The 255,548-nt window shown below is 40.5% G+C and overlaps 2 protein-coding genes across 8 annotated transcripts; one reads left to right on the forward strand and one right to left on the reverse strand.

Annotated features, from left to right (window-relative positions):
• The first annotated feature begins 12,218 nt into the window (after positions 1-12,218).
• GAREM1 (GRB2 associated regulator of MAPK1 subtype 1) lies at positions 12,219-184,951 on the forward strand. Of its 7 annotated transcripts, none has more exons than XM_081150226.1 (8): positions 12,219-12,729; positions 13,622-13,720; positions 73,589-73,729; positions 146,647-146,777; positions 163,301-164,473; positions 169,119-169,250; positions 178,010-178,176; positions 179,615-184,951. In XM_081150226.1, exons 1-8 carry the CDS (start codon positions 12,609-12,611, stop codon positions 180,510-180,512), a joined length of 2,862 nt encoding a protein of 953 aa, XP_081006352.1. In that variant the 5' UTR covers positions 12,219-12,608; the 3' UTR covers positions 180,513-184,951. The 7 variants fall into 7 exon arrangements, with proteins under 7 accessions (XP_081006352.1, XP_081006353.1, XP_081006355.1 ...); XM_081150227.1 differs by having other exon boundaries at positions 179,618-184,951; XM_081150229.1 differs by lacking the exon at positions 169,119-169,250.
• Positions 184,952-213,251: 28,300 nt separating this feature from the next.
• MEP1B (meprin A subunit beta) lies at positions 213,252-233,892 on the reverse strand (the record flags this gene model as incomplete). The annotated part of the gene is made up of 15 exons (XM_081149272.1): positions 213,252-213,266; positions 215,469-215,673; positions 216,305-216,431; positions 218,109-218,288; positions 220,032-220,475; positions 222,466-222,681; positions 224,236-224,388; positions 225,014-225,232; positions 226,239-226,417; positions 227,128-227,245; positions 229,218-229,296; positions 231,250-231,293; positions 231,377-231,421; positions 232,233-232,257; positions 233,830-233,892. The coding sequence occupies 15 exons, from the start codon at positions 233,890-233,892 to the stop codon at positions 213,252-213,254; spliced, it is 2,112 nt and encodes a 703-aa protein (XP_081005398.1).
• Between the last annotated feature and the right edge of the window lie 21,656 nt (positions 233,893-255,548).

The following is a 255,548-nucleotide window of genomic DNA, read 5'->3' on the forward strand; positions in this document are numbered from 1 at the left end:
CAGAGAAACTGCTAAGCACCAAGAAAGAATGCACTTAGCTGCTTTTAGTCATGATCAACGGTTTGCTCATAAAAGCCTAAAAGGATCAGAATGGGGCAGAGGAAGGATACAGAAAACCTCTAATAGATCACCACAGGACTTTTGAGCTTGTTTATAGAGAGAGCACCAGTAATAACGACTGACAGGTAATGCTCATAATTGATGTTGCTGTAATTCGAGATGGAGTATAATAGTATGTATATTTAATGTATGATATCTTCATAAAATTTATGTCACATCCTGCTCTAATGCCCCTGTAAACTACTGCAAAGAAATAGAAGGAAATGACATTTGTGTTCTCTTTAATCTCTGTCTGGGGCATTAGATCTCTACCCATTTGTCTCTGTATGGTTTGGGAGTAGCCAAAAGGTGGTTCTAAATAAATATTAGCTAGAGACATTTAACCCATACATACAAATCTAACTCACTCATTGTTTTTGGATACCACGCTTTTCTGGGGATAATAGTAACAATAATGGTTACCATTTATAGTATGGACTTTATCTTATTTAACCCCTCAGACAGGTATCTATGTTCATCCTCATTTTAGAGTTGAGGAAAGCATGGCCTGGGGAGTTTAAGTAGCCTACCCAAAGCCTTCAGCTAGTAAGGAATTAGAACAAAGATTTAAGCACAGGAGTAACAGGCCACAAAGCCAAAATATGTTAAGAATATTCTTTATCATCATCATGTACATTAATGTTCATTATCAGCCTTGAGTTTGCCTTTAATTCACTCATAGATTATAAGCATCTGGAGGGCAGACTTGTATCACATCCAGGAATGCTCTGGACATTGATGGGGGATCACTTAGTAGAATAGGCATAGTCCCTGCTTTCTAAGTGTTTGGATCCTAGGAGGAATACTCATTCCCAAAGGTGAACTTGTCTCAAGCAAAAACAATGGAGTACATTCTAAGGTAAACGGTATGACCCTAAAAGGACTCCAGCGACAAATCCGTAATATCCTATGTTCAACATGATGTGCTTTCACAGGCTGTTGGTAGGTGAAGTAAAACACGGGTAGACTTCATTATGAGTTCAGATGGCTCTGGGAGTAGCTTGAGTAGCAGTTTCAGTGAAAGGAGCTCGTGGGTTAGTCCCACCCCCTTCACTTACTGAATGTCTGGCCTAGGATGACAGGCTTATTAATCTCTCTGCCCTTAGTTTTCTCAGACATTAAAAGGGATTTATAACACTTCATAAGATTATTATAAGAACCAAGGGGAAAACTTCTTTAAATTTCCTTGTGCATGGTCTAAAACATTGTAGATGTTCAACAAGTATTGGCACTTAATTTTTACTCTTTTAAAATCCAATTCAAGAGAGATTTGCTGAGCCTTCTGGGACATAACATGCAGAAACTGCAACACAGATTTAAAAAGTGATTAAGAAACAATCTGCCTGAGCTAGAATGGGGACATATGTGTAAATAGCTACCTGCAATATAATATTAAAAGTGCTGTCTTAACAGAATGGACAAGGTAGGAACACACAAAAAAGGAATGGTTAATTCTTTCTTTGAGATGTTAGAAATCTTTTGCAAAAATGGTAAAATTTCAACCTATATTTAAAGGTAAGGAAACAAATTATATGAATTTGCAGTTTTTAGTGCTGGTAAGATGATGTACTATTGATCTGCATGACATCCATCCATTTATTTATTCAAACATGTTTTGAAAGCCTACTATGTGCCTTTTACAATACACTAGGGTCACAAAAATGAGAAGACATGGTAGTTCCTTCAAGGAGCTTACAGTGTAGCGATTGATACAGGGGGGAGGGAGAGTTTGCATTTTTACTGTGAAATTTCTTATCACTTATTCTCTTGAAACATTTTAATAATACTTTATAATATTTGGTCATATTTTTTTTAAAATTGTCACTGAGGCCATAACTCAGGTCCGTAAATAAAATACAACAAAATTCTAGCAACGCTGCTATTCTTTCACAATAATTTATGTTGCAAGGAAAAAATTTATCTTGTAAATTTCCATTGTTGCTTTTTTTTCTTCCTTTCTCCATAAAATTAAGATTTTAGTTCAGGTTGACTTTTTGAGCTTCAATTGTATACACTAGATATACAAACAGGCACAAGATATGTCTGTCTTTAAAAAGTTCAAAATTTGGGGGGCATGAAATCATTTATCTGCATAGATTATGACAAAATTCCTTCCTAAGATTTATCTTCTATAAAAATTCAAGGGGAAAGTAATAAAAAGACAAGTAGAATGTATTAAATTGTTCTTTTAGTGTACCTGCAGAATATTTCTATCCTAATTTCCAGAGGCACAAAAGAAAACCAAACTAAGTATTGGATTCATTACCCACTTTGGGCATCTTGACATTCTACTATGTAAACTTAAGTCTCAGTTTCCTTGGAACTATTGGATAGAGACATCTTATATTTCTCACTAAGAAATTTTATACCAAAGAGACAAAGGAGATTAAGGCAATAAACAAATTGAAATGGCTTAGGAAAACCTGGCACTCCTCCACAATAAGACAGCTCTCCTGTTTCTTGGACCAGATTGTACTTTTTGAAAATCCAGCCATACATTGTTTTTAAGAGACACCCCTAAAGCACAACAACATAGAAATATAAAAGGAAAATGACGGAAAAGATATATTAGCCAAATACTACCCAAAAGAAAGTTGGTGTGGGATATAAAAGCAGAGAAATTAGAGAGTAAGGGAAACAGAGATGAAGACGGGCAACATAAGCGTAAAAGGAATAAGCCGCCAAAAAGATATGACAATCATAAACATTTGTGAGATGACAAAAAAGTAGTCGCAAGTAGAAATGGATAAATCCAGAATTGTAGTAGGCAATTTTAACAAATGTCTATCAGAAACAGACATATCAAACAAAAAAAGGAAGGAAGTAGGATAGAAAATATTTCATCAATAAAATTAATAAGCTTGCACAAGTGGATGGATATAGCATGCTACACTGAACAAATAGAATGTATACATTCTCAAGTATGTGACTAATATGAAAGAGCCAAATGCTTTATTAATTTATTGTCATCTTCCCTCCAGATGTGGGATTTGCTTTTTGACATTGCACAACCCAGGAGCAACACTTAACAAAATTCTGAAAGCACTAGTAGATTTGATCAGGATTTTACATTTTACATGAAATAAGCCTGAAGTAAGTATTCTTGTCCTCTGTTTACTGCTTCCTGATTTGACCTGAATTGGTGACACTTTTGGGGGGCGGAATAATAGGACATAAATTGATAGGATCTCATTTGACTTCCTCAATGTTGAGTAAATGCAAATACTATTGGATGATGATACATTAACATAAAATTTAAAAGGCAACTTTCTACACTCTGAATCAATTTTGAAGTCAATACTTTCTTCTCAGTATTAGAAGTGTAAAATGTTCTAATATTGACTATGCCTTCCCAGAGAATTCAACTCTTCTTTCTGGCTGAGTATCACTGTACTACAATATCCACCCCCAATAACATGAGAAGCAATTGGAAACTTTATTACCTTTCCTGACAGAGATGTATAGGTCATATAACCTGGACTAAATGAAATGGAAAGACCTCGGGAAAGACACATGGCACCAGTATTTAAATTGTCTAAGAATGTGATAATTTATTCTTCTTGAACATCTCCAAGGAGGAAAACTTGGCAATTTCTCTCATGGTCTATATAGAGATTCACCTTCATGGTGGAATTTTATGGTACAATTCCTTCTTAAGTTGAATAAAAACCTTCACATTTTATGCTATTACAAATGCATTTCTAGGTTTAATATATTTTTGCATAAAACTTCTTTTCTATAGTTAATTTATTTAGGGCAGTTTCTCCCAAATTGCATCGCTGGGTAAGCACTTAAAGCTACACTGAAAATGGCCAAATGTGTGAGTAAAGAATATACTAATTTATATTCCTACCAACAAGATATGAGAAAGCCCATTTTATCACACGCTTGACATCCAGCTTGCTCTTGCAATCCACCAAGTTACCAGCATTTCGCAGGAACTGGTGTTTTCACCTTCCTTTCTTCAGGTGGTTTGGAGAGTATAAAATTTCCGAGTGTTGTTACCAAGGGGAGTGGGGGGCTGAAGAAGGGCAAACAGTCTGCTTCATAATCCTACAGCATTTAGATCTCTGTGATCCGCCACATATTTCAGATTATTTAACAAATCTTTGTTTATCTCTTATTATGTGCTAGGCTCTGGTTTAGACTCTAGGAAGCCAAAACTGTTTAATACACATTGTTCTCAAAGCTGTTACAGCTGTAACTAAACTGTTTATCTCAACAGTGTATAGTAGTTGAAAGCAATCTTTATACTGGCCTATTATAAATAGTTCTAGGGAATGTCTTCTAAACCATCTCTGCTGCTGATGTTATTTCTAAATCATTATTTCAACAAGTACTTATTAGTACCTGTCATATGCCAGGCACTAACCTGGAAGATGCAAGGGGTATCTAAAAATATACAAGACATTAAGTGTATCTATAGGGAGACAAATCTTTACAGTTCTCCAGCGGGTCTGCACATCTGGTGAGCAGAGGCATTGGCAGCCTTTGTTCTGGATCATCTTTCTGAGGATGTTTGTACAGTGAACAGCGTTAGTAAGTGGAGATAACGTCTCCCTTTGGAGCAGAGGGCAGCTTGGGTGAGGTTTGTTTAGTATAATAAAAATACCGTATCCTTCTGGGGAACAGGTGGGGCAGGTTTGCTTGGTAAAGATTTGGTTCCCTAACCTCGGGGTCTCTTCTCTATAACACAAAGCCACTGTGTGCACAGCATCCACCTGGGCCGCTCTTGATATTTGGTGTATATCCCTCTATCTTTAGTGTATATGTTTTTGTGATGAAGGGAAGCACAACTCTTTAAGAAGCGGGTTTGAGAGTGAGTAGAAAATGGACTAGGGAGGTTAAGTAAAATCTTCAGCGATTCTAAGTAAACAAACATGCTCCAGCCTTTCATAGAAGGAGAGTGGTCGGGAGGGAAAATGCTCACAGTTTAGACCAGGGCCCTCAGTCAGGGTCCAGGAGAGGTGCCCAGCATAACACAGTCTTCCTGTGCTCTCTTTCCACTGCTTACTACAAAAGAGGGCAGGAGCATAGCACGATGGCCTTTCTTTAGAGGATTTGTCAGCAGGGACCCAAACCTCCTTACCTCTCTAGGAAAAGGCTTAGAAACCGAAGCTCTGCCTCTGCCACTAACACTCCTTTGAAGCTTCAAATCATCAGAAAGCCAACAGCGAACCTGTATGCAAACATCCTGCAAAGATTTTTGACACTAATACATATTTAATAATATTCGTTATGATTTGGGCACTAATAAAAACAAAATGAAAGATTTTCTACCTGTGCTGTCACTTTAAATAGAGACATTTATTAAGACATTTATTAAGAAAAGCCTAAATTATGTCATGAACCACAGACTCTTATAGGTGGAAAGGACCTCAGCTTGTCTGCTTCATAAAGTGATATAGCCAATTCAGCTATCTATTTCCTTAACCAATACTTTAAATGCATTATTAAAACAATTTATTAATTTATGCAAAATGGATAATTAGTGATTAGTTAGTAATGGTGCTTTATTTTAGTAAAGGATTTCTTGAAACTGCAGAATTATACAGTTAACCCATGACTCACTTAACCAACCACTCCTTTAAAAAAGCCTTGCACATAATTTATGAAACCACCTCAGACCTAGGACCACGACTCAATTCCAGCAGCTGCTCAAACTGAAGTGTTGTGCTTGGTTGGGAGGACAAGCACCATCTGAAATAGCTAGCTTCTCTATAAATCCAAATTTATAACCTATAAAGTTATGCATATGTATATGTGTACATATATGGTGATTTTGGAAAATTCAACAATTACATTATTATTTGCCTTTTTATTTTTGATTATTCTTAAATTTTTGAAGCTTCTACAACTTTAGCCATAATATTCCCTGTTTTGCTGAATTGTAAACAGTACACAAAATAAACTATTTTTTAAAATAGCAGTTTTAACACTGTAAGGTTGTATTATATAGACTGTGAAGTAAAATTACTGGGTCATGACTAACATTAAAAAAATAAACATAAAAGAATGGATTAAAAGATCACAATTCAGCCCGGCTGGCGTGGCTCTGTGGTTGAGCATCTACCTATGATCCAGGAGATCGAGGTTTGATTCCCAGTCAGGGCACATGCCCAGGTGGCAGGCTCAATCCCCAGCAGGGGGCCTGCAGCAGGCAGCCGATCAATGACTCACATCATGGATGTTTCTATCTCTCTCTCTCCCCTTCTCTCCTCCCTCTGAAATCAATAAAGACATATTTTAAAAAAGAAAGAAAAAGATCAGGATTCAGTACACATTAGAAACACACAGAAAAGTAGTATTTTGTAAAACTTTTTTTTCAGTTATACATGTATGTGTATTAGGTTGCAATGTGATGTGTATTTTTAAACAGGGATATGTTGTGTATTGTTTGGAAAAGCAGACATGCCCCATGAAATCTGATCTGCAACTTGGGATATTTTTATTTAATATTCCTGAATTGGCACTGTAATTTATGTATTATCTGATTTTACTTAAGAAAGGCACATCCTGTATCAAAGGCAAGAAAGGAAGGGAAGATAAAGTAAATTTCTGAATATGTTTATAAATCCTTCCTGAGACTACCCGTATGGTATGTACAATATGTACTTCTGAGAGAGAGAGAGAGAGAGAGAGAGAGAGAGAGAGAGAGGAGAGGCTTCTATGCGCCTGGGGCTGGAGATGCAAAGATAAAGCCAGCCTCTCTGAGGGTCAAGTCCTAGCAGGGGATATCCACAAATGAGCTAGCAAACAACAATAAACTAACAATATGCTAACACTTTTAATAAGTGATGTACTAGAGGTATATCTCTAGTTCAGTGACAAGAGTGAAAATCTTGATTTCAATGAAATTTAATTTTTTAGATGAATAAAAAGAATTGGGAGCCAATCTGATCATAAACATTGTTGTATGAGACTGGAACCCTAAAAACCTTGAAAATTTCTAGACATGATGAACATTAATTGTTTATAATCAAGAGCTGTACTGCCCGCCGGTGTGGCTCAGTTGGTTGAGCACTGTCCCACGCACCAGAAGGATGCGGTTTGATTCCCGGTCAGGGTACACGCTCCAGTTGCGGGCTCGATTCCCAGTTGGGGGGTATGCAGGATGCAGGTGACAGGTGTTCCTCTCTCATCAGTGTTTCTATCTCTCTCCCCCTCTCCCTTCCTCTCTCTGAAATCAATAAAAACAAATTTTTTAAAGAGGAGAAGAAAAAAAAAAAGATGTAACAACCTAAACAATAATATAGGTGAGAGGATGACTCAGCCATTGGTTACTTATTCAACAGGCATTAATTGAGCACTTTCCATGTGCCAGGCATGGTAACAGGAGCCAGAGAGACAAAGGTGACTAAAATACACTTTTAGTGGTCACAGCTAATCGCTGTCTAGTACAGGAAGCTAACATAAGAACAGGTAATAAATCATAGTGCAATTAGCACAATTAAAAGGGGGGTGCCACATATAATGGTAACAGAGGAAAAGGAATGGTGGGCTCCTTGAAGGATACACAGCATTTCAAGGAATGCAAGGGGTGGGAGCTGGCATAGGAGTTCGACAGGAAGAGAAACACAGAAAGGCAGTCCCAGCTGAGAGGACCATCTCTTCAAGGCCATGCTTGAGCAACTACAAGAAGGGTTCTACTGCTAGATTCTAGGCTGTCAGAAGGTAGTCAACCGAAATGAAGCTGGGGAGGCAGACCCAGCCACACAGGGAAAGAACCTTCCATACGGCGAGGAAGGAGGGCTTTACACTATTCCACAGACAATGAGGAGACAAACACTGTACAAGGTTTTAGACAGGGAGTAACTTTAAAGTTAATTCTACCAACAGCGTGGAAATTAATTGAAAGGAAAAGGAGTTTAGAGACCTAGAAAAAAACTAGGGTTGAGAACTCTGATATCACACTTGACCACTAGCACATTACATGACCCGGGACACTCTGATATGAGGAAAACCAACATGTAATGTTTTTATCTTGCAAAGCTGATACTGCAGAAAATGAACAAGTTATGTTTGAGTAAACCATAGTTTCACAGTTACATCCCTCAGGAATCCAAAAGTATCATATGCCTGATTCACCCCTTGGGCTTATCAACATCATTAGATCAGCCTATGAGGAGGCATCGTGGTCACTGCCTGGGTCTGCTGGGGAGCAGGGCTGACTCACTGTGGAACAAGTTAACCTCCCACAGTCTCTAGATTTGGGGAGTGTGGTCTCACAGCTGGGAGCAGACACCTAGGTTTCTGTTCCCATTGAGGAATGTTCCTCTACTCCTTGCCTGATATAACTATTCTTCCAATTCTAAATGATTACCTCACAGCTCCCTTTGTCTATCTTTTCTCTAAATTTGGCCCCTTTAGAGCCAATACTTCTTTTAATAATAATAGCATATTCTTCCATAGCACTTTCCATGTATCAGACGCTACTCTAAAAGCTCAACATAGATTAAATGATTAAATTTTCATATCAAACCTATGAGGTGAGACATATTATTATTGTCTTAGTTCATTCCAGCTGCTATAACAGAATGCCAGAGACTGGGTGGCTTATAAGCAACAGACATTTTCACAGTTCTGGAGGATGTGAAGTCCCAGATCAAGGCTCAGGCAGATTTTGTATCTGCTGAGAGCCTGCTTCCTAGTTCATATACCTAATACATTTCCAAAGGCCCTACCTCCAAATGCTATCACATTAGGGTCTAGGTCTCAAGAATTTTGGGGGGACACAAATATTCAGTCTCTAGCAATTATCCTTATTTTTCAGAGGAGGAAGTTGCCCTAGATTCAGAATAGGAGGAGAGCTGTTATCGGTGAGATAAGGGGACCTCAGTTCTTGTCTTCTTGAAAGATTTCAATCAAGAGACAACGTGTAGAAAAGCAAGAATTATTGACTCTAACAATAACACACTTAGGACAGTGGAACAAGAAAGGGCATAGAAGAGGCAACAGGGGAGCTGAGGCTGGGCTGCTTTGGCTCACCGGCAAGTCAGAGAAAAGGGGGCCATAGAGACAGGTTCAGGGGATTGGCATGGAACAAGCTGCCCGTTGCTCATCTAGTTGTAAGTCTCATGGGGTCCCTTGAAGTTGAAATACGTGCCTGTAGGGAAAGGGAATGGCATGGGCGAGCTCCCTGGAGGAAGAGCCACTGGGACCTCTATTTTCAGGGCTTTTAAATGCTGGGCATTTAGGGGAGGTCTTAGGGAAGGATCAATAGAGTATTCATCAGCTTTATGATGATGCACCAAAATGAGATTCTCTTCATTTTTCAGTCCTTGGGTATGTTTGGTAAATAGCACCAATTGGGTTTCTGTTATCTGTCTCCTGAAATATAGTGATTTAAGCTATTTACCCTTTGGTTGGGGGAGAAGTGCAAACCATTTTCTCTTGTGTCCTTGGTTTAGGGAATATAGGATTTACTAGGTGGCTGCAAACTGCTGTTTAAATGTCTGTCTCAGTTTCCCTATTCTGCTAAAATCTCCACCCTTAAAACCCTTACAGCTGGGCACCCAGTCTGCTCTCCTTCCCCCGGGGCATGCCTGTGCCTTTCCCTTCCCCTTCTCCTAGGCAAGTTACCATAAACTTCCTCACTCCCAAGCACCAAGGGCCCTTCCCTTTCCTCTATAACTTGTTTCCTAAGCCCATTTCTTCTAGGAATTACTTTTTCTACCTCTGTGGTTAACCAAAGAAATGTTCTCTTGTAGTTCGGGTCTTGGCTCTGAATTCTTTCCTAGCCAGAACCCAAGTACCGAGGTTGCTGAACCCAGGTCTGGTGTGACCTCACCCGCCTAATCCCTGGTGCCAGCACCCCCCCCCCCCCATGAGACCAGGGGAACAGCAAGCAGCAAAACCCCTGAATCTGTTTCCAAGGCCCCTTTTCTCTGACTTTTTAGTGAGTCAATAGCAGCCCCGCCTTGGCTCATTTCTTGCCTAAAACATTTCTAGAGAGCCAAAGCAGCCCAGTCTAGGTTGTCCTCTGTTGCTTCTTCTATCCTAAGTCCTTCCTACTTTCCCTGTCCCCAGCTTTAATAAATGTACTCTCAAAAATAAAAGAAAAAGGGAAAAATACATCGAATTTTGACTTACAGAAAACTTCTTGAATGTTCCTTCTTCACAAACTGCAAAATCCTGTAAGTTTTGCCCCTGAATCCAGTTGTTACACTTTTATATACATTATTTGCATGGGTCCAACGATCTTAAGAACACACCTCCTCCTACCATCTTTGGAAGTGAAGTTCAACCAGACTAAAAAATTACCCTTCTCTGCTGATTTTTTTTGCAGTTTAACCAAACACTCTTAAGATCTTTCTGTAAGAGTTCACCCAAAACATGAGACTTTTGTAAGAATGTGTATCTCATTAAAACTTCTTCCCTTTAGTACTCAAGATTGGAATGAAACCTTTTCTGCAAGGTCAGCAGTAAGAGCAAAGTTAATGTAAATCCTTATTGATTTTTTTAAAAGTTGGTTGCATTAATCCTTTTACTTTTTGTCTTGTCTTTAGGTCATAAGTCACCAATCCTTTTGTGAGAGGGAACTACTTCTATTCCCTGAAGCTTTTAAAGATATAATAACAGCAGAGAGTTATTTTTAAAAATTAATCTACCATATAAGGTTTTAGGATCTACTTACTGGTTGAAAGACCCCTGACCTTGCCCATTTAAAAATGTTTCCTATATTGTTTTTGGAGTCTGAGCTTTATTTCCAGAAATGAATTATTTAAATAGAATAAAAATTAGCTAGCACTTACCTCCTATGGTTTTTAAAAATTCTTTTATAGGTGAGCAAACCTCAGAACTTTAGGGACCTGTGATTCTAAGTAAAATATGTACTAAGATGTTTTTCACTTTTTTCCAAAAAAATTAATGTGAATGACACAGAGGTCAGCATTCTCAGCAAAAGAATGTGAAATGTGAAAATTACTGCCAATGCTTCAAAGTGAGAGTACAAGAAAGGTGGGTGTGGAAGAATCTCGTGTTTTTCTTCAGTTGATAACTGGAGAGGTTTATTCATTGGCACAGACCTAAGTGAGCCCACTGAAGAATGTTTTCAAGTCCCCTGGGGCGGGCAACACAGGCGCTCCTTTCGCTTTGTCCGGCACCAAACACTGAATACTTGTTGAAAAAGAGGAAGAACTGATATGCAACCCATTCTCCTGGCAACCACTCACCTTTGCTAGTGTAGGATAATGAACACACAAAAGTCAGGATCTGCCTGAGGAAACAGTCTGGCTGCCACCTTTACATTCTGAGCTCTGTCCGCAGAGAGCAGGCCCTGTCAACACCGAGGGAACAGAATGATTTACCATAGAGAGCAAACTGGGGGGGCTGAACCCCAGCACGACCATCCACGAGCTGTGCAATATTGCCAAACTCCTTAATGCCTTGGTACGTGTATCAAGGGAAACGATCGCAGCCTTTAAGATGGGAGAGCTGAGTGAGCGGGGAAAGCATGGGGAAACAGCCGGCCCCAGGGCTCCCAGGAGCGCAGCTTGCCCGTCCCCGGGCGCGTTTGCGGCGCTCTCCACGAGCTGGGTCCTATATGGAGGTACTGAACAAGGACTGTCACCTTCCCCTGCGCGGGCGCCGACCGTCCATGAGCTTTCTCCCTGCCTCGGCCTCTTGCATTCTGCCCAGCGGCCAAAGTCTAGACTTGGCGGGATTAACTTTCAGCCCCGTCGGCACAGTTGCAGGGCCGGGGAGAAGCGCCCAGGAGCGCGGCGCGCTGGCCTTGGCCAGCCGTGCAAGAGGTGAGCACCGACATAGGTCCCTTTTGCGTCGGGTTTTAGCAACTCCAGGGGGCGCGGGCGATGGACACCCGGACTCGGTGACCCCGGAGCCCACCCGCTCCCCCTGGGGCCCCGGAAGGAGCCGGGGCGCGCCGCGGGCCCAGCGAGGCTGCAGGGCGCCGGGGCGGTCGGACGGGGGAGCGAGAGCTGAAGCCCGCGGAGCGCGCGGGGCCGGGAAGCCGCCGCCTCCCGGAGCCCGCGGGCCGGGCGGGCGGAGGCCGAGCGGGAGGCGGAGCGGCCGGCGCCGGGGAGGCGGGGGCGGGGGCGGCGTCTCCCGGAGCTGCGCAGGCGTTGCTTGCACCTTGTTGATTAGTCAGTGCTGGGAGCGCTGCTATGGCGCTTCTCAGACCCGCGGCTCCTCCTCACTCGCTCGAGGCGGAGGGCAGGAGGGGGAAGAGGAGGAGGAGGCGAGCCGGCGGCCGCCGCAGCTGCAGACCCGGGGCCAGAGGAGGAGGCGGAGCGGGAGCCGCCGCAGCCACCCCGGCCGCCGCCGCCCGCCGCGGGGCTGCTGCGAGTCCTCTCGGGGCTTGAGGGCGCGCGGGGCGCCGCAGCCATGCCCCGCAGCGGCAGCTGAGTCCGGGCGCGGGGCCCCCTTCTTCCCGGCCGCTGCAGCCGCCGCGTCCCCGGGCTGCCCGGCGCCCCCGCGCGTCCCGGACCTCGAGCGCGAGCCGCGGCGGCGGTGCCGGCGGGAGCGCGGGGCAGGAGGCGGCGGGGAAGATGGACCCGGCGCCCTCGCTGGGCTGCAGCCTCAAGGATGTGAAGTGGAGCTCGGTGGCCGTTCCGCTCGACCTGCTGGTCAGCACTTACCGGCTGCCCCAGATCGCGCGGCTGGACAGCGGTGAGTCCTGGCCCGGCCGCCGGCGCGGGGCAGACGGACGCGGACCGCAGCCCCGGCGCGGGTGCCGGGAGGGTGGGACCCGGCGGGGAGGGGCCGCCGCCCCCCGGCGCGGAGCTGGCCGAGCGGCTGCCGCAGCCCTGGCGCGGCGCTCCCCACTCCCCCCGCAGCCGCTTAGAGATGTGGAAATCGGGAGTCCTTGCAGTATAATTAAAAAGGACGCCTGGAAAAAAAAAAAAAACCAACCTAGGGAAAACCTCTGCAGATGCTAATCTGGGAGGCGAGCTGTCCCTCCCACCCGCCTGCAAGAATTACTCAACCTGGGAAACCCTGAAGAGTTATCTTAGGCAACTTTCTTACAAAATAATTTTGCTTTGGGTGGCATCTGTATTTTTGGATGCTCTCTCCCCCACCCCCCACAAGAAGCAGCAGATTTTAAGAGGAAAAAGCTCCTGGGTGACCCATGAAAGGGATCACGTTTCTCAGAGACCTTTTATTACAGCTTGTCTGTTTTGTTTAACCGAATTGAGCTGTGTGTCGAAAATGTTTTTCAGCAGAAGTGATGGTATACTTAAGGTTACTTATTAGCTTAGCGTATTTCCACCCTGGAAAAAAATTCAATCCCCCAAACCTATATAGATGGAACCCGAGCTCAGAACGAAGGCATGCTTGTAGGCATTTCTTGAAAAATGACCATCAGAAACTAACCAGATATCCCCCAGCTGTTGGTTCTGCAGTGTGACATCTGCAAAGAAGTAGATGAGCATAGTGGTCAAGCAAGCAGACGCCTTTCAGCTGGAGAGTAGTGACAAGTCAGGTGGCAATTTAGTTGTGTTTTGTCTTTTCTTGTGTTTTCACAATAACTTCAGTTGATTTTGGTTTCATACGATTTCAGACTGTTTGCAGGAAGAAGCTTGCTCTGCTGTGGGGCTGCTGGGAGCACCTGGGCTGCGTCTGGCTGGCAGGCAGATAGAGCTGTGGTCACACAGGCCAGGTTAGAAGAGCACTGAGCAGAAAGATGTCATTTCAAGTCACAAGGAACAGGGTTACTCTTTCTTTTTTGGAGTACAAGAGTGCGTAACATGAGATGTGTAAATGGCCCACGGCATTTTTACTCTGTTTCTTATCTGTGGGGTTAGATTAGACCTTCGAAGTGCTGATGTGAAAAATAAATGGAGGAAAGTTCATGAAAGCTGGAAAACTAGGCATGCCTGCTAGCTTTGTTTGGTTGGTGGTGGTTGTGGTGGGCATTGGGAATAAATGAGGGGTTTTAAAACTATAATGAAGTACAGATCAATCCAGAAAGGGACAGGTGGTATCTTCAGGCATTCCTGCTTAGAGTGGGGGTGGGAAAGTGTTTTGCGTTTTAAATATGTATCTGGAGATCTGAATCTGTGTGTGTGTGTGTGTGTGTGTTTTCAGTGTTTCATTTCCTCTTTCACTGTGCAAAATTGTGTATATTGGAAGGCTATGAGTCTTCCACACCTTTCCCAGCCTTGTCTCATCTCTGCACATTCCACCAAAACTTCTTAGCCAGGCAGAGAGCACTGGTGCATGTGGTGTAAAAGCTACCCAAAGGCTTCATTAAACTGAAAGTTTAAAGAGGCTGAGTATCAGTTGCAGACATAACTTTTAGCTTTATTATTCACTTTCTTATCCCCACCATTCATAAAAAGGATCTGAATCAGCAGTGTACTCATCCCACACTTCTTTTTAAAATTAGGACGTGGGTAGCAAGTCTAACACTGTATCCTTTCAAGCTGTGGAATGGATTTTGATCACTGTGTAATTCCAGTTCTTTATTGTAAATTTCTTATTACCGCTTGAGAATCACAATGGCACACACAGATTTGGAATCACAGCCAAATACCGCTTTATGCCGTGCTTCTGTCACTTAACAATCCCATCTTATTTAAATATTTTTGTTTTGTTTTTAATCGCTGTGTAATATCCAATGGGATGGCTATACCGCATAACCAAGTCCCCTGTGGTGATCATCAAGCTGCTTTATTTTTTACTCTTATAAGTTGCGATACAGTTAACACTCTTGTACATAACTCTGTTAGTTTGGGTTAGGATATATTTCTGACTTGCTGAATAAGCATGTGAATCCTTTTTAAGCCCTTGATACATACAGATTGTCAAACTGATGTAGAGACTAAAGGTGATACTCATACTAACACAAGAATGGTTAAGTATCTTAAAAACAAACAACAAAAACTTTGCTAGTTTGATGGGGGAAAGTGTTTGCTTACCAATTATATTTGGATAAACTTTACAGGAGTTGATCATAGATTCCATGCTTATTTTTAAACGTGTTTCATTCACAGCAGTGCTTAGAACATGTTTAGGACATGCAGCCATATTTATAAATGCTATATGGGGAGTCTCAAGCTTCATGCAGTCCTCACCCTGTGTTTGTCCTTTTGCTGGTTTTAGTATTGCAGGTACATTTTACACACACACACACACACATACACACACACACAAATGTGAAAGGTCGTCATTTTCCAAATCACTTGTTTTAAAAGAGACTAGAAAGAAATTGAAAAACATCCCACTCGTTGACATTTTGCCAAGAGAAAACAATTGGTGAATTTTAAGCAATAATTAAAGAACATTAAACATCTGATTTTATAACTGTTGACTATCGAATGCCTACTATGTGAAGGTACATTGTACTTGATGTATACTGTCTCAAATCCTCAGCAACCCCATTTTAAGGACTTTGAGAACCTGAGATTCAGAGAAATTGACCTACCTGGTAAATGGTGGAGTGGGATTTCCAGCTGGCTTTTGAACTCTAAAGACAGACTTTTTATCTCAAATACTACTACCTCCTCAGACTAAATGGGAGTAGGTTTAGAGTAGGTCTAACATCTGCTCTAAATAGCCCCACTGTCTCTCTGAGTGCCTAAGGACCGGAAAGTCAATATTTTTAAAACAGTGTAGACACCGAATTAAGTGCTAGCCCCATCCATCATATGTAGACAACTTTCTACTTCCCAAAGGAGTGGCTGAAAAGAGGTAAAGGGCAGCAGGGAAGAAGAAAGTAAGAAATCAGAGAAAGGAGGAAAAAAGTGGAGTCTGGGGTCTTAGGGTACAAGATGTATCGAGATAATTCCTCAATACATTTGCCATACTTAGAATATTAACTACATAATAAATAAGGACTCTCCAATTCTTTGCATTAACTTGTCACTCATGAACTGCAAGTCAGATAGATGCATTTACTATTACTTCCCCAGTGGAGAAATTTGTCATCGTCTGATAAGATAAATATAAAATTAGTGAGCTTTTATGGGTATTGCCTCATGAATCTTTCTGTAGAACTCAAAAGAAAAGTACTCTAGCTATTTTCCAGAGGAGTGAGATGCATCTCATCAGCCAAGGTCTAACCCCAGTCAGCAATGCAGTGAACATCAGACATTTAAACTGATCACTAATCTTAGAAACTTGGCTGTAGAACCAGGTTTAATAAATTTATTTCTGACCAAGAAGAGGGTGGAGAGAAGGCTCAAAACTGGCCAGGTGGGAGATCATCGATTCTCTGTCTCCTCAGTGTTTCATCCTAGAAAGGCTTGGAAGGCTTGGTCTAGAGCAGTGTTCTTTCAACTTTTTTGTTCTCTGCTTTAAAGAGTCTGTAAAACTCTGTACCCTAAGCACAGTTTTAAGCTAATTCCTAAAACTTCATCCTAATTTAAGTAGTTGCAAGGATATAATTTTCAGCATATTATAAATATTGACCTTTTAAATTAAGTTACATCAATTAAAAATTTCTAATAGGATCTATATTTGATTCTCAGTATCAATGATTTTTTTAAAATGCATGAATAAATTCTTCAACAGTTAAAAATTTGACACCTTTTGTTTTTCTCCTTAAAGTTGTCTTTAGGTTTTCCTTCCTCCTACAGAATTCTACCCCTAGGTAATATATTTTTATGTTTAAAAGTGTCTTACTGATCATTCTGTGATACTTTCTATAACAAAAAATGTATATAAAGTCAAACCCAGTGTTTTGTATTTCTTTTGACCATAAGGCTCTTGGTATTTAAATATTAAATTATCTGACTTACAAAAGGAGTCCCAAATACTGGAGACTTTCCCTCCTCCACATTAGCATTTTATTGGTTCCCTTTTTTGGTCACCCTGGCAGCTTAGAAAGATCTGGGGAAGGTAGTGCAAATACAGGACTTTTGTAAAGTGGAGGAGGGCCATTGTGAAGGAGAGGTGTTGAAGGACAGCTTCCATTCATCCTGGGACGGAGCCCCTCCATCACTGTCATGGTCTCGGGCAGATCAATTTTTAGAGAAGACACCGATGGAAGTTGGGGATCTGGAAATTGATTCTCTTACAGGTGTGATGCTGAACCCCTTGAGAAATGTTGGCTTTACTCCAGACACATATCCCAGTTCCAAGAATTCTGGTCTGGAGCAGTGAAAGATAAGTTGATGGCCCTGTTTGCTGAAAGGAAAGGGAAGACCAAGGCTGTATGGACCCACAGGGAGAGAGGGAAAAAAAGACGGTAGGAGTTGGAGGCAGCTGTTTAGATGGATCAGCAGCAGTCTCTCCTGTCCAGCTGCACAGAGGAATCAGGGCTGATTCGAAGCCCCAGCTGTGTCCGGGACTGGGGGGACCCTGGTCCCTGCCTTTGTGCTGCCTGCTTCTCTAACTACTATCTAAGTGCCCCGAGTGCTGCGGGAGCAGAAACATGGATCCTCAGATCAAAGAGAGGCTCCAAGTGGCTGTTTGCAAATGTCAGAGGTGTTTTTAGATCCATGTTTTATCTTTGAGATTAATGTAAGTTCTCAAAGTGTACTCCGTGATGGTTATTATATATACATACATGTATATATGTGTAATATTTTTTCTGAAGTAATTCAATATAAGCCTTGCTCCAGGAAGATGTTCTATGCCTGTGTGTCACTTCATTTCCCTTGCAGTCTGTATGGTAAGAGGGACACCCCAGGTGACAGAGGTGGTAGCTTAAAGGATGCTGGGTTCGGACCCTAGAGACCTGTGTTTAGTTACAGATATTGCCATTTCATAGCCATGTAATCTTGGTCAGGTCTCAATTCCTTTGATTTGTAGTTTTTTCGTGCAGAAGAAATGGGCAAACATTGTACTTGCCCATGCATCTCAGTTATTCACTAATTGTATATTCGAGCAGCTAATATTTATTAAGTCCCTTCTATGTGTCAAGCCCTGTTAGAGGTATTGGGACTACAGCACTGAACAAATCAAGACAAAACCTCTGTCTTCATGTAGCTTACGTTCTTGTGTAGCTACCTACTGTGATAATTAAATGCAGTACTGTCTGTAAAATACATGTTTTGCAAAACACTATACACCTATGAGATTGGTATAGTGGAGGTGCCCACCAGCGTGGGGCAGGCTGCACAGTATATCATTTAGGCAACAGAAGTCCACTGATAATAGATTTTGTTATCCTTGTACAAATAAAGAAACAGGGAAATGCTCTGGGTGACTTCAGTTTATTTCCTTTTGAGTATTCTGGATTATTGATCTGATAATCCACAGGTTATAAAAAGGCGGTTGGTGTAAGGTCTTTATCAGAGAGAAAGTGCTAAGAACTAACTAACCCAAGATTGAGCTTGGGAGAAAACAGAGCAGGAAGTTAGGAAAGGAACTTTTAACTTAATCCAGAATCACATGTGAGTCTGATCACATTCCACCAGGACACTTGAATCTTTTTTTAGCATGTACTCATTGCTCCTTTACTGAGTCGGTAGTTATTTTCTGAGCACCTATACTTATATAATTGTCAGGAGGAAAGAAGTACCTGCTATAATATTATACACATAGTAGGTGAAGAAGAAAGTTTCTTGAATATTGTTTTATATATCATATACTTTTACTTTCCTCTAGTTATCACCTATCCCAATGGGCCGTGCCTAAACATTACGAGAAAACAATAGGAGAGGACCTTGTAGAGGACAATGGATGGTGATAAACAATTAGATCCACAAGACAGGTGTTGGACATAGCTCCTTTTACTTTTCAAGTTCGATGACTGTTTTGAAAGTCTTAAATGAGTATATACATGGCCAGTAAAAATCTTGGGGTGCTCTGTTCACATGTAAAAGGAAAGCTGGTTCCACCATTGTAATGGACTGCATCATAGTTTAAGGGCAGAATATTTTCGACTCTTGCTGATTTGCTTGCCTTATTGAAATAGCAAGTTCTAGTAGACCAGCTTGTAAACTCTTTTATTTCTATTTGAGATTCCTGAGGTATCTGTCTTTTCACTTACTGAGCTGCAGTTCTAGGAAAACTCATAAACTACTTCTTGTCTTCAGCAAGACTATCAATCTTAAGAACACCAGCTATTTTACCCAACCTGAAAAATAACTTTCATTGCTGGTTTATGTATTATTTTGTCATACTTGACAAAATATAAAATACCTGCTAAAGTATTTCAATATGTAGGAAGCACTTGATAAGCATTTAATAAATGAATGAGCAAGTTTCAGTATTAACATTTTTAAGGTCCAAAATATATTTCTAAAGCTATCTTATGACCTCTGCAAGTCTGAAATCGAATTTCACTTTTGCTTCAATTGAGATAGACATTATACACTTAAATATATAAATTGGAACTAAGATGGTAAGTCCTAAAATCAGCAGTAGGAAAAATAGAGACTCATGGACCATCATGATGAAATAATGGTTCTTAGGGTCATTAGTTATCAATATTTTAAATAAATTATTTTTAGAAATTATAACTTAATTTTGGATTTTTTTGCTTTCTTGCTTGTTCTTTCATTCTGAAATTAAGATGCCCCCTTTACATATGCCTTGTAGCTGTGTCACTGCATTTTTAACCGTTTATGGACTAGAATGCCATAAATCTTTGGAACTAGCCAGCTCTTACTACACTAAAGAAAAGGCCTGATTGGACGGTTAGCTAACCACTTAACTATCCATGGTCTCATCTTCTCAGGGCACCAGGGATTTTACTTCTAAGCAAAACAAGCCACTTGGTTTAAATAGTGTTACAAAACTACAACTGCTAATTTGGTACAGTTGTCATCTTCCTAGAATAGCCCAAGATTGACTTGAAACCTTGGTGTCTTAATCCCAGACAGTGAGTTTCCTTTTATGCTGTTGCAGGAGTATTACGTAGCAGTAAAAGAAGGGCAAAACAATGTCCCCGAGCCCTTTTCCGGTCCTGTGGACAAATTTCTTATCATTATAGGGCAAGTCACTTTAATTGACTCTGCTAATTCTTAAACCTAGTTTGAAGTACTTAAATACACTTGGGCTTTGATGGCTTAATGGTTGTTTAATAAGTACCTAGTCATTGAATTTAAAAGGCAGTGTGAAGTCTTACGGTTATGAAGATATGTGTTATTCAGGTTAATATTTAACATCTACAGTAAGTTATGATTAGGCCTGGTTATAGCTTAGAAGGGAATGTAGTGATCTGTGAGCAGTGCTTATGTGTCTATCCCTGTGAAGATTTAAAATAAGTCATGTACTGTTGTTTTTCTCCACTCAGTACGGAAAAGTTTCTGTGGTCAAATTTTTCTTTTTAAATGACTCTTTTCTCAATACCAGACTAGGTGTTAGAAATGAAATTTTGCTCTTGATAATTAGTACACATTGACAGTATTTTTCTTCTAGCAGGGAACTAGGTTCAAATATCAAAGGGAACCAGAAAAGGGTAAATGTTTACTTTTCTATTTTTAAACATAATCAGTTACCTTGTAGGTAATTAGGAAGCACTGGTTATAGCAGATTCTGTCATCTATTCACACAAAAAAGCTTAATGAAATGCCTGAGGAAGCCAACTTGAATAACTCCAGGACATCCATCTGTGCAGCGGCTGTATTCGTGATTGATATTTACTTTGAATTGCGTCTCTGCCTTTAGCAGCACTGGGCAAGCAAGGATGGTTGGAGTCAAAGAACTAACATCTATTCCATTGTCATTCCTGGTCCTCAGCAGCTTATGTACCAAGATCTTTAATTTCAGTCTGTTTCAGGTTAACATTTAAAATAATGCAAGATCCATTTTCACCTTGAACCATTGACCCACAAAATCAATCACCAGATCCAGGTTAAAACACTTTAATTAGTGATGTGTAAAGAGCTTTAGAATAGGGTTCCGATTACCTATTTAAAGTAAGTAATATAAAGCTTTATACAGATATTCTCCAGTTTTGTTTTTCCTGTTTATTTTTGTCCTGTCTTTTGGTCAATTAAGAGGAAGGGAGCCACTGAGAACAGAAAGGCTCAGAAGAAATTTTCACAAGCTCATTATGGCCAGGTACATCAGTTAAGGTTAATTTGAGTTATATAGTGGCTTATGCATACAACACGGACATTTTCTTTCTTTTTCATATAAAAGAAGTCTGAAGGTGCAGAGTCCAGGACTGATACAGCAGATCTACAGAATCAAACACCCAGGTTGCTCATGTGTTTCTGCTCCGTTATCCTTAGGTAGTTTTCTCTTCATGGTCCTTAATGGCTGCTGAAGCTCGAGCCTTCATGTCCGCATCCCACGTAGCAGGAAAGGCAAAAGGATTTGTCTTACCACCAATTCTCTACTGCACATCACTTACATCTGTCTCATTGATCAGGAATTACACACTCCTATGTGGGCAGGAGGGCAAGGATCTAAAGCCTTTTAACTGGCCACACTGCCCAGGGGCTCTTACTGCAGGAAAGGGGAACATTCAGAGACACCTAACAGCCTCTGCTACTCAGATTTTTGCTTTGATGCCCTCACTTTTTTTCCTATTCAAAACTCACTAAAATAGCTGTGTATTGGCCCTCAATTCCTTGGCATCTCTTTGTTCAGGTTCTTCCTTAGCCATGATAGTATGAACTTCTTGCCCTTTTCTCTCCTCTCTTCATCCCCAAGGATGAGCTAAAACCTTGAAGTGATTCTGCTTAAAAGGCCCTTTATTAGAGGTGGAAGTACTTTATAAGTAAGCCATAAAAAGTTGTGTACTTGTAGGAATTATTGTTATAAGGCACTCCTCACATTCCTTTTTGGCTTGCATACTTTTATATAACTTGTTCTGTAACCATGATTAACATTTTCCTGTTATGCACACATGGCTTGTAAATAGAGACTATATCTAAAAGTGACACCAAACTATGTTTAAATTTTACATTAGATCATGAGCATTTTCTGTCATTAATATTCTTTTGAAAATAAAATGGTCATGAGTAAGTAGAATCCTTTTATTACTAATAAACCATTATTTACCCGATGATTTTCTAGTTGTTAGACATTTGGTGGTTTTGAGTATCATGTTTTTGAGGATATCTTTGTACCTAGATTTGTCACTTTTACATCATTTCATTATTTGGGGTTCCTGGAAATGGGATGATTATTCAGAAATTATTATTATTTTTAGATTGTTGATAGGTATTGCTAACTTATCTCCAGGAAGTTTGTACCATTACCAGTGAATGACTAAGCCCATCATTGGATATCAGGTGTTTTATAATTTAGACATTTTAAAAATTGGCACTTTTTCTAGTTTGTATTTCTTTGATTACTAGTAGAATACTATCAATAATTTTATCATATTCTGTAATTTTCTGAGCCCTTTGTTCAATTTTTGGTATAATTGTTTTTCAATAAAAGTTAAATCCTAGTGTCCTTTTTCTTGGTTCTCTTCAGGATATTTATAAATAACCTCCAGGTTTCATGTGTGTTTACTCTTTTTAAACTTCCTTTCTGTTTTCTTCAGTTGATATTCATAACTAGGTATCACCTCTGTTTCTGAGATTGGATAATTGTGATTAATATTTTCTTTATTAACCTGGATGTAGTAATCAAGTATTATGTTCACTGTTGCATTGTGGCCAGTCCTCTAAAAGGATGTATCCCCTTCCATTGTAGAAAATAAAATAATCACATGCGAGCCTTAGTAAAACCGTGTTGTGTGTTTACAACTATAATATATTTGAGTTCAAGTCATGGAGAGGTCACCACAGATACTTCGTTGTTGATCACTTCCTGTGCATTGAGTGAAACTAAGCTGATAAACTAGGGTTGCCGCTCTTTGGTTTTAAAGACTAAAAATAAATTGACAAGTTTATAAAAAATTTTATTGTATTTTTTACATGTAACCCATAATGAACTCTTAAGTGCTACATGTTGTGCCATTAGTTTTCTACACGAATTCCTGTTCTCTTCAAAGAGATGGACTACAGCAGCTTGAGAGCCTGCTGAAGCTTAGAAGCTGGGTGCTGATGCGAGAGAATAAATAATAGAGATGCACAGGTAACTTTCAGACGGGGAGAGAAGCAAATGTGATTGTTTGACTGTCATTTCATTTCTTCTGTTGAATATCTCTGTAAATGTCAACTTCAATGGAATGGCTATGAAGAAGGGAACCAGAGATAAGAAGAAAAGCCTAGTTTAACTCTCTTTTCTGTGTATGGGGTGTGATTGATGGGGAATAAAAAACATACTCTTTTACCAACTTGGCACCCGAGGACTATAAATAGTATTTATCAGAGGGTTGAGGTGACAGTTGCCATAAGTGAAGCACTAGAAGGCTTTAAGATTGTCTTTTAGCACGGCCGGTGTGGCTCAGCGGTTGAGCTTCGACCTAGGATTCAGGAGATCGAGGTTTGATTCCTGGTCAGGGCACATGCCCAGGTTGCGGGCTCGATCCCCAGCAGGGGAAGATATTAGTCTGAGTAGACTATGCAATTGAACACTGTGGGGTAGATACAGTAGGAGTTCCATGCTAATGAGTGGAGACTAGAGAGGAGGGAAATATATAAACTAAGTATAAATACCATTTATAGTCTGTCCCATTTTTTTAAATTGTCACAATGTAACAAAACTTTATTTCCCCCTGATTATTAACAAAATGACTATTATGTTAAATCTGATGTCATATTTATTATGTGAATAGTTCATTATGAAGAATTTGAAAACAGAAATATTTTAAAACTAAAGGTCATTCAAAGTGTGAACACCCCAAGATAACCATCATTGATATTTTGGTGACTGTCCTTCCATCTTTTCTCCATTGTCTCTCTCTCTCTCTCTCTCTCTCTCTCTCTCTCTCTTTCTCTCTCTCTCTCAATTTTACATAAATTAGGGCATTTTAGCTACTGCTTTTTTTTTAACTTCACTTCAGCCTTCATTCTTCCAACCCAACCCTGCCTTCCTACATGATCCACTTGGATAATTCAGTGTATAGCCTTCATATTTTCTCCATACTCATATAATCCTACGTCTACATTAGATATACATACAACGACATATACTGAAACATAAGTCTGTCATTACTTTATGAAGATGGGGTTGTATTATATATACTTTTATAGTATACCTACTTTTTGGCCTCTTGCTTATATTACTTATAGAAATCTTTCTTAATGATCTGATATAAAATAAATTCATTCTTTTTGATGGCTGCATAATATTCCATGGTGTGGAAATACTCTTCTGTTGATCTCTGTTCAATTTGTTTCTAGTTATTGTTTCCTGTGAATTACACTTCACCAAACATCCATGTACATAATGTCATTAATTTGTTTATTGTTTCTAAGATGTTCTCTGGTTTCTAACTCATATCTTTTATTTCTTTCCCCCAAAACATCTTTGATTGCATTGTCTTCCTGATTCTCTTCACCTCACATGGGAAGACCAAAATTAAATCTTTTTAGAAAAAATAGGGAGTCTTCTATCTCAGTATCAAAACCCATTAGAGAAGAGGAATTGATTTAATAGATGTACCAAATGCTGTCCAAAAAATCTCTTTAACAGTTCTCACTCCCACCATTGATGTATGAGAATACTGTTTCTCCAAATCCATGTCAACATTATGTATTATAAGTTAAAAAAAAAAAATGCTATTAGTTTGCATTTTCCTATTAGTGATTTTGTGCCCTTTTTGTTTGATTAGCATTTAGACTGCTCTTCTGCAAGTTTTTTGCTGGTTTTTCTATTGTTGACTTATCCTTGCCAATTTCTAGATGCTATTTATACATTATAGATACATTTTTTCCTTATATACATCTTATCTGTTGGCTTTGTTTATATTTATCCATTTTAGAGTTTTTAATTTTGACATGGATAGATGAGTCTGTTTTTTCCATACTTTTTCACTCTTGGCTAAAAAGCATCTCCCTGACCCCTAGCTTGTACATGTAGTCTCTTAGATATTCTAGGAAGGTTTAAAACATTTTTTAATTTAAGTCTTTAATCCATCTGGAATTAATTTTTGCATATGATGTAAGAATTTTATTTTCTTCCAGACTCTTCTTCTGCCAGCCCATTTATCCAAAAGAATGCTTAACTACTGAATTGAACTATCTTTGTCAAATTTATTTTGCTCTTTAACAGTAGAGAAAACACACTTCGGCCACACCTGTCTTTCAGGGAGTGTTTTGGGTTGTGATCTAAGAACATATATGGTTAATTAAATTTGAAAACAATTCTTTATTCCCCAATGTTGTGACTAGTCCCTCATCTTGACACCCCCCCCCCCCCCCCCGTGATAGTGGGAGGCCTGAGACTTGTTCTTCTAAAGAAATTTTAATTCATTTTAAAGCCAGTGCTTCACTGTTGAGTCTGGGAAATGATAGTAACTTGTTAAATGCCTTCTGGAAGCATAGTCCAGATGCTTTGGCAATACGTTTTCTCCAGGGAAGAATTTGTTTTAAAATGATACTTTACTAAGCTGCTGTTGGTGTGTGTGTGTGTGTGTGTGTGTGTGTGTGTGTGTGGCTTTCAGAATTTAAGAAGCATTTGCCAATTGTACTTGACTTTAGATGACTTTAATTGAAAGTGTATTTCCCATTATTTTTTGGATGATGGGCACACAACACACTGTTCATAATATATGTGTCTATTGCTTAAAAAAATCCTCTAATGACCCACATGTGTTCATTTTTAAAGACTTAAAGTAAATTGTCCTACATTTTTCTTACCACCCCCAAAATCTTTGATGGCATTGTCTTCCTGATACCTCTATATTTCGCATACAAGGACCAAAATTAAATCTTTTTAGGAAAAATATAGGGCAAAGTGGACCTTATATCTCAATGTCAAAACCCAGACTTCCTGCATAAGTAGAGGTGAAATAGGGTGAGAAGAGAATTCAATCATTCTCTGACACCATTTTCTACTATATGATCTTTCTGTAAAACTACAACAGAATCTCAACCCTGCATTTTTATGAGGGCCTTTATTAGGTTGGAGTCGGGTATGTATAAAAGTTTTATCACTTCTCTTTTGGATATGCCTTTCCAAGCCATCCGAGAGCCAGCATCCTGTCTTCTCTTTCCATTGCACATTTCACAGGATCTAGTAGGACCACCAGATGTTCACTCGACAGATCAGAAACCTTGTCTGAATGACTCCTCCACAGGTTCTTGGGTACTCTGGCTTATCTCAAGTAGCTGCAGGCTCCACCCCAGTACACACACAGGTGCACATAGTCTGTTCTTTACCTTCTGACCTTTTAGCAAGTTTTAGACAAGGAAAGAAGCAATACTTCCAGCCGACACCCCTTCCTGCTTCAGCTCAAGAATTTTAGAACTCTTTCCCAATCTCCGACTTCTCAAATTATCTCAAGCCTAGAAGAGGCCCAATATGTATGTCTTATTTTACGACTTACTGAATTATATTTGGATATATTGACCTCATGGAAAGAAGGTGAAAATTATTCTGAGGCTAGGGGAAGCCGCCTCAGCAGTAAAATTTTGCTGGTAGAGCCCTGAGGCTTGGCTGTACTGTTCAGCCACAAGCTGTTTAATTTGTCCTGATGTGTCGTGAGAATATATTTCAGAATGGAAATGAACCTTATTCACTGATTCTAAGGTGCACATTTTAATATCTCTGGAATTGGGATGCATCTTATAATTAATCCCATGTCCTAGTTTAATAAGCTTATTTTTTTTTTGGTTGTAGTGAACTAATGTTTGTGTTACAAGTGATGGCATTCTAAATTACATGAACTATGGTCATTCCATGGAGTACCTTTGAGTCAAACAGTGTAGTGGGTTGAAGACTAGCTCCCAAAAAATTATGTCTATGTCCAGATTGCTGGAAGGTTGTTACCTTATTTGGGAAAGGGTCTTTGCTGATGTAATTAACAGTCTTGAGTTGAGATCATCCTGGATTACCTGAGTGGGCTCTAAATCCAATGACAAGTGTCATTCCAAGAGGAGAAAGGCAGGGGGAGATTTGAGACAGACAGGAGGCCGAGACTGGAGTGATACAGCCACAAGCCAAGGTTTACTGTAGCCCACCAGAAGCTGGAAGAGGCAGGGAACAGACTCTCCCCCAGGGCCTTCCAAAGAAGTGCAGTCCTGCTGACAGCTTGATTTTGGACTTTTGGCCTCCAGCACTGTTTGTGAGAGAAAAAATTCCTGTTGTTTTAAGCCACTCAGTTTATGGAAATTTATTATGGCAGCCATAGGAAAGTACTACATGTACACATACACACATGCACAGAAGCACACACATATGTAAACAGACGCATGCTTTGCTAGCCTATAGTTAAATAAATGCTAGAGGCCCACTAGGTAGGTAGATTTTTTTTAAAAAAAATTTTGTAGAAAAGCTAGCAAGAATTCACTGACAACAAAAATATACTTAGGACAGTGAAACAAGGAAGGGCATAGAAGCAGCAGCAGGAGAGCCTAGGCTGGGCTGCCCTGTCTCACTGGGAAGTCAGAGAAAAGGGGGCCGTGGATACAAGTTCAGGGGCTTAGCCCAGGAGGAGCTGCCGCTGCTCATTGCTCCCCTGGTTGGAAGTTGCACAGAGTCCCTTAGAGATGAGGGGATACCTGCCTGTGGGGGAAGGAGAGGGGAAAGGGAAAGGCACAGGCTGGCTCCTGTGCCTTTAGTTAAACAACTATTACTGTGTAATAGGCATGGAAATGCTTCATTCCAAAGGTCAGCTGATACTGCCAAAAGCTCTTACCAGATTTCACAGAAAACATTAACCGACTACTGAGCTAGTTCTTAAGGAGTGAGTAGAGTTTTGGTGGGTTTGGGAGAGAGGGAATGCTCTTCTTGATAGGAATGTACTGAACAGAGGCACCTGAGGGGATGAAAGGAGATGAGGCCCAAAAGGCAATTTGGAAGCAGATTTTGAAGCGCTGTAGCATGCTGAAGTGTGACCTTTAGCCTGTGGCTACACTGATGGCTCCAGTATTCCCCACCCCCGCCTTCCACCACTTCCAGGACACAACAGATGGTATCATAACAGAATCCACTGGCGCCCCAAATGTTTATGAACTCCGATATAAATATTAGTAAATAATGAGTTGTAATGATATGTGTTCTAATACATGTAACCTCTTAATATCAGTAGCAGTCTCCGAAGAGGCTCAGTGTAGACTCTTTGGACTTGTGTCCTTCCTTGCTCAGCTGATGATAACCCCCCCCCATCTCTCTCTCTCTAACCTGTTAGAATTTCAGTGTGAGTCAAGTTTTCAGAGAGGAGCTTGAGTCCACTCCAGTTTTTATTTTAAGAATCAATGATTTCACAAACTTTAACATTATATGAAATACTACTTTTGAGCAACATAGTCTGCAAATAGTTTGAAAATCAGTGTGTAGTCAAGTGATTCGTCTTTGCTCCCGGAGTGCCTAGCACAGGGCCTGTTTATAAAAGCACTCCTCAAATGTTCACTAATATGAACCATGAGAAAATGTTGAGGGACTTTAAATATGGGAAAGGCTTAAGCAGATTTAGTCTCTGGAAGGATTCTTCTGGTGTCATTTTGGATGATCATTTACAGCAGGAAAAATTTGGAATTATAGTGACAAATATTTGGAAGCTCTAGGGTTATAATCAAGAGGAAAGATTCCCTCTAGTCAAAATTAGTGAAGTGGGAATATAGAGGAGGGGGTGAATTGGAACTATTTCAAAGGTGAGACTTCTAGGACTCGTGCTTGGGCCTTGGATATGAGAAAGAGGCAAGCATTCAGTAGTCCTGAGGTTACTGGCTTGGGTGCTGATGCCCTTATCAGAGGTGAGAACACAGATGGAGAAGCAGATTGTAGGGGGTGCATTAGTCAGGGGACTCTAGGTTAGGCTGTGGTAGCAACTCCAAAATGTCAGTACTTTCAAACAGCAGAGGTGTATTTCTCCCTTGTGCTGCATGTTTATCCGAGTTGGCTGGTAGTCTGCTCTGTGTCACCATCGTCACTGCAGGACCCAGGCCTGTAGGCCCCTGTTTATGCTTTCACATGTGTTGAGGCAGAAGAGAGGATCTGGCTCCTTCAAGCGTCTGCCCAGAAACGATGCACCTAATATCCCTCTAACATTTCATTTTTAGTGGCAAATTCCATGGCCACACCTACCCCTCAATAGGGTAGAGATGTGTAGCTTTTCCATATGCCAGGGGTGACTCTAGTGACGATTGTAGGAGGTATGGGAAGGCAGCGTGTTAATCTGTGGATATGCTGGCATGAAATATTTAAGGGAAATTCAGTTCAGAAGGAATTGGAAATCTGGCCTTGCATCTTGAGAGTTCAGGGCTGGAGAAATCCTATGGGAAGATTTCAATGTAGTGGTCATAAAGCAAGCCAGAGGAGTGAATAACTTTGATCAGGAGGTAATAGAACCTGTTCTAATGGTGGTAAAATGTTAAGGTTAATAAGTTTGTGGTCACAAATATGGCATCCCCTAGGGCATATTTTTTTAGCAGCTTATTATAACTTTTAAAATAATTTTAAGTAACTGTTGGCATAGGAGTGGAATTAATCACTTAAACGGAATTTAGCTTTTTCAGACTCCAAAATCGCTGACTTGCATTTAGTAATTTAAAAGGTGCCTTTACGTTTTGCAGTAGGATTTCAGCCAATTTTCTGACCCGACTGGGAAGAAAAAGTATTGCTAAGAATAGCCACTGTAGTTTGAACTGAAGATCAGTTATAAGTTGATTGATACTTAGATTGCTGAATACACTGAAAATTAGAATACCTTATACAGTTTTCTGACTGGTTGTGCCTCAGACAAATACACAAGCTTAACCTTGCTGTAATGATATTCTTTTTTATAGCTCCAATTACTGGCAAAGGGAGGTAGTTAATAGCACTTTTCCCCATTGGCCAGTGTACATACATAAGGAGACATGCTTTTTCTATTCTCCAGTCTCTTAAAAGGTTCTTGCGCTTTTTCCTGCCTGACCTCCACAGGGGTCTCACTTTTTAAACTTTTCGTGTGAATGTGTGTGATTGCCCAAAATAAACTCTCCTCCCTTCAAGATTATGCACTTAACAGGAAAATGAAAACAAACCAACCTGCTTTAGTGCATATCACCATTATTTCTTTGAAGGAAATTTTGAGGAATCGCAATAGTAGTGATGGTAAAAATGACAATAGTGGTCTTCACAGTCAAGGTCAACAAGTATTGATTGAACTTCTACTTTTTTATAGCACTATACTGTGAATGATTAAAATATTAGGAAGAAAACTATAGCTTTTACCTTCTTGACAGGCACATAAAAGTATTCAAAGTAACTGTCCTGTATTCCCCAGACAAACAAAGCTATTGGTGTTTACTCTTGGATGATGATTATTATTAACATTTATTGAGGACTAATTGTCATGCTGGTTATTGTACATTTTATATACATTATTTTATTTGATTCTCACAATAGCTCTTTGACAGAAGGCTACCTACCAGCAACAGAGAGAAAGGGAATATTTTGCTCATAGCTGGGAAGTGGAAGAAGCTAGCAGCCAGCCAGTTCTAGAATCCTGCCTTTAACGGCTCCTCTAGCCTGCCTCTCCCAAGTCTCGGACCAACGAGGAGTTCCTTTCCCATTCATATTGCACATTAAAGAATGAGAGAATCTTTTGTTGCTCATCTTTATTAAAAATGGAACCACTGATAGGCAGGGTACAAAGGAGAGGCCTGGTGGCACTAATTGAAGTAAAACCACAAGGCCCCACAGCACTGTTAATAGGGGATGGGAACTACGCTAGACACTGAGAATCACTGAGATGGGTTTTGTATTTTAAATGTTGTCTCCCTACCCCATCCTCCCCAAGAAGGAAGACTTGGGGTGGAAGTGACATGTAAAAGCAAAATAAGAACTGTCTTCATTTTTCCTTCTTAGCATTTAAAATGCTTGTTTCCTAATTGCTTTCAGTGGTGCATACATACATACATATGGAGTTTTTATACATAAACCCATATGTTTAATAATATCCTTCACTTATTTTGGGGGTGAGACTTGGTGAAACTTCAGCCTTCTTTCCAGAAAGGCTCTGCTTCGTACACACATCAGTCACAAAGGATTTGGCAGTTGTATTAACAAAGCGTGATCATGAAGTGAAATAGCAAATGCTGTGGAAACCAAGGTGGGCTAGTACCATCAAAAGTGATAAGAAAGTCTCTGGCAGGTTTGGCTCAGTGGTTGGAGCTTCAGCTTGCAGATTGAAGGGTCCTGGGTGTGATTCTGGCCAGTGTCAGGCACCTCAGTTGCAGGTTCAGTCCCCAGCCCCAGTCAGGGCATATGCAGGAGGCATCCAATTGATGTGTCTCTCTCACATCAATGTTTCTCTCTCTTCCTCCCACCCCCACCTCTACTCTCTGAAAAGCAATGGAGAAAAAATATCCTCAGATGAGAATTTAAAAAAAAAAGAGTGCCAAGAAAGAACATGAGGCATGACCAGGGTGTGTGGTCACATTTAGGCTCTGGCACCAACAGATGATCCCCTTCTCTCCTAATACACATCTGTACTGGGCAATATTTTTACATTGTGTATTGATTAGAACAGCTTGAGCAGTGATTCTTGCTTAACCTTCTGGAGATCTTATGAAAGCTGCAAATACGTGCATAAACACCCAGTCTTTTGCGTAATTTCAAAGCATTCGTCACCTGGCCCATCCTTTGCACAAAGTCAAGGTCTCAGAATCCCAAGCTAGTGCGTCTGTCACTGTGCCGGTCACAGCATAGCACGTGGACACTGCCTCAGTGGTGGGGCGGATAGCCACTCGGCAGTACAGTCATTGATACCATTAGGGATGGAAAGGCACACCCCATCATAGTATTTTATCTTATACCTTGAGTTTGTTAGAAGGCTTGCAGCAGGTTGGGTTTTATCATCAGTAAGGGAGTGGGGGGGGTTGACATGTGCCCTGGCATGGGAAATAATAGAGGTTTCTCAAAAGTGGAAATAGATGCTGTTCACACAAATCTGATTTTCCTTGGAGTCCCCCTAGCCCCCCACCTTCATCACCGGAGAGCAATGAGTTTACCTGTCAGGTACCTAACCGAGGATTGGCCTACGTGGCCCATGGGCCAGATCGGGTCTGCTGCCTGTTTGTCAATGAAGGTTTATTTTAGAAGACAGTCACACCCATGTTATCACACAGGTTTATGGTGCCCCTGCACGACCCTGGAGGTGAGTCATTGCGACACAGGTTGTGTAAGCTCACATAGAATAAACTTCATATACTCTTGCACTGGACAGAAGAAAGGTTGCCAACCCTGTCCTAAGCCATCTGTTCCTACCCAGTTTTCTTTGAGGAAAGTGTTGTTTATTTACACAGATGAAAGTAGAGATGTCTGTAGATCCTGGAAAACTAAGGTGGGCATAGACCACTGTTCCGGACACTCATCCAACAGTGGTTTAATAAATGGTAGCTAGCTCTTTGAAAATAGGACGAGAGAGATCCCACAATAAACCCCTTTAGGCGTACAGTATAGTGATTCTTTATTATTTGTATCCTTACCTCTGTGAAATGGCTTAATTTTCATTTTAGACCAGGAACTCCATTGCCCTCTCAGGGTATACCTAGTCAGTGCAGACTGAATTATTTAGCGCAACACTGCATAGCATAGAGTCGGGAAAGTAAAGCCACCTCAGCAATCACATATAATGAATTTCAACAACATTATTTCTAAATTACGTAGTCTCTTATATTATCCATATACCTTTTATTAATATCTATAGAAATAAAAATAGCAATTTGGGGAACATGCCTGTGATGTGTAAAGCAAATGGGAAGAACAGATAAGGATTAGGCCCCTGCCCTCAAAAAATTTAAAATTTACTATCGTATCTTTTAGTACTAACGTTGTATCATTTTGTTTTTTTACAACTATTCCAGTAGATTTGAGAGACTTAAGAAAGAGAACAGAATCTAGACCAGTCCTGAGAGGTTTTAATCATTTATTGTTTTTCTGTAAAACAGGTATAGCTTTACATTTATATGATATGATAAGAAAAGTTTTATTAATGTGTCTATATTTCCTCTTTTTAAAAAAAAGTTTACTTTTCTGTAAAGCCAAGGAAACTTTTTTTATAATATGGAGAGGAGTGTATATGATAACTCCAGTAGGACTATGACTTAGAAATTTATTTGAATAGTTTTGTTTAATACGCTTTTAAATATGCAAAAGAAAATTTTGAAAATAGAGAATTTAGTTGAATGTTTTGATATAGATAAATTTACTGATTTCTTATTAGAGCTCTACATAGTAAATTTCAACCCGAAAGAAAACTTAAGTTTGGTAGTGCATATTCAGAGATTCTTTGGCTTAAAACATGGAGGAATAATTTGTGTAGTAGACGTAAAGGAATGATCAGAAACCCACACACCGCTTCCTACTGAATGTAAATTAGATGGTGACGGATGCTGCTAATCTGTGTGAAACAGTTGTGACTGCTGTTTGTGCGAGCTTGTCAGAGGAACAGCATATATAGTTTTTAAAGCAGCAAAGTTGCATGGACTTAGTGCTCTCTATGTATACAGTACAATCAGGGCCATTGATGGCTTGTGGCAGTTGAGCCTGCTGGAATGATGTATACAGCACACGTCCCTTAATAAGATGCCGCCCAGTTACTGTTGGGAGAGTGTGCTTGGTCACACTCACCAGGGCTAGAGTTTTCTGTTTTCATTCTGCAGTTTCCTCTTCCCAGGGTCTTGAAAATTTAACTCCCACGTACACTTACCTGACATAATTATAGGAATTGTAAGGGGATTTGAGGAAGTGTTGGTGGAAGCAATAATAACAATAATCTCCTTAATAATCTTCTCAAGAAGCCTCATACAAGTCATTTGATGAGCTCACAATTATAGCAGCATATGAGATACAGAAGTACTGGTACTATATTTGTTCACTTCCTCCTGATTTTTTGTTTGCTTGGTTTTTGTTTTGGAAATTGTTATTCTTTTGCACTCCAGTCAGACACAAGTCTCTACCCCAATTCCCTCTTGACCCTGCATGTGAATTGGGGAAATGAAGGAGCCTTTTTTAATTTGTTTCCTTATATGGAGGATCTCGGTTTTGTCTAGGAAAGTTCCAGTTTGTGCCTCTTGTGCCAGCATAATTAATAGCAGTGCCCTTTTTCATGCTCTGAAGTGTCCTGGTTTGGGCGATACGTTATTTGGATATCCTATTTATAACGTGAAATGAAGATAATATGAATGTGTGACTGTATGAAATTATGTGAAAATGAACAGCTCAATTTTGGGGGTTACAAAATAAAATTTTTGTTACAGTGGATAACCTTGAATTGTATAATGACAGTGAATAATTTTATTGCATGTATATATTATACAAAATATATGCTATGAGGAAGTTGCTGTCTGACAACTGGAGAGACTATTTTGGTAACCATTTACTGTGCATTGGTAATCAACATTCTCTGTATTTTGAAAAAAATGATTACTACTATATTTATGTCATTAGGGATTTTTACTGCACAGCAGTGTCCCCATCTGTTATTTGAATTAATTTGAAGGCTGTGGTACCCTTGTGGCAGAGCATCATTTAAAATTTAGAGCAATTCTTTTGATTAGCAACATGCATTTTTACCTCAATATTACATTTCCTGGGATAACATGGTTTTGCTACTGAAATGATGATTTGTGAGAGTAATTTCTATCATGCTATTATGGTCTCATATTTTTTCCTAGAAAAATGAATCTAGTTTAATACCATGTGATTTGATTCTGAGATTTTTGTATATGTTAATTAAATGCTTGGAATTTACTGTAGGGATTTTAAACTATTTTTAGGAGGGGGAAATCATTTGTAATGCTATAGTAAGATGATTAATTTTGCATTTGAATCCTTCAAGACAAACAGCCATATTTACACATTGAACTTAGGCAATTTAAACTAGCAGTCTTTAGCTTCAACCATTCTGCTTGACTTAGTTATCTTTCATTGGGAGATTTCTGTTTTATAGTCAAAGGCAAGAAATTATTAATTTGTGAATTCTAAATATTACCATATGCAATAATTTCAACAAGATTTTTTATTTATACCATTCATTTTTCTTTCTTTTTTTCAAATAAAATGAATGGTGCTCTGGGAGAATATATACCTCCATTTGAGGAGCAGTTAAGCATTTCTGATGAACTATTTTACACACAGATCACAGGTGTGCTACTTTTGAATAAATTCTTTTCTGTTCCTAAAAAGTGCTCAGGAAGACCTATCTGTAATAGTTCTTTGTATTTGTAATAGTTCTTTGGCCTTTTTGTGAGTGTGATCCTGAATGAAAGCTATATATTTTTATTTTATGTTAAAAATATGTCTTTATTGATTTCAGAGAGGAAGGGAGAGGGAGAGAGAGTAAGAGAAACATCAGTGATGAGTCATTGATCAGCCGCCTCCTGCATGCTGCCTACCAGGGTCGAGCCTGCAACCCTGGCATGTGCCCTGACCAGGAATCGAACCTCCATCTCCTGTATCATAGGTCGATGCTCAACTGCTGAGCCATGCCGGCCAGGTGAAAGCTATATATCTTTTTTAAAAATTCTATAATTTACCCTTTTTACTAATGTGTGTAGATTTTCCCACCTGCATCCATTAGTCTGTGTAGATAGTGATGCCCTTCTCCAAAATGAGGAATAAAAGAGCAGGCTTGGAGTAGGTAGTGGAGAGACTAGATGATGAGGCCAGGACTTAGACGTGCTGAGCCTGAGTTCTTGTGGGACATCCAGGCAGGGATGTCCTCAGGCAGTTGCTTGTTCCCATCCATGGGCATAAGTGACTGTGATTGCATATAGGAAATGGGTCCAGCTTGATGATTGGGAAGGGAGGCAGGCCTAGTGCTTTTGGTGTCACATATAAGCAATCATTGCTTAATTCAAGGTCACAAAAACTTACTCCTATATGTTCTTCTAAGAGCTTTTTGGTTTCAGCTCCTACATTCATGTCTTTGATTCATTTTGAGTTGATTTTTCCACAGATTACTTTTAAATGATGACTTATCTGTGTTTTCCAGCTATTTGATCTTGAAAGTATTGCTGGTGTTTCAATCCACAAGAAATTACATGAAAAGTTTAAGAAAAACTCCATTTTTCACTTGTCTGTGTCTTATGTTTGGTCATTTGGGGGAATCTACTTACTGATATACAGTGATTAATTTCTTTTTTTTAACCTAGTGCTATTGTGAGCTGAAGAATACGCATGTTCTCTTTTACAGTACCAAATACAAGTCAGTGTACTACTGAAGACTCTTGCTCTGTTAACCTGAACAGTTGGTCTCTGTTCTAGAACAATATCTTCATTTTCTGTGAACATTTGTTTGGGATCTTTCAATGAAAGCATCTCTCTTCCCATCAGCCTCTTATCTGCACAATGAACAAAGCGACTGAGTAGAGGGCAAAAGCTTAAGACATGCAGGTGACTTGGAAACTGCTACATCCCATAGGCTGCAAGTGCTGAAAATTTATATCTATATCAAACTTGAGTTTGGGAAACTTCACAGTCTATTTTCAAATATGCTACCAAGTTTTCTTGTAAAGTCATCTATTATTTTTATTACTCATTAAAACAGGATGATTTTTAGTTCTTTAATAGGCTTAGTTTAGTATTCAGTGGTATTGCTCTTTCTGTAAATAGCATTTTTAAATTTAAGGGTATCAGTGTCTCTTACAATATAGCTTATATTTTAAAAGTTTCAGCCACCCTGAAATATCACATTGAGTAAAAAGCTGCAGTGGAAATTTTGCACTGAATTCACGTAAATTGGTTTCTATTTTTAATTATTATTTTGATGTACTTAGCTTTTCAAGCTGTTAAAAAATTATTTTGTTATAAGTAACTTAGTTTCTCACTTTATGACAAAGAATATAAAAATTGAGACTTATCTGATAAATACTGTCATAGTTGTGATATAAAAGATAGTGGGTTTATTACTGTTGTTGAATAGAACAATAGATTTTCAATACTGATTTTTATTTTTAAATGATAGATCAGTAATGATTTTCTTGTAGCAGTTCTGTAATTTAGTATTTGGCAAAACTGCCTCTAGACAATTCAGAGGGGTTTCTTCTGCAGAAAGAAATTACAATTTGCACCTGCCTTGAAAATAGATAGAAGCAGTGTTCAGCCTCACAGAGCTGAATTCTGGGGCTGAGAATTGCTTCGAGTGCCATAACAGTGACCTTTCCAAGGAACTTGGTAGGCTGTACCAGGGACAGGAAGTTTGCTGTATTTTGGAATGCAAGCAAAAATATTGGCACATTGTCTCTCCAGATGACTTTGAGAGCACTTTTCTTTCTGTGCAGGGTTAGGAGGGTGGGCTCTGTATGGAGAGATTTGCTGTGTGGGTTGGCTTGTGTCCGAAGAAGGAACCCTTTCAGATTCAGATCTGATTACAGAAATGGAGAAATAAAACTGCAGTGGGGGCTGCTTTTGTTTCTGGATATAAGGGAAGGCTTCTGTCTGTTTAAAAATCCCTGGTGTCTGGGTGAACAGTCATTCCATAGAGGACACTGTCATCATGTGCTTGAGTACAACAGGTAGCAGCTTTCTTCATCTACTTCTTCCATTTCTTGAAAAGCTGTATTTACTTGATTGGTGGCTACTAGGAAGTTCATATTCATTGAGTGGTTTACTCTGTACCAAGTGTTGTGCTTTCTTTAGATGGATTATTTAATCCTCGCAGCAGCAACACCAAGTTTAGCTCTGTTGTTATCCACATCTTACAGAGGAGAATGGTAAATGAAGGCTGTCCGTTAGGTTGGACTGCCAGAGCCGAAATTCTTTCAGAAACTTTTTTGGGGAAATTTTTAAGTATTCTTAGTTACGATCGATATTGCTTTCCAAATATTTAAGTGCATATTATCTGAGAACTTCCTTCTGTACCTCTAGTCTTCCTCAGAGGATCTTTTTCCTTTTCAAAGAAAATCTAAGAACTGATGCCCCTTAAGTCTCTGAGACAGCTTCTGCTAGGTATGATTATAGTTCTGTATTTTATTGGATCCTACAAAAGCATCAGTATATGTATTTTACATATAGTTAAGAAAGAAAGAAAACAGATGCCAGATAAACTCTAACACTGCTTTTTATCAACTAAAAATTTTTTGTACTTGTTCAGTAAGCTCTTCGAGACTTCCTTAAACATCGATCTTCACTCTTGGGCCATAGAAACAAGAAAACATGTGAAGTAAATTAAGGTGTTTCTAAATCTTCTTTACATTCAGAGTTGAACTCTTCTGCATTATTTTTCCACTCAGCCATAAATGTCCATGTTTTCCCACACAGTAAGGTTCTCTGTGACATGAAGAGCATTGTTGAGATAGCATTTCTTAGGAATACTCTTGTTATTGTCTCCAGAATTTTTTTCGAAACTACAAGTTCTAATGGGCACAATAGGAAATGAGGCATGTCACAACCACCCCTGCCCAGCGGTGATTGTAAGATGTTGCCCAATTTTGGAGTTTCGTTGTAGAATCAAAATACAGTTTGTACTAGTAAAGGAAGAGACAAAACTAAAACCCCAGATTTCTTATCGCCTTTAATAGGGCTCATCAGTGGGCTTCTTGAATGTGCTTGTGCTGATTATTGGTAATGATAACAAGAAGACAGGCAAGGTGCTATTTACAATATGAAGCCAGCTGGCTGGTTAATTCACTCTTGAGGATTTGAACCCAGGACATAGCAACAGTCCTGGGATCTGAAGCTAAAACATAGTGATGGAGAGAGGTACCACAAGCCCATTATAGCCATGTGGAAGCTGTGTGATCATTTAAGCAAACTGCTTAACTTCTCTGTGCTCCATTTTCTTCGTCTTAAGAAAAAATAAGGAAGATAGTTTCCACCTCAGAGTTTTTTGATCTAAGGAACTAATTTCTGTAGAACCTTTAAAACGTTGCCTTATATGCTGGTAAGTGCTATTTGTGTGAAATAAATTGGTGAATAAACAACTGACTACCATCAGGAAGTAGGGAACAAGATGTGAGCAGAGGCCAGCCAGCAGAGAGAAGAATGGACAATATGCAGGATCTGTGGGAGAGGACCCCTGCTGGCCTTGAGGGGTCCTAAAGAGGGAATCCCAGGGTGGGGCTAGGGGCTGGGGAGTGGGAGAGAGGGCTTGCACCTTTCTTTACATAGTGCTTCCCCTGAGTGTAAATAAAGGTCACATGTGTCAGAATGGAGATTGGTGGCTGATGGAGACAGTACTGGGTGATTGGAAACAAGGGTGCTAAGGTTCTCCACCCCACATTGCTCTGGCTATCACAACCACTGACTGGGGGTGTTCTCACCAAGAACAACCCCACCTTTTAAAGTTTTTATTATTATTAACGATGGCTTCGTCATTCTGTGACTTTGCAACCAAAGCATTTTATAATATCGTTTGGTCCAGAAATGACCCAGGATAAGGCCCAACCCATAGGGTTGTGAAGCTACTGAGCCCTGTTCAGCTGGAGAGGCTTCCTAGGACTGGAGAAACTTTCTGAAGCATCACCGTGTCAGAAGTAAATTCACCTAAGTAATCATGGAGTTTCTCCTTATACAAACAGCTTGGTGTTCTTGATCTGTGAGCTGATTCCCTGCTAACCTGACGTCAGCCTGGGGCAGAACCAAGGCTCTCTTTCCACAGTTCTACCCTCCTCCTTCATATGCTTTTGGGGGAAGGACTCAGCTTTCACTTCTCTACAATCCCTCATGTTACCATAACAGAAGCTGTAACTATAGGGCAAAGGAAAGTGGGCTTTAGAATTCTGTAGACCTGCCTTCCAGTGCTAGGCAAGCCTGCAAGGCCTTAGTTTTGTTTACCAAGTAAGACTCCAGTGAGCTATTGTGGGGGTTCTCTACAATCATATATCTTAAGCTCTTAGTCTTCCAGATAACAATGACAGCTCAATAAAGTCAATAAAACATGCTCACAATTAACTATCCCAGCTTTGTTAAAGCAGGGGTGAGGGTGGGACTGGGATGACTTGGACACCTTTTCTAGATGATATATACCCCTTTGCCCAAGTGTCCCTATTGAAATGAGCCACCATCTGTGTTGTTTTTCTTTCCAGCCTCCAATCCTGAAGTTCTTGCTTGGGGGACACCAAGTTTAACACTTATTTTAGTGTTCATAATTACTTTACAGTTCTTATCAGCAGCCATAGATATCCTGAAAGCAGATATCCTGAAAGCAGTCTTAGAAGGCAGTTTTGGTATGAATAGTTTTCATTTTAAAAATCAGATTGAGATCCAGCAGTTAAGTAATTGCCCAAAGATAAAAGTAAAAGATAAGTTCCATTATAAACTTAAAAATCAGCCCAGATCAGTTCCTGGTTTTCGTGTTCTAGTGTAATTTATCAGACTGAGGATTTGACACACTTTTGTTCCTGACAGTATTTTATTCCAGTCAGGAAAGAAGGGAGGGCTGCCATTGTTTCTGACCCCCTTTCTCAGCGGCAGGGCAAGTGATTCACAGCTCCCCGAGGGGAAGAGTCGGTTTGATAAGGGGTTCAGCTGCTTTTAGGGCATTGGGGGCCACAGGGAGGAGTGCTTAGCTGTCATCATGGGAGCCAGGCAAGGGGCCAAGGTGAGGAAAGTGTGAGGGCTCAGCAAGACCTGTGGAAGGAAGTTCATAAATTCACAGGGCTCGTGGCCATCTCAAGACTGCTAGCTTGCGTGTGAGCCTAGGTTTAGACCAAAGCAAACAGACTTTCTCTGCCAGATAAAGTGTATTATTTTTGTCTCTTATTTAGTTGTGTATTATAGGCCTTCTCTCTTCCTTATATTTTGCTTAGAGTAGAAATGGCAGCTGAAGTTCATTCCTTTCCAAGTGAGAAAGAATATAGAAATGTGGGTAGGGGTAAACATGCTTAGTTCTTCATATTCTTGGTGGAAGCAGTAATTTGTTCAATAAATTGTTTTTATTCCAGGCTTAAGAGTGCTAGATTTTGGTTATTTTGATCTGTTGGAAATTATTTTATCATTTATTAATTAAAGTATATATTTTTATTGATTTTAGAGAGAGAGGAAGGGAGAGGGAGAGAGATAGAAATATTGATGAGAGAGAAATAGCAATCGGCTGCCTCCTGCTCGCCCGCTACTGGGATTCAAACCCTGACTGGGAATCAGACCCCCTGACCTCTTAGTGCATGGCATGATGCTGAAACAACTGAGCCACACTGGCCAGGCTGTTTTATCATTTTAAAGAGACCAGTCCAGTTGTTTTTAGGTGAAACATGAAGGTAATACACACTTCCTAAAGGTAAGCTCAGTTTGCCTTGTTTAAGAATGTGAAAGGTACAGGAACTGAATAAAAGCACATTTCCAAATAATTTAAAGCTGAAACAGTCTTTAAAATGTGTTTGAATTATTTGTATTGGATTTTTAAGATGGAAGGAGATACAGCAGCAACTAAAGTGTCATTCTTTTTCCCATTTTCTGGTGTTTGAAAGCCCCCTAGTTTGCTGTTGATAGGTAAATCTCTTCTCATGGAGTTGAGATGGCCTTGACTTTTCAGGGACAGTCAGCTTGACAGCCTGTTTCAACGTGTCCTCATCATTCTTAACGTCCGTCGTTCCTGATCATCTCTTCTTTACCTCTAGCCACTCTAGAAAGTCAGTTTCCACGAGCATCTCTGGTTGTAGAACTTGGGAGCTAGAAGGAAGCACCAAGACTCCCCTTCACAGGTGGTGGGAGAAGCAGCAGGAGGAGGCCGTTGCAAGAGGTGATGTCGTCTCAAGGTCACTGGCTGAGGAACAGTTGAAATATAACTAAAGCCCATGTCTCCTGGCTCTGTCTGGTGCTATTTTAACTATAACACATTGCTTTGGTTGGTCGAACTTGTTTGTTGCCCAGCTGTCACTTTTGTCATTTTAATGATTATGCATCATTATAGTGGTTTCAAGTCCATGTGTGAAATGAAGAACCACTGGATAGGTGATAGGGTTACTTTCCCTCAACCACATCTTAAAGGTTCACTGTCTGCTGATGCCGGGTTGGGAGATGCACATGGCATTTCCCGGTTAGGTCCATGATGACCTTTAAAGTAGATTTTCACATCCTTTGGTCCAGACAATGTCTGTGTAAGGGCCCACAGCTAGTAAGTGAGGGAGCGGGGATTTGAAATTGTTTCTCAGTCTTTAAAATCTCTGTCCTCTCCGTACCTCATAAGTACATATTCAGAATAAATAAACCTCTCACACTTGAGATATTATCGGTTTTAAATCTGAACATGTCTAATCAGAATAAAACTTATCATCCAGTTTTGCTTTAATTTAAAATTCAAGAGAGCTGTTGAAGTGAGGAGGGTGATTCATTTAAACAGTCCTCATCTGAAGCTGTTTGAAGTTACAGAATCGACATCTGGCTTTAGCTACTTCGTCAGGTTAGTCAGTGGAGAAGAAAGGACATTGATATTTGGCTATAAAAGGGGGCTAGTCTTCATTTTGTAAACCTTGACTCAGAACTTATGTACCAGCTATTAATTTGAAGTGTTTCTTTTTAGGTCACAAAGGTATAGGTCAATATGTTCTCTTTCTGTAAATAGTTATCTTCTTGCTAATCACTAGATTTAAAACATTAAAAGTTAGACCCACACATGTCTAAATGAATAGTAAAGCAGAGTTACAGTAATTGCATGACTGAAAATCTGTAATGGCTCCATGTTCACGTTGTTCTGCTGGCTCGACCTTGAGAGGTTCTCTAGAGAACAGCTCTTCCGTAGGATGGCTCTGCGTCTCTTACATCTTTCCCATTCTCCCCAACCCTGAAGTTCTTGTGTGAGTAACACCAAAACCTCTTCCACCCGCCTCTCTCCTTTATCATTTAACAACTCTTTATTCTCATATTATACTCAGCCCCTTTTGTGCATCTAACTCCTCTTCTCAGCCTCTGAAGTTGTGCCCTTTAAGGAGAATTACTCTCAATTTTCATTAGATGCAGAAAAAGACATCAGAATTAGACATGAGGTTGAAACTCGCTTCTACTACTTAACTAGCCATGAGACCTCAGTGACAATATATATTTTTTTAACTTGTAAAAGAGGGCTAGTAATACCTCCCTCACTTAAAAAAGATTAGCTAAGATCATGTGTGAAAGCACCTGCAACTGTGCCTGGCACACTTTAGGAATTCAAATATGAATAGTCCTTACCCCAGTTCTTCACCAGGTTCCATTGTGAAGTTGGGCATAGAACTCTAAAGCGATTTCATGAAATTTTACATCTACAGCAACACTACTTCCTCTTTAAATATTTCCTGCTTTTTCTTATATAACAACTGTAAAAAAACAAATTTTTATTTTATGTCATCATTATTTCTGTTTAATTACTACCATTATTACTATATTTTTAAAAATCCCGTTATTAGTTAAATAGACTTCGCCAGATATCTTATAAATCTAAACACCATGTATAATATTTCTACAGACAAAATGATCCAGTATTCCTGCAGTCAATTTAATAATAAATGTCGGGAAGAAAACTTTTGCTTTGTGTTTTAAATTTATATTTTGAAATAGTTTTAGGTTTATAACAATTCAGAAATAGTATAGCAAGTTCTTATATAGCCTTAACCCTTCTTTCCCTAATAGCTGTAATGCGGTGATCAAAACTACAGAATTAACATTGGTTCAATACTATTAATTAAAGTTTTTTCTCTGTTGTCCTTGTTCTATTCCAATATTTAATCCAAGATCCCACATTACATTCAGTTGTCCCGTTAGGCTTCTCTAATTTGTGGCAGTTCCTTGGTGTCTCCTTGTCTTTGGTGATCTTGACACTTTTGAAGAGTTCTGGTCATATATTTTGTAGAATTCTCCTCAATTTGGATTTGTTTGATGTTTTCTCTTGATGAGATTGAGGTTATTGGGAAGGATACTGTAGAGATGATGATCCCTCAGTGAGTTATGTCAGGGATATATGATGTCAATACAGCTATTACTGGTGATGCCAGCCTTGATCCCTTGGGCAAGGTGGTCTCTGCCAACCTTTTTGGATTCTCAGTTCTGTTCCATTCATCATAAAGTTACTATTGCTCCCTTGGTAAGTAATAAATACTTTGGGGGAGAAACTTTGAGACTATGCCTATATCCTATTTCTCCTTGAACTTTGCCCACTCATTTTAGATCTGTAGGTGGTCTTCTAATAGTGATTTTTCTATTTCCCTCATCGCTCAACATTTACAAATTGGAATTCTTCTGTAAGGAAGATTTGTCTTTCATATTTATTTATTATCATTAATTAATTTATCATTAATCAGCATGGAGTCATGAATATTTCATCCTTTGGGCTATACCTCATATTATTACTATTTGTTGCTCAGATTATTCCAGCTTTGGCCATAGAGTGTTCTCATGTTGGCTTCTGTGTCCTTCATTGTGCCTTTTTTTTTTTTTTTTTAAGCACTTTTCTTACTTTCTGACAACATAAGATGTTTTAGGCTCATTTGCTATTTTCCCTGCCTCAGCCTTAGGCTCAGCCACTTCTTCCAGGAGCCTGATTCCTCTTAATAAAGGTATGTTTGTTGCTACTGGGGTGTCACTGGTTCTAGGACTCTCAGTAGAGTTAGGACATATATGTGTGGAAACTAACAAATTATATACTCACATATCTCTATGTATTTTCATATCCATCTAACTGTATATGAACTTGGGTATTCATACTGTATAACCTCTGATTCGTATCTAGCACAAGGTTCATTTTAACATTTCTTTGCTCAATTAACTTCTTTTTCCAACAGTGAGAAACTGGCTTTCATTATCAAGAACCAATGGACCATATTTGTGTGGGTCTATTTTTGGATTCTCAGTTCTGTTCCATTCATCTTTGTGTCTATCCGCTCGCCCACGCTACAGTCTTAATGATAGTAAATCTTAAAATCAGGTAGGGTGAATCCTCTGATTTTACTTTTCTTACTCAAAATTATTTTGACATTCTAATTTGTCTGCATTTTCCTGTAAATACCAGAATCAACTTGTCTATACAAAAAAGAAACCAAACAAAGCCAAAAACAAACAAAAAATAAGAACACCTGCCAGGATTGTGATTGTAATTACATTAAATCTACACATCATTTTGGGGAGAATTGATATTCTTAATTATAATGAGTCTTCCAGTCCATGAATGTGCTACGTGTCTTCATTTATTTACATCTTCTTTGGATTTCTTTCAAAGATTTTTTAGTTTTCAGCATACAGATTTTGTACATGTTTTGCTAGATTTATACTTATCTGTTTCTTTGTTTGGGAGCTCTTGTAAGTGGTATTACATTTTAAAATTTCTGTTTCCAGTTGTTGATTGCTACATTACAGATACTGAGTTTTGTGAGTTAACTTGATATTCTTCAATCTTTTGTATTAGTTCGAAGAACTTTTGTAGATTGTTTAGGATATTCTATATAGATATTCATGTTCTCTGCAAATAGGGACAACTTTATTTCTTCTTTTCAAATCTGTATGCTTTTAAATTTCTTTTTCTTCTTTTAATTGCAGTGGCTAGAACTCCCAGGATTATGTTGAATTAAAGTGACAAGATTTAATATCCTTGCCTTGTTCTGGATCTTAGGAGGAAAACATTTGTTCTTTTCCCATGATCTATGATTTAGCTCTGGATTATTTTTTATTTTTTATTTTTTGTAGATGTCCTTTATCAGATTAGAAAGATTCTCTTCTCACCCTAGTTTGCTAAAAGTTTGTTTTTCAGTTTATTAATGTGGTGAGTTACAGTAGTTGACTTCAAATGTTAATCTAGCCATGAATTCCCATGATAAACTCATCACTATATTGCTGCTACAGGCAAGATCCACAGATCTAAAATGATGGTAGTGGTGTATTGTTATTAATGTTAATGTGTCATTGAGGATTTTTACCTCCAGGTTTATGAGGGATATTGCTATAATTTTCTTTTCCTGTAATATCTTTGTTTGGTTCTGGTATCATGGTAATTATGGCCCCACAGAATGAGTTAGGAAGTATTCCCTTCTCTTACATTTTCTAGAAGGGATTGTAGAATTGGTCTTATTTCTTCCTTAGATGTTTGGTAGAATTTGCCAGTGAAACTATCTGGGCTTTGGGATTTTTTTTTTTGTTGTTTTTTTTTTGCCTGGGGGGAAAGGTTTTCTAACTACCAATTTAATATCTTTAATGGAAGACTAATCAGGCTATCTCCTTTTTTCTTCAGTGCATTTTGGGTGTGTGTGATTTTTGAGAAGTTAGTCCATTTCATCTAAATTGTTGAATATACATGTGTAGAGTTGTTCTTAAATCTCTCTCTTTTCTAATTTGTCAGTGTGGCTAGGGCTAGAGATTTATCAATTTTATTGATTTTTGTTTTGAAAGAACTAGCTTTAGGTTTGATTGATTTTTTTTCTCTATTGTTTCTCCATTTTCAGTTTCATTGATTTGTGCTCTCATTTTCTTTCTCTTTTTAACATTTAAAATAAAATTTTTGCTCTTATTTCCTTCCTCCTGGTTTCTTTGAGTTTATGTCATTCTGCTTTTTCTAGTTTCTTAAGGTTGAAGCTTAGGTTGTTGATTTGAGAGACCTTTCGAACACAAGCATTTAATGTTATAAGTATCCTTCGAGTCATTACATTAGTAGCATCATAAATAACATTGAAAATCCCAGAAGACATTATTAGAATTTTTACTTTTAACCGTCATACGTACTTTACAGAAATTAAGAGAATAATGTATTATATTTACCCAAATATTTACTACTTCTGTTGCTTTTCTTCATTCCTGATGTTCCAGGTTACCTTCTGATACCATTTCCCTTCTGTTTGAAGAACTCTCTTTAGCACTTTTTAAAGTAAATCTGCTGGCAACTAATTTTCTCTTAATTTTTCTTCTTCTGAGAATGTCTTCATTTCACCTTTGTTTGTCAAGGGTGTTTTCACTGGATATAGAATTTACTGGATGACAATTCTTTCCTTTCAGGACTTGAAAAAACATTCTTCTTTCTGCCCTCCATGATTTCTGATGAAAAGTCAACAGTCATATCAATCTTTTTTCTTTTTTTTTTCTTTTTTTTGTCATTATAATCAGTCTGCTTTCGGGATTTTTGTCTTTGTCTTAAACGTTCAGGAGTCTGATTGGGTGTGTCAGGGCATGGGTTTCTATGAGCTTATTCTGTCTGGTATTTGCTGAGACCCTGCAAGTTCATATCTACCAAACTGCAAAAGTTTCAGCCGTGTTTTCTACAAATTCTTTTTCAGAACCACGCTCTTTCTCCTTTCCTTCTGGGACTCTGATGACATGAATCTTCAACCTTTTGGTGGTGTCCCTGAGGATCCTAAGAACCTGTTCTTTTTTTTTTAATTTTTTTTTTTCTTTCTGTTGGATAATTTCTACTGATTTATTGATGATTTCTACAGATTTGCTGACTTTTTTCTCTATCAGTTCCATTCTGCTATAGGATCTATCAGTTAATATTTTACTTAAGTTACTGCATTTTTTGGTTCTGAAGTTTCTGTTTGCTCTTTCCTTATGTTTTCTGGGAGAATATCTATTTATTTCATGAGTGTTTAATGTTACGTATTAAACCATAGTTTTAACAGCTGCTTTAAAGTCTTTTTCTAATAATTCCAGTATTTGAGTTGGTGGTTCTCTTTTCCCGTACAAGTTGATATTTTTCTAGCCGTATGCCAAGAAATGGGCATGTTGAATCTTCTGTTATGTTTCCAGGGTCTTGTTTAAATTTTATGCAGAAAATTGATTTTTTGTTTTGCTTTGTGTTTAAAAGCATTGAACAGGCATTGAACAGGTTAGCTTCCAGTCACAAGTTTCAACCTGCTCTTGCAGTCTGGGTTCCAGTGTCAGTTCGGTTTTCACAGGCTTTGCAGTGTTAATTGGATCTGACCGCCATATGCTCCACCCCGTAGCTAGTCTCCCTCTGGGCAGTAGTCTACACTGCAGTTTAGTTCTCAGAGTGTTTGGTAGGTTGTTGAAGGTCAGATGTATGCTCATCTCGGAGGTAAACCCAGGAGTTCTATACGACTTTATGGAATTGTTCTCTTGAGCTTCCCATTCTCTCATTTCACTGGCATTTTTCTGGCTCTTTGGGCCCCCTTCCCATTTCTCTAGCCAAAAAGTCAAAAGCTCTAGAATCTCCTGTTCGCCCTGCACTTTCCACAATTGCATCTGTGTCCGTGTTGCAGTTGAAGAGAGAGACAAAAAAGCAGCAGTGATTTGCCATTGTCTTGGGACCACCACTTCTCTGGCCAAAGAAGATTCCCCTCCCTGGAGTTTTAGGGACCTGCTCCAATCCTGCCACCACTGCCAGTGCCACTGGACTGCTCGAAGACTCTGGTGTTTTTGCTGTGCCAAATTCTTGTTCCCTTCCCCTATCTGTCCGTTACCACTTATTCTCAGAGTGCTGCTCCAAGTATTGTCCAAGGTTTGAATTGCATCCAGTGGAGAGACAGAGTAGCATACTTAGTTCATCTTATCTGGAATCTCAAAAGAAACTAAAAAGGCTGTAGCTTTTCTGAGAGTCCCAGCCAGGCTGAGGCCCCTTGCTTTCAATATATTTACTTGTTCAACCTCTGTGTGTGTGTGTGCGGGGGAGTATAGAGAGAGATTGGAGTTTCTGAGCTCTCACCCCTGTGAGAAACACTTAGCAATTAGAGTACAGTATTTGTGTAACATTAAAATGCCAAGTCAAAATTACTGTTTCCAACGCTCCTAGGGTCAGCTCCTTCCATCCCTTTCAGGATATTTTTATGTATGTACACGATTCATTTGTAACACAATTAGATTCACTTGGTAATACAACATTCTAAAGGTTGGATCTCACATTTTTAAGATACCTTGAACTCTGTGACGTGATTGTCTTTGGTCTGTTTTCGGGGTCTGAAAGCATGTGAAGTTTGTGCTTCAATGTTTATTGCTTTTTGCAGTTACCTCCCTCCTCTCACTGTGACCCCCCCCCCCACCACTCAGCAACAACTGTTGTCCATTCTCATTGCAGACCTATAATATATAAACAGTATTCTAGGACTTGATTGGTGACTATGCCATGACATTTCACCTATAATGTGCTTTCTAACGGAAAGGACAAAGCTTTTTAAAAATTCATGTGACATCCATTGTGTTTTAGAGTTCACATGATGACATGATGCTGTGACATGGTGTTTGAAACCACATTATTACTGTATCATGTTCCTTGGTTTCATGCTACTGGATTGTCCATGACAAGCCATGATTTCTAGTCTTCTTTGAACATGTTAACCTATATTTGTAGTGTAGAAAGTGGCCAAGCATTTATCTGATTTTTGCTTTTTTACATGTATACTGTAGGCCAACAGCAATTATATTAAAGAATATCATTCCTACACCAAGAAAGAGTGAGCTGGAAAGTCTGTTCATTTAGAATCAAAGATCACCTCTGGCAGGATCAGTGCTTTTCATTAAAGAAGTAAAGTGTCCTTTATCAGCATAGATTAAAATGTTATCAAGAACCCAAGCCGGAAACACAGCCGGTGAACTGAAGAGCTCTCGGGCTTCTCTCATGCATATCTTCACAGCTAAATTTCACCTTCCGAATCTGACAGCACTGTGTTGTGAGGTTCAGAACATTGTGGCAGTCCCAGAATTCAGAATGTCAGGAGCTTCCTCTTTTGAGGTGACTAAAAGTACCTTTGAAGAAAGGATCTGTTTTATTAGGAGCCAAATTTTAGGCTTAGTTACTGAGAGACGATGGCAGTGATTCTGGGAGGTGGACATTATTATCCAGAATGCTAATGTTTTTTGTGGTTTGTTTGTTTTTTTAGAACTTTTTAAATTTGATTCTCATGATAGAAATAACCCTAAGTGGTACATCATTGGCACCAAAGTCACTAAGATGATTTAGGATATCACTGGGGAGACCTAAGAGGAATAAATTTCCAATAGCTAGTGTAGAATGATATATAGTTTTAATTAACCTGATTGTTATTTTATATACGAAAGAGCTAACATGGAATACAGATTTGAAATGGGGAATTTCCCTTTATTCTTTGATGGAGATAGTAAATGGTAAATGGCTAATAGATTAGAATCTCCAAAATTGACCTTATCCTCCTCCCCCCCCCCCCGATAAAAGGAAGTGATCATTGCAGTCTTCATTTTTAGAAGGTTATTTTTGAGGGGAAGGGGCAGTACACAAAGAAACATAAAATTTATTCTATAAATGCTTTCGAAAATATGAACTTTTATAGGGACTTTGCAGATTATACAGACAGGCTTGAGCTACTCCATCAGAAAAGAATACAGGAGGGTCATGGAATCCAAGGGCAAGAACATAGCAAAGGACTAAAACTAGGAACACAAAAGGTGGAAGATGTCTCATTGGCTCACCCTGGGTCACATAAGTTGGGCATGTTGTCCAGATGTTGTACCTGGGGTTCTTCCTCTGGGGGAGAAGGGTGACATTGAACGGTGAAGGGCTGAACTAGACAGAAGCCCCAAAAGTGATCTTTTACAGTTCCACGCTTCAGTTCTCCAGCTTATTACAGTGAAAGCCTCTAATGGTATGTAGCCTTTAGGAAGGTTACAAAATTATCAAACCTGCAAATAAGTTTTTCAACCATTTTCATTCACAAGCTGTCATACTGTTCTAACAATTTCCCTCCAGGTGGCTGCTCTCTGTCCCAAAGATCACTGCATTTCTAATGGGATTATCTATTTTTAAAAGGGATGACTTCCATTTCTTCTTACATAATCCATCACCATTTTTAGAACTCTCTGTAATACACTTTCCCTCCATATATAGTCATATTTTTTCATGCAATTTGACTAAATTACACTGGACCCCTTTCCTTCCTTTTCTGCGTGACGTTGTGTGTTAGAACATTTATGAGAAATTTAACTTTCAGATTTAGAAAATATAGTTTTAATATGTCAATAAATAATGTGGCATTTTTGAAAGGCCACATTTTTTATGGTTGGAAGGAAAATTGGAAATATTTGTGAGTCATTTTAGTTGTCTAAGTGAGTTTAATACCACCTTTTCTCTCCAAGGTTAGATCCTTAATTTAAACGGGGAGGATCACTTATCTCCATGTGCATGATTTTAATTTTATACATGACACAATATAATATTCCAGGTTTTTGGAGTAGAAATTTTCATGTGTAATTGCGGGTGGGAAGCATGTTCCTTGTATCAGCTGTTCTGTTCATGCCTTTGACGGTAGTGGTGTTACACCCAGGAACTCCTGGTTCTCTCCAGCTCTTTTATTTATCAGCAGAGTGGCTTTGGGCTGATTATTTCACCTCTTTGAGCTTCAGCTTTTCTCATCTATAAATTTGGGGAAGGAGTTTTTAGAGCTATTGAACGTTAAAACAATACTTAACACGGTTCCTGGAAAATAATCACTGCTCACTAAGTGGTGGTAGTAGCTACTATTAATTTTTAGTAAATGATGTGTTTCTTGCAAAATGGAACTTCACCAATGAAAAGATCCTAGCCTAGTTAATTTGATACCTACTTTGTTGCTCTGCAGTAGCAACTGTAGGTGACTTTCCAAAACTTGGAGCTCCCAGAAGCTATAATGGGACAATAGGGCAATGAGGGTAACACAGACTTAGGAGTGAACTGATGAAATAAGTGGCAAGCTCGTTACCTCTTCAGGGAATATTTAACTGGTTGGGTTGACTAAATTGTAAAAGCTCTATGTAGAATGAAAAGAGGCATTTCTATAGAATATAGAAAATAGTAGTAATATATTTGAGGACCCAAACTTGCAGAAGAATCTAAGGCATGCCATTTACCGTCAGACTTGCTGTTCCCCATGTCTGACCGGACTAGGCAGCCCTGAGGCCTTGACTGTTTGGCCCTGTTCTTATGAGGTCGGCTACATGCCTTCACTGAACATCTGTTGACTTAAAATCTAGGCCAGGAAAGTAACACTTTCTCTTATATTATCGTGTATATCTTGGTTCTTTCATGCATGTTAGTCTCTCTTTCGCTTCTCTAACTCCCTTCTTTCTCTGCTCCAAAGAGACTTTCTTGCACATGATCAATTAGCAGATTTCCTCCCATAATAATTATCAATATATTTGGAATCACTATTTACCTCAAACAGTAGTAAATTACATCTAAAAATGGAAAATCTTACTGTAGGGAAATTTTCACAACTGTCAAGTGGAAGAGTCTCAAAATAGTTTTTTTTTCCCCTAATGATAGTATAGTAAATTGGTTAAATAAATGTCTGTCCTACCCCTAAATATGGAAAAGGTTCTTTTTTAAAAAAGTAAAAGCTACTCAGTTAGAATTTAAAAGGGAAGTATGTAGAAAACCCTAAGAATATTTATAGTGGGATATATAAGTGAGCGATAATGCATTAATGTATGCCAACACAGCGGGGTAAAAATTGTGGAGGGGAGGAGCCAAGTGATCATTTGGTTGACACTTCACTCAGTTACAAACACTAAATTGGGACTGGCACAGAATTTTAAGTGCCTTTTTCTTGGGCCTTACTGTTGTGGTCTTTCTTTAGAACAGTTCTGATATACCCTTCGGAAGGCTGGCCTGTGTGGATGGTGTCTGTGCCAAATTACAACACAGAACAAGGGACTGTTCTGTTTCATTTACTGAGAATAGTGCTTAATAAGTACTATTTGACAACATGCTGAATTAAGAGAATGTTATAAGGATGTTTCACAAGGAAAGTGGGTAAAACATCTGATGTTTACAAGTTCTATTTATATGTAAGTTGATAGCACTGCAAAGCCATGCTTAAAGCTTTATTTTTTAAATTGTAGTCAATGAATATGAATATGTATGCTGAGAGAAAATGATTTTATCTCGTTCCAGATATTTATACCGTATCTTGATATACCTGGTACTATTTCAGAATCTAATTGTTTGCCCTGTTGGTTTGAAATGTATCAAGTCCTGGTAAACTGACTCACTGTTAACCAAATTCATGCAATACTGATTTGTAACATGGGACACATTTATGATTATTTCTTTTTTGTCAACCTTGACTTTGATCTTATCCTAGTATCTAATCTTAGTTTATAATCATAAGTAACTATGGTTTCCTTCCTAAATGAAAATTATACTGTGATTCATATGTTTATTGTATTATACTAGTGTAGTAAAGGTCAGTGAGATTTAATGTCCAAAGGAGAAATAACTGTCAAAAGTGTCTATAATAATTCTCTTTACATTTCAGTATCACAAGCTAAGTGTGTATCTCAAGTTTAATTTATTATAGGTTTCAAGATACATGAAGGTACTTCCATGGGACAGTGAAATGTAGTTCTGGTGATTATCAGACATCTATAATCTATAGTCAGGTACAAGTACTACAAAATAACTTGTGTGTTAAAATACATAACAGTGTAGTTTCTGATTTTTTTTTTTTTTTCCTACTTAGGCTTCTCACTTAAATGTGCCTTAAAGAAAATATAGGATTTAGATGATCCCTAATGCCCCTTGCAACTTAAAGATCCTGTACTTTGAGGACACTTAACTTCAAGACCTGCAGTCTGTCTGAATCCATGGGGTGAATAGCAACATGTGTTATACATTGTAGGCTGATTACATTCTTGTGACCTATTCGAAGAGATAACTACTATTATGTCACCAGCAGCAGAGCTCAAGGAAAACCTGAATTTTTGCCTGTTCAAATAATTCCTTTCCTTTCTTTTCCTTACTTAGGAGCTAGTGCAATTCTAAAGAGCAGAGCAAGTGCCAGAGTTTAAAAAAGAGAGAGAGCGAGAGAAAGATATAAGGATAAACAGAACTATTAACTAGTGATTAGTTTTCAGTGCTAAAAGTATATATATATAATGCAAACTAATACCTTGCATTTTAGTTTATTCATATCTGGCAGTTGTGTGACATTTACGATTCATAGAGTACATTCATCAGTGTTCTCATTTAATTCTCTCAACAATTATGAAAGAGGTACTGTTCACAGTTCAGCTAGAAAACTGCCTCCAAGATTATTGTGACTTAACTGGGTTTGCATAGCCAGCCTCGAGCCAGGATCCAGACTCTGCACGGAGACTTCAAAGCCAGCTGTTGGTCTTTCTGTTCTTTCACAGTATTCACTTGGGCTGGGTTGGCTTTGCGACCACATTGAGATAGACAGTTTAGGTGAACTGCACATGCGCTTGTGTGAAATCTGAGTGTCCCACTTGTAGAACAGGCGGTTTTGTTCCCTTTTCGCCCGGGGTGCTGGGATAGAGCGGCTTAGGACCGACGCGCAGGAGCTTGGATTCTGGTCTTCCGTTGCCACCAACTGATCGCAGACCTTGTGTGCATTTCCTCAGTTATAAAGTGAAGGCAGTTGGCTCTCCAGACTTCCTTCTCATTCTAAAATTCTGTAATTCCAAATTTAATTTTTACCGTTTCATTCAGAATTGTTGCTTTAAAAATATTTGCCTCATGTGATTAGCCCCGTTTTTACATTTCATTTTTCCTAACTGTCTTTGCTAAAGATTGATACACCTTGAGTTTTGGATAGTGTAACAACAGAATCCCTTTGTGGTGAGTCTGAGAAAACTTTTCTTATACTGAATTCTATTCTGTAAGAAATACTGTCACCTGGTGAGCCTTCATCCTGAACTTGAGGAATTTGAGCCTACATTCTCCAGCAGAGCGCCAGTTACACAGGAATCTGTTCAGCAGACTTTCTAAAATGAGCATTAGTACCAAGGCCTTGAGCTCCCAGCCACACAAATACGAAATGTCACTGCAATTAGAAGGAGGAAGCAGTTCCATCTGTGGGATGGAAAACAGAAGGGATGTACCAGCAGAGACTTCACCAAGAAAGAGGTGCTAGGAGATGGAAAAGAATAATAGAGCATCCTAGGCAGAAGGAAGCGTGGACAGTGTACGGAGGAGCAGAGAGAGGCCTTAAGGAAGCTGCTGCAGAGAATCTCCTGCAGCTCTGTTGGTATTATGTTGCTGAAGGATGACCTGCTGGAAAGGTAACCTGCATCTAACTTGGGAAAGTTTCAGATGGACTTGAGACCATCCTAGCATTAGGGAGACTTTTGAATAAAGGAAGGAAGAACAGAACTCTTATAAAAGTGAGAGAGGAGGCAGTGTTATGTTAGACTGTTTCTAGCTTGAACAACTAATAGGGGGCAGGGCATTCCGGGAACAGGATAAGCTTGAGAGAAAAAACGTGCAGACCCGAGATGATAGATGATGATAGATAGATAGATGATAGGTAGATAGGTAGATAGATAGATAGATAGATAGATAGATAGATAGATAGATAGATAGATAGATAGATAGATGATAGATAGATAGATAGATAGATAGATAGATAGATAGATAGATAGATGATAGCACATGGGGCTGTGCTAGTCCCTGTCTGCAGGCCCTTCTTTGGCCCTCCCATCCCTCAGACTTACCCAGTGTGATTGCTGTGGCCATGTCAGGAAGGGTTTCTTACTGTACTCCATGGAATCTGGACTTTTTTCTCTCTGGGCATTGAAGGGCCATTGAAGATTTCCAAGCAGGGTAATAATGAGAGCAGATTTGCACTGCCCTAATTGCAGCAAAGTGGAAGCCACGTTGGAAGGATGCCAGAATCCAGACAGGGACACCCTTATAATATTTCTACCAAGAGCTGTTGGGCAACTGTATGAAGCCGAGAGCAGAGGGGATGTAGAGAGGGGGATGGAGCTGAGAGATACCGAGTTCGAATCATAGTAACAGTATACCAGCCAAGATTTATTGAGTGCTTCCTGTGTACCAGGTTCCTGGTGTCAGTGCTTTGTGTTTTACTAACTCATTTAATCCTTAAAACAACCTTGTGAAGTAAATGCTATTATTATCATCTACATTTTGCAGATGAGAGAACTGAGGCACAGAGACATTAAATAACACACTGAATGATAAAGCTAGTAAGTGGCAGTTTGGGTATGTAAACTGAGGCAACCTAATTCTAGAGTCTACACTCTTTAATTACTACATTCTATTGCCTCCAAATCAGTAGGTGTGCATAGTCTTGGCAAGGAGGTAGATGTAGGTGAGGAGGGAAGGAGAGCTATTGATGACGGCTGCTGGGTTGACTGGGAGGGTGGAGCTCCCTCTCACTGAGACAGGAAGAGTAGGGGCTTTTGAAGGAAAGGTAATAAGTCAAGTTCTTGTGGGGAGTTCAGCTGGTGATATCCAGAAGGAATTAGATATATAGATCTGGAGCTCAGGATGGGCTTCTGCTTGACAATTACATATAACTCTTAAGTACAACCGCTCTCAGGACAAACTAATGAACTGGTGAAACTGTCTATAGCAACTCTTCCATAATTGCCTTCTATCTGAGGGACACTGGGTAGAACATTTCTTTATGCCCTTTCTGTATCTTCCCAGAAGTATTTATAAATATTTCTCTACATAGGTACATGCAGCACAAACACTGGGGAGAGAACTTCAGCATCGGTATAAGTGGAAATAGTCTGAGGAATCCCAAGGTTGCCGGACTGTCTGTAATGAACACAGCTCCACAGCACATACTGTTCATGCTTATGAAACCAATGCAGTTAAGTGCTATGTGGCTCTCTTGCATCCAGCTTTGGATTCCTTTCTTTGCAGTTTAAATGGAAATGTTCTTTACAAACCTCCCAAAAGGTGTGTGGTTTCCTGGTGATCTTTTGAATGGATGAGCGAGTGTGTGGGTTTCATCCCAACCAGGATTGCAGTTCAGGGTGAGTAACGTGAAATCCAGGGAGCGAGCAGAGGGCTCAGCAAGAGTCAATGCCCAGGACCCATCCAGGAGGTAGAGATGCATGGAGTTTAAATGGTAGTGCACATTTCCCCCATCTCAGTGACTAATTCTTTTCTTTTCAGAAAAAGGACTCCCTCTCTTCTTTCCCACTCCTATCTAGGGTTGAAAAATACAAAGGAGCATAGCAAGGAAGTCTTGAGACCTAAGCATCACATATAGAAAGTAATAATTTCAAAAGCTATTTAAAGCTGTGATAATTATATCCTTAACTTTTAAAAGCCAAGTGAATTTGTTGGAAATTATTTAAAACTTTATTTTTAAATATAGACTAATAAGTTTTGACTGCATTCATTTCTCAAATTTATCTGATTATAATATTTTATTTGTCTCCAGAGTCTAAGTGAACTATGGCCTACTTGAGATGTTAAAAATAAGGCAGAGTTGCACTCTTACTTGAGCAAGGTAGCAAATGTTATCATGTCCTAATATCTTAAAGTATAAATTGGTTTTGATTGCTTTTACACACAAGATCGCTCTGAAAGTTACTATATAAGCACAAAGTTTACCCATAATATTCTACTCAAAATCTGTATCTGCTGTGTACTGGAATAACTGGCTTTTTTTCTATATTACTGTCTGTGGGAGGTAGAATTCTAAGATGGCCCTTTTGATCTCCATCCCCTGGTATTAACACCAGATTGTTACATTATATGACAAAGGGGATTTTGCAGGTGTAATTAAGGTCCCTAATCAGTTGACTTTAAGATAGGGAGATTGTCTTGGTGAGCCCAACTTAATCAGACAAGCCATTTAAGATTGAATTTTCTCTGGCCAGTCACAGAAGAGGAGATCAGAGGTAAAGCATGAGAGGGGTTCAACATGAGATAGGTTTCCCATCAACAAGATAAGCTGGGGCCCTGAGAGTGGCCTTTAGAAGTCAAGAGTAGTTTCCAGTCAATAGACAGTGAGAGAACAAGGACTTCAGTTTACAACTGCAATGGTATTCTGCTAGCAACAAAAATGAGTTTAAAAAGGACCTTGAGCTCCACATGAGATCTCAGCCAGCCAACAGCTTGATTTCAGCCTAAGCAGAGAACCTAGCCATGCCATGCCAAATTTCTGACCTACATTTAAGCTGCTGAATTTATGGTAATTTATTATGTAGCAACAGAAAACTAATACAGTGTCTCTCACTCCATATCTTTCTGCTAATACTGATTATGGGTCTTCAGAGTTGCAATGCTAGCATCTCTCAAGCTTTAGTACGTTTTCCATCTGTTGCCTTAATAACCACTGTTGCATTGAATTGAGGAGACTCCAAGTTCTTTTCCCCTTTTCTCTTTTAAAACTCTGAGCCAAATCTTCAAGGTTCTATCTCATTGTGATGCTTGGGATAGGTTTCACCATCTTGGGGAAGGTAGGGAAGGCCTTAATCTCTCCTTGTTTATATTATTAAAGTGTCATCATACTTAAAGTCATTTGCAAATGTACGTTTCTGTTCCTTTTTACTTCGCTGATATAATTCTTGGTGATGTTATTTTGTGCTGCAGAATATGTTTATCACATTATCCACTGCAGTGGGTCTGTTATTCCCATTTCACATGCAGAAAACAAGCAAAAGAGCAATGTGTGGCTACCCCATGGCAGAGGTAGGACTGGGACCTAGAACAGAAGGATGTGTGGGATGGGCCGGGGGTGTTTATAGTACACAGCAACAAGGAGCAGTTGACCGCACAGTCCCACCAGTGAAATCTGTAAGCACTCCAAGGAGAAAGTAACTCATTTTGATTGTCTCATTTTGGGCGGGGGGGGGGGGGGGGGGGGGGGAGGGAGAACACAGGTCGTTAGTTCTGTTATATATGGGTGGTATCCTATTTTAGTCTTCATTCTGTTTAGACCCTCTAGCTAGTATTTCTCTTGTATCTGGAAAAAAATGAAATGGAAGAAAATATTCTTTCTTTTTATGAAGTTAATGGAATAACATTCTGGACACTGGATAATTTGTAAAGTGATTTATTCACTCATTTATTTATTTATTAGAGCTGGAAGGGAGAATGGGATGGAGTAGAAAGTTTTCCATATTTATTTTTAATGCATCCACAATATTCAGGTGAATTTCTTTAATGAGGGTGAATTTCTTCACCCTCATCTGAAAAAAATCAAATGTATTTATATGTGATTAGTTGTATTCCAACTATATGTCTATCTGAGCAAACTTAGAATACTCTGAGTCATTTGGTTACATTCACATAACAACTCATTGACATTTTGGTGGGGGGAGCCCCCTCATTTGTTAAGCCAGGCTGTGCGATCCCTTATTTGTCAATGTCTGTGAAACCTTTAAAATGTTATTTAAACTTCACATAATCTAAACTTTGCAAACAGTGACCTTTTGTCTGTAATTGCCAACATAACTTTGGTCCATTAAAAAAGATTTTTTTTTATTTAAAAAAGTGTATGTGCACATAATACAATTGAGAACACCCAAAACTACATTTTGCCTCTCCTCAAGCCAGTTAAATATTCCATGTCTCAGATTATGCATTTAGGAAATAGCCCTGTGTACAGAGAATTAAATGTCAAAGTGATTTTTTTTTCTTGTTTCATTTTGTGTACATTTTTCATGAGCCTTCTATATACATGGTGATATCCTGAGTCCTTTATACTTATTCTCATTCAATTATCCCAACTTGTTACCAGGCCAGAGTTAGTGTACCCAGTGCTTCAAGAGGCCAAAACTCAAAATGTCAGAGTTTGGAGTAAGGAAAGTTTTATTGCTTGATGATGACCATAGACATCTGGGTGCCAGCAGGGTTGGAGGAAGATTGTGCTTAGCCTGTTGAACCTAGTTGATGTGAGTCTGGTTCTGAGTTTCCTGCAGTTTTTTTGTTTTTGTTTTTGTTTTTTAAATATATCTTTATTGATTTCATAGGAGAGAGAGAGAGAAATAGAAACATCAATGATGAGAGAGTCATTGATCGGCTGCTTCCTGCACGCCTCCGACTGGGGATCGAGCCCGCAACCCCGGGCATGTGCCCTGACCGGGAATCGAACCCCAATCTCCTGGATCCTAGGTTGACACTCAGGGCCTAAGCCACGCCTGGTGGGGCTCCTGCAGATCTTTGATAAACAATACATGCTTCCCTTATCTCCTGGGGAGAGGCATTTTCTGGTAAGGGTCTGTTTTTGTAAAAATCAGGCCAAAAGCAGAATTCCTCTAATTATTAGCATATCTGTATGAAAGACTGAGCTATTAGCCTGAAGATCTTAGAACAAAACAGGCTTGAGCAAGATGGAGTGAGAGAGGTCGAGCATTTCACTCTGTTAGTATTACTATCATTTAAAATGTGAAAACACTGAAGCTCAAAGAAGTTAAGTAATTTGCCCATTGTCATATACTTAATAAATATTAGAACCACATTTCAAACCTAAATCTGGCTCCAAACCCTAGGCTGTTTCTGAGATCCCACTCTGCCTCCTACCTGACACGCGGAGCCATCATATATTCATTTGAATTAGTGGAAGCAGAGAGCTGGGGGCAGGGAGGGGCAGATCCTAGGAAATATGCCTGGTCTGCCTTTTCATAGCTTGGTGTCTGGAGGAGCCTGAGACAGTGCCTTCCTGCTTCTGTGGTTCTCAGTTACTCTTGGTCTCTGCATGCCTTAATGGTGTGAACATCTCACACAGTGTGGTAAATGCATACATTGCATTAACCAAATGTATCATCTTACATTCACTGTCCAACACTGGAGGACACACCAGATGTATCAGACTTATTGAGAGAGGAATGTCTGTATACTGTCTTTTATCGGATTGCCAAAGAGTATTTTTCTTACGTAAATATTTGCCCCTCTCTCACCTGCCAGTAATGTGATTCCATGGTATGTGCCAGGAGATTTACTCTATTTTGAATGTTTGCAGAAATACTGATACTGCTTTTGCTCACCTGTTTTTCTAAAAATTACTTGGCATAGAATTCTTATCTTTTAAATATTAGGTACAGTTCAGTATTTCAGAGCATAAAATTTCAGATTTAACTTAAGTAGGTTTACTTCTGTTTCATACAGCAAGAATCTATTATTATGGATAGTGCCTGGTAAATCTGTTGAAAAAGGGTCCTTTTGTCCAAGGATTCATTTGAAAAGAGGTAATAATATATCCCTAATCTCTCTCTCTTCTTTAAACATCTTTCTCTCCTGTTTCATTTATTCCTTTCGGCTTTGATTTCACCACCAAGTTCTTTGGCTTCATGACCACTTAGTGCTTTGTTGAAATTAATCTTTACTTCTCTCTGCTCTTGTTGGGATTTCACAGTAAACAATAAAACGTAAAAACACAACAGCTCTTTCACTTGCTTAGAACCCAAGATTATAGTCCTTGGGCCCTAGAATAGAGTATGCGTCCAACAAAATAGCCTTTTCTAAATACTCTGCTTTCCTTGAGGGGCCTTAATATTGAATAAGACCTGAGAGTCTAATTTATACTTAAAGTTATTTGTGAATAATCACTGATTTCTACCAAAGATTCTTCATTTGGAAAGCATTTATTATACACCTACTCTATGCTCAGCGTCTCGTGGAATGCAAACAGAGCAGGAAAAGAGGTGATGTTGGGCCTAAAGAGTTGATCTAGTAAGGGAGACAAAGGGTCCCTTGTTTTTTATGCACTCAAAGTAGGTAGGTGCTATGGGGATTTAAATGCTTCCTTAGCATTTGTTTTATCACCCTAAACTTTTAATATTTTTAATAATAGTCAGTAAAGGAACTAGCAGTGACTTTTAGATTAGTCAACATGCTGTGGCAGCAGATATTTGGCTTAATTTAATCAGAATGTTTCCCCAAATAAAATATCCTTTCTGATTAGGTTGGCATATTATTATAGATTCTGTTCCAAAGAATTAAGTTGCTTCCTTTAAATTCTTACCCATTTTTCTGGAAACAGCTCCTAATCATAGTTACGCTAGAATTTTTATGCTGCAGGTTCATGGCCAAAGTGAGACACAGTAGAGGAGATGAGAGTTCGTTACTGGGTCTTCATTCTTTGTAACAATGGTCCAGTGGATGCATAATCTTCAGGCTGTGGAATGGCTTTTCCTTCCTATGGTGCTCACCATGTGATATCACTGAGGTACTTAATGCTGATACTGAATTCTCCTGTTAATGATAAATTCTAGGGAAGTTGTTTCATCCATATTCCTCATGGTTTTTTTGCCATTAATATAAAAACACTATTTTTCTGTCTGTAGTAGGGATACTTGATATTACCCCATTTAGAACCATGCATCTAACTTGGTTTCATAAATAGCTTAGAGTCAAAGCTCATGATATATGTGAATTTAACCATCCAAATGTGAGTTAACATATAACTCTTATCTGTAATTAGGTACGGTAAATGTGTGACTGAAGATTCTTAATAATTTTTGAGTAATATTCTGGTCTTTATGAAGTAAATTTGAGTTAGCAAAAGTAAATACAGCCTCTGCAATGACAGACTAGTTAGGAAGCTTGAAAGTAATTATCAGAAGCATAATATTGATGAGTGCTGCTTCCTGTAAATTCTGTGTAATTATTTTGAAGTAAAAAAACACAGCATTAGATACCAGACATTGTTCAAATTTTACAACCAGGAGCTAGGCTCAGATAGTACTTCCTTAGATGGGCACCTTTCATAAAATTGGTTTTTAAAAAAATCAGAAACAAAAATTCTTTTCTTTTTTGAAACTAATTTATTTATTTTGGTTGAATAATGAAGGCACCACAATTCTTACTTTATTCCAATACGCCTCTTTTAATTTAGGCTCGAGTTTAGCTTCAAGTCACAGAGACCAAAAGACAAGTTCGGCTGGTATGTTGCCCAGGGTGATGGGAACCCATGTTTATTTTCACTTGTTGCTATATCGTGGATTCAGTTCCAGTCTTGCTTCCCTCAGAGTCCCAGATGCCACTACCATTCAGTTCTAGTAATCACTCCCACACTCCACATATCAGAAGAATAAAGAGAGAAAAGAGGAGCACAGCTTCTCCAAAGATACATCTTGATTGCTACTTTTGTTCAGCATTGTACTGGAGATTCTAGCCAATAGTATTAGGCAAGAAAAAGAAAAAAACAAAAACAAAACATGGCATCCAAAGTGGAAAGGGAAAAGTAAAAGTATCTCTGTTCACAGATGACATAAACCTACAGAATTTACAAAAAAAAAAACCTATTAGAACTAACAAAAAGGTTTAGCAAGATTTCACAATATAAGATCAATATATAAAAATCAATTGTGCTTCTCTGTGCTAGCAATGAACACTCCAAAAATTAAATTAGAAAACAGTTCTATCTCTAATACCATCCAAAAGAATTTAATACTTGGGAATAAAATTTAACAAAAGTTCAAGACTTGCACACTGAAAAGTACAAAACATCATTGAAATAAAGATCTAAATAAATGGAAAGACATCCCATGTTCTTGGGTGAGAAGAGTTAATATTGTTAAGATGGCAATACTCCCCAAATTGGTTTGTAGATTGAACACAATTACTATCAAAATCCCAGCTTTATTTTTTTGGGTGCAAAAATTGACAAACCAATGCTGAAATTCATATGGAAGTGCAAGAGACCCAGAAAAAAAAAACACTTGAAGGACAAAGTTGAAGACTCACATTTCCCAATTTCAAAGCTTATTGCAAAGCTATAGTAATTAATACATTGTGGTATTGGCATAAGGATAGATACATAGACAATGGAATATTGAGAGACCAGAAATAAACCCTTACATTTATGATCAATTGATTTTTGACAGAGAGGCAGGATAATTCAATGAGGAAAGAGTAGTCTTTGCCACTGGTGCGTAGACAACTGGGTATTCACAGTTGGAACCCACAACGTGCACAAAAATGAATTCAAAATAAGTCATAAACCTAAATATAAAAGCTAAAAACTATAAAATGCAGGCATAAATCTTCATGACCTTAAGTTAGGCAACAGTTTTTCACATATGACACCAAAAGCAGAAACAACAAAAGAAAAAATACATTTGACTTCATCAAAATTTAAGTAATTTATAGTTCAGAGGACACTATCAAGAACGTGGAAGGACAGTCCATGTAATGAGAGAAAATATTTGTAAATCTTACATCTGATAAGGAATTTGTATTCAGAATATACACAAACCCCTTATGACAATAAAGACAAATAACCAAATTTAAAATTGGGCAAAGGACTTGAAGAAACATTTTTCCCAAAAATACAAATGGCAGATAAGCCCATGAAAAGATAGATAACATCACTATTCATTAGGTAAATACAAATCAAGTTCACAGTGAGGCACATTTCACACCCATTAAGATGGCTATAATTAAAAAGATGGATAATAGCCCAGCCGGGCGTGGCTCAGCGGTTGAGCATCAACCTGGGATCCAGGAGACTGTGGTTCGATTCCCGGTCAGGGCACATGCCCGGGTTGCGGGCTTGATCCCCAGTCCTGGCCATACAGGAGGCAGCTGATCAGTGACGACTCTCTCATCATTGATGTTTCTGTCTCTCTCTGTCTCCCTCCTTCTCTCCAAAATCAATAAAGATATATTTAAAAAATAATTTTTTTTAAAAAAAGATGGATAATAAGTGTCGGAGAGTATACGAAGAAATTGGAACGTGCATTTGTTGCTGGTGAGAATATAACATGGTGCAGCCAGTTTGGAAAACAGCTTGGGAGTTCTCAAAAAGTTAAATTTAGAGTTACCATATGACTCAGCAGTTCCATCCCATCCAAGAAAAATGAAAACATATGTCCACACAAAAACTTGTACACACATGTTCATAGCAGTACTCAATAACTGCCCAAACTGCAAACAGCCAGATGCCCAGCATCATAAAACATGGGATAGCCATATAATCAAATATTATTTGGCCATAAAAAGGAATGAAGGACTGATTCATGATACAACATAGATGGACCTTGAAACATTATGCTAAGTGAGAGAAGGCAGGCACAAATGGTCACATATTTTATAATTTCTTTTATAAAAAATATCCAGAATACAGAAATTTATAGACACAGAAACCAAATTAGTGGTTGCCTAAGTTTGGGGTGGGGAAGTAGGGGGGATGACTGTTCATTGGTATGAGGTTTCTTTTGGGGTGATAGAAATGTTCTACTATTAGGTTCCAGTAATGACTGCACAACATTGTGACTATACTAAAACCACTGAATTGTCAACCTCAGTCAGTAGACTTTGTGGTATATTCAAGATATTTTTTTAAGGAATACATCTTGGAAGTTGCACATACTACTTCTACTACATCTCATTGTCTATGTCTTAGTCACATTATACACAATTGCTAAGTATTCTGTATTCTGGACAGCCATGCTTCCAGCTAATATAGGGAATAATTACTGAGGATGAGGAGTGAGTGAGATATTGATGGACAGCACTAGTCTCTGCCACTTTCTAGTTAAAGGTGAATCATAATTTTTTTTAAAAAAAAAACCTACTAGAAGTTATATGGTAAAGCAAATAGTCATTCTTGATGAAAAGCTTCCTATTAGTCTGAAATAATAACCTGCCTTTTTTTTAATGGTTTAAATAGGAAAAAAGGTCTTAGAAACTAGAATCTCTCTTATTTTTTTATTGCAACATAGAAAACAAAAAAAGGAGGAAAATATCTTTAATGTCACCTGATAGTTAAATGTATCAATTTGTGGGAGCTAAATAGGGGGAAATGGCCATGTTGAGTTGTCATCAATGGGTGATTGACCCTGCTTGGGAAAGAGGGCTACAAAGTCCCTGACTCCCAAGAATGCCACAGTCTAATTTGAGACATATAATGTATATGTATTAAATGTTAAACAACAGGATAATTTATAATTACTACAGAATGAAAAAAAAAGCAGACAAGTGCTGTGCAAGTTTAGTAGCTTTAGAGAATCCTGTGACCTGAGGTATTTGAGGACAATAGTAGTAATAACACTTAGTATGTGGCTAACACTTTCTAAGTAATTGCTTAAGTATTATCCCAATCCGTTCTCACAGCAGGTTCAAGAACTGAGTCACCTGGTGGGGTGAAGCCTCAGGGCCCTCACTCTTGACAGCCTCAGTTTTATTCCAACCCCCAGCTACACATTAGGACGCTTGAGGAAATTTCAGAACACGTGGGTATCTGGGTCCCACTCCCAGGCATTCTGATTTCACTGGTCTGACGTGGGACCTTACCCCCACCTGCGCCATTGGAGCTTTTACAAGTCCCCTACTGATTACAGGGAATGTGTAGATTGGGGTCAGAAGCACTGCTTCCCCTCAGGCTGAGCCCTTGAGGGAAGGGTGGGACTTGCGACAGCGGGTAGGTTCCCATTGTTAGACCTGGACAGCAGCGGAGCTCCAGCAGTGCTGGTGTCTATAGCTCCGCCCCGCTTCCCCACCCCAGCCCTTTCTCTGTACCTTAAGATATGTTTTAGTGTTCATAAAATGGCAGCGCCTAGAAATGGACTATCCTATTGAAGTAGATGAATATAGAAATGCAGGTGTGTGCATAAGTAAGTGGAGCAACAAATTGATGCCTCTCGCTTGGCCAGCGTGGCTCAGTGCGCCGTTGAGCATTGACCTATGATCCAGGAGATTGAAGTTCGATTCCTGGTCAGGGCACATGCCCAGGTTGCAGGCTCCATCTGCAGTTGGAGCAGCCCATCAATGACTCACTCTTTGATGTTTCTCTCTCTCCCTCTCCCTCTCCCTTCCTCTCTGAAATCAATAAAGATATATTTATAAAAATTGATGCCTCTCTCTCCCTTCTCTCTAAAATAGATAAATTTTTTAAAAAGAAATGCATGTGTGTGCATGTCATTGGAGGATTCTGTTCAACATTTGGAATAGGGTAATGTTATAGGTGAGTTTTAGTATGCTAAAATTATTCATGTGTCTCCTAGATTTAGGACACTCTCTCCTTTGCATTGAGGGCATCTGTGCCAGAAGCTTTATCTTTTTTTACCCCTTATATGCTTTCTGAGAAGCTCTTATCAGGTGTCTTCAGATACCTTTATTTGATTGATACCCATGTCTGCCCCTTCCTCTTCAGTCCTACACTTTCTTATAATACCTCAATCATTAGGCTAAAAGCCACATCATTTCTTATTCCTAGAGCTTTTTTCCTCATTGAAGAAATTTTTTTAGTTTCCATTGAATTCAAAATTTATTACCTGTGCTTTAATGATTTCCTGTAACCACATTCTTCCTGATCGCTTTATAATTTCTTCCTATTTTAGTTAGTTAGTTGCTAACTTTCTTTCAGGATTTTTCTCTCCTGCTAATACTTCCTTCTTGGGACACCTTATTGCTTTTTCGTTGCAGATAGCATTTTAATTTCATGATTCCAGGATTGTTCTTTCACTGCCTTAGAGCCATTTGCTGTGACATCATCTCCTAACCTCCTTTGCCTCTTCTCCTTACATAACCTTTCTTTACTCACCATGCCATTTGGATTGTGGTTCTTTAGGTCAAGGAAATATTATCATAGTACCATGTTCTGTTCTCCCAGTAAATATTTATTGTTTGTTTGGGAGATGTTAAAATAACTAGGACTTCATACATTGAAAATGTTTGAGGATGTTAATTAAATAGCATTTAATTATACCCCTCAGTTTATGGGATGAAATGTAACTAAAAGAACGAGAAGAATTTTTAGTTTCAGCTACTTTTGCAAATTCAAGGTAAGTTTGTATTTATGAAGAGTACTTCGAAAGAATAGCCTCTGTAACCAAACCTCTGTGATCATTATAATCGGGAAATGTTGCTGGTGTTGGAGGCTATGCACAGAGATGTTTCGGATAAGGTAGTCTAACTACTGAAACCAAACAGGAAAACTACAGCACATCGCTGGCGTAATGTCCCAGTCCAAGTGTGTTTCTCACATCCCAGCTCGGTGTGTGGTCAGGGCATGGGCAGGCGGTTTGTTCCACTATGTATTAATTAAGGAACCCAGACTGCTGGCAGCTGTGCTATCTTCAGCTTGTTCCAAGGTCTTCCTGGGAATCAATATTCAGCCCTTGGCTGAGGAGAGCGCACAGCGAATGGCTTGTGGGCAGTTTTCATGGGCAAGGACAGGACAGGAAGTGGGAAATGTCATTTCTGCTCACACTGCCTCGGTTAGAACTCGGTGGCGTGGCACCACTGAGCTGTAAGGGGAGTTGGAAAGGAAAGGAATCCTGTCTGGTGGTCAGCCCCTGACATTGAAGGTATTTTTTAAAAAGTTTACATTGTAGGAGAAATGCAGTGGCTTGAGTATTTAACTCACTAGGATTCCTGTCTACTTGGAAAGGATTATAAGGTCAAGTAAACACATAATTAAAATTAAACAGCCCTATTTATTAACAATGAGGAAATACAAGTAAAATGTTATCACTTGACCAGCTTTCCTGTTAACATTGGTAAAGTAAAACAATGCCCAACCGTTACATTAGATTTGTAGTAAGTAGAACACAGATATCACAGGACCTATTAATTTTTCCATTGTTGATAGATTTAGCTATGACTTAAGGAACAGTTTATGTTCATAACATAAAAACACTACCATGTTCAGTAAATCTGATTCTCATTACACATGTAATAAATCAAATTATTTCAATGGAGCCTTATTAATCAGTCAGCAAACATGCAAGTATCCGGCATAGACAGGCTCCTACCAATGTGCTGAGAAGAAACCAAACAAATTGGGGACAAAAGCATGCTTTAAAAAATAAACTGGCATGATAAAATTACGTATTTTCTGTGCAAAGTGGAAAGTCAGGAGTTCTAGGAGTTGAAAAGATTCAAAGCGCACACCTGTAGAGATACCACCCCGAATTGTTGACTGAGCCCTTTACTTTGGTGTGAAATACACCACCAAGAACAAGGAGACACAAATGTGGAAAGTCAAAAACATTTAAATTTATTAGCTGCCAAAAATCACAACACATGGACTGATTCAGACCCATTCTAATTAATTCATATGTAAAGGTACTGTAGTTATGCACTAACTCATACATTCAACTGTAATGAATTTAATTATAGCTCAGACAAAGCTAAAATAGTTTAGCATAATAAAAACCATAAGATTCAATGTGTAGGGGGAAATATTCTAAATAAAGATAAATATTATATTAGAATATTAAAGCGAAACCATGAGGCAGTGACTCAGGGCTGTTTCATTGCTTCGCTGTGGTTGTTGTTAAGAAGAGATAGTTTAGAGAGGATCTCATCCAACAGCATTTATGATCTTGAATATCTTTGTTCCTTAACCTCAGTAACTGTGTTTCTCAAACTTGGCGAATATATAGACAAGGAAAGTTTTTAAAAGGGAAAAAAATTGCTTGTAATTCCCATAGTGTTAAATTATTTTTATTATAATGTTATTTAAATATAGATAAACATTAAAAAGTCAGGCTGAGTTCCTCATGCTCATAGCTGTAAAAAAATCTATAAATTTATCATAGAATATAAGCAAAGTGACAAGATAAATGCAGTTTCCATTTAAAATGTTGAGGATTCGTATCAGGAAGACATTCGTGGGGACATTTGAGTTGGTCTTTCAAGACTGAGTAGGATAAGTAATGGGTGAGTAGGGATTGGGAGATAAAGGCTTAGGCAAATGAAAGAAAGTGAGGAGAGGGCCCAAATATGTGAGAGAGAGAAAGGGGTATGTGGACAGAGAACATGTTCTTTGGGCTCTAATGTGTGGTGTGGGGACATATGATCATAGACCCTTTGGAACTAGATCATTGGGCCCTTAAGCATTGGACCAAGGAGTTAAGATCTCATTCTGTATGAATGGGGATCAGTGAAGGCAGATGTGAACAGAAGAAAAAGATAAGCAGTGCTATTTTCTTAAAAGTGTTATCTGCAGCAATATTTACATACGTTGAAAGAGTGAAGAACAGGAGATTGAAAACTCAGCCAAGAGGTCAGATCCATGAGAGCAGATACTTGGTTTACAGCTTCTCTTCAAGAAGTGCTTGTGGAAAGAACCTGGGATGCCTGAATGAGTCACAAGGGGCCATCCAGGTAGAAATGTGCAGAGGGTCAAGTCTGAACTCTCAGCTCAGTATAGAAATTAGTAACTGGCAGCATTGATTTGGGAATTGTCTGTAACTAATTAAATCTTTGAGAGGTATATAAGATGGTCAAGGAGAGAGAAAAGGTGAACAGACTAAGGGTGGAACTTTGATTAACTCCTACAGTTACAGCTAATCTAAAAGGGGAAAAACTGAGAAGGTAACAGGGAGAGATTGAAAAGGTAACTCAGAAGATTATATTGGCCCAGCAGCCAAACAAGCAGAATCTGTGCATGTCCAGGTAATAAATAGTTACTTTAAAATTTGAGATAGATTCTTTTTTTAAATCCTCACTTGAGGACATACTTAGAAAGAGAAGAAGGGAGGGAGAGAGAAATTGGGCATCAAATCCACAACCCAGGTATGTGCCCTGACCAGGAATTGAATCGGCAACCTTTCGGTGCACAGGGTGATCCCCAACCAGCTGAGCTACTCCAGCCAGGCTCGATTCTTCTTTTTTTAAGCAGACTTACTTTGAAGGATTCATAGAGTTCAGTTTTAGTAGCATTAAAAATGATTTTAACAGGTATGTAAGACAATGTTGAAGAGGTCAAGTTCAAACTAGACAAAGTATATCCTGGAAGCATGCTGGATGCAGAGAAATTTCAGGATGGCATTACCATATTTTGGAATTTAACACAATTCTTTTAGACTTATTACATCATTGAGCTAAATATATAAGTTTAGTGTGTTATACATAGCAGTTAAGCAACGGGATAATTATATCACAAAAATTGTTTACTTTATGAATTCATATGTAATTTCTCTATTTGTGGCCTACCCTAGGATATTTTAAGTGATTATATTAAGTTTTATTTCTAGACAGTTTTTGTGAAACTTTTTTTTGCCTAAAGCAGGCACATGGTTCAGCTGTTTAAAAAAATTAAAAAGACATAAGCTCAAAAATAGGCCTTGGTGTCTTACTTTATGGCTTCAAAAATCATTCTGTATCCTCTTGATAGAGTTTACAACATCAGCTAGCAGTAGGATTTAACATTACATTTTCATTTTGATTAACTTGACTGCAATTGTTTCTTAGCTGCCTCTTTACAGCCCACTGTGGAATAAAATTAAAACCATTTTTATGATACAACAATTTAGTTGCAGAAAAAGACATTTTTCTTTTTTCCCTGAATGGCACTGTGTTTTTCCTCTGAGTTTCCTGCATGTACTCCGTGGCTCTGGTTTCTCCTCTCTTCCATTCCTCTCTCAGTACCACCAGATTAATTTTCCTAAAGTAGTGTTTTGGCTATTCTCTTACCCAGCACTCTTCAGTGGCTCCCCATTGCCTCCCTCTCATCTAAGACCATCTCATCAACCAAAGAAGGACCATCCCTAATGCTTTATATTCCTTTTAACATATTCTTGATGTTCTCTGCTAAAGTCCCCATCTCCACTCTAGATTTCTGCTTCCTCTGGCATAGCGCTCAGCATGTCCTACCGTACATGAAATTTCCTATGAATGCATCTCATCAGGGAGAATGTTGACTTCTTGAATGCAGGGACCTAATCGTCCTCGTTATATTTTTGCCCACTCCTCCATTGCTCTCTGCATAAAAGATACTCAATAAGTGCTTGTTGGTCATCAAATTGTAGACATGAAATATGCACATTCTTTGTCTAATATATCTCCAAGCTGTTTTATAAAGGCAAAATAAGTAAACAAATGTTTGCTGGATAAAATGACAAACTTGCAAACTGCTCTTCTTTCTTCTGATCCTCTTACCCTTTAACCAAAGCACCTTTCACTTTCTAATTAATTCATTTAATCATTCTTTCTAATGGTGCTTTCTCCTTCCTGATGGATAGTAAGGGTCCTAGGGCAGGGGTCTTTGTTTTGTTTTCTGATGTGTGTGCTGAGCGCTGGGAACAGTGCTTGTCATACTGGTTGAGTGAGCGAGTGAGACTTGAAGCCAAAGGGCAGTTTCTCCATTTCCTGGATTCTTGTTGGTGGTTTTCAAGGCTACAGACAGTGTGGTGTTGAGAGAACAGGAGAGATAGATAGATGAGGGAGGGAGGGAGGGAGGGAGGGAGGGAGGGAGGGAGGGAGGGAGGGAGGGAGGGAGGGACGGAGGGAGGGGGGCAGATCCTGAAGTCAGTTTCTGCCACTTACTCGCTGTGTAACTCTAGATGAGTTTCTTGACTGCTCTGAATATCATATCCTAACCTGTAAAAGGGTATAACCTGAATTGCCGTGTTGATATATATAGGATTACATTTTAGGGAGGAAACATTTTACAAGAAATAAAATTAATAGCTCATGTTTCTGGCTTACTCCTAACATAATATGATAGATTTGGTGCTCCACAGCGTCCATCGCTGTCACCAAGTATCTTTACAACCACCCTGTGAAGAAGGGACTGTTGTTGTCCCATCTCCTGGGTGAAGAGAAGGTGCCTGCCCAGGACCACACAGGCAGAGCTTTGACTGAACCAGGAATGCTGGACTCTGAGGCCCATGTTTGTAACTCCCAACTGCTGTAAATGTGCCTTCCCACCTTCTGCCCTTGGTGGGGAGCTCTGAGGAGGCTATATTATGGGCAGTGCTTCTAGATCTTTCTTTCCTGCCCTAATATGCTTGAGAGATGCAAAGGGCTGATGAGTACCACTGGCTTCCCCAGATGGTATCTTTATGAACCTGGCCGTCCCAAAGCATGAGGGGCAGCGGAATCTGGTTTGGAAATACCCAGTAGAACCATCCCCTTCCTGCTAAGGTACCTCCACTTCCAGCCCCGCCCCCCCCGCCCCTGCAATAAAAGCTTTTATTCTTAGCATTTTCTGTAACAAAGAAACATTAGCATTTTCTGTAACTTTATTACTTAATGTAATAAAGTCTTACTTACATTACGACTCTATTAAAAATTATGGCCTTATTGGTTTGGGAACAAATTTGATGGTTTATGGTTGTGATAGCCAAATTGATCATCACAGATTTTCTACTTTTTTTTTAATTGAAAAAGTACTGAAACTTTTAAGAATTTTTGAGGGATCTCTAAATGCCATTGTAAAACATACAGTTAAATCACCAATACCTCTTTTAATTATAACAATATAATATCAAAAGTAAGGAAGGTTGGTTATCTGTATAAAGAAATTAGCCTTTTCAGGTATTTTCTTTGATCATTTAAAATTACTAAACCAGGATTAATGGGATGGATCATTTCAGTGTCTAGAAAACTATCTTTTAAGTTTCAGGGAATGAATTTCTCTCTGGAAATAGTTTGTCACTGGTTGAAATGCTAAAAGGATACATCAGAAATTATTAAAATGAAAAATAATTTCATTTGTATGCTATAAACTTCACTGTTTTTAATTAATTGGGAAGTTTGGTAGGAGGCCAGGTAGAACTGGCAAAACATAAAATTTAGAAGGAGAAAGAGGCGTTTGTTTTCAAGGACTGTTTCAACAGAGAGAGAGATAAGTTTATTATTTATTTTTGGTAGTTATACTATAGTGTTTAAGAGCATAAGCTTTGGAATCAATCTGACCTAGGCCTGAACTTATTCTTTTCCGCTTATTCAATCTGTGTGGGCTTAGGCATGTTATTTAACGTTCTGAACATTTATATTTTTCCACTTGTAGAGAAGGAATAATACCTGCAGCATAATGTTACTGTATTACATGAAATAATATATGCAAAGCATCTAAGTATTACCTAATGTGAGCACTTAATATTTGTTTTATAATTATTGAGATAAAATGAGGCATTTGAAAATCTCTTTGTAAATAATTAAGAAACATTTCTATGGCATCTTGAGTGACATTGTCAACTTGGCAGGAATGCTTTTTTTTATTATTTTTTTATTGCTAATTCATAAGTGAACTTTATCTCCTTGGGATGAACTATCAACTTCTGCACTAGTGAAGTTTTAACTAATGTAATTGTATTGCAGAGTATGGAGTAAGCATGAGCTAATTCTAAGTTTCTTATATAAAATTCTGTTTTCTAGGAGAATGCATAGAAGGGCTGCGGGAAAACGACTACCTTCTGATTCATTCATGCCGTCAGTGGACCACCATCACTGCCCATAGCTTGGAGGAGGGGCACTACGTCATTGGGCCAAAGATAGAGATTCCGGTACATTACGCAGGTAAAACTGCTCCCGTGGGGCAAGAAGAGGGAGTGGAAGGGGACTTGAATGTGCAGATTTTTTTCTCCACGGTGAGAAAATAGGAATTGTCTATAAACTAGAGAGTACAATGACATAGAAAAAGAGAATCAAACACTTTCGTGTGGTCATTTGATCGATCATTGAAAGCTGAGATTCATTTTGTCGTAATTATTTATAATTAATGCATGTCGTTAAACGTGGATTCTTATTAGATATGAAAATTTTATAAACACAAAGAATGTCTCTGTAGTCTTAGAATGACAGTCCCTATGTATGGCAACCTCTGAGCTTCGAAGGCTCTGCATATCCCTGGGCACAACTTGAACCCTGGTTTTTGTGAACGACTTTGATCACATGATTTCACAAGGTACCGTTTCACAGATGAGCATTGTGGTCTGGTTTTAAAAGCCTTGCACTGGAAGCTCACATACCTGGACATATGCAAACGTAGCATTTAGACCACAGGCAGCCGAGATGACCTCACTGCTTTTGTTAAATCAGAATAGCTGCCTTCTCACCGCACTCTGAACCCCATTCAGCTAAACAATGCATTAATTATTATTGAACACATTTATGTGCTAGTACTGTTTTGGAGCTTAGGGTTCACCTAGTGGCTTGACTGTACATACACACATATACACATATATACAGTTTTTAAAAAAGAATTGATGTTACCCTATGCCTTCTCCGGTACTTACAGTTAATTATATAAAGGATTTTATTTTTATTATTATTTTTGGCTATTCAATTTTTCTAAAGATCTGTAGCAGGACACTTTAGTCAGTTAGCTATAAATTGTGCCACCTTAGACTGCTCGTATGTTTTTGAATGAAACCTCTACAATACCCAGGAAATTTTCTGTTTAGAAAAGGGGCTTTGCTGTATTTCTTCCCAGTGTCTAGAACAGCAGCAGATGGTACATGTTTAACAAATATTTATTGAATGAATGAATGTTTTGGTCCCCTTTTGTATTCCTAGAAATCTTTCATTGCCAGTATTACCTAGGAATGATTCAGCTTCTCACAAATCCTTCTTATTAAAAAAAAAAAAAAATTGTAAGAAAGCATTTCTCTGACCTGAAGCTTTCTCCTCTAGAATTTTATTTCTTAGCCATAGGAGTAGCCTTTTCAGAGAAAGGAGGAAGACGTAGTTGCAGAAAGTATTACTACTGTGAGACTGGGAGCCAGGCCAAAGGGGCAGAGAACGAGCCAGGCACGCAGACTGCCAGCCTCTCCTGTGCATAGATCCCACAACGGGTGAGATCCACCCTACTTTTAGCAGGCTCCAATTTCTGGTTCCTGTCTTCGTGGAAAACTAAAAAGGAAGGTATAAGATTATGCTTCATCAACATACAATTTTACCTAATCTGTTGTGTTTTTCTCTCTTAGTAGATAGTTTTAGTTTCTCTTCTAAACCCACGTGAATGTAGCTGTCAGATCAGCCCTCCCAAAGGAGAGCTTTCATTTGATCATTTCTGCAAATCTGTTTAGAGACTCGAAACTGCCACCGGGCCCTCTGACTTGTTGCTCAGGGCCTTCCAGGGCCTGGTTCTAGTCTCCTTCACACTTACCTTTTCTACTCTGAAGACTGAACCTCCCACACCAGCTAGATTCGCCACCTCACTGTTTCCTGGACATACGGGAAACTTTTCCGTTTACACCATTCCCTGGTCGAAGTTGCCTTCCTCAGCTTTGCTCTTATCAGAGCCTGTCGTTGTGTCCAGAGGGTGCAGGTGTCACCTACTGTCCCCATGTGGTCTCCTGATATACTCACTGTGTATCACATTCACTTGGCACATGTCCTCAGTCTTCCTTCAGTTAGTTCCCTATGTCCATAATTCTTCACTCACCAGTTGGACTGTACATTCCTTAACTAGTGAGACCAATTCTGAAAAGTTTTTGTGAATCCTTTGGCTCTCTACACAAAAGATATGATTCTTTATGGCTATAGACACTCGATCTAGAGATCTCAAACTTGGCTACACATTGGAATCACCAGAAAACTTAAAATGACCAATGCACAGGTGCTGTCGTCAGAGGTTCTTGTTTAATCGGTCTTGAGTGTGGACTGAGCACCAGGATTTTAAATGCTCCTCCTGTGGTTAAATTATGCAGCCATGGTTGGACATCCTTTGTTCTGGAATGGGTAATCAGTGTGTCAGATGATAATATTTCCCTGAATGCCCGCAAGTATTTGCAAATGTTTATTGTTTTGAATGTATTTTTTCTTAATTAGCAGTCATTCAGCTTCCACTGGGAAGAAAGAAATGCTGTGTTTAGCAGCTAACCCTTTATCTGCAAGGAAGATAATAGTACTGAAATGGGAAATCAGGCAGTGTGTTGCAAATGATACATTTTTTAAGCAAAATTGAAGACATGTCAAGACTAAAAAGAAACATGGACATTAAGATCCACCACTTTACATGAAAGGAGAGGAAATATAGTTAAAGAAAGAAAAACTTGAAATAAGACTGTCTTAATTCTGGCTACTATAACAAAATACCACAGACTGGATGGACTATAAACAATGGAAATTTATTTCTCACAGTTCTGGAGTCTGGGAAAGTCCAAGGTCAAGGTACCCGTAGATCTGGTATCTGCTGAAGGCGCACTTCCTGCTGTGCATGTGGCCGTTTTCTCGCTGGGCCCTCACGTCTTGGAGAGAGAGTAACCACCTCTCTTATGTCTCTTCTCAGAAAGGCACTAACCCCATTCGTGAGGGTTCCATTCTCCTCACCTAATTTCCTTCCAAATACCATAACATTGGAGATTTAAGCTTCGACATCTCATTGTAGGAGGACACAAACATTCATGCCATGGCAAGAACCCAATGGTTTATGAGATATTTGATAAGATCATTTCAAAGGACATACTGGGGTGTATTTTTTCAAAGAATTTGTTTATTACCAAGTTCAGCCCTTGGAAGAAAGAGAGCATAAAGTAAATTATGGGGACCAAAAAGATCACTTATGTCTCTCTGGTTTATTTAGTGCTGTAATTATAAATAGAAGAAACCCTCATTCAAGCATATTTTACTAATTTGTCAGAATTTCATCTAGGTTGAGATTTACCTTTTTTTGAGGAAAATTAGTAAATAATTAAAGTTAAATAAGTTTAACCTAGTAATAAATCCCACCAGCTTTGTAATCAACCCAGTTGGATTTCTGGTTCTGCCACTGACTCTCTGTATTACTTTGGGCAAGCTACTAAACCTTTCCAAACCTTAGTTTCCTCATCTGTAAAGTGGGGATAACCATAGTGCCTTCCTCTTAGGGTAGTTGTGAAGACTAAAGGAGGTACTGCAGGGGAAACACCTTTCAGGGTACTTATCACTTAGTAAGGGCTCCGTAAATGTTCATGGTGATGGTTATGATAATAACAGTAGCAAAGTGTTTCCAAAGATCTAACTCTGTTTTGTACTACTAATTACAAGTTGAATTACTTTTCTGCTTATTAAAGTAACGCTGATACCCCTCAAAATTGTTTTGGCTGCTGTTTTGTTTTTTTAACTCTTTGTTTTGAGGTTCCAGTAATATAATATATTCCCTTATACCACTTACCTAATAGTACGCATTTTTAACATCACTTTTCCTTGTTGGTCTTACGCTCTTCCTCCCATCCTCCCTCTCCTTCTCTCTGTCTACACACACACACACACACTTATTTTTTCTGAATCATTTGAGAGTACGCAGCATACATCCCTGTAATACTTCACTGTGTATTTCCTAAGAACAAGGATATCCTCTTATGTAACCGCAGTGCTATCAGCAAATTCAGGACATTTAATACTTTAATCTACAGTTCATGTTCCAGCTTTGTCAGATGCCCCAATTATGACCCTTATTGCATTTTTTCCCTCCAGGACAGCATCTAGTCTAGGACCACTTACTGTATTTCACTATCATGTTCCTTTGGTCTCCTTTAATTGGAACAGTTCCTCAGCCTTCCTGTGTTTCATGACATGTTTGAAGAACACAGGCAAGTTGTTTAATAGAACAGCCCTCAATTTGGGTTTCCCAGACTCCTTGTGATAGATTTAGGTTACGCATTTTTGGTTGGATTGCTATGTGTGTGGTGTCTCCTTCTCAGGCAATCACATCTGGAGCCGTGGATGTCCCTTTGCCCCTTATTGGTGACATTAATTTGGATCACTTGGTTAAGGTGTTGGTCTGCTATATTATTACCATTTACTTTGTGATTACTAGAATATTTGAGAGGAAAGACTTAGAGATTTTGTAAGTATGTATCCTGTTCCTTTGCTAACTCCCCTCTCCTCACCCCCTTGATGTTTCCTGTCTGATTCAATTTTTACTATAAAGGTAGGAAAACAGTACATTTCTAATTTAACTGCATCATTCCTTCTTACACTTTGTTAGTTGTCATTCTACTGTAAGGAAGAGCTTTTTCTTTTTATATATTCACTAATTAGTATCAGCATGGAATTATCGTTTCTCCATTCAGTGGGGTATAAAGTATTTCTGTCCTTATGTATTTTGATGCTCAAATTGTCTGAAATTTAGCCATTTGGGTACAAGCTGGCTTATGTATCTCTGTGACATGTGCTTCCATTTTCTTCAAGCGTGTCCTTTTCTGAAATAGGTAGCAACCATTTTTTTCAGTCAGCATACTGTTCCGGTCTGGGCCATGGCATTGTCCTGTTCCAGGCAACGCCACTCACTGTGTGGCCTCTGTGTGGCCCTTGGAATTGTGCAGTGCCCAGCCTGGACAGCCATAGCAGCTCTATTCACATATATCCTGCAAAGTAGTGAAACTCAGCATTTTTAGGAAATCACAATTCAGAGTGCTTTTCCCATGTTTATCAGAAATTTTCATGTGAAAAGAAAGAATGTCACACAGCTCTGAGAAAAGATAAATATGACTTGAAGTTCCTATCACAATTGTACTCTGATATGGTAGTAATAAGATCGCCTTATTTTATTAGATGTGCTTTGGGGGTGGGGGAATAAAGACTTTCCTCCTTCTGGCAAAATAAGTTTTTCATTTTGGATAAAAGGAGTTTTCTTGGTAGAACAAACAGTTGATTCTGAGAGAGGGAACGTGTTCAGTCAGCGTCACATATTTTGCTAACAGTGGAAAAACCACTGAAGATAAATTGGCGCAGTGTTTAGGAAAGCGATTGCTGCTTTCACACGAGTTTTATTCAGAAGGCATCTCAGATCAATTTTAGGTAAACTTCTAACTTCTCAGTGCTCCTAAGAGGGCAAATGTTTTCTAAGAAACGTACAATACAGAAATTGGAATTTTTCTCCATTTTGCTTACTTAGACCATCTAAATTACTGCCTGGCACTTTATCAGACAGTTAACTCACCCTGCACCACCACCCCCAATTAGCCTGATTTATTAAACAACAACAAAATCTGTTTAAAAAATTTTTTTTTAAACCTACTGTAACTTCATTATAGCAAGAGTTTTTAAAGATGAATGATTTTCATTTTGCAGTTCATATTTCTCTTCATCTAATTCCTTTAGTCTGTGCAGCTCTCAGAGTGGTTAGTCAAGCTACCCAAGTTGGTTACCACTAAAACTCATATGCCAGGGTCCCTCTTTACTTCTGACCCCTTCTAAGGCCTTAATCGCAATTTAGTATTCACAATTTGACATTTTTTCCCTTTTAAAACTAATATAAAGTTCAGGCTCCACAAAAACCTGGATATGCCATTACCTCTGGAATTTTATTTGCCTTTCTAAGCTCCAACTTTCCAATCTATAAAAATGGAGATTTACCTTAGAAAATGCCATGAAGATTCTCTGAGATCTAAGTGGCGTAAATGACTCAACACTGCGCCTGACATGCGATGAGCACTCAGTAAATGCTATCTCCTCATGATCACCTCTCAGGGAAGCCAACCCAAAAATACTCTATGGAGACACAGCTTTGAGAAACCAAATGGATCAGCATGTGAGGTGCCTGTGTGTCCATGGTCCATCGATTTGAGAAGTAGTGGAATTCTGACTGAGTGTATGAAAATTGAAATCATTTGATGGAATGCGTGCTGTCATCGTGGGTGAACAGATTGCTACTTGAACATAAGCATCTGAGATAAACTCCAGCCACGTTTGGCTTCTATTTTTAAATTCTCATCTTCCTGTAAATCCGGTGAATCTATAACAAGCTAAAATGATCTCAGTACTCTCCTCCTCGCTACAATATGTACAGAAATAAATGACACTAGAGCACAAGGTTGAGAAGAATTGCCTATGAAGTCCCCAAGGCCCTTACTCAGCAAGCACCTGGATTTCTATCTGCAGTGCCTATTTTAAAAAAACAAAAAACAAAAACAGACATGTAGATGTGCAGTGTCTGTCTCTCGGGCAAAATTATACTAATGTGGTATCTAACATAACCTTGAATTGTAATTACTGAACAAAAGGAAGTGTCGAAACAAGCTAATTTTATTCTCCTGGGTTGGGAGCTAAATTAGCATGAATCATCTGTTTACAAAGTAACTACTAGTGTTGAACAACACTTTGTGTACTGTCTCTATTAAAGCTTATGTGATAAATGGACATTAACCGAACTTCCTTTGAAAAAGTTCTAAACCACAAGAATAGTATGCTAAGGAACATTATCCCAGGCAGTTTTTCCAGTAATAAATATGAGATATCTAAGAACCATTTTTCATAATTGAATCTTGAGGTCATGGTTAGCAATAATTAAAATGTATTTAGTGCTTAATATGTTCTAGGCATTTTGTTAACGCAGCAGTTTGCTTTTATTTCTGCATATAACTTTCACAGCAACCCCAAGAGGTGGATTCTATTATTACCTGCATTTTGCACAAGTACAAAGTGGGGTTTAGAGATATTAAGTCTATTGGAATATTACACAGATAATAAGTGACATTTGAACCCATGGTGTGTGCCTCCAGGCCTGCTTCCTGCATCACTATTCCCCAGAAAGTGTTGGAAGTCACTTTCTACACACAAGGCATTCTCACCATCCTAGAGAAGAGAGAGCTGTCAGAATTAGCAAGTTGACTGAAGCTTTCACTTTGTTCTCCTTTCACACACAGCTCTAAGGGAAAATTAAGTAAATATATATTTATCATAACCTTTTCCACATTTAGAAGTCAGCTGCCTCCAGGTGACATTCCCATCTCTGAGTAAATTACCAGAAAGCAAGCAAAGCCAGGAAGAGCTTTCAGGATAGCCGGTGGGTGGAGAGGGCTGGATGCAGGGAGGCCTGGGGAAGGCTTAGGGTCTTTTAAGTGTGACTAAGGGAACTGGTGGTCTTCAAAAAAGGCACCTCAGTGAATAAAAGAGAGGAAATTATATTATAAAAGGGGGCTAAAAATGTGAGAAGTGAGACAGCACTCAAGGATCAGCTAATTTTGTCAAGATACATAAAAGAAAAGCCAAGAGATGGGACGAAAGTTTGAAAGGCTTTTAATAGTCTTTTTTTTTTTTTTTTTTAAGAATAATGGAGTCAGAAGACTCTAGGAAGACTGATGAGAAAAAGAAAAGAGGGGGCACTAATTAAGTACTATAACAGCTTGGTGTCTGGGAAATTGTCTTTGCCATTTTTTTTTCCTCTAGAGACATTTGTTACTCTCTCCTACTCTACTTCTTTACTTAATGATGTTATTTTTGTAGCTGATATAATATGGTGTTTGTGGTCAGAGGTTAGGTGGCTGTATCTTTCACACTTGGGTATTCTCCCTGATATCTGAACTCAAAATATAAAGAAGTTATGTAAGCGCCTAGCTTTAATAGAAGAGTAACTCAGGGGTTGTTAATAACCTTTGGTATAGCTTCCTAGTCTCCCTCCTAAATGCTTGAGAGTAATCACCCAAGGAAATACGAATTTCAGTGATATTCATGATGAGACAATATTAGGGAATTATTTTGATTTTTGTTACTGTGATACTAGTATTATAGTCATGAAGGACAATATTTCTATTTCTTACAGGCACATCCTGAATTCTTTAGGGGGAGAAATGCTATTAAAATTTATAAAACACTTAGCAAAAAACCCATAAAAATAGATGAATATATGACAAGCTGTTAGTTACTAAATCTAGGTGAAGGGCACATGGATGTTCACATTACCCTCGTTTTCTATATGTTAGGACATTTTTGTAATAAAAAGGAAAAATTTGACTCTGACGTGGCAACCAGAGACACAGTTCATTGTATTGTCGAACTCTTAAGTGGTATTCTTACCAAAGCCACTCTCCTGCCTTCCTCAAATCCTATTTATATTAGAGTCTTCAGAAATTTCTGTAAGAATGAAAGAATATTCCCCCTTCACTGGGTTGTTTCGTTCCTGTGTGAATTGTGTGTGGAAACTACCCAATGAAAGGTGAACTCAGAAAGACATGATTCTGTTCTCACAGCATGGTGGAGCCATCCAGCCAGTGGCTTCCTAGGGGGACATCGTGTGTGTGTGTGTGTGTGTGTGTGTGTGTGTGTGTGTGTAAGATTTGGGGAGAAAGAAATTTTCTCTTATTAATTTCTTCTTAAAATAAGAGCTTTATGGGAGATGTGGAAAATGGGGAACATGAGCAAATACAGTGGAAGGTTATTTGGTGTCATGTTATGTGGCTTTTTGTGATCTAAAAACATTAGTAAAGTAACTTTAATAAAAAATCTGAGAATCCCTCGACTGCTATTTTTACATTTTACCCTGTTTACTCCCAGAATGCTTGCAACTCATCTATAAACAGAAAATCTAGGACCAAGAAAATAAAACAAAACAAAAACTCTGGCCCAAAATATTGATGGTGTTTGGGGTTTAACACTCCTGGGCTGCTGTTTTCTATTTCTTTCCTACTTATGTGTTGGTACTGAATGGAAAGTTGGTACTTGAAAGGGATAACTGTGGTTCAAGTATATTTTAACCTATGAGATAATGTGATTAACATCAGGTGGAAAGTTTGAACAAGCTTCCTGAAACCATACTGTTAATGGAGTGTTTATAGCATGGGTGGGGACAGGCTCGCCTTACTTCATAATTTGATTTCCATTTTGAATTTGTACCTCTAAGAAGTAGTGTGACCTTTTAAAAGGTTCCCTTTCAGCTTTTAGGAATTGCTCTGAGTTTTGTTTTTTGTTTTTTCTTTGAGGAAAACAGACTTAATAATGCCTTCCAAAACTGATTGCTATGCTGGTAAAACTTTTTGAAGCCACTCTACTCCGTTTCTAAGAATTGGAACCACTTACCTTTATGTCTCACTCTCCGGTGTGCTGGCCTTCTGTTAAACCACTTACCCATCTGGGTAGTTGTCGGGTGTACTCAAACGCAGAAAAACAACGAACCACGTGTACCAGGCAAGCTCCTCTGACATTTAGGGCAAGAGGAGAGATGATTCACACACTTCCATGTGCGTCTTTAGAAAGGTATACATCGCCAGGGCCTCCGACTTGTTGGAACTGGTTTAGAGAACATCCTGGGGTTTGTTCCTAATAGTGAGTCAAGCCAGGGAATGAGCGTGAGACAAGCAAAATAAACACAGAGCTTTTTTTCTCCAGACGGTTAAAAATCACTGTCGGGAAATGAAATGTAGAAGGCACGCACATTTGAAATATCCCGTTTCTCCCTCCGTGTCTTTTGCATTTCCCGAGCTTAGTACTCAGTTATGTTTCCCTTGTAGCCCTTCCCTACATCTCGTCACGGTGCCTTTCTTCTAGTGAAGAGACTGGCCACCTTGGGGGGAAGTTCAGTCCTCTGGCCACCTCCAGACCCTGCAGCGATTGCGAGTCAGGTCCTGTTGGCGCCGTCTCCACAGGCCCTGTCGAAGCTGCTGGCCCTTCCCGCCTCGTCGCTGGGTCTCAGCTCTCCGCAGACCCGAGTGCCTCCTCTTCGCCTCCAGCCAGCCGTCCGTGCTGTTGTCGGGTTAGCTTTTCTCAATGGTGGCTGCGATTTGACCACTGGTCTGGGCTGTTTAGAGGCAGCCCCCAGGCGAATGCAGACTCCCAACACAGGGCCCTTCTGAAGCCTGCACCCGAGGCCTGGGGTCAGTCCATTGGACGGAGAGTGATGGTCTTCAGTAGACACCCTGCTGGGCGCCAGCCCCCCACTGGGCTCTTTGTTGTTCCTCAGACAGGCCTCCCACCCCCACTTCTCGCTGTTTCTCGTACTTGGAGGGCTCACATATCAGTCACCACCCAGTTGCGAAATCCTACCTCAAATCCCACCTTCCTCAAGAAGCTTTTCCTAATTTTCCACACCATGTACATAGGTCAGGTCCTTTCTCATCCTTCGGCTCTGGAATCTCTGTAACAATTTGTGCCCAAGAGTGTTTATGTCCTGCTCTTACTCTTCTCTCTACCAAAGGGCCCTTGAGGACGGTCCTGCCTCTCACAGAATCTAGCACAGGCATGAATCGTTTAAGGGCTCAATAAATATATATATGTTAAATATGTTTTATTGATTTTAGAGAGAGAGGAAGGGACAGGGAGAGAGAGAAACAATGATCAGCTGCCTCCTGCACGCCCCCTACTGTGGATGGAGCCCACCACCTCAGGCACATGCCCTGACCGGGAATTGAACCGGCGACTTCTCCCTGCATGGGATGACACTCAACCAGCTGAGCCACACCGGCCAGGGCTCAATAAATATTTTTGACCAAACTGAAATTGACTGAACTTTAAAGGACAAACTCTTTTTTCAGTAGGTTTATAAAGATGCCTGGGGAAGAAGTCTGGTTTCTTGTTCCCTTGGAGCAGGCAGATAACAGCTCTGAGCCCCTACTTGGTTAGTAAGAGCAGCGATTGTGAGTGCTCTAATATAGGCACAGGCGAAGAAATGCCTCGGAACTGTGAGTCAGGAGACAAGGGAGGAAAGGGAATTTTAGACAAAGTACAGCTTGAGCAAAGGTTTGGATCGTGGGCAGTAGTGAAGATAATTTAAATAGTTTGTCAGATAGAGGGGGAAGGAGTATTTAGAAAATAAGGTTAAAAACCTAGCTTGGAACAAAGGTGAAGGAATTTAAATTCTAGGATGACTAATGGGAACTGTAATCTCTGGGCCTTGCGGGGGGAAGGGATCCCTCACATAATCTTCATTTTAAAAAGATTACATGAGGCCACCACACTTTCTGCCCCCCACCCCCCTCCTGGTTTGTAATGGAGAATGAGAAGAAACGGAACAGAAGGTTGCTGAAATAGGCCTGATGAAAGATAAGGCCCGAATCAGGCTAAGGGAAACGCTGATGAAGTAGAAGTTGATATCTAGATGCAAGGAAAGAGGAAAGATATTCTGCGATTTGTTTTGTGGTGGCTGAGCCCATGCGTCACACTGAAACATGATCTCATTTAATCTTAGAAACTGTTCTTTTCTACATGAGGAAGCCAGGGCTTTGAGGTCTTAGCTGAGGTCCTACAGTCAATAGGTGGTGAAGCCGAGATTCATACCCAGAGCCATTCGGCTGCGACACCTGAGCACTCACCCTGAAACCTGCCCCAGTGGCCAGATCACAGAGTCCTCAGAAGCCTCCTGGGCTTGGTGTGTATCCCGTCAGCAGGGAGTTCTCTCCCATGACATTATATTTGTGTTTTGGATATAACCCTTCGGCAGCAGGTGGGGCTGACCACTTGTGACTAGCAAATTGCATAAGTAAGGTGGAAATAAAAAAATAATACATTCTATTGTTCCTTGGGACTGTGCTAGAGCCTCACTCAGGCAGGCTGGGTGAATCAGGAAGGGCATCAGCTCAGGTGTGAGAAAGCATTTCCACTGAGGCTGTCATTGTTCTTGCTGTTTTCCATCTTTCCTTTACCTTTAACCTTCTTGTCAACAGTAGATGTATATGGTGTTCTACTCATCTGGCTCTCATCCTTCTGCTTTTCTAGCAGGAAAAGTTCACACGTCCTATTGGGGCGCCACACAGACCGGTCTTCTAGGTGTTTCGAAGGTGTAAACAGGTAGGGGAAAGAGCAGTGCTTTTATTTGAACAAAAACCCCATGTCTGGATTAACAGTGCAGAAGCTAGCGACATGGAAAAAATAGACATTTAATCTGAACAGCAGAATTCCTGGCGTATACAACTTCAGTGTACCTCCTGGATACACACACTTACACACATCGTTGAACAGTGAGTGAGTAGCCTTTATTTATTTATTTATTTATTTATTTATTTATTTATTTATTTATTTATTTATTTATTTAAACCCTCGCCCAAGGACATGCTGAGAGAGAGAGAGAGGGGTGGGGGGAATTGATCAGTTGCCTTCCGAATGTGCCCCAGCTGGGGATAGAACCCACAACTCAGGCATGTGCCCTGACCGGGAATGGAACCAGCAACCTTTCAGTGCACAGGATGATATTCCACCAACTGAGCCACTCCAGCTGGGCAACAAGTGAGTAGCCTTTTTTGTGAGGTGGTAGAAGGAAAATCAGATGCCATATTTTACCTGTTGTGGGAACCATTAAGAAGTTATCTTCTCTATAATGCTGTGGCTTTGGCGAGTTCCCACGTGGCAGCCACTGAGCATGTTGCCGTGTAGAGGGGACGATGTCCACCAGTGCTGCTGGTGTGCTGTCACCCCTGGACCACTAGTCTTCGTGCTTGACCAGCGGGGCGGGGCCACACTGGCCCAGTAGGAAAGCTTGACCTTGAATGACATGGGCTTTAAGACACTGAGATGTCAAAAGACACCTTGGGTCAGCTCTGGGATGCCTGGCAAAGACTCAGACTCATCCCTCCCTCCCTTATGGCAAAAGAAAGCACAATAAGGTACTGCCACTTTCATTAGAGTCAGGAACAAGACGAGGCTTCCCACTCTCACCTCCACTCTTCGGCAGCTGTCTTAGTCTGTTCCGGCTGCTATAACAAAATACTACAGACTGGGTGGCTTATAAACAACAGATTTGTTTTCTCAGTTCTGGTCGCCTTCTGGTGAAAACTCTCATTGTGTCTCACCCTCTGTCCTTCCTCAAATAGGGAGGTAGGGAGCTCTGTGGGGGTCTCTCTTATAAGGGCACTAATCTCATTCATGAGGAGTCCATCCTCATGGCCTAAGCACCTCCCAGAGGCCCTACCAGCCTTTTACATGTGTCTGCTGCTTTATCGTAAGCTCTTGGATATTTTATCTTTGTACTCTTCACAGTACCTTGCAGTGTGCCAGGTACACAGCAGATGCTTAAATAGTTGAACAGTTTAATACATGAGCAAGTAGTAAGGTACATGTCTTTTACCATTTAGAGTTGTTCCCAAAGGCACATTATACAGAACAGTTTTATTTTTAGAATCATTCAGTGATTTTCTTTTTGCCTTTCAGCCTTTACTTTTTTATCTTCCTCTATCATCTTGATATTATATATATATGTATACATATATCTGCGAATGTAAAGTTTGTTTATGCTGGAGCTATATTGTTTTGCTTGAATCTAAGGAAGGGTCTAGCATAAGGTGAGTAATTGAGTATTATCAGTTTGGGTTAAATAAGCTAGTGGTAGAATATTAGCATATTATATGGGCACATGCCATCAAGGAGAATATTACTTGGCAGGAGGTGAGAGTTAGTCGTTGATCCAAGAACTCCTAAACTTGTATCTACAAAAGCAACCTGTAAATTGAAGGAAGCTTTTTAATCCCTGTATAAATACAGAACAAGAAGTGGGTTGGTATGCGACGACAGAGCACAATGTACAAAACTGGCTAACTGCCAGAAAAGGAATTTAAGAACCATGTGGCCTCACATGGTGACAGGGTGTCACCTTTCTAACATCTACTTGAATGTTCCTCATGTCCTTGAAGACCATGCGTGAAACATCTGATAGGAAATTCATGGTGTGAACACTGGGTCCATATCCTTCAGCAGAAGCTGGAACATTTCACCTGTGAGAATTCAACCCAGTCTTATCGCTGTTGTTTATGAAGCTGCTGAAATCGTGTGCTAGGGTTTAAGCATCAAGGCTGTCAATCAGGTTTATAAGTGCATCATCCATCAGTAATGAGCACTGTGCTGCATGGTTTATTCAGGATGAATACCTATCTGTTCATTTGCCAGAAATTCTTATCTGTAGCTTTATAAGGTTTTGAAGACTGATTTACAAAAATAATATAGGAATCTTCTCATAAATTACAGTAAATCTGGTTCACTGTAAAGCAGATGATGGAAAATTACCAGGTTCCTCTGAAGGTTAAAAACAATGAGGGTGACACGTAGTGACCAACCTACGGTCTTCTTATGGAAATAGGCACTTGTGGGCATCTAGAGCATATTGTGTGACATCTGGTCCATTTTGGCTGCTTCTTCCAGGTGCCTTATTTTCTTTTTTTTCTTTTTTCTTTTTAATATATCTTTATTGATTTCAGAGAGAGGAAAGGAGAGGGAGAGAGAGAGATAGAAACATCAATGATGAGAGAGTCATTGATCGGCTGCAGCCCACAACCTGGGCATGTGCCCTGACCGGGAACCGAACCCCTATCGCCTGGATCCTAGGTCGATGCTCAACCGCTGAGCCGCGCCCGGCCAGGCCAGGTGCCTTATTTTCATGTGGCTTTGCTTGTGAAAAGGTATCCCCTTAAGACCTGAAAAATTCACTTGTTCTCACTGTTTCTCATCAGAGTCTTAAGATGTGAAGAAAGAAAAAATATAGATTTTTTTATTTCTAATTTCACCAAATCAGAAAAGGAAAGTCGCCTTTATCTTCTACACCATTTTCCACTTGTTTCTGTGAGTGGAAGTGTTCCTGTTCCCTGGAGAACTCAGCCAAGGAGACTTAGGAAGTATTGAGCCCATCTGGAAGCGCCCCTTTGACTCAACCCCCTGAAGAACGTGGTTGCCAATAGACTGCTTTGCACTTTGAGTTCCACATCTTGTCTACTGTATACCAAGGTTCTCATGACTCTATACCTATTCCATGGTAGTGGAAAGAAATCTCCTCTCCCCCAAAAGGAACCTAGTTTTTACCTAAGTAGATAGTATTTCCTTCTATTAAAGCGTGTCTATTAAGACAGGAAGAGTTGAGTTTTTACATTCTAAATAAGAAATGGGGTTATCTTCCAAATTGATACAACACTTTTCTATGTCTCCTCCAGCTAGGGTATTTGACTATTTAGTTTTTCATTTTCAAGTTGAAGATAAAAATTCAGGTTTTTATCTACTTTATCAAATATGTTTCTTCTAATAACTACTAGGATTACTGCTGTAGGAGGGAAATTGGCGTAAGAACAGTGAGCATAGGAGTGAGGGCGAGGAGAGAGCTGTAACCAAAGTGAAGCTGCTTGTGTCTGTGTCTCCCACCCCCCAAATAAAAGGTGGCATGATACTTAATTTTTTCAATAACGACCCATGCTCTCTTTTCTGCAAGTCCTTGGGGGATACCTTTTCTGTGTTAAAATTCTGACCTCCTGCCCCATTTCCTGGTAGAGCAAACCCAAGCCAAATCCTGTGGCCATTCAGCTGACTAGGCCAGTTTAACCAGTATTCCCAGCCTTGTTGACATTGCAACACTACACTAGAGAGCTTTGTGTGTGGTTCTTTTCTGTGGTGGAGATACAGAAGGCAGGTGTGGGTGCTTCACAGGGTGGAACTTGCCCCTCTGGGATGACTCACTGGGTGCCGCTCTTTGGGTGTATATTGTCAGTACCCCCTTGCTAGGAGGTGGTTTGCTCTCAGAGGTATAGCTCCTAGGGCTCTACTCATACAATTCTGTGTTCAAATCCCTGGAAACATTCCAAGAAGGTAATTGCTCTCTACCTTCTAAAAATCAATAGGATTGGGTGTGTCTTTTCCTAAGCTGACTCTTTCATGTTATGTCGTTTCTCAGAAGTAAGACACAGATTTGTTTTGTTAAAGGGTAGTGTAGGTCACATAAAGGTCTTGGGTTTTGATTTAGAAGAGAGACTTTTATGTATATGCTTGTGATTCTGATAAAGGGTGGTTTAGGTATAAAGATATAATTCACTTTATTAATACATAATAATCTTGGCTATAAATGTTCTTTGTGTCTGTGCATCATTACATACGTGTGTGTGTATGTATATGTTTATATGTATGGACATACATATACATACTCACAGAGGGATATATGAAAGTATGGTCACCAAAATGTCAATGTTGGCTATCTCAAAGTAGTGAGATTTCAGCTGATTTAAAAAACAAACCTACCCAAACCAAAGCCCACCTTTAACTCTATGTCTGTATCTAACAGCTCTTCAACAAGTCATCTCTACTCCTTACTCACCTTATAACTCATTGTGGTTTGACCTTTGATCTTACAACTTTTCTGAAATAGCTTTTACTAAGGTCCTTAGTGTATTCCACTTTCTCCATAAAGGACATTTTCCATTCCTTCCTTTGCTGGATCTTTGTACCACATTTGAAACTATTTGTGTTTTTCTCCTTGAGATTCAGGACCACTAGGCTGACAGGACATCACCACATGCTCCTGGCCCCTCTCCATCTTTCTCCCTCTCAGTGTCACCTACCCCGTGGTGCTCCGTGTCACCCAGAGTGCCATCCATGGCTCACTTCTCTTCCTCCCTGAGATACGTCTTTAGGAGTGTCCCACTCAACGCGGTAGAGCTGATTCTAAAGTCACCTTCCGCCCGTAAACCTGCTCTTCCTCCTGTATCCTGTTCGGTGGCATCGCCACCCAAGCCAGAAATCTGGGAGTCTTCCCACGGCTGCATCCCCCACGTCCTGTGATTCAAAGCCCCACTGAGTCTGTCTTCTCTGCATGTCAAATGTGTCCTTTTTAACAAACATGTTCCTGCTGCCCTAATTCGAAACCTTTTCGTTTTTTACTTGGAGTAGCCTTTTGAACCTTTGCTTTGTCCCCCTGAAGTTTGCTGCCCACACTGTAGCCAGAAAGTCATCAGTATTTAAGCCACACAGTATTTTTAATTTGACCACCTTACACCTTTGCTAAAAAATCCTTTCATGGGTCGCCAGGCCGACGAGCGAAAGCCAGTGTGACAGAGAGAGGTGCTCTGCGTCCAGTCCTGCCTGTACGTCTCCGCGGCATTCGTTGCTGCTCCGCGCTGTGTCCTTCCTTTGGCCGTGCCCTCCTCTCGGCCTGCAGGGCCCGTCCGTCATCTAGGGAGCCTCTTCCGCTGCTTCCCGGTGCTCCTGTCACACTCTGTCTCTGATGTTGCACTTCCACCTTTTCCCCAGGACATCTTGGCTTCTTTGAGGGCAAGTACATCTTTGAATGATACCTTTTCCCCAGCACATCTTCAGTTCTTTGAGGGCAAGTATCTTGAGTGCCTATCAGAGGATCTGGCGTGTATTAAGACAAATCTTTAGATCAATGATATGTTTATATGGCTTGGATTGCTAATAAGAATTAGGATATACTAAGGTTGTAAACAGCAGGTAGTTAGTTTACATTGGCCTCTGTCATTGGTAGCCAACCTAAATGGTGAAGGTGACAGGAATTGAGCTTAACCAGTTTATTTTTATTTATTTATTTATTTTAAATATATCTTTATTGATTTCAGAGAGAGGAAGGGAGAGGGAGAGAGAGAGATAGAAACATCAATGATGAGAGAGTCATTGATCGAGCCCACAACCCAACCCGGGCATGTGCCCTGACCAGGAATCGAACCCCGATCGCCTGGATCCTAGGTTGACGCTCAACCACTGAGCCACGGCCAGCTGGGCGAGCTTAAGCAGTTTAAACCGACATACTCAATATTTAAACTTCCCTTGTTATATGCACTATGCAATTTTTAATTTACCTTGAAATTTTAAATACAAGAGAAATAGAAATTTAGGAATCAAGAGTGTGGCTTATAAATTCAGGAACATTGGCTTAAATAATTTCACAAAACATGGTTGTAAATATTAGGAGCTATGCTCATGGTGAAAATTAATCTTATACTTTCATAATCATGTCGATATAACTGTGTGGTCACATTTACTTTAAAATTGCCACAGGTAATTTCATCAGGTAGTGAAAACTTTCATTTTTTTTTAGCACCGATATAAGTAAAATTTTGTCTTCTGTTCTTTCTGATGATGTTTATAGCAACTCACAGTTCAAAGAGAAGGTTATCTTGTTTATCCCCCAGAGCTCACAGTTGAAGGAAGTGAATGACACTTGTAGTTAGCGTCAGGCCCAGGGCTGGTGGCCAGGCCACTGTTTGCACAGCCTTCTCATTATTTTCTACGTGATATGGCCAAATCCATATCCAGGGAGAAAGACGCCAAACGGTGACTGTGTCAGAGCGATGCTGGAAGAATTCGCTGATGTTATCGTTGGTTTCTTCTTTATGTACAAGGTGTCCTGTGATGTGGTTGAGTTCATCAGGAAATAATTGAATAAGAAGTCTTTACTTTGAATGATACCTGGTCCAACCACCCCCAATCGTTGATATTTTCAACTGAAAGTATTGATTATTAGCAACCATACAATTGTCATTCTCTCATTTTAAAACTCGGTGGGGGCTTGACATTTTATATATATATCCTGCAACAAATAACATTATCAGCAGAGTGTCTGTTAGTGCAGAGTAGAAGGAAAGAGTTTCAGGTTGGTAAGCTGGTAGGTTTTAAACAACTCTCTACAAGGCTATTGTCTAACTATCTCTTCTCTAAAACACATAAAAAATTATTTAACATATGCAGACTTCAGGTTATTTGGATCATTTTCCAAATTCACGATGTGAAAGGCATTCTGCGTCTTTTGAAGAGGCCTCTGGGCCCTGAAATGTGAACATATATTCGGAATTAGTGTTGCCTTTCGCTCACTCTCAGGACTTCTGGTAACAGGTAGTGGTGCCAGGGTGTAGTCATGTTAGAGCTTATTTGTGGGAAAGTTAGTGCAGTGAAAGTAACCTTCAGAGGCCTCCACTGTTGGGACCTGCCTTCACTGGGAGCAGTGGTGCAGGCACATGTTCAGATCAAATGCAGACTAATGGTCTGCCTTCTAAAAGGACAGCTATTAAATTTTGTGTTGAATTCCCACAGCACATTTTTCTTGGTTAGCTATATTTAAACGAAAGTGCTAGGCAATGCCTTTTGTTTGCTTAGTTTTACTGTTGTTTATTATTGCCAGGGAATTGGGTTTATCAGATTCCTGATCAAAATGCAGAGCTTATTGTTGAAAAGCCACATCATAATATGTGTGCATGTGAGGTGGGGTTGGGGAGGGGAGAAGAGTATGTGAAACAATGAGAAAGGGTGGCCAGGAATGAGCTAGAAAAGTAACTAGAGCTAGGGTGTGAAGGTCTTTATAGATCCACATTCATTCATGAAAATGAATAATTTAACTGCTTGGTACTTTAGTCCCAGGGTCTGTGGAGACTTTATGACCCAAATATATAAAGGACATCCTGCAATCCAGGGGTAATCCACAAGGCAGTAGGAAAATGCCTCCGGGTAGAAAAGGAGAACGGTGTGTTTGCTAGCTGCAGAAATATTTAGACCTCTCTTAATTCTGTGCAGCATTTTTGCCTGATACTCTATGAAAACAACTTGACTGTCACCAACTGCGACACCTTGTTAACAGATAGATGTGAAGATCCACAGGTTCACAGAATTTTGATAAAGTTTTGAAATAATAAATATAGCTCACTTTTGATCAGGGTTCCTCATTGGTAGCAGACATTTATTGATTAAGCATTTTATTCCCGGGGGGGGGGGCGGAGAAGCACTGGTGATACAAGGAAGGGGACGGCAAGGCAGTGAAACCACTCTGTATGATACTGCAGTGACAGATACATGTCATTACACATTTCTCCAAACCTACAGAATACACAACACCAAGAGTGAACCCTAAGGTAAGCTATGGACTTTGGGTGATAATGACGTCTCAATTCAGGTTCATCAGTTGTAACAAATAGAGCATCCTGGCAGGGAATGTGTGAGGGCAGGGGGTCTATGGAAAATCTCTGTACCTTCTCCATGTTGCTGGGAACCTAAAGCTGCTCTAAATTATCCAATTTAGATAAACACACACACACACACAAAAACAAGTAAATGGATTTGCGTGAAGTTGAAGATTCGTTTAGGAGTGAAAATCTCAATCGTGTTCATATTCTTTGTGGCTCTGCCTTGTTGGCCAGGAATGCCCTTCTCCCTCTCCATCCTGCAAGCCCCAGATTAATGTCACCTCCGGAGTGAAGCCTCACCTGGCCCCCCTAGGCAGGTAGTCATCCCTCTCGTGAATGAGCTTGCTCTTCTTACCTCCAAGGAGCCTTTGCTTCGTATCGTTCACGTGTGTCTCCCTGTCTTGCTCAGGATTGGGACTGGACACTGTTTATCATACAGGTGTCTTAAAACCTACGAGAGTGCCCAGCATGGCAATGTTCCACAAATAAATAGAAGTACAGCCAGGTGAAGTATAAGAGATTTCTCGAAGAGGTATATTTTCTGTAAATCAGTGGAATTTGGACTATCCTTAGATTATAAAATATAATTTGGGTTATAAAATACCTTAGAAGGAAAGGGCTTAGTCTGAGTCTTAGACTCAAAGTTACTATTTTATCTCTGAATTTATAGTAAGGAAAGGGATGCTCTTACCCCAGTCAGGTGGTATTACCCCAGGCAGGATGCTCTTACCCCAGTCAGGTGTATATGGATCTACTAAGCAGTGTTCTACCAGTCAGAAATCAGTATCTGATGTCAATCCTAAGCATTATTGCTATTAGCTAAATGGTATTTTTTAAAATACTGCTTGAAAACAGTAGTTGATCAGTTTTATTTAAATAGACTGCTTTCTTGGGCTTTGCAAAAAATGAAAGGATTTACACAGATATATTTTAAAAGAAAGTGTTTACTGTTTTTATTTTGTGTGGGCTATTTGTTGTTGCTGTAATTGTTGGTTTTGCTTGACATGAATCGATTTGAAAATCTGAAGTTCAAGTTTATAAATTAAGAACATTAGCACGGCTAGATGGCTTCAGGAGTAGGGAAGGGCTTAGGGGAGATTATGTTGTTTAAGTAGATTCCCGACTTGTGCTTGTCCATGTAGCCTAACATCAGTAACTCCTCTCTATTTTAAGCATTTTTAAATAAAAAGAACTCTTAGCATTCAGAGTGTTGTTTTTTTATATGCAGAATGTTTAGTGTGAAATGCATGACCTATTATGATGATGATACTTCATTTCTCAACCTTCCATTCACCTGTTGACAGTAAATGCTGTATTACCTAAATTCCACCCACCGGTTTTTCCAGAATATTTGTCGGACTTTCTCAACAACTAAGAGCTGCCAACCCAGTTCTGGTATGTAGACCTCCCAGCTAGCTGGAAGCAAAATATAATTTAAATCACTCTTCTTCGTTGCATATCTGCCAGTTGACTCTGATACTTAGTTTTAGTTAATGCTTTTAACCAAAGTTTATCTCCTATTATGATCCAGTGGTTATACTTTATTATAAAATGGGTGAAGAAGATGATTAAAAACTGCATTGTCACAGCTTTCTAGACTACCAGACCTTTCGGTTTTTGAATAGATGGATCCTAGTGAACAAGAATGTTCCTCTCTTATATACACATCTCTTCCTGTAAAATATATAAATGTAATATAGTTTAGAAACTTGTCTTTTTGCCTTCTCCTGGGGTGGCCCTTACCATTACTTTATTTATAAATTCATTAATGCAGCAAGTATTTTTTGAGGACTTTTCCTTCTATGTCAAGCACTGTACTGGTTGGTCACTGACGCACAAGGAAATCAGGAGCTCACTTAGTGTTACTATGTAAGGTAGTAAGTAGTACCATAGGGGGAGACATGGGCTCCAGGACCATCTAGAAAGGGCTCCTAACTAGACTAGGGGAGAGCTGGTGGAACTACAGGGTAGTGCTCCTGCTGGCCCATGGGGTGGGTGAGGTAGGGTTGGGGGAGAAGTGTCGCAGGCAGGGAGAGAGAGCAGCAGTATATTTCAATGAAATAAAATTACACATTGGAAACTACTGTAGCCAGTGATTTGAAGAAGGAGAGGTGGGGAGATGAGCTAAATTATAAGCAGGAGTCAGATCTGGAGGACCATATGTGATTTACTAAGGCCTTTAAGCAACATCTAGGGAATATTCTTTAAAGGGGTTCTGGAAATCTTCCTCCTCCGCTACCTAAGAGTGGAATTCCTCATTTAACATTTACTTATCAAATGCATTACCTGTAGAGGGTTAACTCTACCTTAAAAAAAAAAAAAAAAAAAAATCACACTTCTTTTGCATTATTTTAATGGCGTTGCTTTCCTCCCTTGATGAGCCTGAGGAAGTTAGGATTAGTGCTCAGAGGAAGGCCTCTGATGAGGTATGTGGCACAAGCGGTACATGACCAGAAGGCAGTGGGAATGGGACCCGGAGGGATCCTGAGGTGAGACATGGGTGGAGTGAGGCAGGCCGGGGGGCATGTGCACTAGTCAGGAAGTAAGTTGTCACCATCCTTACAATTTTGGTCAACCCTACTTCTTCATTTCCTTGGGATAATATATACAGGACACTTACCCATATAACATTTACCTGTAGTCTCCGTATTTTTTAAAGCAGAAGTTATAACATATAAACAATAAATATAAAATGGAAAAATAGGATAGAGCGAAAATCAAACATGACAGTTTTATCAGTAAGTATAAACTAAACAGGATTTAATAATCTAGCAAATAAAGGACATTCTAAGAAGTGTTCACAAAAACCCAATGTAAAACAAAGGGATTCAGAAGGGCTAAAGATAAAAGATGGGCAAAGTAGATCAGGTGAACATAAACCTAAAAAGCAGATAGGGCAGTCTTTTTTTTTTTTCCCAACCATAATCTTTTAAAATATTTTTTTTACCACTGACTGTGCAATAGTTGGATCCTTAAACATTGGGTTTACAGAGATCTCTATGGTATGTTTGTAAGGTTTCTGCTGCTTCGGTGTCAGCTGTGGGTGTGGAATGCCTATTTCATGATGATGCAGATGGCTAGTGTTTCTGTGTCGCTGAATAAACTAAAATATCTATCATTGCCAGAATAGTAGAACATCAAAGTTAAAGTCATTTGGAATGATGTTTATTGTCTCCCAATAAAAAGTAATATTAAGTCAGTGTGTATAAAAGTTCTGGTTACATTTTCAATTTTTGTTCTGATCCAGTGTTCTTCCTGAAGCCTGGGAGAGAAGACAGCTCCATCTCACTGACCTTTCCCTGTTTAAAAAATTTCTGTAGAAGACTTAAAGCATGAATTTTAAGCCGTCTTGGGTTTGAGTTTTTGCTTTTCCGCTCACTATTATGTGATTTTATTAACACCCTAGAGATCAGTTTCCTTGCCAATTTATTTCAAAAATAATACATTGAGACATTTTAAGAGATAATATATGTAATGGGTTTGATTTTTTTTTTTTCCTTGTGCACTTATATGTGCCTGGCACATAGTATATTCTTATATTTAAAAACACTGATCTGATTATATTCATCTCATGGTGTACTTTTTTTTCACACTTTTCCACTGCTGAAGACATATGTTTATAAAGTAGTTTTCTGTACATCAGTCCTATGAGCTAAAACAGAATTTTATAAATATACTTTACTAACGTAAATGTATTCCTGAGATAGTGTTTTGTTAACACTAGCCCACCAGACTTTTATAAAATCAGTAAATACAGTTCTTGCTTTTGGATTTTGTTTTTCTAACACACTGTTTCTGTGTCGCATGCTCTGTGGGGGTGGGGGCCGGGGTGAAGGCTTATGGAAGTGAGATTGAAATTACTGTACTCTTTTCACGGTACCAGAAAGATAACCTTGACCAGAGTGTGCCTTAAAGTCAGGTCTGGCAGGGGCTTCTCCTGTGGTATTTCAGAAAGTTCAAGGAAGTCACCTGAGCCTCTTCAAAAGCACCCTCCCTTCTAGATGTTGACTGAAAATCCACACACTGTAAGGCTTTGTCTCTCTCAAAAGTTCAGAATGTTCTGGTGTTCCTAGAGTGGGGGTAGTAGGGATTAAATGAACACATTAAGCCTTTTCTAACATTTGCATTTGAAATTTTTCAAAATGTTCAAATCCTTCACTGAAGCCTGGTTTGTTAGGATTGAAGACTGAGACCTGGGCTTTCAGTGCCTGGATCAAAAGGGACCTCCCTCCAAGAGTTGAAAATCTTATTGAGTCGGGGAAATTCTGAAGAAATTTTATTTATTTCAGTTTTACCTACTATAAATAATATATAGAGGATCACTGATAACTCTAACCAGGATGGTTAACTATACAGTTATGACCATATATTCATTTAAAAAGAAATAGTGGCAAAGTAATATCCAAAAAGTAACATTTACCTTTGCAAAGACGATTGAATAAATGGATTCAGAGGAAAGAGGTTCCTCTCAGTTTCTACCTATCACCTTAACCTCTTGATGCTGATTTTGAGGTATACATAGTGCATTTTATAAACTCTACTAGGAAATAAAAGTTTACCAAGTTTTCAAAATTAATTGACTTAAACAGGATATTGGAAAATAATAGAATACTGATTGAGGTAAAGTCTTGCAGAAAATGTCTTCATTTCACCTTCTGTTCTTTTGTATTTGGGGGGGTGTTCAAATTTCCAAACACTTTCGTTTGAAATTAATTTTCTACCTAAATCAAAACTTAAAGAGAGTTGGCCTGGGCACCCAAATGAATTCATGGTTAATCAGTTAATTGTACTGTTAAAGCTAATAAGAAAGATTCAGTTGTTCAGAAGTAATATTTTAGTTGCTTCTTTCTTCTTAATTTCATTGAGGGGAAACAAATATCCAAAATATTTTAATTCAATTTTGGGATATGATTGTTTTTTTAGAAAATAAATACTTTCTTGCCCTGGCTGGTTTGGCTCTCTGATTAGAGTGTGAGCCTGCGGACTAAAGGGTCCTGGGTTCTATTCTAGCCAAGGGCATGTATCTCGGTTGCAGGCTCGATACCTGGCCCCAGTTGGCGCTCGTCCGGGAGGCATCCAGTCGATGTGTCTCTCTCACATCAATGTTTCTCTCTCTCTTTCTCTCTCTCTCCCCCCCTTCCCCTCTTTCTGAAAAGCAATGGAAAAATATCCTAGGGTGAGGGTTAAATAAATACTTTCTTTTTTTTATTATTGACTCTATTACAGGTGTGTGTCCCACCGTCTCTTCCCCTTTGCCCCTCCATCCTGAACCCTCCCCCCCCAGGCCTTCGCCACATTATCGTCTGTGTCCGTGGATTATGCATATATGTTCTTTGGTTAATCTCTTCCTGTCCACGCCACCCCCCCTCTCCTCTGAGGTCTGTCAGTCTGTTCCATGTATCCATGTCTCTGGTCCTATTTTGATCATCAGTTTATTTTGTTCTTTTTTTTTAAAAAAAAAAATATGTTTTTATTGATTTCAGGAAGAGGGAGAGAGAGAGAGAAACATCAGTGATGAGAGTCATTGATCGGCTGCCTCCTGCACGCCCCCTGCTGGGGATGGAGCCCACACTTCAGGCATGTGCCCTGCCCAGGAATCGAACTGTGACCTGGTTCATAGGTCGATGCTCAACCACTGAGCCACGCCAGCCGGACTATTCTGTTCCTTAGATTCCACATATATGTGAGATCACGTGATATTTGTCTATTCTATTTGTCTGTATTATTCTATTTTTGATTCTTTTTTTGCAATAGATTTGCCTTCCTCACCATGTTTGACTGGTTCTAACATGAAAAATAGCCAGAGTCGTTAGGTTCATGCCAACAAAAGTAGGTCAGATGTATGTGGTTATGGGTAGGGGGTAGGGGGGAGTGGGAGGTAAGGAGCCAGTCTCAGATTTCAGGATTACCTGCAGGTGACTGGAGGAGTGGACTGTCTGTGAACATGTGCCTGTGTGCAGTGATGAAGGTGGTGGTCGTGACGACAGGGAGGAAAGGAAAACTCACCTGCCTAAGAAGACCTGACACAAATGAGCTTTATGGTCTTTGGCTACATGGCAGGATCTAGCCATTAGATAAAAATCAGAAGTCTGCCCTCTGTGAGAGTTACAGTATTTTAAAAAGAATACTAAGTGGAAATATAGTTCCACCTAACTGAAAATGCTTCCTCAGTAACAGTATTTCTATTTAAAATATGAAACAAAGGGAGAAGTCTGATTGAAAGCACAGAATTAGCGCAAGTGTTCCATAGTTGCTCTCTCCCCAAACCCAGGAAAATTAAGTGAAGGAACAAACAGGGATACGCCCTTAAGAACAAGTGGAAGAAAAGAAAGAATGAAATATATTAACAGATCTCTGGAATAAATTATGGAAATTCCACCCATAATCTATCAAATTTTCAGCAGAATAGAGCCATAGTGAGGGTGACTTGCAAGTATGTACTAAGAACAGGAGTTCTGTGGAAGACAAAACACTCAGTGTACCTCCCAGAACCCTCCCGACTTAGCTTTGGGGTGTTGGCTGTCCAGGTATAATTCCTCTAGGCAGGAGGATTCTTTTTGGGGGAAGTGATCCCCAAAAAGGGTCTATAGGTATTAACATTTGGGGGTCCCCTAATGAAAAATTAGGTTTCCCAGCTGATCTCCCTTCAGTGGTGTTACCCAGTCAACAAGCCCATTCACGCCCTGAGCCTCGGTGCCTCCCGCATAGGTAAGACCTGGCACCCAGGTTGTGAGGAGTGTCTGCAGCCTGTCTGTCCACAGCAAGCCACACACCAGGAGAAAGAGCCTTGGCAGAAATGCCATCCAGGAATCAGAAGAAAAGTTCTCTAATTGCCTGAAAGAGACCGGATGGTAGAGCATATTTATTAAACAAAAAAAAATTTCAACAAGCAGTCAGAGTCACAAGCAGCCTCTTCTTTTGGAAATTAAAAATACCTCAGAAATAAAGAAATTCAGTGGAATGGTCAGATCGCTAAAGATGAGGAACTTTCCCTGAAAGTAAATTCTCTAAAGGAGAGGAGTGTAGAGAAGAAGGGAAACAAAGTAGAGAATGTCTCCGTGAGGCTCAGTGTTGAATGATAGGTGTCCCAGAAAAGGAATGGATGGAGGTGACCGTCAGCATCTTTTTTGTTGTTAAGAGAGAACTGATATATTACCTTACGTGTTTGGCCATACTGAGAGGGTTTTTATGCTTTGGATGAACAAAAATTAGAGTTACCTAAAAAACACACAAAGCAACTGTAGAAGTGAGGCAGTTATTTACCCTGCGGGGAAAAGATGAAATGTTACACAGGAAAGGTTGTGTAATCCATTTGTTGCCACTGTGAACTGATAATATAAACATTGAATATTGATTATAATCTCCAAACTGTAATGGAACCAGATTGGGAGGACTGGGGAGGGAGGCTGTGGTATGAGTGTAGGTAGTGTAATAAATAATGAGCCTCCTACGCGACAGGAAATCATCTGGCATACGAGTCTGGGGAGCAAGAGTCAGGTTGGAAGGTGTGGGGCAGGGCTGCAATCTTTTTTTTTTTTCATGATAAGACACTTGGTACTATCTGACTGTTAAAACTATGAGCATGTTTTACTTGGGTTAAAAATTAAAGCAGGAGGCAAAGGGTAGGGGGGATGTTTGTTTGTCTTTGCAAAGCCTCCCACATGCCATTTGGAAACAACATTTGTGAACTGCAGCACAGCTGGGCGGTTTGAGGACGGCTGTCTGGTTCTTCTCAGGTCTGCCTTCACGGGCCTGCACCCCACATGGCCACCGAGGCCCCCCTAGGTTTCATGCTCTGCCACTGCCGTTTTGAAATTCTTAATAATTTGGAAAACAAGGGGCCCCCTATTTTCCTTTTGCCCTGGGCCCTGCAAATTATGTAGCCAGACCTGCTTCTCATAGATACACTGTTCGAATTCTGGCCTGACTGAGGTTCCTATTACTTCCTTTAACCCTGACCTAGTGGCCTGTTGTTTTCACCTCCCAGACATTGCTTATGGCCATGAGGATTAGAGTAAACTGATATTTCTCACAAGGGAATTTGGAAGTCATATATTACATGATACCCCAGAAAACTGTTCTGGCATCTATTAGTTAATTCTTTGTCCTTTTAAAGAAGACATTTGACACAAAAAGAGGTTGTTGGGTTTTTTGGTTTTGGTTTTGTTTTTAAAAAGACTGTATTCTTTATAGCAGTTTTAAGTTCACAGCAAAATTGAGGGAAGGTGAAGAGATTTTCCATATACTCTCTGCCCCCACACATGCATAGCCTTCCCCATTATCAACATCCCCGCCTAACGGGTTATTTGTTACAATTGATGAACCAACTTAATCACATCATTATCACCCAGAGTCCACAGTTCATATTAGGGTTCACTCTTGGTGTGTGTCTTAGTCCATTCTGGCAGCTACAGAATACCATAGACTGGGGACTTACAAACAACAGAAATTTATTTCACAGTTCTGAGGTTCGGAAGTCCAAGATCAAGGCACAGGCAGACTCAGTCCTGGCGAGAGCCTGCTTTCTCACAGAAGGCTGTCCCCCTGTGCCTTCACGTGGCTGAGGGGTGAGGGAGCTCCCCGGGATCACTTATATAAGGGCATCAGCCCCATTCACAGGAGCTCCACCATCATGATCTAATCACCTCCCAAAGATCCGGCTTCCCAATACCATCATACTGAGGATTAGGTTTCAACACATGAATTTTGGGGGGACACAGACATTCAGTTTGTGCTCCACTTAGTCATCTCTCCCTCTCTCTGGCCCCTGGTTATTTTTCCCTGGTTAATTTTCATTCTGAACTCTGTTGAGTTAAATGGTTTTCCTAGGAAAGAATATCAGTGCTCCACAACAGAGAAGCGGAAAGCTTAAGTTGGTAGCACCATCTTGGGAGAGGAAGTTTATGGTGACCCTGAGGTGGTAAAGGACCCCCCCCCCACCACCACAGCAAGGATAGCGCAGAGGACTGAAGTCTGGCGCCTTAGGGCCAAATCAAAGGCCTCACTTGACTTCCTATAATGAGCAGCGCCCTCTGCAGGCAGGTTTTTTTTCTGGCTGGTCACTAGGTGGTTCATGCATCCCACCTGTATGGCTTACTGCAAAGGCCGGTTTGGGGAAGTGTGCCTGGTGTGCTCTCTGAAAGTGTCTCCTCTGTCCCCTTCCTCCATTGGCTGACTGAACCTGTCAGGCCAGCTGCAAATCTTGATGCTCCTGGCCAGATAAAGGCCCATGTATGGCAGTTTGGGTGTCAAGCTTAGTGGGGGCAGCTAGGCTGATTTGTTATGTGTATGCAGAGGGGAGGGCTGGGATGACTTCCAACCGAGGGATAATGGCTTTTCACCCTAAAGTGAAGAAGCAGGTTTTCTCGTTTGATTAGTGAATTGATTTTAAAGTCTGTTACCAAAGAGGAGCCCTAGAAATGTCTAGAGCAGTAACAGTGTCACAGTAGCCACTGTACAACCCCTACAATGATGCACTTGGAAAACATAACCAGTTTGGATATATGTGTTCTGCTGTATTTCTCAAAAGAAGTTGTTACTTACAGTTACATCTTATTTATTCGTTAAAATTATTTAACATTGCAGTGTTCTAGAGGTAGCTATGTTTAGTATAAGGAAATATTTGTGACTTGTGGCTTAAATGAAATTCTTTTTTTACATGTTGGATTAAAAAGAGTGTTGTAAAGGGTGAAAGCTCCCATTGCTGGTACCGTTGATTCAGGCCTGCATTAGAGTGCCAGGCAAAGCTGATGGGACATTCACAGGCCTTCCCTTTTCCCAGCCTGTGACTGCTCTTCTTGACATCCGTTCCGGTCACATGCTCAACGCTGTGCTAGACACTGGACATGCAAGGTCAACAGGATAGAGTCAGTCTCTGTCATCGGGGAGCCCACAGTCCTGGGAGGAGAGACGCTAATCAGTTAAGTATTGAGATAAAGGCTGTAAATGCAAAGTTCAAGGAAAGGAAGAGCTAACTTAGGTTGAGTTCAGGGAAAACCTTTTTGAGGAAATGTCCTGTGAGCTGAAACCTGAACAATGAGTTAGGGAAAAGAATGTTGCCAGCACAGGGAACAGAGTGTGCGGAGGACTTGGAAGCAAGAACAAGCTCCTTATATGAAGGAATCCAGAGAGGGTCTGCGTCCCTGGAGCACAGAAAGGCAGGACAGTGGCATGGGCTGGACCTGCAGAGGCAGGGAGGGGCCACACAGCCAGGGCTAAAAACTCCGTTGAGGTTTTTATTTTAAAATTGTACATGTAGTGGAAGCCATTATTAATACATGGAGAAAAGATTTAAACAGCAAAACCAGAAGTCTTAGATCTTCAAATATCATAATGATGGCTCTCTTAGGAGATAGTTTCCACACCTTACAGAAATTTTCGTCAGATAAACCTGGGTTCAAATCCTGGTTTTGTGCTTTGCTAGCCGTGTGACCGGGGCAAATGGCTTCATTCAACGAGCCTCAATTTCTTATAAAATTGGTGTGATCATACCATATACGAAGTGAAGATTGAAAGGCATGTATAAGGCATCTGTATGGTATCTGACCTCTAGTAAGTTCTCCGATGCTGGTGGGAATAGTAGGCATCAACTTTGTTGTTTTATGTGTTTGAGGAGTTTAAGCAAGTGTATGTGGGCAGAAGAGCGAATTAATAAATAAACTACTTAGTCATTAAAGAGGAAAGTATTTTGATTCTAAGTATCAAAAAGAAGAGCCAAGAAAAAATACATGTAAGTGTCTTCATGGTGGGAAAACTCAGAAAGCCCAGCCAGTGGAGCTTGAGTAATGTCACTCTTTTCCCTCCTGGATGTTTTTACACTGTGGAATTATAAAGTTAAACAGCTTGTATGTAAGAGTTTCGAGAGCAAACATAGGAGACTGGCGTGAATGAATGGTCCTTCGACATATTTGAAAATCCCTGCCCTGACCTATAATTATCAGTGCATTATGAATTACTCATTTCTCAAGGAAAAGTTTTTGGAGACCGTAACTTTTTTTGAAATAGGAAAATATTGCTAACCTGACCTGCTTCGTGGTGATTCACTCTTTTCCCGTTTTGCTCCTTAAAGCAAACCAAGAAGCCAGATGTCTAGTTGCCTAAGATGACAGCCGTTGCCTTAGAAATCCTGAATGAGAGAAAAAGTGCTTCTCTAGAACGGCGAGGTCTGTTTAGAGGTAATCATGACCCGATTCGGGCAGTAGGATGTGGTTGTAAGAATGTTGCTCATAGCAACAAAGAGCACTTACAGATATATTCCTTTTCTAAAATAAGCCTTCTCTAATAATAAGTGTGTGTGGAATTTTCCTCGTCACTCTACTGCATGTTCTATTTTTTCAGCAACTCTGTGGACCTAAGGCATATCCGATTTGGTAGACTTACAACCTTTTGATTACTTCTGTTTGCTTAGAAATCCTCCATTTCTTTTATACAGTATCTTTTTTCAGCGGTTAACACACTCCTCTTTGTCCTTGCTGTGAATTTAAAAGAAACTTAAGGATGGCAAGATACTAGGGGAAAAGTCCTTAGTTCCCCCATGTTTATAAGTATCAGGATAAAACTGTAATTTTTAATTGTCATTATTTGAAAAGATAAAAAATAAAATAATAAATTTCTAATGTGTTTGCATGTTTGTTGAATTTTTCCCCTAATTATTGCTGGTGACTGAAACATTGAGTGTAAACATGAGTATAAAGCTAGTGATTTTGACCACTTTCCTCTCTGTTCTTGATTTCTTAGAGTGTATGACTATCTTAAACAGAAATGCAGGTAAAGTAGCCATAACTAAAATGTATCTATTCCAAAAGATGCAAACTAAGAAACTTTTATTCATCCAAAGGTACGGTTCTAGGAGGCATTATTTTCCTCTTGTCTTGAGAATTTTTTAAAGGAATTAATGGTATATCATCATTAGACATGAGCTCCTCAGTATCGATAATGATCCTCAGACTATTTTCTCTTAAAAATTTTTTCTTCCGTCTCTTAATCCCAATTGTTATTCTTTTAATGGTCTATAAAGACAATGTCGTGAACTAACAAGCATAATAGAGCAGACTCATAGATAGAGAGTAGGTTGACTGCTGTTCGGAGGAGGGGCTGGGTGAGGGGGGTCGAGGGATTGAGCAAAAAAGAGAAAAAACTCATGGACGTGGACAACAGTGTGGTGATTGCCAGGAGGAGGGCTTGGGGAAAGGTGCAGGCGGGTGTGGGGGACAAATGGTGATGGACGGAGACTTGACTTGGGGTGGTGAACACACAATACAGTGTACAGATGATGCGTTATAGAATCGTGCACCTGAAACCTGGATAATTTTGTGAACCAGTGTCACCCCAATAAATTCAATTAAAGAAATAGTAAAGACAGTTTTGTTTGTGCAATTTACTTGAACAGAGTCTATTGACATAGTGATCTCTGTGGTAAATTTATCATCAGGCAAATAAATACAGTAGCTTTTTCTGTCACTCCCTCTTCACATATCTTGCCTGTGACTTACGGTTTCTCACAAAACATTTATTTAAATGCAGTCAGTGAAACACTGGAGGGAGGTCATAGGACTAGAGTTCTAATCTGTGTGACCTCAGGCTAATCATTTCACCTCTCTGGACCAAGTTTAACCAGTGAGTTGAGGGAGTTGGACTCTGCTCTCCCTGAGGTCCCTTCTCGGCCGTTCTGGGATGCTCGGAATGTCGGTCCTGCTTTTGTGAACACGGTTAAGGGAGAATTATAGCTTGTTTCTCTCCTAGCTACAATGTGTTATTAAAGTTTTAAATTTGCATTGTAGATAGAAAAGAAACAAGTTTTCATGAGGTAGGGCTGGTGGCAATTATAGTTAATTTTGGACTCTCCCAAATGAAAACTGCAGTTCTTCCAGCCGTTGCTCTCCTTCCTTTGTCTTAACTTTCATTCAGCCGTGTAACAAATATTTATTGACTTATGTGCTGGGTACCAGGTATTCTTTTAGGCACCGAAACAGAATGTTTTATATAATACAATTATCTTAAACTTAGCAACTCTATGTATTTTAATGACTTTTTTCATACTTTCAAACAGCTATTAATATTTAGAAGTGCACACCAATATCCATGAAACTCACATGCCCTTCCCTAATTTTGTTTTGCTTATGCTGTTAAATAACATTTTCACCACTAATAGAAATTTCAATATAGGGGACACCAAACATAAATATGGAGCAGAAAAGGCACAGCCTCTGGTACTAAATTATTCTTTCATTTTCACTGCAGCCTTATAATGCCAGTGAATTTGTCAGTTAGAATTATCAAGATGACTCACACATCATGTCTGTGACCTGTGGCTCCTTTGGCCTCACTAATATTCACCAGTTTCTTAACACAGACTATAGAGGAGACTTTTTATTTGTAATCATTCGTTTCTAACTAGTCAGTTTATTAAGAAAAGAGTGTATCATCTTTCTAAGGACAAAACCTTGTTTTCTTGACTTTTGAGAGTTTCTCTCTCCCTTTTTCCATTCACAAGTTTCAGCACTTCCCCTTCTTCCCTAGGTTAACTTCTCCCCAGCCTCCTCACAGTTCTAAGTCGTGAAGGTCTAGGTTCCACTGGCCCATATTTTTACACAGCTGTAGAACAGCATAGAATCATTTAACAATCAGAAGGCGCCTTAGAGTCCACTGGCCGAAAGTGGTGTGATTTCAGCGTAATTGCATTGGTTACATCTTTTGCCTTCTTAGCCTTCATATATTGGTCAACTTTATGTAAAACCTAATGAAACTCAGAAAGCCTGTAAAGAAGATCCTGATGTCATCAAAGCAAGACATTTAATACATTATGCCAGTTACTTAAGAATTTACCAAAGTGTGACGAGTTCTTTTAAGTCTTAGAGCTGGGCCAAGGTCAAAAAAGTTGGCATGCGTGAGTGAAGTAGCTGTTATGTAAATAAACAGTGGTACTGAAACTCAAGGACCAGCCAAAAGGTGAGGAGATCCCCCCTTTATGTGGCAGTATTGTCACTAAGAAATAAAAGTAGCATATAGGACTTTTCTGACCCAACACTGCTGTAACCCCTGCACTGAGGAAAATACTTGGCACACAATAGGCCTTCAAAAGGTATTTGTTTAAATATAAATGCTTCTGACTTCATTGCCCTCTGATTAGAACTTTTTTGCACATTTCTTTCTGTGGGAACATTTAAAAATATTAATTTCGCATTAATGGAATAAAAGTCCATGAAAAACCATGTCCATATAGGTTCTCATTCTAAAGAGAAAGTCAATGTAACTTTTATTTCCATAGTAACAGCTGACTCGTAAAAAACTCAGTACTCTGTCAAAAGCAACAGATGACCTAATTGGGGTATGGACATTTATAGTTGAAAGATTTAGTGTGAGTCGGTCTCTTATTAATTTAAAAAAAAAAATTAATTGAACTCTTTTATTTTGTTCTTTACGTTCTAAGCACCTTCGTGTTCTCAGTTTATACCACTAAATATAAGCAGTTCTGGAAGGGAGATGACTGGGAACTCCTCTATCCCCTGGTCCCTGCTAGGGACTTTCCTCTTCTGTAGACTCCACATTCTCTTGGAATTCTGGAATTCTCTCTCTTCCACCCCCATACTTCCAATTCCTTCTTTCGTGAAGAATCTTGCCTTCCCTCGTAATCACAAATGTTCACATGTCTGGTCTTTTAAATCAGATCCTAGGGAAAGAAAAGGTAGATCCACAGAAAGAAGAAGGGAGGTCAGCTTTGACTCACATCAACCTTCACTAACCTACCCCTAGACCCTGGTCTCTCCTCTGTCTGTTCTACTTTCCACTCCACCTCCTCCCCTACCCCAGCTCCCCCACGTTCCCATTCAACTTGTCATCCCCAAACACCCAGTTCTGCCCCTAGTCTCCTGAACCTATGGCTCTCTTAGAGGCCGCTCTCCAACCCTACCTGATGGAGCTTACCCCCCAAATCCTTCAGCAGTGACGCAGTGAGAGGACCTGGGCTTGCAGTGAGGACAGGATTCCCACTCACAGCCAGCTGGGAGCACGATGGGGGGGTTCCTGCCACCCCATGGAGGGTGGGCCTGGGATGCATTTTCTGAGCGTCCTATAGAACTCTTGGCCCTCCCTTAGTATTATTAGGTTTTCAATAAGGTTTTATATGCTGATCTGGCAACTTAATCTCCAATTGTAATCTTGTGTCTCAGGGGAAATCTTCAAGTTTTGAAGCACTGACTGGTAAGTGAACTTTTGGAATACCCTACATTTATAACCTGGTGCCTCCTGTTTTTTGATAAGGGTGTATCTTGTAGCTTGCTCAGAAGGGCTTTGGGGTAGAGAAAGAAAAAGAGGTTGTTGTTTTTGTCTTAACCTTGAGAATTTTTAGCTCTCTAAGCACTTTTTAATCATTTTAACTTATATTATTTTTCCATGTAAATTTGGACATTCCATACATAATGCATTTGCACAGAAAAACATGTATTGCACATACATATAATTCCATAAATCTACATATCAACAGCTGTGTACCTACATCTAAGAAAGATTTCTTTTCACACACATTTCTTTATGGCATGGAAACTAAGATTTTAATCCATCTTTTCAAAGAATGTTCTGAGAATTTTAATGTAGGTTCGCTGGTCAGATTTAAATTGTGGTGTTGCGTCATGGCGAGCAACGTTTTTGTGTATTAATCATGTTTTTTGTTCAAGTAAGAAGCCTGAAAAGAAGATATTGCATTAGAAACACTTACATCTTTGCTTTTCAAGGTATTAGAATATTTATTAACCAGGTTTCCAGGACACTGAATGTTTAAGGTCATCCTTGAACCTAATTATCTCCACACTTCTCTCACTTAAATTCACCAAATGAAGGATGTATTCAGGAACTTGGTTGAATGGTGTGAAACCTGTGTCATACAGGCCCTTTAATCCACACTTGAAAGCTTTTCATGGAAAATGTCTGAACCTTTATTAATGTATTATTTATGAGTTAAGCCTAAGAACTCTAATTGTTGTCTTGCTTGCATCAATAGTTTTACGTAAGTCTTCTCTACTGATAAACTTGAGTCAGATTAATGAGTAATAAATCTAAAAATAACCTTTAAAAACCATTGGAAAGCTAGGAAAGTGAATATATAATTGTGATTTAAAAGGGTATGTGACTAAGGCTCTCAAATGCATTTCATATGGTGCAGGAGTGTTCCTTCCTGGTTGAATGAAAACGACTCCTTCTTTACGTTAAAATAGCATTATTGATTACTTTAAACTCTTTTTTGAAGGATATAAGGAAATACAACAGTGCATCATAAAAATTAACAGTTGAGAAGACAGAAGTACCAGAAGTTTAACCAAAGGACTAGGAAATTAATTTTAGATATCCATTCCTAGATAAATGTATGCGTCAACTTTCTCACAAACTGTTTTGCTAATGTTTGCTCTCTTTCCAGTTAAAAATAGGCACACCATTCAAAACCGTAGTACATTTATCAAAAAAGTAGAAACCTAATAAATGGTGATTTTATTAAAACACCATGCTTTACATTCCTGATATGCCATAAAACTTAATGTGGAACAGAAATGTAAAACCCTGACCAGTTGGTTTCATGTGTATTTTGAAACCAGAAGGCCATCACTCAATTTGTTTTTACATCATGAACTTTGATGTTTTTATAACTCACATAATCTTTTTATTGCATAGAGTAGAAATGAAAACGTTTCAGTTTATAGCTTGCTAAATAATGGACAAACATCCAAATAAGAGCTTAAAAAAGTGATCCACAACCTACAAGAGTGGGCTTGGCATGGAAAGCTGCTTTTAAAACTTCATGTCAAAACCTCTTTTTCAAATTTCCTAGAGAGAAGGGGTCTTGCCTTTAGTGTGAATCAGCATCAGCTAGGCAGCATGGATAGCTGGGGATATTGACATCCGAAAGTTAGAATAGAAATGCTACTCCTTCCTTATATCTCATTTAAATGTTTTTTAGTCCATATTTAGTATCTTAAAAGACCTTGGTTCTATTTTTAAAGGAATTGGGGCAGGAAAGTGCTAATATCAGCCAGCAACCCTAATCAGTATATTATAATAGTAGTTCTATTGAGGTTATTTTATTTCTTCCTTTCCAAACTGTAAAGTGGTTATATGACTTTCATAAATAGGCTTTTTTATGTGTCTATGTGTATGTATATTTAGAGAGAAGTGAGACCGAGTGACTCATTGGGGGGGGGTCGTTTTTAACTTTTCAAATAGCTTTTCTCTCCCCTCCTCTTCCTATGTCTTCACTGAAACGTGCCAGTCACTGAACATAAAAGGGGGTCCCTTTCTTTCCACGCTCTCTCCGTGTTGCCAAGGTGTAGATCAGAAAGGCCGCTTCTTTCTCCCGCTTCATAAACAAGACTGGGCCCTGCAGCCCCGCCAGCGCTGACGGCGATGTCAGCGGCCAGGAATGTGCGATCTCTGTGCTGTCTTCCTCGGGCCCTGGGCGAGCAAATGTCCTCCTTGAGCTCAGTGAGGTTTTAGGGCTGGACTGAAAAGCATGCCTTGTTTTCACTTCTGTACGTTATGCTACCTTTTCAAAACCAAGGATCCACTTTTAACAGTTTAAAAGCCCATATGATATGTTTTGTATTTGTTCATTAAGGAAATACAGAAGGACCCAAAGTTTATCAGGTGATGAAACCAGTGAGCTTTGTTAGTCTAATAAATTGAAATTTTATTAATTTTGTATTCCCTCATTCAGCAGGTATTTATTTTATTTCATATCTGTGTTATAATGTATTCATTTGTAATATATTGTTTTATTGAATTTTAGATTATTACCAATAAACAACGGCATCTACCTGTTTTGGGAAATAAATACTTACATGTAGGAGGTATTACTCACTATACAGAATTCTCACATATCTTGTAATACTGTTTAGTTCTTGACTAGCTGATTGGAAACCATTGTGCTGTAGATAATTATTTCTAATTATTTAATAAGTGAGTTTGGCCTCTGAGCCATAAACATTGGAAAAACCTGGTAGTGTTTTAAGATTATTTAGAGTGATAGTTACAGTTGAAGGGAGTAGTTTAACTTTGTATATTGCTGTCCTGGTAAACTTAATGGACTTCTCATTTATGGAGAAATTATGAGGACTTTGAAGACTTCAGTCTTTCCAACATTTAAAATGTGTTTAAGATCAATTTTATGGACTTGCAGAGAACAAAACTTTAAAACCAAACCTGTTCTGTCTTATGTCTGCTACTTTTGATGTAGTTATTCCCATGTAATCCAAAGCCATGTGTACAATTTTCGTTCTGATAATCTTTGAAGAACAAATCGTCTAAAATTTTACATGTAAATGCCTAGATAACTGAATAATTTTATTTTTTTAATATCCTCTCATTTGAGTAATATTTATGATGTGGGAAAGGGGGTTTTCTTTACATTAATTTTTAAATTGAACTCTGGTTGACTTCCTAGGCTGATGTTGGGTATTGCCTACTTTTCATTTCCCTTATGATAATGTGAGGTATATATAATTTTCTTTTAATTACTAAATTTTGATTCATTTAAAATAATAGAACTTCTTGACACAGTTTCTAGCCAAAACTAAGAGAAGTATTGTTAACTGTAGGCACAACCCTGGCCCTCTGCCCTTTCTTCTCATTGAGCGGCATAATGTATCCATTTGATAATTTCTAGAGCACTCCCTTGTGGCTTTTTATAAAAGTTTCAAAACAAGTCTAAACTAGGCAAATTAAAATCAATTTTGAATGTAGAGATTTTTTAAATCTCTATTTTAAGAAATAATTCCAGTACTTTTCAGATTAGCAAGAGGCCTCTACCCATGTTTCATTCCTGTCTTAGAATGCCTCATCGTGTTCTCTAGAATTTCAAGAGTGAATTTGCAGAGCAGAGCTAGAAAAAAAGGGACCTGAAGTCCACCCATGTCAGACTTCCAGATCCTGCCTTCCCCAAATGAAGTCGTGACAGTGACAGATTGCTAAGGTATATGTATATAATGGAACACCAGAGAGGTCTTCAAACAAATGAGGTCATTACCTGGCATGAAAGGATAGCCAAGAGAGGTGTCGCGGAAGCCGCACATTTTGTTGTATTCTTTTAAATATTACTATTTTCTCCCTGTGGACAGGAGCTGTCTTACAAACCCTATTATACTTACTCCCTTTCCCTACTTTTACACATTGCTTGTAATATGTATTTTTTTAAACTGACATTGATTTGGGCTTTTTCTGTGATTTTGAATGAAAGGAGCTGTTCGATTGTTTCGCTGGCCTGTGACACAGTCTAGAGGAAGAAGACTCCTTTTTTCCTTAAGAAGTCTTCCCAAACTGACCCAAACGTGTTCTCTGTTATCTAATTAATACAGTTCTCTCAGTTCACCTTTGAAAATGTTGTGTGGTTCTTTTTAATATTTCTCTTGTCTCCTTTTCTTTTATTAACTTTTAGAGAGAGAAACATCGATGTGAGAGAAACATCAGTCAGTCGGTTGCCCTCCATACTCGCTCAGCCTGGGGATCGCACCTGCAGCCTTCGGTGCACGGACGATGCCCCCAACAGCTGAGCACCAGCCGGGACTCGGGGACTCGTCCCCCTGTTCTCAGCACGAGCTCCCCCTTGTTCCTTTCGCTGGCCAGCAGCCCGCTGGGGTACCGAGGGGCTCCTCCCTCAGCCAGGACAGGAAGCGCGTTCCCTTGGCTGCAGAACAATGCTTTAAATAGACCAGAGTTGCGTTATGTTTATTTGTCGTCTTTAATGTTCTTGCTACTAAACTTTAATCTTTTATTCTCTCAACTTTTTTTTTATCTTTAACTGTCTTAAAATCACTTCTTCTTTTATGGTTGTGTGCACACAGCTAGCAATTGGAGACAGTATTTCTGTATATTAAGGCCTCAAACTTGGCTCTCGTAGGGCAGGTTTATATTCAGACTTCTCCAGATTCTGTTTCCAAGCAGAAATGGAGTGTAAACAAAACCAAGACTGAAACTGAATTGAACTGAGATGGTGTGGACAACATGTCTCCTCCCTTCTCTTTAACCCTGGACACAACCTCCTTCCCTTTTGTGGGAAGGTCTTTTCAGATCTGTTGCCTTCTGCAAGGCTTTTTGTCCCCTGGAGTTCAACTCTGCTTTATAAACATTCTTCTAATGTTAAGTTTGTGTTATAAAAAGTTCTTGAATCAGATGCTATTAATTTCTCCAAAATCCAATGATTCCATGTCCCTTCACTTTTCAACATCTCAAACACAACCAGGAGTAATAAGCTGATTGATTTTCTGGTTTCCATACATTAATGCACTATAAAAAAGTAAGCAGAACAATAAACCGCTTGTTCTCCTGCCACCAACAGAGAGCCCAAAACCTTTGATTGTATTGGAATTTATTATATTTTTATATATGGTCTGAAACAAAAGAACCATCAACCAGGGCTTGGACATGTTTTTTCGTATAGCAGGTAACCTCAAACACTATCTCTTTATAAGAGGATTTGCTTTATATTGATGAAATAAAAATTTGCAGAATACTTAAAAGAATTCTCATGGAAGGATGGTCCAGTTGTATTGGGAGTTCGTATGGGTAGATCTAAGCCATTTAAGGTCAATAACTTTATTTTGTGTGAGGGTTCCCCTAACATGTTACATTGGAAATTCTATATTTTTCTTGGCTTTCCTTCTTTTTCAGTTATGTTTAAATTAAGCAATATGTTGATGTTGATATTGTAGTCAACTTTTAATAAGCATGGCAATTTATGTGGGGACTGCCAGACTTTAACCCTAGTCAGAGTTAAAATAAAACTGTCCAAGAATGTGTTATAAAATAGACTTACTATAATCTTAGTGGAAAGCAATCCAATGTTTAGACCACTGAGATCATGAGCTACTTCACCACAGGTAATCTGCTTCTGGCTGGCTGGACCCTTCCTCTGACTACCTGTGTCCATTGTGCCATCCTCGCCCGGTTCTGAGACCTAAGACAAGTTGCTCCCGGTGTCATTGTCATCAGGTTGGCAATGTGATTCCCAGCCAGAAGTTCATCAGTTACTTTTCATCCTGAGAGTCAAATAAGCATATGCTTGTTTCAGTAAATTTAAACCAGAAACTGCCATTTCCGGAGCTCATTGCCAGTTTGACCCAATTGGCGTTGCCTTATCAAGGTTGTAGTAAGAAGACTTCCTAAGGTTTTTCCTATTTTTTAGTCTATTGGAAGAACTCAGTGTAGATTAAAATGGAATTAATTTACCCTTTATTGTTTTCCATATACTATTTTTTTGTTCTACTAGTTTATCATTAGATGATATTTCTAATTATCAGTTTAAAAAATTTGCCAAATTTTAGTGTTGGTTTAGATTTTAACAGTTTAATTAGATGAAATATCTCTGGAGAAGACTTCCCATGCTATGGTAGTAATACTGGATTCCTAAAAATGGTCTTCTAGATGGACATCTCACTGATTTGTAGTAATTTCATTAACTTTTTCACAAATGCTATGATTTTATAATTAATTTGTCCCTGGGTAACAGAGAGTTAACTATACTCTGTGCATATATTTGATTTGCTCATACATTTTACTTTTCTTCTTTGCATATAGGTTATAGACTATTTTATTGTAGATTATTTCACTAGCTTTCTGATTTGTCACTTCATTACTACAAATTTATGTGTAAGTATATGCATGTGATTTATCATTTGGTAGTGTTTTATTTTCAAAATGGTTTTTGTATGAGAAATTCTTAAGCTTAATTTTTTACCCATATAACTTAATTTCCAAAAAATTATTCAAATAATTAGGCATTTCTAGATATAGTAAATTGCTGTTCACTCAACATAGTAAGCAGTTATATTTTTTCCCATTTAGCATGATTAGATATAACTCTTGATAATTTCTGTGAGGAAGCCAGCAGTGCAGGACCAGGTTTCAATAAGAATCTAGCCAATCTGTCCTGGCCTGCTGGCTCAGTTGGTTGGAGCGTCATCCTGTATCCCAAAAGGTTGCAGGTTCAATTCCCAGTCAAGGTGCATACCTAGCTTTTGGGTCCAATGCCTGGTCAAGGCCTGTACAGGAAGCAACTGATCAATATTTCTCTCTCACATGAATGTTTTTCTCTCTCCCCCCCCCCCCCTCCTTCTCTCTCTCCTTCTCCCTTCCTCTCCCTTCCTGTCTCTCTAAAATCAATAAAAACAATATTCTCGGGTGAGGGAGAAAAAAAAGACTATAGACAATCTAAGTCCAGGTGGATATCTGGGTCCAAAAAGAGATCAAATTCAAAAGAAACAGTCTGACAGATGGGGTCTGGAGGTGGGATGGGGGAGGCAACACAGTTGTGCAAATATATTTTAGAGGTGATATTAATATCAGTTACCAGGATGGGCATTTCCAAGACTTCCTCCAGGGTAGGATGTGCGAAGACCAGAACAGGATGCACACAGGCCTCTGGAGATCTGAGCCTTGGCAGAAACAGAGCAGAAAGTGATCCAGAGACTGCCAGTGTGCCCAGGACATGATTGGACACCCCCCCCTCCAGTGCTTGAAATGCAAAGGAAGCAGGCAGCAGCCCTCTGTATTCAGGCATGGGCCAGGAGAGCTGGGAGTGGGAGGTATATGAATATATCCTGTGTATCCTGGACACCTGCCCTCAGCAGGCTGCCGGGGAATGGGTGGCTCGCTGCCGCTTGCGTGTACATGTAACTGCTGAGATGGATCTAGGAAGCAGTAACAGTGGCAGCCACTGTTTCCTGTGAAGATGATGTAAACACGTGTTAGGCAAACTAATATATTATACTAAAATATATAATCATCTGTAACAGATTGTATGAAGTACAGGTTTGGTTCGTTTTCTTTTAATTCCCTTGGTTTAAAAGTGCTCTTGTGAAAAATTCCAAATTTATATGGATCCACAGAGGACTGAAAAGCCAAATCAGTCTCAAGAAGAAAGAACAAAGCTTGAGGCATCGTGTGTCCTGATTTCAAAATATACTGCAAAGCTACAATAATTAAAACAGTGTGGTACTGACATTTAGATCAATGGAACAGAACAGAGAGCCCAGAAATAAACGTCTGCATATACAATTAATTGATCTTTGACAAAAGAGCCTAGAATACACAATGGAGAAAGGACAGTCTCTTCACCAAATGGTGCTGGGAAACCTAGTTATCCACATGCAGAACTTAACTTGACACCATACACAAGATTCAATTTGGCATCAATTAAAAACTAAACATTTGACCTAAAACTGTAAAACTCCTAGAAGAAAACAGAGAGAGAAAACTTCTGGACATTGGTCTTGGCAATGATTACGCGGATATGACACAAAAAGCACAAAAGCATGGACCACAAAGGCCAAAATAGATAGGTGGAGATACATCAAATTAAACACAGCAAAGGAAACCATCAACAGAATGAAAAGGCAACCTCCAGAATATAATAAAATATTTGCAAACCATATATCAGATAAGGGGCTAATTTCCAAAATAAATAAGGAACTTGTACAGCCCAATAGCAAAAAATCTTATTTAAAAATGGGCTAAATCCTTGAATTATGCATTTCTCCAAAGGAGATATACAAATGTCCAAAACGTATATGAAAATATACTCATCACATCATCAGAGAAATGCAAATCAAAACCACAGTGAGAAATCACCTCACACCTGTTAGGATGACTGTAATCAAAAACAATAGACAAGTGCTGGCTAGGATGTGAAGAAATTGGAACCCTGTACACTGTTGGTGGGGATGCAGAATGGTGCAGCCATTATGGAAAACAGCATGGAGATTCCTTAAAAAATTAAAAATGGAACTAACATATGATCTAGCAATGTCACTTCTGTGTATTTATCCTAAGGAATTCGAATCAGGATCTCAAAGAGATACTAGCATCCAGTGGTCATTGAAGTGCTATTCACAATACGCAAGATGTGCAAACAACCTCAGGGTTCATCAACAGAGGAATAAGGAAATACAATTATATATATGTATATAATGAAATATTCAGCCTTTAAAAAGAAGGACATCCTGTAGTGTGCAACAACATGCCCAGGGGATCACAGTAGGCATCTAACAGGTTGCTTCTCCCCTCCCCATTCTCCATTTGGACACCATTTTAAAACACATCTGATCATATTACTTCCATGTTAAAGAAACAAATTCAAGTTGCTTCCCGTTGCTCTTGAGAGAAATATCCAAATTTTTTTTTTGTAGGAAAAAATTCCAGTGTTTCAGTTCTCCTTTGTTTAATTGTTTTTAGGGCTTTGAGCTCAGAGAAACCTATTCAAGGGTATGTAAAACACTTTGCATTGGTCCTTAAGGGGCAGAATTGGAGATGAAGCCAACTGGTGGACTTAGCATGGTGGCTAAGAACTGAACTCTAGGACTAGACTGTTTGAGTCCACATCCAGGGCTCACTTGCCTACAGTACTATTTGGGAAGTTTACTGAAACTTTATCTCTTTGTACTTCAATAAGGACAGCAATAATGTGAAAGCACTTGGAATGTGCTGAGCACCTAGAACGGTGTGTTGGCTGTTGTTTTCCTCCCTGTTATTTTTTCCCCTCTATGGTTGAGTTACAATAAACTTGCTTTATCTTTGCAGTGCATTTAGAAGTTTTAAGAAAAGGGCAAAGAGAGGTTAAAGGGTATCTGGAGGTATTCTTATTACGACCTACTAGGTTCTGTACAACAGGCCCCTGCCTATTGGTAACTTTATCTGATGCTGCTTTTCTTCCCGTTGCTCATCTGTACCCCAGTCACCCCTGTCTTCTCGCTTCCTGCAGCCTAACCTCTACTTCTCTTTCAGGTCTCAGGTCAAAGTGACTTCCTCGAGAGCCTGGCCCTTAGACAAAGTCAGATCCCCCTGACTCAGCACTTTTTCTTTACAGTATTTTTCAAGTTGTAATTACTTAGTTCTTTGAGTGATTGTTTAATAACTGACCCTCTGTCGACCCCCATCACTTGACTAGAACCTCCAAGAGGCCAAGACGTCTGAGTCACTCACCATTCTCTCCCAGTGCCTAGCACAGCAGCTCACCCAACTGAGAAGGAAAACGGCGCTCCACAGAACCGAGTGCAGGTTGGTGGAGAGGAGAGACCGTGGGCTCTTTGATGACCTGGCAGAAGTAACACTGGATAGGAGGGGAGCTGCTACATTTTGAAATAGGTTGTCATTTCTGCCAAGCACTCTGAGTGGTATCCAGATATCTTTGAGAAGCTGGTGGAGGATTTTAGCCAGGGCCATAATTACAGGATTAGGTTGCATTTTAGAGCGGTCACTCCAGCACCAGTGTGGTGGATGGGTAGTGGAGTACAGAGCCAGCCTGTAGCTCAGTACAGAGGTGGAAGTTGTTGAGGGCCAGAACTTAGGCAGCAGGGATGGAGCAGAGGGAACAGAGAAAAATTCAGAAATATTGGGATGGAAGAACTAATAAGACCAAGTGACGGAGTGGATGTGGAGACACGAGGTGATGTTGAAGATGACTTCTGGGTTCCTGGTTTGTATTACGTTATGGATTGTGTCTTTCATTTGGAAAGTTGAGAAACTGGGTAAAGATCAGATTTAGAGAGAAACATAATGAAATGAGATTTATATATGTTAAATGCCTGTGAGTCGTCCTTGAGGAATTGTCCAGTGGAATCTTAAGGTAGACATGGCTTGAGAGAGAGATTTAGGAGACACAAGTCTGTACAAGATGGGTGCTGAAGGTTTAGATAGGTATTCCGGGCAGCAGTCCTTCCCTAGGCCTAGCCCAAGCCTGTCATATTCTATAAAGAAAATTTCAGTCCACAGGGAATCCAGTTTGTCTGCTTTTTTTGCCTAAGCTGTATAGTTGTGTAGCTTAGAAAATACTAGCTTGCGCTATAGATATTTTATAAGCTTTATTTGCCCAAAAAGATAGCTCCCCAAGCACTTTTTTATTTCAGAAGTTTTTCTTAGAAGCCTGCAGAGAAGCTATTATATACAGAAATGTCATTTCTGCCCTCAAAGATCTCCCTGCAGCACTAGGACAGTGTTTTCACATAGTAGGTAGGCAGGAGTCACAGTAGGTATCCTGTTTCAGCCACTCATCATGGGTCACAGAACTAGCAGTCACATCAACAATTGGTGTAGAAGCAAAGGATAATATGAAATAAATTTTCATAGTGTATTGTTACAGAAAATTAGAAGGGTGAAGCCCACTCTATAGGCTTCTCCAGAGAAACAGAACCAATAGGATGTATGCATATAATAGAGGGGGGGAGGGGAATTGAGAGATTGGTTGATGGATTGACTGTTTTAAGGAATTGGTTCATGTAGTTGTTGAGGCTGGCAAGTCCAAAATCTGCAGGCTGGAGACCCAGGGAAGAGTTGTAATTCCAGTCCAAAGGCAGTCTGTAGGCAGAATCCCCCTCTCTCCCAGGGAACCTCCATCTTTTTCTTAAGGTCTTCAACTTATTGGATGAGGCCCACCCACATGGAGGGCAGTCTGCTTTACTCAAAGTCTATTGATTTAAATGTTAATCCCATCCCCAAAAAATGCCTTCTCAGAAACATTTAGAATGGTGTTTAACCAGCTATCTAGGAACCATGGTTGAGCCATGGCTATGCCATTACTCTGCTCTGGGAAAGTTCTGCAGTGCTGCATGTCTATAAAAGAGGGCCTCTTTGTGAGGGTCAGGTTTTGTAGAGGGCCCAAAACATTCACACTTTTGAGAGCTTTAGAGAACTAGAGTCCTTCGTCACTTATCCAAGTTCTGGAGTGTTTTAGAGGTGTGTGTGTAAGCATCCTGGTTTCCTGGTTTTGTTTTGCAGTTGGCATTGCCTTTCAAAAGCAAAGTATATGCTCTCTCACACAGAAATCAGCATTTCATGGTTCTTTTCTGTTTTACAGATGAGGAAACTGAGATGGGCAACCTTAGGTTCCATTGATGGCCATTAACTGGCTGGGCTGAATCTAGGTCTTCTCACTTTAAATTCTGCCTTTCCCCTCCCTTTCCTCCCCCAGACTCCTCATTTCTAAAGGGGGATGAAGGGCGAAGAGAATGTGAATATGGGAATGAGTATGTACAGTAGGACTCCTATCTGAAGAATATAGGAAATTTAAAAATTTACCAGATTATATGCCTTACTTGATCCCTCTGGGGTTGTGGGTATTTCGAGTTAGGGGAATTTAGGTTTTCAGTCCATTCCTTTCTAGTTATGCGTTTCTGGGGATTATATTTGTGGGCGAATAAGTATTTAAACTTTAAAGAAACCACCTCCTTCAATCTCTCTGGCTCACCCTCCCCACTGCCCTGTAGCATTTAAGAGTGTTTTCACAGTCATCAAGTCTGCCAGGTTTGGTTCTTGTGTTATGCCTCCTTCCAGTTTGTTTGGTTAGTTAGCTAATATGTTTTGCATTCAACCAAGGAAGTTCAAAATACTGTCTCTGAGTGAGCCAGCTAGGGTAGAAGTGCTGTCCAACTTACGAGTGGCAGACTGGCTGATGATTGAGCAAACCACCCACTAATTTTAGGCTAGGAAAGCTTGGAAGCACAAATTGAGTTTTCAATAGAAAATAATATCCTACTAAGACATACTATAGCCCTTGGAAATAGGTTCTGGCTGTCTAGTTCTTGGCCATTTGGAAGGTTCCTATCCCTACTCATTATCATATTAAGTGTGGTAAAGATTTTAGTTTTGAAAATGTAACATTCTACCTTAGATCATCGAGATCTCAAAGGTCATGAAAGGAAAGCTTGTCCTTCTTTCCTATGACTAATGTGGATGGGAAGCAATGAGCCTCGGGCAACAATCTCACCCTTAAGTGGATAAGCTGAATAGTAGCACACACAGGGCTACAGAGTTTTCCTGAGTGCAGAATGTGTATTAATTGGCAATACTTACATATTGTAACTTTTTAAAAAAATATCCTCGTGTATATCATCTGCCTTGGTTTGTGTGAGTAAAATTTAAGCTTGTAGCCAAAGTTCACTTTGGTCTTGCACAAAATGAAATTGCTTATGGCTTTGTTTATTCCCAGTTCTGGCACCTTCTTGAACTTTTTGGAGCTAAACTAGGCCGTTAAAAATGAAATTTGTGATTTCCAGGGATTGTTTTCCCAAAGACAATACCAAAATATATGTGTTTGCCTCTCAGCGTGAAAGCAGAGTCCATTTTTGAACTTCCATTTGGTGAGTATTCCAAAGAATCAGAGAATGCTAAAGCTGGAAGGGACCTTCAAGGCGACGTAATTCAACCTCCTCTTCATGAAATTCAAATGGCTGTGACTCACATCTTCTGTGTGCACAAGATCAAGCTGCAAGGGAAGAGGGGATTACTATCATTAACACACACAGCTTGGGTCCTCACTGGACTCATTATGTATAGAGATGTCTAATACTTTATAGCTTTGAACTTCTCCCTAGATTAGCTCATTGGATTTTCATAACAAATCTGCACAGTAGCTACAATAGCTGGTGTCATTACTGTTTCATAAAGTAAGTGGAAACAGGAATAGTATTCACCTAAAGAACCCGGGACTTCCTATTTTTAGCAATTACCATTTTTAGCCGCCTGCTCTGAGTCAGGGATCATTCTAGCTGGCTGTGTTACATATATCTGCTAATATTATTTGATCCTCATAACAGCCTGTGAAGTCCTGGGTAGAGTTCTCACCTTATAGATAAGAGAGATCGCTTTCAGGGAAGTTAAATAATCTATCCACGGTCTTACCGCTAGTAGGTAGAGCCCATCTGGTCTGAAGCCCGTGCTTTTTCTAGTCTTCAAGCTTCGCCTCATTAAAATGTTCAGACTGATAACGTTAAGTTCTGTGGTTGTCTACAACACACATATTTCTTTCATCAGAGCATTTGAGTAGGGAATAGGTCAGAGCCTATGAAAATTTTGGGGGGGATCCCATCATTGCTGTATATTAACTTTAATAATGAAATGCTGTAAATCCCTGTATTTGTAGTATTTCTTATGGCAATTGAGGTGTTTCAACTAAGAAAGCATAACAGGAAGTGGTTAAGAGATTTAAATCCAACAAGTATTTACAGAGCACCAGTATTTGTTAGGTGCTGTGATTGGCGCTTTCATACATTACTGTTTAACATGATTTTTACAACGTTCCAGTAGACCTTAGTTATTGCTTTTTTACAAATAAGAAAACTGAACCTCAAAAAGAACAAAGTACTCGGGGAAGGGCACACAGCTAATAAGTGGAGCTAGATATGCACTGGGGTCTTTTAACTTCATGCCCATTACTTTCCCTACCCGTTGCTACTGTGGTCATTCTGCCATCCCTCAGCCCCTCAGCCCAACCCATTCTACTCCCTTTCATACCCTCACTTGTGAATTTCAGATAATTTAGGCATCAACCCAGAAAGCATTTCCTAAATTGTATCTGGAATTATCTATGGGAAATTGTGCATCTAAAGAAGGTACTGTATTAACGCAGTCATTAGCATCTTGTTTAGGAACCTCTGCTTTTCAGAATTAATTTCACAAAAAGCAGTGGAGTTATCTGTGAAACATTTCTGAGAAATAAATACAAGAGATGGATACATGTAGTTCATATCAGGACAACTCATTACATCTGCAGTGGGTATTTAAAAAGAGTCCTGAAGTAATTGAACATGGTAATTGTGCTGCTGTATTGGAAAGGTTTCACTGACACTCGTTTTGTTTGTGTTTTCCCTGAGCCTGTAATTGCAAAAATATTCTCCCATGGTGATTAGTTCCCAATTTAAAATAGACTGTTTCATTAAAGGTAGCTCCATAATGAGACCAGCGAGGACCCAAGCTGTGTGCGTTAATGATAGTAATCCCCTCTTCCCTTGCAGCTTGACCATGTGCACACAGAAGATGTGAGTCACAGCCTTTTGAATTTCAAGAAAAGGGGAGGTCGAATTACATCGCCTTGAAGGTCCCTTCCAGCTTTATAGCATTCTCTGATTCTTTGGAATACTCACCAAATGGAAGTTCAAAAATGGACTCTGCTTTCACACTGAGAGGCAAGAATGCCCACAATTGAATAAAAGATTAGAAGCTGTGGAGAGGAAATAGTTGTCTTGAGTGAGTTCTTTTATTGGAAATCAGCCTTGTACTACTGGACAGGAAATTAAGTTCTTGCCTGGATCATTAATCATTGTGCCAATTTTCAAACTGGCAGTGGGGGTAGGTGGTTATATTTGAGGAGGAAGGAAGGAAGGAATGGGTGGAAATAGCGCTCCTAAAAACTCCCCAGTCTGGTGGGCATTAGCCAACAAGGATAGGGTGATACCAACCACCCCCTTTTGTGCAGGCGTCTCCGATATTTCTGTCAACTCTATAGTTCCCTCCTACTCAAAACTGTTTCCCACTTCTACTGAGAGGAGAGAAATTGAAAGAATTAATAGGATTTTCACTGAGAAAGGGCAGAGACGGGATCATCTAATGGGGTAATTATTTCCCTGTTTTGCTAAAAAGAGATGTTATACGGGAGGAAGACAAGACTGGGATATCCTTAGTTTTTGTCAAAATTACATTGATAAGAGACCAAAACCCAGCAACAATATATATAAGAGGTATATGTGTAATGCCATGTCAGAACAGCCTGTGCCCTTTGAAGTGACTCCATCTGTTTCCCAATCTCCTCCCTCCTTTACTTCCCTCGTCCCAAGTGGACCTCACTCCTGGGAAACTGCCTTCTGCCACCTAAAATTGGAGCTTTCTCCTGCATGTGTTAATTGAGCTGGAAGAGTATCAAGACCATCCTTGCTTTCTCTTCTCCATCTTCACCCCAATCAATATGTAACTGTTTTTAGAGTATTTGCACGTTTCTATTTATTTTTCCTTTAAGGCGAGAAGTTTGGATAAATAAGAACTTGGCAGCAGATTATATTTCCACAGAAATAACAATTCTGACATCTCAGGGTGTCACCTGTCTCAAAGCTGTTCCCAGTGGAGTCTAAATATACCACCGGGCTCTCTCATCACTCATCAGAACCCCCTCGGAAATTTTCACCCTCGAGGTCTGATTGACGAAGCCCTCTGTAAAGCTTTCTCTTTTCTTATAGATTTTTTTTTTTTCCCCTGATGAGAAAGGGGCTAAATTAGGTTGGGAATTGAAGTGTTTGGCTCGGTTGCAGTTTGTGTGGGTTTTTGCTCTTTTCTCCCTCTCTCTGGACACCTGCTTCTTCCTGACTGTAATTTCACAATGTTCTTAGCTGCTCAGTGCACAATATGGTCCTTCCGTCCCCAGTGATTCCTGCCCTGAATCATGCCCCTGAGCACGGCGGGCCCTAGCCTGCGTGGTTCTGGCTCTCCTGCTTAGGGGGAACAGAAATAGCCTTCGCTCCAAACTAGTCACATGCTCCCACCCTCCCCGTTATGTACACCAATGATGGACACCTAGAGACAATTTCCAAAATTAAAATAAATAAACTGGCGTCAGGTTAAGTGTCACTGTCAGCCCTGGAGTGGTGTTTGGAGAAGCTAATGATGCAGAGAATGAGACCTCTTGCCATCAGCTAGCTGCCTCTTTGTGGGAAATCATATAGATGTGGAGTATCTGGGGCTCTTTTGAATGGAAAAGAGTAGGCTAGATTTCCACTTTATTGGAGTTTGTGTACCTAGCGCATGAAGTCATGTAAGTTACCCAAGAACTCTTGCAATTCTGACCTGAAGAACTGGTCCCCGGAGTACCTGGAGGGGCCTTGGTCTTCTCAGCTGGCCCTTCCCACTTGAAACCTGGATCTTGAAGTCATAATGCCTTCTGAAGGTCAGAGCTGTGGTCTTTCCCGTTTATGCTCCTTGACTGTAACACCGGGCGCTCGTGGAAACTGCCCTTGAAACTCCGTTTCCCATTCTCCCTGACGGCCCACTCTCCTGGCTGCCCTTATTTTCTCGATTCTTTCTTTGTCTTCTATGATTCATTCTCTCTACTGTGCTGACCTTAAGACTCAATGCCTGTTTTTTCTCTCTCCTCCTCTAAATGTCTCCCTCTCTCCATCTTCCCAGAAAACCCAACCCTCACAGCTTCCCCTGTCACCTCCAATGGGTTTGACTCTTTAATCTTGACTTCTCCTGTCTCAAAATTCACCTGCCTACTGAATACACCTCCACTTTCTTATTTTATCATCTCAGCCTCAATTCTCTTTTTTTTAAAAAATGAATTTTTACCCTCTCAACTGTATCCTTCTAATGGTGTGTCAATTTTGGTCATTGTCATTTCACTCCATGTCCTAGACCACAGTGTTGGTCATTCATACTCCTCGTTGGTGCCGGTGTTCCCAGAAAAGGGCTCAGGCAGGCCTCCAGGGCACATGAATGAAGGACCAGCATTAAGAGCTCAGAGGCAGGAGTTTCCGTGTGTGAAGGACTAACTGCCAAGCACCGCACTAAACGTTTTCTAGGCTTATTCCATGTAGTCCTCACAGTTTCCTGTTGGGTGGTCAGTAGGTGGGACCATGCTCTACCCAGAGATGGGAACAGGTATTTCTCTTTCCCTTCCTTTTGTCAGGACATCACAGAACTGACCACAGACTTTAGAATAGGAGAAGTGAGTGGATTGTACCAATCTAGTTTGCCTTGAGAGGGCAACTCCCTCAAGGATTTTGTGCACTGGGGACTCCAGGGTCTTCCCTCCTCTTTTCTCCTTCCTTTTTGGAGAGGTGAGACTTGGTGCAGGTGTCTTCCCTGACTGCTACACTTTTGGCTCTGCCTGGGGCAGAAGTGAGAAATGCACGGCTTACCATATGCTTTGGCACCGAGTTCTAAAAGAGAGCCTTAGACGGAGACAGGGAGAGTTCATTGTTATCTGCCCAGCTGATAGCTGGGGTCCGAGGTCCTGCACACCAGCACTCATTCATTCCGTATGTGTTTATCTTGCAGAGCTGGGCAACATGCTAGAAATATAGCCTCAGCTCTCACATAAGACTGGAAGAGAAACACACTTTTTACAACTCATTTTGTAGTTATTATTTAAGAGGAATTAGGATAAGTGCTACAAAAGTGTGGCAGGCAGGCTGAAGCCCTTGTTGGAAGGGACTCTCAGCTGTCCCGTCTCCCAGCTTTGCGCCCAAGGGACAAGGTGCCCAGTGGGCAGGAGGGCTGTCCAGGGCAGCCATTTGCTCAGGTCAGTCCTCTGCTCACTGCATTGCAGTAGAGCAGGTCCACCCGCCTGTCTTCCCACCTGTCACCCAGCCCATCAGGCTGCCCCTGCTGCTTGTCGTTCCCACCCCCAGCTCTACCTGTCCTCAGGTATTCTCCCCACCTCCATTTTTTTCCACTCATCCTTCTTCATGGCCTCTATCCAAAGGCCAGCTCACCTTCAGGGGTCTCCCTGGTGTCCCAGGTTCTCCCCTGTCCCAGCCATGCCATTGTGATCGCTCTCTCCTCTGATGGTTTATGCCGGTCTGAGTTATTACGGCAGCCTCAGAGCGGGCACTGGACGCAGCAGCGTCGCCTGGGAACTTGTCAGAAATGCAGCCTCAGTGCCCGCGCCACAGCTACTCAGCCAGAGGCTGGGGTGGGGCCCTGCACGCTGTGCTTTCACAAGCCCTCCAGGTGAATGTGAAACACACTGGTTTGAGAACCACTAGTTATATGCCTCCTTTAGATTGTAACGATGCATTGCTTTGTTTTCTTATTTCATATTTCGTAGATTAATATTTTGTTTCCACACTGAGATTGTAAGTCCACTGTTTTGCCCACATTCGTATTTTTACACAGTATTATATAAAACAATTTAATGTACATGTGGGAACAACCCTGGAAGCTGTTCCAATCCATTTTCACCTACTTCCATATGACTGGTAATTTCGTTTGGATCTGTTTAGAAATCCTGGGTCTATGTAGAGCCATATGCAGTTCTTTACAACCTCTGAAACCAGTTGAGACGGTCAGAGTGGAGTGTATATAACACAGGGAGGACTGTATCCCCAAAACCATTCTTTGTGGGTTGTTTTTTAATGCAGGGAATAAATGTTCTTGAAATAATTAGATTTTTGCTATCCCTAAGATGAATATAATAAAGTTGAAGAGGGTAAAAAATACCTAGTTTTCTGTGCGACATCAATTTGATGGAAATTATAAAGTAAAAGGAGGAGGAACAGATTTTTTTGTGAGATAAAGCACTTGGTTAGGTTGGGAGCTATTTCCCATTCACTTCAAAGGCTAGGGTACTGTTATGTCAGAGTATATGGGGGGGGCTATGTGGAATTTTACAGAGTGCTGGAAGGCAGCAGTTGTTTCAAAGAAGAATAATTTGTTGATCAAACCAAATGTTTGGCCTATAAGAAACACGAAACTTTTTCTCCTCCTTTTTTCCCTCCTTCGCTCTTTTCTTTCTTTCCTGATAGATTAAGTATGTGTTAAAAATACTAATGGTACAGTTTTCTCTCTAGAAATAAAAGTGTGAGGGAAGATTTTATTTTACTGTTTCATCATGATAGCACATTACCCTCCCATAGGCAACCATTTGAACGTGTTTATTGTGCCTTTTATTTTTTATGTGTTTTTACAAAAGTACAATGATTTACTTGCAAATATTTTAAATTTATATGAACTATACTGCATTTTAAATCTCTTTTTTTTCATCCAGCACTGTTTGAAAGATCCATATGTTTTAAAATTCATTCTTGTTGCTCGTGTTTGTATGGACTCCCAAGGGTGGGCAGCGAAAGACATGCTGCGGTGAGCATTTCCCCCTATGGTCTGTGTGAACATTTCTTTGGGATATATATACACACAAGAGTGGGATTGCTGGGTCTTAGAAATATGTAGAGTTAATTTGACTCCCCGGTGCCAGATTGCTCTCCAGAATGGCTGCCCCAGACTCACTCCCACCACAGCCCAACAGGATTCCTTACCCCCATCAGGAATGTACAGCTTTATAGTTTTATAGATCTGAAATAATGGCCTTAATTTTCATTTATTTGACTACTCAACATCTCTGCACATGCTTGCTAGCCTTTAGGCTAGCCTTAGAAAACTGCCTGTTCATATTCTTGGCCCGTTGTTGAATTGGCCATGGTATCTTTCGGTGACTTGCAGGGCTTCACTCACTAGTTCAGATATCAAACTCTTCAGTTTTAGGCTTTGCAAGCATCATCTGTTCTATCACCTATCTGCCAGCTTTTCCCACCATATCCTTTATTGAACAGAAATCTTTAATGTTAATGTAATCATTGTTTTGCCTTATAGTTTCTGTTTATGGAGCCCTTCCCCTGCTCAGATAAGGATTCATTTTCAATTTTTCTCCACATGGTGAGTCAGTTTTACCAACACCAAAGACTAAATAATCTTCCTTTTCCAGTTATCTTTATCATATAAAGATTATTTTTCCACTTCCCTAACCCTCTCTAACTTCTTTCCACAGAAATGTTTGTGTAAGTTGAAATGACTCAGAAGTGTAGAAGAGTAAGCTGCCACTCAGTGACTAGTAAGAATAACACTCATGAAAACAATGTCAACACCCCCTCATCCCGGCCTTGGAAAGGTTCAGCTGGACCCTAGGTGGAAATACAGTGTCACTGCCAAAAGAAAATATTATTTGTTGACATTGTCTATTCTACCTACAGGGTGTCAACCATATCAGCCATCGTAAATTCAGGTCCCATCCCACTATATCTTTTAGTGATCACTTTATGAACCATCCAATTGTTTTGGATTTATGAATTACTTACAAGCCATGCGAAATAAACGTACGACCCTAAATCATTCACATCTTAAGAATTGGATAGGCACTGGAAAAATTTAGATCTGTATGTAAACAAAAGAGAAAGAAACACATATTTCTAAGTATTTTTCTGCCTAGCAATCTCTGAGGACCGGAAATATCTTTAGCGCTTTGCACACTGCCTTGAACAGTATATTAAGTAAATAAACCTTCTTCGAATTGTTTTATCATTTTAACTAATAGTTAAATAAGGAAGAAAATTTGATTTGGCCCATATTTTTAATTCCGTTATTGAATTCTGATGATAAAAATGTATTAATCATTTTACTATTAATCGAGTACACACTGTTCCTTGCTCAGTGTTGCACATACAGGGTCTCATTTAATTCACGCAACAATTCCATAAGTAGGTTTCCCCATTCCCGTTTTACACATGAGGAAACTGAAGCCCAGAGAGATGTCCTTTACCCAAGGTTACATACACATCTCCTAGCCTGCTCTTATGCTGAGCTCTTGTCCACGACTCACATCACCTCCTACTGATGCAAATTAAACCTAAGTAATATCTTGCTAAATGAGGATGTATTTATATTTACACAAAAATATTTCCCAGTACATTGTGCATTTCATACTGAGAACTTGGGCTCAGATCTTTAAAACATACATCACACTACATGTTTTACAGTTAAATTTTAAACAAAACCCCATTAACTTTCTCGTCATTTTTTCCTAGTCACACATATTAACTGGTGTCCGGTTTCAGTTAACACAATTCTTGTTTGTATTCATTGATACCTGTTTTCTTCATTATGAGCTGTCATCACCTTAGTATAGTGGGTTTTCTATATATACTCTTTTTTGCAAAGTAAATACTGCATTTTCGTCACTCTTCCTATGGACCAAATATTAACGAAGACACTGCGAGAAGTCTCTGTATCGACACTAAGCATCAACATGGGGACAATCTACTAATTTTCTGATGATCACGTGTTTTATTTAATTGACAGATTGTTAGTCATAATTTCCATTCAACAACTATATAGATTCTTAAATATGTTAAATTCTTAAAATATCCTTCTCATATCCCTGGCACTTTAAATGGTTTTGGTTTTTATTTTTTAAGAAATAAAACTGCAAAACCAGAAAATGAAAAGGTCCCCTTACAGTTTCAGAAACCAGAGTTGCTGGCTCAGTGCTGATTGTCCTTTTTAAACTTCCCTCGGTGACTTAGGTTTATTAAAGTCCTGATCTCACACTAGAAACGAGTATTTTTATTTGAAATGTATCTCCGTGCCCTGACGAAGTCACTCCGCTCTAAGAGTACTTTTTCTCTCCAGCCTTGTTTACCCCATCGGGCCTTCCTGCCAGAAGCAGCCCTGTTTACATAACTGCCCTTGTTGGATGGAATATTTTACTGAGCAAAGTCCTACACTCACACCACAGCCTGTTTAACATGGAAGAGGGACAAAACCTGAAAGGCAATACAGAATGCTCAATAAGCTAGATCTGTGGTGAATAAAAGTGGGGGCATTTGGATGAAAATGAAGTATTGGAAGCAGGGAGCAAAAGCAGGGGCGTTTTGTCAGCAAAGACTAAAGAAAACAAAAAGAGAGAGAGAGTAGTTCTTTTGTGAGAGGGTGGAGGGGAAAGCCATTGGCCTGTTCAGGAGTGTGGGACAAAGGTATGTATTTACTGTTTGAAAGCTTGCTCACCCATTAAACACATTAACAAAAATGGAACCCTCAAGTCTCAGAGCAGCAGCATGGTTATTGCTCCTCCGTGTGTTTTTTTTTTTAATTAAAAGGGAAACATTTCACAAGAATGAGGGCCTATCAGTCATGTAGGGGTCTTTTTATTTTACTGGAGTTTCCGTTTTTACTGCGGCTTTGACTAGTTCCTAGTAAGCCTAGGACTCTCGTCCACAGTCACTGTAGTCTCAGATAGAGTAATTGTATTTTAAGCATGAGATCTTTTCGTCGCAGTTGCTCTTCACTGAGCGGAGGGTTCACCAGGCCGCATGTCATAGAAAAGATAGCATGTATCTGCCATTCTCTGTCCTTCCCAGAACTGAGTCTCCAACCAGGTGGCAGTGTCGCCACCACCCTAAATCCCACCTTCTGCACTTCTCTCTCTTCTCTTCTTCCTGGCTGCCAAATGCACCACTTAACTGTGTCAACTCTAGAGTGCTTTTTAATGGCTCTTGTCTCGGAGGAGTTTTTCCAGATTTAATATAGGAAGGAGCTAACGCTTTTGTCCTCAGCAGTAAGAAATTCAGGATAGTAGCACGGTTGTACCCCTTTTCATTCATGATGAGCGTATCTTTGTCACATTTGACTTCTCTCTGGTGTTCATTGAGCCCTTCTTTATCTGTGCCACCTAAATGTGTCAAGTCCTTTCTTTGTGTTTAATCATCCCAATAATTGGTGTTGCTTTTATTGCCTTTGTATTAGAGAACTGGGAGGCAGATGGAGGTGTAGATGATTATGACTTAGCCCAAGTTGCGCAATAGGAGGGAAAACCAGGATTTCAACTCTCGAAGTTTATCCACTGAACTGCTGTGGGGAGATGTGGAGGCAGAGTGATAACCGATGAGTACGTGTTGAATCCGGAGTCACCACCCTTGACTGAGCCAAGAGAGCAGAATGTGTCTGGCTCTGGGGATTTCATGCCTTAGCTCTGCTCTTGTATCAAGTGCAGGCCTTCAAGGAGTTGCCTTGCTTTTTTTTTTCTTTCTTCTTATTTTTAGAGCAATTTTAGGTCCACATCAAAATTGAGGGAAAGGTACAGAGATTTCCCCATATACCGCTTTCCCCAACACATGGGTAGTCTCCCCTGTTGTCAACAGCCCCCCACCACAATGCGCCATTTGTTACAACTGATAAACCTACACTGACGCATTATTGCCCAAAGTCTATAGTTTACCTTAGGGTTCACTGTTGGTATTGTACATTCTGTGGGTCTGGACAAATATATAATGACATGTATCAACCATTATATACCATACAGAGTATTTTCACTGCCCTAAAAATCCTCTGTACTCCATGTGTTTCTCTCTCTCCTTTCCCATTAATCCCTGGAAACCACTGATCTTTTTACTGTCTCCAATAGGTTTGCCTTTTCCAGAATGTCATATAGTTGGAATCATACAGTCTGTAGCCTTTTCAGATTGACTTCTTTCACTAGTAATATGCATTTAAGTTTCCTCCATGTCTTTCATGGCTTGACGGCCTTGCTTTTTGTAGATAAAGAATTTGGTGAAAATGTATCCTTAACCTTTGCAGAAATGCAATTTAGGTCCTACACAGTAGGTTTTTATATTGTTTTTGCTAGATTTTCTATATCTAAGTTCATGCACGAAGCCAAGGTGGGTGTTAAAATTCAAACTGTTCTCACCAGCCGCCCCTCCCATAGATAATGCTGAGTATGTTCTAATCATACTTTTAAGAAACCGTTTGCGTTTCCGTACATGGAGTTTTTAATCACTGCCGTTTTGGCCCAAAGGTTAAAAAAAAAACAAACTAAGTCCTTTATAATCAAGGCACTTTTTTTCCTAATGAAAACCACAGCTTGAGCAGCTGCTTGCATTATTGTATCTCCTCTGCGGTGCTCTGGTGTGTGGGAGTTTACTGTTGGGCTGTGGAAAAGGGAGTCAGTAAGAAGCCAAGAGCGGGGTCATGTTTCAATAGAGAAATAATGGTGGAATGTTCAAATCCTTGAGTGCTTCCCTCACCCTCCCCACACTTCTGGACATGCAGTTTGGCTCTCTCTTTCCTTTTTAAACACTTCCATAAGGCATGAAAGAGAAGCATGTGTCATCAGGACCATTGTATTGAGAACTCCTGGCCCTCAGCTTGGATTCTGTACAGTGTGCCTTTATTTTTGCCTCTAGCTGTAAAATGACAACACAGCTACACAGCCCGTCTGCTGTGGAGCACCCGTATTTCGTCCATCTGCGTTGGTGCGGCCTTCCTTTCCTTCTGTCTGGGTTAAATTGTGTTTATGTATAATGCTTTTTTCTTGTGTGGATTCCTGTGTCTGGTTTTCTTTTTTTAATGTCCTTTCATATCTTCCTTTCTCCTCATGTTCTCTTCCCTGCTCTCCATTTTCAAGTCCCTGTTTCCCTCTTCTCTTTCTATAATACATGATCATAAATTCCACAAATAAAAATTAAAGTCTGATTTTTGCTGTTCTTAAGTTTTTATGTAGATAGGTCATTTTATATTTCTCAAAAGGGATGGTACCTCAAATAGAATTGCTTTTTCTTTATTAGGACCTTGATTTTTTATTTTTTTTTTATTTTTTTTAATGTAGGTTTTTGATCTTTATAGAAGCAGCTGCTTTATCCTGGCATCTAGTTACAGTGCTGGACGTTAAGAATTCCTGGGTTCTGATTCCACAGAATAGGTGAATTCTTGGTGACACCGTGTACCTTTCATGCTTTAGTCACTCTCAGTTACATTTAAATGAAGATATGTTTCATCATTGAATCAACTGCCAGGGTCATTCTGGGGATTAAACGAAACAATCCAAATAGCCCTTCAAACTATCAGAGAAGAATTCATTGCAATTATAAATAGTAAATGACCCTTCTTCCTGCTAACTTCTGTGTATTTTTTCAGTAACAGACGAGGCATAGCCAGCTCCTCACTCTGTCAACCTCCTCCTAAGGAGGGAGACACTGGCAGTTTGGGGAAGTAGCATAATAAATGTAGAGTGGAGGTCAGAACACATAAGTTACCATGCTGGATTTGCTACCGACCAAAGGCATATTCCTTCATCTCTACAGGCTTTAGTTTCCTCATAGGTCAAATCTGTAATAATCCCCACCCACCTCTGTGGATTGTTGAGTGAGGTAATGTGTGTGTGAAGGCTGGCTGGCTGGAAAGATGACTCTTCCTGACATGGCTCTGGTCCAAGGGCTGAGACTCCTCTTTTTTTCTCTTTTATCTTCCCACATCTAGTAAGTCTCTTTCTTAAGAAGCTGGCCATTTGGTATGTGAGCCTCTCTTTTGTTCTTTGTCAGTGCTGGCATTTTACATAGTCTGGCTCTCAGAGTCAGGTAGGACCTACCATCCTTTATTACCATTTTTTTAATTGAATATATTTAGTAGGCCAGAAGTAAAAGGAGCTCAGGGTACATCCAGGCAGAAAGCTGTCAGCAGGGTAAATCTTAAATGAACTTGATCGTAATATTTATGCTAAAAGCTATAAACAGAGGCCTCCCACTTCAGGTTTCTATTGAAGGGCAAATGAAGTGCTCCAAGAACCTAGACTTCCCAGCTAAATTTTTTGAACATTCCCTGACCAATAATCACCCACTCACATATAGTGTCACCTAGATCAGTGATGTTATAAGCCCTTGGTCAAACCACAGCTATGTCTTCCTCTTTGAGAAATGTAGAGTGGTCCCTGAGTTAGATGAGATTTTTTTATTTCAGCCAACCATTACAAATTGGACATGTTTACATAAAAGCTAGGTTTCTTGCCTCTGGAAATAAGTAGGTGTTAGAGCTATGAGGCCATCGTCTCTACCTTTTTTCTTTTTTTTTTTTCTTTTTTTTAATCAATTTTACCAATTTATATAACTTTTCTGGTCACGTAAGTATTTGGTTTTGAGACTCCAAAAAATATATATTTCTCCTGATCTAAATGCTCACTCCTCAGAGCAAGCATTTATTGAATTTCTGCTGTGGACTCAAACTGTGTTGTCAGAGAAACAGAAGACATGATTTCTCTTGTCAAGGCACTTGTGGTCTAACTAAGAAAACAATACAAAACTGAGTAAAATAAGTAGGGAGTAATTAAGCATTAAACCCTGGTAATGAATATCGGTGAAGATTAGCATGGAGTGAGGTGGTCAGGGAAACCTCATCGATGGCATTGGACTTGAGCTGATGCTGAAGTTCATTCCTTCATTCAGCTGTCATTGATTTTCCTACTGTGTGTCTTGCACAGTATTGAGCACTAGGAATAAAAAGGTGATTGACACATCCCCTGCTTTCTTTAGAGAGTTTGTACTATTTGGTGTACAAAGATAAACATGTAAACAAATAAGAACAATAAAACATTATACATGCTTCGATAAAAATCCATAGCTAGATAATGAAATCACAAAAGAATGTGGCCAATTATATACCTGAGATAGGAAGTTTTTTTATAGAGTAGGTGGTGAGTAAATTGATTTGGGATGAATAGATTGACCCAACCTGGGAATAGAGGAGAAGCATTCCAGATAGTGAGTTCAGCATGAGAAGACATAGTTCACCGTGGGTGGATCTAGATGAGTTTTAGCATCATGAGAGTAGAGTGAGGGCCAGATCTTGGAGGGATGTGTATTCATTAAGAAGTTAAACTTTATAGGAGTTAGAGAGCCACCCAAGTCTTTTAAACAGAGGCTGCAAGGGCACACATTCCCAATCCATTCTCTACTGCCTCCACCCTGCTACACCTCAGAGGCTGACATAGGGCCAACTTAGCAGACTTTCATGCCCTTTGATTTCCAATTGAGTTCAGCCAATGGGTAAATACTCCCAGCAGTAGATGGGTGGCAAGAGAGAGTCATGTCAAGGTCTTTATTCTCCTGGCTTCCTCCCTGATGAATCACCAGGGAACAGCTTCATCTCCCCTTCTGAAGGGGACCTTATTTATATAATTTACTCCTTCCAGTAACTAGTCCTTTCCTTTGTCCCTTCAGGCCTTTGGTGGTGACATCTTCATCTCTGTACTATCCCCAGGTTATCACTGTGTTTCCACTACAGCCCACCCATACCATTATCAGTAGTCCTGTTGTAAATAAATCCTCTGCAAATTATCCTCATTTAAAATATGACTTGATTTTAATGTTATGCAATAGTGTAAAAGGATGGTTTCCTGGAAGTCAAGGGGCAAAGCAATCAACTAGGAAAACTGGCTACAGTGAGAGATGATGCAGTTGGGAATCTGCAGTAGTTGTGGAGATAGGAAGGAATTGATTGATACAGGAGAAGGAACGAAATTGAATTGATACCAGTTGGATGTGAGAGATTAGGGAAAGTCAGAAGTCAGGGATGACCACCCAGGTTTCTGACTTGGGTGGCTGCTTGGTTCAAGAAGGATAAAGATAAATTTAGTTTTGCATGCGTCATCTTTGTGGGAGAGCTGTTGGAGATACACATCACGTATTGGTTAGACCAATGTGAAATTCAGGAGCGATCTGACTGGCGAGAAGGTTGGTATATTGTCACCTTATTAGGTCGTCCTTGAAGCCAAGATGATAGAGGAGGTCCCCCAGGAGAACTGAGAAAGTGGGAGACGAAAGAATAAGAGGGGAAGACGGTCATGCACAGAGCTTAGGATGTCACAGGAGGATCCATAGTTTTGCACAAACTGAATAAAGAACATGAGCAAAGACGAAGGGGAGAGAATGAGTATTGACTGCACACAGATGGTGGGGGAAATGTGTGCAGAAGATGAGTGAAACCAGACCATGGGGGCTCTTGAAAGCTAAGGCAGAAGAGCCTGGGCTTGGTTAGAAACTGAAGAGCTATTATACTTTGTTCGTTTAGTCTACCAGTGTTTATTGAACACTTAGGTTCTTGAGTGACATGCAGTCCATTCGGGTTGTGTTTTAGGATAAGTACAGTTATGATGGAAGCGCAGAGATGGAGATGGGCTTAAAAATCTGAGGCAGTAATACAGTTAGGAAGTGATGAGTCTTGAAGCCAGAATAGTAGCAGTGAGTGCTGAGGGCAAAGAGATTTCAAGCAAAGGGCAAGACTTACGAAAAAAACGAGTCTAGGAGAAAAAAGGTGAAGACACAAGGTTTCCACCATAACATGTTAGTGACCATGTTCACATCTACAGCCTTTTTTAGGTTCCATCACATTTATGATCACTGTGCCTCAGAAGATTTCTGGTAATTCTGAAGAAGCCACTAACCAATTCGAAGTGATGAAAAATTCAGTTTTCCCATTTTCAAAAAATAAGGAAACCATTCGCATGGTGTGAAGTAGTTTGGCTGGTTTGAATATGTGTCCCAGAATGATTTAATCTTGAATCCAGTTAGGTCTGGTTAAGTTCAAGGATAGAATTTCAGAATTGAAATTGTGACCGCTTGTTCTATATAATCTCAGATAAAGAAATAAATAGAAATACCCACATGATTATTATGAAATTCTTTATGTTTTGGTTGATGATTTCTTTCTGTTCTTTGGCTTTAGTTCTGCTTCTCTGCAGTTATATGCTTTGAGCCTCTGTACTGAGATTTGTTCTTTATCTTTCTTTTCTCCCAGTTCTTCTTGCACTCTGCCCCCTCCCCACCAAATGGTAATTTTAGGAACTAACTATAAGTGATGTAGGGAGTCAGTTTTTAGAATAGGAAATGCTCTGTTGTAGTATTTTAAGTTTGTGTTTTTAATTTTTAAATATGCTTAAGATTAGTGGAAATTTTTTAAATTGGCAGTCGGGAGAAAAAACTGAACAGCCCTGGCCGGGGTGGCTCAGTGGTTAGAGCGTCGGCCCACACACAGAAGGGTCAGGGGTTGGATTCCCGGTCAGTTCAAGAGCATGTACCTGGGCTTTGGTTTGTCCCATAGCCCCCCCAGTTGGGGCGCTCGTGTGGGAGGCAACCAGTCGATGTGTCTCTCTCGCATTGATGTCTGTCTCCCACCCCTTTCTACCTCCTTTCCACTCTCTGAAAAGCAATGGAAAAAACATCCTCATGTGAGGATTAACAAAAATAAGAAGAAGAAAATGAACAGAAAATTCACAGAATATAAAATATAAGTTGCTTAATTAAAAAAATCAGATCTACCTTTAAAATAAAAATGCAGTTAAAACCCCAATGAGATAACTATTTTCACCTGTCAGATTGGCAATGATAATTGTTTTTAAAGTTTGTCAATAGAGTGTTAGGAAAGGTATGAGGAAACACATTGGTAGTGGGAATACAAGTGGGCAGAAAGCCTATAAAATGAGTTTGGCACTATCACTCAGAAATAAAAATGCACTTACCCTTTTGCCCAGCAATCCCACACTTAAGCATTTCCCACCAATGTACTTGCATTAAGTACGCAAACCCTTCCGTACAAGGATATTAACTTCAGCGTCGCTGTGACTACAAAAGATTGGAATAAATTTATAAATAAATGCCAGTCAACAGAGGACTGATTAAATTAGTTATGGCATTTGTACAGCGGGGAATACTGTGCAGCTCTTAAAAAATGAAACTGATTTTTATGGAATGATAAAAGAAGTATGCAGAACGCTACTGTTTGTTTTGGAAAGAGTAGCATTATGTGTGCAGATGGACGATATCAAATGCTGTGTCTGGATGGATGTACAGACATAGCATTTGCCTCATAGCTGCTGCCTCTGTGAGGAGATCTTGGGATAAGATTGAGAAGGAGACTGACTTTTCACTCTGTACCCTCTGGTACTTGATGTTTTTGGCAACTGCACATGTTAAGTAATCTTTAAAACTCTCCCCATTACTCAAGAAAGGGTAGCTAAGTGGTTTGCCAACACTGATGAGTTTTCATACATTGTTGGTGGAAGTGAACATTTACATAAACTTTTTCAAAGGCTGTATATTGGTTGGTGCAGTTTAAAATAACAAGATGCTTATCTTTTACCTGGCAATCCCAGTCTTACATTTCAATCCTGTAGGAACTTCAGCCTGCATGCACACATAAAGATAAAAGCACAAGAGTATTTGTAAAGTGAAATCTTCAGGATAAGTGCAGGTTCCTGTTCCAGTTTATTTGCTTTCTGAAAAATATCAATGGCTTTGTTTTTTCTGTGACTTGAGAATTGTTCATGTCTTCACATTTGGAAATGGGCCAATGGTCTTAAGGTTCAGTTACGTGAACCAGATTGCATCTCATTTACACGGCGGACTTGAGACCGTCTAACTTAATGTTGGTGGCCTGTCTCTGAAAGACGTTAAGAGAAGGAAAGTGGGAAGAATTCATTCATGAATTCATTCATAAAGAACCTACTTTATGCCACGTGCAGCGGTGCTGGAGGTACCACACTAAATGACACAGACAGGGACCTGGCATCTTCAACATTCCAGGGCTCCTTTATCGTAACCATTTAGCCACTCTCAGGTTGCTTTGATATTCTGGTGCCGTTTTTATTGCTGCTACTTTCTCTTCTATTTCTTCATTTTGTGCTGGCCTGTGCAGCATTTTCCTGCTCCCTACAGGGAGGGAAATGCCAATAGAATATTGTTGTTCACTTGAGTTATGGGCCCACAGATGGATACTAAAGGCCTCGGCTCTCATTTTGTTTCTTTTTATTTACGCGCATAAAGTCGACCACTGTGCTGAAGGGACAGTGAAGAGTAAAGCCATAGCTGTAAAAGAAGATTTACCACAGACTGTGCTCATTACCAGCAAGGATGGGAACCAGGGAAGCACAAGTCATGGGAGCTCCATCTGCACCAGTAGCATAGAACTTCCTTCCCGCTGACCACTGACCCTGACTCCCCAGCCAGTAACGAACACGACGGACCTGAATTTGACCACCGCTAACTCCCTGTTAATTCTACGTGCCTCGGCATTGTTGCTCTCTTCTTAATTAGCAAAATTTGTTTCCATTTTTCATTTCTGACAGGTAACCTTTTATGTCTAAGCAAAAAAGTGTATGTTGTAGGATAGCCCCTGCAGCCTTGGACAGGTGCTGGAAACAGATGCCTCAGGTAGGGCCTGGGCCTCTTAGCTGTGCTTAGTGCGCATCCGTGTTGAGGTAAATCACTGTGACTGTTTTGAGTGACACACACAAAAATGGATATTTTCTGGATGACAGTTATTTCTTGTCTCCATATTAATTATGTAATGTAGTTTTAGAAACACTTCACGAAAGCAGTGCAATAGAATGCCAATCTTTGCTTTTTAAATATTACCTTAGATTTATTTAAACTGTACTAGATGAGCATGTTGTCGGTGTTGAATTCATTCCTGGAGGTTTCGGGGTCCTGCACATGGAACAGCTCTCAGCAGAGACGTTTTATGAAATCATCAAAGCTGTCGAAAGACAATGCAGTTTCCTCCCTCTCCGAGAACCGAGTTTGACAGTAACATCTCAGAACAGATGTTTCAACGATCTCCAAATGTTTTTATTTGGTGGCACAAAGACTCTGTTATTCATGAAATGGTCTGTTAAAAAATTAGTTCCTCCGTGTGGGGGTTGTGGGAATGTGTCATGTAAATTGATTTCGCATTTTGGTAGGGAGCTGGCTCTTAACTCTTAGATTGTCTCCAAAGTTTGACTGGCGTCATTTGGACTCCCAGGCTGCTGCAGTCACAGAGGAGAGAGCACAGTAGCTCAGCATCTTTCCCAAAGTACTTCAGGTTGACTCATCCGAGAGGGTCATACATAGCCTTTTATAAAAGAAGAGAAGCTCAGTACAAGTTCATAGAAATTTGGTCTTGTAAAATATATGGAGAGGATGTGAGCATTCATGTTTGCTGGCGATTTTCATTACTCTCCTAGTAAAATCCACTTTTACCATTTACACTACTTTTTTTGACTCCTATTGAAAGGGGAAAGCTTCTCTTCTAAGATAAACATGTGTCAGCTCAGGATGTGTTTTCAAGAACCTTACAAGAGACCTCGGTATAACTCTTCAGGAGTGTTGGGATATAGGTCTGATCATTTTCACTTCTAATGTCTCCTCTCCTTGTTTTGACCCTGACCTATACCTTCCACCCCTTCCAGCAGGACAGGTCAGCAAATGATGTGGCCTGATCGCCAAATCTGACCTGCTGCCTGTTCTTATAAGTAAAGTTTGATTGGAGCACAGCTGCTCTAATTTGTTTACATATTGTCATTGGCAGCTTTCGAGAAGTCCCTGGAGTTGCATAGTTGTGACAGAGACCATTTAGCCCATGAAACCTAAAATATTTACAGAATAAGCTTGCCAACTGCTGCAAATAAAATGCCACGTGTGTACTGTGACCCAGAATTTAAAACATTACATTAAGACATTTGATATATTTAGATTTTAAAGGCATTTGTTGGGTGTAAGAAATGTAAAATAATTATTTGGTTTTAGATAAACATATGACAGGAAAACGTTTAAAATAATAATATATGTACACAAAGAAACGTATAAACTGAAATCTTCCCGGACAGTGCGAAGAAACTGTATGGAAAAGAAGAGAGAGAAGTTAACTGACTCTTAGATATTCAATAAACAGTTAAAAGAGTGAATGAAAGGAGCCTATTTTTTAATGTACAATATGTTCAAATGCTAAAACTTGTAGCATTTGGTCATATTTAGCTATTAACTTTATTCTTATTCTTTCATTGGTTTATGTTAATTGTTCTCAGAATGGTTTCTTTTAAGTGCTCCCATGTGTGTGTGATTATGAAGTTTTCCTTCCTGGCCAAACAACAAACAGGTGAGACAAGTTTAGAATCTATACAGCTTAACATTGACACCACAGCCACACCAAATATTTGCCCATAAACCAAAATATATTTGAGGCTGCTAAATAGTATAAGATCATGAATACAATAGAAAAATAAAGAATGCTTAAAGAACAAGCCCCCAAATAGGCAGAGAAGAAAAATGGTGTTAAAGGGATGACAGATCAGGTGATAGAGTCCTCTTAGGGGAGGAAAAATGTATCTCCTGGCAAAATAAAATGCTTCTTCTCATGAAATAAGACCGTTAGAACTCATACTTTCTCTTACCCTGTTTGCTATGATTGCTGATATTTTGGTTCAAATAATAGAGCCCAGATTTCTCTTTATAACTACTTCTGTCTCTTTCAGCTGCTTATCTAACTTATTCTTTGATTGGATTGGTCCTTGAGACATATTCAGATAATGATTTTTAAGTAGCCCAATAACTAACACCATTGCTTTCTTATTCTGATGAGTGAAACATTCATCTAATGTTTATAAACAAGCAAACCTTGTGTATAGTAACATATTTCATCTGTTGTTTATAACTTTGAAAACCTGCCGTTACTAATGCAGTGCTTCATTGTTTACCAATCCCAGGATTAAAGTAACTTTCTGTCTTTTGTTCAGTAAACATTTATTAATCACCTATTGCATGTGAGACATTGTGCTTCCTTGAGTTTAGACAGGTTGAATTTGATGCTAATGGGATTTATAAGTATAATATCCAATAGACTCTTAGATACATGTTAAGAGAAATTTAGACTCTACTAGATATGTTTATTATATATTAATACAGTTGTTTGCACAAGAAACATTCAAATATTTAACTTCATTACTATTCATAGAGATGCAGATTAATACAGGAAGAGATGCTCTTCAATACCCATTGAATGGTCTAATTTAAAAAATACTCAGAGCTAGCAGATTGTGGTCCAACTAGGATTCACATAGGCCGCTGGTAGAGATATAAATTGGTTTCAGTATTTTGCAAAGCAATATAGCCATACATATTAAATACAAGGACTTGTGTGATACCCTTTGATTTAACAATCCCACTCTAGAAAATTTATGTAAAAAATATGAGCCAAAAGGAGAAAAGAAAATCTCTGCATCTCTAGAAGAAGAAAAGGAGCTGAGAGTTGCTAAATGGTTTCTTTGCTAATACTTGAAACTCATCATCTCGGTTAATCCTCACAGCAGCCCTTTGAAGTGTCCCCACTTTATAGGCAAGGAAACAGGGCTCAGATGGATTAGAAATTTGTCAGTCTCATAAAACTTTTAAGTGGCAGAGTTTGCACTTAAATTAGGCATCTGCCTAACTCAGACTAATTATGCCAGAATAGAAAAATAGTTAAAATGTATAAAAGTATGGGAAGGAACAGTATAAAACTTTGTAGATTCATTATAATTATTAAGAACTTGTACGTGGGCTAAGTAAGAGACATGAAATGTTTAATTGGGGGCAGATTTTATTTAAATAAGTGTATTGAAATTACCATAATCTTTTTGAGTTTTTAAAAATTGTTTTTTTTTGTGAAAAGAATATAATTAACATATTTTGACTGTATTTTCAAATGTATCATTCATGCACCTACATACGTCCAAAAGGTATGTGAGCTGTTGCATCACGTCCAGGGGCACCCTCCCTTCTGTCCTCATTGCCTGCCCCTGAAAACTCTCCCATCAAGGTTCATCACCAGCAAAGTCCCTATATCCTTAAACTCTTCTCTGAAATTACTTTCATCTTGTTAAATCGAAACCTGGATAGCCCCTGAAAGCCTAACTCTCCTGAAGCCCTCGGGGGGAGAGGGGGCAGCTCTCATTTTTTGCTCCAAAGTTGAGGGGGGGGGGGTAATTGGTCTCTGTGCTCTTCATTACATGCTTGACCATTCGTTTCACTTCAGTCCACCCTAAAAATCGCTCAGCTTTAAGTCTCTTGTCATCAAGACTGGATCACTCACCACCCCATCGTTGTTGTAGTCATCTGCCAAGCTTATGGTTCCTCCTTCCTTTCTCCATCATTTTCACTCCTGGCTCACCACCATCCTCTGCAGCAACACTTCTCTTCTCATGCCTACGTGTATGATTCTTGTCACACGCCTGGCTTCTCAGTCCCTGTAGCTTCTCACCACCTCAGCCTTACCGCCCTTGCTTGCCCCCTAGATCGCACCGTCACCGAAACCTGCACCTTCCTTTATCCCCACCACACACTGCCACTCTCCGACCACTGTCCTCTGCCTGGCTCTCGAGCTCACTCCCTGCCGGGCACAGAAATCAACACCATCGGAACCCGCCATCCATTATCCCACTATTCCTTTCCTCCTCTCCGCCCCTCTCAGGATGTCGGCCCAGGTCAAGTTCCACGGACCTTCGTCATAGCCACTCCATTGCTTACGTGCCGACTCCTGTGCCCTCTCTCATTTCTCATGCTCACTTGGCGATTTCACCATCCTGGCTGATTCCAAATCCCTGCCTGCTCCATGCCAGCCCCTGTGGATCAGACATTAACTGGAGAAAAACACAAAACGGTACTGTTTGATTTCACTTTTCATTCATGACCATGAACCTCGAGTGGGAACTTACGGCTGCCCAGCGGTGGTATTACAGCACCCACTCTCAGTGGGCTTTTTACTGCCTTCTGCTCTTGCTTTAATACTCCAGCACCTCCTCTCTCAGCCTTATTCTCGACTGAGGCCTTCGTTCTGACTTTCGCTAGAAATATTGAAGCAAAAAAGACAGCTTCCGCCAGCTGCCACTGAACTTGTCACAGATGAACTGCTGTTGAGGGCCAGCCTTCCCCTCCGCCGTCCCCGCCTACGCAAGGATATGCTCCAGTGACTCTCATCATCTGTTGGTCATTCCCATCAGCATCCATCGTATTAGGAAAAACAAAAGCTCGCCTGCCCTACATCCCAATCCACTTCCTCCCTTTAGCGACCACTCCATGTCTCCTCTCCCCTCCATAGCAGAACTCCCCAAAACATCATCTGGTGTCCAGTCTTCTTATTCCCAGTTCTCCTTTGTCAGTCTCTCTTAAATCTAGTTCAGTCAGGCTTTTGGCCCAGCTATTCCAGTGCTTGTGTCCAAGTCCTCAGTCAAGTACAGGCTGCTAAATGGAAGAGTTCTCAGCCCTCGTGTCACAGTCCTGTCGGCAGCATTTGGCATCACTCTCAGCCCTCGCTGTAATCCCCTGGCTCCCAGAATGCCCCCTGGCGGAGTTCCCTTTTACTCCCCTGGCCAGTCCTTCGGTCTCCCGGGACTCAAACCTTAGCCCTCTGCCTGTACCTAAGCCCAGCGTCATCCTCATTAAAGGGCCGTGACTTTCAGTATCATCCACGTGCTGATGACTCCCAGATTTATTGTTTCCAGCCAGACCTTTCTCCTGCCTCCCACACTTACATGTCCGTCTAAGCCCGTTGGGGATAGCTCCGTTTACATGTCTAATAGATATCTCAGACTTACCCCGTCCGGGCTGAACGCCTGATCCTGCCCCCACCCCTGCAGTCCCCCCTGCCTAAGCTCGCGGCGGCTCCGTTCAGATTCCCCACACTTTCCCACTGCTTCCGAACCCCTGCATCTTACACCTGGATTGTTGCCCGAGCCCCCTAACTCGCCTTCTGTGCCTGGCATCTTTATAGTCTTTTCAACGTGGCAACCGGGGCGATCCTCCTGTAAGGTCGATTAGATTCCCTCTTCTCCCCCCGTGCCTCCCCATTCCACTCAGATGAAGAGCTACAATTCTTCAAATGTGTACACAACCTGACCACCTGTTACTTCTCTGACTTTCTTTTTCTTTTTTCTTACCTTTTTCCCACCCACTCCGGCCACACAGGCAGTGTGCCAAGCAGGCACCCACCCATCCTCCTGAGGGCCTTTGCAGAGGCCATTGCCTACGTCAGTAATTCTGAGAACTCAGCTCCCAGCTACATCAAAGGTCACCTCAGCTGCACCTACTCTCCATCCCCTTCGCTTTGCCCTATTTTTAACAGCACTTTTAGACTTCTAACATAGTATATACTCTACTCATTTATTATATTTATCATCTGTCTCCCACTACAGTGTAATCTCCAGGAGGACAGAGATTTTTACCTGGTCTATTTATTATTTCCAGCATTTAAAATAATGCCTCCACCCAATAAATGCTAAAAATAAATGTGTTGAGACTGTGAATGAAAGTGTCCCTGTTTCTGCCTGACGCCTTATACACACATGCTGAGAGATCTGCCTCAGAATAGCTTTTAATTCCTTTTCAGGTTTCTCAAGTGTTATATTGCAAACAGCATTCAGAAAAAGACTACAGAGAATCGCTATGTCATTGACTTGATTGTATATGGCCTTTTATTCGAAACTGAAAACAACTCCTAGAATGTAGCAGTATCATAAATATTGAAAATGTATAAACAACATAATAGATCCTTGACATTTTTAGGAATATGTTCAAAGTTCTTCGAAAATCCCCTAAATTTTGGATACCACGATAGTGCAGTCTACTCTCACGAATTTCACACATGGCAGTGAAAATGAAAGAAGGAAGCCACTTGTTGCTGCAGATGCCAAGTGGCTCATTCATTAAAAGGAGTCTCACCCCCTTCCCTCCCATCCGGCTCCTCTGAGCACAGGCTCCTTGCTTGCGTCACAAATTATAGCAGCTTGGGAGGCTTCAGCATCACCTACGTAGTGTTGAAACCAGGAATATCTGTGAAAGCTGAGGGTCCTCAAGATTCTTTTATTCTATTTGCAGATTTTTAGAACACTAATTTTAAAAATTAGTCCCTCGAGCCGCTTGGCCTTGGGTTTAGACTATAACGTGTATGGGTATTATTGCCACTAAATGACAACCTGACTTACTGTTACAAACAACATGAGCAACACAGAACAAATTTTTACTTTGAGGTCAAATTACAAGTGAGCATCCATTCAGTTTGATTTTGGTCCTCTGGTAATACACTCTGAATATAAGCAAAGAAAAAAGGGGGAAAAATACATGTCTGTTTTCATTTTTAAGCTGATGTTTAAAAAAGCCTTCAGCCATGGTAACTTTTTTTTTTTTTTAACAGTAATGATTAGAAGCCTTGGACGAGAAGAGTGGGAGTAAGGAAAGGGGATGCTGTCGCCACGGTGACAGCTATCCGGCGTAAACACCTCACATCTCTTCCGTTTATCATGTATTTTAGGCCAATTCAAGCTGCTGGAACAAGACCGAGATATAAAGGAGCCAGTGCAGTATTTCAACAGCGTGGAGGAAGTGGCTAAAGCATTTCCTGAGCGCGTGTACGTCATGGAGGAAATAACATTCAACGTGAAGGTAGCTCTAGAAGATCCAAATATTTATCCTCACTAAAATGATTTAACTTTCAGGTCATTACATACGCAGAAAGTGCCCATCTGGGCCTCCTAGGAAAGATCCATCTACCTAATGTGTAGGTGTCAATGGCCAAAACTGGTCTTTTAAGAGTTTCATGTGCTGTAGCTGACCTGATGCCCAGACAGGTAACTGTGCTTAATTAGCATTGTCTTTTGCTAGGATAACTGCTAAGGCAGATCAGAAGTTTGTCTGTGTGTGTGTGTGTGTGTGTGTGTGTGTGTGCGTGCATGTGTGTTTTTAATTTGGACTTTATTTCCTAATATGGAACAGTTGTTTGGCCAGATCTTCTATGAGGCTGGATACTCCACTTGTAGGAGCAGGCAAAAGGCATATGAAGGATCTAATACCGGACTCGTAGTTAAAGAAAGAGAGAGACTTCCAGAGCATAGCCTGAGATCAGCATATATTCATTCCACTTTTTATAGACTCTCTGTATCAGCATACATGGGGAAAATCAATGTATAGAATGTTGCCAATAGGTATTAAATGATCCTTGTTTATCAGAGAAAAGCTCAATAGTGTTTCCTGTGCTACGTTAGTTTTGTCTTCGCAAAGGGACCAGCCAGAGAAGCAATGCCACCAGCTAGGTCCAACCTTACTGCCTGCAAGTCCGCTGTATTTTCTTAACAACATCCACAATTACACTAAGTGTTCACATTGAAAAGATTTTCTGTTTAACCTCATTTCAGCAAGAAGGCCAACTGAGTCACATTCCCTGAACATGTCGAGATTCAGAGGGCAAGAATCATTTTCCTTAGAAATTTACTGTATGTGAAAAACAGACTGCATCCATGGTATTGTATTCCAACAGTGCAACAGTGTCTTTGTGGGTGAATCTCTCCACCCACCCTCCCCAGGAAAGCAGGGAATGCTCAAGACAGCATCCGTATTGGAGAAGTGGTCCTGAACATTTAATTGGCTAAGCTAAGAAGTCATTCTCTCCTCCAGTTCTAAAATACAGCTGCTATAGTCTACTTTCTTTAATTTTATTATTAAAATGGGTGATATTTTTGTACTTTGTAAGACTTTTTACTAAACAAATTGTGCTTATATTAAAATATATTTATAATTTTCAGCCATATAAGTGGCCCAGTCAAGACAATTTGTATTCATTTACATTGAAGATTTGTGAGAACACATTCATTTTTAAACTTACCAAGAGTCGTTGGCCAGAGGTTTAATCAAATCCTATTCCATTAGTGTCTTGATAGGATTTAAATTAGTCTTGTTTGCACACTTATTTAAAAATAAAGACATTCCTTTTTTTAAAAAATTCAATAAGGGTGTCTTTCAAAGATGCCTTGATGTTTAAAATTATCTACCTGATTGCCCCATCATTGATTAACTGTGTGAAATGAATTAATATATGTTAAGTATTTAACTCTTTAACCAGCAAATATATTTTGAGCACCTACTGCATGCTCCACACTGTTCTAGGCTCTGGAGATAAGTAATTCAAGTCCCTGCCTCCCGGGAGATTATAATCTATTGGAGTGGCAAACAATAAATAAACAAGTACAAATAGGGCCTCCAAATAATGAGGTTGAGAAGACAGTTGTATGTACAAGTCTGAGCTTGGGGCAGGGTCTGAGCTTGGGGTATGTATTTGTGGCTCATCAGCTCCTAGATGGCATTTGAAACCATGGGGTTGGTTGAGTTCACCTACATAAGTGGTTCTTAACCACAGGTGATTTTTGCCCCCCCCAGGGGACATTTCACAATGTCTGGATACAATTTTGATGGGCACAGCTTAGGGGGGTTGGCGTGCAGGGGCTGCTGGCATCTAGCAAGAAAAAGACAGGGGTGCTGCTAAACAGCCTACAATGCACAGGACAGCCCCATGGCAAAGAATGATCGGGCACAGAATGCCAGTAGTGCCGAGGCTGAGAAACTCTGACCTAGAGGCTAAATGAAGAAGAGAGGACTGAGCTCTGGAACATGCCACCACTGGGGTCTAGAGGAGTGATCGAAATGAGTAGCAGAGAGATTTAAAGATGATGAAACACGTAGAGGTCCCAGAAGCCAAATGGCAAAAGTGTTTCAAATAGGGATGGTCACCTGTGTCAAATTCTACTTAGTGATTGAATTAGGTAAGGACTGGGAATGAACAGTTAAATTTAGCAAACTGGAAGCCTTCGACAGTCTTGACAGGAAGGAAATAAATCAGCTCTGAGACCCAGAAAGTAAGTTAACCAGGGAAGTATATAGTAGGGTGGTCCCAGAGTTTGGTCAAGGTAAATTTCAAGTGAGATTACTTAGTACCAACCTTTTACTCTTCCAGCCATCTTCAGCTGCGTGGATGCAGGTATAGACAGAGTTGGGGCTCTACCAGATGAGCGTAACAGAGATCAGCAAAGGGACAGGTGAAGTGTGCCCTAGAGTGACAAGTAGCATTGAGCGTAGACTCCTCACTGGGTGAGGAAGTATGAATACAAATATGAACCCAGTGAAAATTGGAGATCCTGATGGGATTAAGGAACTTTGAAATGGATATGTTTAAGAAAGTGAGGTGCCAAATAGGAGTGCTGGTAGAATGTAAAATGCTTGAAATTGAACTTTAGGCAGTAATATAGGAAATGACAGGAGTACATGTTTTTTTTCAAATCTAAGGATGTAATTTATGTGAGCAACTGAGAAGATAAGAACAGAAAATGGAAGATAAAAAGGCTGAAAAAACAAAAAACTAAAAAAACATGAAAGAATACATGGGCTGGACACCTCTCTCGGATCGTGTGTATACATATCCTCCAACTTCTCCAAGCTAATGGCATTTGATATTTTCAGAACTGTAGTTCTAAACGTGCCTCTTAGACATGTTTTCCTTTATCCATTCAGTTTTTGGTTTCCATGGTGAGGATTTTTATTTTGTATATCTGCTTTCCTGCATATTTGTTTTTAACTATAATAGGCATTTTCTTTCTAATTATCTTTTAGCTTTTTCATCAGCCATCTCTATCCTCATGTTTACTTCCAAAGCCAGAAGATATCCTATTTCTTTTTTTCCCTCATTTTTAAATCATTTTTATTTTTCAATTACAGTTGACATACCTTATTATATTAGTTACAGGTGAACACTCCAGTGATTAGACATTACATAACTTTCTAAGTGATCATCCCAATAAATCTAGCAACCACCTGACACCATACATAGTTTTTACAGTGTTATTTACTATATTCCCTATGCTGTAATTTACATCCCCATGACTATTCTGTAACAACCAATTTGTACTTCTTAATCCCTTCACCATTTTCACCCATCCCCCAATACCCCTCCCATCTGGCAACTGTCAAATTGTTCTCTATCTGTGAGTCTGTTTCTTTTCTGCTTATTTATTTTGTTTTTTAAATTCAATTGTTGAAAGATATGTATTTCTTGCGATTTTATTCTTATTTTTTATCTTTTTCCCTTTTCTTCTTCTTCTTCTTAAAGAAGACCCTTTAACATTTCATGTCACACTGGTTTGCTGGTGATGAACTCCCTTAGCTTTTTCTTGTCCTGGAAGCTCTTTATTGCCCTTCGATTCTAAATGATAGCTTTGCTGGGTAGAGTAATCTTGGTTGTAGGTCCTTGCTTTTCATCACTGAGTATTTCTTGCCAGTCCCTTCTGGTCTGCAAAGTTTCTGTTAAGAAATCAGGTGATAGTCTTATGGGAGCTCACTTGTAGGTAACTAACTGCTTTTCTCATGCTGCTTTCAAGATTCTTCCTTTGTCTTTAACCTTTGGTGTTTTAATTATGATGTGTCTTGGTGTGGGCCTGTTTGGGTTCATCTTGTTTGGGATTGTGCTTCCTGGACTTGTATGTCTGTTTCCTTCACCAGGTTAGGGAAGTTTTCTGTCATTTTTTTTCTCCTCAAAGACATTTATTTATTTCATAATTACTGATTACAGAACAAAAACTCTCAAAAATATTTATGTTGCTACTCTCCAAAAAAAAATGATAGGACAAGAGTTTAATTTAATGACATAGGAGATTTTCCTAGTAACTTTTCCTGCCATATATATATCATTATTTGCATCTCTAGGTGATTAAAAGGAGGTTGTACATTTAAAAAGAGATGGGTCTGCATAAATGTGAGAGTTATTCATAAAATAATAATAGTAAATTTTTACCATTTTGTTCATGTCCTAGCATGATTGTATTCTATTTATTTTATTTTATTTTTCCACAACACATCGTCTCTACACTGTATTGTGTGTTCACCACCCCAAGCATTATTTTTTCAAATAGGCTTCATTTTCTTGCTCTCTCCCTTCTCCTTCCAGCACCCCTATGATGCTAATGTTGGTACACTAGAAGTTGTCCCAGAGGCTCCTAACACTGTCCATTTATTTATTTATTTATTTATTTATTTATTTATTCATTGTTGTTCCGACTGGGTGTTTTTTGCTTCCTTATAATCCAAATCGCTTATTTGATTCTTGGCGTCATCTACTCTACTGTTGAGTCGTATGAATTATTTTCATTTCAGTTAGTGTATCCTTCCTTTCTGACCGGCCCTTTTTTATGCTATTGAAGTTCTCACTAAGTTCATTGAGCATCCGTATAACCAGTGATTTAAACTCTGCATCTGGTAGATTACTGTCTCTTTTGTTTAGTACTTTTTATGGAGTTTTGTTCTGTTCTTTCATTTGGGACATGTTTCTTTGTCACCTCATTTTTGCTGCCTCCCTGTGTTTGTTTCTATGTTTTAGGTAGAGCTGCTGCATTTCCCAGGCTTGATAGAGTGGCTTAATGTAGTAGATGTTCTGTAGGGTCCAGTGGCACAGCCTGCGTGATCACCCAAGCTGGGCACTCGAGGTGCACACTTCGTGTGAGCTGTGTACACTCTCCTATTGTAATTGAGCTTTGATCGCTCAATTGACGTGCTGTTGGCACGTCAATGTGGAGGGATTTACCCCCAAACCTGTTGGCTTCAAGGACTGGCTTTGACAACCGACCATGGTGGAGGATCAGCTATGCAGAGGCCTGCCCCACAGCACAGGACTTACCTCAGCCAGGCTCTGGTTCCTGCTGAGTCTGCCCCCTGAGTGTTTCCCCCTTGAGTATGTCACTTGTAGAGGTGGTTGAGTGGTGATGCTTCAACGTGGTCTGAAGCTGTCCACTGACTCTAGGACTTCCCGGGAGGTGCAGGCCAAGGCCAGCCACCACCTGCGTTTTGCCCAGGGCCACAGTAGAGCAGCAGAGTTGAGTAGTTGCAACAGAGACCATATGACCCACAAAGCCTAAAATTACTACTATCTAGCCCGATAGGAAAAAGTTCTCCAGCCCCTGATTTAGAACATAAACTCCTACTAAAATAAGTTTCACATTCTCAAGAAATTTCCCACCACAGATTATTCCACCTACTCTTTATTTAGTACTCTATAGCCAGTGTCTTAATATTAAGAACATCTTAACCGTTACTTTTATTGTTGTTTCAAAATACCCTTCACCTCAAATACTTTTTTGGAAACTTATTATTCCAGTACTAAGTGAATTATTTCAAATGTCTTCCAGCCTTTCAAACTCAGCCCAGCAATGATGAGAAATTTTCCCACACAATATTTTCCTGCCATCAAAATAATGACTAACAAATTAAGTCTTAATTTAAGTTCCGCCTTTATTGTAACATTTGTGGAGAGAGAGGGAAGAAAGGGCAGCCTTCAGATTCGGAGCTGGGAAACTTGGAACTCTCTTTAAGTGGGTAAAAGGCATCTTGACTTCACTGCTGACGCCCAAAAGCTTTCTGCATTAAAATTACTGCTCTCAAATCAGAGGGAACCCAAATACCCTAATCTGGATGCTATAATGTTGCTATTTTCGTTCCAGCTAATGAGGTCCAAGCTTTCAGCTGTTCCAGCATAGAAATTTCCCCAGGGGCAAAATAACAAGTTTGTATTGTCTCAGCTGGGGAAAGTGCCCCACTCAGGACTTGTGAGGTTTCAGTCAGATGTGTAACTAGTCACCACATCAGCAAGCACAGACCTCTTAAGAACCATTCGCATGTGGTCTGGGACGGGAGCTGAGCTGACAGTCCTGTCACCTGCATATCAGCTCCTGATTACTGGCTTTGGCACCTGTTTTTGGCAGAGATGTCAGTGTCTAGCAGCAGAGCTGCCACAGTGTGGGGTGAAGGATGTCAGGGTTGTCTTTTTAAATAGGGATAAGCGTATAAGATTCAGACAACCTAACTGATAGCTAAGCTTCTCAATACTGAGAAATACGATCAAGAGTAAAATGATAAACTATTATAAATAACCCAGCAGGGCTGACGTTTACAGACATTGAGTTTTTATAATCATTAAATTTTAGATCTGGAAAGGCCCTTACACGTTGCCTCGTCCTGCTCCTTTTAACAAATATGAAAACTAAGAAGCAGATGTTAGCTCACTTCATTGATTCACAAAAAGCCACAAAACTACTTAGCAGCAAAGCCAGGTCTCCTAATTCAATCCAGTCATCTTTCTGCTCCCTCACATTCTGTTTGTGGATTTGAGATAAGGCTTATGATTGTTATCAGAATACCCTTTCACACTGACACAACAGCTTGCACATTTAATTCATATTCTTTTTGTAAAAAATTAATAAACATGTTCAATGATTATTGCCTAACCAGATCCTTTTGTTTTTGTATTTCCGAAACACTTATGATCTGATACACAGGACTGGGCAGCTTTTATGAATGGTATATGTGTAGATTTTTACATCTTATTTCATACCAGAGTATCATACCAGTATTTTAAAAATAAAATCCTTCAAGTTAACTTGATGTTTCTTCTCTGTTGGCATCATTAGATTTCTGATTAGATTAGCGCCTGTCAAAAGGAACCCCTTCAAAACTGCTGTAAAATATTAACCCAGAATATTAATGAGTATTGATAGAGAAACAAGACCAGAGTTGGGTTCTTGCATTGTTAAAGATACACTGAAATGGCTAAAATGCATTACTGAATAAGTAAGCAAAAGTTCTAAAGTTTAATATAATTCATGTAACTTGATGCTAAATTTTTGGATTTTTTTCCAAGGCTTTCAGGTTACTAAGAAGCAGCCTTTTTAACACCCCGACTCCTGGATTTGAGGCAATCTGTGTGCCTTTTAACTTGATGTATTAGTTACCTTTAGTGCTAAAGAAATAAAGATCTTATCCCTTCTGCCAACTAGTTAGACTGTATCTTATTTCCCTACATAGAGTAGTTAACAAGTTAAACATATGTCATGTTACTTTTTTACTCATTTTAAGAGAACAGACTACAGACAAGGCCTTGAAAATACATTAATAGAGAGGTATTCAGTATTCCACTGCTTGTGATTCTGCTCTTGTCATAATTTTTTTACTCTCTGCCTTCTTTCTGATCATGTTTGTCTTCTAAAAGGCAAAAACAGCTTCCCAGTAGCCCTTTTTTCTGCATTCATTGGCCGTTCCATGGACATCCTGTAAAGTAATACAAAATAATGGTGCTGAAACATTTATGGTTCTTTAGGGAGTTTTTTTTGTTTTGTTGTTTTGTTTTAAGAGTATAGTTTAATCATAACCATCATTCCTAGTTTAAAATACGTTCCTAGTTTCTGTTCTGACGATTCAAGAAAGGAATCTCCTCATGGTGTAAGATTATAATAATGTCAGAAAGGCAGGTTTTTCCTGTGAGTTTTCAGAAAGACTGGGATCATTTGCTCTGGCGGTTTCTGCCATCTCTCTGGAGCCTTGGAGCATGAGTAATTCTAGATAGCCAGCTTTGGGGGTAGCTCTAAATTTTAACAAAAATCCTGTCCAAAATAACTGTCATTTTCGTTCAGTTTCTTAAAATGTATTGCAGGTTTTTGCCATCTTAAGGAGAAGTTCTTGAACAAAATTTAAAACTTACCCTCATCTCCTGAGATGTGTAGATTTTCGCCTTTATAGGGAGAGGCCCTGCAACCCTGTTTTGTGGTGTTTTGTGGTCTCATTTAAATTATTTGTTTGTTGCCTCTTGTGTTTGTTAGAATGCTTGCCTTAACAGTCTTCATTTCTAGTTTTAATTTTTACTTCTGTTCTACTGTGGGATGGAAACTAGTAACCAAGTTGGATAGAATTTTGATTGGATAGGAGTAACTACACTGAGTTAAGGTCCTTAAACGTTTTACTATAAGCCCTAACATCAACAACTGCTCAGAGGCCTTTAAGCTCACTGCCTTGTTCTTGGATATGTATCATTCTGAGAAATGCATCATTAGGCAATTTTGTCCTTGTGTGAACATCATAAAGTGCACTTACACAAACCTAAATGGTCTAGCCCACTACACACCTGGGCTACATGGTATAGCCTTTTGCTCCTAGCTACAAGCCTATGTAGCAAGTTACTGTACAAAACAACACAAGATTAAATTAAGCACAAGAGAAAATGCTGCAATCAAGAGAGGTAGTAAGCAACAGTAAAAACTATAGTATAGTAAATATATTTTTAAATAAAAACTATAGTAAAACCCAGTAACACAGTCATTTATTGTCATTTTCAAGCGTAATGCACTGTACATAATTATATGTGCTGCACTGTTACACAGCTAGCAGCACGGTAGGTTGGCCACACCAACATCACCAAAAACACGTGACTAATGTGCTGCACTAGGAACTTACAACAGCTATGATGTCACTAGGCAATAGTAATTTTTTTGCTCCATTATAGTCTTCGGGGCCACCGGCATATGTGCGGTCCATTGTTGGCTGAAACTTCATTATGTGGGACGTGACTGTATTCGTACAGAGAGACCCGAAATGATCAGTTACTATGCAACGTGAATTTTTCTGTATAAGAATGAATTTTAAAAATTAAAAGTGAATGAATTTAGAGGTAGCTCATTTTTGTTTTCAGTCTTTCTTACAATGAGTCAGATGCCATTTATTTTTAAGATTCTTGCAGAATGGTAAATTGGATACAATTGTGAGATTAATTACTTCAGTGTTTGAAGACAGACTAGTGCTTTTTATGCCATCTGAGGTTTTTAAGACCTCCTCTGAAAAATTCCCAGTGGACCAGTCCTGTGGCGCGCATCACAAATTAAATCATTGCCATCGTACTTGTCCTCTTTGCCCTATTTCCTGTTTAAAAAAATATAAAAAAGACACTCAGAATTGACATTTATCTTAACTCTTCATGCCCTTTCTTTCTCATTTTCTGCCATTTTTCCAAAGGAAAGAGTTATAAAAATTGAAGTTTGGGGAGAAATGTGCTAATATTAATCAAATATTATCTATTTAATTTATAAATCAGTCTGATCAATCCTGATTTTTTCCAAGAGTTGAAATTTTAACCTCTGTGATATGTTTGATCTTTAGAGCAACTATTCTTAGAGAACAGATTGCCTATTGCCAGAGCCGTCAGAGAGAGAGAGAGTAAACTTTACATCAGTGTTTTAAAATGTTGCTTCACCATGGGGTATTACCTCTGAGTGGTGTTATGAATAGTAAAACCCTGATAGTTTCCTGGATTAGACCTATTAGAGTTGTTTAGATAACACACTTTGAATTACTTCCTCTCAGGAAACATTGAAACTGGAAATGTTAACCAGGCACGCATACCAGAGCACTTAGACAGAGCACATTGTTTCTTTGGCTATTAAAAAGAATAATAAAAAGGAAAGAAATTATGCAAATAAATCACATCTGTAGAAACCAGAGGAGACTATTTGGCTCAACTGCCAAAGGAAGAACATTTATTTATGAGATTCTTCATCTGTCATTGACAGTGACCACAGGATTGGTAGGTGCATTAGTCTCATAATTTATGCAGAGCTAATTGCTAGCATTAATGATGACATCAGAGTTGGGAGCCTGGGATCACAGATTGCACTCACATATGCTATGCATTTTTATGTATGGGAGTAGAAATAACTTCCTTTAGAAGTACACACATACATGGAAATGTTGACAAAACTGTTGAATGTGCCCAGAGAGTAACATTTAGAACAGATCATTTTGATCTGTTTAATCTGTGCACAGACTGTCTGATTTGTATCTCAAAAGCTGTGTAGACATTCTCTTTCAGCTCATTTGGTGTGGAGTACTCAATAGACCTATAATTTATTCATTCCGGAAGGAGTGTGTTTATAAAGGTAAATTAGGAAAATTATAGTAAGTATCAATTTAAGTTGCTAAATAACATATACTTTGTTATTTCTTCATATTTGAGAAACTGGAAATAATTTGTTGCTCGAGAGTTAGTGTGTGTGCTACTCAAATCTCATGAGAACCCTGTCTCTCAACATCCCTGTCTCCGTCCTGATCCAAATGGATAAACTGCCAAGTTTTTTACAAAGTTCCAATGAAAAGGAAGTAGAGCAATGCAGCTGAGCATTTTGGAGACTAGTACATTCACTTCCTTTGAGATATAACTGTAATGGTGTTTCAGCCCTATTCTGACATTAAGTTTTCTTCTGGGATAAAACATTCAATAAAACTTTGAACAATTCACAGTGTAATAGAAAGGATCATGCTTAGAAGGAGTGGTTTGTGCTTGGAAACAGTAGTGGATGGAATAGAAACCAACATGAAAATACAGAGATGTGGAAGGCAGTGTGAAGCAGTTGTAAGAATTAAAATGTTTTATTATTAATACAAGTAATAATAATGGTCACTATTTATTGAGAGCCTACCATACACCAGACACTGTGGGAAGTTGTTTGCATACATTGATTTAGCCTGCAAAGTAGATGGTGATAATCCCTTTTTATAGAAGAGGAAACCGAAATTCAAAAAAGTAAAACACTTTGTGTGAGGTCACCTCACAATAAAGGCAGGATTCAAACTCATCTCATAGTTTAGTTAATAGTACTGTACCATTAATATGTTGTACCAATTAATTTCCAAAGGCCATAGTTCTTTCCATTTATCTGTACCAGGGACCAGCAAATTTTTTCTGTAAAGGGAAAAAGAATAAATATTTTAGAGTTTGTGGGCTCTACAGTCTCTGTTGCAGCTACCTGACAGTGTGACAGAGTGAAAGCAGCCGTAGACTTTACATAAATGAATGGGCATAGCTGAGTCCTAATAAAACTTTATTTACAAATTTAGGAGGTGGGCCGGATTTGGACCCAGGGCAGTAGTTTGCTGACCTCTGATCTATATTGTTGTAAGCTTAAATAGATAGTAGCTGAAAGTAAAAGCCTTCAGGATAACAGAAAGCTAGAATTAATAGCAAACAGATCTTTATAAGGATTCTTGGTGACCGAAGTCAGGAGAATAAAATAACTGCAACCTTTCAGCTGCAGGTCCTGCAGGAAAAGAAAGTCAGCCCTCCTATGTGCCAGTACTATCATTTATAAATTATTCATTAGCTTTTTTTAAAAAAATATATCTTTATTGATTTCAGAGAGAGAAAGGGGGGGGGAGAGAGAGAGAGAGAGAGAGAGAGAGAAACATCAATGATGAGAGAGTCATTGATCGGCTGCCTCCTGCACGCCCCCGACTGGGGATCGAGCGCACAACCCGGGCATGTGCCCTGACCGGGAATCGAACCCCAATCGCCTGGATCCTAAGTCAATGCTCAACCGCTGAGCCACGCCAGCCGGGCTATTCATAAACAAAACACCACCTTCAAAACTGTATTCTTCAAAACCGTCGAGGTCATAAAAAACAAGGAAAGACCAAGAAGTTCACAGATCAAAGGACTAGGTGCAGTGTGGTCATTGGTTTGATCCTAGGTCAGAAAAAAGGACATGAAAGGAAGAAAATTGGTGAAATCCAAACAAAGCTTGTAGCTGAGTTAATAATATTGTATTGACGTATACAGGAACTCTCTGTACTGCCTGCAACTTTTCTGCAAATCTGCAATTATTTCAAATAAAAGTTAATATTTATTTACATTCCTAAACTTATTCAATGTAGAAGCCCAGGATCCATGTGAGGGCAAGTTGAATACTGAGTCTGAAAGTAAGCACAGTTAAATTGAGGTCTTATTAAAAAAATTATACTTAACTTTGAGTCTGTTTAGTCACCTAACATGGATTTTAAACCTTAGGAGCTTCAACTGCCATTAAAACAATATTGTGCTGCTATTTCTGTACTGATAATGCCTCTTACAAAGAAAGTCACTTCTCTGTGGAGACAACAGAGCTGTTTTTATAGCACTAATGTTGATTGACAATTGGCTTGTTCCAAAGGTTAAAATTATAGAGATGAGCAACAGTAGAGTGGGATGGAATCTTATTTACAGAGATTGTTACTACTTAGTTTTCTAAGCATGGACCGATGATTACTCAGTAAGCAATATGCGAATTATCAGTCATGTTACCCAGATGGTTTTTTATTAACGTAAAAGAAAAAGTCAACCTTAGGCTTGATGTAAGTCTGATACTAAAACCTGATAAAGATAACGTGACAGGACTGTAGACTAATCTCACCTGTAAGATACATAAATCATAGATCAGTTATTATCAGAGAATTGTGCAATATAGCTTTAAGTACAGCTTGATCATGTGGAGATTATTTCAGGCATGTAGGGTTGTTTTAATATTTGGGAATCTATTATAATAGGAAATCAGTGCATTAAAATTATAAGTAAGCATATAGCCATCTTACTGAATATAGAAATAGCATTTGATTTTTAAAATTTTTAATTTCTTTGTAGAAGTTTAGAAAACTAGAATTGAAAAAGACACATTACTGTGATTTTTTAAAAAACCATCTCAGCCCTGGCCAGGTGGGCCAGTTGGTTGGAGCATCACCCCGTCCACCAAAAGGCTGAGGGCTGTCTCCAGTCAGGGCACTTACCTAGGTTGTGGGTTCGATCCCCAGTTGGGGTACACACAGGGGCAACCTGTCAGTGTTTCTCTCTCTCTTTCCCTTCCTCTGTCACTAAAAATCAATAAAAACATACCCTCGGGAATATTTCTCAATTTGGTTTTGTCTGATATTTTCTCATTAGATTCCAGTAATGCACTTTTAAGTGGAATGTTACATAAGTGAAGGTCTGAACTTCTCAGGGAATCACATCCAGGGGCACACGATATGGGTATGCCTCTCTTTGTGATGTTAAATTTCTTTACTTGCTCCAGTTGCTGTCTGGGAGAAGACACTTTTAAGGCCCTGCACATAACCTACTCCTTAATCAAACTTCTATAAATTCATTAATGATTCTAGTACATAATCTTATTATAATAGTTGCAAAATTATGACTTTCCAGATCCATCACTTTTCTACATTTATCAGCTTTCCTTCCTTTATTTTTTAATTTATTCATTCATCATTTTCTTAATAATATAAACTTAGACATTCCTCTTTTACTCAATAGATTATAGTTCGTTGTGGTCTTTATTGTGATGCTCAAATTGTCCGAGAGTTGGCCAGTGTGGGCTGACTCCGGCTGGGTTTTCTGTCCTTTGAACATATTCCCATCATCTTATGAGCCCTTCTTTACTTTCTGGCATAACAAAATGTTCCAAGCTCCTTTTGTACCTTTATTGCTCTAGCCCTGCAATCAGTCCCTTGTCCAAACAGCACTGGTTCCTTTGAGTGAGGAATGGTTTGGGCACTAGGTATATTTGATGATAATGGGAGTCTTTGCTTCTAGTCCCTTGAAAGAACAAGCTAAGGGGGGAGAGAGAGAGAGAGAGAGAGAGAGAGAGAGAGAGAGAGAGAGAGAGAGAGTGTGTGTGTGTGTGTGTGTGTGTGTGTGTGTGTGTGTGTGTGTGTGAAAATTCTGAGGTAATGCTGATAACTAATTCCAATCCAACCCCATGGAGTTCTTTCTTGCCTTTCCCAAGGCCATATTTCTATTTCCCCTTCCACAGTGAAAACTCTTGACTCCCAAAATATCAAAACATTTACTTATTTGTTCAATCCTATAGTACATATAAAGTTGTTTCAGAATCACTATACCCATATCCCTGTGCAAAGCAGACCTAAAAAGAACACAGTGTCTGTTGGGGATTTTTTCCCTACTGGTAACATAGTGTCAAAGACAATACTCCAAAGTTGCTGGGGTTATTCCTCTGTCTCTGTCACCAGCTGTTTAGTTTATTCATTTGAAATATGGTTGGATTCATCCGTTTCCATTTGCATTCTGCTCTAAGGGGTTGTTTTAATTCTGTTGACTTCATTTTACTTTTGAATATTTAGAACATTAGCATACTTCCTTGAAGTTGAAACTCTATGGCAAAGTATACTCACAGAGGTGTCCCTTCCTCCATGGTCCTGCACCAGGTTCCTCTCCTTAGCTGCTGTGGGTAACTAATTTCATTGTTTTCTTGCATATTTTCTTTTGTTCCTTTGCTTTTTTTTTTTTTTAACTTACCAGTATAACCTGGAAGTCATTTCATATTAGATTTGTTGAGCTCATCATTCTCGCTTTTTCGCACAGAACTGATTCAGGTACTTTGTTCAATGGGTCTTCTGTGTTTGGGCGTTTAGATCAGTTCTGATTATTTTGCAAATGCAAATAATGCTACAATGAATAACCTTATCCATGTGCATTTTCACACCGTTGAAGGAATGTCTTCAGGGTAAATTCCTAAAAGTAGGATTCCAGGGTAGGGGGATGAACGCCTGCTTAGTTTGAATAGCCACTGGCAAAGTCCCCGCCACCTGGCTTGTATGTTTTGCGCTCCCACCAGCCCTGAACGAGAGGGCCTGTTTCCTCACAGCCTTACCAGCCGAGGACAATGTCAAGCTTTGAACATTTATGAGTGTTCCTAGAGAGAAATGGTATCTCAGTGTAATGTCTCTTATTATAAAAGTTGTACATCTTTTCATAGATTTGAAGTCCATTGTGCATCTTTTAGTGAAGTAGTTTTTTCATAACTTTTGCCTGTTTTTCTGGATGATTTTTGGTCATTTTTTTAAAAGCTGCTTATATATCAGGGACATTGGCTCTTTACCTGTAATATATATAGCAAATGTTTTCTCTCAATCTGTTACTTGACATTTGGTTTTGCTTCTCTTGTTTCTTACCATGCAAAAATGTTTTGTGTCCAAATAACCACAAATGAGGGCTTTTGTTGTCAGATCTGAAAACGTAAGATAAAGCTATAGAAATTAAAACAGTATAATTTTGATGGGAAAATAGGCAGAAAGGTCATTAGGATACAGTGGCCCCCCCAAATGCAAATATATGCATACATTTGAGTGTATGTGTTTTATAAATTTAGTATATGATAAAAGGGACACTTCTAATCAGTGATGAAGGGGATGGTTACTTAGGAAGTCTACTGGACACTCAGTTAACTGTTTAAAACACCAAAGTTAGATTCCTACCTTAAATAATCCACCAAAGAAATTATGGTCCAATAAGTTAAATTGTTAATAAACAAAACCATCAAAATACTAGAAGAAAATATTGGTTAATTATATGAGCATTTCTCAACCTCAGCACTATAGAAATTTGGACTGGATAATTTTTTGTTGTGGGGATTCTACTGTGCATTATAGCATATTTAGCAACATCCCTTGTCTCTTCCCACTAGATTTAAGTACCACCCTCCCAGTCATGGCAATCAAAAATGTCTCCAGACATTGTCAAATGTCCCCAGGATTTCGGGGTGGTGGTAAAATTACCCCTAGTTCAGAACCACTGATCTGTATTATGATAACTAATAGACACGTAATATCCGAGAATGAAATTACAAAGAAAAATTTGGAAAATATTTGCTACATAAAAGAAAAAAACCTTAGTACTTTAAGAAGCTGTAAGATATGAAATTGAAAGTCAAGCAACAAATTGAAAAATATGTAGCATAAATGGTATTCACATTACATAAAAAGTAATCAATAAGATGACCATCCCAATAGAACAGCCAGTGAAAGACACAAATAGACAATCCCCAAAGGTAGAGATCTGAATAGCCAAATATATAAATACCCAAAAATATTTACCATACTAATAATCAGAGATATTCAGTATAAAAATACAGGATGCATTCTTTACCTTTAATATTAGTAAATATTAAACTTATTTGGCATGGGTATGGAAGACAGATAATTCCATAAAGTGAAGGAGTATAAATAAGGACACCATTGCTGGAGCACAGTGGGCGATACACATTGGACCTTTCAAACATATACATAGTTTTGTCTGTGTAATTCTACTTCTGGGCCTTTATTCCAAGGAAATAATTGAACTATAAAAATGTTCATTGCAACACTATTGATAATTGGTAAACATTGGGAAAGCCCATGTGTCAAACAGTAAGGAACTGGTCATATAAGTTAAGGCATATCCATATATAATGGCATATGTGAGATCAGTACTACCATTGATGATGTACATGGAAAAATGAATAAATTATAGGAAGAAACTCAGTAACCGAATTGTGTATGTGTGTCTATATTTCTCTGAGGTAGATTGATACTGTTAGCTACATAAATGCTATTTTAAAAAATGGAGTGGCTAAACTTGGTGTTAAGCAGATCCCCGTTTCCCGTGGTGCGCGCGTCTCCCCGAGCGAGCTCCCTGCTCTCTCGCATGAGCGGACCGCGGGGAAACCAGCCTAAACCCTGACTGATCCTCTTTGCAGGTTGCTTCGGGCGAGTGCAACGAGGACACGGAAGTTTACAACATCACCCTGTGCACGGGCGACGAGCTCACTCTCATGGGGCAGGCGGAGATCCTTTACGCGAAGACGTTTAAGGAGAAGTCAAGGCTCAACACGATCTTCAAGAAGATCGGGAAGCTCAATTCCATCAGCAGGCTGGGGAAAGGCAAGATGCCGTGCCTCATCTGCATGAATCACCGCACCAACGAGAGCATCAGCCTTCCCTTCCAGTGCAAGGGCCGGTTCAGCACCCGGAGCCCCCTGGAGCTGCAGATGCAGGAGGGAGAGCACACCATCCGCAACATTGTCGAGAAAACCAGGCTTCCCGTGAACGTGACGGTGCCCAGCCCGCCGCCCAGGAACCCCTACGACCTGCACTTCATCCGCGAGGGGCACCGCTACAAGTTCGTGAACATCCAGACCAAGACGGTGGTGGTGTGCTGTGTGCTGCGCAGCAACAAGGTCCTCCCCATGCACTTCCCCTTGCACTTGACCGTCCCCAAGTTTAGCCTCCCGGAGCACCTGGTGAAGGGGGACATGTGGCCGGAGGCCCTGGTCCATCACTGGCTGGGTATCTGCCAAGAGCAGTTCGACATCGATGAGTATTCGCGGGCCGTCCGCGACGTGAAGACCGACTGGAGTGAGGACTGCAAGAGCCCCAAGAAGGGCCGGTGCTCGGGCCACAACCACGTGCCCAGTGCCCTCAGCTATGCCCGCGACGAGCTCACCCAGTCTTTCCACCGGCTCTCCGTCTGCGTGTATGGCAACAACCTCCATGGCAACAGCGAGGTGAACCTGCACGGCTGCAGGAACCTGGGGGGAGAGTGGGCCCCCTTTCCTCACGACATCCTGCCCTGCCAGGACTCGGGGGACAGCGGGAGCGACTACCTTTTCCCAGAGTCCAGCGAAGAGTCGACGGGGCTCCCAGGAAAGTCGGAGCTTCCTTACGAAGAGCTGTGGCTGGAGGGAAGCAGCCCCGGCCACCGGCCTCTGGCGCGCTCCCTGAGCGAGAGGAGCAGGTGCGACCAGGCCAGAGGTTCTGCCCGGTCCAAGTGTGCACCGTCGCCTCTTCCCGTTCCTGGGGCCCTGGGAGCAGCGATGAAGTCCTCAGAGATTGCCCTACCTCCACCTCCAGTGCCTCCCAAGTCTGAAGCCGTAAGTCATGCCTGTTTGTGGGTGACGGGCCAGCCCCTCCAGAGCGCTCTGCGCAGCCCCCCACTCCTTTATTTCCTTGCCTGAAGGAAGGGTTAACCCCCCGACGGGAGATGATCAGAATGAGCAAGCTTGCCTAGCTTGGAGTGAGCTCCAAAAGCTTGCTAGATTCGTTTTACCACTTAGGGGCTAGGGTTTTACTCTGGGCTTGATGAGCGACCCTTTGAGGGTTTAATGGGGGAAGATTAAACGTGACTTCCGCTGCTGTCCAGAGAACAGGTCCTGGGGGGGGAGCAGAAGCCGGGAGACTAGAGAGGCGGTCAGAGCACCAGAGGTCTGGCATGGTAAGTGCCCGGAGGCACCGCAGTTGGTAGCAGTGGGTGGCAGGGAGGAATGAGCTGCTTCGGACACGTTGCAGAGGTAGACGGTATCTACTGATAAACTGGGTGTGGGTAGTGAAGGAAACAGAGAAATCAAGGAAAATTCCTGGATTTTTTCGCCTGAGCAGCAGAGTGGGTGGGAGGCCCTTTTACAGTGCCAGGGAAGACTGAAGGAGAAGCAGGTTTCTCCTTGGGGGGCGGGGGGGCATCAAGAGACATCAGCATAATTTGTATCTCTTTCCTGTATCCCTGAAGTTATATTGAGATCAAAGTGTAGTGGGTGTGCTCATGTACACACACATGCACGCGCGCACACACACCCACACACACACCCCAGAACAGAACCAGGTGCCAGGGCGGTTCTATTCAACCCTTAGACATAACTCAGTCAGAGCTTGAGGGGGCTTCTATCAAACTTTAATGTAAAAGGTCAGTGTAAGAGAGGAGAAAGGGCCCTCTGTTTTGACCACGGTCTGGTTGACAGGCACTCTGAACCTTTGCTTCTCGTATTTGATTGTTGGATTTCATTATATCCGAAGGGAGAAAGCACTAGAGGCATTGGGTGTAATTCTCTTCATTTTTTTGACAGTACCTATTGCAATGGGGGGTTTCCCCCCCTATCTCCAGCAGAATTCTTAAAGGAAAGAACTCGTATTAATCACAATTAATAGAAGACACAAAATAAAAATTCATCTGACTGAAGCATAGACTGGGAGGAGAGGGTCTCGCGTACCCCTGAGTGATCTCTGCCCCACCAGGAGGTGGTCTCAGGACGCCTCTCTGGAACCTTGGTGCTGTGCAGACCCAATTTCAAAACCATGGAATTACTTAGTGGATGCGATGCTAGAAATACGACCATCAGTAAGACCTGGACTCTGAGTTCTAGTACCTTTCAGTTTGTAGGGAAGATAACAGGTGAAAAGAGATGACGATCATGCAAGTTAAAGTGTGATAATCAGTGGAAGAGAGCTGTACATAAATAATATGTGTGGGAATTCAGAAGAGAAAGGAACGTCTAATTGGGTGATGAATAAGAGAAGCCTTCATAGAGATTATGGCATTTTGAATGAACTGAAAGAATATATGGGAGCTGGAAAAGCAGAGAGAAGACAAAGAAGGGCATTCCGGAATAGCATGAGCAAAGGTGTGGAAACTGGGACAGGTCAGGATGAATAGAAGTTTTGTTGGGCCAGTGGAATGGGTCTAAATAGGGCGATGAGGCAGGGGTCACCCAGCGGCTGGAGCCAGATATGGACAGCCCCAGACATCAGGCAGCACTTTGGGCCGGGGTCATGCTCAGCTGTCCATGCAGAGCCCTCACTGCTGCAGTCTCCTGAGCCAGGACCCACTTCTGGCTCTTTGTTCCAGGACATAACTCCCCAGAAACTGAAGATCTAGACTTTCTCCTGCTCCTTGAAGGATCTCCCACAGACCTTAAGGCACAAGCTCAGAGATTCCCTATATCCAGCAGGGGTCGTGGAATTGGGGGGGGGGCGGTCTTGGTGGGGTTAGAGTCCTTCATCATTTTAAATCATGTCAGAGGATATTTCTCCAAAAAGAGGTTAAAAGTAAAAAGGACATTCTTCCTGGCAAGTACTCTAGGTGATTTTTATGTATGTCTCAACTCAGCTCTATAGTTGATGTTACTTGAAGCTTGCAGCCCTGACCCAAATGAGCTATAGAACTTTGGTCCTACCTGGTGCATAGTGGGGACTCCTGTTTGTTTACTGATTGACTCATACATGGTAGTCACACCCAGAGTCATTTATGTAACCAAGTCTAGGTAGGAAAGTAGTTTTTCCCCCCCTGTGGCACATAAGATGAGTAAGAACATAAATATTGACGCTCTATCTTGACGTTGATACTTGACCTTGAAATGTTAACTGTGACACTAAAAGTAAATCTTACAGGAAAAGAAAAGATTTTGGCCTCCAGTCTAAGCTGTAATTTCTTATGATGTAAGAGAATCTTTTCAGAGCATGTCCAGTGTTGATAGAATGCTCTAATCATAAAGGTTTTTTATAAACACACCTGAAATCATTTCATTTACTTTAAAAAATTAGACATTTGAAATGAAGTCCTATTTTTTACGGGTTCTGTGATCATGAAACGAGCTTTCCCTCTTTAGGATGTGTGTGGGATCCAAAGGACGTCATGATTGTCAGATGTGGCTTCAGCTTGTCATTTTCAGAAGGGAACTTTAATGGGGCATAAATTCAAGTGCTCCCACAGAATTAAATAAACGTTCTTTGCATAGTGACAGTGGAGTAAATCCTGGGGGAGAGATGTGCCGTGTGTCTAACAGCTCTTCCGCCTGATAATTAAAGATGGTGATCAGCTTTCAAGTGAGACAGTCTCTGGGCCGGTGACAACTCTGACCCAGTCTTTAGGAACAGGAGGTGCTGGAGCAATGGGACAGAGTCAGAGAAAGCATGTCTTGCGCAGAAAGGGAAGCAGAGCTAGTAATGGGCGAATGAGCCCCGTTTTGCCGCAGCCTGTGACGCAGTCAAGATCGGAGGTGCAGTGGCCTCTTTGCCGTGTGTGTCCGTCTGTCCATGTCCCTCTGCGTCTGTTCTTCCCTTCCGGCTTCAGCGTCCTGAGTTACAGCACTAGCTGTGCTCTCTGACCAGCAAGTGCTGAGGGCCTTTGCTGTGCTGCAGCTCTGGCGTCACCTGGGCTGTGCTCCTCGGTGCTGTTCCGCCCATACGCGAGGGTGGAACACGAGCCTGTGGGGCCCCGCAGATCCTCAGAGGTTTAGCCTTCGTAACCCAGCTTGGACTTGATATGGCTGTTTATAATTATCCTCGAGTCCTCGTGTATTTTTGTAAAGACAACAAAATTGCTACTTACCTCTCCAGAATAGGAGAGCCGATTCCCTTCCTAACAGGAATGTCCAAGGTCCTGGTTCCAGGCACAGAGGGGAAGCGGCCACCTGTACCCCTCAGAACTGTGGCAGATGAGCCCAAGCTGAGGGGGCATGCCCAGCTCACTAAACGGTGACACTTGAATTTTTTTAAATTGTGCAAAGTGCCCTCGAATCAGAGTGACTTGACCGTCTCTCTTAAGTTTATTGTTTCATACATTTATTCTAAGCACATCTTTTCAGAACATTGTGGGCCTCTGTCCATAATCTCAATTTTCTGAATATTGGCTAATATGTCTAAAATATTCATCCAGGTACACTCTGTGAGTGACAATCTACAAGAGCTGTTCTTTATTTTTTCTTTCTCTTTTCCTCTTAAGAAATGCCATTTTGGAGAGCAATGATGGGAAGACTTTATATTGCATGAAATCCTATAAATAGCATGTTTGACTTCCAGACTGCTCTGGTCTGTGCAGTGAATTACAAATTGTCAAAACTACAGGATCACAACCCTTCTGAAACCATTTATGCAGCAGTATCCAACATGGGGACCTGAGAGCCCAGAGGTTAATATCCTTCATCTTCTTCAATAACAGAGCAGTGTATTTACTCTGGGGTAGTTGTTGACATTACAGCAATTCCTGAGATTCATGAAAGGAAAATCATAAAAGGAGCTCTGGGTCGTTACCACTGGTTTAAACCAAGTTCTACTGCAATAGTGATGAAGAATTTGTTAACCTTTGTGGTGGTTAGAGATGACCCCACGGCCTGCGAGAAACAGGGTGCAGGGAATGAGCTACAAGATGGATTGGTAGCTTATGTGCATTGTTACAAGGCTGGAAGTGCATTGTAAATAAAGTTCCTGTAACGGAGCATACTGGGCTGTTGGCATTTGAGAAAAATAAGAATTAAAGGGTAAATTTCATGCCATATTGACTGGACCTAGATCAGTAAGTGAGTGATTGAGCTTTATGGACGCGAGTGGGTGTGTCTGAATGTGCCTCAGACAGGCTGAACAATTGATGAGAAAATGAAAGGAAATACCAGTCCTCCTGGGAGTGTTCACCTGTCGTCTCAGTGGCACTGAATGGGAAGCAGGGAGATCCGTCATCCTACGGGATAGGTAACCAGAGGCACGTAGCTTGGCGTCCAAGAGCCATACGTGGATTTGAATCCTCACTCTACCGCTTAGTAGCTTCGAACCTTGGCAAAATATTTAACCTCCCTGAGTCATTTCCTGTGGGCACAATTTCTTCATTGCATTATTGTATTGTAAAAAGTACTTGGCACTTTTCCCTGGCATTCAATAAATAGTAGCAATAACTTAATATGGGATGGATTCTGATTTAGGGTCCTATAGAGAATGATTTGGGGGGAATTTTTTCCTCTGTCCTTTCCTATCTAGGGTATACAGCCTCTCCAGAGAGCCACGGAGGCTAACGGGGACCAGGACAGGGACGGGAACATCTACCTCCACTGCCAGACCATCCGAGGCCCCGGCACCCAGGCAGGGGCCAGTTGTCCCCACATTCCAAAAGTACGTGTGATGGTTTCATTTCATTAGGTCTCTAGGATATTGCAAAAACCTAATATGAGTTTAAAAATAACAAAACATTCTTTTCACCTGACTATAAAAATGTGCACTTGATGAGCTAGGTGTTGTGTTGGAGTTAGTTACCTAGCTGCGGAGCCAAATTTGGAATCATGATAAACCAACAAAGGAGCCACAGAAATGCTTGGTATCCTGTGGACCCAGCAGCATGTGATTCTTCAGCAGGGATTGGGGTTTTGAGGAACTAGAGTGCCTGTGGAAAAGCTTCATGTGGCTCTACAGCTGCAAACACATGTCAAAAACTAAAATTTCCAGGCAAACCTGTACAGAAATATTAAGGCTGAAAGTTGCCTTGACAAGTTCTTCCTCAAGCATGGCCAGCTAGGTCACAGTGCTACTAGGTGTCGCAACCCTGGAAGTGTCCACCCTGCAGAATTATGGGCCTTAGGTGACACCCAAGGTTTAAAAAAAAAAAAAATGAAGCTATAAAAATGTTTCTTCATAAGCTGAGGAAAGTGGCTGTGAGAATTTATTCTACTTTGAATTTTTATTTTATTTTGTCCTTGGACTTTTTCCATCTGTCTAATATTAATATTAGAAAAGGCATCAAAAGGACAGATTTTTTTTCTTAAATAAACCTGACATGTTAATATTCAAGTTTGGGTACTAAAAATATTAGTCTGGAAGAGATTATTTACTTTTCAAAATAATTGCTCTCCAAAAGGATTCATTCAGGATTTCACTAATTAATGATGTCTCCTAAGGCATTTGACATTTAATTAATTTTAATTACAACTTTTGAGGAGTACTCTGTAAGCAAGCCGTATACCTACATTTCCACTCGTTAATTGAAATTAGGACTAAATTATTGTTGTGTTTTAGTAATTTTGAAACTAATTGCCTTCAGTTTCATGTAGGTTATTTGTTTTTAAGTGAAACCTAGGCCAAGAATTTTTTTCTCCTGTGTTCATTGAAAGTCTCAATGATTACAATGCTAATAAAGTAATTATGATATTCTATGGGATAGCTCTCATTTCAGATCTGTACCCTCAGATAATATTTGCATAAAATCACATTAATAGGAGGGTTATATACCATTTAAATGTGTGTGTCTGTGTGTTTATAATATATATATAATGTATTATTATACTCCTTGCTCAGAAAAGGTCTTTTTATTTTCTGCCTCAATGGCATATTCTTTCTCTGAGTCCATGGAGTCACCCTAGAATTTAAACAAGTATACTTTTCAGACCCAGTTGCCCTTCTGCCTCCTAGTAAGTGGTCCCCTGCACCCCCACTGCCTCCCTCCCCTGAGGCTTGGAAATTAGAAGCTATTTCAGACACAGGTCTGCCTTAGGTCCTTATCATCAGTGCAGAAAATTGGAACAAGAAACGTACGCATCTGAGAATCAGGATTTTGACTGTAAATCACTTCTGCCCTTGTGCCATTAATCAAATAGAGGCTCGTTTATTGCCGTTTCGTCATTATAAAACTTTAATTTCTGTTTGGCTGAAAATATCCCTGATGGATACATGACAGGGTTATGAACTCTCTGTATAAAAGCCTCTTTATAAATAAGATTTCTTACGGCTGTAACGATTTTGTTATCTGGGAGAGGGAGTGTGGGAAGAAATGTAAAATACAGGGCAGAGGGCAGGCAGTGAAGGCAAAGTTACAAAGTTCAAGGAAGCATGGTTACAAAACTCCTTTCTTTAGATTGCTGACAATATCCTGAAGTTGGCTTTTTAGAGAAGAAAACTCATAGGAAAGGTGAGTCCAATTTTAGATCAAGCTCCTCCGTAGTATATGTATTTCCTGAATGGTTTTCACATAGAGACGAAATGATCTGTGCCCGGCCTAAGTGTTCCGGAATCTCTGTAGTGACTGCCCACCATCCTTTGAGAAAGGAGATTGTCACCCACAGGGATGTGGAGCTAGATTTTAGACTATAGGCCTCATCAACAGGTGTCTCTAGATCCATTGCCTTTGATTTAAAAGTTGAGTAACCACTGCTGTGAAATTGATTTTTTTTTTTTTTTTTTTAAAAAAGACATTTAAGCAAAAACATGTCATAGTAAGTGTACCATGTACTTTTCTTAAGCTTTCTCCTTGGTCCAGTTGTGAAGGGGGGTGAAAGAGTCATTTCTTCCATAGAAGACAAATAGGGAGTTCCAAGAAACAAACAAAGACTTCCCAAGAAACATGATCATACCAAAAACCCCCATTCCCACACTAGGCTGCTTCCTAAACAGTGGGTGTGTATTTCGTTTCTTATATTCTTTTAATTCCTAGGAAGTGTCAGAGAAAGTTAATATTACAAGGGGAAAATTAGTTCATAGGTAACATGTATAAAACACTCCAGTTGTATGAATGTTTGCATTTTTGACCTCTGAACATCTGCATGTAACCCTGTTTTCCAATCATGTGACAACAATGAGCTTTGTACTATTAACAGAGTCTCATGCATTATTTTTAACATGTGGCTGTTTAGTGAGACGACCTTGTTTTCCATGGTTCACAAATTATCGGTCCTATACCCTGTGCTCAGGTCTCTCCCAGCTAAAAACAGAGATGTAGGACGTGGAGAGGGGAAAGGAAGGTTAAATGCCTGTTCCAGGTGGTAGGCAATCAAGGTAAGCTTTCTGGACAGTATTCTGAAAATAGCCTCATTCAATGATGTGTTTGATTTGACCACAGATCAGAGTTGGGTTTTGACTCTGTTGACTGCCTTCGCTTAAAAATATAAAGCTCTCCAAAGGCATCTATTCTACTGGGTGTATTCATTCCGTCATTGCTTTAGCTGCTAGGTAATAAGCTACCATTGATGACTTCTCTCGCTTTGTATGGCCAATGATGGCATGAAGAAGGCAGAGCGCAATAGCAAAATGTGTGTTCTCTTTTCTGTCCTAGATGACCAGGAGTGCATGTGCACTCAGCCTCCAGGTTACCTGTGTACATGTACATACCCAGGCACATTTTTCAAGTTTATTCCAAGTTAAAGAGAAAACAACAACAACAAAAAACATGCTTCCTTCAATTACGTAGCCCTTTCTAATAACTGGTTCCCCCTTATTTTCTAGCCAGAATTCCTGAAAAGAGCAGGTCCGTCCCCACTAACTCTGCCTTCACCTCCTGTTCTAGCTTTGACTCAACTGGAATCCAGCTTCTGCTCCCCTCACTTGGCTCAAGCTTCACTAGCTAGGATCCCCAGTGACCTGCTAACTATTACATAACTTCCAGACCTTTCCAGAGTTCCTGACATCCTTCCACCTTTACTCTGTCTTTCTCTTGCTGTCCACACCCCGGCCTGACTTCTTAGACACCATTCAGCCATGGTTCTGCTCTGTAAGTGGTGAGATGTGGTCACTTGTTTTAATCTTCTTAGTCTCCTCATCTGCCCATCCTCTTTAGCCCGCTGCGCTTCTCACTTGAGATCTCAGCGCCTCCAGGACTCCAGATGCTATCGGTAGAACATCAAGCTCCAACTTGCTACAAAACTGAACTCCTTGGTTTCTCCCAGGCCCTGCTCTTCCTTCTAAGTTTCCATCTGATAAATGGCACCAGCTTTTATCTCGTCATCGAAGCCATCAGGCCAGAACATCTGGTGGGGTTTTGTCAGCCTCTGTCCCTTTGACACTCGTAATTCCTTCTTCCTTAAGACTTTCCTAGGAATTCGTTCTTCTTTGGACACCTTGAATAAATCCATGGTGCTCCCACTAACCCTTGCTCGTACCTCTATTATTCCACAGCCAATTTGTATCCCAATTATGTGTTTGTCTCCCTCCCTCCCAACTAATGCCATGAGCTACCTCTTTTTGTTCACTCAACACTAGCTCAGTGAGCACATGATAGGCACACCACATGTATTTGAACAAATCAGTAACAAAATGGAATTAATGTAGTATGTAGGGAAAGGGAAAGTGACGGCCTTGTTCTTGGGAAGTAGATGGCTCCTATAGTCCCTGCTGGTAGCCCCCAGGATAGACACCTCTGATAGCTTAATTCAAAGTCCCACTATTAAATCATGTCAGTGTGTTAGAGGCAGTCACCTGAATATGCCTCCGTAAGGATAGAGAGTGGGGCGGAAGGAGGTGTACACTTGTGAGCATGTAAGACACAGAGTTTATTCTTGTGTTTTTATTATTTATTAGTTATTGTACTATTTTCCATACGAACAACTGTAAACCTACTCTTGCCCCACCCTGTATGCCTCATAGACTTAAGAAAATGACAGATCTAGAAAGAGCAGAACTCATCATTTTTTAACAAATTAGCTTTATATCTAGCCCTGGGTTAGCAATCTCCTGCTTGAGTAACAAGGACAGCTTTTCATCCCGGATGGTGGGATCTGATAGGTGATAAGAAAAGGGAAGGACCTGCTGCAAAGGAGCAAGAATTGTGGCGGACGTGAGCAGCTGGAAAGAGAAGCTTTAGACCAGAGAACTGCTGGTGAAGCAAGGCTCTGGGTATGGAGGGGAGTCAGCTGTCCTGCTGCCTCCTGATTCCGTGCTGTGCTCGTTGACCCTGCCGTAAACAGTGGGAGCCAACACCCAAGTGACTCATAGCCAGATATTACCTACCAGTAGGCAAAGCTCGCCCGTAATCTGCGATGGATAGTCACACCTGCCTCAAAACAGAGTGCCTGCCCCTCGCTTAGCACCAGCATTCCTGCTAATCCAAATTCCTCTCCCTCCCTGTGCTCCAGTTGGAGTCCAGTCCACCAGGATGGTGGATTCTATTACAGCTTCATTTTAAAATAGTAATTAGTTACTCTGGGGTTGCCGATGCTGGAGTCCACATTTCCCAGTTTAGTAATAACATCACTGCCCTTTTCACTCTAATGCTAAGTCAGGGGTGGTGGTGCTGGTGGAGTTGATGGGGGTCCTATGTGCCAGGTCTGCTGGCACCTTCCCCCCCCCAGATTGGCACTACTACGAGGACACACACAAAATTAATATCTAGCCCAAATGACGTATCAATAACAATTTCCACATAAAGATGTAAAAGGCATTTTTATGGCATATGTTTAAAAATCAAAGTGCCTTTTTGTTGTATTTTTTCTGTTTTGGTGGCACCTGTTAACCTGGCATTCTGTGCGACACATTTGTGCCAAAGGTGACAAATCCCCAAACTCTGCCATCCACGGAGCAGTAATAACAATGGTGACGGTCCCTACCATTTTCACCTTCAGGCTAATTGAATATACGTGGAAAGGAAGCTGATGTGAACTGTGCTAGCAGGGTTCAGAAGCAGTGGTCAGTTCTGGTGCCTGTGTCCAGACCGAGCATGTAACATTTGGGGCTGGGCCTTAGGAACTGGCGTTTAGGTAGGGGTGGGCAGTGGCAACTAAAATGGGGCGGGGACAGGAAAGCACAAGATGTTCGGGTGACACTGAATCCACCACGGCGCCTGGACCTGGGTGTTGATACAGAGGAGTAGCGGAAGAAATAACTAGAAAGCTGGATAAGGTGGAGTGATTCCTGCTCCCTGGAAGAAAGAGCTAGAAAGACTGCAGAGGCCCCCGTGGAAGGCAGGAGAGACTGGACTTTCTGCAGGAAGCAGAGGGCCACTGGAGATGGGGAGTAACATGACGGGGGCCACACGCCGAGCCTTTTCGGACTGTGCCGAAAATGTAGCGCTTAAGGGTGAAATTGAATATGCGAGGAGACTGGAAATTGGGTGGCTGGCCATCCAGGCTCGTAAATCGCCTTTTATTGTCAGATTAAATTTGTTTCAGGCCCAGCCGCATTCCTCTTGCATCCAAACGCCCCGTGTTGAATCAGATCCGTAAGTAAGGGGAAGGAGAACGTTTGCCGCCGCAGGGCGTGAGAGACAGTGGGATGGTACGATAAACCCTCACGATTTCCAACTTCTGAACCCCAAGTATGTACGGTCCACCGAAGCATGTCGTTTTCCCGTGGAGTGCGACGTCCCCCGAGGGACCAGACAGCAGCCGCAGGTGGAAGGCGCCCTTCGGAGCCGTGTCCCGCGCAGGGCCGCCCTCGCGCCTGCCCTCTGCGGCACGTTTGTGCCTCGACACAGTTACGTCTGAATTCTTGTCATGGGTGGCTCCCTTTCAGAGTCATTTTTTGTTTTGTTGTTTGTAACTACCTTTTCTCCAAAATGGGTTTCGCATAAGCCTGGTTCTTTCCCTTTGAACTCACCTGATTACACCCAGACCGCCTCGTCATCCATCACGACAGCGGAAAACCTTTCTCTGGCTTCGTATTAGTATCTCTTCGCTGACCGTGTCCCACCTGCCCAGAGTGGGAATCACACACAGGCACACACTCTCTCACACGGTCACATTCATTCTTTAGCTCCTTTCAGGAGCGTGGCCACCCCAAAAGCTTTCTGTATCTCAAACGCCGTTTGGAGTTCAGCGGTCAACACTCCCAGTTCCCCGCAGCTCACCTCTCGGCCCTGTGGTCCACAAATGCTCCTCACTACAGTGTCATCCCCCCCACACACACCCCATCTCCTCTCATGTGGGAAACCTGTTGGAAAGTTCTTTAGGATGCCCGGTTGTGAAGGAGGTGGCAGAACCAGTTCTAAATGACCTTGAGTGCCTGAGGTTGGTTTTAAGGAAGAGAGGACGTCCCATAGGTCAGATTCAGCTACAAAGCAGCTTTTCTGTGTCCTAAGACCTACATCAGCTGACTACTTTAAATTAAAATGCATACTGTAATTGACATCTCAGCATATTATAATTGGCATCTAGGTAAGCAGTCTCTAATGAAATGTCAGACTTAATGACTAATTCCAAAATTTAGAAAATTCTAAATCAGATCCAGCATTAACCACGTTTTTTCCTCATGTTCCTCTCTAACGCAATATTGAGGAATGACTAAGTGTTTATTTTTAAAGTGAAAAAGCTAACTTACAGGCTCCTCATCATCTCACGTTTTCCACGATCACTAATACCATAGGCACAAACCCAACCAAGCACATCTGTAATAAAGTTGTTAAACCCATCCGCCCTAGATTCTACAGGCATTCCCTAAGCAAGAAAAGAAACAGTTGGTACTGTACAATTCCCTAACAAGGTAGAAAGAGGCAAGATGACACAATATATTGGTTACTTATTTTGTAACCAGTGTGTATCCCCCACAAGCCAGGCAGAGGAATGATCCAGCCAGAGCTTTCCAATGTCCTAGCTGGTTCTCAGCTTCTTAAGAAGACCCTAAAATGGTGTAAGAGTTTCCCCGAGCCAGCCGAACGATCCTCTCTTCTTTATCTAGACTTCGTTTCCTCCCAGATTTTCTTCCCTCTGTCATCCACCACTACCACCTTTTTAAAAGCTTTAAAGGGGAAAGCCCGCAGCGGTTGGAGAAGAAACCTGCTGCCCTGAGTATTTTGTTGTAGCCTAAAGAGCTGCTTCAGATTAGAAACTGGAACCGGTGGGTCCCCATGAGCGGGGTGGTGGGCCCTCCAGGTGCGAGCAGTGACCCCCCGCCGCGGGAAGAAATCCAGCAGGTCAGATTCTTTAAATTGCTTCCATTTCACTTAGAATTGAGGTCTGCTGGGGTCACCATGGACAGGTGACTTTTCTTCCCATCTGGTTCTCTCTGGCACGTGAATCGGGCCCGGATGCCGAGTTAGACCGGGTGTGCGGTGTAGGTGGTAGAAGACGCGGTGGAACCTGTGGGCCCGTGTCATTTGGTCTTAGGCACACTCAGTACCAAAGCTAACAGGAGCTGGCTGTTTCATTGTCCTATTACCCCAGAGCTGCTGAGGCAGAAAGGAAGTGAAGGCAAGGTGACGGAATCGGTGGGGACACAGCCTAAGAGCAGGAAAGAGGGCTTTTGATGAAGTCAGAATTGGCTGTTTTTACCTGTGTCGTTTAGGGTAGACTAGCAGAGCCAGGTATAAACTGCCCTCTGCTGTCTGACACAGAGAAGTGCAGGAAAGTGTCCACTTCTTTAAAAAGTCCTTCTGAAGGCCCGGAGCGAGTGGAAAACAAACTGGGGTGACTGCCGCAGATTTGCAGAGCCCAGGACATCACAGGTCCCCTGGATCCTCTCTGATGTGAAGACAAGGGGAGGGTGAGAGAGTTGGAGGCATCACAGAAATAGTATTTTGGGGATTTGGAGAGCTGCCTTCATTATTCCAATTATAGCCTTGCTCTCAACGTGTGGGCCGTGGTCCAGCAGCATCAGTGTCCCTGGAGAGGTTATTAGAAATGCAGAATCTCAGGCCCCAGCCTCAGTCCCTGGAATCAGAGTCTCCATGTTAGCAAGATCCCCAGGGGATTCCCGTGCACATTTACCTGTGAGAGGCCCCGAGTGTAACTTCAGAAGGAGCTTGGACCCTGGAGAAGGCGCACTGTGCCCTCAGGTTTGGATCAAACTGAATTCAGTTTGAACAGTGAATATACACAACTGAATAGGAGAGTTTAATCCCCTCATAAGAGCACGATTGCCTTATGCCCTTATTTTCTTAATACTCCCAGTGTAATACGTCCTCACGTATCACCAGCCCTTTGACTTGCCGTATTTCACATGACTCGCTGTATTTCAGCAGCAGCTGGCCCTTAAAATCCGCCTGTCCCGGCGAGGCTGGAGAGGCGTCGCTTTTCTCCCCGGCGGCCTCTGCGTGTCCCTCCACCCTCGTTCGCGCTGGTCCCCCCTCCCCTCCCGACGCCCCTGCTGTTGCTGCGTGAGAGGAGCGGTTGGCCCTGCAGGGTGGAGCTGCCGGGCTCTGTCCGTCTGTCGCTAACCCCGAGTGTTCTTTTCCGCGCCAGGTCAGGGAAGAGTGCCGGCTCCTGAACGCCCCGCCCGTGCCGCCCCGGAGCGCAAAGCCTCTGTCCACCAGCCCCTCCGTCCCTCCTCGCTCAGCCAAGCCGGCCAGGCAGCAGACCCGCTCTCCCAGCCCCACCTTGTCCTACTACTCTTCAGGGCTGCACGACATGTAAGTCTTCACGCCAGGGCCCCCTTCCGTGCCACTCTGCCGTCGGCCAGGAAGCGGGGCCGTGAGAGCCACCGCCACCTAGGCCGGTGGTGGGAGAGAAAACATTCTTCACGTTTTAAAAAGTGTCCCTGCAACAGCATTTCGGGGCCCCTGTTGGCTTTGAGCTAGGATGAGGGAACCAGTGTCCCAGGAAGAAAAGATACCAGAGTCTCTGAGAAATCAGTGATCACGGCCAACTGGATTCTCTTAGAAGGAGCCCACGGGCTGCCATCGGTTCTCACAAACCAGCCCGAGTTCCTTCCACCTTGAGTTCAACGTGAGCAGACAGACAGCACCTTCCCCAGGACTTAGCAGTGAAGGGGGCCTCTGGCTCGCGTGCTCCTCGAAATGTCATCCAGGGCAAGAAGCCCTTCTTGACCATCGCTGCCAGGTAGTTAGTTCTTCCCTTCTGTCTGGACCCTCCCGGTGCTGAGCTCATTCTTTTGAAATGCAGCTCATTTCATTGTGGGCAGATGCCCATCACGTTTTTAAGAAATCTTTCATCAGGTCGAGTTGAACTGTATCTCCATGTAACTTCCAAGTATTTCTTCTTATGTCTAGAAAAGCACATATAGGGCCACCTCGCTTCTCTTTGTCAGCCTGTGAAAGTGTGACGTCCACTAGGCTATAAGTCTTCTCTTCTTGGTTCCGTCAGCTGTGTCCCCGGGTGTCACCGCCTGGTCACCCACCTCTGAGCACACTCTGGCTTCGGTCACCCTTAAACTGTGGCCCGAGCTGAATGCACTTGCACGACTCCCCTTGTGATCTTTACAGTCTGAAGTAGCTCGCCTTGGCAGGTATTTTTGTTCTCCAGACATTTAAATCTTTATGCTAATGTGACTCAATGGTATGGAAACCGAGGCAAGCATATGCATTTTATTTGAAGCACTTCCTCCTACCTCAGCCTTTTGGATGGAAATAGAGTCATGGGTGGCGGTGATGTAGTCGTGTCACTAGCACAGGATGGCCAGCACGAGGCGCCCATGTGCCGCTTTCACTCCAGCCTTGCGCACTGTAGACATCAGTAATCAGCCCCAGCACCTGTTAATGATGAGCCCAAACGTGGCTTAAGAATTTTTCTCATCATAAAGATCTAGGTACCCACTAACAATGAGTTTCTTGTTAGCTAACAAATAAATTATGTCTTTGCCATCTCCACTGTAGCATTTTAAATCATCATGTTCATATCCATAATTACCAATCTATTTTAGTAATTTAAAGATTCTTTTGTTAAAAAATCTCAATGAGGTTAGCAGGTATTTTATTGAATTCATGAAAAGAAAAATTATGTTTTCCTAACTGCATTTTTCTGCTTAGAAGTCGCATCCATGGGGGAAGGAAAGGCTTGTATCTGAGTTTTTTTTTTTAACTGATCTCCCCTTCTGTGTTTGCCTTTAAGCAGCGTTACTAAAAGCGACACCAGCCCTTCTGAAAGTGCTCCTGTTTCCTGCTATCCATGCAACCGCGTGAAAACCGATTCTGTGGACCTGAAGTCCCCGTCTGGGAGCCTGTCCGCTGAAGGGCTCGCCTCCCGGCTCTCGTGGCCTAACCATTACTCGGGAGCCTCGGAGAGCCAGACCAGGAGCGACTTCCTGCTGGACCCAAGCCGGAGTTACAGTTATCCCAGACAGAAGACGCCAGGCACACCAAAGAGAAACTGCCCAGCACCTTTTGACTTCGAAGGCTGTGAACCCTTGGCCAGTCCCACCAGCTCGGCCCCTGCAGAATTCAGTAGCAGCGTCTCCGGTTGTCCCAAGTCAGCCAGCTACTCTCTGGAGAGCACAGACGAGAAAACGCTTGCAGCTAGCTCGACAAAGCAGAGTGTTTCGTGCCCTGCCTTACCCCCCAGGGCCCCCAAACCAGTGGAAGACAAAGCCTCCTCCGGAACTTCTCCTTTGCCTCTGAAAATCGATGGTGCTGAGGAAGACCCCAAGTCGGGGTCACCGGACCTCTCTGAGGACCAGTATTTTGTTAAAAAGGGCATGCAGGACATCTTCTCGGTCTCTTACCCTTTCTCATCTCCGCTCCACCTCCAGCTGGCCCCCAGGTCCTGCGGCGATGGCTCCCCATGGCAGCCACCCGCAGACCTGTCGGGACTCTCGATAGAAGAAGTGTCCAAGTCGTTACGGTTTATCGGTTTGTCTGAAGATGTCATATCATTCTTTGTGACCGAAAAGATTGACGGGAATTTGCTTGTTCAACTAACAGAAGAAATCCTCTCAGAGGATTTCAAGTTAAGCAAACTGCAGGTGAAGAAAATCATGCAATTCATTAATGGCTGGAGGCCCAAAATATAGCCAAATAACCCCAGCTAGCATTGAACAAAACTGATCAGCGTGTGTGCTAGAAGGGGTGGGCCGGGACACAGTTTCATGTTTTTTTGCACTAAAAACCTTCTCTGTAAATGGGGATAAGAGAGACTCTTACTATACAGATCACTTTTTTGAATGGTGAGCAGGCTGTTTTGTACATCAATAAAATGCTGTACAGACACTCAGAGGTGTGCCTTGTACGTCACTCAACACTCAGCAGCTGCTAAAAGACAAGAGGCATGTTCAGAGAAGTCATTCTCACCCAAGTAGGTTTATGCGAGAAGGTATGATATTTATTACAAAATAGCCAAAGCTGAAAGACATAAAAATATTTTAAAAAAAACAAAACAAAAAAACAAAAAAAAAAAACACCACTTTTGAACAACAATTCCTTCCTTTGGGAGAATCGACTGTAGACGATTAATTAGCTCTGTTCTGTGCTCTGTTGTTTGGGTTCCTCAGTGCTCATTTATTTACTCTTGTGCCTGACAATGTTAGTGACATGAAATGACACTTGAACGTTACATGCTTGTTGGGGATCTTTTCATCAAAAGGCGTTTTCCAAAAGTCATGTGTTGATAGAAGGCATGTGACCTCCTTAGAAATAATACAAACCATGACCACAATAATTCATCTGTAACTGCTGCTAATTTTATTGAGCAGAAGGAAAAAAAAAAAAACAACAGAATACATATATGTGTATAAATGTATACACAGTACAAATGTATATGTTTTAAACATTTTGAGTCTGATCATTCAGATAATAACGTCTGTTCACTTCCAAATATCCACCGAGGTTTGGGGCCATTAACTAAGTTGACTCTCTTAGGAACAGTGGACAGAGTGACCCAGAGGTTCTCAGAACCCTGCCCCTTGAAGCTCAGGCTTGTTAGGGCTTCATCGCTGAAAACTTAGAGGAAATCAGTAGAGAGTCTGCACTGAAGAATTACATTGTATTTTAAACCCATTGTGGGGCTGGGTTTTGCATGTAATCCTGCTGTGCTGATGTGCAGGGAAATGACAGTTTCTGTCAAATGACAATTCTTCTCGGGTTCGAGGGTCTTATTCTCCTGATGTCTGGAAATGAAGTCTGAGGAGTGTATTCTTGGAGTGTATTAGATGTTTTCAGAGATCCGACGAACCGTCTTCTGTTACTGTATGGGCTCCATCTGTTGAGTAATTTTTAAAAGCATTGATGAGAATACTTGTTTAGTTCATAAACTTTTTCCTTCCTCTCTCCCAAAGAAAATACATTATTACTATACTTTTATTCCAAGAATTTCAGGACATTATTCTGTCAAATTTTGCCAAATGGGATTAAATATTACAAAATATAACAGCCTCACCATCATTTTAGACTTCTTGCAGGAATATATATCAGTAAAGCTTTAGTTCCCCAAGCAAGCGTCACTGTGTAGCCCTTGGATCTGTCCCCAGGTTCTGGGTGTACAGACCGCCTGTGACTGAGGTGTCAGCGTGACCTGCAGGCCTGGCTTCTATCTGATGATTCGCTCTTCCTGCTCACTAAAACAAACAAACAAAGGTGAAGACAAGACCCACCCGTCTAATTTTTTCTTTTTTTTTTAATTTCTTTTAGAGAGAGGAAGAGAGAGGGAGAGAGAGACAGAAACATCAACGATGAGAGAGGGCCATCGATTGGCTGCCCCCTGCACACCCCCCGCTGGGGATCAAGCCCACAACCCGGGCATGTGCCCTGACCAGGAATCGAACCACAGTCTCCTGGATCCTAGGTCAATGCTCAGCCGCTGAGCCACGCCAGCCAGGCCCACCCCTCTATCTTTGCAGACCTGTGCAAATATGGCTTTATTTCTTGGCATTCAAGATATTTTTAATTTATCTCGGTTTAGAATTGAAGTGAACTGATACATCTTTACTTTCTATCTTAAATGTCCTTTAAAAATAATAATCTATATAGAAGTTTCCTGTGCATCTCTCTCAGGACAGGAGGCCCCTTGGTTACTTTCATGTTTAGAAAGCATCATTCTCTCTGAGGGGCAGCTTCCTTAGTAACCTTAACCTCTCAGAATTTTCCCTTTAAAGTAAAATCAGACAGGATGCCATTAAAAGGTTGCGTGTTTTCTTCGGCAGACTCTTGATGAATTCATTTGTAAACACGTAGCCCCTGGACACAATTTTCAGGTTCAGGCAGGAGGAAAAGGGTGGGTTTGGATTCACTATGAAGGTTGCCCCACATAAACAACTGACTCCTTTTATCTTTTTTTGCAAAAACTTTTTTACAAAACAGTTTCTGTTTTTGTCTTGGCATATTTATGTTGAGTTTGTGTTGATGGCAATATCGAGACTCTTTGAGGGCAGGGACTATGGCATTTGATTCATGTATTCAAAATGCATTGAGCATCTTTCGTGAGCCAGGCACTAGGCTGGTGTGACTCCACAATGCTGCAGAAAGGACCCGGCTCCTGCCCTCTTGGAATCCATAATATTTGTATTCTAAATCACAGTTGCTGAGACTGTGTATATGTGAGGGAGAGACATGAACCCTCTGGGCAGTCAGATGTATGGAGAGTTAAGTGTCTTTAAAGAGCCCACAGATTTCAGGAACACAGCCCTGATGAAAGGATATAAGACAAACACCACAGGACAGTGAAAGCTTGGAATATGTTGGAGGCAGAAAGTAACTCTGCCTCCCACTGGCTAGTGTTCTCTTTCACTGATATGGAATTTTTTAAGTGTAATAAATATCTTCTGGCATCTCTAAGGCCACAAATAAATGTAATTACCGTTTCGGAGCCAAACACTTGTCCATAGGGGACCTTGACACCCTGGCTCGAGAAGGCTTTAGCTGGAGAGAATCGTGAAGAGAGATCAGAGCAGGCATAGGGAGGGAACAGCCTTTCCCTTCTGAGAGCTGTGGGTCTGTAGTGAAACGGGATGCATAGACACAGTCCCCACAAGCAGAACCGTTTCCAGCCAAACAGGTCAAGACCGAGTGTATCTTCCGGCCCAGTCCCTGCCAACAGTGCAGTGACCACAGTGCTTGGGGGAAAAGTGTCTTTCAAAAGAGGACCCTTTCTTGGGTTCTTAGATTCATGGCTACCACCATCATGGCCCCAACAGGAAAGAAAATCAGCAATAAACCAAACCAAGCAGCTCCAGTGTAAAATGTGGAGAACACACACACACAGCTCAGTTCCCTTTCAGAGTCCTGCAAATGCCTGCACCTCCTCGCCCCCTTCAGGTTGAGCTGCTCAGCTTTATGAACTGTGAAATTTACATTTGTGCTCTTTCAACCCACATATACTGTTTAGGTTTATGAAGTTGCAGCAAGCTGCCCATTCGACGAAACTGCAGTGTTTATTCTCGTATCGTGTAGAAATAAAACAACCACCGTGTGGGACAACATTGTGACAGTCCATTCCAACTGTTTTCAGACACATCCGTCAACACCCTTTGCTCACATTCCAGGGCCACCTGCACATCACACGTAACGATCCTCAAGTTGGGGGGGGTGGGGGGGTGGGTAGAGGGGGCCCTTCATCTTCTAAACACTATGTTTAAGAAGTCACCGCTCATCATGCCTCAAGAGTATAAGACTAACATTTTGAGTAACAAACTCGAAAATGAAACAGTTCTCCAAAGAACCTCGTGAACTGTTCAAAGAAAATTTCAACTCCCTCCGCCGGAAAAGTTCATCCTGATGTTGGACCCATGAGACTCTCAGAGACTCTCTTCATTATATCAATTCCCACTATTTTTCTATAGTCATATAAATGCTTCAGGCTGCTAGGGCAAGAAGAATAAAATGCCCAGAGTTCACACAATGGAAAGCAGGACTTTTATAGTGTGGGGCTGTCATATTGTGGAATTCTCACGGCCACTTCTTGTCAAATCACATCGATTAGTCTTTACAACTTGGTGTTTTAAAATTTGTCTAATTGTGAAAGCCAGAAACAAGAGGTAAATGCGATTTCGGTTAAAACTATGTAGAAGTCTCTCCTGTAATTTTGCTGCTCTGTCTAATGTTTAGGCTATGATTTTTGTAATGAGCTTATCAGATTACAGATTTCCTTTGTTTACAATCTTATGTAGTAGGGCTCAGATAATTTCTCAGCTATAAACCTCTTCTCCCATTTTCATGTTAAGTCCCACTTAAAATATTGTCTAAGCTAAGCCTAAAAATTGAACTTAATTAATTAAACTTTGGGGAATTTTCCTTAACTTAAATGGAAATGGTATGTTCTTTTCAAAGAATTTTGTAATCATGTACTGTTTGCTTGGAGAACCGGGGATGTTGACTCAGTTAACAGCTGCATTACTTTCCAGAGCATTATCCAATGGGCCCAGTGTGTACCTCAAGAGAAACATGGTATGTTATGCCTAAAAAATTCATTGTCGATTTAAAGGGTTCTGAAATGTCTATAAATAAAGAAATTTTAAAAGTTGCTCTTCTTGCAATTGTTCCTCAGTGAGTCATACCTAGTGTGTCGTTTTCTAGAACCTCTCTTCCCCGCCCTCATTAGAGAAGTGAACTTGTCTAAAGGGATTCTTAATGCTGCAGGCCCATTCGGTATGAGCCGGAGATTGGAAACTATGGCTGTTGTTTGTAGTAGAAGCTGGGACCCAGGTAGCCTGATGGCATTCAAGCAGAATCCAGGCCCTGGCCAGTGTGGATCAGTGGTTAGAGCGCCACCCCATGCACTGAAGGGTCGCAGGTTCCATTCCCGGTCCAGGGCACGTAACTGTGTTGCAGGTGGATCCCTGGCCCCGGTCGGGGTGGGTGCGGGAGGCAACCAATCCATGTGTCTCACATCAATGTCTCTGTCTCTCCCTCCCTCCCTCCCTCTGTTCCTCCCTTCCATTCTATCTAAAATCAATGAAAAATACCTTCAGTGAGGATTAACCAAAAAAACAAAAACAAAATCTAGTACCTGTGTGAACAGGAGTTAGAACAAGACAAATATAGACGACCTGGTAAGCTTTAAAAAAAGAGTGTGCTTGTTTGCACAGAGAAAAGAGTACAAATTCATATCTCTGGCTTATACCTCTTTGGTTTAAGTTATGCATTTACATGGAGCATAAACAATAAGTAGAAATGGTTGAGGGTACTGGACAAAGTCATGAGCATCGAGCATACTGTTCGCAAAAGTTGGCAAATGGCAAGTGGTTTAGAGCTTTTATTGTACTCCAAATAGCATGAAATAGCTTCCCAATGTTTCTGCCCTAAATTTCCCTGTCTGTGTGTGTGTGTGTGTGTGTGTGTGTGTGTGTCATGTGAGTGAGGGGCTTTGGAGAGGGTGGGAGGTCTGGGAGGACAATGAGATCGGATGTTCTGAGCCTGGCTGGGGCCTCCCCAGCCTCACACCAGAAAGACTTACTGCTTTCTTTTACTAGACAGTGCACCCCCAAATCATTTGTTCCATCTCAGTCATTAAGCTTCAACCCTTCTGTCCTACTTCCCAGGCATAAAACCTGTGACTAAACCCACAGGTGACCACTTTCCTGGGTTTCAGGGACGTGCGCAGGAAGAAGCTATAGGATCGACGGAGGTTGTCTATAACATCCAAGAACCTACCTCGAGGTCCTAGGAGAACTTACATGAGACAGACACTAGGACTGACTCCCCCAAATTGGATATTGCAAAGTACCTTTGAGTTTAGAAATAAGTTGGGTTAGAGTCAAAGATGTTTGGATTCCTACATATCTGAGGTTAGAAAAAAGCCAAATCATTGAAAAGAATGGTAAGTGCTGGGTAAACTCTTATTTCACGAAGTGAGTCTTCCCTTAAGCCCTTCCCCCGCTGAGCCCCTTCTTGCTGGTCTAACACATACGCAGCCTCCAGAGCTGACCGAGTACCATTCCCCAAGCGGATTAGGTGTCACTCTTCTGTGTGACGTAGCTTCCCGAGCACATCTCCAACCCCTTGTAGGCTGGGAGCTCTTCGGTACCAGGGCTTATGTCTTTACCTTCAGAACTATACGTGACGTGAGGTCCTACCAAACGTCAGCACGAAGGCCATCACGGTCCTGATGGCGGCCAGGCTCTGTACCACCAAGGTGACGATTCTGCAGCCACATCCAGCAAAGTAAAGTGAGAAGGGCGGTGTACATGAAACTTGTATGGATCATAAAATACCCGAGTGGACTAAAGGAGAGCAAGATATTAACTTGTTTAGAGATCCCAGATCATTTGCATCGTATGCCAATGAATAAATTTTTCTTCTAACAGTTTAATTTAGCCAATGACTTCACTTTCTTAGGGATGTGAAATGAACTGAAAAGGTCAGTGTGTTCCCAATGATTGACTCAAAATCTGGCTCCAAAACACACACGCGATTGAAAAGGAGCAGATAAGGTTGAATGACCTAAGCTAAGAGTGACCTCAGGACCAGAGGCAGCGATGGGTGAAGATAAGAAACAGTTTCTAAGTGCTCAGAGCACAGCTGGCCAGGAGGCACTGTGCAGGGCATAGGAAATGCCATATGTGAGCAGATCACAGAAGTTTAGAGCCACAGGGAACCTTGCAAATGACCTGGTCCGGCCTGTTAACTGTAAGGGAACGAAACCCGTGGAGGGTTCATGGTTCCCCCAGACCACATACAATGTGCAATAGAACTGAGGCTAGAAATACAATCTCCTGGTTCTGCATTTTGTACTCATTCCATTACAGTATCATCTCCTAATTTCTTCAAATTATAAGTTTTTAAAATAACATTGAATGTTTTTTTAGTTCTTGGAATGCCCTGTCCTGGTCTCCAACTTCTTTATTCCAAGGCAGAAGAAAATAAATAAATAAAATAAAATAAAATAATAAAATTAATAAAATAATAAAATTAAATAAAATAACTAATAAAATAAAATAATAATAAAATGAAATAAAATAATAAAATAAAATTTAAAAATAGGAGATGATCTTGAACTGACGTTCCCTAGGCAGTGCTAGCTGGAAATCAGGAGAAATCTCCCCTGCTTTCCTGCTTATAAAATGGGGGCTCTGAACATGTCTCCTGCTTTTTGGTTAAAAGGGATGACTCTGGAGATATAAGTGAAACAGGTTTAAGATTTTTGAAGTGTAAAAAACTTACACAGGGGACACACACCTTGCATCCCGCTGTGCCCAGGATAACCCCTAGTGGAGAAGCTGCTGTAGTACTAAATATGGCCACAAGGTGTCAGGCCTTTCTAACCAGCTAGTGACTGCCCTAGGATGAGTCCAGTCCACTTTGTTTTGTTTTTCTGTAACCATTACTTTTATTACACGTTTCCCCACAGCTGTGATTACTATATACCATACTTTTTAATGTTGAATGAGCAGTTTCTTAACCTTTGATTTTGCAGATCTCTAGGTCTGAAAGTCACATGCTGCAGAGTTGTTGCCCAGTAATAATGCAAACATTCGCCCTGAAACAGCCCCTTGCTGTGGTGCTGGCACCTGGTTAAGATCGCTACATTTAAATAGTCCATCTTCTATGAAGTCACAATATAACAGTCAGAAGAATTAAAAAGTATTCGTTCTCCAGTAGTTTATGTAACATTAGAATCCAGTGAGGAACCTATCCCATTTTAAGTGATTTAAATGAATTTGGTGGTTTTCTTGTTCATTTCCATTTTTTACCTAGATTTTCTAGATTCCAATGATAGATCAACTTTTTAAATAGGTTTATATACATTTATCATATATGTATTTCATTATTTCAGAAACACATACATATACATATACACAGGATTATGAATTTAAAAATTTTAAATGCCAGTTCTTACAGGATATTTTTCTAACAAAGTATAAATTGTCTTTTATAAAAGTAAATCTGGGAGCAGAGCTAATGTTTGGAAGAACAATGTTTTGACTGGACTCTGTGTAGCTACAGATCAAAAGGCAAACCTTGTACTCCAGCGAGCTCAGAAATGGTAAGGAATTTGAAAGTGGAGCATGCACAGCATCGGTACAGACATTGTTCTGTAGAACCGGGGTGTAATGAGTAAAGAGGGTAGAGGGATTTTCAAAGTGCAAAGTTGATCTGTCAGATGCCTTTTCCCTTCTTGGTTTTGAGCCTCTGGAATTTTAAAGGGAACAGTGCAAATCAGAAGCTCTTGAGTGAAAAAAGTTCTAATGGATTTTTAAAATTCCACTGGTTGGCTTTGAGCAACAAAACACTGAACCAGAAACAAAATCCATCAACTGTCATGACAGTAATGCTGACGTTCAGGTTAGGACTGAGAAAGCTCATCTCTCTCACTCCCCCTTCACCTTACGAGTCAAACCATGAGCCTACCTAACTGATCTTGTTCTGCCTTACCAGCTGCCAATATTGGTACCATTTCCAGAGCATGCACCTCCCATCCACAGGCTCTGTCCCTTCCTGACTATCACCCAGCGCTGGAGTGTGATTTTTGTGTAGGATTCCAGGAGGAGTCAGCCGTGGTTGCCGGAGATGAGTTTGATGCCCAGCCCACCCTCAGCCATTCCAGCACCGTGCCTCAGGCTGGGGGATCCCCAGGCTCATTGCAGTCTGTCTCCTGGCCTGGCTCAGCTGCTCTCCCCCTGACCAAGGAGGGCCGATGGTTCCCTGGAACACAGGGCCCCCTCTTCCCTGCCTTCTCCCAGTCTCGGTTTCTTCTCACATTCCTTTCCCTGGAACTTCTTAGATCTTTAACCAGACTGAGCCCAAATTTCACATTTCTCTGAATCCCCCTTTCGCTCTCTCGTTCTCTTTCTCCAGTTAGCTCATTAGGATGCTTTAAAACACCCTCCAACCTGATTTTCATATGCGTGTTCTTACAGCCGGAGACCCACCAGACAAACAGCAGCGGAGAGACCGGATTCATCTCACAGGCAGATGGAAGAAGGCAGGGCGGCGGGTGTGCAGTTGTGCGGGTTCGTTAATTGAAGTAATTTAGAAGTGCCGACCGTCATTCCCAAGCAGTAAAAAGTTATCTTTTTAATATTACTTGCACAAATGCTAAAGACAGCTTTGAAATTACTCTTAGTATCAATAAAATATTGCTCAGCCAGCTCCGACCCCCTGGCCTACTCCTACAAGACACTCTCATCTCATTTACTGAATCCTGTGTTTCATTCATTGTAACATAGGAAATCACGTGCATTATCTTATTTAATTTACACAAGCAGTAAGAGGTAGCTACTGCTGTTAGTCTCATTTTTATGGGTCTAGAAGGGTAGTTCATTCAAGATCACATGGTAAGTAAGTGACTGACCCTGAATTCAAACCCAAAAGTCTCTCTGACCCAGCGTCCACGCTATGATGAGAGGATCCGTACAGCTCCGGGAGGCACCGGGCAGAGCAGCCCTGCACCTTGAAGCTCCGTCAGCCTCCTGGGGGAAGTGGCATCTAAACAGGAACCTGAAGGGTAATAGGAATTAGGAAAATGAATGGGAGGGGGGAGAAGGTGAAGAATATTTGAGGAAAGAAAACAGTATTTTTGAAGTCCTGGAGAGGTGAGGAAGCATAGCGTCTTACACGAAAATTGTTCCGTGGGACTGGAGTGTAAGGAGTAAAGAACATGGTGAGAAATGGGGCAATAGAAAGAGGCTCTTCCCTGGAGATCAATGCAAAGCAGGCGAGGGAGGCTGGTCTTCATCCTGAAATCGAGATAAACTGCATCATTGGAAGCTGGGGAGCCACAGGAGCAGACAGGATTGCCGGGGATGAAGGGTGGGAAATTGGTTGAAAGGAAGCACACCTGGGTTGGGGAGAGCAGTTAGAAGGTCATAGATAAATTCATGCAAGGGGTACGAGGGCCTGGAAGGAGTGACATCAATGGGGACATGGAGAAATGGACCAACTAGAGCAAAATTTAGGAAGCAAAACAAAAGGACTTGGTCATTGATCCAACGTTGCAGCTAGTATTTGTCCTGGAAGCATGTGCCTAAAGCCTCTCACAGCCCCACGTGCCTGTGAATTTCTCAAACTTCCACCACTCCCCCTCCTAATGCAATATGGGAAGGGGAAATAAAAGGTTAATATTATGATAATATTCTGGGGCTATGAGATATGAGAAGAAACAATAGGATATTAATTTTATTGCAAATGATGGTGCGCAAGGCAGAATCTCCCCAGGTCCCTCCCCTGCTAGGAAGGGTGAAGTGGGAGCCCAGGCACGCAGTCTGCCTCCGGGGGTGAGCTGGGTGGGGGCCTGCTGAGGGCTATCCCTCACGGATACACCCCTGTCCCATCACCAGCCACACTGGCCTCAGCAACCACAACGAGCCTGGTATTTCCCCAAAATCCGTTTAGGCGACGGGATAGAAAAGACAAGTGAGGAGCAGGGTGGGAAGGGGCCGCTGTTGCATTTCAAGCCCACCGCTCGGGCTTGTGCTTGGCTGCACTGCACTAACACCCAGCTACGGCAGCTGAGTTGAGTAGACGTTTGTTTTTCTCAGGGAATGAGAAGCCCAGAAAGGCACTCGGGACTCGCGCAGCTGCTCAAGGATGTGACTCAGCGACCAGGATCCTGCTGGCGTCCCGCCCGGCTGCCCTCACCTGTGGCTTCTCTCCTCGCCGTCGTAACTTGGATCCTTGTTCCTGGCGTCCAAGCAGAAAGAAAGCCTGGCAGTGGGAAGAATAAAAGAGACATACCAAATGACCCTGCCGCTTTTCAATCAGGAAACCTGTTTCCCAGAAGCTCCACCCCACGGATTTCCACCTGGCCAAAACTAGGTCTCATGACCACCCCAAGCTGCAAGAGTCACATAGGTGAGCATTTGTAACCCTGAAGAGATCAGGTCCCTGTGAGCGAGGAAGGAGAGATCAAGCATCGGATAAGCAACCAGCAGTAGCTGCCCGGAAACTTATGCAATGCACACTCCCCGCCCCGGCGCGGACGGTAGGAATGCAGGCCGCCCAGCTGCAGGCACGCCTGGTGCGTGAGTCAGAAGCTGGGGACAGGACTCAGCTCTGGAACTCAGGTCATTGACAATCTGGGATCACATCCCTATTCTTGCCTGTGTTTGCAGTTGTCTCAAACCCATCAACATTTTTTGAGAAACGCTGCGTATTATATTGCACCTTCAGGAAATGCACCGTGCCTACTACTATATTAAAGCCTCTGAGAAATTTTCCATAAAAACCTGTTTGACTGCCCAGCTGGGCGCGGCTCAGCAGTTGAGCATCGACCTAGGATCCAGGAGATTAAGGTTCGATTCCCGGTCAGGGCACATGCCCGGGTTGCGGGCTCGATCCCCAGTGGGGGGGGGTGCAGGAGGCGGCCGATCAATGATGACTCTCATATCATTGACGATTCTGTGTCTCTCTCTCCCTTCCTCTCTCTGAAATCAGTGAAGATATATTAAAACAAAAACAACAACAACAAAACCTGTTTGACTATATTTCCAACAGCTCTGGAAATGTTGGTCTAAGCCTTTAACTTGAGATCGTATATTTTAGTTCTTGGCCATGTGGTTCACTAAAAATGAAGCTGTTGGCAGGGTATAAGAATCATGAGATCTCCACCCCGTATAATATAAGCGCAAGGCCAGCTTCCCGGGCGGGACGTGCCACCTGCGCCTGCCCCGGGCTCAGAAGTGCCCACTCCTGGGCTGAGGCTCTGCTTTGCCGGCTTGAAATTAATTTTTGAACAAGGGGCTCCACGTTTTCATTTTGTACTGAGCCTGGCAAGCTATATAGCTGGTCTCAGGCAAACAGGGTAAAGATCAGACATACAGGATTCATGTTTTTAGCTTTTTCCTATTTCAGAGGAAGCAGTCACCAGCTAGTTCAAATCTGCTTGCCCTTCTTGCTGACGTGCTTGAACATACGAAAATGCTGAGTCAGAGAAGCCTTCTCTCATTTCGACACCCTTCCCCACTTGCTTTCTTTGGGGGGTGGGGGAGAGAGGTTTGACAAGTTAGTGTCAAATGTAGTGAAGAAAGAAATTAGCCTCTTTGTTATCATAAACGGCTATGAAGAGGAATTTAAAGCAAACCTTTTTTTAACAGTAAAGTAATTAAAGCGACCAGCCTTTGAGTGCCTTGGGGAAGGGAATCGTGTTTTATTCATTTATGTATGTTCAACGTATAACGTGGTACATGGACTACAGCAGGGGCCCTGTGGCTGATTGACTGACGCAGTGGTTGAGGAATGAATGATTTTGACAAAACGCATCCCACCGTCAGAGGCGCTCTCCGGGCAGCCAGAGCCAAGACCCAGGCACCCCCTGCGGACCAAGGCCTCTTTTTCCTGCTGCCAATCAAATTTTTTGTCAATTTTGCTTAGGGTTCTGAAACTTAAACTTATGTCAAAGTAGGAACTAGTCACGTGACCACAAAGGACACACACACACACACACACACACACACACACAAGCGGCAACCACCAATCTAACTGGTCCTCCACATTGAAGGAAATACCTAAAAGCGGGAACAAAGCTCACACACTCAGATCTAGGTTGGAGATCTCAATTTAAAAAACAAAATTGAATCTCTGGATATTGACAGGAATGATCTGATGGTATAAACAGACTTACCCACAGCCTAACCAATATACAGAAATAATAAAGAAGCTGATTTCTTTAGCCTTAGCTTCAGGCAATTATTTGGGTTTTAATGTATTTTTTTCCCCTGTTCTACCACTTTCAGCCTAAAATGTATTTATGTGACCCCTGACCACCACAACCCTCACGAGTGAAAGCAAACAGGCATCACAGGAAAAACACTAGCGTGGTGCCTTCCACAAAGGACAGTGTCTGAATCAGTAGACCTCTCTGTCTGGGTTAATCCATGTCTAACTTACTTTGACTTTCACCCATTCAGTATAGCAGAGCAGAAGCTTTATTCTTTTTTTAATATGTTTTTATTGATTTTAGAAGAGAGGATGGGAGAGGGAGAGAGAGAGAAACATCAATGAGAGAAACACCAATCCGCTGCCTCCTGCACGCCCCCTGCTGGGGATCAAGCCCACAGCCCGGGCATGTGCCCCGACCAGTGACCTCCTCTTGGTACACAGGACTGACTGTGCTCAAACAACGGAGCCACACCAGCCGGGCAAAACTTTATTCTTTGATCAAGGGGTGGAGAGGGGTGAGCTCATGTTCTAACGGGACCTTCTCCCCAGCTGAGAAGGATCCTTCTGTATTTTCAGGCTGTCGTGTGGAAAGATTGAAGTCTTCTTTAGGTAAGCACACTTCTGTTGAACTCCGCCCTTTCGCACAGGCTGCCTCACTGCATCTTGGGTTTTGCACCCAGTACCTTGGCCTTTGCTCCCCGCCCTCTTCATTTTGAGATCAGGAATCCTTTTCAGTTCCTGTCATCGAGCAAAGCTCCTGACATAGCTTAGGTTGTGAGAAATGTTAGGGTCACTTACATGATAGCAGGGTGACATTGGGCGCAGCATTGAAAAAATAAAATTGCCTTTAGGAAGCAAGAGCTAGGCTTTCATACATTTAAAAGAGAAAATTAAGCCCAAAGGAAAACCAAAGAAAAACAAGGTTTATATATAAGCAGAAAGAGGGAAGCAGATTCCTTGTTGTCATTTGTCTTGTAAAACGGCAAGAGAAGGGCCCAACAGGGGACTGGCCTTTTCATTGGAAGGAAAGAGTTGGCCGTTAGATTCCTTTTCTGAACCAGGAGCTGGGGTCTTACATTTCTTTAGTCTCCCCCCACAGCAACCACCACAGTTATGTGTTGGTAGAAGATGTTGGGTAATATCTGTTGTTTATTTGATGAGTGGTTGAGTGCCTGGGTTGGTTGGTGGGTTTACATTCAGCAAATTACTCTCCTTTCTTCTTCAGTGTTCCAGCGTTACCGGAGTAAAGGGTTCTGTTTGCCTGCGCAAATCAGAGCTCAGTAAGACACAAACAGGAGCTTGCAGCAAAGAAAGTAAAGGTTAATTTTTAGGGAGTGGCCCACCCGAGACAGGTGAGCTAACGCTCAGAGACTTGACTCCCCAGTGGCTTCCCCGGGATGGTTTACATAGGGGAAAATCATTAATTATGGTGACTAAGAGAGTTGGGGTCACTGGTCAGGGTCGTGGTCACTGCATCTGGTCCTGATGTCAGCCCTGGCGTTGTTTTGTGTGGTTTCAAAGCTTTTCTAGGCCTGAAGCTAAAACACGACTGAGGCCTAAATTGACACAAACTCTGTCTCTGGGGTCAACAGGCCCAAGGCGCTCTTCCTAAGATTATTTGATGCGGATCAGAGCCTCACTGTCCCAAGGGCTGAATGATTAAGGGGGTGGACATCCAAGGAAGAGGGAGGCAGGTGAGTCAGGGCACTGGCTGGGGCCAGTTTGAATCAAAGGAAAGGAAGGAGAGAAGGTCACAGAAAGAAATGGTTTCTGCACGGTCACAAGAGCAGCCTGTCCCTCTCATCTCCTGACCTCTGCCTCCTGCACGCCCCATGGTGCCTTACCCTGGCCCTGTCCTCAGTGACGTTTGCACCAGCAGCATGTGCTCGTATTAGCACCGTGCAGGGCCATGCTCCACGGGAAGATGAATTTGGGTCTAAGTTTCTGGTTCTTTCCCTAGCTTGTAAGAGCCCCAGTCTCCTTTATCTTAGTCCTGGCCCGCCCTTGCCCCTCACTCAGCCTGTCCCTCCCTGGCCACATTCAATACATACCTATGTTGTTGGATTTAAGCAAATTAACTGTTTAAATTTTGCTTTTGAAAACAAACTATTTTTTAAGGAGTGGTTTTTTTTTAAAAAAAAAAAAAAAAAAAAAAGAAGAGAAATGTCTGTCGAAAGTAATAAATGTCTTTAGATAACTGTATTTACCTACCTGCTTAGGAAACCTTTTTGTTCTTAAAATTGAAGCCTGCATTTAGTTTTCAGTCCGATGAAATAACCTCTCACAGCTTTTTTGAAAGGTACCCAATGTTCCAAGCCTTTTAGTTTCCTTTGCTTTTCTCACTGACAATGATAAGGGAAAAAATGTGCAACTTAATGAATATACAATTCTCCCTAAATTATAACGTGATTTACTGTCTGTGCTGTGAAACAGTTGCCTCTCCTGTGTGAACAACTAGACGCATCTCTATTCCCCACAGGCCGTTCCAGACACGACCTCTTGACCAGCTTCTTTCAAAAGTTTTAAGACAGCCCTGGCCGGTGCGGCTCAGCAGTTAGGGCATCGGCCGGTGCACCAGAGGGCCAGGGCTGGATTCCCGGTCAAGGGCAGGTCAAGGGTAGGCACCTGGGTTGCAGGTCTGATCCCCGACCCCTCCCTCTAGTCCAGGCCAGTGTGGGAGGCAATTAGTCCTTGTGTCTCTCTCACATCGATGGTTCTCTTCTCCCCTCCCCTCTCCTTTCCACTCTCTCTAAAAATCATTGAAAAAAATATCCTCACTCCTCGGGTGATGATTAAAAAAAGAAACAAAAAGTTTTAAGAGCACAAGTCCGAGATTTAGAGAAGATGGGCAGAGGTTAACAAAAACAGAATGAAATTTAACTCGTTGCATTTTATTGACAGCCATTTCCAAGTAGCTTACTGTTAGGAAGATAACTGTATCCAAGCATTTAGTTAATAGTTAATTAGCAGCATCTCTTAAAAGATTTCCGCAGCCTAGAAAACGCGAGGCCATAATCCTGGCTAATAATATCAAACTGATGAGCAAAGACACAGCACCCACGTTTCCAGCTGACAAATGCGGCCAAGATCATGAAATCCTGCAAAACTCAATCTAAAGCGAGTTATAAATCGCACAAATACCAGCTAATGGAAAATGAGATTCTATTCTAATGCCAATAACGTGCAATGTAAGTGTTTCCTGTTTCTTAAATAGGGTATCCCTGACCATTTAAACAAGTCTTTAGCACCAAGCATCCACAGCCACGAGTATATTAAAAAAGCCATTTTGTGTATGGTGCTTGGAGGTAATGAGAAAGGGCTCCTCGATGGGACACGCATAGGAGGAGACATCGATGTCTTATTAATAGGTAAGAGCACGCTGAGTTAATAGTGCGTTGATAACTTATTTTTACTCTCCCCTCCTCACCACGCTTGCACTACTCAGTGATGTAATATTAGCAAGAAAACAAAAGGCCAAACTAGTGCAATTACTGTATCATCATTTTCTTGTACAAAAATGTGCTTGCCTTTTATTGGGAACATTTTTTATGCCCGAGAACATCATTTGACCTTTCTCACAATATTCTGTGTCCAATATATCAACCCCCAACCTCAAACTCTCCACTCACCTCCTTACTCTCTCCCTTTTATCTGGCCCGAAGTTCTAACTTTGATCTACTCAAAACTTCAATAAATACCCCAAAACTGACTATTGTCTAAATATCTCTCTAACCTAAGCTATGCTCATCTTTTCATTTTACCCTTTGAGCGAAGGCTCAAAGGCCAGTGGAGTCTGAGCAAAGATTTCGGGGTGATTTCATTTGTCTAAGAGCTTGCAATTGGCAATCTTTACCCACCACTGACTCTGTCCCTCTCAGTGCTGAGCACTCAGGGAGATTGAAAAATACATGAGACACAATATTGCCTTTCTGTGTAATTGTGGAGATGAGACAAATATAACATTGAACTTGCATTTATTAAATACCTACTCCATGCCAGGAACAGCCAGCCACAGACGAAACCAAAAAATGGAAGACACAAAACTGTCTTCAGATACTTACAGAAAGAAACCAGGGATAGGCATGTAAAGGAATTTGTGCATCAAAGTGCTCTGGGCTCTATGACACGGTATAAACAGTGCAGAGAGCACTCTCACAGAAAGTACCAGAAGGAGCTTCAGAGAAGGCAGATATCACACAGGTGGGAATGGTGCAGAAGTTTCCAAGCATAGGATTTTAGCTTTCAGCACTTCCTTTGTTTACTGATTTGAGAGAGAGAGAAAGATACGTTTGTTATTCCACTTGTTTATGCATTCACTGGTTGATTTTTGTATGTATCCCTACTGGATCGAACCCACAACCTTGACATATAGGGACTATGCTCTAACCAACTGAGCTACCCGGCCAGGGCCACGGCACTTCCTTTGAATGCTCGTTTCAAGAACTCATTAGAAAATATTCCTAACGCATACCTGCTTCCAAGGTATTCCTCAGTATCTTTCATGTTCAGTTCTGTAACTTATTCGGGTTTCCACTTAATTGTCACCTTCAAAACATGTAACCAGGCTTCCCAAAATAGAGTAGCCACCCAGTCATTCTCTTTTATATAAATTTTGCTTACATTTGTCAAAATTTACTGTTTTTCTAATGGTTTTATATATTATCTGTAAGCACAAAGAAAGCCAGGACTTTGTTTCATTGCCTGATGTATCCCCAAGCCTAGAACAGTGCCTGGCACGCAGAAGGTGCTCAATAATATTTGAGTGGATAAATGATAAATTCACAAGATATTCTCAAAGAGCCTTATGGCCAGGCCACTTTCCCCTTCTTGAATCTTCATATGCCACCCACTTTTCCCCAATCATATTAGTCCTAAATCAATATCCAGTATTGTTCCACAGGAAAATAAATTGTACAGAATGCGCGTCACACTCTCATAAATGCCCTCTCATTATGCCCTGATGCTTTGGACAAGAGTCATGGTCAGAGCCAAGGCCTATGACTACTTTGAAACTTGAGCTAAGTCTATATCAAATTATAATATATAATTTTTAAACAATAAGTAATATAATCTATGTAAGAAAATAAATTTTGGATTATAAAGAAGTGTCCTTTTGCTATAAGTTTGTGGTCTTTTAGTTCAAATTTCATGAAGATTTAAAATTTTGGATGGTGTGCTTTGCTCATTTCCTAACATTTTATGTCAAGCAGAAGAAATGTCATTCTAAGCAAAGGGAAAATGGCACAATTATATTTGACAAAGAAATGAAAAATGCATTCTGCCCTGGCTGGTGTGGCTCAGTTGGTGGAGTGTCATCCCATGCACCAAAAGGTAGCTGGTTGATTCCTGATCAGGGCACATGCTTGGGTTGTAGAGGAGGCAGCCGATCGATGTTTCTCTCTCACATCAATGTTTTTTTCTCTCTCTCTCCCTCTCCCTTCTTCTCTCTCTAAAATCAACAAAAAATTTATTTTTTAAAATGTACCCTGAATATTATTTAGGCCTAACTTGCTAGTAATAATGATCCAAATTAGATATTCTACTTTAAAGCTTCTTTCTAAACAAAAAATTCTTTGGAAAGCATTGTTATCTTTGACCAAGCCTTGGATTGTGCTAATCTATTCCATTCAATTCCATGAATATTTGCTGAGTACTTCCAAGCGTGTGGATGAGGGGGTGGCTAGGAATGTTGTAAAGATTAATAGGAGCCTCAGCATCCTAACACTCAGTGTCTTACTATGCATTCTAGAACATTTTTATGCAACATCCCATATTTTAAAAGACTGTGCTTCTCTTCAGTGTGTGTTTTCAGTATCCAAACTAGAAACGAGGTCAGAGAAAGCTGCCCTGCCTTCACAGAAGCACACGCCTGGGTTAGGGCAGGTTCACCTGGCCCCCAAAATTGCTGAGGTTCCAGTGTTCCTGGTTGCCTCGTCTCCGGGAAAATTAGCAGAGCATCTGTTGCACTGAGCACAAAAACGAAAACATCCTCTGCTGGGGTGGGAGATAACATCCCCAGAAGGCTGCAGATTTAAATAAAAGAAACAGAGGACTGCAGATTGTTCAAATTAGCCACATTAAAGCCAGAGGAACAGCCAGTCATTTAGCTGTTAAATTAGACTCCGGCTGCTGCCGATTTGAGAGGACAGATGACTGAATGACAAGTGTTAATAAACCCAGGAAAAGGTACAAAGTGAGCCACAGGGAAGCGAGAAATGAAAAGCAGATGGACAATTGAATTTGAACAGAAAGAGAAAAACAAAATTTTTAGGTTGAGTTTTTTAAAAAGATAGCGATAAGCCATATTTCTACAGATGTACTCCTTTCTGAAAGGATTTTAAGTCCTTCTTTTTCAGTTTGTTGTCAAAAAAGAAGGGATAAGGGCTACTGTTAAATGATACAGCTTAGAATTCCATGGGAAAGAATATTGGATGTTTTCCATAGGGCTCAGAAAGTATTGTCTCTTCAGATGTTGAGTTACATGCGTTGGCATTTATAAAACTCTAACCCCAAATACAGGCCAATGAAATTAGCCAATCATTTTACATAGCCTATTTCTAGTACGCTGAGATACAAAGGAGCTGTTCATTCACTGCCATTTGGAAAAAAATTATCTAGGTGATGAACTTTACCATTTTAAGAACCAAAGCTTCTCCATTTGAAACTATTTGTTGAATGAATGGATAGATGGATGAAATCGATTGTGTAATTGCATTTAGTAGCAGACATTGAAAATAATTTCTCGGTGAACTTGTAAACATAAGTTACACTGCAGTGCCACTATACAAGTGCACCTTTGGGAGCTGAAACGTGAGTTGGAACCGAAGCTTCACGTAGACAGTTCTCACCTGTGGAATCAGACACAGTGGAGCAAGTCTAGATGGCCGGTGGGATGGAGCAACCAAGAAACTGTCACTGATGGCCACTGGGGCACCTGCTGAGGAAGCTCCCTACAGAGAAGCATTCAGACCCAGGATTGGTTCAAAACAAAACAAAACACAACAAAACAAAACACAGTACCGGGTTTCCTGTAGGCAGGGTGGACTTTTGAGATCTGTACACCATGAGTGAGTCGGGTATTTTTCCTCTATGAACTCGTATCAAAGACCTAGGGAAGCCCTGGCTGGTGCTCTCAGTGGTTAGAGTGTCTGCCCTCGAACCTAAGGGTTGCAGGTTTGATCGGCCCGGTCAGGGCGTGTGTGGGAGGTGACCACTCAATGTGTCTCTTTCACAGCGATGTTGCTCTCTCACATCTATGTTTCTCTCTCTCTCCCCTCCCTTCTCTAAATGGAAAAAATACCCTCAAGTGAGGATTTAAAAAAAAAGTCCTAGGGGAAGAGTGAAATGCAAAGGGAAAAAAAAACCAAAAAAAACCCATTATCCTTCTATAAGATCCGTAGGCAACTCCGGTGAGGCTGCCGCTCCATCTAGCATGCTTTCAGGGAACACGGACAGCCGGCGTTCTCGGCAGCGCGGAGCCCTCGCGTGGAGGAGGAAGCAGGCCCTCGCCACCGGAGCAGCAGGGCAGCAGCGGCTACCAGCCTCCAGTAAAGGGCACCCTCGTGACAGCCACTCCCGCTTGGCCTGGCATCGCAGCTTAGCCACCATCCACAGCTGCACCACCAATCGACGGGCACTGATAGCTTCATGAGCAGGGACCCAGGCAGTCACTCAGTCCGGGCCGGCTGAGCACAGTGTGTGAGACTCTGGGCTAGACCCTGGTGACACAGCGACCAGCAAGACACACTCAGTTTCTGCCTTCACGGCACTTACAACCCAGAAGAGAGTTGGCAGGTATATTAGTTTCCTAGTGCTGCCGAAATAAAGTACCTCAAACTGAGTGGCTTAAACAACAGAATATATTGGCTCACAGTTTGGGGGCTGGAAGTCCAGTATCAAGGTGTGAGCAGGGCTGGTTCCCTCTGAGAGCTGTGAGAAGGAATCTGTTTCTCCCTTAGGTGGTTTACCGCAAACTTTGGTTTCCTTCCTATGTAGAAGCAGCACCCTGATCTCTGCCTTCATCTTCTCATGACATTCTCCCTGTGTGTGTGTTTGTGTTCAAATCCCCCTTTTTATAAAGATATCACACTCCAGTCACACTCCAGTGGGACCTATTTTAATTAGTTACATCTACAAAGACCCTATTTCCAAAAAAAGTCACATGCTGAGGTCCTGGGGTTAGGATTTCAACATACGAATTCTGGAAGACGCACTCCAACCCCTCAGAGCAGGAGAAGCTCTGGAGGGAGCTGAAACAGGGAAGGGGGATGGTGGTGCCCTATGTAGCTGAGCTCATGTGAGAAAACCCCTGAAGTGGCCTTTTAAGTGGTAGGAGGTTCCACAGAAACAGTTGGAAGCAAAAGACAGAAAAATACTATTTACCACTTTAAAAAATTTTTTCTTTTCCAGTTTTTTTGAAATATAATTGACATGTTACATTGCATAAGTTTAAGGTAGACACTACAATGGTTTGATATGGGTATATATTGGGAAACGATTACCACAGTAGAGTTAGTTAACACCTGCACCACCATCACCTCATATAATTGCCTTATTGTGTGTGTGGTAAGAACATTTAAGATCTACTCTCTTAGCAACTTTCAGTATTTAAACCATAGCGTCATGCTGTACAGTAGATCCCCTGAACTTATTTATCTTATAACTGGAAGTTTGTACCGGTTGACCAAAATCAACCTGTTTCCCCCACCCATACCCTTTGCAACCACCATTCTCCTCTCTCCAAGAATTCTCAAATCCACCTCTGTCAGCCATGTTCATCCAAGCCTTCCCTTCTACCTCGGGCTCCCCAGGAATTTGGTGCAAGAAATAGCAAATAAGAAAGTGCTAGTTTGAGCCCTGGCCTTTGCGGCTCAGTTGGGGCCATGCACAGAGGGGTGGCTGGTTCAATTCCTGGTAGGGGGTATGCAGAAGGCAGCTGATCAATGTTTCTCTCTCACATCAAGGCTTCTCTCTCTTTCTGTAAAAATCAATTTAAAAAAAACTTTAAAAAAAAAGTTAAGTACCATTTTGATAGAGCTGAGGTAGTGTCCAGTGTCCCAGTATATCCTTGTGATGCAGCTGGGCTGGAACATACAATGTGGGCCTCCCAGCTAGAAGTCTGCCCTCAAAACCTGAGATAATTCCACTCTCTAGCCAGATGCAAGGTGCAGCAACACAGTGATCTACATCTCCAGACAAGAGTCTAGAGAAAAGAGAGACCTGGCAGGCCCTGAGTCCACTTAGCCAAGTACATAGAAGAAGCTCAGATCTGGAGGCAGAGAGGCAAGGTAAGAGCAGAATTACCCCTCAGTTGTCACATTGCATCTGTTTGTCATACATTAATTTTATAATTTATGAACAATAAAATAGACTCCCCTGGGAAATTTACTTTTTAACCCAGTACTGTAATGTTTTGGTTTTCCTTACTTTCTAAGATGTTTCAAATATGATAAAGCAATTTTATGTAAATATATACATATTTGTAAATTCATACTGAATCCTTTAGTCCTCTAGGTCACTATCAAATTGTTGAGTTCTATTTTCTATTTTGTTATAACTTCCATTGATAATGCATCAATGATGCATAAGCCTATGTATTATATTTATTGACGAATTGTCTTCCTTATTTAAAGTTCTCAACTGGGAATATAATATATATCTGTCCATTTATTCTTGTCCTTTATTTTTCACATTAGGATTTTATGATTTTCTTAAATGTTATGCATCGTGAGTTAATTTTTAGTTATTCAATATTTACACTAACAAAACAAAACAAAAAAAGAAATCTTTCCTTATCATTGCATATTCTTGCATTATGGCATTCACATGTACAAATAATGAATGTTGCATACTTATTTTATATATGTATGTTGCATATTTATTTTATATAAACAATTAGAAGACTTTATTATCTCTGATAACTTTTGATAGATTTCTTTAAATTTTCCAATGATAGACTAAGAAAACCTACAAAATTCGAATGTTTATTCTTTTAGTTATTTATAATTATTTTTTCCTTCTCAACTATCACTAAAATTTTAAATGTTAACTGACGCTTTTTTTCTGTCTAATAAGACTATTTCCAATGTTAAATTAAGCAGTTTTTTTTTTAATTTTTACAAATCTTAACATATGCAGATTTTAAGATCAAAGGGAAGGAAGAACAACTTGTGATTAAGCATAAGAAATTCAAATGCTAAATAGAATAGCAGTGCTTCATTCTTTTTAAGAATTAGTAAAAAGATCTCTAAAGGATAACTGTTTAGGACATTCCTCAGGAATCACCAATTTGGGGGGGGGGGGGACGGTGCATTAACTACTTTCTCTTTACCTGAAGTTTTTGAGAACCTTGCAGCCTGTGACTGGGCGGTGGGGAGGGGAGCACTCTGAGCGGCAGGGCTGACTGTCTCCCGCAGAAGACTAAATGGCAAGAAGTTACCCTCCCCACTCCCTCCCCAGTGCCCGTTTTGTTGTTGTTTTCAAATAGAAAAGAGGATAACCGGTGAGTCTAGTTCTATGGTCATCTGGTTAAAGAATGGAGTCTGGCTTCTAGCATCGCTGCTTGAAAACCACAAGCTTATCTTCTGTTTGACATTCCAGCGTAGGTTACTCACAGCAGGCACCAAACAGGATGGGCACCGGTCCTGGCTGATTTCCCTGCAGCCAGGCTTCCACCCCTTCACTGGCCACGGGGGTGCGCACTGAGCCGCACTGGGCCAGTCACAGCACCTTACCCCCGGCCACAAGGATTGGCCCTACGCTACCTAAACCATGGTGATCAAAATCCTTTCCCCCGGGGCTTCAACATGGAGCTGGAGGCAGAAAGCTCCATGTCCTGTCTGTGGCAGACCTGCTAGAACCTGAGTCTGGCACCGTGGGCGCCTCTTCCCCTGCCACAGAAAGGGAGCTGGTTTATAGAACTAAGCCAACGCACAGAGAGAGGTGGAAATGGGAGAATCGAGGACTGGAGGAAGGCCTGGAGGCATGCACATTTCTGATTCCTGTCATTCCCAGGGCCACCTTGATGGCCAGCCTTCCCAAGGTCAGAATTTCAAGCCAATAAAGTCATTTGCTTAAACACACTTGTAACTCCTTCACTTATAACCCAAGGAGTCCTGAACTACACAGCCAAAGGTCAAGTTTCCACTCAGCTGTTCCTGGAGTTTATCTTTCTTGGTTCTCCGAAATCTCACGGAGATGTCTATGACTAACCAGCAGTGATTGTACTATCTTTAGGGACAGCTACGATTTCTTTCTCATTTCTCACAGATTCTCCCAGGTAGCAGGGGTTAAATGCATGGGCTCTTGAGTCAGAAGGTCCTGGGCAGATCTCAACTTAAGTGTTTACTAGCTGGGAGATGAAAACACAGTGGTGACGCATGGAGTAAGTGGTCTATTTAATGGGCCCCATTAAATGGGGAATCTTTTTTGTGGGCTGCCTGTAAGTGGGCATATCACAGAGCTAATGAACGTCAAGAGTCAGTGGGCTCTCATAGCATAGTCTCCAGAAAACATTCTCCTTCTGTCACTCCCAGCCTCCATTCTTCAGCTCTTCCTTCTTTCCCCGTGCCTTCTTATATTTTCATTATGAATGACCCAAGAAGTGATAGCCAAGAGAAAGAATGACACGCAGGCAGTGGCAGCCAAAAAAAAGACATAACTGGAGGGAAATTAAGAGTAAGAAATAGATAAATTTCTTAGAACAATTAGAGCTTCCAAGGAGAGAAATGTATTCAGATCTTTTCTGACATTAACTACAGCAGTACCCCTGTTTTCGTACATCTCCGTGGAAGAACATTTTGGTTTATGAATGCAGTAAACCCTAAGTAAATGCTTTGGTTTTCGAACACGCCTCGAAAGTCAAACATGCTACATGGCTTCTGCTGAGGGCAAGGTCCTGAGGCCTAGCTGTCGGCTGTGGATCCCTAGGTTTTCAGAGTTTTCAGAACTCGGACGGTCTTCCAGAGCAGATTACATTTGAAAACCGAGGTACCACCGTAAGTGCTTCATAGTTACCTTAATATTGGCTTGGAGGCTTTCAGAGGAGACTATGAAAGTCAATTCAGGAAACACTGCCAAACTCTGGAAGCCAAGCACTCCCCTGTGAGAGGGTGCCTCTGTGGCTGAGGTTACCTGAGAGGTGCCTCTGTGGCTGAGGTTACTGATAAGCAGGTGTTTGCTGTTTTTTGCTGAACTTTGCTGACAGTAGGGCTGCCTTATCAGTTAACCCATTATCAGCACCATCCTGACAATTCCAAGTGTTCATTGCATGTAATGGTTTTCCAAGGCTGCATCTAAAAGGAAATATTTTGTAATCCTAGGCGATTGGGGGCGTACCAAGTCACTGTCATTAAGGTTTATGACAACCGAGTCATTTCCCAGAAAAGGGACACCTTTGACCTAAAGCTATCTCCAGAAAAGTTTAATCTTGAGAACCTGGGAGTGATTTTTGTTTTGTTATATAATTATCAGAAAATGACCACAAGTGTAATGACCACTTGTGTAAAAACACAAACCCAAAAAGATCATGTGATATTTGAAAATACTTAGAAAAGGAATTTTTTTTTAAAAGACAGCTAACAACACATTACCTAAACTATACCTGAGGTAGTTATATGAAAGATGTACAAATGAGATTCTTGTAAAAAAAATTAGGCTCACAGTTTAGATGTCCTAATGTAATGATTAGAAAACATATAAAAACCTAATAATTTAAAAAATTGAGAAGGAAAATATTGGGAGGTCTGTGTATGCTGTGTACACGTGTGGCTGGAAAGGGAGCAGGGAGACGGTCTCAAGATGTTGTCCTTGGAACTGCGATGGCCATCAGCTCTGGGACAGAAGGACTTACTGAACTTCAGAACCGGGAACCTGGGCCTTAAGTCTGAGGGAGGCCGAGACAGTTAAAAGCAGAAACGAGTCAAGGCCTTAGGTCCGAGTCCTAGTCCTTGGATTGGCAGGTCAGCTAAGTTCCTTGGTAAAGCAAACTGCTCATTTGGAGGAATTTCTTTGTAGTCTCAGTCAAATTGCAAGTCAGATTTATACCTCATGTTACCATACTAATGATTCTGCTCTTCCTTTTGATGTGGTTCGGGGGAGGCATACACACCAAGCAATTCTTGTCCACCAGCTGGGTGTCCTACAATTCAACTCAGTTCTACCCAGAGGTAGCATCAGATTCCACTGACTAAGGACTCAGTCCCTCGAGACTACCCTCCACTTCAGACACCAGACACAAAGCCCAGGTTGTCACCTGTGTTTCTCACCTACCGGCTATAGATCAGAGGTTCCAATGACCACCCCCACCCCTGCTCCTGGGTTTAATTACTTTGCTAGAGCACCTCACAAACCTCAGAGAAGCATTTTACTTACTAGATCACTGGTTCGTTATAAAAGGATATAACTCTGGAACAGCCTGGTGAAGAGATGCACAGGGCAGGGAATGGGAAAAGGGTGTAGAGCTCCCGTGCCCCCTCCACACAAGCCACTTTCCCCAAATCCCCACGTGTTCACCAACCCAGAAGCTCTCTGAACTCCTTCCTGGGTTTTTATGGAGGCCAAGTTGTATGCTCCAGCTCAGCTTCATCACAGGGATATACTGGGACATTGGACACTAACTCAGTTCTATCAAAGTGGTACTTTCTTGTTTGCTATTTCTTACACCAAATTGTGGGGGAGCCCGAGGTAGAAGGGAAGGCTTGGATGAATATAGCTAATAGAGGCGGAGCTGAGAATTCTTGGAGAGAGGAGAATGGTGGTTGCAAAGGGTGTGGGTGCGGGAAATGGGGAGATTTTGGTCAACCGGTACAAACTTCCAGTTATAAGGTAAATAAGTTCAGGGGATCTAATGTACAGCATGGCACTATGGTTTAAATACTGTATTATATACTTGAAAGTTGCTAAGAGAGTAGATCTTAAATGTTCTTACCACATACAAAAAAGGGTAGTTATGTGAGGTGATGGTGATGGAAGTGTTAACTAACTCTACTGTGGTCATCATGTCCTGGTATCACATAGCAACCATCGTGCTGTTTACCTTAAATTTATGCAGTGTAACGTCAATTATATCTCAGTAAAACTGAAAGACTCATATGCAATTGTGTTTGCTAATTAGACCATTATAAAAAGATGCTTTTAACTGTTCTTCCTACCAGTCCACTGAAAATAATCCGTTATAATCCAAGAATTTTCCTCCTGCTCCCTTCATCTCCCTTTACATTTCCTCTTCTAACAATAGCAGCTCTTAAATACATAGTGATTGTAATGGGCCAGGCTTGTTCTAAGCACTTTACATAAACTATGGAATTTAAGCCTTGCAACAGTGTTATGAGCTAAGTGTTATTTTTACACAGCATAGAGATGAGGAAATTGAGGCATAGAGAGATAAGTAACTTGTCCGAAGCCACACAACTAGTGTGTGGTGGGATCCAAACCCAAGTAGTCAGGCTCCAGGCTATACAGTCTTTTTTTCTTTTTAAATATGTTTTTATTGACTTTTTTAGAGGGAGAGGGATAGAAACATTAATGAGAGAGAAACATCATCAATTGGCTGCCCCCTGCAGGCCCCCTACCAGGGATTAAGCCTGACCTGGGCATGTGCCCTGACCAGAAATCAAACCAGCAACCTCTTGGTTCATGGGGCAACACTCAACCACTGAGCCACACCAGCCTGGCAGACTATGCACTGTTAATCACCCATGTGTGGGCAACAATTTTCTTCTGTTGCTAAAGTGATTTCCTACAACTTCCTTTTCTTAAGGTAGCCACACTTCCAGGTGTACCTGGGACCAGTAAAACCTATTGTCCAGCACTCATCACCCTCAAAATTGTCCCTGTTTAGATAATAAATTATATGACACTAGTAACATTATCTACTTTTCATAGCTGCCATTTGTTGAGTGCCCACCATCTACCGAACAACTTACACTTATTATCTTATTAAACCTCATAAGAATTCCATGATGTAGTGACTGGCCCATTTTATAGCTGAGGAAATTGAGGCTCAGAGATGTTAGAAAACTTACCCCAAATCATATAATTAGTACTTACTGAGGGAGAATTCAAACCCAGGTCTATCTGATATAAAAACTCATGACTTTAACCACTACCCCACCTCTGTCCCTTATAAAAGGGAAACAGCCAAGAAAAATCATGTGAACTGTCACTACCTGGGTAAAGAAAAGTCTACCCGTATTAGTCTGCCTGCATAAAGTTCAAGTAAGGCATCTCAAAGGATGGTCCACAGACCCCTGACAACCTCCAAGGCCTGTCCTTCCATAAAGGTCACTGAGATTAAAAAATATATATTCTCATACTAATACTACCATATTATTTGCTTCTTTCTATGTTGAAATTTGAACTGGTGGTTCAAAAATATTTGTGAGCCTATGATAAGATACAATTTCACATCCATTAGAATGGTTATAATTTTCTTTAAAATAGAAAATAAGTATTGGTGAGAATGTGGGGAAATTGTAACCCTCATACATAGCGGGTGGGAATATAAAATGGTGCAGCTGCCATGGAAAAAAGTTAAACATAGAATTACCATACAACCCAGCAATTCTACTGCTAGGTATATTCCCAAAGAATTGAAAACAGTTGTTCAAACAAAAATTTATACACAAATGTTCACAGCAGCACTGTTCACAACAGCCAAAAGGTGGAAACAACCCAAAAGTCCACCAACTTTTGAATGGATAAAAAAATGTGCTATATTTATACAATGGAATATTATTCAGCTATAAAAAGGAATACTGTGCTTATATTTGCTAAGTGAAAGAAGCCAGACATAAAAGGTCACATATTGTGTGATTCTATTTTTACAAAACATCCGGAATAGGCAAATCCATAAAGACAGCAGATTAGTGGTTGGCGGGGGCTGAGGGGAGCTGGAAGGGGAATGACTGTCTCATGGGCACAGAGCTTTCTTCTGGAGTGATGAAAATGTTCTGGAACTAGATAGTAGTGGTGATTGCATAACATTATAAATGTACTAAATGCCACTTTAAAATGGTTAAAATGGTGACTTTTACGGTCTTAAAATTTTTACCACAACTTAAAATTTAAAAATTGGGATGGGAGTCGTAATGAGCAAAACTGGTGATGTCTTCGCTCAAATCAAGGCAGTGGTGCCAAACTGTACTAATAGTCACTGCAGTCTTCACCATTACACACTTTCAGTAAATAAATAAGTTAATTAATTGATTAATTAAAGCCAGTTTTACTTAACGAAACAGTAGATGTTGTTAACATTATGAACTCTCAACCCTTCAGTGTACATCTTTTTAACAGTGTGTGTAATAAAATGGGAGGCACTAGTAAAGCACTTCTGCTGCCTGGTGATGTACAGCAGGTTTTCAAGGAAACACACCTCTAAGATTTTTGAGTTGTGAGATGAATTAGCTATTTTTTATGGTACACAGTTTTTAGTTTAAAAAGCAACTGAAGGATAAGTTATGGTTATTCAGACTTAGTTATTTGGCAGATATTTTTTCAAGCTTACATGAAGACTATGATTTTATATACATGTATAATGTAATACATTTTATATATGTGTTTAATATATATGTTTTTAATCTGTCTTTCTATGGCTCTCATAGTGGTTGTTCTAGGTATTATATTATATATGTAATTATAAACTTATAAATTGTTTCATTATATATGTAATTTTATATATATGTGTGTATATATATATATACATATATATATATAAAATGTAACACAATTCAATGAAGTAAGGATCACCTTTTCAATAAATAGTTGACACCAAAAGCAAAATCTATTTTTTCCATTGCTGAATTGGACTTTATTAAAATTAAAAACATTTGCTCTGCAAAATACCCTTTTAAGAGAATTAAAAGACAGCCCGGCCAGGCGTGGCTCAGCGGCTGAGCATCGACCTAGGATCCAGGAGATCACGGTTTGATTCCTGGTCGGGCACATGCCCGGGTTGCAGGCTCGATCCCCAGCTGATTGACGAGCCTCTCATCATTGATATTTCAACTCTCTCTCTCCCTCTCCCTTCCTCTCTCTGAAATCAATAAAGATATTAAAAAAGAGGGAGAGAGAATTCAAAGACAAACTACAGAATGGAAAAATATGTTTCCAAACCACATATTCATCAAAAGGATAGATCTAGAATATATAAAGAACTTACAAAACACAATGGTATAAGAGCAAAGAGTCCTTTTAGACTCTAAAATTTAGGGTATGAGCACAGACATCAAGAGACAGTCCACTGGAGGGGACATGCAGGTGGCAAATAAGCACATGAAAAGATTTCACCATCATTAGTCATTAGGGAACTGCAAATTAAAATCACAATGACCTATCATTATATACTTATCAGAAAGGCTAGAATAAAAAACAGTGAAAAGAAGTCTGAAAAGGCTACATGCTGTATGAGTCCAACAAAAAACATTCTGGAAAGGGCAAAACCATGAAAACAGTAAAAAGATTGGTAGTTGCCAGGGGTTTGAGGGGAGAGAAGGGTGAATAGGTGGAGCACAGGACTTTTAGGGCAGTGAAACTATTCTGTAGGACCCTATTTTGGTGGATACATGTCCTTATACATTTGTCAAAACCCCTAGAATGTACAACACCAAGAGTGGATCCTGATGTAAACAAATTATGGAGTTTGGGTGATAATAATAATGTGTCAATATAGGTGCATCAATTGTCACAAACTTACCACTCTGGTGGGGATGTTGATAGGGGGAGAGGTATGTTTACATGGGAAATCTCTCTAAGTTCTGCTCAATTTTAATGTGAATCTAAAACTCTACTCTAAAAAATAATCTATTAAAAAAATAGCGACAACACCAAAAGTTGGCGAGAATGCAGAGAAACTGGATCACTTCTGCTGGTGGGAATATAAAATGGTACAGCCACTCATTTGTCGGTTCCTTTAAAAAAAACTAAACCTGTGACTACCATGACTCAACAATGCTATCCTGAGCATGTATCCCACAGAAATGAAGACTTATGTCCATACAAAAGCCTGTGCATGAATGTTTATAGCAGTTTTATTTAGAATAGCCCAAAACTGGAAACAACCCAAATGTCCTGCAATAAACAAATGATTAAGCAAACTGTGGTGTAGCCATACCATGGAATACTACTTAACCATAAAAAAACAACCCATTGTACTTGAAACAACCTGGATGAATCCACAGAGAATTAAACTGAATTTAAAATTAAAAAAAAAAAAAAAAGCAATCCCCAAATATTCTATATTTTAAATGACAAAATTATAGAAATAGGGGACAGATTAGTGGTTGCCAGAAGATAAACAGGAGGTAGGAACAGGAGGGAAATGGACTTGGCTATATGAAGGCAATTTGATGGATTTTTGTAGTAATGAAAATGTTCTGTATCAATGCAGTATTCTGGTTGTGACACTGTACACTAGTTTTTCAAGATGTTACAGTTGAGGGAAACCAAGTAAATGGTACACTGGATCTCTCTGTATTATTTCTTACAACTACAAGTGAGTCTTATAGTGTTCTCTAAATAAAATTTGAATTTAAAAAAGTGAATGAAGTGAGCCTATCAATACAAGGAAAACAGTACTTGTTGCTTATGATAAGATTTAGGCTTCCAAGCAAAAATTAGAATTTTTAAAAATTTGTTTGTGCCCGGCCAGTGTTGTTCAGTGGTTGAGCATCGACCTATGATTCCCAGTCAGGGCACATGCCTGTTTTGCCTGCTCGGTCCCCAGTAGGGGGCGTGCAGGAGGCAGCCGATCGGTGGCTCTCCCTCATCATTGATGTTTCTCTCTCTCTCCCTCTCCCTTTCTCTCTCTCTGAAATCAATAAAAATATATATATTTTTTTAAATTTTTTAAATTTGTTTGTGCCACCATGAGTGTCAACTTCCCAAGACTTAAAGATTTTTTAATGAAATTAGTAGTGATATTAACTAATGTTATGTTGATATATTAAGAAATGTGCCAAAAGTTGTAAGAGCTATATAACTCAGGAAATCAATATTTTCTAAATAATCAATACACAATATTACAAAACCATGTATAGCTGAAAGATCCATTCAAAGTATATGACAGACCAGTGGATTTACTGGACAGAGTAGACAGGTTCACTGATATGGTTTCAGATTCCAAATGCAACTAACCTTTAAGAAATTACCATCTGTCAGCTTTAAACAAAGTATTCAAAAAGAATGTCGACAATCACCTGAAAAGCTATTTAAATCTGACTCCCTTTTTCATGTGTCTGCATGGGGTTAGGTTTTCTTCATATCCTTCACCTCAAATAACTTATCACAACAGACTGAGCTGAATACATACACCTATATGAGAATTCAGCTATTCTATTAAGCCAGACATTCAAAATTTGAAAGAAAAATGTCTCTCTTTTTGCTTAATATTCTTCATTTTGGAAAGTATAATTATTTTTCATTAAAAATAGGATGTATGCTACCATAAATGAGCTTATCATTTTTTTAATGAGTAATAAAGACACAGTTTTAATTTTTCCTGACTTAAATTCTTACTAAAGTATTGATAAATATCATGCTCATAAGCATATCTGGGGCCCTGAGTAAATTTTTGAGAGAGTAAAGGCTCTGGAGACCCAAAATTTTGAAAACTACTGTCCTAGGAGTTTAAAGTTTTCTTGTTGATTATAGTTGTAAGTTCAAGCAAATTCTAAACCAAGCTCATGTACCAAAGGATAGACATAAGAAAATAAGAAAGTGGCCAATTTTGGAGAGAAGGGCGCATGTCCCTAGAGAGAAAGGGAGGAGCTGCCCTACTGCCCCCCCCCCCACGTGGGGACAGGACAGCATAGAAATGCTGAGGCTCCACATGGAGGATCATGGCCTTTCGGTGTTTCCAGTGGGTTTCAAGCAATCACTTGTGAGGCCACTACCTTTGGCCCCCAAGTGAAGGGCCAGCAATCTGGAAAGTTACCTCTAGCAGTTGTGCTTTTTTTGTAGAGAATATTAGTCTTCTGGGGAGCCTGAATTGCTTCCCCACCTTTATTTTTTTATTTTTATTTTCTTTGTTTCCCCTCCTTTAAAAAAAAAACCACAAACGACATTTCACTAATTTTTCATTTACCAAAATAATGATTTACTATAGTATATCGAGCTGTTTCCATAGCTGATCCATTCACAAAATGAGGCAGCTGCAATATATTTTAGGTGAAATCCATGACAAAGAATCCCCTTTAACTGCATTTGCCAGCTGTACTGTGAGTTCATCGTTAAAATGCATGCTCCTAAAAGGGGAAAGAACAATTGAGGGTTTAATTTCTAAATTTAGAAACTGCTATTTAAATTAATCACAATAAAATGGTCTAATTTTTAAACAAAATTCCTTCGGCAGTCTCCTGGCATCCCGCCCAGCAGGCAGGCAACCCCTGCCCGGCCAGGAAGATGCACTGGCCTGATGGCTCCTGTTGTTCAGACGCTAATCATTAGGGTGAGTACACATTGCAGCCTCAGAAGGAAGGTAACTCTGATGTAAAGATCTAAACCAGGTCTAGAGGTTCTGTTATCTGTGAATTAACTGTAGAAATGTCTGTGCTAACGAGCATGTAAGTTGATTCCTTGCTCTTGGGAATGTGGTTAAATGACCCAGAAACAAAACAGTTCTGTTATAATATTACTGGTGTGTTTGTGTGTGTGTGTGTGGTGTGTGTGTGTGTGTGTGTGTGTGGTGTGTGTGTGTGTGTGTGTGTGTGGTGTGTGTGTGTGTGTGTGTGTTTCCACTTAATGGCCCCACCATGTCCCTGATACCCTGATAGCTCCCCCCATTTATTGCTTTAATTTCTTTCTTTCTCTCTCTTTGTTTTATCATTTTCTTTAATTCCTTCCAATTTTTACTTAAGAAGGCTCTTATAATAGTGCTTATATTTGCCAGTTTTCCGAGGACTATCCTCGCAATCCCTTTCAGGGGGCTAACTGATCCTGTCCTCCCTAACACTCCAACCCCCAAGTTCAACACCCCTCCAGGGACCAAGCATACTGGGTCCTGCACTCGCAGATCTGTTCCTTTTATTTTGAGTCATAAAATAAGCTGGAAATAGCTGTTTAAAAAAACGAAGCAACCTGTATACATTTTAAGTACTTTTCTAAATAGCTTGTGAAGTAATTGATCCATTGCCTTACGGTTAACTTTAAACATCTTCCTGATATTGAGGAAATATAACAACAGTGTATGAGAATAAAACTGTTCTGTTCATTATCACTGTTCATCTTTTGACTAACTTTGCAATCAAATTTAGTATCTTGATATGGGGTGGTTCACTGAAAAATATCATAACCTTAAAATATAGTAAGTCTTGAATAATCATTTTTCTTAAGAAAATATATTCTCAATTTAGCTAATTGCAATCTTTTTATTGTAGAGGTATTCTAATGGAGGCATGTTTCTCTTGAGCTTTACTAGTAATTTTCAGAGACTCTATTTTGAATGACATAGAACTGGAAAATTTTTAAAGTTTTACTTTTAAGTGATGTTCAGATTTTTATGCCCTTTTCTTTGTGCTGTTGTGTGAGTGAGAATATGAATCCGCATATGAAACTGTGCTCTCTATTATTGGGGTGCATAGTGGATGCTGGGGCCCATTGCTTAGTCCTGCCCTTTAGCATGAAGGCTCTCATGCCCTCCCCTTGAAATACACTTGCCCAGTTTTTCACTCTTCTTGGTGGGCAGCCCCAGTCCAATGGCTGCTGAGGTGGTGAGTGTCCCCCTTGCCTCCACTCGGGACACCTCTAAGGGCCACCCCAGCTCCGGAGCTTGAGGGCGGGCTGAGGCCCCAGCTGTTGCTGCATCGCAGTCCAACCTTACCCTTGCTCAGTCCAGGTCCCCTCGCCCTGGCACAGGTGTCCCCAAGAGCGCTGCCCAATAACCCTCCCGCGTGCCGCTATCCATCTGAGCCTGCTTCCCAGGGGCCCAGCCGAGGCGGGGGGTTTTCAAGACTCTATTGCCATTTAGAGGCCTTCTGAGGAGAGTCTTTAAACCTCTACTTGGAAACCTTGCCTTACAGTTAATTACTGCACATGAAGCCAGAATTAGTTGGAACCTTCTTTCATAGGAAAGCCCCAAATATGCCTACACCCCCTTTCTACAAGCCTGAGCTCAACCATCACTCAAAGACTTTAAAATAAAAACATACAAGTCACCTCTCCCCTTTACCAGGATGGCTGGAAGCCTAGGCAAAGGCGGTTTCGCCTTTCAGGAGGGATACCATTCTAGGAAGATGATAAACTCTCCCCCAAAAGCCTCCGCGGGTCCCAATTTAAGAATCCTTGATTTATGGTGAAGGTCATAAAAAAAAAATCATCCTCTCAAAGCTGTTGTCCCCAGCAGAGGGAAGGAAGAGAATAATTTTTTAAGTATATTTAAAAAGCCTTAATTCTTCCCCATACGATTTCTTCAATAGGTTTTGAATAACCAGATGTCAGGCTCCGCTTACATTTTCCACGACGGTGCCTGCTGCCTTTGAACTTGCCCTTTCGCGGTACTTCTTCCGAGTGTAGGAGACACTGACGAGGGTGACGATCAGCATCGCGGCCAACACAGCCGCAGCGGAGGAAACGGCGGTGACGATGGTGTCGCGGGTGGAGCCTCTCTTTTCACACCTCTCTCCCATGTACCACCAGTCCTCCCCCGACGGGCACCTGCATGTGCAGAACAGGCTCTGTTACGAGGTATCTGAACGTCTTCGCGGCTAAAGGGTGGGTCGGCCTTCGGGGCACTGACACCTGGGACATTTCACCCGCTCTGGACTGGAGGGCGGTGGCTAGGCTGGCACAGGGGCCTGGCGGGGCCTGGAAAGGATGGAAAGGGCTGAGGGAATGACGTCCAACCTGGCACTCAGAGCTGCAGCTCCGAGGGGGAAGGAAGGGAGCGTCGGTAACGGGGAAATGCTACTTCTCGTGTCCCGGTCCCTCCACCTCCCAGCCATACACCTTGGCCCAGCTCTTCTCAAAATTTAGGTATCTCCATCTACAAAATGGGGGCAGCTACACTTACCCACATCAGACTATTATGAGGACTTCAGATACGTCACTCATGAGGACTTTTTCAGGCAATTAGAATATAATGTGCTCTTTCTCATAAATAATTGTACTGTTCTTGTGGCTACCCAAAGTCCCAAATGAAGAGCAGAAAATAAATATGCTGTGAATGGTTCTGAGATGTAAATTAATGGATTTCAACTCCTATGAAATATCAGTATTTAAGCCTACATTGTGGGAATGATAAAATACCAAACAAAAGAGTGGGAGAGCTCGTGCAGTGAGCCCTTACCTGCACTCAGCTTTGCCATCTCGGACAGTGCAGATGCCATCATTCTCACACGTGAAGTTTGAGCAAAGGTCAGTGATGCCAGGGGTTGGGACTGGCTGAGTTGACGTAGAATTAAGGTGGGATATGTCTAAGGGCAACAGGCGGAGAGCATGGATGGAAATCAGGTTTTGCTTTAACAAGCATTTCACTTTTAAATTCAAATTAGATACTCAGTTTTCAGGTTTGCAAGAAATTCAGGTAATCTTGAAGCATAGTCCAACAATATTCATAGACAGCGATAGCATAAATAGGCAGGTTGAAATCTAGATGCAAAGGAAAGCTGGGCCAGACTGTGGGGCTACAACTGAACCCCATGTTTGCATGGGCCTGGGCTTGCCTGAACTCTAAGGGGCCCAAGACTTTGTTACTTTTTAACCTAAAAATAAAAGGCCTTTCAAAGTGAGAGGCAACAAGCATTTATTTGAGATTAAAAGGAATAGCTACTGGGGAAGCATTGATTCAGGCAGAAGCCCAACTAATGTTCTGACTAGGAGACAAAAACAAGGAGTATTTATGAGAAAGGGTAGGAGGGAAATTATATCAATAGAAGAAAGGCATTTCTCTTGTGCAGATAACATAGTGATGTTTATTCTAAAGAATGTTTTTAATTTCCAGTTCAGTAATCATAATATCTGCTTTCTTGTTATCTTTGCAAATAGTTCTTTGGACCCAAGGTTGCATTAGGCCCAATCCAAAGGTTATTTTGCCCTGCTTTAGCATTCCAAAGGTTTGAGGCATAAGACATGCAAGGAGGTTTCTCAGGCATGGCAGCTCCAACTCCATTTTTAAATGGTTCCATTTGCTTTTTTTTTTTTTTTTTTTACATTACCAACCCTCAAGGGGCAGACAAAGAAATCAAAGAGCTGATCACAGGGCAGATGAGGGGCCTGCCCAAAGTCACAAGTCTCTTGCTTTGTGGAGCAGTTGATGGGTATTTGGTGAAAGATACCTGGTCCCCTGACAACCAGGGTTCTGTTCTTTGTGGTGTTTTCTGTTCCTTCTTATCGAAACAGGGTCAAACAGAATTGATGAATATGTGACTTTTGTCCAGAGAGAAAACATTTTATGTAGCCTCTTCTCCCCCAACAAAAGTTTTCCTGAATAAGTTTTACCAAGAAGCATCATTTAGATTTACTCTAATTGACACCGAAATAAAAATTTCATGGGTTTTAATTGCACCACTTTTCATTGCAAACAAGATTTTAATTTGCTGAGATGCAGTTGGGTCTTTAATAGTAAATGAGTTAAAATCCTACCACATAAAACATGGAAAACACCAGTATTCTTGGAAAATGTATTTTTTTGGCTACCATAGGCTAAGAAATTTTAAAAGATGATAGATTGTTATCATTGCAAAAATGTGTGTGTGTATCTATATATTTGAAAACGACAGTAAAGATAATCCATTTTAAGTTTAACTTCATGTGCTTGTGTGATATTTTTATTTCTGGAATCCTAGACTATAATTCTAGGGTCTAATGGCTATCCTTTAACTTATTTCTAAAGTTTTCTGGCCTGAAGTTTTTCACTATTCCTCCATGTAGTGGTAATTAAATTCTTTATCCTGGAACCCTCACTGTTTCCATTTAAATTATTTTCATATTTTTAAGATTCATACCAAAAAAAGATTCCACTCAGGCCCATTTCCTCCTCCATCTCTATTTAATACACCTAAAAATGGCACCCGGAAGAGCACAGTAAATAATCAATGGCTGCAACAACAAGAACAAATATAGCTTAGGTAAGACCCTTTTTATTGACATACCTTCCATGGTTAGTAGGATATAAACATCATTTCCTTTTATAAAATCTCTGCTTTTCAGCCTCTCAAGGGTTATAAAGGCACTGGTTCCATAGCCCCGGCTTCTTCTAAACTGAGTTCCATTAGGGAAAAAGGCCACTTCTCCCACTTTGGAAGGCCTGTCCCAAAAATAGCTTCCATTATCTGAAAAGGCAATTTATATTAATGGATTGTGTTCAGCATCCTCGTAGCTTTTGGTGGAAGGGAAGAATAGGCTATGTGAAACACAATTAGGATGAAGCTCGAAATAATTAAATGATGCTATTGACCTGTGATGTATTCCCTGGCAAGTCACCGGAGCTTATTCATTTATACTGCCCTGAAGGAAATGAGATTGCCTGGCAGGGAGGGCCACATTCTGGAGTATGAGTGGAGAGGTACAGAAAGTTTCCTAGGTAGGGTAGGTATCATATCTATACTGACTGAGCAGTATAGAAACCCCATTGCCTATTACAATAATTCCTTAGTGACCTTCTGAGTTATAGACAGGCCTTTTAACTGAGTTAAATCAATTTATTGTTGAGATAGTTTTTAATGTTAGCATAGAACAATTTATCTTGTTAACTGAATTATGCCCCTAACAGAGCAAAGTCCTTCAGGAGTAGAAGGCAGAGGGAAACACTGTTTCTGGAAAAAGGTGATGACCCATCCAACCCTGAGCCATTTTCAATGTCATTCGGGGAGGAATTTATCTTTTAAGTAAAGAAATTCTGAATATCAAGTCCCTACAATCTTTCATGAATATTGTTTTTTTCCTATCATGTTAGGTTTTTTTCCTATGTCACTTAAGTTCATTATTTTCATATATAGAATTCAGGTTTGGCAATAATATTCACCTTGCCATAATTCCATTTGTCCTTTTATTGGATTCCCAGATGGCAAAGGATTATTAAAATTAAAAATGTAATGATTGCACCCTGACTGGGGGACTCGGTTGGTTGGAGTATCATCCCATGCACCAAAAGGTTGCAGGTTCAATTCCCAGTCAGGGCACGTACTTAGCCTGTGGTTCAATCCCCGGTCAGGGTACGTATGGGAGGCAACTGATCACTGTCTCTCTCTCATATCTATATTTCTCTCTCTTTCTCCCTCCCTCCCCCTCTCTCAAAAATCAATAAAAACATATTTTTGGTGAGAATAAACAAAAAAGAAATGTGATCATTGCTTTCTGGGTTCTGCTCCTTTTTGAGACTGGAAGATAGGGAATGTCAGCATTGACAAATCCTCCAGAACTCTTTAATAAAATGTTATAACCCACTCCCAACCCTTCCCAGCACTCCAGAGTGTGTGCTCATCTTCCTTCTGATCAAAAACCACGCCCCATTACAAGAGCTGACTTGGTTTTGACAACCCAGCGGCAATATCAGGGTAGCACGGGTTAGGAGAACTCAACAGCCAGGGGCCTCTCCATACCATGCCTTTCCACAAACTCCCAAGCTTGATCTCTAGTGATGTTCATAACAAATCTATGTGGTTATTGTTACTGCCCCAGTTTTATTGCTGAGACACTAGAGCTCCAAGAGATTACTGGCTCAAGATCTATTTGCTTAGTTAATGAGAAGCAAACCTTGGATTTTAATCCAGGCATGTCAGACTCCAAAACCAATATTCCTGGCACAATGGTGGGAATTCAGATATGGTCATCTATTCCGAGGAAGATAGTCAATATCATCTCTATCTGTCGGCATCCCTGCTGACATTCCTGACAATCTCCTGCCTGGGAGACTGTTCACAACTGCTGAAACTCGTCCCCTAAATACCTTCTGTTCCTAAGATCTGGGCTCAAAATTCCCCAGGTCCCTGGCGGTGCGGCCTCTCATTCCCAAATCATCCATCCCTCCACGAGCAATGACCATGTATTAGCAATAAAGAAAATGAGTCACGAACCGGTGGTCATAAATGGGTCTGTAGTTACACTCCGCTGGTTGGACATACGCTGTCGAATGTCAGGATTTTGATCCAAGAGTGTCATCGTGGCTTGTTGCCAAGGACACGGCCACTGTAATTGATCATCATTGGCTCCAGAGATCAAGTGGAAATATATTCCTGCATTAGTCAAATGGTTTAGATCCAAGTTAATCTGAAAGGCATAACCTTTGGAAGAATAAAATGGAGGGCTATACAGAGTTCCACTTGGGTTGCCAATGAACTGTGTGAAATTCCTTATACGCCAGATATGATGAGGGCACCGTGTTTCCGAAAGATTGATGTCATCAATAGACAGGCCACCCAACGATGTACCAGCACCTCTAACCCCTCCAAACACCACTCTGAATTTGTTGGTTACTTTCAGTGTTACATGGTAAAGTTGCCAGCTCCCAGTGGGTATATCTGCAAAACACACAGTATTATTTCAAAGAAGACAAAGGACAATGAGCCCTGTGCGAATCAACATTAGAGTTCTAACCTGCATGAGCAAACGTTCATCCTGCAGCTACTGATGCCTACAGTACGGCTTTCTCACTCCTCCAGCCCAAGTCCACTTACTTAAGGCACTTCTGTGGGGTTGAGCTCCCCTCTGGAATATTTGAATGTTTATCTAGTTGTTTCTCAGATAGGTTACCCATTCCCAGGGACAGGTGAGCAAACAACAGCATCTAATTCACGAGTACTCCCTCCATGCCCTACTTAAGAGTTACCTTTCATTCTGTGTTGGTTTTGTGTTAAACTATCAAGCAAACCCAATATTCTACACTTGTGCTCATGATTCCTGCGATACTCAGCAAAAGCCTCCCTTAATATATTTATACTCTGATTGGAACACTTCTTTTACATGCAAAATTTCCAATGAACCAAACCCTACAAAGCCCACATCCTACAATATACTCCTTAAATCATTACCAGTGACTCAACATTATCAATATTTATCTCATATTTAGTACCATCTCCTTTCTCCTCAAACTGCACTTCCCCCTCCACTCTTCCCCCCACCCCCAGCTAGCAGCATGACTGCGCCCCCCTGTCTCATTTGCCTATATCACATACCCAATCAAGAAGCAGTACATTTAAACTTTCTCAGAAGCCCCCAGGTAGATAACAGCTCAATTTGTGTGAAACTCATAATTAATATAATGACTTAAAATTGAAATATGTTGGCACTTAATGAGAAACACAATTGCTTGAAAATAACTTAGAAATATCCAAATTGCAGAAAATGCTGTTGTCCATGGACTCTAGATTGAACAAAAACCTTTCCTGGGAGCTCCCACTTCATTATTACAAGTACTATCGGTTTAAATTCTGGACTTTTAAGTGAGTTTCCTAAGTACTTTTTGTGCTATTGTGTATCGGTGATAACACCAGCTTGCTAATGGAAAGGAATATCTACATCTATATAACAGGTATCTTATATATGTATTGTATACTGTGTTACATATACTTACATATAAGGTATATGTATAGTATGTGGTATGTGTATGTGTAAAATGAGATTAAGAACCTCACTGTAAGTGTTCACAGGGAAACTATCATTGTTTTTCAGATTTTTTTCTCTTAGTTAAACAGTGGGGGGAGGGGAATGGCATGACATATAGCGTTATGTAGATTGATTTTATAGTAGGTTTTACTCAATTCATTCAGACCAGGAGCTCAAAACCTGGAGCAGACAGTGAATGTTGCTGCCAGCCCACAGCCCCTCCTCCTCAGGGAACCTTCCCAAGCCTCTGCTTCAATAGGAGATGGACATCACCACCTCTCTGACCTTGATTGCCCAATCACAGTGATGTCCTCTCTCCACAGAGAAACTGCTCCAGAAGTTCCACTAACTCAAGTCATAAAAATCAGAATCCTTCACCGGGACTTATTTTTAAGCTACAAGTTAGAGGAAGAGTCCCCTTTCCAGTCTGATGGCACTTTTGGTAAGACATAAGATGTAAGCTGGGAAGTGAAAACAGCCAAAGCACCAGTTTCATGGACAAAGCCCATCCGAGGTAACAGGAGAGGCCCCAGGCCTTGTTCAGGGGCAGGTCCAGCCTGCCTGAGGCCAGATCCTCTCTTGTCCATTCCACAACTTAGTTACACTGAGCCAGTAACTCCCCCAATTTTGCCTAAGCTAGCTTCTACCATTGTATTTCTGTTACTTGCCAAGAGCTGACCTCCTCAGTACCAGAGACTGATCTACAGTGCCTTAAGTGAGTGTCACATATTAGAGCACACAGAGGACCTCATTTTAGCTCCCTTACTACAGCATAAAACAAGGAGGGTCAAGTTCTAAGTTGAAAAGTAATGAACCCATTGCCTCTCCCATGTCGTAGGTTGTTGCATCGAGTAGAGTTAAGATGCCTCACTCTGAACCCAAACAGTAAGAATGTCGATACTGTACCTTTTATTTCTTCCACCAGGGTTAAAGTACCATTCTCATTGCCTGCAGAATACTCCCTGACATAAATGTTCAGCTGGTCATTTTCATTCCCACTGTTGTATAAATAAAATTGCAAGCACTGAAATCCTCTTTTAGGGTACATCATTCTACTTTCCAGCATTGCTGTGGCCCCCACATTCACAGCGCTACTGTTGAAATGCATGAAGAAGCCAGAACCTGTTACAAGGATAAGAGCAGAATTGAGAGGAAACAGATACTGGATATAGGAATGCGTGTCTTATGGTCACTATAGCTCCACTTATTTCCCACGGTATGCAGGATACTGTGCTGGGCATTTAAACAGGGTTCTAGGAGCAGGAAGTTTATGAAAGAGACAACATCAGGCCATCTTTCTCTTACTATAGATGTTAGTTTTCAAAAGTGGAAAAAAATTGTCACCTAACAGATCTAGGGTCTCCCTCTTTCTCTCTGCCTTCCTTTCCTCATTTTCTCCACCCTCCTCCTCTGGCCTATGTAGGACCACTATCCACTATCCAAATCTGCATTTAAAAAGAAAAAAATTTTTAATTGAAATATATTTGACATATACCATTGTGTAAATTTAAGGTGGATACCATGTTAATTTGATACATTTATATATTATAATACGATTGACACTGTAGATAAGTAACACCTCTATCGCATTTCATAATATAATTTCTTTTGAGTGGTTGGAATAATTAAGTTCTAGGCTTTTAGCAAGTTATAGCCAGGCCAGGTGTGGCTCAGTGGTTGAGCGTCAGCCTAGGATCCAGGAGATCGCAGTTCGATTCCCTGTCAGGGCACATGCCTGTTTTGTGGGCTTGATCCCCAGTAGGGGGCGTGCAGGAGGCAGCCAATCAATGACTCTCATCATTGATGTTTCTATCTCTCCCTCTTCCTTCCTGTCTCTGAAATCAATAAAGATATATTTTTTAAAAAAAGTTTTATGATTATAATACAATATTGTCCATATTGATTGTGTTGCACATTAGATCTCTAGGGCTTATTTACTACTCATTGCAAGTTTGTACCCTTAAAAAACATCTATCTATCCCCTCACCCCACTCCTGAAAAGGGAAAGTGCCTGTTCACTTAGAGACCTCTCTCCCTGCCTGGACATCGGAGCTGACAAGCAATGGCTCTGGTTTCTGAAGTCTGGTTTAACATATTTGTTGCCAGGAATGAGCAAATAAATGAAAATTTGGGACTTGTAGCCAAAAAAAAAAAAAAGCCTATTTAATTCAAAATAAAATTATAATGGAAAAAGATACTTATCTGAATAAAATTAACAAATCATACTTTCTACCTTAGTTTTAAGTATTTTTGTAATAGGAGCATGTAATCATGACCAGCGGAAATTCTGAAGCTGGTTAACCACAGCCTGGTGCTGCTCACTAGAAAGTCTCTTGTGTTCTTCAGACTTCGAGGAAACAACCCCACTACCCTGGAGAGAAGAGACCCTCAGGAGAGAGAGTCTTCTCCTGCTGCGGGGTCATAGACAAGGAGGGAGAGGCTTCACAGAGCCAAGCTCGAACTCAGAAAGTAAGCAAACTCAGAGAATAAAAGCGAGGAAATTAACCATATCCTTGTAGGGCACAGAACCGATTCCTTGGCAGCAACCTGATGGGTCATCACGAATAATTCTGATGGAAGTTAGAGATAAAACCCCAGTCTTTCATAGCAAAGGAAAACGCTAGAGCCACCGAATGTAAGTAAAATCTAGTGTAAGTAAAATCTCACTCCGGCTACCTGAGCACTGGCCCATGTTGGAGTGATCGCTCTCTGGCCCTCCGGGAACCTGTGAAAGCCACTGCCAGTCAGCATTATCACCTGAACTTTGAATCATACCACACACATTTTCCAGTTCAAAATTGCAGGAGTCCATAAAGCTCAAGGAAGAAGCTACAAAAGTAAAAAAACAATTATTGACACTCATACAAACATGATAATCTAAGCAATAAAAACTGAGTTTATCACAAAAGTACTAGGAAGGCTGGGATGGCATTAAAGGGAGACACCTCGCTGATCCTGGGTGGTGCTGGCTTGAAAACCTCTTGATATCTGCAGAACCAAGACATTCTACAACTCTGTAGATCTGAATAAGCTGCCTGCCTAAGTCTTTTATTAAATTATCTAATTATAGAAACCTGAGTCTACACTCCTCTAGGTATTCAGATGATTAAGCCACCACCCAGATTATCGGATCCCATTTGTATTAGGACTGTACACCTTGTTTGGGCTGGGAAGAGTTTCGAGCACCACCTTTGACTTAGTGACAGTTTCAGAAGCCTGCGTGGGGCATGTTCCTTCAAGACCCGATTTATTTTTACATCTGAAAGCCAGGCAGTGTGAGGAGAAAAATACTGCTTCAAATTGTAGATTGAGATTTGGGTCCTTTTTAAAAATATATATCAAGCTTTTATAATTTCAGAAAACTCAGCAATACTCAGCAAAGTGGCACAGAACACATTTTTCCCCCCCTTTGTAGCAGAGGAGCAGAAGTCATTTCAAAGAACCTGTCACATACAGCAGTTATACAGCCGATTCAGCTTTAAGAGGTCATAGTCACTGAAATCCATCCGTTGGCCGATCACGTCCATGAAGTCTGGGATTCTTGTTACAATTGTGGGTTCTGTTCCATTTCTGAATGCAGTTTTACTGTAGTGCATGACTGAAGTGTAATCATAGGGAACATTCAGAGAGTCTGAGACTTGGTCATCATAGGTGTTAAAATTGTGCTCTTTGCCTAAATGATAAATTTAAAAATTTATTAATTACTTGATGTTTATAAAATTCATTTCTATGCTGTTAATATAGAAATAGAGACTGTCATCAACATAATGCTGCCTTTGCTGCAACTGATCTACCGTATTTTGAGAGAGGTTCATACATTCCTGTCCTAGAATATAATATTCAAGCTTAGAATTGTGATTCCAGTAGTAATGCTAAACATATCTAAGTTTTAATTACAGCCCAAAGTTAGACATTAGCATTGAGCCCAAGGTTCTAAGAACTGCGCATGGAAAGGAGGGCCCTAAATGTGTTTAAACAGTCAGGGTCATTAGCAGGCAGTGAGGAGAGGGCAGGGCCATCCATAGCAAGTGGAGATGAAAGTGAGAGGACTTTGGGAAGTATGGTGGAATGGGATCTGGGAATTATAATGTAGAGTCATTAGAAAGGATTGAAATAGTCAGGGGTTTTATGGTTACTGGAATACCTGTAGCTGTTCTTTAAATGAATACATTTAGAGAAGACACCAAGCTGCTTAACATCATACCAATGGGCAACTGAATGCAACTTAAAATCAAAAGATTTTGTGGGCACAGTGAGGGAGATCTGATCTCCAAAGCACATTAATGTGTTGTCAAATCTAGGCAGACATTTCTACCGAAAATAAGACTTTGGGAATCCTAGAGATTGAGGCTTTGGAGTAAAGCTAAACACTTCTCTTGCTCCAGAAATCTTTCAGTCTGCTGCCCAGGCCTTACTCCGGTTGAGATTAAGACACTGGGGGAGAGGGGGCAAGAAGGAACAAGAGCTGTGATGTTAAGATTCTGATATCAGGGGCCTCAGTACAGAGCAGTCCTTCACCCACTTCAACGCATACTGAGCTAGAGTTAAATGAAGTAAGACATCAAAACATCAGAGTTTTCCTATTACGTACAGTTGGCACAGATGGCAGGAGAGGACACAATGCTTAGAAATTCAGTCTTTAACTAACTAAAAAAGATAAGAAAACAAGAGAGATATACCTGACTGGATTCTGTCCCAAATGATCTTGACATAGTCATCCCGATCAGAACGCGACTGCTCGTGCCAGAATCCCAATGCATGGAGGAACTCATGTTGAATTGTTGCTATTCTGTCACAGTTTTCCCCAATGGAGAGGTCTTGCTTCCCAGCACGCATATTTCCCACTGAAGACCAGCAGCTTACAGGAGCATTTACAGGAGAAAAGGGAAAGGGTGTTATAATGATGCAGGTTGAGGTCTCAGGGCAAGATCCCTAATTCCTAATCCACTTAGTTACTCACCTGGATCCCTCACAATGGAAGGATCTGAACATATTTCACTTCTCTCATAACCCAGGTGAGGTATGAAAAATTTTCCAGACCAGATGATCTTTGTAGAACTTGCCCTGACATAGGAGCAAGTCATCCCCAAGTCAACCTCGTCCTGATTTTTCCTGGAAAATTCCAGGTCTTCCAGATAGTCCTTGCTACGCTGATGACCATTCATAACGGTTTTATAGGTATAGCAACCACTCAGAATTGCTGAGCTCCAAGCAAATAACGCTGTCACCTTCTTAACTCAGGTAGTAAGAGTCATTAGGTTAAAATAAATTTAAATACACACATGCATACACACTCGTATTTTACTTGAAGGGGGACATAAGGAGTAGCTGAAGTTCATAAAGTTGTGAGATGGATGCCATGAAATCCCACTATCTAAAAAAATTGGAAGTCAGCTTGCATGTATGAAAATATTATTTTATGGCTAAAGAAACTAGACCCAGTCTTTTACTCTCCAACAAACAGGGAAGGAAGCCCCCACTCTCCTTCAAGGTCAGGGTTTAGAGCAATAATTCCCTGGCCACAACATTTCTCATTAGCACCTTTAGAAAACAAACTCTTCAACTTACCCACTGCCCTTGAACACTGATATATAGTTAGTTTCTCCAGTCCAAGGCTTGAAGTCAATGCATGTCTTTAGGCGATAGCGTTCAAATGCGTTGAGGATAATTCCCTTGGCATTCATTTCTGAAGGAAGAAAAGAAACAAAAATATTAAGCTAATTAATATAAACAAGAGTTAAGTCCCTGTGGCATCTCATCAACATTATAAAGAAATGACCTTGAATAAAACCACATTATTCGAGAACCTGCTTATCATATGCAAGTATTTGATTTTTCTTCAGATCCCTTATTTCACCCCATATTTCTTTCTATACCAATTCCAGAAAGTTGCTCTCCCAAGCTGAATTTCATCTTTGGCCATCTCACTCAAAACAATCTTCTTGGGTCATTCCATCAGATCCATTATCTATGGAGTACCTGTTACATGCAAGGCATTGTGAAAGATGCTCATTCATACCCATGGCTTCTACCTGTTCCTACATCCTAATAACTCACAAATATTTCTCTATCTTGAATGACCAGGTTATTCACCAACACTTTATATGATACCTCTACCACAGTGAGCCTGATGCATTCCAAATACTAATCCACCACACATCTCTATCCCAGCCACTTCAAGATATATTCCTTATTCTTATTAAAGGTACTACAGTTCATCAAGTTGCATAAATCCTGGGTACTAGCATCCCTTTACCTGGACCTACCTTCTTCTTGACCTCTTGACATCAATCACCAAATCTAACAATTGCTTCCTAAATCTCTTAGATTTATCTGTTCTTGCCTATCCTTACTAAGACAGTCTTGGTTCAAAAACTCTTTGGTCCTTCCCTAAATATCTTCAATAGTCTCCTACGTGATCTCCCTACTTTCTCATTGCCCCTTTAATAATACATTTCTATATTGCAACCGAAGTGATAACAGCCTTCTTCCACATTAAAACTTTTGGTGGCTCCACATTAAATCAGTAAACACACTAAGTTTTTTAATATGGGAAAGACTTTCCTAATCTGGATCCTGTCCACCTGTTCAACTTCACTATCTCCTGACTTCCCATCTAAATTCCAACTAAGGATTTTTTTTTTCCCTGTGTCTTTGCACATCTGCCTAGGGCACCCTTCCCTAGAGGCACCCTATCTGGGAAAATGCTGTGTTTTCTTGGTGAATGAATGGCACTTCATGCAAAGAAATGAATGTCTCTTGATGAACAGAATTCAAACTCAATTTCCATCCCACTTGTCCCCCTCCCCAGCACCTGTGTATGGTGTACAACTTGCACAGCCTTCATGCAGACCTGGTGCATAGTGCCACCTGTCCCCTAATGTTCATGCTTTTATATGTAGGTTGCTCCTATAGCTCCTTCAACATATGATTAATCATTATGTTTATTCCATTCTATTATGATTACCTTTTGGTTTATCTGAATCTTCACTGAAACGTATGGTCTTTAAGGAAATGTTTTCCAAACAGCAGTTCCCAAGCTGATGCTGGTCAGTGATATTTTCACTAGTCCATAAATAAAATGAGGACCATGTTTCGAGTGGCCCATTACCATTAAATTTCTTCTATAGAAAAGCTGTCCTTAGTTTTGGATTAGATTCTTCTGACTTTTTACTACTAAAACACTATTTTATGAAAAGAGGGTGATAAAAGATAGTGGGTTCTTATTGTTTAAGCTCCTGACTTGGCAAAATGAAATGCTGTAAAGCAATACCAATGCCTAGATTTTTTATTTGTTTGTGTTGTTTTTTACTCATATATAAATCTGAACATATGGGAAACCACTGCTTTAAAATAAAGGCTAGCTCCCTAATCTTTATGTTCCTAGAATAGAATTATCAAGCAAAGAGTAGGCACTCCACAAATGTTGGTTAATTAATTCCTTTATTGGTCAAAGCTCAACAAATATTTCAGACAATGTCACTTAGCTTCTTTTTATTGTTCACTTTGCTTATTTTTTTTTAAGTAACTGTACATAGCTACACAAAGCAACAAATAAAAAACCATTAAAAACCATAATTGCCTACCCCGGGGGATACTGTAATCATAGTCTTTCAGGAACATACATTAGCTATGGATCCTCCAAGATGTATACTAACCCAAGCTGTCTTCTAGAACATATGGAATGGTATGAGGCCATCTATAGTTTTCTCCAATGATGGAATTTCTGTCTTGTACCTGTCAAAAATAAATATGAAAGGGGTAATTAAATGAATCAGGCAAAAACTTATGAAACAACCAATAGTTAATCTAGAAATAAATGAAGTTTTAAGCACTCTCAGCCAACTTAAACAAACTGTCTGTGTGTGCGTACATGTGCCTGTGTGTGCGCCTCTGCTTTTATCATATTAGAACATAGTTTCTAGGAGGAAATTCCTATCACGAATTTTGTTGATAGAGTTGAAGAAGGAATCATGCAAAACCATGTAAAGAATGACTGTTATAAAACTGAACTTCAAATATTGGTAGACTCATAAACAGTGTCCTGTACAAGAGATTAAAAATATACAGGAAGGAAGAGATAGCAAAACCTCAATAATCTTGATCTCACCGGGTCAGAAAAAGTCATATGAGCTAGAGCAAAGTTTTTTAAAATTCTTAAACGATTTGAAGTTTTTATAGTAAAGAACTGATTTTGACAATGTATTCATCCAATCAACAAAATAAACACTTTCTAGAGAATAAGGATTTGCTGATAACAAAACTACCAAGGTCTTTACCTTCATTAGCTAATCCTAGTGAAAGAGACAAGTAGCATGTAAGAAAACAAATTAAGTTTAAATGGGCTACATTTAACTGTATGGAGGAAATTGAAATTAAAAAAAAAAAAAAAGGAACAGTAAAGGAATAGGGGAGTACATTAGATAAAGTGGCCAGGACAGGACTCTTTGAAAGGATGGCATTTAAGGTGAAACAAGAGTGATAATAAAGAGTCAGAATTGAAAGGAACCTTGGAAAGATCATTTCAGGCAGAGGAAAGAGTAGTTGCTCTGGTTCTAACGTGGAATGTGCTTGGTATGACTTGAGGCCAGTAGCCTAACCAGTAGGAGAGAAAAGAAATAAAAGTCCTGGCTGGTGTGGCTCAGTTGGTTTGGGCATCAGCCCGTGCACCAAAAGGTCAATTCCATTCCCTGTCGTGGCACATGCCCGGGTTGCAGGCCCGATCCCCAGGAGGGGGCATGCAGGAAGCAGCCAATTGATATTTCTCACATCGGATGTTTCTCTCTCTCTCTCTCCCTTCCTCTCTCTCTAAAATCGATAAAAACACAATAAATTTAAAAAGAAATGAGATAAGAAAAGAGGGCAGGGAGGGCTGGGAAGAAGAGAAGAAATGAGAGGAGGAATAGGCAGGAGTTAAATTATGCAAGGTCTTAAAGGCTATGGGTAAATTCTGACATTGTTCTAAATGCAATAGAAAGCCACTGAAGAGTTTCAAGCCAGGAAATGAAATGGTGCCATTGTCTATTTGAAAGATCACTTTGCTGTAACACAGACAGGATTTTCCCTTTGAGAAGGGTAATATTGAAATAAAAAGACAAGTTAGGAGAAAAGTAGATTCTCTGAGGTATAGGTTGGAGATAGAAATGACAGGACTTGCTCATGGGTTGGATGGTGGAGCGAGAGAAAGAAAAGAAACCAAGGTGACTCCTGGATTTTTCACTTATTCAGTGGCACGGGGTGAAGGTGTGGTGAGGACTTCACTAAGAAGGAAGATTCTATGCAAGGTTTGGGAGGACTTCTTGGCAACACTATTTTTAGCTGTCAATGAAGATGTCTATAAATTCAGTTTAACTTTGCTCAACTAGAATGAATCAGTGAGATTCTACTTAAAAATGAAAACATCTTATTATTCCAATAGTGAAAAGAAAAAAGAGCAGTAAGACCAAGGCCCCCATAGCAAGTGATGGTGGCTTTAATCACACAGAAATCTGAGTAATAAATCATGAAGACACTATTATGTGCGTTCCTTACAGTACAATGTATTCATTGAATAAATGTGTCACCATGATTCTGTGAGCTTAGAGATAAGTGGGCTTAGCTAAGCCCATGCTTTCCAATCATTCTCAGAGAGTCTGTATTTTAGCTTTCAGTGATTAATAGAAGATTCTCCCTTGAATTGTTTCAACTCACCTCATTAAGTTTGATATCTCCCTCAAAAAGATCCAGTCCCAAATCTAAGAGGAAAGATAAAAATTCATGTTAGCAAGTTTTTTCAAACTCCCCACTTAATAAAGGATGTAAAAAAAAATCTACAAACCTTCATTGATATCAAATATATCCTGGTCGATTCCACCATCTACATCTTTAGAATAACAAAGAAAAACACATTGAGCATTATGTTTATGAAAGAAAATCTTTATCAATTATTGAATTAGAAGTGAGTAAGATTCTTTTTGGTTCTGAATTAATACATATACATTGATTGATTGTTTGGTTCATTGGTTGATTGATTGATTGATTGATTGATTGAGAACCTCTCATGAGCCAGGCTTGAAGCTATAGAGCTTCTGCATACATGTTCTTGTCCTATTCATGGCCTTTGAATGCCAAATGACATCAGGAATAAGAAATTCATTACTCCATATAATATTAAGCTTAATTTGGAAGACTAAGCTAGAAGAATAGATTAAATAGAAAGCAAATGTTTAAATTTGGTCAAATCAGTCCAATCTACCCATATACGTATATCCTTCGCAATAGCATACCTTTGAAGTCTCAAATAAAATTCCTAATTTAAATTTAAATCTCTCTTTTAAATTGCAAAGGGGTGAATAATATGGCCAGATTTCTCAGTGTGCAACTAAATAGGCTGTTCATCTGATTTTACACAAAATAACAAAAATAATAATAGCAAGCATTTATGGATGTCCCTGAGTCAATCACTGTGTTTGGCCTTTCCTATTCCACCATCTGTTTTTCTACTGGGTATGGAGAACCCTGGAACAGGAACAATAAAACATTCCTCAATAAATCAAGAGAAGCCAGTGTTTGATCAAAGTTCAATGCAATTATGCATGTACTTAGCATTAAATGTGTCCTAAGTTCTTCTCTTCTGCTGTTCTATTATATACATAACTTCTTTTTAATATAACTTAGAGAAAATCTGAAAATACACTCACCAAAATTTTCTGGAGTTGGCTGGGAAACAAATACATAAAAGGAAATATTATTATGATGCCTATATATAAATGGTCTTCTTGGTTCCAATGTATATCCAGCCATTTGTGGGGGAGTTTCCCTTAATATTATGAATTACTTTCTGACATACATTTAAGACAGTTAAATTGGAGTCTAAGTTAACTTTCTGACCAAAGAGTCTTCTTAATTCATATAAAAAAATAAAACTTCCTGTTACATGAATTTGAAAGTGAAAGCAACAAGAAACCAAATTCACAGATTGAGGAGAAGGCCGGACAGGATGTAGGACTCCAGCCCTAAAGTGTGTGCAATTTTATCATAAAAATTTTCCAAAGGATTCATGGAGCAGTGTTTGAAAAGCCTAAAAATTTATTCCTAACATTAAATATTAGCTTAATTTATAACAATCCTTTAAAAAGAAATTTTATTGAAGACCTCATTAATCATGGTTTACTTTCATATCTCACTCAAGACTCTGCCTTCAAAGACAATACCAAATGTTTAGAAAAACATAGATGGGTGTAGATAGTATTATTATTTAAAAACTTCTGAAGATCGAAGTCACCAAATGAAACCCAGACTACATCAATGGAAAAATTAAGTAAACCCAAGAAATTTCTTAGTGTAGTCTAGTAAAAAAGTTTATGGGACTGATAGACAGTAGACCTGGGTTATATTTCTGATTCTACCAACTAACAGAAAGTCAGTTCACCTTCTTGATATTCAGACTATCTGTAAGATATGGTCAACATCTGCTTTGCATGGTATTGTGAGGGTTATATGGTGTCACGTGAAAACACAAATGTAAGATACAATTTTATGTAAATACAGTTTACGTATCTGAATTCTAGAATCATTTGGCAAACAGTGGCAATGAGCTAGTTGGATGGTTACCATCCCTTTTGATAGTAACAAGTGCTATGGTTTTCTCATGCTCAGAGGAATGCCAGAGCATTTCTACTAAAAGAACTTATCAAGTATTTTTTTTCATGATTACAGTTTTAATGTTATTAAATGGTTTATCTTGTTCTCAATGCTATAGTTACCGTTACTTTAAAATCACAGCTAGAGGTTTCCTCCCAAGCATTTGGAACTTCATTTATAACCTTGGGTTGGTTTGTGGTACAAACTACCTGTCACTTAGAAGGACTGGTCTCAATTCATGAAGAAGCAGCAGAGAAATCCCATGCTACAAAACTTCCTAAGTATTTACTGTGCCTGTGACAATCACCATTCACACCTCATTACTGTAAAAGCAATATGATGTCATTCAGCAATAAAAATGGAATGATTTTCAAATTTCACATTTTCCATCTTATCAAAGGAAAAGTTGTTACACAACAATGAAACTGAAAGAAAAGCATAACTTTATGTCAATGTCTCTGGCTCCCTCTGGCAGGGCTCCTCTCACTCCCTGTACCCTGGCCGCACCTGCTCACCAAAAGGAAGTGCTCATTTCAATAGCACTGCAAAAATTCATTTAAAAAAAAAAGGGTGAACAATTTTTTCTTTAACAATTGGTATCAACTGCTCCAGATTTTTCTAATTGTTTTCCATATATTGTTTTCTTACCAAGCCAGGAACCGAGAGGAAAGAGGCAAAGAGCAGAAGCCAAGGCAGAATCCGTGAATCCATGCTGTCGCTCCAGCTGAACATTGCAAACTATGAGATTCAGAATAGCATTTACTTTTCAAAGGCAAACATCATAACTTTTAGCCTTTGATCTCAGCATTCCATCTTGCAGGTCAGCTCGCTGCAGTAGTAATACCTCCAATCAAGGAGTTAAAGTCCAGTATCCTTAACACAGCTCTGTGCAGTTGGTTGTGTGGTTGGTTGGTGGCTGGCTTGTGTGTGTGTATGCATGTTAACATTCAATAGTCAAGTGCCTGGCTGAGACCTGTTAATAAAATAAGTTCTCTAATATATACATACTGGTCCCCAAGACTAATAAATGCCTATTGAGTGAAAAAAAAATGTCAAATTATTTTTAATCTCCGTCTTTCAAATAGTAAACATTTGTGACGCTCCTCCTCTCATTTAGCCCTGTGTTGCTTTAATACATCTAGTTATGTCTATAGCTTTTTATTGTTCATTCATTTAATAAAAATGTATTGAGTTACAAAGTCTATTAATGTGCTAGAAATCTGGCATATTTCCTATCCAGATGCACAGTAGCAAAATAGCAACATATTTCACTCTTGAAAATTCCCATCAAGCAAACTCAGGTGGGACTTAGGGTAAAAAAGCTAGGAGTGGTGACTGGTTTTCTAATAAACTAACATTCCATCTCTCAATCTTGCCTCACTTTTTTCTTCTTTTCTTGGGATTACTTCCCTTTAGGGACAACCTACTCTCTAACTCAGTTACCACTGTTTCACTCTCAACTTACTTGTGGGACAGGTTAATTTTTTTAAAAATACTCCCCCCCCCCCCGACACACACAGTATTTCCTTTCCTACTTAAGACAGGCCTTTGCCCAATTCCGTGTTAATAGAAAGGATATAAAAAGACATGTAGTATAGACAAAGGACATGAAAGTATGCTTTGTGAATACAAACGAGTCGCTCCCACCCTCTGAGAGCTAAAAGGGAGGGTTAAAAGTGATGTGTGGATCAATTTCTTTATTCGCCCCCTGGGATCCCCAAGATAGTTTATGGGATCCAAAACCCAATAGGCCTATTTCCCAGCTAGAGCTACAAGGAAACAACAATACAGAAGAAAGCAGATCTTGGTAGGAGGACGATAACTCCCATGAGGCCAAGAGTGGAACAGAAGCATCGGGGAAAGCCACCAGGCCTAAATGACTGTGTGGTGAGCAATACGAAAGCCTCCACAGCAGGCTGCACAGAATGACCATCAAGGACCAGACGGAGACATGGGTGTTTCTGGGGAGTCTCATGAGGATAGACAGACGGAAGTCAGATGAGGCCCTCCCAGTGCCTTGGGCTATTAAGCTCAGGAAGGAGTCTAAGGGTAAATGATGGGAATCCTGAATTGGCTCCAACTACATTTCTCCCACCATTGTGGTTGGGGACCCAAAACAATAATTAAGGTTACAGAGAAATAAAAGTATTTATTATGCACATCTGTTTTTGTGAGCTGAGATGTACAACGGAGACACCTGGCTGCATTCTATGTGTTGGGACAGGCCGTTCACATTCGAAGTTAGGAAATTGGAAGCAATGGTTCCTAGGACTGTAGGAATCTGTTCTGAATCCTGATTACAGCATATGGGCTAAAACCTCACTAGGAATCTCGCTGGAAGTCATTGAGGCATGGCTGAAATCCAGCTCCAAAACCATGTCTTGACTACAATTAATGGGTATCTTTTACATTTCCTACTTTCTGGGGCAATACAGTCATACCTCTCAATGAAGCTCTTTAATGCAGAAGCTATACTTGGCTGGTCTAACATACCCCTAGCTCCCCTCACTTACGTCCTGCCCCTAGGAAACCTTTTCAAGCCTCATGCTGACATGTGGAGTCTGATCCCAGGGAAATGTCTCTGCCTGCGGTTGCAGGTCCTCCTCTGGTCTTCATTTCTCCCAGGTAATAGCAGGAACAGGAAACCCAGTGCTTGAGATTCTAGGATTTGTAGGTTGCTCTGAGAGCCCCTGAAACCATCAGGAAAGCATATTTCTTTTAAGAATGTGATTCTCAAAATCCCCATGGGGTATGAGTACATTCTAGACCTGAGGATAGCAAATCATGAGTGTAAAAAGCTTTCTAACAGTAAATAGTATGGACATTGCAACAAAAGATCCAAAAGACTACTTCATCTGATTCTCCTTCCTCCACCCAAAAAAGTTTCTGTTAGTTACTTCATGAGTTTCCCAGTACTAGCTTTTTATGAAATTTTACAAACACTTATATTGGGGAGGTACATATATTTGAATTTAAATGAAATTAAATGGATCTAAAAAAAAAAAAAAAAGAAAAAAATGGAGTGTGGGGGACTAAAGAAGTCCCTGGGTAGCTATAAGAACACAAACTCAGTAAGGGCCCAGGCAATTAAAGAGCAGAAAAGCTTATAAAACATCTGCATCCCCTGGGATTGAGCAGACTAATCACTTTCTTTTTCTCTTTTTTTTAATTTTATTTTTTTAATTTAATTTTTGTTTATTGTTGAATTACAGAAGTACTCCTTTTTCCCCCATTGACCCCCTCCCCTCAATCCCTTCCCCCTCCCCTCCCCCTTCACCACGCTATTGCCTGTGTCCCTGGGTTCCGCATATATACATATAAATTCTTTGGTTAATCTCTTCCAGCCCCTCTCTCCCCTCTTCCCTCTGAGATGCTTGGAACAGGCTGACTAATCAAGTTCTTCGAACAAATCTTCTAAGCCCCTCCCCAGAATAACCATTTCTTACCTCATTTTTCAGAATTTTGGTATGTTACTTTATTAGTGAGTGTTCTCCAGAGAAGCAGGACCAGTAAGATGTGTAATCAGATAGATAATTTTATTTTCATTAATCGGTGTATGCAGTTGTGGAAGCTGGCAAGTCCAAAATCTGCAGAGTGGCCCAGCAGGCTGAAGACCCAGAGGAAAGCTGATGTTGCAGCTTGAGTCCAAAGGCAGAACTCTTCTGCGGGTCTCTGTCTTTTGCACCGCAAGGCCTTCACCTGGTTAGATTAGGCCCACCCTCATTAAGGAGGGTAAGCCTCTTTACTCAAAGTCTACTGGCTTAAACATTAATCTCGTCTAAAAAATACCTTCATGGTGAAATTTAGACTTGTGTTTGACCCAGTATCTGGATGCTGTGGTCTAACAAAGTTGACACATAAAATGAACTGTCACAGCTACCTTTTTGCTTCTCTTTTTTTAATTTATCAGCCTCCTCGTGATGATTATCCATTTGTGGGAGAGCTACTGATCACACCGGAGGTGGCTACTGTTGCCATTTAATTCTATTGGCCTGACTGTCAGCCACACCCCTGGCTGAAGGCAAAGATGCGATCGATATATTATAGTTCATGATGAGCGTGAATGACAATACAGTCAGATCTTTCCTACTAGGGAAATGTAGAAGGACCAGGAGTAACCCTTCAGATTTCAAGAAGCCAGCAGGCTGAGGCAGTGAGAAACAATTCTGTTCCTACGTAGGACAATCCTACTTCAAATTCCTGGACTGGTTTTATACAGGGAGCTCTTATACTGGGAGCCAGCCCACAAAGGAACAGTGGGGGGAACTGCTGCAGCCTGGTGAGGCAAACGCTTCCTCCCCCACGACAGAAGAATCACCAAGCGGCTTGTAAATTTTGGCACCCCTCATCTAGCTCAGCTGGTTTGGTGCCATTAAGAATTCACCCCAAGCTAGAACAGGTCTAGAGATGGCATCCATTGACCCTGAGATGGAAATAGAGACATCTGAGGTTGCTCCAAAATTGATACCTGTATATCTACTTCACAGGACTTTTCAAAAGTTTTATCTCCCTCAAACTAAGTCCAGTTTACTGCCCGTGTAGCTCAGGCCTGCAAACACCTGGAAGGAGGGATTAATCACGCCTTCTGTCCTGTGGTTGCACTATGTACAGTGCTCATTACCTGGGATCGCAGTTACAGGCATTCCTCAGAGATATTCCCGGTTTGGTTCCAGACCACCGCAATAAAGCGGTTTGTCGAGGGTCTTGGCTCCAATTTGTAAAAATACACATCTGAGAAACACAATAGAGCAAAGTGCAACAAAACAAGGTATGTCTGTATTTTATAAATCTGCCTCTCCCGGGTAACTAGTCAGAAGCCAGCCTCTGAAACATGTAACTCCATATCTGGCACTTACTAGGCGTTTGGTCAACATTTATTGAAAGAAATTGGAACTGACTATTGAAAATCAGTGTCTACCTACGAATTGCTTTCACAGCCTACTTCATGTCCGCTAGGCACATAAAAAATTTTATTGGGCCCTGGCAGATGAGGCTCAGTTGGATGAGCACCAGCCCAGGCACCAAGAGGACATCGATTCGATTCCCGGTCAGGGCACATGCCCAGATAGTGAGCTTAATCCCCAGTAGGAGGCATGCAGAAGGCAGCCGATCAGTGTTTCTCACATCAATGTTTCTTTCTCTCTCTCTCTCCTTCTCTCTCTAAAATCAATTTAAAAATTTTTTTTTAAATTTTGATTGGCACAGAGGCCAATGAAATCACATGTTTTTTGTACTGTTTTGTGGGTTTTTTTGGAGATCACAAATTTATTTTTTTTTAGAATAGCTTTATTTTTATTTTATTTTTCTATTACAGTTTACATTGAATATTATTTTTGTGTTAGTTTCAGGTGTACAGCATAGTGGTTAGACAATCATATCTTTTACAAAGTGATCACTCCAATATTTCAAATACCCATCTGGCACCATACAGTTATTACAATATTATTGACTATATTCCTGTCCTACTTTTTTTTTCTGCAAGAACTAATATTTCCCACTGAGAGGTAATGCAAGACTTTGTTGTGATACATTAGTATGTACACATCACTGCTTCATGATTGGTTAGGCAAATCAGACATACGTGTAAAGTATTTCTGGGTGTGGGACTGTGTGCTCAGCACTAACGTGGTTTAAAAGCCTTTATCAATATGAATGTATTCAGTGTAGTTTTGCTCCATTCATTTTCAAGAAAATTTCTGCCAAAGACTTAATAACCATGGTTTGTCTATCAGTTGTTCTTTAAATAAATATGGTGTTCCATAAAAAAAAACTAAAAAAAACCGAGCTGGTTCAGCTCACATCTTAAGCAATCACACAAGTGCTTTTCCTCAAAAACATGCAAGTTGAAAGTATCGGTGGACATTTGAGTCAGCTAAGGTGACGCTGCTATAGGGCACTTACAGAGCAGTCCCCCCTACTCACTTTTCAAGGTTTCAGTTACTCACAGTCAACCATGGTCCAAAAATATTAAATGGAAAATTCCAGAAATAAACAATTCGTAAGTTTCAATGTGTGCCCTGCTAAGTGGCATGATGAACTCTCACAACATGCCACGCCATCCCACCTGGGACGTGAATCATCTTTGTCCAGTAAACCAACCTGTGTATACCGCCTACCTGTTAGTCACTCAGTAGCCACCAACAGCAGTGGTATCGAGGTGCTGGCCTTCAGGTAACTCTTATTTTACTTAATAATGGCCCCAACGTTCAGGAGTAGTGATGCCGGCGATTAGGGTATGCCAAAGAGAAGGGTGCTCCTTTTAAGTGAAAATGTATGTATGTATAGGAAAAACATAGTGTATCTAGGGTTTGATACGATCCACAATTTCAGGCACCCACCATGAGCCTCTGAACATATCCCCTGAGGATAAGGGGGGACTACTGCATAGATCAATTAATCTGTTTTAACAACCAGCAAGTGGCACTATGTGTCCAATACTATGCACCATCTAGCTTATTTTCCACGGCACTGGCTTTTTGTTTTTGGCTTTTTGTTTTTTTGTTGTTGTTATTGTTGTTTTACAGTGTAGCTTCTGAGGAAAGTCACCCAGACCTGTGCTAAAATGACAGACTTTCCAAAGAATGTGTAAATGACACTACCTGCAGTGCGACAACCAAAAGAGAGCAAAAGATAAACAGGGTCACACACATAGCACAAGACTGAACTGGTGCCTTGGGGGGAAACTCTACTCTGTTATTTTAGCTGTGTTGCTAAAATGCATGAAGGTCAATGGCACTGTTTAAGCGTTGGCTGTGTCTAGCAGCAGAAAATTTGCTGGACGAAAGCAAAAGAAATTTGAAAGAAAGATAGTCTTTTTTTCTTCCTTCTGTTATCTGGGCTCTAGCTTTTAATTCGCAATAACATTCAGCCTGGGTCACTTTAACCACCAAAATACTGGAGAAAGAAAAGACTGAATGTCTGACTTATTTCACTGCGGTCTACCATGAGTTAGAAAGGTCTCCTGAGCATTCTGCTGTGTGTATTTGGCTTCTGCTCCTTCCTGTCAAGTGTGCATTTCTCTGCAGCAGTCCCCAAACATTTTTGTCTTGAGACCCCGTTTCATTCTGTAAAATGATTGAAGACCCCCAAGATATTGGATATTGTATTATTTTGAGTTTTCTATCAATGTTCACCTGACTAGAAATTGAAACTGAGAAAAAATTTAAGTATTTATTAACTCATTAAAAATACCAATTTAAAACCGATTACATATTAATATAGATAATATATTAATAGAAATAAGTACATATCCAAGAACAAATATAGTGAGAAGAGTGGCATTGTTTTACATTCTGGCAAATCTCTTGATGTCTGGTTTAACAGAAGACAGCTGCATTCTCAGATCTGCTTCTGCATTCAATCCAATGCAATATGTTGTCACAATTAAAGTATATAAAGAAAATTCAGTCTCAGATAGAAATGTAATTGAAAAAGAGATGGGTATTTTAACAGCCTTTTTAGATAATTGTAGCTGTTCTTAAATACTATACCCAAACCCAACAAGCTGTAGTTTCTTCAACCACATCGATGGACTTGTCATTCTGTTATATTAAAATCCATTGGTCTATCTTACATTTTGAGTAAATCCCTTACCTATGCATGATTTGTAACATCATTGGTCTTTAGAAAATCTAGATCTTCCAAATGTTAACACCTTTAATATACCTTCTTAGAGAAGTTATCACTACCAACCTATCATAAAAGTTTATAAGTATTTGGAAAACTGTTAAATTCACTATGACAGATACAAGTTTTCCAAAATTCTGACTTTCTCTTGAAAGCTCAGTTTTTATCATTGACAATAAGTACTGTCAGAACCTATATAACTTTATTAACCAATGTAACCTGCAATAAATTCAATTTTAAAAATATAAATAAGTAAATAGCCAGTTTTGTTTTTTTTCCTGATGTTTTAGGCTCACTCCATTCATTTTCAAAAAATTTTCTACAGCCCTAGCCCGTGTGGCTCAGTTGGCTGAGTGTCATCCCATTCACTGAAAGGCTGCAGGTTCCATTGCCCTGATCGATTCCAGGCAGAGCACATACCCAGATTTCAGATTTGATTCCTGGTTGGGGCACTACAGGATGCAACCAATTGATGTTTCTCTCTCACATCAATGTTTCTCTCTCTCCCTCTCCCTTCCTCTCTCTCTAAAATAAATAAAAACATATTTTTTTTAAAAAAAGAAAGAAAAATTCTGCTAAATACCAAATAACCACAGTTTGTCAGTTGTTCTTTGAGTAAATATAGTCTCCCATGAAAAAAGGAGCTCACATCAACCATCACAGGAGTGTTTTCCTCAGGGCAAAGTTCCTATTTTGGTGTGAGCAGAAGTGCTTCATGTTCACTTTCCATTTTGTCACACAGAATATTAAAATGATATGTACGCAAGGGTGTGGATTTAATAAACTTAATTTTTATAGCTTCATTAAAACATTTTAAAGTGAGACTGTTTTATTGTTGTTTTTACTGCAAGTACAATGACTGCTATTACCACTGCTTTTGCATCAAGGTACACTGCCGACACAATTTTTTAAAAAGCCAAAAATGTCAGTATTATTATGAAAATAATTTTGCCCTGTGGACCCCTAAAAGGGTCTCCAGGACACTCAGGGATCTGTGGTCCACACTTCGGGAATTTCTGCCTTACAGTGAGGGGAGAGATAGAACTAGACTCAAAAAGACTAGGATTTGAACCCTTAGCTAAGAAGTTGAGCCATTTATTAGCTACCGGAGCATGGGAAAGTTAAACTGAGTCTCAAATTTCTTACGTATAAAATAGAAAAAAAATAAATGGGCATGATTAGCATATTAAAAAATTATACACACACACACAGTTAGTGCCTGGAATACAGACCCAACTAGAGCATGGGCCAGAGTTGTGTGTACATAAGGGAATTCATGAACAAAAGAAGTAATTACATTTGTAATATTTTCAACAATAAAGATAATTTTTTAAAATAAGCTATTGAAAAAAGCTAGAATATTCTCTAATTAATATATTCATGCATTCATTCCAAAATATTTATAGAGAGCACTGCCATAATGGAGATATAGAAACAAATGGCATGATCCCTCCTTTAAGTAGTTTACAGGGGCATTTAAATCAACTTGGCATTTAAATCAGCTGTACGGGCTCAATTTGGTCAGTGATACACACACACACACACACACACACACACACACACACACACGTATGGCATGCACCAAGTGCCAAGGTCAAGCACTGGAGTGCTTGCATAGAGCCTATATCCAGATTTAGGAAGCCAATTGAAAAGAGATGGACTCTGGGGCCAGTCCAAGGGGAGAAGACTACAAAGAGCCTGGTTTTGACCAGGTTTGCTGGTCACCAAAGTGCTGATGAGCTAAGGGGGAGAGCAGGAGCCCTGTCATTCTGAACTACAACTTATGCCCTTGGGTGGAAAAGAGAGTCACAGCGATAGTGTCATGAGCACCGGATTTTTAGGTTCCCACCATGGTGGTGAGAAGCAGCAGCAGGTGATTCCTCATACATACAACGTGGGAACCTCCGGATACAGAAAAATAATGCTCCGATGTTCCGTGACCAAGGACTTCTGCTTTACAGGTGCTGCTGTGGGCTCTGGGTCTCCAGTTACTGGCTTTGCTCTGTGGGCCCAGAAGGCGTAGGTGAGACGGGATTCACTGCAGCTTTGGGTGAGAACAGAAGGCGGAGAACTACATTTGCTCCAAGTGTCATAATTCAAGTGTCATAATTTAAGCCTCTAGTCAGTTTCCATGGAGTTGGCTCCCCAGATGAGAATCTGAAGGGTCATGAAGAGAGGAGAGCACCTCACAGATGCGGCAGGTTAAGTTGTCATTGTGTTCTGACGAATCAGGCAGGAAATAGACTGCTGCTCCATTTTCATCTAAGAGAGGAGAGGGGAAAAGAGAAATTATGAGCAATCATGGACAGAAGAGTCATCTTACATGGGGACTGTGGAATTTCACTATTAAGCACTAGACATTTCAGGTCTGAGGACCAGGAGCCAGGGATAACCTGCACATTTCACAAATTGGCCCTCAAACCAGCCCTGCGTAGTGAAATGACATGACTTGCTTTAATTATCCTACAAACTTCTGCATAAATGATCCTTTGCACTAATATAATCTCCGAGTATGAGGTTATGAACAAGAAAGGCAAGTTACACATCCATACCTTTACAGCATGGTATCATTATTCTATGTATGGTTAAGTATCTGGATGGACGGACGGATGGACGGACGGACGGATGGACGGACGGACGGACGGATGGATGGATGGATGGATGGATGGATGGACGGACGGATGGGAAGGTTAGTGGTTGTTTGGTGTGAAATACGAACTGTAGAGCTAAAGATAAAATAAATTTCAGGGGAAAAAATTAAAAGCTTTTAAGGTAGGGTACCTCAGGAGACCTGTCTGGGAGTCATTTGCCCAGAGAATTGAGAGCACAATTCAGATTCATTGCTCTGGCCTTGGACCGGAGATTGGGAATCACTTTGAACATCTGGAATACTCAAGGGCACTCGCTTTCTGTCTAACCGATACTACATCAGGAGAGTGGAGGGCTGAGAGATTCAGAGACTCAGTCCCAGAGTCTCTCAGGCTTGAGAGTCATTTGGTGTCTATAATCCTTCCACATAATTCATGGCCTTAGAACATCCTTTGCCCTCCATTGATCTTAACTTGAGGTCCACAGGCATGGATAGAATTCAGGGGTTCTGTGAATTCAATGGAGAAAATAATCACCTCAATTTCATTAGCTTCTAATTAAAATGTAGCATTTCTCCCCATTGCAAAAATAGGCAATAAGCCCTAATAGTAGTATCATTACATGTAACTGTCACTGATAGAAATAACAAATACTGTCATATCAGATCACAGTGTCTATACTCATTGCTGCTTTGAATTACAGTTGTTATTTGGACCACAGCTAATGTTGTCATTTAGTACATTAATAAACATGCATTGCTGTATCACAGATTTATTCTTTTTGTTAACTATATTTCAATATAATTGTTTTCCTTTGTAACCCTATGTATTTTATTTTGTGCATTTAAAACATTATTCTGAGAAGGAATCCATGAGCTTCACCAGACTAACAAGGGGCCCGTGGCTCCAAAATGTTCGGGGTGAACTGCCTCTTTCCATTGCCCCTCGTCTTCCCTGGATGGGTATCACACTGAATTCTCGTGTGGAAATAGGCAGTTTTTCCGTGACAGTTCCAGGAAGCAGCTGAAACCTTCAAGCCAGAGGACTGTGAGCTGTTTTATCCATTAGGTGCCATAGAAACAGGGCCTAGGGCCAATGAGCTTGAACAATGCTGTCTGCACAAATGTCTGAGACAGACCCAGCGACGAGAAAGGGGGGGGGGTTGCTCTAAACTAAAAATGAAGCTACAGATGTGCAATTAATAAATGTCTAATTAAATCGTGTACCAAATCTAACATGTCAAACTTATCTATCATTACATTGAATATTCATCAATATGTTTGCATTGGAAAAATTGTACATGTCAGATTTTCTCACTTTGCAAGAAGTCTCAAGCAAACATGATTACAAAGAAAGGCAATAAAAAATGAAAAGTGACAGTGGAGTATTTTCAAAAGCAGAATTATAAAAATGCATCCCATATCTTATGGGGGGGACACACCGTATTTATATAATGCGGAATGTCAGTACATTTCAGTGCACATCAGTGCATTTGAAAGGATGTGGGGTTGGGGTTCCAGATAAGAGGGCAAACCCAGGCCTTCAAAAGTCTCAAAACCACCCTAGCCCGAAGTTGTAACTTGTACCCTCACCTCCCACGAGGAACACAGCCTCAGAGTTTAGCTCCTGAGAAGATTCCCAACCACGGCATCCCTCACCCTTCACTCCCCCCGCCCAACCACAGGCTTCTCCATCTTCCCCCCACCTTCCTTCAGCTCTCCTTCCCTGCCTGGGCACTTCACCTTCTGAGAAAGGTAAGAGTCCCAGTCTTAATGTTCACTGAGGATTTTGCAAATGGCATTCCAGGCTCCTGGGAGGTTAGCAGGGATTCCCTCCTCCAGGTCTCTGAGCCTCTAATGCAGGGCACCTGGCTTTTCTTCCCTCCACCAGAAATGCTGCGTGTCTGGTTTCCTGAAAAAGCGCCAGGTAAATCTGCCCAACTTTGTCACCTTGAGTAAGTGACAAGCTGCACTGAGGGGAGAAATTGTCCTGCGTGTTCTTCCTCCATCTGGGCCTCAGTGAGCGCTCACCTGTGCTGGGGGAGGGGGGGTATTGAAAGGAGAGAGATAAAGGTTTCAGACAGGCCTGCTTGTCTGTGCCCGGCACACACACAAGAAACACACCAGAAACTGCCAGGAAGAGTTAACTCTGAGGAATGAGACCAAGTACAGAAGCAAGGAAGCTTTTTTTGGTTTGTTTCATTGTGGACCTTATAGTTAGTTGGACTAAGTATTTGCTTGGGGACATAAAAGAGAAGAAAAAATATTTGAAAAGTATTTGAAATTCAATATATTTATTTGAAAGCACCAAAGAAGTCAAGGAAAATTCAGTACTTTTGTGTACTTTCTTATATTTACACTAAACTGTCAGATTAGTGTAAATAAAAATTGTCCTAAACCTGGACTTGGAAATAATATCCTCCTGGGGAAAAATTCACATTCCTGATAAAATGCCTAAGCCATATTCTGATGAAATTTAATGAGACTAAGATTTGTTCAAGGAATCTAGTTTTACACCCACCCATTTGAGTATCAGCTGCCTTTTCACCAAACATTTTATTTATGTATCTGATCTTACAATGATTATAAAAATGACCTGTCTTTATAAAATATCTCTATTGAGAATAAATCTTTGAATTAGCTTCCCAAAGGCCTCTTCTTTTGCATGCCAGATTGTCACAAGCTTTGATATTCGCTCATGATTAAACTCTCTCTCACGACTATACAAAAAAATCTTGAAAGTTTTATTTAACATTAATATTGTCTTTATATAAGGGAAGGGATTGGACATCCTGATATTTCCAGGATTTAAAATTTATAAGCCTATTGGCTTCTGTACAGTTGAACTACTTTATAAGCATATACATTACTTGTATAGATTAATTCCATTAAAGATTGTAGGCAAATGAATTCTGCTCTAATCACATTTCATGCATAGTCCCTTAAGGCACAATACTGATAAAGTATCATTTTAAAAGTAAAATTATGACTCTCATGCAAATACAAATGTATACATGTCAAAGATTTTATTTAATTAATTAATAAAGAACCAGTAAGATCTAAGAAACATTTCAAGAAGAATTTGAAGAACAGTTATATATATTATTCAGATACACTGAAATAAGCTCCTGGACATGAAAAGAAATAACCAAGAAAGTATGTTAGATCCTAGATAAGTAGCGAAAAGACCGTCAGTGTCCCTGAGGTAAAGGACAGACTCTGAGCTTGGCTCCCAGGAGTCCTCCTGCTCTGCCCCATCTGAGTTTCAGTCTTATCTCCTGCCACACCCTCCATGAACTTCTGTTCTGTCCACTCTGTTCTGCTCACACTCTCCTGAGTCCTGGCCACCAGCTCCAACAATGCTTCCCCTCCTGTTATTATCTAGGTATGAGTCACCCACCTTCCAGAGTCCAGGTCAATGTCAGCCTTCCCTAAGAAAGCCTCCTGGAAACCAACAGTGAGCTCTTCCTCCTCTGAGAGTCTACAGAATTCATTTTCGCTACAGATTGTTGAATATGTTTTTAGGGACATGTGATTTTTTTCCCCCCACTAAGTTATAAGTCTCTTGAAGGCAGGATGATACAGTGCCGGTTGCCCCATATCCATAGATTTTTTTTTTTTTTAGCCTAATGTGGTTCTGAGGAAAGGTGATTTTGCTAAAATGTAATTCTGATTTGTTAGACACTTAACAAAAGCTATGTTTTATGTAGTATATAAATGGTTTACCATAAATAAAAATTCCTTTTAATTACTTCAGTAATCCCCTACATTCCTTTGGGCTTCTTTTTGGCAGGCTTGATTTGTAATAAGTTTTTATGAAGTGCCTACTCTGTACAAGGAACTGGAAATACGGGAGTTCAGACAGCATGTTTGTTCTCAATAAGCTCTGCCTTCCAGCAGTCACCTTCATGATATCCTATTTTCAACGCTTCACAAGCACGTGTGAAGACTTGGCATTCAAACTACTAGAAGGGCCTGTGGAGGTGGTGACAGTTGGGATCAAAATTGGGGAGGGGACCCTGAGTTTCATGGACCGTGGATGCAGTAGTTTTGTTCCCTCACTGAGGGCTGAACAGTCTATGGCCCCCGTGGCCCTCTACACTATGTTGAACTTTTGCTCTGCTGCTAAGCCTGCCCCTTCCTTTTCCTTCACCTGTTTCCTAACACATGTGGAGCACCTACTGTATTCCACGCACCATGGAAAGCACTGGCTCCCCGACTTACCAGTATGCGTCATATGTTTTTATAATATATAAAATACACATTATATATAACAAATATAAATTAATATATGTTCTTTTTTGGTTGTTTATCCTCACACAAGAATATTTTTCCATTGATTTTTAGAGTAGAAAGGAGGGAGAGAGAGAGAGAAACATCAATGTGACAGACACACTTCGATTGGTTGCCACCCACACACCCCCGAGGGCGGGGCCTGGGATCAAACCTGCCACCCAGGTGCATGCCCTTGACCGGGAATCGAACGTGAGACCCTTTGGTGCACCGACTGATGCTCGAACCACTAAGTTACACCTGCCAGGGCTATATGTACATTTTATAAGCAGAGTTCAGTCACATTTACTGAGTAAGAGGTTAGGTTCAAAAGTAAATACGTCAGGTGAAAACCAAATAAAAGTAAAATTACCCTCAGGAAGTGCTGCAATAGTCTATGAAGGCATCCTGTGCGAGCCCCAGAGGAAGCGAGGCCCCTCTGAGGAGCCTGCCAGCTCATGCTGGAAACACCTCTTTCTCACTGTGGGACTTCTGAGAGTGGCACAAGGTAAGCATGCATCTGATGAGGCTTTGTTGAGTATGAGCTGTATGTGTGTCTGTCCTTTTGCTATGGGAAACAAAATTATAAAGACGTGAGCAGCAAGTATTACAAATCGCGGTCTCTTTCCACCTTCCCTGTTCGAATTGCCCCCATATTACCTGCTCTCTGTTCACTCTGGCCATGTTCCCCGCAGTTTGGTCTTTGAATGATCCATTCGTATCGTAATGTCATAGTTCTAAGCTGCCCCCTTGTGGCTATTACATGTATGTGTTTTTTAAATCATTTATTTCAATTAACAATTGACATACATTATAATATTAGTTTCAGGTGTACACCCCAATGATTAGACATTACATAACTTAATAAGAGATCATCCCAAGAAATCCCACCCATCTGACACCATGCATAGTTACTAGATTATTACTGACTATATTCCCTGTGCTGTACTTGACATCCCCGTGACTATTCCGTTGCTACCAATTTGCACTTCTTAATCCTTTCATCTTTCTCACCCAACACCCCAGCCCCCCTCCCATCTGGCAACTGTCAAAATGTTCTCTGTATCTATGAGTCTGTTTTTGTTTTTTAGATTCAACTGTTGATAGATACGTATCTATTGCCATTTTATTGTTCATATTTTTGGTTTTTTCCCCCTTCTACTGAAAGAAGTCCCTTTAATAACACTAGTTTGGTGGTGATGAGCTCCTTTAGCTTTTTGTCTGGGAAGCTCTTCATCTGTCTTTTTATTCTAAATGGTAACTTTGCATGACACATGTATGTGTTTTAACCAGCCTTTTTAATACGTCGCTTGCCTGGCTGCATTTATAATCTGATGCCATGCCTCATCCCTTCTGCATTTTCATCACTACCACTAACTCGGCCTGGCGTTTAGGAACAACATGTTACTTATGTGACAGATAAAGAGTAGAAACTTGTGCTTCCTTTCCCCAGAGCTGCCAGTTTTCCTGTCACAGACTCACGAAAATGGACTGCAGTACATTCCATCCTTCAGGATAACGTATCCCAAGAGCCTAAAATTGCGGCAGGGTTGCACACTACCTAAGGGTTAGACATAATTATAGTTTTCTCCCAAATTGCCATGTAATTTTTATTTTAAAATCCCAGTATTCCACAAGCAATAACAAATTCCTTTCACAAGCATTTATTGAGCACCTTTCAGCCACTGCCTTGAGGAGTTCCTAGTCTTGCGAGGAGGTGTGTGGGACCCTGGACAATTCCTGTAATGCAGCCTTCTTCCAGAGGGGATCTGCGTACCTGCACTGAGGGGCTAGGAAAGAACACTGAGTCTCTCTGAAGGGGTAGTTATGTCTTCACAAGAGCCTAGGCTGAACTTAAGCAGGCGGTCAAAGGACTGAGGCTGGGGGGAGGTTAGACAACTTGAGAACAGGGGACTTTGTTCCCAGAGTTTCACCAGCCCACAGCACTCTAGGATCTTCCTTTTAACAGGCTTAAACTCTCTTAGGAGAGCTTTTTCTTTCCAAACAGTATTTTACATTGAACCACAGGGATTTCCTGAGATATAGTTTGACAAACCACTGCATCACCAGATGTTTTTTCTCTCCTTAATATAATTTTCCCATTTCAAGATTACTTACTCTAAAGCAACGCTAAGTCTTTTTGCAGCCCATCCTTTCTTTGAAACTGTACTGGAAACTGGCTAAGACTGATGTCTCCAAGAAATCACTGAAAAATATGCTTTGGTATCTAATAGGGGAGAGTACAAAGGAGAGAAAAGGCCCTGCTTTCTCTTCTCCTAATAATAGATGCCCACAAATTAGTTCAGAGATGGGCAACCCACAGGCACCGACCAAACCTTAAGGAGGCTGAGAGTGTAAGTTGTTGTTTATATAGTCAGAAAGTAATACCCCATGAGAAACAGGATATGTGATTCAAATGTATGTAATTGTTACGTGATTAATAAATTATTAATCCATTTAGAGTTGTTAATGGATTAATAGCACTGTATATGTCCTCAGTCATAAAGATCAGCGACTCTTCCTGTGGTGGGGTCTGAGCAACTTTTTGAACTCGGAAAGGAGTTTGCAATGCTGGGAAAGACTAGAGCTGGTTTACTCTTTACCCGTTTTTGTCTAGTTAATGCGTACTCCTCCTTCAGATCAGGTTTCAGGTGGATCTCTCCTGTGGCCTTACATAATCAGATACTGCTATTTTGTGCTCTCGTAGCATTTGTACCTTCCTGTGTAGAACTTATCACAGTTGCCTTTTTAGGTTCGTGTGTGCATGCATGAATATTTCATGTCTGTCTCTAGCCCACGACTGTAAAACATCAAATGGGCAGGGACTGTGTCTTTCTGCTCAATAGTGTCTGTACAGAGTGTAGTAGAGTTCCTGGCAAAACTAACCACTCATTAAATATAAATCATTCATTAAATAAGGTCAATAAGCTAAAGTCTCTGAGTCTCAGTCAGGGGAGATAAATACAGGGAGGGCATGTCAAAGGCATCATCTAGGGCCTTGGTGGCTAATAGATAGCTCCGGAGACTTGGATCCAGAAGGTCTCCTAGGAGGGGAGACCCAAGCATGTAGAAAAGAGGGAATACGGAGCTCATACATGTCTCTGCCTGGCAGCCAAACTCTCGGGCAGTTTTACCTTTTGTGGACAGCCAGTGTGTTGGAAAGAGCATTGGATTAAGAACTAAGGACTAGGTTCCAATCCTGGATCTAGCTACTATCAAGCTGGTCTATAACCTTGGACCAGTCACTTAACCTCATTTACCTCGACTCCAATTCCTTATCTGTAAAATGGGAGTATTTGTCCTGTCTACATCATCATTATGAGAATCAATCAAAACAATGGGCCCAACGTACATTAAAATTATAGAGTATGTAATAAATATAAGGGTGGTATTTAACTACTTCTCTTTTATGGAAAGCTCAACGTAATTGTCAGAGACATGCAAATTAAAACCATAAAGAGAGATCTCCTCACACCGGTCAGAATGGCTATCAACAATAAATCAACAAGCAGGTGCTGACAAGGATGTGGAGGAAAGGGAGCCCTTGCACAGTGTTGGTGGGAATGCAGACTGGTGCAGCCACTATGGAAAACAGTATGGAGTTTCCTCAAAAAAGTAAAAATGGAACTGCCTTATGACCCAGCAATTCTACTTCTAGGACTTTATTTGAAGAAATCCAAAACACTGATTTGAAAGAATATATGCACCCCTATGCTCACTGCAGCATTATTTACAATAGTCAAGATATGGAAGCAACCAAGTGCCCATCAATAGATGAATGGATAAAATAAGCCGTGATACATTTATACCATGGAATATTACTCGGCCATAAAAAAGAACGAAATCTTACCATTTGCAACAGCATGGATGGATCTAGACGGTATTATGCTCAGTGAAATATGTCAGAGAAAGACAAATACCATATGATTTCACTTATATGTGGACTCTAAAGAACAAAATAAATAAACAAAATTGAAACAGACTTATAGACACAGTGAGTGAACTGGCGGTTGCCAGAGAGGAAGGGTATTGGGAAACTGGGTGAAAGAGGTGAAGAGATTACAAAGTATAAATTGGGGCCCTGGCCAGGTAGCTCAGTTGGTTGGAGCATTGTCCATCCCAGTACACAAAGGTTGCAGGTTCAATCCCCAGCCAGAGCACATACAAGAATCAACCAATGAATACATAAATAAGTGGAACCAAAAAAATCGATGTTTCCCTCTCTCTCTCAAATAAAAAAAAAAAAAATTTTAATAAAAAAATTTAAATAAAAATAAGTTTAAAAAAAGAAGTACAAATATGTAGTTACAAAATAGTCATGAGGATGTAAGTAAAGCATAGGGAATATAATCAATAATAATTCAATTACATAGGGTGCCAGTTGGGGTACTGGAAATATTGAGGGGGACACTATTCAAAGTATATGATTGTCTAACCACTAAGCTGAAACCAACACAAAGTACAACTGAAGGAAAAAAAAACAAACCCTCGATTATAGATTGTATGATAAAAACTAATGGAAAACTGCACTGATTTCCATGTTAAGGGATTTGTTCAATAGTGTTCAAAAATTGGTAATTATCAAACCAATAAATTTAATTTTAAAATTTTTTTTAAAAAACACTATACAAGTTGTAGATTTAAAAAACAACATTCAAGTTCTAAGGTTGTCAAGTATTTCCCTGTATGGATTTGCTTTCCTATAAACAAGATGACTATCTGCCTCCATTTCTATAGTAAAAGAAAGTCGATGAGGTTAATCTTCCTGTCTAAAACTCCACTAATAGTTTGACCAAAGAAGTTAAACTGGGAGATGCCTGGCTTTCATTACAGCTGGACACAATACAGAGATGCAGTTGGAGATCTGTTATTGGAAGATGGTGGTAAGATATAACCTTGTAGGAAGTATCTCCTAAAATAAAGATTTTCAAATTATTAAGGTACAACTGAAAATAATTCTGAATGGACTGTCTTAATATTAAGATTGGAAAAATTATAAGAAAATTTTCTTTTTGGAAGAAGACTCATGAATTAGTAGGGGAAAATCACATTTCAACAAGTTCAATGAAGTCACTGGGTCAGAGGCTATTTTAAAATGTTACTGGAAAGGATATTCTGACAATGCTATCATAAACTGATCCCAACGAGAAAAGGGGGAAACTGTTGATGAAATCAAAGTAACTGCACTTTCAAATGGTATCAATTTTTTTAAATGGGATCAATCTTATAAATGGGACTTTTATACAAGGATAGATAGAGGTGATGGCCTAAAACTCTTAAGAATCATTTCAAGAAATGTAGTGCCCAGAATATCTAAGACTCTTGAAAAATTCTGAAGATTTTATTTTTAACTTATTAGAGATACATTTGGAACAAAAGGAAAAAGAGAGAGGTTTTCTGTTTGGGGAAGGGAGGGGATAATTTACTCCAATCGTGCATAAGGATCACCTGAGGCCTTGTTAAAACACAAATTGCTGATCCCACCACCAGAGTTTCTGTATCCGAGGTCTGGAGCAGGGCTTAAGAATTTGCTTTTCTAGCCCGGTCGGGCGTGGCTCAGCGGTTGAGCATCGACCTAGGATCCAGGTGATTGGGGTTCGATTCCCAATCAGGGCATATGCCCGGGTTGCGGGCTCGATTCCTAGTCAGGGGAGTGCAGGAAGCAGCCGATCAATGACTCTCTCATCATTGATGTTTCTCTCTCTCTCCTTTCCTCTCTGTAATCAATATATACTTTTTTTAAAAAAAAAGAATTTGCTTTTCTAACAGATTTCCAAGTAATGCTGGATTTTGCTAGTCCAGACACCACACTGAGATTTATTGTATGTCTTGTTTAGGTTCCACAGGAAGCAGGCCCTGAGGCAAGGATTCAGGTGTAAGTAGTTTATAGAGGAGGTACAGAAAACACCCGCAGGGGAGGCAGGAATGAATGCTCTGAAAGCATATAGCAAGTACCAAGGATGACTCCCAGGCTTTTTTGGCTTAAGAAAGTGTTGGAAGGTACTGATTCTGTTTTGGACCACAAAAAAACAGGTGTGAGAAGATAAATTTGGTCTTACCTATCATGAGTTCAGATGCCTGCAAGACAATGAGATGCTGAGCAAATAGCTGGATATATAGGTCTGGTGCTCGGAGGAGAGGTGTAGATGAAATTTTGAAATTGGTTAACAACAATGGTACTTGAAACCTGTACGAATATGATCACTGATGTTCAGTGAAGGATGAAAAACCTTGATAGGGATAAAGATTAGAGTGAGAAGAGGAGGGCAGGACTGAGCCCTGAAGAACCCTAGCATTTAAATGCCTGCTCCAAGAAAGTGAACCAGCAACGAAAGAGTATCTTAGATTTGGAATCTAAGGAGAACCGGGGAAGCAGAGTGCCACATATGACAAAAGAGAACAGTTATTTCAACACAATAAAATAAAACAAGCACTAAGTAGCTATGAGACCTCCATCTAGGAAATAAAGGATTTTTCAGCATTAAGGTTTTCAGGATACAAACCATTACTCCCATTTTTTTCTACTCAGGAAAATAATACTTATCTAGAAGGAGTGGCATAAACATAGTCAATATAGAATTGAAGCTCGAGATACAAGAATAAAAGTGGGTGATAATGTACGTGATGACTATCATTAACGCTGCTATATGGTATATTTCAGTCGTTAAGAAAGTAGTTCTCATCAAATGGGTAAACATTTTTGTTGTTAATCCTCAGGGAGGATCTTTTTTCCATGGATTTTTTTAGAGAATGGGAGGGGGAAGGACAGAAACATTGATGTGAGAGAGACACATCAATTGGTTGCCTTGCGCAGGTGCCCTGACGGGGGCCGGGGATCGAGCCTGCAACCGAGGTACATCCCCTTGACTGGAATCGAACCCAGAACCTTCAGTCCCCAGGACAATTCTAACCACTGAACCAAACTGGCTAGGGCTCTTCCTTCCTCCCTTCCTTCCTTCCTTCCTTCCTTCCTTCCTTCCTTCCTTCCTTCCTTCCTTCCTTCCTTCCTTCCTTCCTTCCTCCCTCCCTCCCTCCCTCCCTCCCTTCCTTCCTCCCGAGACAGATGCTAACTAAACTTACTGTGGCAATCATTTCACAACTTATGTAAGTCAAATCATTATGCTATACACTTTAAACACATGTCAATTCTATTTCAATAAAACTAAAAAAAAAATGGGTTGTTAAATTTCTCATCATAAATCCTGGGCTTACATTTGATTAAGAACTATTACCACAGCTGATTGTTCTTTATAAGGATTTTTCTAGGAGACATATTTTTTAGAATTTCTCATTGTCTGGAGACAATGTCTCAGATCTTCCTACAAAAATTGAGGCTAGCGAAGACTAATAACCCTTTAGGATCTATATTCTAAAAGAAAAAATTATTCCAGACTTCCTGGCAGGATTTATGAAGAGACTGGAGACCTGCCAGATAAACACAATTGGTAGATTTGTACTGTATACAGAGTAATAGTAAAGATAACAAGCTGTTTTAAGCACTTCCTATATTAACTCATTCAATCCTCATAATCCAGAGAGATGAGAAGCTTCATAATTTGTCCAAAAACACACAAGCATCAACCTACAGAAGCATCAAAACCAGGTCATTTGACCACAGAAATTAGGCTTAGTGGTTTCAAATGCTTTCAGTATCCCAGAAAAGATCTATTTATCCTTCTTCTGTATCTACTGCAGCCCTTTCAGTTTCTATCAGTAGCGTTAGTCTCTATTCCCAGAAAATATAATTCTTAGATACTTATTAAAATCCTGTGCTTACAAAATGCCCTGAAAAGAGGATATCCTATTCATAGCTTATGAGGTCAGGTGAGAGCCGTGGAAGGCCATTAGGTCATACTCTTCACCTGTCTCCCTAGTTATTATG

This window comes from Miniopterus schreibersii (genome assembly GCF_964146895.1).
Source record: "Miniopterus schreibersii genome assembly, chromosome: 10".
NCBI classification, from domain to species: Eukaryota; Metazoa; Chordata; class Mammalia; order Chiroptera; family Miniopteridae; genus Miniopterus; species Miniopterus schreibersii.

Excerpts from the sequence above, each read along its gene's own strand:
- GAREM1 (XM_081150226.1), top strand. The coding sequence starts at position 12,609 with ATGGACCCGGCGCCCTCGCTGGGCTGCAGCCTCAAGGATGTGAAGTGG. Across the intron at positions 12,730-13,621 it reads GATCGCGCGGCTGGACAGCG|ACTGTTTGCAGGAAGAAGCT; the intron begins GTGAGTCCTGGC and ends ATACGATTTCAG. Across the intron at positions 178,177-179,614 it reads TCTTCAGGGCTGCACGACAT|CAGCGTTACTAAAAGCGACA; the intron begins GTAAGTCTTCAC and ends TTTGCCTTTAAG.